We start from the raw sequence: 226,091 nt of genomic DNA on the forward strand, positions 1-226,091 counted from the left end.
GAGGGCGACTGCTGAACTTCCGGGGTTGGGGTTAGAGGTGGGGACAGGGCCCAGACTTTGCGCGTTTGTCAAGAAAGGTTTTCTGGAAGCATCTCTCTGCGTTGTTCTCTTGCCATCTGGCAGACACATGAGCTATAGAAGCTCCCAGACTTTGGGGCTGGCAGGCTCAGGAATGTGGCGGAGGCTCAGCGGAGTCAGGGAGGGAGGGTGCTGTCTAGCTAGAGCCCGCACCCCACCCCACTGCCAGCACTGGAAGGGACCGCAGTGCGCTGCTTCCCCCGCTCTTTGGACAGAAGGGGAGACTGGCCCGGCGGGCGAGTGCGCCGCAGAGGCCAGATGAGTCATACTAAGTAGTACTTGTCTTGTGCCTTATAGCTCTCAAAGCATCTTCCCAAACAGCATCTCCCTAAAGCCTGGAAACCACCCCGTGCAGTACATCAAGTATCTGTTTTTAACAGAAGCTCAGAGAAATGATGTGTCTCCGTTGGAAAAAACTAGTCAGGGGTGAGGCAGGACTCGAACATACGGTCTCTGATGCCAAATTCCTTGCTCAGGTGAGCCTTCACCCCACAGCCTCCCAGATCCCGAGAACAGGCCTCTGGGTCCCAAACCTGATGCTTCCAACACTGGTTCTGTAGTTCACAAGAGCCCAGGTGACTGTGCCGAGGCCTTGCAGCCCGGCTGGTGGCTCTCCTCTCTGGCGAAGGTCACCAACTCCAAGGTCCGGGTTAGAGATCTGGTGACTTAGCCTGCGGTTCCTACTTCTGAGGCCTCCGTGACACTGAAAATGGCAGTGACACGATGCACAGGAAGCTGCATCCTTAGCCCCGCCGTGGGCTGAAGCGTATCACCCCTGCCCCCTTCCCCCCGCACCCCATGCCCCAGTTCATATGTCGAAATCCTAGTGCCCAATGTGATGGGACTAGGGGGTGGGACCTTTGGGAGGTAATTAGGTCTTGAGGGTGCAGCCCTTGTGTATGGGATTAGTGCCCTTGTTAGAGATTAGAGACCCCGCAGAGCCCACTACCCTCTTCCACATGTGAGGACCCAGCCGGCTATGCACCAGAAAGTGGGCCCTCACCAGCCACTACAGCACATCTGCTGGCCCCATAATCTTGGACGTCCAACCTCTTGAGCCATGAGAAATAAATGTTGTTGTTTACAAGCTGCCCCATCTGTGGATTTTGTTACAACAGCCCCTGACAGAGGGAGAATTTACAAATAGTTTTCTCTAGGAAAAGTCCTAAGAAAAAGGAGGGGGGAGAAAAGACCTCTTTCCTTTTAATAACAAGGGAAAATTCAATCTTATTTTTATTTACCCTCACAATTTTCCCTTTTGTTGCTATTTTATTTTATAAATTTATTTATTTACTTATTTATTTGTTTGTTTGTTTTGGGCTGTGTTGGGTCTTCGTTGCTGCATGCAGGCTTTCTCTAGTTGCGTCGAGCAGCGGCTACTCTTCCTTGCGGTGCACGGGCTTCTCATTGTGGTGGCTTCTCTTGTGGAGCACGGGCTCTAGGCGCACGGGCTTCAGTAGTTGTGGCTCACGGGCTCTAGAGCACAGGCTCAGTAGTTGTGGCGCACGGGCTTAGTTGCTCCGCGGCATGTGGGGTCTTCCTGGACCAGGGCTTGAACCCGTGTCCCCTGCATTGGCAGGTTGATTCCTGACCACTGCACCACCAGGGAAGCCCTCGTTGCTGTTTTATAGTAGTGTGATAGGCTGAGACCTGGGACTCTACTGGAGAGCTTGCACCTGGATAACGGCTCCTCGAGCAGCAAATACAGAGGATCTACGCCTGACTAAAAATAACCGTGTGCATGCTCAGCTGGGGGCAATTCTGAGCAATAAGATACAAAAAGGCCACAAACCGACTGCCAGGGCTGAGGCGCCGGGAGCAAAAGCAGGGAACTGCGCCTGCCCCCTGCGCACGGCACCAGCGAGGGGGTGGGCGGACCACCTGAGCCGCCTCTCAGCCCCTCCCACCAGCCCGCCCCCGCCCCCACCCCATTTAAGGGACCCGCCTGCCCACCTAGGGAGCAGCACCTGTTACTTGTTCTCGGTCCCTCCTGCTGCAGCACAAGCCCCGGTAAAGCCTTGTCTGAGTTCCCCGTCTGGCCGCTTATCAATTTCTACTGATTAAAGAGTCCAAGGACCCGGGTCAGTATTACACTTTGTGATGACTCTGGCGGGAAGTCCTTGGGGCCTTTTACAGCACCCCCAGGAGAGGATGTAGGCCCCTCCGGGACCACCAAACGCAGCTTCCCTGCGGGCGATGCAGCGGCCTAGACCTCTTGCTTCAGCTTCTCCGCGTCTGGGAAGTCTGCCGTCGTCACCCCGAGGGTCTCGGCGCCCTCACTCAGGCATCGCTTCCCCCTCCCCTTGGTCCTTTCCCTCTCCTGAGCTCTCTACTTCTCTCTGCCGTCTCCTACTTCTGTCCTCTCCTTCCGAGGGAGTGGATGTTGGGCAGCTCCAGCATCCCTCCTCTCAGCTGTGAGACCTGCTCCCTCTGGCTGGCAGCAGTCACCTTGACGGGTGACACACAGGTGGGAGATGTACAACTGGCTGGTTTCGGGGCTGGGGCACCCCAGGGGGCAGTGGACAGGGTGCTTGGTGGTTTCTGGGTGCAGGTTGACTGGTGCCTGAATAGACACCCGCAGGGGCGGGTTGAAAAGGCAACCTCTGTCTGTCTCTCTTTCTCTTTTTCAGCGTTTTCTGTCCCTCCTCTCTTTCCCTCTCCCTTGGTCCTCATACCTACACTCCCGTCCGTTTCATCTTGGAGACTTCCTGTTAGGTCACCTTTTCCACAGCTCCCCCCTCCCCCCAGTACTTTTCTGTTCTCTGTTCCCAACTCCAGCTGGCAGGAGGCCACCTCGTGGTGACACCATTTCTTTGTTTCTTGTCTGAGTCTTTTAAGTTTCTGTCGTTGGTACATGCTGAACTTTAAAGTGAGTTTTAAAGGCTCTATGTTTTATGTGGTTTTGTCTGTGCAGCCGCTTCTGCGAATCTCTGCCGGGCACAGGTCAAGCACTTAAGCCTTGAAATACAAACACAGTCCACGTTGCCTGAGACTCCAGCCTTGGGACACTTAGTAGGACTTTAAAAAATTAACCTACTGATTAAAAAGAGTCCAAGGACCTGGGTCGGTAACAGTAACACTACAATTTCTAATGATCTCCATTGCTGTTTCTACCTTTCTCTTAGTATTTTGCAGCCATTGAAATATTCAGTGATTCTATAGTAAAGAATTATCAGAATACGATGGGATGAATTAGAAAATTCAGGACAGTCGTGATGTGGGGAGAAGTCTTTAAATGCATACCAATGTCAAAGACAGCGGTCCCCGAAATGGAGTCACTGACGCTGAGCTCCACGTCACCAAACTTCACTTAATTACAGTTTCAGCCTCTCCCAGAAACAGGATCTTAAACCAGGGAATCAGGATCCCCTGGTCAGCACCAGTGAGGTCACCTGCCGGGTGGACCCCTGCATCCCCTAAAGGGAAGTGACCTTGCAGTAATCAACCCACTTTTTTGGCCGAGTATAACTTCGTGTTCCCGCTCCTTCTGCCTGTAAAAGTCTTTGGCTTTGTCCAGTTCCTCGGAGCTCCTCTCTGTGTGCTAGATGGGATGCTGTCCGATCCATGAATCACTGAACAGAGCCAATAAGAGCTTTGAAATTCACTCAGCTGAATTTTGTTTTTTAACGTGCTCTTCTAAATTCTCAGCTGGGGCGCATGTAACAAAAGCCAGATTAACAAGAGAAAAGCACACAGATTTATTTAATGTAAGTTGTCTGTGACATGGGAGCTTTGGTAAGGAAATGAAGGCCTGAAGAGGTGGTCTCACCTGCGCGTTTTCATGCTGGGCTTGATAACAAGTGGGAAGTCGTGGGGAAATGTTCTAGAACAGGAAGGGTATGAGCTACGTGGAGTGAACGGGGAAACTTGGCAAGGCCTGTCCATGCAGTTTTCTCCCCTCTTCCCTCCATCCTTGGAGATAGAGATGCTTCTTTCCTCCGGGTATGGGAGGGGGTCACCTCTCACATGACAGTTTTATGACTGGTTTCAGGGGAAGGTCAGAAAGTTCTTCCTGAACCTCCCATGTCTCAAATTGCTTCAGCTTGAAATATTCAGGGACTTCCCTGGTGGTCCAGTGGTTAGGACTCCGAGCTGCCACTGCAGGGGGAGCAGGTTCGATCCTCGGCTGGGGAACTAAGTTCCCATAAGCCACACAGCACAGCCAAAAAAAAAAAAAAAATTAGCATGCCAAGGGATCAGATTTTGGGGCAGTGTGTCCCAAACCCCACTGACAAGCAACGTGCAAAAATTCCCCTTCTGCCACACATTAATTTTACAAACTGTGTTCACTTTGTCACTTGCACTTTCACATGGTGAACTATTGGAGTATCATTTTGTTGCCCAGAAAGACTCACCCCGTCTTAGCCCAACGGATAGAGTATCTCCAGGGCCCAATAATCAAATGTTCTAAGAGTTTTTCTTGTAAGACCCAACGCATCGGTCCTGAGTTCCCTCCACTCACACGAGTAGCCTCACACGTGATAACTTAGGCCCTTCAGTAATTGTTCTACCATCCTACATAATATTTCCCAGACCCAAACCGCAAAGGCACCCATGGCTGTTATCTAGTATCAAAGCACCTTGTGAGGGTTTCCCTGGTGGCGCAGTGGTTGGGAGTCCGCCTGCCGATGCAGGGGACACGGGTTCGTGCCCCGGTCCGGGAGGATCCCACGTGGCGCGGAGCAGCTGGGCCCGTGAGCCATGGCCGCTGAGCCTGCACGTCCGGAGCCTGTGCTCCGCAACAGGAGAGGCCACAGCAGTGAGAGGCCTGCGTACCGCAAAAAAAACACAAAAAAAGCATCAGCTAGGGAATTCCCTGGCGGTCCAGTGGTTAGGGCCTGGTGCTCTCACTGCTGAGGGTGCAGGTTCAATCCCTGGTCAGGGAATTAATATCCTGCAAGCAGCATGGTGTGGCCAAAAAAAAAAAAAAAAACAGCATCCGCTAGAACTTGCCTGTCCTATTCCTCCAAGGATCGGCCCCAAACAGACCCCTTAATAAACAGATTCCATAGAGGGCAGGCCCAGGGGGGACACGATTCCACTTATAAAGGCTCTTAGCCTCAGACATTGGGCATCACATTTGGGGTTTGAGTGTTGACAAGGATCCTCTCCTTGACCACACCCAGCATCTTCTGAACTCTTCTCAGCCAGGCCCCGACTTTTCGGCTTCCGTGTTCCTCTCTGCGTTGTCCAGTTTTAGCATAAGTCAGTTTAGCCCCTCTGTTGGTATCTGATCACCCCGGATGTCTGATCAGGTTCCTCCCCCCACCCCCCAGGCGATGTCCCATCACCCAGGCCAACCTTCAGCAAGAATCCAGTGAGCTTGGTTCAGCCAGGATCCCCCCTGTTCCCTGGTGTTTCCTCTTAATCATTTTCTGTCCACTGACCGCCTCTACCCTGCTCGCACTTTTCCTTGCTGTGTTTGGGGTTGAGCCCAACCTCACCTCCACTGCAAGCTTCCTAGCCCTACCTCGATGTCCTCCAGCTTTGTGGATAATTGGATTGTTGGACTTCTGCGCCCAGACCATGTCTATTTGGAAAAACTGAGGAGACCATCCCTGGGACCGAGAGAAACGGCAGTGTGACAACACGTTTGTGGCCAGTGAATTGAGAGTCTTGGAGCAGCTGAGGCAGCGCTGCTGTGAACAGGACGGTGGGGCTCCCTGCAGTGAGAAGTCCCCTGGAAAAGCTCTTCTCTGTTGAGTTCAGAACAATGTCAGTCGTTGGAGGAAACTTGAGTCCAGTCCTTGTGGGAACCTCCTTCGCCTCGGAAGCACGGATCCAGCTGGGTTTTTCTCTCCTGTGGGGAGCCAGGTCAGGGCACGTGAAAGGGTCCCTCCCAGGGGTGACAGCGCCCGAGTGCATGTGAAACTTCCTCTGGACGGTCCCTCCAGGTCCTGCGACCTGAGGTCTCAGGGTTTTCAGGGAGAGCAGCCCTTTTTGGCATTGGACCTGGTTATGAGAGGAGCCGGCACAAGCGTCCCATGCCCACGGGATATGGTCTCAGATCCAAGGTCACAGGCCCGCCAAACTCCAGTTTGTACGTTCAGAGGGGGCAGTGGTGCTGCTGGGAAGGACGCTCCAGGCCGGTCCCACCCGGGAGATGGCAGGACGAAGCTTCCAGAGTTGGGCTCATCTGCTCCACCTTGGAGGGCCAAGGGGACAGGGCGTATGCAGCATGATTCATGAGCAACGGCGGACATCAAGCCAGCTGGACCTCCTGCAAACCGCGTGATGAAACCTCTCACCTTCCACAGGCCTTGACTCTGCGGAATCCACTGCCTGACGAAGCCGGTCCAGGAAACGTCCTGTGCTTTCCCGGTAGCAGCCTGACAAGCAGCACGTCTCTGGTACGTGGCGGACACTGTCATCTGTTTGGTAAGAGCGTGGGGACTGTCAAGGCCCTCTCAGACGATGGACTCACGTGACTGTGTTATGACACATCTCACCAGGCAGATGGGAGGTGTGGCACAGCGGTTGTTTTGTTGGCTGATAACCAGAGTTTGGTCACTTTTATTTTGGCCCCTTTCTCAACGCATTCGTCCATTCCCTTTCGTGAAGCGTATTTTTGAAAATGAACAGCAGTTACCTCTTGAATTACAAGGGGGAATGTCCACGATTCAGCAGGGGCTTCTGCAACTGCGTCAGCAGAACAGCTTCCCCTAGAAACCATCGTCAGCCTCACGTGGATGCTGCCACACCTGCTGATACATGAGCTGTGAAGCCCCGAACAACTCAGTGCTTAGTTTCCTGTGAGATATTTTAGTTTCCACCACGGTCGAGAATGCCCTGTTTTCCCAAATTTTCCCTGTTGCAAAACAGGCCCTAAACAGATGTTTACAGATATTTACTGTCCGTAGATTTGCTTTAAGTCTTTTTTTTAGTATTTATCTTTATTATTTATTTATTTATTTGGTTGCACCGGGTCTTAGTTGCAGCAGGCTGGCTCCTTAGTTGTGGCTTGCCTGCTCCTTAGTTGCAGCATGTGGCCTCCTTAGTTGCGGCTCCAGGGCTCCTTAGTTGTGGCATGAGAACTCTTAGTTGCGGCATGCAGGTGGGATCTAGTTCCCTGACCAGGGATCGAACCCGGGTCCCCTGCATTGGGAGCACAGAGTCTTACCCACTGTGCCACCAGGGAAGCCCCCCTGCTTTAAGTCTTGAATTGAGAATGGTGGCCCCAGTGACTGCTAATAGTTAACTCGGCTTCTGCTGATTTAATTCCAGGCAAAACATAAGCTTCTGAGAGTTCCTGGCCACCCACCACCTCACAGAATTCTTAACTCAGCCATTTTCACCCCGACACCTGACCCAGCTGGGGACGTGATCAAGTGTGAACTTGGAACAGCATCGTCAGGTGAGTCAGACGAGGCCTATCGTCTTCCTCGGTTGCCGCTGTGTTGCCTGCCGGGCTGCTGACCAGGGTCTGGTTAGAGAGCATCGGGGCTGGATAAAGATACTCGTCCACAGCTAGTGGATGGCACGCCTGCAGTGCTGGGTGTCATGCACTTGAAAGAGGGCTGTCGGGGCACGTGGGACATGCAGACAAGTCCAACGACCCAAAGAGGGCTTGAGCCCTTTCAACCCATGTGTCTACTGCCACCACAGCTCTGAGGATAAACCCAGAAGCACCGGGAAGCAGGCTGAGGGCCTGGAGTCTGATGCCGATTTCGGAGTCAAATTCTGCTAGAGTGCTGCGTTCGTCTTCATGGCAGATCACGCAGAGTATTTTTTCAAAATTGGGAACACTCACAGCTGGCGAGAGACTCCAGCCACCCTCAGTCGTTCAGAAGCTTCTTCAGATTCTAGGAATGGAATCAGAGGGTCTAGACTGTTATCGGTCAGGTGCTCCATCCGAGCTTTTCACCTATTCTTGTAAAAGCTGGAATCCACCATGGAAAATGTCCTACTAGTCCCCAAATTATCTAAGTTGCGTTTTCTGTCATAGGTCATTTCATCTGCAAAGTTGGCCAACTCCTAGATGCTAACCCTCTGTGGCCTTCCACGGTGACTGCCCTGAGTATTTGATCTCAGTCTGAGAATCCTTCTCTCTCTGCCGGGGGAGGGAATGTAGCAAACCAAAGTATTTTCATTACTCTTTAGCTTCTGAGGCTGCTAGCAAATAATCTACACTTGAATAATTTTAGATCCCTCCGGCAGGACAGATTTCCCTAAGATTTGTTGTAAAAGGTGAGACAAAATAGTAGGAGTCCTGAAAAACTCTTGAGTCCAGTGTTTTGCTATAAACACGGGACTCCTTCACAGGTAAAAGCAAATGAAAATTTGGACTCAGAGGGACAGGAAAAAAAGAAAAAAGAAAAACACAGGTCCACTGCAGCAAAGAAAAAGTTTGCAGACGACAGAATCAAGTCAGAAAAGTTGCAGAGGGACTTCCCTGGTGGTCCAGTGGTTAAGACTCTGTGCTTCCAATGCAGGGGGCCCAGGTTCGGTCCCTTGTTGGGGAACTCAATCCCGCGTGCCACAACTAAGACCCAGCATGCATGTATGTACACATGCATGCATGCATGAATGAATAAATAAATAAATATTGCAGAGTTAGGGATGGGCAACAGGGGTGAGCAGTATAGCGAATTCACTTGCCTCGCTAAGGCCTGGTGCAAATCTCCACCGGGAGAGCCAAACCTCGCTCTCAAATTTACCTCCCCTGCTGACTATGGAAGTGTGGGAGTGTGACAGCATGAGGATCCTTTTAAAAATTGTCCCTTGGGACTTCCCTGGTGGCACAGTGGTTAAGAGTCCGCCTGCTAATGCAGGGGACACGGGTTCGAGCCCTGGTCCGGGAAGATTCCCACATGCCGCGGAGCAACTAAGCCCATGTGCCACAACTACTGAGCCTGCGCTCTAGAGCCTATGGGCTACAACTGCTGGGCCCGCGCGCCTAGAGCCCATGCTCCGCAACAAGAGAAGCCACCACGATGAGAAGCCCGTGCTCCGCAACAAAGAGTAGCCCCTGCTCGCCACAGCTAGAGAAAGCCTGCGCACGGCAATGAAGACCCGATGCAGCCAAAAATAAATAAATGAAATTATAAAAAAAAAAGTTCAGAGAAACAAGAGACAATTTTTATTTTTTATTTTTAAATTTTATTTATTTATTTACCAGGGACTACTCTTTGTTGTGGTGCGCGGACTTCTCATTGCGGTGGCTTCTCTTGTTGCCGAGCACGGGCTCTAGGCGCGCGGGCCCAGCAGTTGCAGCACGTGGGCTCAGTAGTTGTGGTTCCCGGGCTCTAGAGCGCAGGCTCAGTAGTTGTGACTCACTGGCTTAGTTGCTCCGCGGCATGTGGGATCTTCCCGGAGCGGGGCTCAAACCCATGTCCCCTGCATTGGCAGGTGGATTCTCAACCACTGCGCCACCAGGGAAGCCCAGTCCTTGTCCTTCTGTGACTGGCTTATTTCATGGGGCATCATGTTTTCAAGGTGCATCCATGTTGTAGCACATTGCCGAATTCCCTTCCTTTTTTAGTCATGCCTATTGATTTTTAGCTGGATGCCTGACACTGTAACTTTTATGTCTTTGGGTCCAAGATGTTGTTTAATTCCTTTAAAGAGTGTGGAGTTTTCTGGGAACAAATAGTTTAAAAGGATCAAACTGATCCCTAGTATCTTAACTGTGTTCCAGAAAAAATGCAACAGTCTTTCAGGAAAGACAGTACTCAGCCTCCTATATTACAAGGATTTTCCGTGCTGGAGTTCTTCTCACCCTGTGTGGATGCCAATAACTGTTTAGTCTACGAGTTCCAGATCAGATTGCTGGGTGAAAAAAAAATCTCAGAGGCACTAAGCAAAAGATCAATTTGAAATACCATATTGGTATCAGTGAGGCCTGAAAACCGTAAATCTAAAACCATGCAAGTCCAATGGACTCACTCCTATTATAATCAATGCTGTTTACACTCCCAATATAATCCAGGCTCTGCTGGGATGTCATGTCTCACGTGGATGTTCTAACTTATCCTGTGTATTCTGAGTAATTGCTAGAGGTATCCAGACCCTTAAAACAACCACCCCTCCAGTCAATCATATGTCCTAAAAAGAATATCTGGAAGCTTCTAAAACAAAATTTATACAAGTCATTTTTTAAAAACTTCCAGAAGGGCTAATTGATTCCCTTTTCCTGCATACTCCACAGAATACAATTCCCACAAGGGAATAAAACAACTAGAAAAAAGTGGTTCAGGCTTTTCTCTAGCCTTCCCGAAAGTCATAAATGATGCCACATGTGTTCTGAAGAACCAACAGACTAATGTAAATGCTTTCGCTAAAGCAGTCACGGATGATGGGATAGCGTTTGATTTGCCCTTAGCCTGCTGTAGCAAATACTGCTTGTGATCCCTACATAAGTACAACAGGGCAGACAGAACGGTGTGTGACGAACCTGGAAGGAAATGGACCTGACTGTCTAAAGCAGACCCAGCTAAATTCTGGGCCCTTTTGGCTTTGAGACCTATAGGGAGCATTAAAAGTCATATTGTTTGTGTTAATTGCCTATTTTACTGTTGGTTTACATGTCCAGAGATCTGTTTTCAACTGAAGTATAGTTGATTTATAATATTGTGTTAGTTTCAGGTTTATAGCAAAGTGATTCAGTTAAGTATATTTTTTTCAGATTATTTTCAATTATAGGTTATTACAAGATATTCAATAGAGTTCCCTGTGCTCTACAGTAGATCCCTGTTGCTTATTGATTTTATGTATAGTAGTTTGTTATTCTCATAATCCTAATTTATCCCTCCCCCCACCTTGGGTAATCGTAAGTTTGTTTTCTACGTCTGTGAATCAGTTTCTGTTTTGTATATAGATTCTTTTGTATTATTTTTTAGATTCCATATGTAAGTGATATCAAATGGCTTTTGTCCTTCTCTGACTTCACTAAGTATAATATTCTCTAGGTCCATCCATGTTGCTGCAAATGAAAATATTTCATTCTTTTTTATGAGTAGTATTCCATTGTGTGTGTGTGTGTGTGTGTGTGTGTGTGTGTGTATGTATGTATATACACACACACACACACACACACACACACACACCACATCTTCTTAAGCCGGTCATCTGTTGATGGGCACTTGGGTTGTTTCCATGTATTGGCTATTGTAAATAGTGCTGCTATGAACACTGGGGGTGTGTGTATCTTTTCAAATTAGAGTTTTTGTCTCTTCCAGTTGTATACTCAGGGATGGGATTGCTGGATCATATGGTAGCTCTACTTTTAGTTTTTTAAGGAACCTCCGTACTGTTCTCCATAGTGGCTGCACAATTTACATTCCCACCAACAGTGCTAGAGGGTCCCCTTTTCTCCATACCCCCTCCAGCATTCGTTATTTGTAGACTTTTTAATGATGGCCGTTCTGACCGTGTGAGGTGACACCTCATTGTAGTTTTGATTTGCATTTCTCTAATAATTAGTGATGTTGAGCATCTTTTCATGTGCCTGTTGGCCACCTGTGTATCTTCTTTGGAGAGATGTGTATTTAGGTCTTCTGTCCATTTTTTTAATTGGGTTGTTTGTTTTTTCAATATCGAGTTGTGTGAGCTGTTCGTAAATTTTGGAGGTTAACCCCTGGTCTGTCGCATCATGTGTAAATATTTTCTCCCATTCAGTAGGTTGTCTTTTCGTTTTGTCGATGCTTTTCTTTGCCGTGATACATGTGTGTCCAGAGTTTTAAATGCTACTGCACAGCCATTGTCACATCAGATGTTTCAACAATGCATCCTACAACAGAAAGAAAAAAGAGATTAACCTTGAATCAACCAGAGAGTATGTGTGATACACATGCTTCTGATCTTAATCAGCAGAATCTTGACAAGGGTAAAAATCTGGACATCATGAATTAATGTCCTGCTGCCTGATGTCACCCGTCTTTGGCCAAAAGAGGAACCGAGAGAGAAGGAAAAGCAGCCCCTGACATCTGGAACTGATCTGACACTTATAGCTAGATCTCAGTATGACCACAAGCTGTCTGAGGCTCACAGCCAGGCCGTTTTGTTCTGCGGGACATAAAAACCCTCACAGACGATCAACCTCAGAGATTACTGGGGTTACTCAGAGACCAGGATAGAATGCAACAAGACAAGGCTGCTTCATAATTTTGTCTAAGAAAAGACATAAATGAGGTCACCCACAAAGCACCCAATCGTAGAACTGTCCCTGCTTCCTGGGAGCACACCAGCCAGAGCAAAGCCGGGCTTCCTTAGGTGCTGTACCAAACCACCTGCCTGATGCCCAATCCTGTAACAGGTTCTTCCTCCCACCAGCCCTCCCCTGCTGCCCACTGTCTGCATCTTCCTTCCCTCCAGCCAGTGAAATGCCAACGTGGTCACTTACACGTATGTTCCTGGTGCACTGGCTGAAGGGCAGCGGGCAGTGGAGGAGGTGCGGCCAGGGTTCCCCTCTGCCACTTACCTGCTATGCTCCCCTGTCCACTCACTGCCATTCTCTGTGCCTTGGTTTCCCCGTATGCAAAACACAGGAACGTTCTGTCTCAAAGGGGCTTGTTGAGGAATAACGAGAAGAGGCCCCAAAGTAACAAAAGATAACAGATGGTGACCGTTACTGCTCTTACCTGTCCTTGTCCTAAATTATTCCAACCACAGCTCAAGACTTGCCGGTCTTTCCAGGACACCAACCTAATTCAGGCCCCCTAAGAGGACCACGGCTGGCCAGGAACGCTACTGTCCACACTCAGCCGGCCCGGCACCTGTGGTCCTCATACTTCTTCCCCGGTGTGGACTGAGCAGAGCCGGGCAGTTGGCAACGTGGTCCAGGCAGTGGGGAAGGGCAGGCCGTGCTGGCCACAGCCCTGGGCGGCTCAGACACAGCTCCTCCCAGGGCAGGCCCCCAAGGTCCACAGCCACCGCTGCGGCTCCCCAGGCCACCCAGGTGGGCCACGTTAGCTCAGGGCAGGCACATCCGCCAGGTGTGGCACGGGGCCTGCAGGCTAGCCCCTGGCTCGACCTCACTGGGGAAATCAGCCTCCCCAGCAGCCCTCACGCCTCCCCTGGGTGAACGTGTTGCCATGAGCTTTCATGTCTATAGGATCAGCCCCTTCTGGGAGCTACAGATGATTCCTAATTCCACAAGGGCACAATTGTTTGTAAAGGAACAGGTGGTCAGACCCCACCTTATACTTGGGACTGAACCCTGTCTCTAGCCCATTCTCCCCTTGGCAGAAGAGAGGGGAGAACCCCCTAACCTTCACCCATGACCCGGTGATGGACTGCAAGTTTTAATTCATCCCACACCATTTACAATTGTATTTCAGTTAAAAAAAGTAATTTATTAGCTGTTATTGTGATAAGATATATATAGCATACAGTTTACCGTTTTAACTGTTCTGCAGTGCACAGTTCAGTGGCATTAAGTACATTTATATTGCTGTGCAACCATCACCACCATCATCATCTCCAGAACTTTTTGATCTTCCCAAACTGAAACTCTGTCCCCATGAAACACTAATTCCCCGTCCCCCTCCCCCCAGGCTGTGGCAGCCACCATTCTACTTTCTGTCTCTACAACTTCAGTGACTCGAGATACCCCATATAGGTGGAATCATATGGTATTTGTCCTTCTGTGATTGGCTTCTTTCTTGGGCTTGGATTTTCAAGGTTCACCCAGGTTGTAAAGTGTCAGAATTTAATTCCTTTTTATGGCCAAATAATATTCCATTTTGTGTACATACCATGTTTTATTTGTCCGTTCGTCTGTTGATGACGTGGATTATTTCCTCCTTTTGGCTATTGTGAATAATGCTGCTGTGAACGTGTGTATACAGATACCTGTCTGAGTGTCTGCTTTCAATTCTTTTGAGTATATACTCAAAAATGGAATTTCTGGGACATATGTTAATTTTATATTTACTATTTTGAAGAAACATCACAGTGCCTGCAGTATTCTCTATTCCCACTGTCAGTGCATAAGGTTTACAGTTTCTCCACATCCTTACCAACACTTGTTATTTTCTGGTTTGTTTGTTTGTTTGTTAATAATAGATCCTAATGGGTGTGAAGTGGTATTTCATTGTGCTTTTGGTTTGCATTTCCCCAGTGACTAATGATCTTGAGCGTCTTTTCATGGGCTTATTGGCCATTTGTATATCTTCTTCAGAGAAATGTTGATTTAACCCCCTCCCCCCTTTTATTCTTCTCCCCCCCTTTTTTTTCTTTTAAAGAAGATGTTGGGGGTAGGAGTTTATTAATTTATTTATTATTTATTTTGGCTGTGTTGGGTCTTCGTTTCTGTGCGAGGGCTTTCCCCAGTTGTGGCAAGCGGGGGCCACTTTTCATCACGGTGTGCGGGCCTCTCACTATCGCGGCCTCTCTTGTTGCAGAACACAGGCTCCAGACACGCAGGCTCAGTAGTTGTGGCTCACGGGCCTAGTTGCTCTGCGGCATGTGGGATCCTCCCAGACCAGGGCTCGAACCCGTGTCCCCTGCATTAGCAGGCAGATTCTCAACCACTGCGCCACCAGGGAAGCCCTCTTCTCCCCTTTTTTAATTGGATTATTTGTATTTTTGTTGTTGAGTTGTCAGAGTTCTTAATATACTTTGGATACTTTGGATACTTTATCAGCTATATGATTTGCAAATATTTTCTCTTATCTGTAGGTTGTCCTTTTACTTTCTTAATGATGTCCTTTGATGCACAGAAGTTTTGAATTCTTATGGAGTCCAATTTGTCTATTTTTCTTTTGTTGTTTGTGCTTTTGGTGTTATATATAAAAACCCATTGCCAAATCCAATGTCATGAAGATTTACCCTGTGTTTTCTTCTAAGAGTTTTATGATTTGGGCTCTTATATTTAGGTCATTGATTTTAAAATTACTTTGTAAATCAGTTAAGAAAGAAGATGAACTATGCATTTATATCAATTTTTATAATTACAAACTATCTGTACATATTTTCTGTCTCTTCCTTTCTGTTTATGTGTGTATGTGTCCTCTGTGTGTTTGTGTGTGTGTGTGTGTGTGTGTATGAATTTCTATCTGGGTTTTGTTGCTTTCAGCCTGAAAACCAGTGTGTCTTTAAGGTGTGTCTTAAAGGCGGGTCTATTAGCAATGATTCATTTTTAATTTTTCTGAGAATATCTTTATTTTATCTTCCTTCTTGAAAGATACTTTTGCTAGATAATAAGATTCTTGGTTGACATTTTTTTTCCTTTCAACACTTTGAAACTGTCATCTCACTGCCTCTGGCCTCCACTGTGTCCGATGAAATGTCATATTAGGGTTCCCTTGTACGTGATGAGTCATTTTTCTCTGGCTGTTTTCAAGATTTTCCCTTGGTCTTTCAGTAGTTTTACTATGATATGTCTGGGTGTGGATCTCATTGTATTTATCCTATTTGGAGTTCTTTCAGCTTACTGGATGTGTAGATTAATGTTTTTCAGCAAATTAGGGAAGTTTTCAGTCATGATTTTTTCTGTTTCTTTCTCTTTCTCCTCTCCTCTGGCACTTCTACTACATGTATGTTGGTACACTTAAGTGTATCCCATATTTTTCAGGAACTCTGTTCATTTTTATCCACTCTCTTTTCTCTCTGTTCTTCAGTTGCATGAACTCTATTGATCTACCTTCAAATTGCTGATTCTTTCTTATGACAGTCCATATCTACTGTTAACCCCTTTAACAAAATTTTTATTTTTTTCACTGTACTTTTTACATTTCCATATATGTTTTCTATGTCTTTATTATTATTCTCTATTTTATGAGACACTGTCTTCATATCTTCCTTTACTTCTTTGAGCTTCCTGGATATAGAATTTATTGTTTTTCAATAAATTTTGGAAGTTTTCAACCCCTATTTCTTCAAATATTTTCATCTGCTCCTTTCTCTCTTACCTCTTCTTCTGGTACTACCATTACATTTAATGTTGTTTCGAAATTCTTTGAGGTTTTGTTCAGTTTTCTTCATTATTTTTTCTCTCTGTATTTTGGCTTGCATAATTTCTCTTTACTTTTCTTCAAAACCACTAATTCTTTCTTCTCCCAGTTTGACTATATTGTTGAGCTCCTCTAGTGAATTTTTTTTCCGTTATTGTAGAATCTCCCATTTAATTGTTTTAAAGTAATTTCTATCTATTGATATTTCCTATTTGGTGCCACATTTTCATCATACGTTCCTTTACTTCTTTAATGATGGTTTCCTTTATTCTGTGAACTTACTTAAAATGACTACTTTAAAGGCTTTTTCAGTTAAATCTAACATCTTGTCACTCTAACAGGCAGTTTTTCTTGCCTGCTTTTTACTGGCCTATGGGTCAAACACTGACATCAGAAATGATTCCTTCAATGGTGCCAAAGTTTGATTGGATACGTTTGTAGAACAGTTTATGCCTCAGAGCATTGTGGAAAACAACAGAGCAATCAGGTCTTTATATTTTTGTACAGTTTCAAGTTATTGTGAGTGTCCTTTCACTTCAACTTGAAGGGCTTCCTTCCCCCTTTCTTGTAGGGCAGGTCTAGTTCTAATGAAGTGCTTCAGCTTTCGTTTATCTGGGAATGTTTGAATTTCTCCCTCACTTTCTAAATTTTAATTTTAAAAAATTTCAGTTGTGGTAAAATTTACCATCTTAACCATTCTAAGCATACAGCTCAATAGTGTTAAGCAGTCTCCCACATTTTTTTTTTTTTTTTGCGGTATGCGGGCCGCTCACTGCTGTGGCCTCTCCCGCTGCGGAGCACAGGCTCCGGACGCACAGGCCCAGCGACCATGGCTCACGGGCTCAGCCGCTCTGTGGCATGTGGGATCCTCCTGGACCAGGGCGTGAACCCGTGTCCCTCACACCGGCAGGTGGACCCTCAACCACTGCACCACCAGGGAAGCCCAATCTCCCAAATTTTTGAAGGACAGTTTTGCTGGGTATAGAATTCTCAGATGACAGCTTTTCCCCCCAATACTTTAACTTTGTCATCTCACTGCCTTCTGGCCTCCAAGAATACTGCTGAGAAATGACTGATAATCACACTGAGGATCGCTAGGGCTAGCAGCTTCCTAATCTGCCATTTTGCTCACACATGTAAGCCTTTAAAACAGTGTTTTAACGTGTATCACTTAAGAGTAATGAACTACACCCTTTCCCACAACGTTTCACAGAGTTAATGCTGTGCTCATTTACAAAGGCACCTAGTTCAGCTAACAAGGAATCTAGGCCTTTATCAAATGAAATATGTGAACGACACACTTCTAAACACAAATTTTCGAAGACATAACACTATATTCATTCATTCATTCACATGCTTCATTCTGTTAAACACAGTGATTAAATATATATTGCTGAAAAATGGAGCATGTGAGCCACACCCATGACACAGCATTCCACACATAGCATCGTACTTCTTCACTTATCCACTTGTCTCAATTCAATCATAGTTCAAATGTGTATCCCTTAAGAATGAAGCACTTGAACCACATACTTCTACTTGAGTATCGTCATATACTTACCAACCAGCTTGTTAAACACAGTGTTCAGAATAACAAGCTACCTGAACCACATACTCGGTGACACAGTCTCAGCTCACGTCACTACAGAAAAGAGTTTTTGCACCACACGGTGACTGACTCGGTGATAGAGACAGCTCTACAGGATCAGTCACGCACCCAGTTCAGTTAAGCACGAGTCTCAACACACGTCACTAAGGAAAGCAGTACACACAGCACATGTTGCTAATAACAGGCGGTCACAGACACATCTTGCACTGAAGGAGTAACTGCACCACCAGCTGATAAATACAGAATTCTCAGAGATACCACCATGCAGAGTCATTCACACTCATGTCTCTGTTAAACACAAGCTTCAACATCTGACATGACGCGAATAGTACATGTACTGTGCCCTGCTGACCACAGTGCTTCAGAGATATCCTAACGACATACATCAGGAAGGAAAGCAGTTTGTGCACTGTACACGGGTAAAGGGTTTCAAAAGATCACCCTGCTGAGCCTTTCATGCCCCTCACACTGTCAAAGAGTTTTCTACAAACGTCACTAATCAAAGTACTGCCTGTGGGACTTCCCTGGTGGCGCAGTGGTTAAGAATCCACCTGCCAATGCAGGGGACACGGGCTTGATCCCTGGTCCAGGAAGACCCCACATGCCACGGAGCAACAAAGCCCGTGTGCCACAACTACTGAGCCTGCGCTCCACAACTACTGAAGCCCACACGCCTAGAGCAACAAGAGAAGCCACCACCATGAGAAGCCCACACACCTCAACACAGAGTAGCCTCTGCTTGCCGCAACTAGAGAAAGCCCATGTGCTGCAATGAAGACCCAACACAGCCAAAAATAAATAAATTTATTTTTTTAAAAAGTACTACCTGCACATCCCAGCATCTCACAGCTATAGCATAACCACAGTAACAGTGCACCTAGTTCTATCTTTATTGGTGTTTCAACAATATCACTACACTAAAAACATACAACAAAGTGCACGGTACAAGATCAACACAGAAATATTAGTTATATTGCTATACGATAACAGTGAGTAACCCAAAAGGGAAATTAAGAGGACACTTGTACTTAGCATCCAAAAGAATGAAATGCTTGGGAGTAAATTTAACCAAGGAAGTGTAATAGTCATACTTTAAAAAGTACAAACAGGGCTTCCCTGGTGGCGCAGTGGTTGGGAGTCTGCCCGCCAATGCGGGGGACATGGGTTCGGGCCCTGGTCCGGGAGGATCCCACGTGCCACGGAGCGTCTGGGCCCGTGCGCCACAACTACTGAACCTGTGCTCTAGAGCCCGCGAGCCACAACTACTGAGCCCGTGAGCCACAACTACTGAAGCCCATGTGCCTAGAGCCTGTGCTCTGCCATGGGAGAAGCCACCACAGTGAGAAACCCGCGCACCGCAACGAAGTGTAGCCCCCACTCACCGCAACTAGAGAAAAGCCCACGCGCAGCAACAAAGACCTAAGGCAGCCAAAATTATAAATAAATAAATTTTTTTTAAAAAGTACAAACATTGCTGAGAGCAATTAAAGATCTAAATAAATGGAAAGACATCCTGTGTTCATGGACTGGAAGGCTTAATATTGTTAAGATGACATTCTTCCCTGGTGACTTATTGATTCAAGACAATCTCTCTCAAAACCCCATCAGCATTGTTGCTCAAAAATGGAAAATCTGACCCTAAAATTTATACAGATCCCTGCTTTCCAGGATCACAGGGCTCAGATTCTCCCTACTGCCAGCGTGTGGGTAACTGTCACAGATACCCAGGAGTGATACTTGTGCAGGGTTATGAGAGCAAGAGCTATACAGTATAAAATAGGGTCCCTTCCTCTCTCCCCACCAAAAGGAGAAAATGTATGAGAAGAGTGAGGTGAAAGATATGACAGTGTGAGGGACAGTGTGGACCCACTTGCCAGTGAAACTGGTGAAAATGATAAAAGAACAACCATTTAAAGTCTCTAGATGGGAACTCCCTGGTGGTCCAGTGGTTAGGGCTCGGTGCTTTCACTGCTGTGGCCTGGGTTCAATCCCTGGTCAGGGAACTAAGATCCTGCAAGCCACGTGGTGCAGCCAGTAGTAGTAGTCGTAGTAGTAATAATAGTAATAATAATAATAATAATAATGTCTCTAGAATAGTTTAGGGGCATAGAGAAAATGAAGAAATATTCAAGAAAATCTACTAGAGCTCAACAAGCATGCCAGGAGTCGGTAGTGGGTTTTTGGGTTTTTTAAAAATATTTATTTATTTATTTATTTGATTGCACTGGGTCTTAGTTGTGGCAGGCGGGCTCCTTAGTTGTGGCACGCAGGCTCCTTAGTTGTGGCATGTGGGATCTAGTTCCCTGACCAGGGATCAAACCCGGGCCCCCCCACGCATTGGGAGTGCGGAGTCTTAACCACTGTACCACCAGGGAAGTCCCGAAGTTGGTGGTGTTTGAAGCAAAATGCACTTCCTCCCTGCTCTCAGCTCAGGGCTCCCTCCCACCCCAGCTCCCACCGGAAGGTCTATCTTCCCAGCAAGGAAAGGGCTTCAGCATTTCTCCATCCTGTCCTCAGCTACCTGCTGTGGAAGCTACATTCTGCACAGGTGTGGCCAAGAGGTGGGGGTCCCTTCTTCCCCAGGTTCCACTGGTGGGACAGGAGCTCTACCTTGGGATCAGTGCCACAAAGAACCCTGAGGCCCTGATTGCCCTTGTCTGAATCGGGAAGGTGGTACTTCCACATTTGGAGAGACAAGCCAAGAAGACCTGAGTCAACTGCCCTTCCCCTCTGCTGAGTGCCCAGCTCCTCTTGGGGCCATTGTTCTCACCCTCAGCTCCAGACCCTGGCTCCGAGATTTTGCCTGGGGGGAGCGTCAGGCCATCAAGCAGATAAATGCTCATCTCTTCCCAGAGGAACTGACTTCATCTGCAGTAGAGTGTGGAGAAGTTCAATCCTAAGAGGGCTCTCAGCAGTGGAGCAGGTGGTGAAAGGCAGTTGGAAGGAGATTGGTGGGATCACTGGACACATAAGCTAACTGTAGGCTGGCTGGTTTACCCCCAAACCAGGAAGAGAGACAGCTGGGAGGAGACCACCTGGGATGAGAACAGATCTCAAACACTGACCTCTACAAATATCCATTCAAAGGAGTGGGGGCTTGATGAGTTCAGGCTATGGAGCAAGTTATGCCCCCTGGGTATTTTTGAAAACAGTAGAGGAATCCGCAGGCAATTCGTGGGGTTTAACAGCTGGGTGTACTCAGGGAAAGAGACAGTCAAAGAGAGCCCTGACAAAACCAGTGTCATTCCAAGGTGAGAGCATGCACGTCCAAGGCTGTGCCCCAGAAACCTTACAGGCTCAACACCGCAGGGATGGAAATAGACTCCACTAAAATAACCCAGCTAGTCAAGAAACGAAAAGAGCTAATAACAATAACAAGCCAGGAGGAGGGCCAGTACCCAGAGCTGCTATCATGTATCATCCAAAATGTTCAGGGTCCAATAAAAGAATTATGAGACGTGCAAATAAACTGGGAAGTATCACCCATTCACCAGGAAAAAAAAAAAAAAAAAGGAAAGCAGGCACAGAAACTGACAGCGAATGAGACCAGATGTTGCTTTGAAAAGACAAAGCCTTCAAAGTAGCCGTTATAAATACCATCAAGGAGTAAAGGAAGGCATGATGACAATGATGCATTCAACAGAGAGTAAAAACAAAGAGATAGAATTGTCTTTAAAAAAGAATCAAATGGATATTCGGGAATTGAAAGGACAAGAGCTGAAATAAAAAATTAGGGGAGCTCGGCGGTGGATTTTAACTGGCAGAAGAAAGAACTTTTGAAGTTAAGGGTAAGGTCCATAGAGATTGTACTACGTACAGATACATAGCAGTAAAAATGTTGAAAGCCAAAGACAGGGAAACAGTTTTGAAAGCAGCCGCGACTAAGAGTCTGCATACCGCAACTAAGAAGTCTGCGTGCTGCAACTAAGACCCAGTGCAGCCAAAATAAATAAATGAATGAATGAATAAATAAATATTTTTTTAAGAAGAAGGATATACATGGTAACCAAATAACTAAAAAATATATAGTGAAAAAATCATTAAATAAATTAAAATATTATATTAGAAAATATCCATGTAATGCAAAAGAAAGCAATTAAGGAGAAATAAAGGAACACAAAAGACATGAGACACACAGATACAAAAAAAAGCAAATGTCAGAGGAAAATCCAAGTATATTAATAGTAATATAAAATATAAGGGGCTTCCCTGGTGGCGCAGTGGTTGAGAGTCCGCCTGCCGATGCAGGGGACACGGGTTCGTGCCCCGGTCTGGGAAGATCCCACATGCTGCGGAGCGGCTGGGCCCGTGAGCCATGGCCGCTGAGCCTGCGCGTCCGGAGCCTGTGCTCCGCAACGGGAGAGGCCGCAACAGTGAGAGCCCCGCGTACCACAAAAAAAAAAAAACAAAACAAAACAAAAAAAAAAACCCATAAAATATAAATGGATTAAACAATCCAAAGATTAGGCAAAGATTTTTGCACTGGATTTAAAAAAAAAAAAGATCCAACTCTATGCTGTCTACAGGAGATACACTTTAAAGATACAAACAGATTGAAAGTAGAAAGGTGGAAAAAGATGTATCATCCAAACAGTAACCACAAATAGGCTTGAATGGCTATTACTAATATCAGACCAAATAAACTTTAAAATAAACAATGTTACTTGAGATATGAAGGGACATTTTATAATGATAAAAGGGTCAATCCATCAGAAGCCATAACAATTTTAAACATTCTTGTACCTAATAACAGCATCAGAATGTATTGCAAATTTTGACAGAAATGAAGGGAGAAGCAGACAATTCAATATTAATCACTGGAGATTAAAATGAACATCACCATAAACCAGTTAGACCCAACAGACAGCTATGGACCACTCCACCAAACAACAGCAGAATACACATTCTTCTCAAATGCCCATGGAACATTCCCCAGGGTAGACCATATGCTGGGCCATAAAACAGATCTAAGATGGCTAGAATAAAATAAAAAGTTAAATAACAAGCTAAAAAAGAAGGTACCTAGCCTTACATCCTCCTTACCTTTTGACCTACTAATATCACCATAATCTTGATAATCTGTATACTTTTAAAAATCCTATACCAGCATTTAAAGTGATTTATGGGACTTCCCTCGTGGCGCAGTGGTTAAGAATCTGCCTGCCAATGCAGGGGACATGGGTTCGAGCCCTGGTCTGGGAAGATGCCACCTGCTGCAGAGCAATAAAGCCCGTGCACCACAACTACTGAGCCTACAAGCCACAGCTACTGAGCCCGCGTGTCACAACTACTGAAGCCCGCACGCCTAGATCCTGTGCTCTGCAACAAGAGAAGCCACCACAATGAGAAGCTCGTGCACCGCAACAAAGAGTAGCCCCCGCTCGCCACAACTAGAGAAAGCCCGTGCACAGCAACGAAGACCCAACGCAGCCAAAAATAAATAAATAAATTTATTTTTTAAAAAGTGATTTATATATCACCATTACAGTATTACAGGATTCCCTGTTTGTCTATGTATTTGCCTTTACCAGAGAGCTTCATATTTTCATACGCTTTCATGTTCCTCTCTAGCATTATTCATTTCAACTTGAGAGACTCCCTTTAGCAATTCTTATACAGTAGGTCTAGGGGTGATAAACAACCTCAGCTTTTGTTTACCTGGGAAGGTCCTTATTTCTCCTTCATTTTTAAAAAACTTTATTTATTATTTGGCTGTGTTGGGTCTTAGTTGCAGCATGCGGGATCTTCATTGAGGCATGTACGATATTTTCCATTGTGGTGTGGGCTCTTGGTTGTGGCACACGGGCTCCTCTCTAGTTGTGGTGTGCTGGTTTTCTCTCTCTAGTTCCAGGGCACATGGGCTCTGTAGTTGTGGTGTGCAGGTTTTCTCTCTCTAGTTGAGACACACTGGCTCAGTAGTTGTGGCATGTGGGCTTAGTTGCCCCATGGCATGTGGGATCTTAGTTCCCTGACCAGGGATCAAGCCCACGTCCCCTTCATTGGAAGGCAGATTCTTTACCACTGGACCACCAGGGCAGTCCCTCTCCTTCATTTTTGAGAGATAGTTGTGTCAGTTATAGTATTCTTGGTTGGCAGGGCTTTTTTTCTCTCATTACTGTGACTATGTCAATCCACTCCCTTCTGGCCTGTAATATTTCTGCTGAGAAATGTGCTGATAATCTAACGGGAGCTCCCTTGAATATGACAGGTCACTTTTCTCTTGCTGCTTTCAAGATTCTCTCTTTTACTTTTGACAGCTCGATTAAAATGTGTCTCAGTGTAGGCTTCTTTGTATTTATCTTATTTGCAGTTTTTTGAACATCTTAAATTTGGATGTTCTTTTCCTTCCTCAGAGTTGGACCATTGTATCCTCAAGTAAGCTTTCTGTTCCGTTCTCTCTCTCTGTCTTCTCCTTCTGGAACTCCCATAATGTCTATGTTGTCACCTTGAAGGGGTCCTATAAGTTCCTTAGTCTTTCTTCACTTTTCTTCATTCTTTTTTTTTTTTTTTTGCGGTACGCGGGCCTCTCACTGCTGCGGCCTCTCCTGTTGCGGAGCACAGGCTCCGGACGCGCAGGCTCAGCGGCCACGGCTCACGGGCCCAGCTGCTCCGCGGCATGTGGGATCTTCCCGGACTGGGGCACGAACCCGTGTCCCCTGCATCGTCAGGCGGACTCTCAACCGCTGCGCCACCAGGGAAGCCCCATTCTTTCTTTGTTTTGTAACTTCAGATGACTTGTCTCTGAGTTTTCTGATTCTTTCCTTCACTTGATCGAGTTGGCTATTGAACCCCTCTACTGAATTTTTAAATTCAGTTATTGTATTCTTCAGTTCAGTTTGGTTCTTTTTTAATAGTTTCTTTGTTGATATTCTCATTTCGTTCATGCATCATTTTCCTGATTTTGTTTAGTTGTCTCTCTGTGTTCTCTTGTAGATCACTGAGCTTCTTTAACACAATTATTTTGACTTATTTGACGGTAATTCAGAGATCTCCTTTTTTTCTTTTTTCTTTTTGGTTTCGTTTCTGGAGATTAATTTTGTTCCATTGATTGGGACATCTTTCCTTGTTTGTTCACGTGCCTTGCGATTATTTACTGAGTTTTATGCTTTGAAAAAAGTCACCACTCCCAGACCTTATACAGGGGAATACCCTCACCAGTTAGCCCAGCTAGATATTCTGAGGCCTCTGAAATCTTTTGATGGGAGGCGGGTAGGTGCACGTTCTCTGGGCTTGTGCCCGTAACTTCCCAATTAGGTTTGCCAGGTTCTTTTTTTTTTTTTTTTTTGCGGTACGCGGGTCTCTCCCGTTGCGGAGCACAGGCTCCGGACCGGGGCACGAACCCGTGTCCCCTGCATCAGCAGGCAGACTCTCAACCACTGCACCACCAGGGAAGCCCTGCTGGGTTCTTTTTAAGGAGTATGAAATTCCTTGATCCCTCTGGTGCCTGTCTAAGGTACTGCATGTTCCCTGGCTCTCCTCTGTTCTCAGCAGCCCCCAGGCATCTGAAGCATGCCAGCTGCCTGTCAGCTCCCCAAAGCAGGCAGGATAGATAGCAGTCCTCAGGTGCATCTCCAAAAAGCCAGAATGCTGTACTCGTGCTCTGCCCTTCTCTCTCCCTCCTGGGGGAGAAGCTACGAAGTTGGGCATCTTCTGATCACACCAAGCTGCCCTAGCCTCTGTCTGCAGTACCACAGGCCCTCTGGTGCTGCGGAAAGCTGCCCTCACTCCTCCTTGCTTTTGGCAGCCTCCAGACATCCAAACTGCATTGGTTCTGTTAGCCCTCAAGTCAGGAGAGACAGAAACCAGTGCCTCGGGCAGCCCTCTGAAAGCTGGAATGATGACGTACATTTCATGTTCTCTTCCCCACACCCCACCCCGCACCCCAGGTACAAGCTGTGCTGGCCTGGCGGGGGTGGCAATCACAGATAAAGTGAAATGGCTCTTCTTACGCTTTTCAATGTGGCTGTTCTTGGCTTTGTATTTGCCTGGGGTACTGCAACTTCTTAGCTGGTTTCTGGAGTTCTCATAATGATCTTTTGGTATTTCTAGTGTTACTTTGATGTCCCCGTTGGGGATGAGGGCTGAGACTTCCTATCCTGCTATCTTGCTGGCATCACCTTGATTACTCTGTTCTTTGCCCAAAAGATCACATGAGGTGTCAAGATGTATAGAGGCCAGTGTCTAAAAGGTGCTCAACACAAATGCATTGAATGAAAGGCTGAGTGAGTGAGGCAGACCAGACAAAGACCATACCTCCTTTAACTAGTGAGGAAACTAAAGATTAGGAAGGCTACGGAATATGCCCAAAGTCAAAGTCTTAGTCTGTAGCAGGATGGCAGAGACCCAGGCCATCTGCAAGCAAGAGATGGGTCTGTAAGGGGTTGAATAGTGTCACCCAAAAAGACATGCCCACCATGAACCTCAGTTGTCACCTTATTTGGAAATAATAGGATGTTTGCAGACGTAATCCAGTTAAAGATCTCAAATGAGATCATCCTGGATTTAAGGTAGGTCATAATTCCATTGACTGATGTCCTCATAAGAGAAAGGAGGGGGATATTCGAGAAAGAGATGCAGAACTGAGGATGTCTCATGAAGATGGAGGCAGAGATGGGAGGGATGTGGCTACAAGGCAAGGATTGCTAGCAACCCTGGAAGCCGGGAAAGAGGCATGGAACAGACGCTCCATCAGCGCCTCCAGAGAGGAGCAACCCTGCTGCCGCCTTGACTTTGGACTGCCGGCCTCCAGGACTGTGAGAGAATAAATTTCTGTGTTTTGAGACACCCAGTTTGTGGCTCTTTGTTACGGCAGCCCTAGGAATCTAACATAGGATCTAGCTTCCCTCTCAGAGGTGTAACTTCTTTTTTTTTAAAAAATAAATTTATTTATTTATTTTTTTGGCCGTGTTGGGTCTTCGTTGTTGCGTGCTGGCTTTCTCTAGTTGCGGTGAGCAGGGGCTACTCTTCGTTGCGGTGCGCGGGCTTCTCATTGTGGTGGCTTCTCTTGTTGCGGAGCACTGGCTCTAGGCGCGCGGGCTTCAGTAGTTGTGGCACGTGGGCTCAGCAGTTGTGGCTCGCGGGCTCTAGAGCACAGGCTCAGTAGTTGTGGCGCACGGGCTTCGTTGCTCCGCGGCATGTGGGATCTTTGCGGACCAGGGCTCGAACCCGTGTCCTCTACATTGGCAGGCAGATTCTTAACCACTGCGCCACCAAGGAAGCCCTAGCTGCACGTTTTTGTCATTCATCTTCAAGTTCCCAGATCTGTTCTCACTCGCCTGCTTCCCGCAGGAAGTCCTCAGTCTGAGCCCACCACTCTCAGCAGCAGCTGCTTGAGCGAGTACATCTGCCCTGTCACCTCTAAAAAGAGGAAGATGGGCAAACGTGAACGAGTCCCGCCAATGGCACCTCTGAATGAAGACGTTGACAAGATGAATCAAGGGAGAAGGGCTGTCATTTGGCACAAAGTCGTGAACCCAGGGCTGTTTTTAATATTGCAGTAGATCATAAAAAAGCTGACAGAGCACAGGTATGTTTGGAGTGCTTTATTGGCTCTTACGCTAACCTCCCAGTAGCCCTGAGTGAGGCTCCTCTTTATACGTAGACGGTGAGAGCGAGAGGGAGTTTAAGACACACCCTCGACCCACGAGAGCCAGTGACAGGTGGGGACTCCAGTCCAGGCAGCCCAGCTCCAAAGCCCCTCGATTACGCTGTCCGGATGTGGGCAGGAAGTCCTCCAGCTCAGTGCCTTTAGATGGATCGGGGCGGGAAGGAGCAGCGGGTCAGTCGGGGCATCAGGAAACGTTTCCGTGACCACTTGCACCTCTTGCCCACCTCACACAGACCCCTTCGTGGACTTCGCTTTGGGAACACGGAGAGGGTTAGGGCCTTCGGGGGCAACACTTGCGACTCTCATCCGGCCTTAATTACTCACTCGGCGGGGACAGTGTTCACTCTCCACTAGGAGCCAACATGCGCCACGTTTAAGAGCTCACAAAATCCATGCTCAGCAAGTAAGAGTGGACCTTGAGGCACAGCACCTCATTTCCTGCGCCCTCAGATTCCCCTTGCAGCTTTCCTAAGTCAGCTCATCTGCGGCCTCAGGGGCAATAGGCCTCGATAAACTCAATGATAAGTTTAACAATAACCTGGTGACGTCCGGACTGGACAGAGGCGGAGAGTCCTCGGGATGCAGAAAGGAGGGTGAAGGGCAGGCTGGGAGGACTTCCGGGATGAGTCACGTGGGGCCACATGACGTCACTGACGCTCCATTGTGACGCACGTGGAGCCGCAGCGGGATTGGTCGGCCGGGTGCAGGGCGGGGCTAAAAGCCGAGCTCGTGCACCTGAGGCTGTGCTAGTCACGCCGGTGCGTCCTGCCTGCGCCCAGCTGAGGCCAGCCCTCGCCCACCGCCTGTCCAGGCCCGGGCCGCTGCCTCCAGCAGTTGAGTCTCTCGGGCCCACCCTTGCCTTCGCACCTGCTCTTGCCTCCCGCCTGGCCTCGTTCGTGAAGGTCCGGGGAGCTAGGTGGGGGGCGCAGCCTGGAGCAGCACTGCCCTGGGAAGGACGGGCGGCATAGGCACAAACGGAACAGCGGGACAGCTCTAGAGCCTTGGAACAAACTTATTCTGGACCTCACTGAACTTCTGGAAATATCCATAAAAGAAACTGAGTTGAGAGTGTGGGAAGTAAAAGAAGGGTCCCGCCTGTAGAGGAAAACTGAAGAAGAGAACCAGGAACTAGGTCTTGAGAGTGTCTAAAAGTTTTGACAGGTGCAGACAGGATGTCCTTCTGGATAAGAAATGTCAGAAGCTCAAAATAGGGCTTAGCCCCCAGCTCTCAAAGGCGTGGAGAGCGCAGTTCTTTCCCGAGGTTCCCCAGGATTGGTTGGCTGGTTGGCTCCTGAGGGAGATGGGGACCTCAGTCCTCGGCCAGACTTTCTAGAAGAGTTTGGGAGCCTATAGTAATTCCTATTTTATTCTTAGGAACACTTCCCTTCAGGAAGAGAAGATATCAACAGACTGAACAACAGATTAAACATTCGAAAATATCTCTGTAAAAATGGCAGAGTCCTTATACTATCAAAATATGAATGGAAGCCCAAAGCAGAAAAATCTCTTTGGGAAAGTTAAAAAATAACACAAGGCTCTTCCAAGGGAGTTATTTCACGTGAGAAAAAATGGAGAAAAATGAATAAAGACCATTGTTGGGCTGCACACCTCAGTCCTGCAGTCCTTGTAATTGCCCAGCGGTGAAGATGGAAGAAAGAGCCAGGAGACAGCCACAGAGGCATCTGTTTATTGGACGGGGAATCTTACACGGCAGAGGCAAAGGTCCTGGAGTGACACCCCACTGTGTACGGCACAGGGCAGGCAGCACACGGTGGCAATCTTCACTGTGGGGAGGAGAGCTCTCAGGTTTACGGAGCATGAGGTCAGAAGCACCCCTTGGTCAATGGGGGAACTGCTCGAAGGAACAGGTCTCGCACAGCTCTGAGTTAGCAACCATCATGAGGGTTGATGTTTCCTGGCGATGACTGAACACACTGGAGCCGCTCCAGTCCGAGGGCTAGAACGATCATTAGCTGGGGGTCAGGCTGATCACGCGGATAGTTACTGATTAAACTTTCAGATTAAGGTGGGGAGGCAATCACGCGCATAAGGTAGGGGTGAGGCAGGGCTGGGGTGGGCAGGGGACGAACAGAGAGCAAGAGAGCAGCCATTTATGGGGCCTGACCATTCAACCATCAAAGAAGGCAAAGTTCAATGAAGGATTAAAGAGCGTATTGGTTGCGAAGATTAAATGAAGTAACACATAAAATACCTACCACGGTGCCAGGGGCATAGTAGGTCCTCATAAAATTGCAAAGAGCTGAGTTTCCAGGCCACTTGTAGGTTTATGAGTCGTTTTGTGGTGATGCCTCCCCAATTTACACAGCCATCAGATAGTCCAAGATCACACTGGCTGCTCTGGGGATGCAATTAGGGTGATTCGGTTGGACTCCGTTAAAGCCTAATCAGAGAAGAACAATATGTATTCGAGAGAAAGGAGAGGGGGAAACAACAGAAGAAGGTAAAGTGGAAAAGGGAGCTGTGCCGTAGCCATCTGCTGGCTTATGCGACTCTGGTGTAAGTATTGACAGCAGGCTTAGCTACTACTCGCGCTTAGAGAGAGCCTAGAAGTAGGTTAAATCACATCTTGCCCCACAGTCCTGGGCAGCCCTGACAACTCCGAAGTCCTAAATTCTGACATGTCCGCGGAAGCCTAGTAGACATGCTAAGAATTAGGAAACAAAGCATTGTGCTCTCTGGAACCCATTTCCAGAGCATTCCTTGGCTTACCCTTCCCAACAGCCCTTTGAGATGAGTTATATCACAGTTTAGAATTGAGGACTCTAGGGCAAAGAAACGTCGGGTGACCTATCCAGTGGCACACAGTTAGTAGGCGGCGAGGACGGGGCTGGTATGCTCGCCACCTGCTTGGTAGAGGGAATCTTCCACAGTAATCCTTTCTTGTCTAAGGCAGTTTAAGCCCATGTTTAAATTCTGATGAATAGGGAAACGGCTCTCCCTTTTATAGTTCTTCCATGTTGGAAGACAGCTGTTTTAGTCCCCAAAACATGGCATTGTCTTCCTCTGACTGTTGATGGAGTTACAGGGTCCTGTCTGCCATCAAGGCCTCTCTGCGTAGCCCCCAGTTGCCATCAGCGGCATCTAGTGGGTGACGGCAAGCAGGGCTTTTGGGTTTAGTAAAATGCCGAGTCAAGATCTCTAGGCTGAAAAACATCTCCAACATTGTCACATGGGGCAAAGCTGAGAAAGTCACATTTATTGTCACGTGGGGACTAGCTGGACAGGACCCTTGTCTCTCGCTAGGTACACCCACAGCCGATACCCTGCAGACAGAACTTTCTGCTTCTGGCTCTCCATTTATCCAAGGTAAAGGGCATCCACACTGCCCCAGTCTCTTCTGACCACGAACAAGTGTGGCAACCTTTTCATTAGATCATTGAAGACATTCGAGCCCAGCCAGACTTACTCGGGTTTATACTGAAGTATGTCCTCAGCAAAACCAAAACCTAATAGGGTCACAGAAACTTTAAAAGGGGAAGGACAGGCAGGGAGGTGCAGACTTTCCAACTGTAATCCTCTTGGATTTTCCCATCTTAAGGGAGGGTCTCTTTCCTTATCAAGGTTTTTGAGGCATATAGCAAAGGAGGAAAACCTGGCATAAAACAAAATCATCGGGACTTCCCTGGTGGTCCAGTGGCTAAGACTCCGCGCTCCCAATGCAGGCGGTCCAGATTTGATCCCTGGTCAGGGAACTAGATCCCACGTGCCGCAGTTAAGACCCAGGGCAGCCAAATAAATAAAAAATATATTTAAAAAAACCAAAAAAACCGAAAATCTAAATGCCTGAAGTTCACGGACTCCCTGTTGACACAAATAATACTATAATGGGAATGGAAAAGAGTTTTATTTGAGCCAAACTGAGGACTGTAGCCCGGGAGACAGGCTCTCAGTAGCTCTGAGGATCTGCTACAGAGAAGCATGGTTTTCAGCGCAGTTTTATATCTTGTCAGAACGAACAACATCAAACAAGTCAGGGACACATTCCTTCAAAAAAAACGGACCAGCAAATACAAAGTGAGTCAGGGTGGCCTTGGCACCTGTGAAGGGAGTCTTACCATCAAAGGAGAAACCAGCACCGGCGTCCCAGAAAGGGAAGCATTTCATCTTTATTTTTAACATGGACATTCTTTACTTCCGGTCAGTGCACCCTTTTCTTTACAGCGGATGTGCAGTATATGTTGGACAGCACACACAGGCTGTTTGGTTAGCATATAATTCGAGTTAGCTCATGTATAACCAGAATGACTTCCCCCCCACCTCAATATGTGAAAACTTCTTCCATTCTCCCCAAATCTGCAGTTTTTTCCCTCTGTGCGGCGGCCAGGGGCTTCCATCTCTCGTCACGGGCTGTGACTGGCCTTTCTTGTCAATCAGGAGGCCACAGCTTGGAGGAGTCCTGTCCTCGGCCCGGGGCTCCGGGTTACGCAACGTTGGCTGCCGGTATTTGTAATGAACAATTTAAATGTTCCATCCCGGCATCCTTGCTCCACGGCAGTTATTCCTAGAGTCTGAGTACGACATCCCTTTATTCGGGTAGCTCCTAGATGCAGGCACTTGCCAAGGCCAGCTCCCCTGCTCATTCGCTTGGAAATCCAGACTGAGCTTGTAAAATGGAACAGTCCAGCTGGCTCCTGGGCTTCGCCGTTACAAGCACAACTTTGATGCGAACAATCTTTTTTTTGCGGTACGCGGGCCTCTCACTGCTGTGGCCTCTCCTGTTGCGGAGCACAGGCTCCAGACGCACAGGCCCAGCAGCCACGGCTCACGGGCTCAGCCGCTCCGTGGCATGTGGGATCCTCCCGGACCGGGGCACGAACCCGTGTCCCCTGCATCGGCAGGCGTACTCTCAACCACTGCGCCACCAGGGAAGCCCTGTGGGTGGATTTTTTTTGGGGGGGGGGGGGAGTTGTTTTGTTTTGTTTTTGTTGTTTGGTGTAATATAGAGTTTAGTCCTAAAATAAGGAAGCAGTTCTTCGCGATTTCTGGGCATCAGCAGAATTTTGGTGAGCAGCAAGGTCGGAACTAGGGTGAGGTGAGTGAGGCATTCTCCCGGGGGTAGGGACACCAAAAACCTCAGCAGTTAAGGTAAATTTTTAAAATGCAGTATTTTGAAAAACAAAAATTGGGGGACTTCCCTGGCGGGCCAGTGGTTAACACTCCGTGCCCCCAATGCCCAGGGCACGGGTTCATGCTACGCGGCCCAAAAAAACCCAAAAAGCAATAAAACCCCAAAAGACGATGCGACCCTGCACAACGGCATGACCCCTGCACTGCTGCACTCTGGTCTGTTCTGGCAGGCAGGGCTCTCACTTTTCAGAGGGGTCCCTGTACACTACCTGCACCAACCTCTTTAATCCCTTTGTCCATTTGCGTCACTACACTGTCCTGTAGGGGTGCAGCCACAGCACAATTAAACATCAGGTTTTGCTTCCACATCCCAGGAGAAGAGGGGCCGGGACGTGTGTATCCAAAATTCTGAGCAGGATTTCAAGAGCGTCTCTGGTCTTTCCTTGTGGGTGAGGCGTTCCTCCCAGTGGATTCTGGGCCCTTGGCCTCCGTGGGAAGGGCACTGGCTCTTCCTCACAGTGACTTTGCTGTGCGGCCAAGGCTGGAGGGCTTGCGGGGGGAGAAGGGAAAGGAGTGTGTGATCAGCCTGAAGGTGAATCCAAACCTGGGGACTCCACCTCATTCACTGCCTCCACTCGCTTGGTCCCCTCATTCCTCCCCCCGCCCCCTGTCAGGGTCCACGTCACCCCTGGGCCACCAAAAGCAATAAGGAGGTGACTCTGGTCTCTCGCTACTTGGAATCTGGACATGGCATCAGCAATCATGCTGTGAGCTGGCTGGCTCTTCCCTCGGGAGCACAGGGATAGAGCCTCCTGGCCTCTGCTTCTCTAACAGCGCTGGGGTCAATCCCAAATGCCTCTAGTGTCACACGTGGCCACAAACACAGAAGCAGCCGCGCCTCCTTTCCTGTTAGACAGTAGATGCTCTGGCGGTCTCAGCTGCCCCCAACCCCAAGTTCACGGAGAGCATCAGACGGCAAAGGCGGGGGAGAGCATCAGACAGCAAAGGTGGGGCGGCTCCATCTCTCTAAAGAACACCAGGCCCTGCGGGTGTTGTATTTATTGAGTTAATTGATGCTTCTTGTTCTTAAGCAGACCAGGATAGCGCTCTTTCTTACTTAGTAGCTTTTTTACTTAAAAGCATATTTACTCCCTTATTTAATAGTTTTATCTTTCATATTTAATAAAAAGGAAAAAGTACCATCCAGAAGCAGGGTCTTAGGACTCCCATGAGGTGGACAATGGACCCTTTAACATTTTGCTAGAAAACATATCAACTAAAATATGCGGACAGTACAGTGAGAAGTGAGAATATTAAAATGTTAGGTACAATATAATCTCATCTCAAAATTGGATTTGAAACGACTGGAAGGGGCGGGTGCTAATGTCTTTCTCCATTTGGGCGCCGGATACACAAGTATTTGCCCTCTGTGAAAATTCATGGCTACTTTTCCGGATGTGTGCTGTCAGCTGAAAGTCCAGTAACATATTTGGGATGTGGATGTAGCCGGTAAAAATCTGCAAAAAGAAATACCGCACATGGAAGTATTAGCAGTGGTTATGTCTGGATGGTGGATGGTCAAAGATTCTAATTTTCTTCCAGGCGCTGTTCTGGCTTTCCTCAAAGACAATGTTTATTTTTATAGTTTAAATATAATCATTGTAAATCAACTATACTTCAGTTTTTAAAAATTGACAAATGCAGTGAGCTGATTTGCAAAGTGAAAAAAAATTGTAAAGTCCTTGCGTTTATCAAGCTCGTTTATTAAGTCCTTAGTTTCCCGGCGATGGGAGATGCCCACCCCCCTTTCTTTTTGAGGGGTCTCTGGAAGGAGTCGGGGCCCCGGCCTCGGCCACGCCCCGCACTCGCTCGCGGCGCCCCTCCCCCGGTCGCGCAGGCGCGTGGCGGCCGGCTCCTCCTCCGAGTGGGGGCGGGCGGCGCGGAGACAGCGCCTGCGTCTCCGGGGCCGCGCGACGGCGCCGCCTCAGCGAGGCCTTTAATGACACGGACGCTCACGCTCGCTGTGACCTCGTGGCGCAATGGTAGCGCGTCTGACTCCAGATCAGAAGGTTGCGTGTTCAAGTCACGTCGGGGTCAAGCCGGCTTTTTTCCTCTGAAGTGCAGGGGCTCGTGAGGAGCGGAGTGGCCGCCCCACGCGAGGGATTTGGCCTCACGGAGGTTAATTATCCTGTCAGCTGCTCGGAAAACCCACTCTTTTTCTTCCCAGCGGGAACATAGGGCTGATAAACGCGCAGCTCCTCCCAGGACCGGCAGGGGCGGTGCGTCGAGCCTTGGAGCGCCCCTCCCCGCCCCCACCCCTTCCGCCCCGCCCGTCTCCCCGCCCCCACCCCGCAGCCCCGGGTGACCTCGTCCCCGGAGGGTGTCCCGGCGGGAAGTGGACCCCCCCCGCCCCGGGAGGCGCCGCGCCTTCTGCACGTGACCCCGCAGGTGGCCCTCATCTGACCGCCCCGCGGGCTCGGCCGCACGTGGACGCGGCAGGACGTTCGCGTCCGCAGGTCTGGCCGCAGGTGGAGCCCGCACGGGGGCCTGGACGGCGGCGGGGTCTGCTCGTGCTCCCCCGGGCCCTGGGCGCGGCCTCGCACACGCGGGGGGCGTCCACACCCGCCGCGGGGACGGCAGCCTACGGGGGCCTCGGAGCGACGGCCGAGCTCTGCGCAGCCCCGCGGTCCCGAGATGCCCCGGGAGGGGAGAACCGGGCTTCCCCGCAGGCGCTCCACGCCCTCGCCCCTGACGGCGGTCGCACCCGCTCGGGCGGCGAGCCCGCTCCTGCGCGGTCTTGCGCGGCTGTCCCCGGAGACCAGGACCGGCCCTGTTCCTATGTGGGCAGAAGAGCCATACAAGAAGAAAGCGTTTGGAATCTTAAATGACAGGAAGCCCTTAAGCCTCCGGTGTTAGTATCTGTGGCTGCAAGCTAGGAGCAGATCTGCTGAGGGGGCCTGCAGAAAATCAGGGGTCTCAGGAGCTGTATGGCCAGGCCACGCAAGATGGCTGTTCTCTTGCTGTCTGCACGTTCCCCTGCCCGGCCTGGGCCTGTTTCACCTACCCCTATGCCCAAGACCCAGCTGGTGACAGCTTACCATAAGGGCGGTGAGGGGCCTGCCCCTCCACTGGTTTCCCTGGTAACTAATGAGGCCACCTGATGTAATTCCCTCTATAAAGGGCCCCCACTCCCCTTCGCCTTGGGAGCGGAGGCTACCACCATGTCCTGCCTTCAGTTTGCAGCCCACCGTGGGGTGTCGCTCCAGGGCCTTGCTTCAGACGTGTAAGCTATCCACTGAACCATGAATGTCTCTGTTGCTGACTCCGGGCGCACACCTGTGCATTCAGAGAATTCACACGTGGAAAGGAAAAACATGTCAAGGGGTTCCTTGAAGGGGACGGTGAGGGTGCAGGCAGCATGGTAGTCCTGGGTGAGCACGTACATCAGGTTGGAAGAATTGGGGGATTTTAGGTCCAAAGGGAGCAGCCGCTACTTTTGTGAATAACGATGTAAAAAGACCCTTCTGGGTTCCTGCAAAAAGAGTAAAACCCCCAGGATCCACTCTTCCCCCGCAGTTGTTCAATTACCCTTGCCTTCAGAAGAGAAAGGAACACTGAAAGACAGACACAGAATGCTCCGGTTACAGGAGCTAATCTTATGGAGGTTACTAGAAAACACGGTGAAGGTGATTCTCAAAAATGATTTGCTCTGCCACTTTGAATAATTTTTATTGCATATTGTCAGTGAAATTTCTGTATGTTATTACCATCAGGTTTGAGTACATGAGCTGTGCATGAAACAAAAAATTAACATGATTTTTAAATTTTTAATAGAATATCAAATGTATGCAGCACTATTGCATTTATTTTCTTTTAAAATTCTCGTAAATTAAAAACAACAGCAGAAAACGAATTACTAAATAAAATAAATTTTTTTCTCCGAAAAAAAGCAAGTTGCACAAAAACTTTATTTTTTTGTGATATATTATTGCATTTAATGTCATTTTCTTGAAAACCAAAATTACCAAATTCCTTAATGTTGTATCAAACATGAACAATGCCAGTTCAAGTTAGAGGAAATGTACGTCAACACCAGCTTCTGACAACAGAAATGAGAAGTTAAAGGTTTGTCTGATTTAGGTCAGGTAATCATGGAAACAAAATAATATTTAAAATAATTCATTTTATCATTATGCACATTGAAGGAAATCATTATAGACAGGAGAGTTGTTTCCCACCGTAAAATGATTTACACCCATTTATTAAGCTAGAAACACCAGCTTGAAAAGGTACTGATATTTGCCATTTGTAATAATTTCTCTACAGCAAACAATTGTCTTACAGTTGGAACATGTTGAAGGAAATATTATCTCATAAGTCTTTTTTGTTCTTGGAGTCTCAATCACTAAGAGTTCAAGGGACTTTTGAGAGATTCCTGGTGTCCTGGGTGGCCTGATGAACGCATTAAAGTCAAACAGTGTATCTGTATTCTGAAAATACTCTTAGCTCCATGCGAATATTGCTTGGGTTGTGGAGCTCTTATTTCTCCCACTGGCACCATGACATCTGAAGAACATTTGTTACGAAAGTTTCACACCAATTGTGTTTTGTTCCTTCTTCATCAGCCGCTGTGCTTCCTTTTCCATTTTCTTCCTTTGTTGTTCTGCTGCTCTCCTTTCTCTGTCTGCTGTCTTCTGCTGCCTCAGAACTTCTTCGGCTTGCCGCATCGTCTTCTTCCTATGCATTGGTATTTTCCTGCCAGGTATCCATGTCACCTAGTTCAGGAGATCGGTGAATAAAAGGCATATCTTGTGTAGCTGCTAGGCTATTAGAGAAACCTGTGCTGCCATCTGGGATGCCAAAATTTAATGGTTCTCTCTCCTTAATAATGATTTTCTGAGTTTTCCTTAAAGTTGGTGTCATGTCCTTAAAATACTCAGGTTCCAGTTTTTCTAAAGCTTTTTGTTGTGTTGCCACATTCCTATTCCCTCCTTTAATCTTTACACTTGTGGGTGTATCTGCATCTCAAGAAGTCCACTCTTCAACGTCTGTCTGTTTAGCAACTGATGAATAATCAACTGTAGCTGGGAAAGTTGTTTAGTCTCCACTTCATTTCCGTCCTCTGCCAGATCTGCATATTAATCTCTTTAGGAATGAGAATACTGTTGCTAGGCAGGTACAAACTTTAAATAACCGAAACTGTGTGATAGCCATGGTGGGAATCGAAACCTGAAATTGACTGATGAGAAAAAAAAGAATCATACCCACTGTACAGATGCGAAAAATGACAGGAGCGTTTTTCAGTTTACACAGTCTGATGCCATATGCACGGCGTTTGGTGAAACGCTCTCAATTGCTCCAAGTGGGTGCCTAGTGGGCTGGGACTTGGATTTTGGAAAAATCTGCCTGGGAAGGAGCAAGGCCTGCCCCGCCCCCTCTGCACAAAAACTTTAAACACACAAAGAATGTAAACACGTACTATACCTGTTAATGGATACATACTTAATATGTATCCGTGTTGGACTGTGCATCGGAATTATACACACCAGCTCTGGGAGAGTGGTTCCCACCCAGGGAATGAGGAGGAAGAGGGGATGGAAGCAGGTTCTACTTTAAAAAAATTTTGTAATGAAAGTAGCCAAGACATTAATATTTATTAAATCTGGTTAGAAGTTCATGAGATCTAACTTTATGAAACGTGAGTTTCAGGTCAGCGTTCACTCCACAGGCATAGTCCAAAATCTCCAAGTCAAGAAGTTAATGGACAATTCCCCAGTCAGTAGGACCCCCAGCATGCTGGCAGAAGTAAATTCTCTCTGAAAAAAATACATCCTCAAAACAGGCCTTCTGCGGGGCGGGGGACGAATTGGGAGATGGGGATTGACATATATACACTATTTTTTTTAATTAATTTAATTTCTTTATTTTGGGCTGGGTTTTGTCTTCGTGCGGGCTTTCTCCAGTTGTGGTGAGCAGGGGCTACTCTTCATTGTGGTGCACGGGCTCTAGGCATGTGGGCTCAGTAGTTGTGGCTCACGGGCCCAGTTGCTTCACGGCATGTGGGATCTTCCCAGACCAGGGCTCAAACCCATGTCCCCTGCATTTGCAGACGGATTCTTAACCACTGTGCCACCAGGGAAGTCCCAACATATATACACTATTGATACTATGTATAAAATAGGTAACTAATGAGAAACTACTGTATAGTGCAGGGAACTCTACTCAGTGCTCTGCAGTGACCTAAATGGGAAGGAAATCCGAAAAAGAGGGAATATATGCATCCGTCTAGCTGGTTCACTGTGCTCTACAGTAGAAACTAACACAACATTGTACAGAAACTATACTCCAATTAAAAAAAAAAAAAACAGTCCATCTAGTTTTAGCATATAAAGTCCCAGGCAAAATGTGCTCATAATATATTTTATTTTATTTATTTATTTTTTTGCGGTATGCGGGCCTCTCACTGTCGTGGCCTCTCCCGTTGTGGAGCACAGGCTCCGGACGCACAGGCTCAGCGGCCATGGCTCACGGGCCCAGCCGCTCCGTGGCATTTGGGATCTTCCCAGGGCTCAAACCCGTGTCCCCTGCCTTGGCAGGCAGATTCTTAACCACTGCGCCACCAGGGAAGCCCTCATAGTATATTTTAAAAGAAAATAAATCAAGATAGAATACCTATATTACCACATAAAGAAATGCACAGTAGAGAAAGTAAGGATTTTAAAAACGACTAGAGGGGGAAAAAAAGATTATTTAAAAAAAAAAAAAAACTAACACCTAGACTGAAGCAGAGTTCTCAGCAGCAGCAATGGAAGCCAGGAAAAGTGCACTAATACTTCCAAACTACTGAAAGAAAGTAACTGCCAACCTACGATTATATACTTGGGAAATTATCTTTCAAGAACAGAGATATTTTCAAGTAAATGAAACCACCAGCATCCCTCCCTGAAGGACTATGTGAAGGATGTACTTCAGGAAGAAGGAAAATGACCCAAGACAAAGATCTGGGAGGCAAGGACTAGGACCAAAGAAAATGAAAATGGGTAGAGCTAAAAGCCGAGACCATAAATAAACAATAGCGGGGCTGCCCTGGTGGCGCAGTGGTTGAGAGTCCGCCTGCCGATGCAGGGGACACGGGTTCGTGCCCCGGTCCGGGAAGATCCCACATGCCGCAGAGTGGCTGGGCCCGTGAGCCATGGCCGCTGCGCCTGCGCGTCCGGAGCCTGTGCTCCGCAACGGGAGAGGCCACAACAGTGAGAGGCCCGCGTACTGAAAAAAAAAAAAAAAAAAAAGATATAAAGATTTGGGGAGATTGGTGCAAGATGGCAGAGTAGAAGGACGTGCGCTCACTCCCTCTTGTGAGAGCACCGGAATCACAACTAACTGCTGAACAATCATCAACAGGAAGACACTGGAACTCACCAAAAAAGATACCCCACATTCAAAGACAAAGGAGAAGCTGCAATGAGACGGTAGGAGGGGCGCAATCACAACAAAATCAAATCCCATAACTGCTGAGTTGGTGACTCACAAACTGGAGAACACTTATACCACAGAAGTCCACCCACTGGAGTGAAGGTTCTGAGCCCCACGTCAGGCTTCCCAACCTGGGGGTCCGGCAACAGGAGGAGGAATTCCTAGAGAATCAGACTTTGAAGGTTAGCGGGATTTGATTGCAGGACTTTGACAGGATTGGGGGAAACAGATACTCCACTCTTGGAGGGCACATACAAAGTAGTGTGTGCATCAGGACCCAGGGGAAGGAGTAGTGACCCCAGGGGAGACTGAACCAGACCTACCTGCTAGTGTTGGTGGAGAGTCTCCTGCAGAGGCAGGGGGTGGATGTGGCTCACCGTGGGGACAAGGACACTGGCAGCAGAAGTTCTGGGAAGTATTCCTTGGCGTGAGCTCTCCCAGAGTCCACCATTAGCCCCACCAAAGGGCCGGGTAGACGCCAGTGCTGGGTCGCCTCAGGCCAAACAACCAACAGGGAGGGAACCCAGCCCCACCCATCAGCAGACAAGTAGATTAAAGTTTTACTGAGCTCTGCCCACCAGAGCAACACCAAGCTCTACCTACCACCAGTCCCTCCCATCAGGAAGCTGGCACAAGCCTCTTAGATAGCCTCATCCACCAGAGGGCAGACAGCAGAAGCAAGAAGAACTACAGTCCTGCAGCCTGTGGAACAAAAACCACATTCACAGAGAGACAGACAAGATGAAAAGGCAGAGGACTATGTACCAGATGACAGAACAAGATAAAACCCCAGAAAAACAACTAAATGAAGTGGAGATAGGCAACCTTGCAGAAAAAGAATTCAGAATAACGATAGTGAAGATGATCCAGGACCTCAGAAAAAAATGGAGGCAAAGATCGGAGAAGACGGAAGAAATGTTTAACAAAGACCTAGAAGAATTAAAGGACAAACACCTAGAAGAATTAAAGAACAAACAAACAGAGATGAACAATACAAAAACTGAAATGAAAACTACACTAGAAGGAATCAATAGCAGAATAACTGAGGCAGAAGAACGGATAAGTGACCTGGAAGACAGAATGGTGGAATTCACTGCTGTGGAACAGAATAAAGAAAAAAGAATGAAAAGAAATGAAGACAGCCTAAGAGACCTCTGGGACAACATTAAACACACCAACGTTCACATTAGAGGGGTCCCAGAAGGAGAAGAGAGAGAGAGGACCCAAGAAAATGTTTGAGGAGATTATAGTCAAAAACTTCCCTAATATGGGAAAGGAAATAGTCACCCAAGTCCAGGAAGTGCAGAGAGTCCCAGGCAGGATAAACCCAAGGAGAAACATGTTGAGACACATAGTAATCAAATTGACAAAAATTAAAGACAAAGAAAAATTATTGAAAGCAATAAGGGAAAAACAACAAATAACATACAAGGGAACTCCCATAAGGTTAACAGCTGATTTCTCAGCAGAAATTCTACAAGCCAGAAGGGAGTGGCATGATATATTGAAAGTGGTGAAAGGGAAGAACCTACAACCAAGATTACTCTAACTGACGAGGATCTCATTCAGATTTGATGCAGAAATCTAAAGCTTTACAGACAAGGAAAAGCTAAGAGAATTCAGCACCACCAAACCAGCTCTACAATAAATGCTAAGGGAACTTCTCTAAGTGGGAAACACAAGAGAAGAAAAGGACCTACAAAAACAAACCCATAACAATTAAGAAATTACCTTAAACATGAATGGATTAAATGCTCCAACCAAAAGACACAGGCTCGCTGAACGGATACAAAAACAAGACCCATATATATGCTGTCTACAAGAGACCCACTTCCGACCTAGGACACATACAAAGTGAGAGGATGGAAAAAGATATTGCATGCAAATGGAAATCAAAAGAAAGCTGGAGTAGCAATACTCACATCAGATAAAATAGACTTTAAAATAAAGAATGTTACAAGAAACAAGGAAGGACACTACATAATGATCAAGGGATCAATCCAAGAAGAAGATACAACAATTATATATGCACCCAACATAGGAGCACCTCAATACATAAGGCAACTGCTAACAGCTATAAAAGAGGAAATCGACAGTAACACAATAATAGTGGGGGACCTTAACACCTCACTTACACCAATGGACAGATCATCCAGACAGAAAATTAATAAGGAAACACAAGCTTTAAATGACACCACAGACCAGATAGATTTAATTGATGTTTATAGGACGTTCCATCCAAAACCAGCAGATTACACTTTCTTCTCAAGTGCACATGGAACATTCTCCAGGATAGATCACATCTTGAGTCACAAATCAAGCCTCGGTAAATTTAAGAAAATTGAAATCATATCAAGCATTTTTTCTGACCACAACGCTATGAGATTAGAAAGCAATTACAGGGAGAAAAATGTAAAAAACACAAACACATGGAGGCTAAACAATTCATTACTAAATAGTCAAGAGATCACTGAAGAAATAAAAAAATACCTAGAGACAAATTACAATGAAAACACGATGATCCAAAACCTATGGGATGCATAGGTTTTAGAACCCTCCGTAACATCATACACAAAAATAAACTCAAAATGGATTTGAGACCTAAATGTAAGACCGGACACTATAAAACTCTTAGAGGAAAACATAGGAAGAACACTCTTTGACATAAATCACAGCAAGATCTTTTTTGATCCACCTCCTAGAGTAATGGAAATAAAAACAAAAATAAACAAATGGGACCTAATGAAACTTAAAAGCTTTTGCAAAGCAAAGGAAACTACAATCAAGACGAAAAGGCAGGGCTTCCCTGGTTGGCGCAGTGGTTGAGGGTCCGCCTGCCGATGCAGGGGACACGGGTTCGTGCCCCGGTCTGGGAAGATCCCACATGTCGCCGAGCGGCTGTGCCCGTGAGCCATGGCCGCTGAGCCTGCGCGTCCGGAGCGTGTGCGCCGCAATGGGAGGGGCCGCAATGGTGAGAGGCCCGCATACCGCAAAAAAAAAAAAAAAAAAAAGATGAAAAGGCAGCCCTCAGAATGGGAGAAAATATTTGCAAACAAATCAATGGACAAAGGATTAATCTCCAAAGTATATAAACGGCTCATGCAGCTCAATATTAAAAAAGTAAACAACCCAATCAAAAAATGGGCAGAAGGGCTTCCCTGGTGACGCAGTGGTTGAGAGTCCGCCTGCCGATGCATGGGACACGGGTTCGTGCCCCGGTCTGGGAAGATCCCACATGCCGCGGAGCGGCTGGGCCCGTGAGCCATGGCCACTGAGCCTGCGCGTCCAGAGCCTGTGCTCCGCAACAGGAGAGGCCACAACAGTGAGAGGCCCGCGTACCACAAAAAAAAAAAAAAAAAGGGCAGAAGACCTAAATGGACATTTCTCCAAAGAAGACATACAGATGGCCAAGAAGCACATGAAAAGCTGCTCAACGTCACTAATGATTAGAGAAATGCAAATCAGAACTACAATGAGGTATCACCTCACACCGGTTAGAATGGGCATCATCAGAAAATCTACGAACAAATGCTGGAGAGGGCGTGGAGAAAAGGGAACCCTCTTGCACTGTTGGTGGGAATGTAAATTGATACAGCCACTATGGAGAACAGTATGGAGGTTCCTTAAAAAACTAAAAATAGAACTTCCATACGACCCAGCAATCCCACTACTGGGCCTATACCCAGAGAAAACCATAATTCAAAAAGACACGTGCACCCCAATGTTCATTGCAGCTCTATTTACAATAGCCAGGTCATGGAAGCAACCTAAATGCCCATCGACAGATCAATGGATAAAGAAGATATGGTACATATATACGATGGAATATTACTCAGCCATAAAAGTGAAAGAAATTGGGTCATTTGCAGAGACGTGGATGGATCTAGAGACCGTCATACAGAGTGAAGAAAGTCAGAAAGAGAAAAACAAATATCGTATATTAATTCATAAATGTGGAACCTAGAAAAATGGTACAGGTGAATCTGTTTGCAGGGCAGAAATATAGACACAGGTGTAGAGAACAAAAGTATGGACATCAAGCAGGGAAAGTGGCGGGGGTGTGGTGTGGTGGTGGGATGAATTGGGAGATTGGAATTGACATGTATACACTAATATGTATAAAATAGATAACTAATAAGAACCTGCTGTAAAATAAAATTCAAAAATTAAAAAGATTTGAATAATAAAATTAACAATGTTGATCAAATGGACACAGAGAGAACTCTGCATACAGTAATTAGAGAGCAACGTTCTTGAGTCACATGGAACATTTTATAAAAATGTGATCCCCTTCTAGAATAGAAACTAAATCTCAACAAACTTCAAAGCATATGTATTACTCAGGTCACTTTCTCTGAGCCAATTACGATGAAGCTAGAAATCAGTCAGAAAAAGCTTACCAAAATTAGGATATTTGAAAACACCTCTGGGAGTTCCCCGGTGGTCCAGGAGTTAGGACTCGGTACTGTCACTGCCAGTGGCCCCGGGTTCAGGGAACTAAGATTCCACAAGCAGCGTGGCTCAGCCAGAAAAAAAAAAAAAAAAAAAAAAAAAACAGTTCTAAGTTACTTCCTAGGTCAAAGACAAAAGCAAGCGTACACTTAAACAATTAAAAAGAAAAGTATAAACATTGCAAAGGAGCAGATAGAACTACTGTCATTATTTACAGAAGATTTCATAACTCAAGGACCTAAAATGGCTGAAAAATTACTGAAAGCAAAAGACATCAGGTAGATGGTGAAATACGGAAGTAATGTACGGAAACTGATAGTTTTTATAAAAGACACCAACAACTAGTTAGAAGGAATAAGGTCAGAGAGGGCAAAGGTGGGAACCAAATGCTTCACACACATTTTTATGATGTTTTGATTTTTTTTGCCACAAAGTGAATATACTATCTCATCCAAAAATAGTTATTCACACAGGTGGATGCTGTAGGACACAGGAAGACCTTCGCAAGGACACTTGGGTGTGGACAGTTTTTAATGACAGGTGGTTGGGCAGGTGGGAAGTGCAGACAGTAAAAAGCCTCAGGGACTAAGGGACCCGGGCACCTGAGGGGCACAGGCAGAGAAGACGTTTCTAGAACAAAACTTCTGACATCCGTGTCTAGGCTCTGGGATGGGAGGCCCCTGGCGGTGGCTTGTGTGGGGACAGGTAGAGCAGATGAGGGCTCCTCCGGAGGCCCCTGCGTGACCCCGTGGGTGACTTCCATATGTCACAGGTGTGACCCGTTGTCCCTGACCCCGTCCTAATGTGACATCTCTCCTGGGTCTCCCGTTTGTGACGTCAACGTTTACAGCTCCCTCTGTGTCTGACCCGGTGTATGACCCTCCCATGTGATGCCTCTATGCACCGGTCACTGTGACCCTTGCCCTCTGGCTTCCAACTGAGTTCGGCTGGTGTGGAGGAAGGAACTAGAAGGTGTGAGCATAAATGCAGACCAAGCAAAGGGGACCAGCAGAGGCTCTTCATGCCCAGCTGTGTGTGTGTGTGTCGGGGGTGTGTGTGTGTGTGTGTGTGTGTGTGTCGGGGGTGTGTGTGTGTGTGTGTGTCGGGGTGTGTGTGTGTGTGTGTGTGTGTGTCGGGTGTGTGTGTGTGTGTGTGTGTGTGTGTCGGGTGTGTGTGTGTCGGGGGTGTGTGTGTGTGTCAGCCACTAGCCCTGGAATGTGGCAGAGACTCCAAGGCGGGTCGAGGAGAAGGAAGGATTCACGGCGGGACAGAGGGGAGGCTCAGGGCTGCCCTGCTGGAGGCTGCTGGCCTGGGGGGGCTGGAGGCCGGAAGTGGAGTGTCCTGTGTGCTTGGTCAGGGGCCACGTCTGCCTTTCTCTGGCTGGTCCTGAGTTGGAAACAGGGACAACAATGAGGGAAGCTGTCAGTTACCGATGGCGGCTTGGACATTTTGGGTCAATTATTGCAGAAGTGATTATTTAGCTTCTTGGATTATCCCTAGAGATAGGGATCTGCCTCTCACGAGTCTGACATAGGCTGGCTTCTGGGTTGTTTATTGTCGATAAGGGGTTGGCTTTCTGGGCAGGTTGCCGTAGATTGTGGGTCTGAGTTCTATCTTTGTATATAGTCTGAGCACTGTGGCCACTGTCCACGTGTAGGTTCAGGCTCTCCCAGCTTGGAGTTTCTGATTCTGCTGTGGGTTCACTCTTGGCCAAAAGAACTCTCGTCACCTGGGGTCTCCCTCTGGGTCCTGTGTGGGTTAATGGGGTGAAGTTTTTAACGGTACTTTGAGACCGGCGAGGCTTCTCCCATCCTCCACTCCCACTCAGCCACTCCTTCTGTGTAGTCACCTGTCTGGGGATAATCCTGCCCTGGGATCTACTGCAGTCAGGGCAAGTCAGGTCCTGCACGAAGTTCCATGGGAGGGAGCGTAGGTCCTTTACAGGGCTGGCGACACGTGCATTTTTAGGGGGTGGGGGGACGTGCCATGCGGCTCGTGAGACCTTAGCGCCCCGGCCAGGGATTGAACCCAGGCCCTCGGCAGTGAAAGACTGCCGAGTCCCCTGGACCGCCAGGAGACTCCCAACATCTGCAGTCCCCTTTGGTGAGGAAAATGGGGCATAGTAGTTTGGAAGTACTGTTAGCGAGTATCAATAGTTTGTCTTCGAGTATTTCCTTATAATTGGCAGTTTTCTTAAAGCCAAATGTTACGGCCAAAAATAGCCTCTGAATGTTTGTTCTGAGATCCAGAAACCTGGAAGGTGGCCTCAGGGGTTTCTGGGCTTCCTGGAACCTTCTGGAAACTAACAGGGAGAGCAGGGTGGAGGTTTCTGGCTCACCTTGGGCCCCACCTCAGCCATGAAAGCAGATTCTCAGAAGTACTTAGGAGAAACATACACCCCAGGGCGGCTGGTTTTCCACTGAATCAACCTCTATTAAATATTTCCACTTCCAGGTCTGTGGTGAGGGATCATCATCTGTGCTGTCTCTCAGGCTGTGTGTTTTCTAGGCTTTACTGCCCGGCTAAATTGCAAAAAGCCCGTCAGCAGGTAACTACACTCGTTGCTGTCCTCTCCTGGCAAACACACAGATCCAGCTTTACCTCTCTCTCCCTTAGTTGGGAAGGTTCTTTTCTCTTTTATTATAAACGCTACTTTTTTGTCGTTGTTTTATTTTATCTTATAGTTGATTTACAATGTTGTGTTAGTTTCAGCTGTACAGCACAGTGATTTAGTTATACATATATATATACACACACACCATATATATATATATATATATATGGTGTGTGTGTATATTCTTTTTCAGATTCTTTCCCCTTATACAAAATATTGAGTATATGTCTTTTTTTTTTTTTTTTTTTTGTGGTACGGGGGCCTCTCACTGTTGTGGCCCCTCCTGTTGCGGAGCACAGGCTCCGGACGTGCAGGCTCAGCGGCCGTGGCTCATGGGCCCAGTCGCTCCGCGGCATGTGGGATCTTCCCAGACCGGGCACTAACCCGCATCCCCTGCATCGGCAGGCGGACTCTCAACCACTGCGCCACCAGGGAAGCCCTATGTCATTGTTTTAACTGGACTTAATTCAGATGTGAAGGGCCGGTGAGCCTGGCTTTATTCCCCTTTGTTTATTCATCAGATAGAAAAACAGGGGGCTCTTTTCTCCCCTGGGTCCTATGCTAAACTTCTGCCTCTGTTCCTGAAAAGCCAATTTCAGGACCAGCTTTAGACCTGGAGAGAAAGGTGGAATGCCATCAAATGTATCCTGATATTCATCCTGTTTTTATGATCTCCCAGTGTTTCATTAAGATACCTGTGGGCATCTTTGTCTGTAAACTTCCTAGGGTCAGCGTAGGGTGTTAGAGAGGTGATGGAGAAAAGAGGTGAAGGACGAGGAAAGGAGAATTCTACAGGATCCGGTCCCTGACCTGCTCTCATCTTTTTTCCATCCAACCTTCCCCACCCACTGAGCCCACGTCAATCGTTACAAAAGATGATCCTGTACTTGTTAACTAGAGAGGCTCCCATGTTACACGTCAGTTAAAGAAAATGGCTCCACTGGGGAATTAAGCAAGTGTTTGATGAGCACTGTGGTGAAACCTGTGGATTGACTTTGTCTCGTTTTCTAGGCTCAGGTACATGCCAGTTTGAAACGAAATGCGGCCCAGGACAGGACTGCTGCTTTCTCCCAGGACCCACTTCGCCCAGGTATGACACAGCTGCCCCTGGTCTTGGGACGGGCCTGTCTAGGTGTTCACAACTAGATTTGCTGTGCTGAGCTCCCACTTAAATAGGGCAATAATGTCTCAGAAACAAATGATAAGGAACACCCAATTTCAAGGTAAACAGCTGAAGTCTGTTTGCTTTTTTTTTTTAGTTTTAATTTTTGGCTGCGTTGGGTCTTTGTTGCTGCACATGGGCTTTCTCTAGTTGCAGCAAGTGGGGGCTACTCTTCGTTGCGGTGCGTGGGCATCTCATTGCAGTGGCTTCTCTTGTTGTGGAGCACAGGCTCTAGGCGCATGGGCTTCAGTAGTGTGGCATGCGGGCTCAGTAGTTGTGGCACGCGAGCTCTAGAGCGCAGGCTCAGTAGTTGTGGCGCACGGGCTTAGTCGCTCCACCGCCATGTGGGATCTTCCTGGGCCAGGGCTCGAACCCGTGTCCCTTGCATTGGCAGGCGGATTCCCAACCACTGCGCCACCAGGGAAGCCCCCAAAGTTTGTTTGCTTTAATTGCAGACACGGACACACTGCTACAGATCATTAAAAGCTGCAGGTGATCAATTCAGTACTGATGCAAGCATTTAGGGTATTTTCCTTATTGTTACTCTTCTGAGGCATGCTGAGACTAAATCTAGGTCTGGGTCACTGTCCTGCCTGGTACTTAGCAGGCCCCCTGATGGGAAGACTCACATCTCTCCCCAGTGCTGTGAACGGCCTTGAATCATCTCTTAGGTCATCTTTCTCCTCCACTGGCCTTATTCTCCTTCTGAGTTGCTAATTTGATGAGTGCTGGCCCCTTGAACATTTCCCCGAAGCCTCTTAACCTAAAGAGCTACCTTATTTGTTGCGTTACTTGGTGGGGCAGAGCCCCTGAGGACCCCAGCTGACCGCAGCGGGATCCAGTCCGTGTCTGTGGGTAAGTGGACAGCACCTGACATAGGATTTCCTTTCATCTCCATGGTAGCAACTGCTTCTTGAATTACCATTCTCCCAGCTAGTGGCGCATACATGCATCTCCTTTTATACAGAAGAAAAACACCCTTTTAAGGCACTGAGTTCCTTTTCATCTCCAGCAGGCCCTGGAAACCATGGAGGAATGTGGATAAGAGATGTTGAAAAAAAAAGAGGCGATTCAGTCGGATCAGCAGACACGCCAGGAAGAGTGTCTTGAGGTTCATCCAAGGGCGGCGTGGAAATTGTCTGGGAGACAGCTGGTGCTGTGGTGAGGGCTTCCGCTCTTTGAGGTCATTGTCATCTTGCTGGTGGGGATTTTAGTGAGAGTCTATGTCAGAATTCAGTGATGTGGTGAGACAGAGAGAGAGAGGGAGAGAGAGAGAGGGAGAGAGAGAGAGGGAGAGAGAGTAGGCCAAGGGATGCTTCTGACCTTACCAACAAAAATTCATTGGCCTAAAGGTGGCAGTTCATTTTCAGTTAACGTTATTCAGCTGTGCCCATGGAGGTCAAGAACTGAGAGTTCCAAGATATATTTTCTGATGAAGAAAAGGAAGGAAGGTAAAAAGTACGTTTTAGTCCAAAACAACATCTGGAAGATTACATCCACCACCATGTCAACCGAAGACAACCACTGTGTACTGGATGCATTGATGTAAGGCTTTGTATATTTCTTCTGCTTACTGTTTTTTTTTTAAGACAAACCCATATACCAAGGACTTAAGGATTCTTACTATGTGAAATTTTTTTTTTTTTTTTTTTTGCGGTACGCGGGCCTCTCACTGTTGTGGCCTCTCCCGTTGCGGAGCACAGGCTCCGGACGTGCAGGCTCAGCGGCCATGGCTCACGGACCCAGCCGCTCCGCGGCATGTGGGATCTTCCCAGACCGGGGCACGAACCCGCGTTCCCTGCATCGGCAGGCGGACTCTCAACCACTGCGCCACCAGGGAAGCCCACTATGTGAATTATTTAGAATACATTTTACAATATATCTTCCCTTAGATTTTTATTCAGCGGGAAACATTTGTTAATATTCATTTGGTACCAAGGGTAGTAGACATGCTTAAGGAACTTAAAAGGGGAGAAAACAGATTACCAAGAAGAAAGGAGTCAGGTGGCATCAATTAGCATGCTTCCTGTCAAGGGCCTGTCTTAACACGGGTTTGGATTGACCTGCTGGCAGGCGCAGGGAGGGATGAAGGACCAGCGCTTTGTTTTTGAGTGGTGGGCATCCCACGGAGAGAAATACAGGGTTCGAAGAGCTAACCCAGGCAAACTAGAGGGAAAAATCAGACCCTTTCTTATTTTGATAGAAGGAAGGGTTGATAAAGTTGGAAGGCAGCAAAAATGAAGAGTGTTCTAGGAGAGGGGAGGATGGGGTCCTGGGCAGGCCCTATTCGTCTTGTTTGGGCCTGTCCTCGTCTTAAAAAAGCTGCAGGCTTTTAGTGGCAGAGACGCGGTATATCCAGAAACGTTTTGTGCGGCCCCATCTCAAAAAGATGAGGTCTTAATGAATGCGCTCTTCTCCTTGGCCTTGGCAATTATTGGGAAAGTCTTTGGAGCTGTGAAAATGCAATCACTGCTAACTCATCTTGGCGGGTGGGAGGGCGAGTCAACAGCGGCCTTGGATTAAGGGGTCATTCTTGCATGCCGCGTTGCCGGGCTAGCTCCACGCTGTTCGCTTAGCAAGCCTTCCTACCTACTAAGTATGCTGCCTTCTGGGGTGGATACAAACTGCTAGGCATGCCGAACAGATAATGGAAAAAATGAGAAAAGGCAGCTCCTCTGAGTGAAAAACACCCCAGGGCAGATATCGGCGGGGGGGTGGGGTGGGTGGGCGGAGGTACTCCTTTAAGGCATCTCCACCCTCAGCGCTTCGTTCCTCTTGGGTCAGTTAAGTGGAGGGTCACCTTCCAGGGACCAAGACGAAGGCTGCACCCAAGGTGGCCCTCGCGGTGGGGCCCCAGCAAAACCCCAGTCCCAGCTTTTCTTTCCCTCTCCACCGGGCACGGGGGCTCGTCCTACCCGCTGCAAATTGCGGGCGGCAGGGAGCGCAACCCCCCGGGGAGTAAATTCTTTGACCCAGCCTGGGGGAAGACATCACCCGGAAACCAGCGAAGGCTAACTCGGCGCCCCCTGCACTGTTCCCACCTGCCCCTTCTGCGCCCCCCAACCAAGGCCGCCCCTCCCCCGAGTCCTGTGGGCCAGGGAAGCCGGAGGCCGGGTCGGCGGCGGTAGGGGGCGGGCGGGGCGGGCGGGGCGGGGCCTCCCCACCCCCAATCCCGCCACCGCCCGCCGCCCCGCCCACCCAGCCCACACCATATCAGGCCCACCGCCCCCGCCGCCTCCCGCGCACTCTCGGAGCTGGCGCGTCCGCCGCCGAACCCTCCCGCGACGGCATAGAGAACCCCCTCGCCCCTGCGCCGCTCGCCGCCGAGAGCCCCTCGTCCGCCCGCGACGGCGCCCGGCGGCCCTGGACCCCCGGCTGGCGCGAATGCCTGCGGCCTCTGCGGGGCGCGCTGCCGCCCGACGTGGGGCGCGAGACGGCGGAGCTGGCGGCGCTCGCGGGCCCAGTGGTGAGTGCGCGGCCCCGCGCCGCCCTCCCCGCGGTCCCCCCGGTCCCCCGTGGTCCCTCTCCCCGCGGTCTCCCCCGTCCCCCGCGGTCCCTCATCCCGTGGTCCCTCTCCCTGAGGTCCCCCCCCGTCCACCGCGGTCCCTCATCCCGTGGTTCCTCTCCCCGCCGTCACCCCGTCCCCCGCGGTCCGGCCGGTGGACCAGCGCCGTCCCGCGCCGTCTCGGGCGGGAGGGTCGGTGTAACGCGCTGGCCTCCGCTTTCCTCCCCCAGTTCCTCGCGCAGCTGCTGATCTTTCTCATCAGCCTCGTCAGCTCCGTATTCTGCGGACACCTGGGCAAGGTCGAGTTGGATGCGGTTACGCTTGCTGTCTCGGTAGGTTTTTACATTCTTCTTTTGCGCGGGCGGGGGGGCTGACGACTTGGAAAAGCCTGGAATGTGAATGGTGTGATGTCTGACACCTGCACCTTCACACGGTCCGAGCTTGACCCGGGGGTTCCATTACCCTATCGTTAGATTTGGAAGGAGATTGTGTCAACTACTTAGAAAAGGTGTTCTCCGTACTCTCAAACCATCCCACTGACTCTAAGTGGTCTGGGGACCAGGTATTGCAAAGAATTCGTAGCAATGAGGCGAACTCTGCTGGTAGAACTAAAAGAACTGCATTTTTTTTCTATTATGAAGTTAAACCAGATGACATATCTAGAACTGGGTTGACTGCTGTTAGTTTGAATTACACGGCTCATTAAGGTGGTGTTATTTCAGCCTTGTAATAAAGTGTCTCCCTGCCACCATGGATTGAAATTACACCCCCTTTGAAGTCCCTGCATTTTTGTTGGTGATGTAGTGGAAAGCCGCCTCTCTCCTGCATTTACATCTATGCTTTCAAAGAAGGTGAAAAGCTGCTGCTGGTAATGGCAGACGGTCTTTCCCAGTCTCAGAAAATGCCCCTCCTGTTCCCACCCAGGTGGGTAGAGCGCTAAGATCATGGCGGGGCCACAGAAGTTTTCCTTATGGTTGAGACCACCTTGGTATGTGGAATCATACATTTTAGTTACAGGTCTATTATTGGGTGAACCCGTTTGGTAGGTTGCCTTTTCATTTTGTTGATGGTTTCCTTTGCTGTGCAGAAGCTTTTCAGTTTCATGTAGTCCCGTTTACTTTTGCTTTTCTTGCCTCTGATTTTGGTGTCAGATCCAAAAAATCATGCCCAAGACTTGTTAAAGGAGCTTACCGCCTAAGTCTTCTTCCAGGAGTTTTATGGTTTCAGGTCTTATGCTCAAGTCTTTCACCCATTTTGAGTTGATTTTGTGTATGGTGTGAGATAGGGGTCCAGCTTCATTCTTTTGCATGCAGACTCTCCTTTCCCAGCACCCAGTTTTGGACAACCTATCTGGTACACCATCCTGTACTTTTCCTTGTTGATGATCTGTACGTGGCCTCTTCTGTGTTCACTGACAACCTCAGGACCTGAGGGCTTGTCTCCTTGGGTGTGTGGGTCTGCCTCCCTCCATCTCGCTGGCTTCCAGGACCACCGAATGCACATCGGGCTCCACACCCTGCACATTTCCAGCCCTCCGTGTGCACCCACAGCAGAAGCTTTAAACTTTACACTTCCGCTCACCACCCTTTATCCCTGGAGCCCTGTCAAGTCCGCACACCCTTGCTGCCTGTCTTTGCCCTCATGGGGGTTTCCCATGCTGGGATCCCTCCGTCCTCGCTCGCTCTGCAGCCCCCGCTTGGTCCCCTCTCAGAATCCAGGGCCAGTCAGTGCCTGATTCCCCTTGCTCTTCCTTCAGCCCTGCCACCTGGATCCCCATCACTCTTCTCCCTCTCTCTTTTTTAAAAATTTATTTATTTATTTTTGGCGGCACTGATTGGGTCTTTGTTGCTGCGCCCGGGCTTTTCTCTAGTTGCGGTGGGCGGGGGCTACTCTTTGTTGAGGTGCGTGGGCTTCTCATTATGGTGGCTTGTTGCGGAGCACCGGCTCTAGGCGCGCGGGCTCAGTAGTTGTGGCTCATGGGCTTAGCTGCTCTGCGGCATGTGGGATCTTCCCAGACCAGGGCTCGATTCAGTGCCCCCTGCATTGGCAGGCGGATTCTTAACCACTGCGCCACCAGGGAAGTCTCTCATCACTTTTTTCTTTGAGACCAGCCTTCTACCTGGGCTCAGAACCATCCTTTCTCCTCCAGCCCCTTCCCTTTCACTAGTGCTACTGAATTATGATAAAGTACCCAAGTCTCTCCTTGTGCAGCCCCCTCTCTGGCCTCTGTCCACTTAACACTCTGCCAGAAAGTCTACACTGCGTCTTCATTTTCCTTTTCTCCCCATTGCAAACTGGCCTGTTTCCCCACTGTTCCACTTAACCTACTCTTCTGAAAGTTGCCAGGGACCCCCCCCCCCGCCCCCAATCTCCAGAGAACTTGCCCTCACCTGGCCGCCTTCCCCCACCTCCCTCCTGGGAGCTCTTCACACCTGCCAGTCCTCCCTGGTTCCCCTTCTGGTAGTTGTGCTGCTTCTTCTCTTCCCCCTCCTCCTCTGTTTGTGGGTGACCATCCTGCCCTGGGAGCACCCTACACACGGCCCCCTGTCTGCATCAGTCAGCAAGCCCTGCTGCCTTAATTTCCCACATTTCTTAAACTCACTTTTTTTCTGTTTCCTGCTACTACACTCTCCCAGCGCGGCTTTCATCCCTCCTGCCAGCCGCAGGGCCTCCCCTCCTCCCGCCCTGACTGCATCCTGCCCCCGCCCCCCCATTCTACAGCCAGAGTCGCGCCCCTCCCGTCTTCTGACCTCCGGGACTTTCTGTTACCTGCTTGCGAGGTCCGGGTGTGTCTGCCTAGACAGGGCAGGGTCACCTGCACAAAACTGTCCCTGAGGACTCGCAGGCAGCCCAGAGCCCCCCCCCTCCGGGCTGTGCTGGTCTGTCTCTGCCTGCTTTCTTGGGATCGGCGGCTCCTGTTAACTTCTGCTGAGCCTGGTACCAGCAGAGATGCGGCCCCAGCAGACGTCTCAGAAATGCGTAACTTCGGAGACCCGAGCAGCCGACTCTCACGCAGGCATCCCCTGAATGTATGCTTTTCTTCTCAGCTCTGCGCCTATGTTTTCCCGTCTGTAACGTGGCGAGGGTTTAAAGCATGATGATTGCGTACGCCTGTAGAATCCCACGGTGCCTGGTTTTTCATTTATTTCACCAAAACTATTTTGAAACCTATCTTGGGAGGGGGATTCAGATTTTATGTGTTTTTTGGTGATTCTTTCCCTCTTTCTGTTTTTCCCCTAAAGCACTCAATGATAAGAGGGTAACGGAAGAGTTCCTAGTTTTTGAAGTAAAAATAAAATAGGAATATACCCAGCGAGGTCCTACTGTACAGCACAGCGGACTATACTCAATACCTTGTGATAAACCATAATGGAAAAGAATCTGAAAGAGAATAGATACACATACACATATATAAAACGGAATCACTTTGCTGTACGCCTGAAACCAACACAACATTGTAAATCAAAATTGTATATTTCAATAAAAACAAAGATTTGGTGGGTGACTAACAAAAAAAATACAGTAGATACAAACCTAAAATTATACAGACAGGCTTGAAAAGGGCATGTGGGAAGGTGGGTATGTTCCAAAGTCGGGCATTTCTGTGGATAAGGTCTTAGATAAGGGGGTCTGTGCCTGTCTTATCGGGCAGTGGGTGGCCAGACTTTTGCTTTTAATCGGCTGTTAAATTGTAACAAATTGCTAGGGAGACAGTAGACTCGTTTCAAGAAAACTCTATTTATTTTTTTGCGGTACGCGGGCCTCTCACTGTTGTGGCCTCTCCCGTTGCGGAGCACAGGCTCTGGAGGCACAGGCTCAGCGGCCATGGCTCACGGGCCCAGCCGCTCTGCAGCATGTGGGATCTTCCCAGACCGGGGCACGAACCCATGTCCCCTACATCGGCAGGCAGACTTTCAACCACTGTGCCACCAGGGAAGCCCAAAGTGTTTGGTTTTAAAAAAAAAAGAACATTTCTATATACCCACCTTGTTCCACAAAGCATTTGAGTTGGTTTATAAAAATACTTTCAAGGCAGATAGAGTTGGGTCCAAGACGCACGGGTGGAAGACGACGCAAGGTGGGGTGGTGGAGACTGGCATCTGAGGGGCTGCACATCTGCTCGAATTCCCCACCCATGTGGCTCCCCCAAGGGTCCCTGAGCCATCTCTCAGGGAAGAGCAGCTTTTCTCGATGCTGAGTCGTAGGGAGTTTCTCTTGCAGAGTTTCATCAAGTGGAAACCCGTGTCCCAGATGACGTGCTCTGAGAGATACAGTAGCAGCTCCTGTGCATCTTTTATCACTGGCTGCTGGGAGGGGAAAGTGTGACGTCAGGGCTGGGCTGGTAAAAAGCTCGTTGGCTTTAACCAAAGCCGTCTCTGAACAGTAACTTGACCCAGATGGACTTGAAGTTGTAGAGGAAGAATGACACCAAAGTGCATTCATTTACCCAAAAAAGGCTCACGTGTGACATTGTTTTTCAATACAAAACTCTTGAGAAATTGGCATGCTTCCTCTTTCTCTCTTCCTGGAAAGCCCAGGTGTTCTGGGGCTTTTGCCCTGACGCTGTCCTGGGTGGACTCAGCAGAGAGCATCTTGGGGTGGATGTCCCCTCCTGCTCTGAGGGTGGCCTGTCACCCACTCCTGGGGGCTCGGCCGAGAAGGTCATCCCGGGGCTGCCGTCACTGCTAAATGTGAGCCCAGGATGGAAACGAGGGTCTTAGCTCCCCCCACCCAGCTCTGCTGGGCTCTGACCCTTACCTGCAGGTTACCGCTTGTGCCCCTCGTTGTCGGGGGCACTGGGTGGGGTCTGGGCGAGAGGCTGACACAAAAGTTGTGCCGTTCCTCACTGGAGGACCAGAGCCTGGGGCCAGGCTGCCCAGCTTCAGGTAAAACTAGGTTTTAGGGAAAACTTTAGGGAAAACTAGGTTGTTGGCTCCCCTGGTCGACGCAGGTGACTGTGATCCTTTAGTTAGACTGTACGTTCTGTGTGACAGTCGACAAGGACAGATGTGGACACCATGTGATCTGAGACACAGATCACCAGCTGCTCCCGCCTGGTCCCCGGACGCTTGCCACACCTGGTCTGCTGTTCCTTGCAGGTTGTGAATGTCGCCGGGATTTCCGTTGGAACTGGCTTGGCCTCCGCTTGTGACACGCTCATGTCTCAGGTGAGGACCACCCTGCCCCACAGACCTTGCTTTGTCAGTGATCTTTCGTCGTAGACCCAATCTAGGGGACTGAGGTCAGGCTGTGGTTTTGCGGCCTTTTGTTTGTCGGCTACCCCGCTGCTGATGGCTGTAAATGGCGCGGAGCTGGCTTTACTAACCCTGTCCTCTGGTCCGTCTACTCAGGGCTGTTTTCCTTTTTCCATCCTGTCTGATCCCTCCCACCCTAAAACCGTCCTCCTTCATCCACTGCCCCTCCGTCTCTCCTCTCCTTCAAACCAAGCTGCTTGAAGGTGTCCCTTGTGGTCCCTGTCTGGACACCGCCCTGGACTCGGCACCCATCGCTGATTCCGTTCCTGCGTGTCCCCCCCGCCCGATCCTGGTCCTTAACCTGCGCAGCCACCGCCGCTCTCCACCACTCCCTGGTTGCCACGGTTGCGGATCCTGCCAGTGGTCCAGCCACCTCTCCGGTGGCTCCTTCTCAGTCTGTGCTGTCTGTTCTTCTTCTTCCTGCCCCTTGGAGCCCCCTGCCCGCACCTACCTCCCACTGTGGTACATCCTCCCCCGGCTGCTGTCTCCCCCGCCGCCAGCGGTGGTGAAGACTCACGTCGCCATCTCCTGCCCCCATCCCTTCCCAGAGGGCCAGGCTCCATTCTGTCCTCAGACCCAGCTCATCCAGGATTAAGCTCACCAGTGTTCCCCTGTAGAGTTCCCTCTCTCAGGAATACACCACCCGCCACTCAAGCCAGAAGCCGTCTGCTTCCTCCCCCATCTCCACACGTTAGCAGAACTGCTGACGGCTCTTGACTTGGACTCGTAGTGTTTCTTGACTCTGCTCATTTCTCTCCATCCTTATGCCTGTCCTGGGATTGGGAGCTCTGGGCTAGTGTACGGGCATCACCAGCGCAGGGACAGATGCCAGTCAAGGCCTTTTCCTCCCGGCTCTGGCTCTTACCTCACCCACCTGATCTATAAGCAGAGTGGTTTTCCCTCTAGACTCTGAGCTCCTTAGGGAGAAAGGCTGTGTCCCTTTCAGTCTCTGAAGCCCTGTGGTTCAGCATTGTGCTTGCTGTAGAGCAGGTACCTTGGAAATTTGTTGAATGGGTGAGGAGGTGGCAGAGATGGGGGGGGATGGGTGGGTGGGTGGATGGAGAGTGGCTGAGTGGCTGTATGATGAATGAGTGTGTAGATGAATGAATGGGTTGGGTGTGTGATTGATGGATGGATGGATGAATGGGTGGGTGGGTATATGATGCATGAGTGGATGAATGAGTGGGTGGGTGGGTGGGTGGGTGGATGGTCGGATGGATGAATGAATGGCTGGGGCGGGGTGGTATATGATGGATGAGTCCTACCTTTAAACCCAAAGCCTGGGAGAATGAGGACAGGGTTACCTGCCAAGGAAGGAGCAGTGCTAAGCGAATGTAGTGTCTCCTGAGCTGTTGCCCTCGGCTCCCATCAGGTAATGCATGAGGGTTTCCTGAGATCATTTTTCCAGGCTAAGCTGAACACGGCTCTGAAGGACTTAATGTAATTTAGGCCAAAGCTAGCTCTGGATTGGCATGATACAGGATATGAAATTTTATTTCAAAAGAGTTTTTTGGGTTCCTTTTTTTTTTTGCACCATTTCAACATTTCAGTCATTTTCATTTATATATATACACTTTTTAACAAAAAGGCTGTATCTTGTTTCCCCACGTATCATATAATGGACATCTTTCTGTATTATTAAATGTACTTCCATAGTGGCAGATTGTTGCCCAAATTTTAAATAAATAGCTTTTTAAAAAGATTATAAAGGCCAAACACATATAGAAATTTTAGGTTATCTAGAAAAGTATTTTAAAAAGTGGAAAAAATCACTAAAATTTACCCCCGCCCATGCCCCAGTTGCCTCTATCAACTTTTTGCTGAATATCCTGCAAATGTGTCAATCTGTACATTTATGCACCCACACGACTCTAGAATTTACATATGGGTTCTTTTCCCTCCCCTTCAACAGTGTTTGGAGAATGTTCTGCTTCAATGAAGTCAGTGTATACTTTCCCATTTAATATTTGCATGATATTCTGTAATATGTCCCTGGTATTTCCATTCTTCCGTTACCGGGTGTTTAATTTAGTCCCATTGTCTCTTTTAATGTGTGTTGAGGTCGGTCGCTTTTGGTTGAAGAAAGAGACAGTCATTCCGTTACTTGCAGAGAGAGGAGGGCTGGGCCGGGGCACTGGGGAGCGGCCTGTCCACCTCCCTGCTGTCTGTGCCCTGCCTCCCACCTGCCCCTCCGCCGCTCGTGGGGTTCCTCTGCTTGGAGCTGTCCAGTGACCCCTCCCCCTCCCCTCCCTCCCCCACTCTGTTCCAGCCCTGCAGCTCCCCCAGGCTGCTCCCGCTCATTCTCTTGCCATCAGCCCCTGGGTGAGGCCCCCCCCACCCCATCACCAGGTCAACAGCTGTGCTCACCACCACCCCAACACTCCTTCCTCATCCCCCTTCCCGGATTGACTTTTTTCTATGAGAGCAGGGACTTTGCTCCCTGCTGAGTTAGTTCCCAGGCCTCACGGCTGTCTGGCACGTAGTAGGTGTTGTAGAAGTATCTGCTGAATCCGGAAGGCTCCAACATGCGCCCAGTTCTTCTCACACCTTTTAAGCTCAGCTCTTTCCTGCCCGGTTCCCTGGAGCAGGGGACCAGTCGTCCCGGGCAACCAGCTCAGCGGCTGGGGTGGGAGCAGATGGCAGGAAGCACCCGGCAGGGCTGCTGGTGGCGGGCAGGGCACTTCCGGTGGAGGTCTGTTGGCGGGGCAGGTGGCCCAGGCGCTGCATTCTCCATCACTGTATTTGTGTTCCCAAGTCCTTTGGAGCCAAGAACCTAAAGCGTGTGGGGATCGTCCTTCAGAGAAGCATCCTCGTCCTGCTGCTGTGCTGCTTCCCGTGCTGGGCCCTCCTCCTCAACACCGAGAGCCTCCTCCTGTTCCTGAAGCAAGACCCCGAGGTCTCCAGGTCAGCCGGATCTCTAGCGTCACAAGCCCAGGGTCACGGTCAGTGGCTGCTTGGTTATCTTGCCTGTGTTGACATTTTCGGTCAGTCACCTGGACTTGAACCCTGTGGAAGGTGGAAGCTGTGACTCTGGCCTGCGGGACCCTGGGCTGGTGGGGACCCCCCGATGCAGATGCACGGGGACCCTGCCCTCCGGGAGGCATGGCCCCACCTGCCCTTCACGGAGTTTCTCCGTTTGGAGTTTTGCACACGCACAGAGTGTCTTTCCCTGACGCACAGAAGAGGGCAACGTGGTCGCCTCACGCTTGTTTTTAGAGTCGGGATTGTTAACCCTCAGTTCTAGCAGGCTCCCCAGTGATGTCAGGGATGCCGGATGCAGGGGGAGCTGTCCTTTCTGGAGATGCAGGCTGTCCTTTTTGGAGACTGTTGGTCGTGCCTCCTTGTGAGGTACAGCTGCAGTCCTGGCTCTTGCAAGAGGCTTCCGAATTTTGCCCAACTTTCAGTTCATTTGGCTGTGTTCCTTCCAGCTTTTCTGCCTAGGATGACCTGAAAAACATCAAGTCCAGCTCCCCTGAGTAAGCAGACATTTAGCAGGCCTGATGTGATGTCGACTTACGTTGCAAAGAAACAGTCACTTACAAGTGTTACTAACTTTCTCCCACATAAATTATTTTTAGTTTTAATTTTTTAGAACATACTCTGTGGATTCAGCTTGAAGACAGCATGACCAGCAATTGTTTTAATATTAACTGGAGGCTCTTTTGTTGTCTGTTTTAGGATAGCCCAGATCTATGTGATGATTTTAATCCCTTCTCTTCCGGTAAGTGTCAAGAACATCCTTGCGTTTCGTGAACGGGGGCCTCCCCTCCTTTTGTTTGTTTATTTTATCAACGTGCTATTCATGCAAAAGTTGAAAATTTCTTGGACCTGTCGTCCCTACCCCACTGATCCTCAGAGCTTGTGCCACTTTGATGTCCAAGAGCTTAAATCAAATATAAACACTGATAAGGGGAAGACATTTCCTTCCTTATTCTAGGGTTACTTTTTTTTAAAATTAATTTTTATTGGGGTATAGTTGCTTTACAATGTTGTGTTAGTTTCTACTGTATAGCAAAGCGAATCAGCCATATGTATACATATGTCCCCTCTTGTCTGGATTTCCTTCCCGTTTAGGTTACCAAAAAGCATTGAGTTGAGTAGAGTTCCCTGAGCTATACAGTAGGTTCTCATTAGTTATCTATTTCATACACTATTTTATATCAACAGTGTATAGATGACAATCCCAACTTCCCAATTCATCCCACCCCGTCCTCCACTTTCCCCTCTTGGTGTCCATATGTTTGTTCTCTACGTCTGTGTCTCTATTTCTGTTTTGCAAATAAGATCATCTGTACCATTTTTCTAGATTCCACATATATGCATTAATATATGGTATTTGTTTTTCTCCTTCTGACTGACTTCACTCTGCATGACGGTCTCTAGGTTAGGGTTACTTTTGATTCCAAATTAATCAGGATGCTTCCTGGGCTCCGCCTGGATTTGGGGAAGGACTGCCAGCTGTCACCCTTGGAGCCATTCAGACGTCAAGGCAGCGAGTGGCTTCTCTCGAGCTGGTTAGAATTCGCTTTTGTCCTCACGGAGTCCGCTGGGAAAATCCAAATAGGTAGCATTTGATTATCCTAGCATTTGGTTATCCTAGCATTTGGTTATCCTAGCATTTGGTTAGTGTGGGTCTGAGTCTCTGAATTTGAGGTCACATAACAAGATAAATATCTTACTAAAAACCAGAACCGACGTAAACTGTGGGAATGAGACTTTTTTTTAATCAACAAGATTAAAAAAAAGATTAAAAAATTATTTTCTATTTTATCTTACAGGCCACATTCCTGTTCCAGCTGCAGGCAAAATATTTACAAAGTCAGGTACAGATTCTTTAATAGTTTTACTCCATAATACTGGAAATGTGTAGTCAATATTTTTTTCCCTAACTCGACGTGGTATTTCTGTTTTATTTATTTATTAACGATAATTTTACTCTGTGCCAGATACTGTTCTAACTGCCTTATAAATACATTAACTTAATTCTAATAACAATGTGAGTAGGCTCTAGCCTTTCCATTTTTAGATAAGAAAACTAAGGTATGTAGATGAGGTGACTTGCCCAAGGTCATACAGATTGTAAGCCAGGGAGCTGGGGTTTGAACTCAGCCTGGCTCCAAAGTCTGATCTAAAGTTTTCAATATTTAAAAGTCTGTATTTCTGGGGCGGGCTTTTCCCTAGCTTTCCCCAGTTTGGGTTTTAGGCAGACACGCCCAACAGCGCGCTGAGAGTCATTTCTCGCAATCTTGCAAGAAAGTAATTATCTTACCCAGCTTCACAGAGGAGGAGAGTTAGGGCTGAAGAGGGTAGGTTCTGAGTTGGCATTTGCTAGATCTTTTTCTACAAACTATCCTGCCTTAAGGATCTGCTTCGAGTATTTCTCTTTCCAACACGACAGCCCAGTGCTGGGCTAGGCCTGAGGGTTACGGTGGAAGGCGGGCTTCAAGGTGGAATGGGCTGAGGGTCCGAGGCTCTGGACCCTGGGCTGTCCCAGCTCACACCGCCCCTTCCCCCAGGCTCAGTGAGACTCGGGAGCCAGACCAAACCAAACGTGTGGCTCCTCGAAGTGGGGGCCACCTGGGACCTGTCCCCCACCGGGCTGCACCTTCTCCATCCGGGCTGCACCTGCAGCCCCACCGTCGCGCGTCCATCTCGCCCATCCTTAACGCCCCCTTCCTCGCTCTGTGCCCCGACCCTGACTGTGCTTAGACAGAGATGCTCTCGAGTGAGAACACTGAGGCTCCAGCAGAGGCCTTGTTGCGCTGAGGTCCCCAGGGTAGTGGGCTCTGGTCCAAGCTCCAGGCTGAGCGCTGTCACCACCTGCGTGTCCACAGCCTGCTTCCTGGCCCCGCGGGACTGGCCAGAGTGCCACGCTGCCAGCCGGGCCACCGCCCACCCACCCCAACCCCCCGGTAAATATCTTAGGGAATTTTCCATAAAAGTAATGGACAGTTTTTTCCGAGGTTCTACCCGAGCTCTGTCTGGGTGGAGTCTTGTGGATGGATGTGCCCTGCCCTAGAGAGATGCCCGGCCCCGTCACATCCTCTAGGCCACCTGGTTTCTGGCTTTGCACCGGCCTCAGACTGACTGGCACCTGTTTTAGAGGAGGAGGACCCAGTGTCCCACGGCCACCACCGCAGCCATGTGCAGGGCCCCCCGGGGCCTCGTGTAGCACAGGGCAGGGTGGGTGCGGGCAGAGTTGAGAGGCGCTCCAGCCCACCGAACTGAGCCTCCAATGCCTGCGTGTCACCGTTTGTCCACGAAGCCATTGCACTTTGACAGTGGTCAGCCGTTTAAATGCAGGGGGAAAATGCAGAAGTCTTACTTAAAGAAAGTACCAGTGTCGCGTGGGCAGCAGATACAAACGAAGTGAGTAAAGTAAGAATAAAGGGATGGGCGTTCACGGTACCCCTGCTCCGCCACGGGCATCGCTGGGTACTCTGGGTGAGGTGACCTCGTGTGCCCCCAGCCTTGGTCCTGGCGCTCGCAGGTGGTCTTTCCTTATAGACCTCACGCCGGGACCCGGCTGGCGTGGTTGTCCCCTCTCTTTTCTCGCTGGGATGCTGTGCCCGTGTTCACCCGCCTGGAAGCTCCCTGAAGCCCGTGCTGTTGGGACTTCATGGAGGTGTCCTCACAAGGGCGTGCTCGTTCATTAGCTCCATTTCCAGCCCGTCCCCCCTCTCGAGAGTGGGGGTGGGGAGCCTGAAAACCGTGGTGACCGGAGCCCATCCCGGAGCCCATCCTGGGTCGCCTCATTAGAACAAAAGATACTCTTGGTACTCTTATAACTAAGGAATTCATAAGGCTTTCAGGAGCTCTGTGTCAGAGGTGGGGTCAAAGACCAGATATTAGAATAAGAGATGCCCCTGGTGCTCTTAGCACTGAGGGAATGGCAAGGGTTTTAGGAGCCCTGTGCTGGGAGCCGGGCGGCGGAGGCCGATGTATGTTCCCTGCTCGCTCGCACCACCCAGCTGACAGGCTGTTGAAAGTGCTCATGTTTCCCTGTGTGCCTGGGGCTCTTAGGGCATCATCCTGCCTCAAGTGGTTACCGGCATTGCAGCGAACGTCCTCAACGTGGGCATGAATGCCCTCCTGCTGTACGCCCTGGACTTCGGAGTGGCGTGAGTAGTGACCCCTCCGTTCCCCACGTATTGAGTGCCTTCTGTGTGCCGGCTGGGATGCAGGGGAGGGGGCAGCCCAGTGGGGAATGCCAAGCTGTGTTCATGGGCAGCGGGTGCCCTGGAACCCGGGAGGGGGGAACGTTGGGGCTTAGTCCGGGGAGAGCGGGGAGCTGACACTCGCCCGGAGGAGGGCGATCCCGAGCCTGGGCACACAGGGAGGGGTGACCCCAGCAAAGGCAGGAGGTGGGCAGAGGCCTGTAGGGATTTTCCCGTTGTCCCTGGATTGTAAAGGAATGGAGCCAGATGCCGTCTCGAAGGAGCTCGAGCAGGCGGGGGTCACACAGAGTAAGACCTCCCCGGGCGGGTGCCACGTGCTGGTCCCCCCTCACTTGAGGCCCCCAGAGCCTGCTTCCTCCGTGTGGCTGGCGTGATCTCACCAGCACTCGTGGACCGGGCCCCGGCAGTTTTGAGGTGCTTTAGGGCAGTGTGTTCTTTCTTTTTTTCGGCTGTGCTGCACAGCTTGTGGGATCTTAGTTCCCCCACCAGGGACTGAACCTGGGCCACTGCAGTGAAAGCGCAGAGTCCTAACCACTGGACCGCCAGGGAGTTCCCTAGGGCAGTGTGTTTCTTTATAAATGAAAACTGGTTTCGTGGGTCATGACCAGCACTTTGAAAGATTAAATATATTATGAATGAAATAAGATGAAATAGAATAGGAAATAGAACATGGCCTGGGGGTGTTTTTCATGAGATGTTTGCTTCTATGGCATGTGGGTACTGGATAATGACGGAAATTTAATTCTGTCGGTTGCAGTAAAAAATATATACAGTGGGCATCCCTGGTGGCGCAGTGGTTGAGAGTCCGCCTGCCGATGCCGGGGACATGGGTTCGTGCCCCGGTCCGGGAAGATCCCACATGCCGTGGAGCAGCTGGGCCCGTGAGCCATGGCCACTGAGCCTGCGCGTCCGGAGCCTGTACTCCGCAGCGGGAGAGACCACAACAGTGAGAGGCCCGCGTACCGCAAAAAAATAAAAAAATAAAAAGAATATATGTACACACACACACACACGCCATTAATTGAAGGATTATGCAGAGTTGGAACACAGACCAATCAATGAAAAAACATTTGTAACACCTTCCAGAAAACCGAAAGAGGCTTTGGCCGTGGGGGAGTGAAGAGTCAGGGGCCAAGTTTGAGAAGCGGTGACACTGACCCACGTAAGCATCTCAGCAGGCTTCTCTGAAGGTGAAGCTCAGAGACTGTCTTTTAGAAGGTTTTTTTAAACATAGAGGGCAGTTTGGGAACAGGTGGGTAAGAGGAGAAAAACGCAGGGATGGATTAAGAAATGAAAAACTGTGAGAACTGGTCAGGAGAGTGAAATGAAGAAACAGAAGAGAATCAGAGTTCCTGGTCTCTGCGCCAGGACAGGGTACATTCTATTTGTGGGGCTAAAATGTCGTCCATTGACGATGCTCTCAGGTTATTTCCCAAGACGAAACAAATTTGTTATAATCCCGGGAAATAAAACTACTATGACCCTAGACCAGTTGTTGAACACAGCTGCTGTCTGCCATAGCTTGCTTTATTTATTTATTTATCATCTATCTATCTATCTTTTGCTGTGCTGGGTCTCAGTTGCGGCATGCATGTGGGATCTAGTTCCCCGACCAGGGATCGAACCCTGGCCCCCTGCATTGGGAGTGTGGAGTCTTACCCACTGGACCACCAGGGAAATCCCTGCCATAGCCTTTGAACTAAGTATGTTTAAGAATTTATTTGATGGTTTATTTAAGGCTATCAGAACAAGGAAGGGTGATAAGTCTTTATGTCCTTTTGCTTTTCTAGTAGCATTGGGTTTTTCCACAAAAATTCAATCTTGATGAAAAGAAAACAAGTCTATTATAAGTGGATCTGGTGTTGAAAAAGAAGATAGTCCAGGAGCTATGGGCTCATCTAATCACTGTGAGAGCGAAAGCTTATTATTTGGGAGGAATGTACTCACGGGTGACGATAGCTTTTTCTCCTTCAGAGGATCTGCCTGGGCGAACACCACTTCCCAGTTCTCCCTGTCTGCTCTTCTCTTCCTGTACGTGTGGTGGAAAAAAATCCACGTCCACACCTGGGGAGGTAATGAGGACATTACTTTCTTATGTTATTTATTGTTCAGAAAGATGTGATTCTGGTCTCTGAATTTTTTTTTCCCTCAGACTTTTTTTGTTTTTATCTTTTGGGAAATTTAAAAACTCTATAAAATATTTAAGTTACTGAAAATATAAAAGTTACAGGTTCAACGTGAGTTTTTTTTCTTTTTTTTTACATCTACGAAGGCAGCTTTTGTTCATAGAAACCTACTGGTTTGTAAGAATTAATATTAAGTGAGTTAAAATTGCAAATACAAAATCCTAGCTGTTTCTTGCAAATCACTCTGCTCTGTTCAAGTGAAGTTTGATTAATGTCTTACCAAATCACATGAACAGATGGAACTCTTAAACAGTCAGCACCACTTTCAACTTAGCTAAAGTCCCTTAAGTATCCTAACATCCATTTATAAATTTAGTAAAATAGATCTGTTTTTTTTTTTTTCTTCCCTGGTACGCGGGCCTCTCACTGTTGTGGCCTCTCCCGTTGCGGAGCACAGGCTCTGTACGCGCAGGCTCAGCGGCCATGGCTCACGGGCCCAGCCGCTCCGCGGCACGTGGGATCTTCCCAGACCGGGGCACGAACCCGTGTCCCCTGCATCGGCAGGCGGACTCTCAACCACTGCACCACCAAGGGATGCCCAATAGATCTGTTTTTGTTTTCTATTTTTTGAATTGTGGTAAAATATATGTAATATAAAATTTGACATTTTAACCGTTTTTAAATGTACAATTTAGTGCCCTTAAGTACATTCACAGTGTTATGCAATTATCACCACCATCCATTTCTAAAACATTTTTCTCTCTCCAAATAGAAACTCTACCCATTAAGCAGTAAGTTCCCATTTTCCCTCTGCCCAGCCCTGGGTAAGCTCTACTTTCTGTCCCTTTCTGTTGATCTTGTACCTGACACTTTGCTGAACTGATCTGTTCTTTCTAGGAGCTTTCTTGTGGATTCTTTGGGTAGGTATAGGATGGTGTCATGTGTGAAGAGAGAATTTTACTTTTTCCTTTCCAGTCTTTTTTTTTTTTTAAGAATTCTTTTTTCTGTGTGGTTTTTTAAAAAAATTATTTATTTTATTTTTGGCTGCGTTGGGTTTTTGTTGCTGTGCGTGGGCTTTCTCTAGTTGCGGTGAACGGGGTCTACTCTTCATCGCAGTGCGCAGGCTTCTCATTGCAGTGGCTTCTCTTGTTGCAGAGCATGGGCTCTAGGCATGCAGGCTTCAGTAGTTGCAGCACGCAGGCTCGGCAGTTGTGGCTCACGGGCTCTAGAGTGCAGGCTCAGTAGTTGTGGTGCATGGGCTTAGTTGCTCCGCGGCATGTGGGATCTTCCCGGACCAGGGATTAAACCCGTGTCCCCCTGCATTGGCAGGTGGATTCTTAACCACTGCGCCGCCAGGGAAGCCCCTCCTTTCCAGTCTTGATGGGAAGGAACAAGTAAAATTCTTTTCATTACTCTTTACAATTTAGGTATAGTGAATTTTTGATTTTAGTTTCAGGTGTACAGTATAGTGATAGAAAAATTTTATAGATTATACTCCATTTATAGTTATTATAAAATATTGGCTATATTCCCTGTGCTGTACAATATATCTTGGTAGCTTATTTATTTTATACACAATAGTTTGTACCCTTAATCCCCTACCTTTATTTTGCCCCTTCCCCTTCTCTCTCCCTACTGATAACCCCTAGTTTGTTCTCTGTATCTGTGAGTCTGTTTCATTATATTCACTAGTTTTTTTAGACATATAAGTGGTACCATACAGTATTTGTCTTCCTCTGTTTCACTTATTTCATCAAGCATAATACCCTCCAGGTCCATCCATGTTGCTGCAAATGGCATTATTTCATTTTTTATGGCCAAGTAATATTCCATTGTACATACGTACCACATCTTCTTTATCCATTCTTCTGCTGATGGACATTTAGGTTGTTTCCATGTCTTCGCTATTGTGAATAGTGCTGCTTTGAACATTGGGGTGCATATATCTTTTGAATTAGTCTTTTCCTTATTTTTTGGATATATACCCAGGAGTGGGATTGCTGGATCATATATAGTAGTTCTATTTTCAGAATTTTGAGGAAACTCCATACTGTTCTCCGTAGTGGCTGCACCAATTTACATTTTCACCAACAGTGCAAGAGGGTTCCCTTTTCTCCACATCCTTGCCAACATTTGTTATCTGTGGTCTTCTTTGATGATGGCCATTTTGACCTGTGTGAGGTGATATCTCATTGCAGTTTTAATCTGCATTTCTCTTGATGATTAGTGATGTTGAGCATCTTTTCATGTGCCTGTTGGCCATCTGTATGTCTTTGGAAAAATATCTATTCAAGTCTTCTGCCTATTAATCAAAAAATTTATTATTTATTTTTGGCTGCGTTGGGTCTTCATTGCTGTGCACGGGCTTTCTCTATTTGCGGTGAGCGGGGGCTACTCTTCATTGCTATGCGCGGGCTTCTCATTGCAGTGGCTTCTCTTGTTGCAGAGCACGGGCTCTAGGCACTCGGGCTTCAGTAGTTGTGGCACACAGGCTCAGTAGTTGTGGCTCGCGGGCTCCAGAGCGCAGGTTCAGTAGTTGTGGCGCACGGGCTTAGTTGCTCTGCGGCATGTGGGATATTCCTGGACCAGGGCTCGAACCCATGTGCCCTGCGTTGGCAGGCGGATTCTTAACCACTGCGCCACCAGGGAAGTCCCAGGATTGTTTGCTTATTTATTTATTTATTTTGCGGTACGTGGGCCTCTCACTGTTGTGGCCTCTCCCGTTGTGGAGCACAGGCTCTGGGCGCGCAGGCTCAGCGGCCATGGCTCACAGGCCCAGCCGCTCCGCGGCATGTGGGATCTTCCCGGACCAGGGCACGAACCTGTGTCCCCTGCATTGGCAGGTGGACTCTCAACCACTGCACCACCAGAGAAGCCCAGGATTGTTTGTTTTTTGATGTTCAGTTGTATGAGTTCTTTGTATATTTTGGATATTAATCCCTTATCATATATATGGTTTGCAAATATCTTCTTATTTTATTTGGGTCCTCTCTCTTTTCTTCTTGGTGAGCCTGGCTAAAGGTTTATCAGTTTTGTTTATCTTTTCAAAAAACCAGCTCTGGGTTTCATTGATCTTTTCTATTGTGTTTTTTTTTTTTTTTAAATCTCTCTTTCATTTATTTCCTCTCTGATCTTTACTTCCTTTCTTCTGCTGACTTTGGGCTTTGTTTTTCTTTTTCTAATTCTTTTAGGTGGGAGGTTAGGTAGTTTATTTGAGATTTTTCTTGTTTCTTGAGGAAGGCCTGTGTGGCTATAAACTTCCGTCTGCTTGTGCTGTATACCATAGATTTTTGCAGTGTTGTGTTTCCATTTTCATTTGTATCAAGTTATTTTCTGATTTCCTCTTTGATTTCTTAATTGACCCATTGGTTTTTTAGTAGCATGTTTTTCAGTCTCCATGTGTTTTTTCTTTTCCCATTTTTCTTTCTAAGTTGTTTCCTAGTTTCATACTGTTGTGGTTGGAAAAAAATGCTTGATATATAATTTGTCCTCTTACATTTGTTGTTACAAATCGTTGTTACATTTGTTGAGGCTTGTTTTGTGGCTCAGCATGTGATCGATCCTGCAGAATGTCCATTGTGCACTTGAAAAGAATGTGTAATTCTGCTGTTTTTGGTTGTAATGTCCTGTAGATATCTGTTAGGTCCAACTGGTGTATTGTGTCATTTAAGACCACATTGATTTTCTGTCCACTGATGTAAGTGGGGTGTTACTACTACTATTGTATTATTGTCAATTTCTCCCCATATGTCAGTATCCATTTAACAATTCTCCATGCTCCCTTCCCCCAGCTCCCGGCAACCACTGTCTTCCTTTCTGATTCTGTGAGTTTGACTACTCTTGATATCTCACATAAGTAAAATTATACAGTATGTGTCTTCTGTGCCTTTGTCTTATGTGTTAGCGTAATGACCTCGAGGTTCATCCATTTTGTAGCATGTGTCAGAATTTCCTTCCTTTATTTAAGTTTGGATAATATTCCATTGTATGTATAGACCACATTTTGCTTATTTATTCATCTGTGAGTGGACATTTGGGTTGCTTCTACCTTTTGGCTGTTGTGAATAATACTGCTATGAACGTGGGTATACAAATATCTCTTTGAGATCCTGCTTTCAATTCTTTTATACATATATATATCCAGAAATGATTTTGCTGGACCGTGTGGTAGTTCTGTTTTTAATTTTTTGAGGAACCACCATACTGTTTTCCCATAGCGGCTGCATCATTTTACATTCCCACCAACAGTGCACAAGGCTTCCAGTTTATCCACATCCTCACCAACACTTGTTATTTTCTATTTGTGTGTTGTTTTAAAGCAGCCGCCTGATGGGTGTGAGATGATACCTTATTGTGTTTTTTTTTATTTGCATTTTCCTAATGATCAGCGATGTTGAGCGTTTTTAAAAAATGTGCCAGTTGGCTATTTGTGTATCCTCTTTGGAGAAATGTCTGCTCAAGTCCCTTGCCCATTTTTTTGGTTTGTTTTGTCTTTTTGTTTGTTTTTTAATTTATTTATTTTATGGCTGTGTTGGGTCTTCGTTGCTGTGCGTGGGCTGTCTCTAGTTGCGGAGAGCGGGGGCTACTCTTCATTGTGGTGCGTGGGCTTCTCATTGTGGTGGTTTCTCTTGTTGCGGAGCGTGGGCTCTAAGTGCACAGGCTCAGTAGTTGTGGCACACGGGCTCAGTAGTTGTGGCTCGTGGGCTCTAGAGCGCAGGCTCAGTAGTTATGGCACATGGGCTTAGTTGCTCTGCGGCATGTGGGAACTTCCCAGACCAGGGCTCGAACCCATGTCCCCTGCATTGGCAGGCAGATTCTTAACCACTGCACCACCAGCCTTTGCCCACTTTTTAATTGTTGTTGCTGCTGAACTGTAGGAATTCTTTCTATACTCTGGATATTATGATACCCAGGTATCCTTTTCAGATGGAATATTTACTAGTATCTTCTCCCGTGTGTTGCCCTTTCACTCTGTTGATTGTGTCCTTTAACGCCCAGACATTTTCAATTTTGATGTAGTTCAGTTTATCCAGTTTTACTTCAGTTGCTTGTGAGCACAGTGGAGTTCATCTAATCATTCTGTCATGTGTACGCCCAGCGTTCCGCTTTCCCCTATAGTGCCCATCCATCATATTTTACTCTTCTAGCTCCCCAGTGATTGTATCCTTGATGCCCCCATCATCCCACAAGCACACTGGCCACAGGGATACCTATGTGGTTTCTTAAGGGCCTCTGCACACGTTTCTCTGCTGTGTGTAACGGGAGTGAAACGTGTGGGTCACAGGGCATATACAGACTTCAGTTTCACTACATTTTGTCAGCCTTGTTCCCACCATCTCAAACTCTGGGCTTGTTGACCTCTTTAAAGTACATTGTTTTTCCGGTGAACACCGGCTCCTCCCAGTCTCTGAGCTTCTGGTGCGGGCACGCGTGTGAGATAGAACTGTTGGTGTCAGACTGTGGAAGAGTAAATGCTGTGTTCTTTCCTGTCCTCCAGGTTGGACCAGGGACTGTTTCCAGGAGTGGGGCTCCTTCATCCAGCTGGCCATCCCCAGCATGTTCATGGTGTGCATTGAGTGGTGGACCTTTGAAGTCGGAACCTTCCTTGCAGGTTGGTCAGCACTTCGGTAGAAACCTGTCACCAGCCTGGTTAATCGTGTCTACAGAGCTTTTCAGGAGACCCAAGTTTGCTTCTCCTCCCTCTTGGTTTTATCAGGCCCTCGTGGAAGATTTCAGTACAGGTTTCACTGCCCATCCGACCATAAGCACACTATTCAGGTTGGGTGAGGCTTTGTGCTACCCCACTGCCTTTCATTTTGTAGCTTTGAAAGGGACGATTGCTAAGGTCATGGAGCGACCTGCCAAGGTCACGGAGCAGAACAAAGCCCGAGTCTAGGTCTCAGGACGCTGGCCACTGTGTGGCTCGGCCGACTGTTGCTGGGCGTTTACAGAGTGACGGATTTTGCTGTGTTGTAGCCTCGCTCTGTTTCTTTCCGACCTAGAACAGTTTTGGTCACGGGCATTCACCTTAGCCATCCACTGCTAGTGGAGGAACAGAGGAAACAGCAGAGACAGAGGGTAATAATACTTGATCTGAAAGTTTCTGTGGACACTGGAATGCGTTCATAGTGCCATCACTTCTCATGGAGTTCCACTGCCCTCTGTCCTTCCCTCCGTACTGTGGTCCCCCGTCTCCCTGAAGGATGACCTGCACCCCCGGACACCGCCTGGTTTTCTACTTAAGCCCCGTGTTTTGTTCCCTGGTGAAGTGGGGGCTTCTGGAATGAGCCTGTGTCCCATCTTAGCTGCTGCAGTTCCTGGATGCTTCCTGAATGGGCTTCTCCTTGGCACAGACAGTGAATTCTGCCATTGGATTACGCTTCTGGGGGCAACCTTGGCTTCTCTGAAATTACATTAGGTTCTAGTTTCATAAGGAAAATGTTCACTTTACTCCACTTTTTGAACATTTCAGGATTGATGAGCGTGACAGAGCTTGGAGCCCAGGCCGTCATTTATGTACTGGCTTCTGTGGCCTACATGGTAAGGCGATGCCGTGCTGTCCACTCGGAGAGTTAGACGGTACGAGGGGGGAGCGCAGCTGGAGAAGCAAGTGTGGATTTTGGAGCCAGACACACTGCTGGGTGTGGGTCCTGGCCGTGCTGCTTCCCAGCTGTGTGATGCTGGGCTCCTTACGTAACCTTTCTGAGCTTAACTTTCCCCGTATACACAGTGGGAAAAAATACCTACCTGGCAGGTGAAAATTAAGACAAAGCTTATATAAAATACTTAGCAGAATGCCTGGCATGTTTATTGGAAATAACGGAGTTTACTGCAAATAACTTGGTGCTGGGATATGGTGGGGCATAAGGTGCAGACAGTCCCTGTCTCTTGTGGCTGGTGGGCTGGCGTGGAGATAAGCAAGCAAAGAGATGAATAAGAGCATGATACAGACATATAACATGCACCATAAAAGAAGCAAACAACAAAATAAGTCTAAGCTGTATGAAAACAGAGACAGACACCTTTTTAGATAGGCGTTGAGGAACGGTCCTCCTGAGTTGCTGTGTAAGCGGAGACTTGAAGGGTGAGAAGGTGCCAGCCCGGGAAGCCCACAGTCAGGGCTGACCACAGGCCCTGAGATGCAGGGATGCACGAGAGCCCTTGCATGTTCAGGGACCTGATACGAGCCCGGCTGAGGGGTTAGCGAGGAGAGAAGCTTCTTGCCGCTGTGTAGAAGCTGGCTTGGAGGACAGGTGTGGGATGGGAGGCGGGAAGGAGGCTGTTGGAATCGTCGAGGGGAGCAAGTGGAAGGCGGCTGGTGGTGGAGAAGGGGCAGAGAGGCTGAGTTAGTGATGCCGTTGGGCAGAGCGGAAGTGACAGGACCAGGGTTTGGATGTGGGAGGCTTGGCAACGCACGGGAAGAATCACAAATGCCTCCAGGGTTTCGGGCTTGAACAGCTGCGTGGCGTCAGGCCTTTTACCTTCTGAGGCTTTCTGAATATTCCAGTTCTGCACATATAGGCCCTTTGTTCCTTGGTTTTGAAAAACAGATGCCACCTGGGCAGTAGGATGAGGGGCCATTTTTGTTTCTGTTTACATATGTTTTTTTAGTCTTAAAAGTGAAAGAAGGACTTAGTGGGGGATTGATGTGGTCGTGTAGGAGTGAGCCGGGAGGGTGTCTAAGGGCAAACCCCAAGACACAGGAGTCAGCAGCAGAAGGAGACCCCCACCAAGAGCCAGGCCCAGGCAGGTGTGGAAGGGGGGCGACCCCGAGAACAGGTCGTGGAAGAGCCAGGGAGAGGGTGGGAAGGGTCCCTTGGATTTAGGGTCATCGGAGACGTTCTGGAGTGATGAAAAGCAGGAGGCAGATGTGGGCACCGACCTTCTCGGGGTGAGGAAGCAGAGGCTGCTGGGAGTCAGTTCTGTCTAGAGGATTGGCTGTTGATGGGGGAAGGATTCCATCAAGGCACGATTTGGTTTTGCTTCTGTTTTTTAAAAAAAGTAATTAATTTATCTTTGGCTGCATTGGGTCTTCGTTTTGGTGTGTGGGCTTCTCATTGCAGTGGCTTCTCTTGTTGCGGAGCATGGGCTCTAGGTGCGCCGGCTTCAGTAGTTGTGGCGCACGGGCTTAGTTGTTCCGTGGCATGTGGGATCTTCCCGGACCAGGGCTCGGGATTCTTAACCACTGTGCCACCAGGGAAGTCCTTGCTTCTGTTTTTAAATGGTGGCCCTGGAGTTTGGGTTTTTTGTTTGTTTGTTCTTTTGCAGTACGCGGGCCTTTCACTGTTGTGGCCTCTCCCGTTGCGGAGCACAGGCTCCGGACACGCAGGCTCAGCGGCCATGGCTCACGGGCCCAACTGCTCCGCGGCATGTGGGATCTTCCCGGACCGGGGCACGAACCCGTGTCCCCTGCATCGGCAGGCGGACTCTCAACCATTGCGCCACCAGGGAAGCCCTGTTTGTTTGTTTTTAATGTTTTTATTTATTTATTTATTTGGCTGTGTTGGGTCTTAATTGCAGCATGTGGGCTCTTCATTGCGGCACATGGGCTTCTCGTTGTGGTGTGCAGGCCCTAGAGCGTGCGGGCTCAGTAGTTGCAGCACGTGGGCTCTCTAGTTGTGGCATGCGGGCTCCAGAGCATGTGGGCTCTGTAGTTGCGGCAAGCAGGCTTAGTTGCCCTGCACCATTTGGGATCTTAGTTCCCAACCAGGGATCAAACCCAAGTCCCCTGCGTCGGAAGGTGGATTCTTAACCACTGGGCCACCAGGGAAGTCCCGTGGAGCTTGTTTATAGGTTTGCAGTAAACCGAAGCTATCTACCAATTCTACGTTATGTTCATATCTTCTGTTTTTCTACCTGTTCTATCACAGGCTTCAATTTTAATTTTTATTTTTAATTGTGGTAAAATACACATAACGTGAAGTCTACCATCCTAACTACTATTTTAACTGCCTAATTCAGTAGTGTTAAGCATATTTTGATTGTTGTACAACCAATCTCCAGAACTTATTCCTCTTGCAAAACTGAAACTCTGCTCATTGAATAATTCCCATTCCTCCTGCCCTCAGCCTCTGGCAACCACCATTCTAGTTTCTGTTTCTTGTCCCAGGCTTCCCTTTGTTAGAGACTGTGAAGCAATAAGTGCTCATTATTTTTATGGAAAAAAAACAAGTCCCCTTAGTGGTGAACTTAAAATAAAAATGATAAAATACAGAGAAATAATCCACTGAGAGCAAGAGTTAACAGATACAGGAAAGTTAGAGTTTGGAGTTTGAGATGATGGTATAATCATCAGAGAATAGAAAAGTCGTATGTTCGGAATCATTCAACATAAAAGAAGAAATTGATACCCAAAGAATATTTGGAAAACAACCAAGTAGGATTTAAAAAAAATGAAAATATAGCCACAGAAATTTAATACTTCATAGATTAGTTAAAACTGAAAAAATCAAATAATGAACTTGAAGATAGATCTGTGGAAATTCCCATAATAAAACAAAGGCATATAAATAGACGGAATTAGATATGCAGACCAATGAAATAGAATAGAGAGCCCAGAAGTAAACCCTCACATATATTGTGAAGTGATTTTTGACAAAAACAACTGTTCCTGGGAAAACTGGATATCCACATGCAAAAGAATGAAGTTGGACCTTACCTAACACCATGTGCAAAGATCAACTCAAAGTGGATCTAAGACTTAAAACAATAAAACTCTTAGAAGTATATACATAAGGCAGAAGCTTCACAACATTGGATTTGGCAATGACTTCTTGGATATGACAGCAAATGCACAGGCAACAAAAGAAAAATAGACAATTGGACTTTATAAAAATTTTATAATTTTGTGCATCAGAAGACAGTATCAACAGAGTAAAAAGGCAAGCCACAGAATGGGAGAAAATATTTGCAAATCACCTATGTGATAAAGATTACTAATCAGAATATATAGACAACTCTTAAAACTCAATAACAAAAAACAAAACATCCTGTTGTTAAAATGAGCAAAGGACTTGAACGGGTGTTATCTCCAAGGAAGATATACAAATGGCCAATAAGCACATGAAAAGATGCTCAGTATCACCGATCATTAGGAAATGCAAATGAAAACTACAGTGAGATACCTCCTCACACCCATTAGAATGGCTACTCTTGAGAAAAAAAGAAAAAAAAAAAGAAACAGAAAATAAGTGTTGGCGAGGGTGTAGAAATATTGGAACCCTTATGCAGTGTCAGTTGGAATGTAAAATGATGCAGCTGCCATGGGAAAATAGAAAAATGGTAGTTCCTAAAAAATTAAAAATAGAATCACCATATGACCCAGCAATTCCACTTTTGGATGTATACCCAAAAGAGTTGAAAGGAGGATCTCAAAGAGATATTTTCACACTCATGTTCACAGCAGCCTTATTCACAAGAGCCAAAAGGTGGAAGCAGCCTCAGTGTCCTTCCACAGACGAATGGCTAAACAAAATGTGATATATACATACAATGGGGTTATTTTAAAAAAAGGAAGGAGATTCTGATGCATGCAACAGTGTGGATGAACCTTGAGGACCTTATGCTAGATGAAATAAGCCATACGTAAAAAGACAAATACTGGACAAGTCCACTCATATGTGGTGCTTAGACTAGTCAATAGAGACAGAGTAGAAGGGTGGTTGCCAGGCTCTGGGGGAGGGGGGAGTGAGGATTTATTGTTGAATGGGCACAGGGTTTCAGCTTTAGGAGATGAAAAGAGTTCTGGAGATGATGGTGGTGATGGTTGCACAGCATTACGGAAGTATTTCAATACCACTGAAGTGCGTACTTTAAAATGGTTATTAACGGTTAAAAAAATACACCACATAGTAATTACCGAAATAAGAAGGGAAGAAATGGCTAACATGGTAAATTTCACGTTGCGTGTATTTTGGCACAGTAAATACAAGTGAGAAAAAGTAGAACTGGAACATGTGAAAGATGTAGACCCATTATATATCTTCTATCTAGTAGGAATTCCCCAGGGAGAGGATAGAGACTGGCGGGGATGCCATATTCAGACGTTTGATGAGAGACAGAGACGATTAGATAACTGAAGTAAGACACGAATCTTAATATTCAACAATTATAATGAACATTTTATTGGAGATTCGAGCCTGTGCAATTAGGCAAGAAAAGGAAAATGCATTGATTTATTAACTAAATGGCTGACGTGGCTTTCCTGACCTGTTGTTTGTGGATTTTTCTCCAGCAGACCTCTCCCCTGCATGCGAAGGATCAGTACAGAGGTGGGATCTGTCACATGACATCTTCACCTAAGGGGTTTATGCATGGGGAGCAGGGAGCAGCAGTCCTGACCTCCCCCACTGCCCCACCCCACCTCCCATCCCCCAAGACGAGAAGGGCTTGGCTCTGAGGCACTCACACCACCAGTCGCTGTGCAGTGAGTCTGAGAGGGAGGACCGGTCAGCAGTGGGGTCTGGCCGTGCTGTGCTGTCTGTGACCCTGTCATGAGTCCACAGGACTGCTCATCATTGCCTCCTGGGGCCCTTGTGGGAAGAACGAGTGGGATGTAGCCTTCTCCTCTTTCTCATCTGGACTTTGGCTTCCTGTTGTCCTTTCCCTCTTCCAGAAGCTCATCAGCTCACTTAGTCTCAGAGCTGTTAATGAGTTTCTTCTCTGTTAAGCATCTTTACTGACATTTTAGTGGCATTTGGGGAAGGAAGGGGGTTAAGCATGTGAGCTGGCCATTCATCTGGAGCTGAAGCCAATATGTATATTTTGAGCCCACAAGTCTTGTAAATTTTTATATAGTCAGGTCCATTGTTTTTCAAGTTCTTAAACTTAACAATTTTTTTTTTTTTTTTTTGCGGTACGTGGGCCTCTCACTGCTGTGGCCTCTCCCATTGCGGAGCACAGGCTCCGGACGCGCAGGCTCAGCGCCCATAGCTCACGGGCCCAGCCGCTCCGCGGCATGTGGGATCTTCCCAGACCGGGCCACGAACCCGTGTCCCCTGCATCGGCAGGCGGGCTCTCAACCACTGCGCCACCAGGGAAGCCCAACTTAACAATTTTTAATACATATTTTTTTTCAACTTCACTTAGGCTGGTTCTCAAACAGCAACAAATTAGACGGCTCTCAGGAGGAGGCTGCTTCTAGTAGGAATAGAAGTTAAAGCTGACGTATAAATTATTAAAAGCAGACCTGAGAACTAAAATCGGGTTACTACACAACCCGTGTTTCACAAACAGCCCCCGAGGGCAGCACTGTCATCACAGGAGAACAACCGACATGACCCTGCAAGTTGAATAATGGTCTGTTTAAGAAGCAGGCAAGCACATAGCTTCAGATTTATAGCCAGTAATTAAAATAAAGTTTGGGCATCTACTGTGAAGGGCCATAGTTGGATTTAATGGGTAATTAGACGTAGGAATGTTGGACACATATGGATGGTGGAGGCAGATTTCATCAGCTTTTGTGGAATTCCCACAGTGTGCCAGGCTTCGTTCTAAGTGCTTTTCTCACATGATTCGTTTCATTTTTACGAATGATTTATATATTTATAGTTCATTAAGTCTTGTAGAATGTAGCAAAGTTGAATTGACTCTTGATAGTATATGTTTAGTTAATAAGGGAGGTGCTTTGCCCTCAAATCCAGCATCTTTAAGAGGTTCTACTCTGATGCCTCTGATGGGGGCAGCGGTCAGGGCGGCTGTTACACATCTGTAACAGTGGGCGAGGCCAAGCCACTTGTTTCCAGTCACACGGCAAGGACGTACTGGAACCGGGTCTAGAACCCGGGGCTCTGACTCTGTCCTGGGTTTCCGCGCAGGTAGACTCCAGTGCACTGATACTCTGATTTTCAGACCCTCTGACCCCTCCTCGTGATTTTGCGATCATTCATTTCTAGGTGCCTCTAGGCCTTGGCGTGGCAGCCAGCGTCCGGGTGGGCAGTGCCCTGGGGGCAGGGGATGCCCAGCAGGCACGACACTCCTGTGCCACCGCCCTCCTGTGTGCAGGTGAGTGTGGCACTGCTGCTCGCTGGCCGCAGCTGTATCAAAGTTGAGAAATATATATCATAGTTTCTCTGGGAATTGACTTACGTGTGCAAACGCAGCTGCAATCTTTCTTCTTCATGCTGACTCCTGTTGACTCCGTTAAATGAAGCTCCTAAATATGACTTTCTGTTATTAGGCACCAGCTAAATACTCTTCCACGTGGTACTAACAGGAATCATTTCAAAGGCAGTTGTTGTCATGTGCAGGCTTCTTTCTTTCTTTCTTCTTTTTTTTTTGCGGTACGCGGGCCTCTCACCGTTGTGGCCTCTCCTGTTGCGGAGCACAGGCTGCGGACGCACAGGCTCAGCGGCCATGGCTCACGGGCCCAGCCGCTCCGCGGCACGTGGGATCTTCCCGGACCGGGGCACGAACCCGTGTCCCCTGCATCGGCAGGCGGACTCTCAACCACTGCGCCACCAGGGAAGCCCATGCAGGCTTATTTCTGACCAGAATCTGTGTGCCCAGCTCTCCAGGTTCCTGGATCACTGACCCTTAGGCAGTTTGAATGTTCTGGAATCTGAGCAGTTAGAGAAGATTCTGATGATGCTGTCATCTTATTGAACATCTTTTCTATGAGTCTCCCTTAGAAAAAGAAGTTAGAATCATCTGACCTTAGGTGCTCTGTTCCTAGACAGTAAGAAGAAACACTTTAAATTATTACATTTCTTAAATCATTGAGACAAATATCTCCTGAGAAGTCAGTACGAGGATTTGTCACACTCGGGAGCACTTTCATTTCCTGCTGTTTCCTCTGTATTTTCCAGGTGTTTGCGCACTTGTAACCGGTATCTTCCTTGCTGCTTTAAAGGATGTGGTAGCCTACGCATTCACCAGTGACAAGTATGTACCATCTTCTAGGAGAACATTTTTAGTTTTATGCTTTCTTTCTTCACTATACTTTTCTGACTCTGAGTAGCATGTTACTCCATAGGAAAATCTGTAGTGCAGCTGGGAGTGAATCTGAAGAGGTTTGAATGAAGGAAGCCCATGGAAACCCCCTCCACCCCTCCAATACCCAGTTCATTTATCAAATGCAAGTGGGCTTTCTCTTGTGCTCCGTGTGTTTTTGCTCAGAGATACACAGAAAAAGCACATGGAAAAAAACCTCATCCCCAGAAAGGCACCTCCCCGTCCAGGGCACGCTGGCAGCCAGCACACCTGAATCATCTGGGCAGTGTTTGCATAAACCACTGACCCAACCTTAGGTAGAATTTTACTGCATTTTCTGTAATGATGTGTTTGTGTAATTATTTAGATGCAATAAAGTGTCTTGAATAAACCAAATCCTTATGAAGAAGCTTCAGTAATTTGCACCAGTTGCCTCAGATTATGCTTATGGAGAAATTCGGTTTTATTACTTTTAAGTGTGCTCTTCTAGTTTGACCCAACCCCACTGGTTTTAGACCAGTGCTTAAATATATTGTAAAATCTTAGGGCTAGGGAGGTGGTCAGATGGAGGTACAGGAACTGGATTTACGATCCTGCGTTAAACCAACTAAAAAACTGGACAAAATCTGTGTTTTTAAAAATGGCATTCAGACATTGGACCACAGGCAGCCCAGATAAATCCCTGAGGAGAACCCCGTGATTGCCCCAGCTTACCGTGAGGGAGTTTCCAGGACAAAGTGCAGACAGGGGCCCTGGGAAAGCCCCCCCCACCCCCATCTCCTTGGGTTGGGGAAATGGAGTTGGGAGTGGGGAGGCTCTGTGGCGAGTTCCCAGGCAGAGTCCCAGAGCAGGGAGAGCACCTGGAGGGCACCCAGAGAGCGCTTTGGAGATCTATGGAAGCTCTCCCTCAAGTCTTCAGCTGACCGCTGAGCCAATTGTGCATGTAAGGGTCCCACCTGAGGCCAGGGAAGGTGGGGTGAGGGATGGGAAGGAACACCTGAAAGGAGCAGGCAGAACAATCCTTGAAGCTCATAAAGGGTCGGGAAGAGTTTGTGTTCCCACCACGTGGAATGAACAAAACCTTGTAATGCATGGGATGGCTGGTGGAGTTCTCAGAAGGTCCTTGCCTCAGGAGAAGGAAAATTAGCCCTAGAATGAAGCCTGCTCTGGTCCCACCTAACAAAGCTTAAAAGTAGACTTGGAAAGGATCAAATTGTTTCCAAGAAATTTAACTGTATTAGAGCTCAAGAGTACTTCAATTATTACAAGAACATGCAGTATTCGACAAACTAAAATTCACGATGTCTGCATCTAATTAAAAATTACCAGGTATACAAAGGAGCAAGAAATTAAAATCCATAGAAACATCAATCAGTTGAAACCAACCCAGAAATGAAACATATGATAGAATTAGTACACAGGGATATTAAAAGTTTTAATAACTATGTTTTGTATTTTCAAGAAGATAGAGGAAAACGTGAGCATGCTAAAGTAAGACATCAAAGATTTTTTAAAAAACAAATTGAACTTATAGAGCTGAAAGAAAATGTCTGAAATGAAAATATATTGGATGAGAGTAACAGCAGATTAGAATAGTGTAGAAGAAAAGATTAGTGAACTTGAAGATAGAGCAATAATACATATCCTAAATGAAATGTGGTGAGAAAAAAGACTGGAAAAATATGAATATCAGTGAGCTGTGATTGGCTTAAAAAGGCTGTAACTAGGGTTCTCAAAACAGAGAGAAGAGGGGACAGGAAAAAAACCTGAAGAAATAATGGCAAATCTTTCTAAATTTGGTAAGATCTTAGAATTAAAGAGATCTAAAAGGCTATTTGATGTAATCACTCATCTTACATCAGGATTCCTCCAAAACATCCTTGCCAGGTTGTCCAACTTACACTTTCATAACCTCAGTGGGTGAGCATCTTGCTACCTCTGAAGGCAGCTTTGATTCTCAGGACACCTTCCTTTTTTTTTTTAATTATTTATTTATTTTTGGCTGTGTTGGGTCTTTGTTACTGTGCGCGGGCGTTTTCTAGTTGTGGTGAGCTGGGGCTACTCTTTGTTGCAGTGCATGGGCTTCTCATTGCAGTGGCTTCTCTTGTTGTGGAGCATGGGCTCTAGGTGCGCAGGCTTCAGTAGTTGTGGCTCGCGGGCTCAGTAGTTGCAGCTTATGGGCTCTAGAGTGTGGGCTCAGTAGTTGTGGCGCACGGGCTTAGTTGCTCCACAGCATGTGGGATCTTCCCAGACTAGGGCTTGAACCCGTGTCTCCTGCATTGGCAGGTGGTTTCTTAACCACTGGGCCACCAGGTAAGTCCCAGGACACCTTCCTTATTTTGAGCTGAAATGTACCTGTAATTTTCACCCACTTATTCTGGTTCTTGTGCTTGGAGGAATCTAAATCCATTTCTGAGTTAACAGCCTGCAGATATTTGAAGGCATCTCTCATGCTCTCTTCTCCATGGTAACCATCTGAAATTCCTTCAGACAGTTCCCATGGAATGTGATTTTGAGTCTCCACTTTGGAATTCATACAAACCTGAAGGCAGTGCTCTTAGCTCCATTTAGAGCAGAACTGTGTCCCCTGTACCTCATTCTACCTGATGGACTCCTGGTGAAGCATTAGGTTTTTGGTGGCTGTACGACACTGTGTCTGTGGAGCTGGTTGCCAGTGCGCCCCTGAGCAGCCCTAGCGTCCACATTCTGCACTCCTGTGGTTATCTTCTTGGACCCAAATGCAGATCCTACTTTTGTACCCATCAATCTTTATTTTCTTATTTTTTGACTCATCTTGACATTTTGGGTTCCTAATTCTGTCAGTGACAGTATTTCCTACCCTTTTCACCTTCTGGCATCTGTCCACGTGATACACGCTTGTATATCTCCATTTCCTCCTCCTTTGCCTAAAGCTCTGGCATCTTCACTATAGTGTTCTCGCCCCCCAGACCCTAGCAGCATCCCGGCTGAACTCAGTGTCCACATGGATGAGCCGTCCAGTGCCCCAGTCCTCAGCCCAGTAACCTCTGCTCTCTGCAGGCACACTCTCCCGTGGTCATGCTTGGGGCTCTGTCATTACGTAACTGTTCCAGCTCCAGTCCACAACTCCAACGCTTCCAACAGCCATGTCTACTAAGAGGATTCCTCAGCTGCTTGGGCTCTCCAGTCTGTTGGCTCCTCTGGTCCTGCACTCTTTCTCAGTCCATCATGACATTCCTGCCTTTACACCTTCCCTTATGTAGCGTAGGGGCCATGGCTCATTGTCTGCGGAATTCCTGAATCCCTCCTGTGTGGCAGAACCCCAGCCTGGAGGAACCCAGGTGCACACTGTGTCAGTAGCGCATCACTTTTGGAAAAGTCACGGAAGAGGGCGTGTCGGTTCCACTAGAAACTTATGGCCACAGTTAGACCCTCAGCATCAAAAGCACGTCCATCTTGCTTTTCTTTGGCCATCTCACCGTCCATCACTGCAGTCCATATTAGACCTTCTCCACGCTCCTCAAACCACTGACCCCACCCACTGTACCACCCTCAGCCATCACTCTCAGCAAATGACTTGTCTCTCCCTTGAGTTTATCCTGTTTGGAGTTTGTTGAGTCTCTTGGATTCATGTCTTTTATCAAATTTGGGAAGTTTTCAGCCATTCTTCCTTCAAGTATTTTTTCTGTCTTCTCTCTCACCTCTGGCACTCCCATTATGTGTGCTGTTATATTTGATGGTGTTCCAACAGGTCTTCATTTTTCTGCATTCCTTTTTCTTTCTGTTCCTTAGTCTAAATAATCTCAATTTGCTTACCTTAAGGTTCACTGATTCTTCCTTCTGCCAGCTCAAGTCTACTGCTGAGGCCCTCTAGTGAATTTCTCATTTTATTTTTTGGGTTTTTCAACTCCACGGTCTTTATTTTTAATAATTTCTGTCTCTTTATTGATAGTATCTATTTGGTGAGGCACCATTCTCATACTTGCCTTTAGTTCTTTAAACATGGTTTTCCTTAACTCTTTGAATATATTTGAAATAGATGGCTTAAAAGTCTATTTTAGCGAGTCCAAGGTCTGTGCTTCCTCAGAGACAATTTTTATTTATTCCTTTTTTCACCCTGTATATGGACCATACTTTGTTGTTTCTTTACATGACTCATAATTTTTTTTTGAAAACTAGATTTGGGTTTTTTTTAGTGGAAGTCTAGTTGATTTACAATGTTGTGTTAATTTCTGCTGTACAGCAAAATGATTCAGTTATACATCTATAAATACATTCTTTTTCAGATTCTTTTCCCTTATAGGTTATTACAAAATTTGACTATAGGTCCCTGTGCTCTACAGCAGGACCTTGTTTTTTATCCGTCCTATATAGTTTGCCTCTGTGAACCCCACACTCCCACTCCACCCCTCCCCCACGGCCACCGCATGTCTGCTCTCTATGTGAAACCTAGACATTTTAAAATATTATAATGTGGCAATTCTGGAAGTCATATTCACCCCGTCCCCTGGGTTCTTGTTGTCGATGCTCTTGTTTGCTTAGTGACTTCTAAGAACTATTTCGGTAAAGGTCTGTATTCTTCGTTGAGTGTGGCCACTGAAGTCTCTGCTGCATTAGCTTAGAGGTCAGCTAATGACTGGACAGTCTGCATCCCAAACATCTCCCAGTCTTGGCTGACGGGCTCTCTACGTGCGTCAGGTTCACCTTCAATACCCAGCCAGGCAGTTTACAGCTTGGCCTTAACTTTCACTTCCTGTCCATGCAGAGTCTCAAGTTCAGCCCCAGGTGAGAGCTTAGGCCCTTCCTGGTGTTTCTTGAGCCTCTGTGCAGCCCTAGGCGTGCGTGTGGCCTTCTAGATCCCCAGTAACATGTCAGAGCTTCCAGAGCGAGCCCTGATACAACCCCTCGTCCCCAGCCTTTCCTACCAAGCTGCTTGGTTAGTGTGGTGTTTGCCCTGTTTCCACTGCCTCAGGAAGCAGCAACTAGAACATTTGCCTGTAAATTTTTTTAAAAATAAATAAATAAATGTATTTATTTTTGGCTGCATTGTGTCTTTGTTGTGGTGCGCGGGCTTCTCATTGCGGTGGCTTCTCTTGTTGTGGAGCATGGGCTCTAGGCATGCAGGCTTCGTAGTTGTGGCTCATGGGCTCTAGAGCGCAGGCTCAGTAGTTGTGGCGCACGGGCTTGGCTGCACCGCGGCAAGTGGGATCTTCCCAGACCAGGGCTCGAACCCGTGTCCCCTGCAGTGGCAGGAGGATTCTCAACCACTGTGATACCAGGGAAGACCCTTTCAGATATTCCTTTCAGATTGTCCTTGGCCGTGCTTCGGTGCAGGTGAATCTTTTATTCTGCCTGGCACTTTGTAGGCTTTCAGTCTCAAGCAGTGGATTTTTCTTTAGCTCTAGGAAATTGAGATAAATGATAGCATTTATGGATTAATTTGACATGTGTCTTTTCTGTGGTTACCTGTGTTTTGGGATATTTCCTCAGATTTACCATTAAAATTTAGTCTCTAGCCACGTCCCTTTCATTGTCCAGTCTTTAAGTGGAATGTGGTATTTTAGTGTTCATATTTTTCATTTCTAGTTACTTTTCCCAACTGCTCTTTTTCCTTAAAATGCCTGTTTATGAATATTTCTAAGAACAGGAATTATAATTTTTGAAAGTTTCTCTCTTTGCGTTCTTTCTGTTTCCTTTTGCGTCAGCTCTTCTGCCTGCTCATTTTGGTCTTTTTTTTGCGCTGTTGATTTTCTTCCGTGTTTGGTGCATGTTGGTTTAATGTTTATACTTGTGAAGGAAGGACCACACCGTCACTTTGACTAGCAGAGACAGTGCAGGGTTAGCCGACGCTGCCGTCCTGGGTCTGCTCCGCGGAGGAGGTCGCTGCGCTGGTGAGAGGGTTGCCTGCGGGCTCTGCCTGAGTTGGTGGCACCTGCTGGCTAACAGTCTTCTCCACAGGCTGAGGGGAGGGAGGCCAGAGCTCTGGGGGGAGCACCGCCGTCTGTTGTGTTTTGCATCCACGCTGGCCCCATGGTGTAGGCCTGCGGTCACCGCCACTCTGCTGAGTCGTTCTCCAGGGCCCCTGAGCCCCACGCGAGGCCTTCGCCAGATAGACCTTCCAGCACAGCCACCAGAGCTCAGGGCATCCCTGAGGAGGGCAGATGTTTTCTCTGCCTTGAACACTGGCCTCCAGCTGCATTTCTGAGGAAGACTCCCAGCCACAGGGGAAGATTACCCTTCACAGGCTGAAACCTGCTTTTTCTTCCCAACCCTCACTTTTTTTTGAATTTTATTTATTGTTTATACAACAGGTTCTGTAGTTATCTACTTTATACATATTAGTATAAAGTATACATATATACGTATACGTATTAGTGTATATATGTCAATCCCAGTCTCACAATTCATCACAGCAACCCCCCCTCCCGCCACTTTCCCCCCTTGGTGTCCATACGTTTGTCCTCTACATCTGTGTCTATTTCTGCCCTGCAAACCAATTCATCTGTAACCAACCCTCACATTTTTATACTCATCAACAAAACTTTAAGAATTATGCTCTGTTGTGGCAGCCTAGCCCATGTCCCTTTTGACCTAAATTCTAACTGGTGACATTGAAGTTAGTGAGGTTTTATCATGTCCTCATTTTATCAAATAGGAAAGTAGTATGTGGACTGAGTTGACTGGTTGGTCACTCTGGCAGGTTTGTCCAGCCAGCAGGTGATTAGTGCCACACTTAACTGTGAGTTTTGGGTCACTGACTCTTTTTCTCCAACAGAGATGTCGTGTCCCTTGTGAGCCAAGTGATGCCCATTTTTGCTCCCTTTCATCTGTTGGATGCACTTGCGGTGAGTGTTTGCAGTGATTTTACCTCTGTGTACTATATGCAGCACAATTTTGTGTGTCTAGTTTTTTTTTTGTTTTTTTGCGGTACGCAGGCCTCTCACTGTTGGGGCCTCTCCTGCTGTGGAGCACAGGCTCCGGACGCACAGGCTCAGTGGCCATGGCTCATGGGCCCAGCCGCTCCACGGCATGTGGGATCTTCCCGGACCGGGGCATGAACCTGTGTCCCCTGCATCAGCAGGCGGACTCTCAACCACTGCACCACCAGGGAAGCCCATGAACTATTTTTAAATAGAGATTTAAATGCTGTTACTTGGTGGGTTTCTGGATGAAAGCTGCTGTAGTTGTTAACGTAACTTTAAAATATATATATATATTTATTTATTTGGTTGTGTGGGGTCTTAGTTGCAGCTCGCAGCCTCCTTAGTTGTGGCCTGTGGGCTCCTTAGTTGCGGCATAAGAACTCTTAGTTGCGGCATGCATGTGGGATCTAGTTCCATGACCAGGGGTCGAACCCAGGCCCCCTGCATTGGGAGCACGGAGTCATATCCACTGTGCCACCAGGGAAGTCCCTTAACATAACTTTAGAAGGCAAATGTTCTCCTTTATCTCTTATGTAAGGTGCAGTCCCTGTCTTGATATAGGGTATGTGACTGTATTCAGAGCTGTAAAATACCAGGTTGTGTTCTGCCCTGATGTGACTGATGACACCTGAATGACTGCAACACTGGTTTTGGTTTTCCTCTCTCTAGGGCACCTCTGGTGGAGTCCTGAGAGGTGCAGGAAAACAAAAGATGGGTGCTCTCCTGAATGCCATCGGTTATTATGTTTTTGGTTTTCCCCTTGGAGCATCTCTGATGTTTGCTGCTAATCACGGGATAATAGGTACGTGTCTGATTCCTCGGTGACTTACCTTACATCTCACCTGTCCTGTTAGGATAAACTGCTTGAGATGCAAAGCAGTTGTCTGGGAAGTGACCCCTGTGGAATAGGAAAAATGATTTTCTCCCTTTGGTATATGAAAACAGTTTGTGTATTCAGTATACAAAAACACTGGAAATGTCGACTTGAAGAAAATAAACGTGACCCTGCCCTCAGGATGAGACCAAGATTAAGTAATTACACAATTATTCTATTTGGGTTAAGTACTGTGAAAGCTGTGATCCCCTATGATGGCTTGGAGCAGCTCCCTGAGGTCGTAATGCATTAGCTTAGTCCTGAGACGTGACTAGAATCACCTAGACGAGGTGACCACAGTTTGTTGAAAAACGATTCTTTCTCTGTTGAATGGTCTTGGCACCCTTGTCGAAAATCAGTGGACCAGAGACGTGTGGGTTTATTTCTGGACTCTGTTCTGCTTCATTTGTCTCTATGTCCAGCTCACGCCAGTACCGCACTGTTTGGATTACTGTAGCTGTGCAGTAAGTTTTTGTTTTTTAAATTTAATTTTATTTATTTTTTTATACAGTAGGTTCTTATTTTATACAAGTTTTTTAAAATTTTTATTGAAGTACAGTTGATTTACAGTGTTGTGTTAATTTCTGCTGTACATATAGACATTCTTTTTCATATCCTTTCCCATTATGGTTTATCACAGGATACTGAATACAGTTCCCTGTGCTCTACAGTAGAGCCTTTTTTATCCATCCTATATATAATAGTTTGCATCTGCTAATCCTGGACTCCCAGTCCATCCCTGCCCTGCACGCCGGGAACCATGAGTCTGTTTCTGTTTCTTGATATGTTCATTTTGTTCCTTTGTGTATTTTAGATTCCTGTGCAGTAAGTTTTGAAATTAGAAAGTGAAGTATTCCAAGTTTGTTCTTTTCCAGTTTTTTTGTTTTGCCCATTTAGGGCCCCTTCCAGTTCTGTATGACTATGAGGGTTAGCTTTTCCATTTTTGTAAAACAGGCTGTTGGAATTTTTTAGCGGGACTGCACTAAACCAGTTAGACTGCTTTGGGGAGAATACTGCCATCTTAAAAATATCAAGTCTTCCAATCCATGAATACAGAACGTCTTTCCATTTATTTGGGTCTTTAATTTCTTGCATCAGTGTTTTGTAGTTTTCATTGTACAAGTCTTTGACCTCCTTGGTTAAATTTATTCCTAGATATTTGATTCTCTTGGATGCTACTGTAAATGGAATTATTTTCTTAATTTCCTTTTCAGATTGTTCTTTGCTGGTGTATTGAAACACAGCTGATTTTTTGTGTGTTGGTCTTATAAGTTTGTAAGTTGATCTTATAAGAATTCATCAATTAGCACTAGTATTTTTGTGTGTTATGAATTCTTTAGAATTTTCTATATACAGGGTCACATCATATATAAATATAAATAGTTTTACTCCTTTTCCAATTGTAATGCCTTTTAGTTCTTTTTCTTGCCTTATTCTACAATAGGGTTTTAACATTTTTCTATATTCTCCTGCAGTACTTTTATTATTTATTTTTTTAAATTTTTATTGGAGTATATTTGATTTACAATGTTGTGTTGGTTTCAGGTGTACAGCAAAGTGAATCAGTTATACATATACATATATCCACTACTCCCATATACATCATTACAGAGCAGTTTTATTTTTAATTAAAAAATAATGTAAAGCTACAGTTTACAGGATGTAAGATAATTTTCATGAAGGGCTTTTGCAGAAATACGCTGTTTATGTAAATTATGCTGCTCAAATTTATGACATCAGATGCGATCTCCTGTTGGCTCCGTTTCACACTTGGAGAAACTAAAGTCTGAGCAGGTGAAGTAATGTGTCCCACAGACAGTAGGTGACGAGACAGGACTTGAACCCAGATGCCCCCAGAGCCTTTCTTTTGCTGCGATGCATGTCTCTCTGAGGGTTATGATTCCCTCATTCATCCTGAAGAGTCACTGAGCACCTGTATGTGTTGGCCCTGGGTGGTGCTGGAATCTGAGGAATGTAAAGATAAACAGGCTGGATCCCCGTTTGTTGTGAGCTCACCCCAGGCTCTTGGGTTTTATTCCTCTCTGTCCTTTGGCACCCTTTCCATATTACACTCTTGGGATGTAGGCCTTGCCCGAGGTTCCTCTTGCTGACCTGTCTCCACTCTCCTCCCTGGAAGGCCCAGGGCTCTCAGCTGTCATCTCGGGGCCTGACTTGGAGCCTGCGCTCCTGGCTGCCCAGGTGTTCCTTGTCGGTCACACCATCGCCTCTGGTTTCTGGCCCCTTCCTGGTTCAGTCCCCTGGTCAAGAGCCTGGCCCCAGTCACGCTACCAAGTCTCACCAGCTCCGACTCTGTAATCTCTCTTCTTGTAGAAAGTGGGGTTTGTCACACTTGCAGGGGAGCGGAGTTGAGAGCGTGTGCTGGCTGTGCATTTATCTGAGCGTTCGTCATCCAGCAAACTCTGCACCCACTCAGGTGCCCTTTGTTACGCTAATTAAGGGGTCCCCACTCAGCATCCGGTTTCCTGTTGTTGGGGGTCAGTGAGGGGACGTATTTGAGGCAGATTCTGTTGTCCAGACACCTTGTTTTTTCCTCAGGGAAATTCTTCCCTCCTGGGTCTCATCTCAAGATAGGACCAGTAGACCTCTGTCTGCACAGAATAAATGCACTGTTGCCAGAAGACTCGGGAGCCAACTCTGAATTCCACCTGCCTGGTGGTCTACGGCCTGGAGGCCATCTGTGTACTTATAAAATGGGTGCTCCTCTGACACCCTCAGCTTTTTAAAAATATATATATATATTTATTTGGTTGCACCGTGTCTTCTTGGCGGCAGGCGAGCTCTTTAGTTGTGGCATGTGGGATCTAGTTCCCCGACCAGGGATTGAACCTGGGCCCCCTACATTGAGAGCGTGGAGTCTTAATCCCTGGACCACCAGGGAAGTCCCACCCTCAGCTTTTATGTTCAAATACTGGACGAACATTTTGGAAATGTTAGCCTCTGCTCAGCATAGTTTTTATCATTTTCCTTGTAAAGCTTCTGCTCATTTCTTGTTAAGGTTATCCCCATTTTATCCTTTTGTGGCCATGGTAGACAAGGCCTTCCCTTCCATCCTGTAATCTAAGTGGTGGTTGTTGGTATATTTGAGGGCTGTTAATTACTGTCTGTGAATTTTGTAGCTTGTTAAAATTCTGAATTCCTCTTATTTGAATAGTATTCAGTTGATTCTCACGGGTTTTCCAGGTATACAATCATATCGTGTACAAATAGCTTTATATTCTCCTTATCAGATGTTACACCACTGATGTCTTTTTCCTGCCTAAAGCCTCTAGTAGAATAATAAATTGTTGTGGTAATAGTGGAAATGCTTGTCTTGTTCAGGACTTCAGAGATTGTGCTTCTGATGTTTCTCTACTAAATAGCATGCTGGATTGGGGGCTGACATACATAAATACACACAATGTAAACACACATACGTTAACAAACGTGTGCATGTCTTCTTAAATCACGTTCAGGAAGTATCCATGGAGTCTGCTTTACTGAAAGTTCCCAACAGAAATGGTTGAGAGTTTTGTCAAATGTAATTGCATGTCATGTAAATAGAAGTAGTTCTACTCCTTCCTTTCTAGTGTTTTTGCCTTTTTCTTGTTCTGGCAAGAACTGCTACAATAGGATTTTAACGTTTTTTTCTATATTCTCCTCTAGTATTTTTTATTTTTTAACATCTTTATTAGAGTATAATTGCTTTACAATGGTGTGTTAGTTTCTGCTTTATAACAAAGTGAATCAGTTATACATATACAAATGTCCCCATATGTCTTCCCTCTTGCGTCTCCCTCCCTCCCACCCTCTCTATCCCACTCCTCTAGGTGGTCACAAAGCACTGAGCTGATCTTCCTGTGCTATGCAGCTGCTTCCCACTAGCTACCTATTTTACATTTGGTAGTGTATATATGTCCATGCCATTCTCTCACTTTGTCCCAGCTTACCCTTCCCCCTCCCCGTATCCTCAAGTCCATTCTCTAGTAGGTCTGCATTTTTATTCCCGTCTTGACCCTAGGTTGTTCTGACCATTTTCTTTTTTTTTAGATTACATGTATATGTGTTAGCATACGGTATTTGTTTTTCTCTTTCTGACTTACTTCACTCTGTATGACAGTCTCTAGTTCCATCCACCTCACTACAAACAACTCAGTTTCGTTCCTTTTTATGGCTGAGTAATATTCCATTGTATATATGTGCCACATCTTCTTTATCCATTCATCTGTTGATGGACACTTAGGTTGCTTCCATGTCCTGGCTATTGTAAATAGAACTGCAATGAACATTTTGGTACATGACTCTTGTTTGAATTATGGTCTTCTCAGGGTATATGCCCAGTAGTGGGATTGGTGGGTCGTAGTTGCTCCGTGGCATGTGGGATCTTCCTGGACCAGGGCTTGAACTCGTGTCCCCTGCATTGGCAGGTGGATTCTTTAACCATTGTGCCACCAGGGAAGTCCTAAATTTTTATTTCTTAATTTAAAATTTTTTACCTGAGGTATATAGTTGACGTATAATATTATACGTTACAGGTGTACAATACAGTGATTCACAATTTTTAAAGGTTATACTCCATTTATAGTTGTTATAAAATATTTGCTATATTGCCTGTGTTGTACAATACATCCTTGTGGCTTATTTTATACGTAATAGTTTGTACCTTTTAATCGTCTACCTCTATCTTGCCCCTCCCTGCTTCTCTCTCCCACTGGTACACTAGTTTGTTCTCTGTATCTGTGAGTCTGCTTCTTTTTTGTTATATTCACTAGTTCATTGTATTTTTTTTAGATTCCACATATAAGTGAGATCATACAGTATTTGTCTTTCTCTGACTTATTTCACTTAGCATAATGCCCTTCAAGTCTATCCATGTTGCTGCAGATGGAAAAATTCCATTTTTTATGGCTGATCTCCAGTGGAATACTTATCTACCATAATCTTCTTTATCCATTCATCTGTTGATAAACAGGTGCTTCCATATCTTGGCAATTGTAAATAATGCTGCTATGAACATTGGGGTGCATGTATCTTATCGAAATAATGTTTTTGTTTTTTTTGAATATATACCCAGGAGTGGAATTGCTGGATCATATGATAGTTCTATTTTTAGTTTTCTGAGGAACCTCCATACTGTTCTCCATAGTGGCTGCACCGATTTACATGCCCACCAACAGTGCACGAGGGTCCCTTTTCTCCACATCCTTGCCAACACTTGTTATTTGTCTTCTTTTTGATGATGGCCATTCTGACAGGTGTGAGATGATATCTCGTTGTGGTTTTGATTTCTATTTCACTGATGATTAGTGATACTGAGAATATTTTCATGTGCCTGTTGGCCACCTGCATGTCCTCTTTGGAATAATTTCTATTCAGTTCTGCCCATTTTTTAATTGGGTTTTTTTTTTGATGTTGAGTTGTATGAGCTATTTATATACATTGGATGCTAACCCTGTATTGATCATATATCATTTACAAACACTTTCTCCCATTCAGTAGGTTTTCTTCACTTTTTGTTGATGTGCAAAAGATTTTCCTTTGCTGTGCAAAAGATTTTACGTTTTATCAGGCATCATTTGTTTATTTTTGCTTTTATTTCCTTTGTTTTAGGAGATGGATCAAAAAAAATTGCTAGGATTTATGTCAAATAGTGTTCTGCCTGTGTTTTCCTCTAGGAGTTTCATGATATCTGGTCTTACATTTAGGTCTTTAATCCATTTTGAGTTTATTTTTGTATATGATGTTAGAGAATGTTCTAATTTCATCATTTTACATGTAGCTGTCCAGTTCTCCCAGCACCATTTATTGAAGAGACTGTCTCTTCTCTGTTGTATATTCTTGCCTCTTTCTCGTAGATTGACAGTGTGTGGGTTTACTTCTGGGCTCTGTGTTCTCTTCCATTGATCTATGTGTCTGTTTTTGTGCTAGTACGGTACTGTTTTGATTACTGTAGCTTTCTAGTATAGTTTGAAGTCAGGGAATGTGATTCCTCCAGCTCTGTTCTTCTTTCTCAAGATTGTTTTGGCTATTCTTTTGTGTTTTTCCATGCGTATTTTAAAGTTTTTGGTTCTAGTTCTGGGAAAAATACTATTGGTATTTTGACAGGGATTGCATTGAATCTATAGATTGTGTTGGGTAAGATGGTCATTTAACAATATTAATTATTCCAATCCAAGAACACAGTATATCTTTCCATCTGTTTGTGTTGTCTTCAGTTTCTTTCATCAGTGCCTTATAGTTTTCCGAGTACAGGTCTTTTACCTGTAGGTTTATTCCTAGGTATTTTATTCTTTTTGGTGCAATGGTGAATGGGATTGTTGCCTTAATTTCTCTTGCTGATAGTTCGTTGTTAGTATACAGAAGTGCAATACAATTGTTAGTATAAAGAAACAATCCCATTAATACTTTTAATTAAAAATTAAGTTTTTAGTGCCTGTTGAGATGATCCTATAAATTTTCTCCTTAGATCTCTTACGGTGATAAGTGATATTATTTGATTTCTTCATGTTGAACAATCCTGATTATTATGTGCTACTCTTTTAGTGAGCTGCTGGATTCTACTAATATTGTATTTAAGAATTTTGCAATGGTAGTTATAAGACTGGTCAGTAGTTTCATTTCTTTGTGTAATCTTTGTAAAGTTATGACATTAACAGTATTAATATACACTTACTACATAAGGAAAATTAAAAATGTTCCCTTTTTGTATTCCCTGGAACAATTTACATAGTGTAGGAATATTATTATTATAAAGGTTTGGTTAAATTATATGAAACTGTCATGTCAGGCATTTTGGAGGAGTTTGTTACAGCTTTCACAATTTCTTCTCTGAAATCAGTTTGCTTAGACTTTATCTTTTTGGAAGGGGGGTCAACTTTGGCAAATTATACATATTTTCAGAAATCTATCCATTTTATGACTCTAACTGTATAGAATTGTGCAAAACAATCTGTCATGTGCTTTTGGGGTAAGTTGTGTGTTCTGCATGTATATCCACATCTGCAATTTCTATGGATTTCCTTAGTAACGATGAGCTGTGTTTTCTGCAGAATATAGTCTGATTCGAGGACTGACCCAATGCTGTAGTATGTATTCAAGTAGATCCTTTTGTTCTGTGTCAACTAGTACATTTTTACCATGTAAACAATTTTGAATCTGTCCCCATTACTCTGTGAAATTTTAATCCCGCAGCTGTCGTGAGAGCCTTCTGTGTCCACACAAACAGAGGTGCTTAGTTTCTTATCCTGACTTTTTGGAAATGTTGTCATGTGATGGCTTAATGAGTAACTGTCCTCAATGTCATGTCTCTTTTGATGACCAGTTCAGGCTGGGAGCCTGTGGGGTATTTGATCAGTGTCAAGCAGGATTTTGCCCTTCTCTGTTTGGGACACAGAACTGCCAAGTATTTATTACGGTCTCATCCCTACCAAGCACCATTGTCGACACCAGGGAAATACCGTTAACCAAAGAGCCAGAGCCTCTGCCTGATGATCTGCTGGGGTTTCACAATTCAGCTTTGCTTTAAAAAAGCAAACAACCTAAAAACCTCTCCTCTACTAGACACTGAGCTCTTTAGAATAAGAACATGTCAGATCTCGCTTTTTGTCCATAAAAGTGCTTCTCGCTATTGGACTTATTTAGCAGGTGCTCAGATTTGTTAAATAACCTTTTAAACTATTAATTATACATTAACAACATGGAAATCTTGTGAAAATACATAAAAAATATAATGATTAAAATTACCTCTAGTTCACTCCTCAAATATTTCCCTGAGGTATTTCAATGTATTTTATTCCAGCCTTTTAAAATTATTTTTCTCCCAGTATTTTTTGTTATTCACAGAAGTGGGGTTATACTGAATATGTAATTTCCCCCGGTCCCATGTTAAAGACATGGCTTTTAGTAATTCTCTAGTATTTCCTTGTATCATTTATTTAATGCTTCCCTTCCCTAATAGTGGACATTTAAATTGCCCCCCTTTTATCTTTTAATTGAAGTATTGCTGATTTACAATGTTGTGTTAATTTCTGCTGTAGAGCAAAGTGACTCAGTTATATGCATATATACATTCTTTTTTATGTTCTTTTCCATTACGGTTTATTCTAGGATATTGAATATAGTTCCCTGTGCTATACAGTAGGACCTTGTTGTTTATCCATTCTGTGTGTAACACTTTGCATCTACTAACCCCAAACTTCCAATCCATCCCTCCCCCACCCACCCCCCCACCTTGGCAACCACAAGTCTGTTCTCTGTGTCTATGAGTCTGTTTCTATTTTGTAGATGAGTTCATTTGTGTCATATTTTAGATTCCACGTACGGGTGATATCATATAGTATTTGTCTTTCTCTTTCTGACTGACTTCACTTAGTATGATAATCTCTAGGTCCATCCATGTAGCTGCAAATGGCATTATTTCATTCTTTCTTATGGCTGAGTAGTATTCCATTGTGTATATGCACCACCTCTTTATCCGTTCCTCTGCTGATGGACATTTAGGTGGTTTCCATGTCTTGCTGTTGTGAATAGTGCTGCTGTGAACATTGGGGTGCATGTATCTTTTTGAATTATAGTTTTGTCTGGGTATATGCCCAGGAGTGGGATTGCTGGATCGTTTAGTTTTTTGAGGAATCTCCTTACTGTTTTCCATAGTAGCTGCACCGACTTACATTCCCACAAACAGCGTAGGAGGGTTCCCTTTTCTCCACACCCTCGCCAGCATTTATTTGTAGACGTTTTAATGATGGCCGTTCTGACCAGTGTGAGGTGGTACCTCATTGTAGTTTTGATTAGCAATTCTCTAATAATTAGCGATGCTGTAAGTTGCTCCTCTTTTAAATAACATTGTGACGAGCATCCCGGGTATATGAATTATTAACGACATTCCTGAGTCTCTCCTTAGGATGGGTTCCTAGGAATGGAATCAGTCCATCAAAGGGTATAAACTGTCCATCCATCTGCTTCTCAACTCGAGAGGTTATTCCAGTGAAATGGCCGGGAGTCCACGGGAGGCCCAGCCTCAGTGACCTCCTGCCATCGTGGGGCCCCAGACATGTGAACAGGTTAGCAGACTAATTCCCAGTTTATACGGGGTTCCAACTCAAGCCTAGACAGCTGGCTTTGTAGTGCAGTTATTCATATGTGAATGGGTATTTTATATCCACTTTGTTACACACTGATATTTAAGTGATTTAAATAGTTTCTTCTCACAAGGAGATAGGCATTGTTTATAATGTTTCTCAGTCATCTCTTGTACATGGCAATTGGAGAGATGGTTCTCAAAGTGGGCTTCTAGAAACATCAGTCTCACAGGTACATGCACACACCCATCTAAAGCCTTCCAGCGGGTTCCCACTAGAGTTGGAATCAAACCTGGTCAGTGGTAAGCATGCGTCTGATCCTGGTCCATAATTATCTAAGATTTTAGCGTAAGCTGCAGGTTACGCTGTGGATACAGTAGTTACGGGAGAATGTTAATGATGCCAGGAGGGGGACTGCAGAAAATCTGAACGGGATACTTGTTTCCCACCCACAGGTCTCTGGTCCGGATTGACGGCCTGTGTCTTCTTTCAAACCCTCTTCTACTTGGTGTACATCTGGAGGATAAACTGGAACAGAGCGGCAGAGCAGGTAACAGAGGGCGGGTCCTCTTAGAGATGGGGCCCTGTTGATCCCAGGGCAGGTAAGGAATCTTTCATGGTGAAAATGGTAAGAAATCCATTGGCAGCATGACGCACTTTGTTTAGTGAAATGCATCCAACGTGAGAGTTGGGGGCAAAAGGAAAGCCTGTGTCGGCACGTTTTCCTCTTAATGTGGAGCTAATTTAGTATCTACCAAGCAGGGCTCAGCCAGAAAGAAAGAGAATTAGCTTAGAAACTATTTTGCTGTTTTGGTGTGGTAGTCTTAGAAAAGCAGTAGTGTTTCCTGATCTGTTGTCTAGTTTTAGGCGTCTTCAAAAGGATCTTTTGGTCCTAAGAAATTTCCTAAGAAATGCAAATTGCTAAGTGCCTGTGATCAGGGAAGTTCTTGGGGCAGAACCTGTCCTGCGGGTTGAGGACCGGATCCTGACCCTCTGGGCGTCTCTGTGTTGAAGTGTGAGCCCCGCTGACTGTGTCCGGGTGTGAGAGGAGATGGGTGGGAGGTCGGCGAGGGGAGGTGTCCTGGACAAAGCCTCGAGGAGGGGCTGAGGCGTGCAAACCGCCACAGTCTGCGTCTTGACCACCCTGGAGGATTCGCAGCCCTTCTGCCTTTCCTTATGCTGACGTATCGTGTCCTTCCTCCCTTCAGTGTGATCGCTGGAGGGAATGAAGTGTACAGGACGTTAAGTTGGACCCTAAGCTACCCCTTAGGTGATTGTACCATTTATCTTGAGACTTTGTTCCTTTTATCGGGATTTAGGAGCAGTAAAGGGCACAGTGCGGAAAACATGTTAAGTTTGCAATTATGGCAACAAGTGGCTTTTTATGCCATGTTTGTGAGCTGATACTGGGGTGAAGAATATGGTTTCCGGTGTGGCGTTCCACTGTCGCTGGCTTTTTCGGGACCAAGCAAGACCGCGCACGATGCTGTCACCTGTAGCGTAGTTTCCGAGGGAGCTTAACCGCAGTTTAACAGCAGTGACTGGCCTCACCTGACTGCACCTGCTTTACCTCTGTGATGCTTTGTTTAGGCACAGGTTCGGGCCGGGCTGAGAGGGACGAAGGAGGCCGTGCCCACCGCGACAGGTAATTTATGGGGCCCGTTCTTCAGGGTCCTGATTCCCGGTTCTCACGCCCGGAACTCGGTGCATGAGCTTCTGCTCCCTCGCGCAGTGCAGCTCGTCTCTGCCTCTAACTGGGAGGCCAACTCTGTGTTCCCCTCTGGAACATGCTTAATAACCCCACACGTAACAAACCATTTACAACGTAGGCTCATGTCACCTTCAGGAATGCCCTTTACTCAGACTAGCACGTAAGGAAATATCTCACTGTTTTCTGCAAACAGATCTGTCCATCCTAGACAAAGACGTAGCCGATGGGGTGATCCTACCTGACGTCATCCGACCTGAGAGCCAGACCACGCAGCTGGTGGAGAACAGCTCGTGTGGGGTGGCCACCATCGGGGAGGTCTTGACGGGGGCCCAGCTGATTTTGTATCGCGGGGCGGCTGTAGTTTTAGCTTTTGCTGTCCTGGTAGCAGGAATTTTAATAAGAGTTTTCACTGACCGTGGCTGAAACGGAATCACCCCAGCCCACAAACTAGCAGCGACAACGACATGCCACACAGGAAGCATGGGAAGTGACCCTGGTCACCGGGACAGTGGTTTCGCTCTCAACTAAGTGTGGAGAGGATACTAGTGATGTGTGCTTAGTTATTCTGAGTGTTTGCACGATCTTACTGCTTACTGAAGATTAAGAAAAGAGTTATAATTTTAAATGAACTTTTCTCCCAACCGTTAACTCTATCATGGTTTTTAAATCTGTAAATTTGTTTTTTCCGGCTTGAAGTGTTCTTTATGCTGTCAATATCTTTTGTCTTCCAGGAAAGCAGGTCCTCTAACATTAACCGCTGGTCACGTTGTCTTTTTGTTTCTCTGTTACGTGTTCAGTCTTGTTGGTGAGTTTGTACAAAGTGCCGTCTACTCCGGTCCCATGTAGTGCCGCGTAAGCTTTTTCTTTTTTGTGGTACGCGGGCCTCTCACTGTTGCGGCCTCTCCCGTTGCGGAGCACAGGATGCGCAGGCTCAGCGGCCTTGGCTCACGGGCCCAGCCGCTCCGCGGCATGTGGGATCCTCCCGGACCGGGGCATGAACCCACATCCCCTGCATCGGCAGGTGGACTCTCAACCACTGCACCACCAGGGAAGCCCCCGTGTAAGCTTTTATAAAATAAACACTTTAAAATGCGAGCTCGTACTATTTATGATAACTTGTAGCTTACTGCCTTTTAAATTTTCGTTAAACTTTTGTATTCTCTCCTGCAGCTCAGCCCCCAGATGCCAGCAGGTGTGGCTGTACCTCTCGATGGAGAGTTTTAGAGCCTTTTATAGGGAATTGGACCAACCCAAATAGGAAATCCTAAAAGGAATGACTGACATTGGGCTTCCCCAACACAAAGCCCACTCGATGACCTGGAGAGCAGTGTTCCCCTGGGCCATCTCCCCGCCCTGCCCTGGGGAGGCAAGTGGGCAGAGCTGGTACAGACCAGTCAGAGGAGACAGCGGCTGCAAGGTTCAGGGAGAGCACCAAATATTGTCACCATGCTACAGAATAGGATGCTGTGGGATAAAACACCCAGGAAAGTTTTGAGGTGAAATTCATATAAAATTAACCTTTTAAAGTGTATAATTCAGTAGCATTTAGTACATTTAGTGATTTTTGTTTTTTTTAAAATTATTATACCATCTTGGTGTGAAGTGTCTCACTGTCATTTTAGTTTGCAGTTCTAATGCACATTACTAATGACATCATCATTGCATAGGTTTACTGGCCATGTGTGTATCTTTTTTGGAGAAATGTGCCCACGTTTACATTGAGTTGTTTGTTGCAAGAGTTTGTAATACACTCTGGATGCTGGGTCCTTATCAGATGGGTGGTTTGCAGTATTTTCCACCCCCAATTCTGTAGCCCATCTTTTCACTTTCTCAATAGTGTCTGCTCTATGAACAAAGAGTTTTTAATTTTGATGAAGCCCAATTTATCTATCTTTTCTGTTGCTTTCATTTTTGTTGTCATATCTAAAAATCCACTGCCACACTGTCAGAAAAAAAATTAAGACTCTTTCCAGTGTGACTTGTTAAGGAGCTTGGAAGTCATCACCCTGTCCTCAAAAAAAAAAGAGCAGCATGAGTCATTTCTCTTCTGCCACCAAACGGGGGGGGGCTTTTCACGCCAACAACCAATGCTCCAAATCTTCCAACACCAGCAGGATGTGCAGTGATTCCGTTCAACTGTGACACTAACCATGTGTCAGACCCCATGGGTTAAGGGCTCAGTCCCATGAGACTGCCACCCATACTTTTGACTGACAGTCTATAAACTGGGGTTCTTGTGACCCTCTCCTTGTTCAGTAGTTTGCTAGAACAGCTTACCAGGGACTCAGGAAAACACTTCCCATAGGATTACTTGTTTGTTATAAAGGATACAACTAGGAAGAGCCACATGGAAGAGATGCACAGGGTCAAGTACAGGGGTGATGGTGCTCAGGTGGTCTTTCTGATGACCAGCCGCCCTCCTGAAGCTACGGAGGTGCCCCCCACCATGAGTCACGTTATTAGCATTAAACCCTAAACCTGAAACTTCTCTACAAAATAGTCTGTTTTTAAAATGGGCACACGATCTGCACTGACATTTCTCCAAAGATGATGTACAAATTGCCAATACACACATGGAAAGATGCTTAACATCTCAGCCATTAGACAAATGCAAAGGAAAACTCCAAGGAGATACCACTGCACATGCGCTAACTGGCTGTAGTAAACACAGATGCAAGCACTGGCGTAGATGCGGAGAATCTGCAACCCTCATACGTTACCAGGAGGAATGTCAGATGGTGCCGCCACACAATTTCACAGTTCCAGAAAAAGTGAAACAGGGTTACCACCTGACTCAGCAGCTGTACTCCTGGGCACATACCCAAAGAACTGAAAACATGTCCACACAGAAACTTCTACATGAATGTTCCTAGCAGCATTATTCAAGACAGCCAAAAACTGTTTAATGAAATTATAATATTCAAAATGCCCAGTTTTCAATACAAAATTACTGTGCACGCAAAGAATCAAGAATGTATGGCCACTTACCAGGAAGAAAAGGTTAATAGACACTATCCCCGAATGAATACGCCCAGACGGAGACAAAGGAACTAGGAGCACGATCTCAACACCGAGAGAAAGTACAGGAACCAAACAGAAATCCTGGAGCTGAATAACACGAAACCCGAAGTGAAAATGTCACTGCAGGGGTTCTGCGGCAGATTGGGGCAGGCAGAAGAAAGCCGGGGAAGTTGAAGGAAGGACTGATCTGACACCAACTGGGCGTTTACAACTTAGGTCAAGTCTGCCACTAACTAACTGGAGTCGACATCAGGTCCCACAAGTTAAAGAACCGCATCTCCAAAAAGACTGCCCTTCAGATGCCAGCCGCGAGTGGGGTCCCCAGGCCAGCCACAAATAGCCAATAAGCACAAGAATAGATGCTGCACATCATTAGCCATTTAGAAAATGCACATTAAAACCACAATGATAGCACTTCACACCTATTATGATGCCTGTAATCACACAGTAAAAAAATTTAAGTGTTGGTAAGGGTGTGGAGAAAGCTGGAGCCCTTGTGCATTGCTGGTGAGAATGTAAAGTGGTGCAAGCTACTGTGAAAAATAGTTTGGCGCTTCCTCAAAAACTTAAACATAGAAATACTGTACTATCCAGCAATTCCACTACTAGGTTATACCCAAAGGAATTAAAAGCAGGGACTCAAACAGATGCTTGTACACCAGTGTTCGTCACAGCATTACTCATGATAGGTGATGGAAACAACCCAAGTGTCCATCACAAATGTATGGATTTATATGTATACAAAGGAATATTACTGAGCTATAAAAAGAATGAAATTCTGACACATGCTACCACAGGGATGAATCTTGAGAACATTATGCTAAGTGAAATAAGCCAGATACAAGAGGACAAAAATTGTAGGATTCCACTTACATGAGGTACCTGGAGTAGGGAAATTCATAGAGACAGAAAGAATAAAAGGTACCAGGGATTGGGGGGGAAATGGGGAGTTATTATTTAATGGGTACAGGGTTTCTGTTTGGGATGATGAAAAGGATCTGGAAATGGACAGTGGTGACAACTGAACAACAGTGAATGTACTTAATGCCAATGAAATCTACATGAAAATGACAACTTTTATGCTATATAGTAGTACAATAGAAAGGATGAAAGGCAGAAAAATTAATGCTAATATATCGATATGTACTGCTGTTCTTGGAAAAAGGAACAGAAGAAGTATTCAAACAAGTAATAGCATGAAGTCTGACACTTTAATGGGTACTCTGTGCCTAAAAAACGAACAAAAATCAATACTAAGAGCCTGATGACAGTTCTGTTCTCGGATGACAAGTAATGTCTAGATCTTTAGAAAGAAAGAGCGAATCACCTACAAAGCAGGAAAAAAAATCAGGTGGCTTCGCAATTTCTTCTGCATAGCTGCATTAATTTCTGGCGGACACTACAGCAATGTCTATAAAGTTCTGAAGCAAGAAAAATGTGACCCAGGACCAACTGTCCCTCAGATGCTCAATAAAGCCAACAAACACATAAATATCCTCAAGCATGTAACACCTCAGCAGATACAGCACCCCTGGCTATTAAAAAAAAAAAACTGCTTGCAATCAAAGTAATTCAGGAATTGGACTCTGGTAGAAGGACCGGCAATATGGAAATAAGGAAGTAATAAGGCTCAAGAACAATGTGAGTTGTGAGCACAGAACAGAAGGTAAATGTAAAGATAATGTTTTTTAAAAAATCAGGAGGCAGGGAATGCAGAGGTGGGAGAAAGCATAAATTATGTTTTCATATCAGTAAATCCTATGGAAGGTTGAAAGGTGGGGTCTAAACAAGCTTTAACTTCTTCCCCCCCCCCGCCCCCCGCCCCCGCCCCGGTACGCTGGGCTCTCACTGCTGTGGCCTCTCCCGCTGCGGAGCACAGGCCCAGCCGCTCCGCAGCATGTGGGATCCTCCCGGACCGGGGCACGAACCCGTGTCCCCTGCACCGGCAGGCGGACTCTCAACCACTGCGCCACCAGGGAAACCCCTTCAACTTCTTTTTTTAAATAACTCTTTTTTACACTAAGATATTTAAATTAAATACTGTCTCATTATGAAACCTCACTTGAAATTCAGCAGTTCAGTTTCACTTTAGTCTTTCATTGAATTTAAGAGTAAATTTAATTGCATTTAAAAATAGTACTACAGATAATCCCATTGCTATCAGCTTATTTACTTTCTATCCTCACGTGTATGTACGTATGAGAGAGATCTGGAGTGACATCCACCAAATGTCACAAGTAGTGTTATCTCTGAGAGGAGGAATCTGGAATTATTTTTTTCCTCTTTGCTTTGTATAATTCCGTATTACTTAAATTTTTAAAACTGATGACTAATGTCATTTTTACAAAACAACAGTAAGTTATTTCTTTACAAAGAAGTGGGCCCTTCACGCACTAAGGCCATGAAATATTCAAGAACTTTTCAGGGCAGCGGAGACAAGGACCCCACCAGACACCTCCACCTCCGCTGACCCCCAGCAGGGGCCCACAGCCTGGAGAAGGTCCCTGGACATTCTGAAAGCCAGACTGTCACAGTGTGATCTCAGATTCGTTTTTTTGAAAGTGTGTGACAGAGAGGTTCCCAAACTTCCCTGGTCAGTGGCACCGTTAGTGCCTTAGCAGTATGTTTTTCACGGCACCCTGTGGCCAAAAGACATACGTATTCATTAATTAGTTAAGTTGATAGTTACTCATAGCCTAACAACTTAGTAGCTATTTTAAAAATAATACACATAAATGGAAAAAAATAATAGTCTTTTTTGTCTCATTCTTAAGTGGACGCCTGCACCTGCTGGGCACTGAACAACTGCTCAGGCCCTGAGGTCAGGTTGGACGCTGCCACCCTCACTGCGTTTTTCACACTCTTTCACACAACTTTTTATCACAGCAACTGCTGAGATAAGTTTTGCAAAGATATGACGACATCATTAAAAAAATACATGCGTTCTAATGTTAGAGCTGTGAAATGCCTTCAGGTGATACCTTGCGTGGTGTATAACAGGCATTAAGCCTCATTCTGTTCCCCTTGAAATTTTAAAATACTCTGAAATGTGCCTGTGGATTCACTGCTATCCCCATAGCACCTTGGCCCAGAGTTTGGGAACCAAACCATGAGTACATATAAGAAAAAAGTCTGAAAGTATACAGCACATTACAGAGGATACTTCTGAGTGATGGTATTACAGATAGTTTTTACTTCTCTATACTTCTCTGTATTTACTGGAAAAAAAATTATGCATTACTTTTACAATCAGGACAAGCAAACAATTAGGCAGCCACCAGATTCCCAAACATTAAAAATTAAAGCAATATCAAGAGTTCCGTATGATCCAGCAATCCCACTCCTGGGCATATATCCGGAAAAAACAAAAACTCTAATTTGAAAAGACACATGCACCCCAATGTTCATAATGGCACTATTCACAATAGCCAAGACATGGAAGCAACCTAAATGTCCATCGACAGATGAATGGATAAAGAGGATGTGGTACATATATACAATGGAGTATTAGCCATAAAAAAGAATGGAATAATGCCATTTGCAGCAACATGGATGGACCTAGAGGTTATCATAATAAGTGAAGTTAGAAAGAGAAAAACAAATACCATGTGACATCACTCATGTGGAATCGAAAAAAAATGATACAAATGAACTTATTTACAGAACAAATAGACTCACAGAAAACAAACGGTTACCAAAGGGGAAAAGGGGGCAGGGATAAATTGCAAATTTGGGATTAACAGATACACACTATATATAAAGTAGATAAATCAACAAGGACCTACTGTATAGCACAGGAAACTACTCAATATATTGTAATGACCTATAATGAAAATTATCAGTTATAATGTACATATATATATATATAAAACTGAAACACTTGGCTGTACGTCTGAAACTAACACGACATTGTAAACTACTCAAAACAAAGGCCATATCAAGTGTCATCAAGGATGTGAAGTACTTGTAGAACCACTCTGGTTTTTAAAAAAATTTTAAAAAATTTTTTTAGGGCTTCCCTGGTGGCACAGTGGTTAAGAATCCACCTGCCAATGCAGGGGACACAGGTTCAAGCCCTGGTCCGGGAAGATCCCACGTGCCTCGGAGCAACTAAGCCCGTGTGCCACAGCTACTGAGCCTGCGCTCTAGAGCCCATGAGACACAACTACTGAGCCCGCACACCTAGAGCCCGTGCTCCGCAATAAGAGGAGCCACCGCCATAAGAAGCCTGCGCACCGCGATGAAGAGTAGCCCCGGCTCGCCACAACTAGAGAGAGACGGCGCACAGCAACAAAGACCCAATGCAGCCAAAAATAAATAATTAAAATCAATTACAGAAAAAATTAAAAAAATTTTTTTTTGCCACGCCACGTGGCATGTGACATCCTAGTTCTCCCATCAGGGACTGAACCTGCGCCCCCTGCATTAGAAGCGTGGAGTCTTAACCACTGGACCACCAGGGAAGTCCCATGTACAATCACTTTGGAAGACAGTTTGTATTATCTAGTAAAATTGAAGATAAATAAATAAAGCCTATGATTAATTCCATTACTAGGTGTGCTCTAGAGAAAACTGTTCACATGTGTGTGTTGGTACCTGTAGAGGAATATTCACTGCAGCACTGTAATAGCCCCAAATAGAAACCACGCAAAAGCTTGTCTAAGGTAGAATAGATAAGTGTGGTGTCTGCATTCAATGGGATCCTACACAAAAGGGAACATGAATGAATTACAGATCCATGCACTGATGTGGGTGAATTTCACAAACGTAAACCTAAGTTAAAGAAACAAGGAATGAAGGCATATGTAAGAATGGCTCCGTTCAGAAAAGAGGAATGAACATGAAAAACCAAAATACAAAATAGGTTGTTTATGGAAACATTTATAGGTGACAAAACCAAGAAGAAAAAAGAAAGTGTGAGGTGGGTTGGTCCAGGAAAGGGAAGGAAGTAATGGGTCGTAGGACTGATTCATAAACATTCTACATATTTTCCACATGCTTTGCCCATTTTTTTCTATTAGGCTGTTGGTCATTTTTTTCTTGATTTTTAGAAGCTCTTTATGTGAGGGAAATGTCCGTATACAGGGGCTTATCCACTAATAAATATGGCTTCACCAGGGTCCTGGAATCCAACCTGCTTCAGATGAATGACTGTTCCTTTGGGTGAGGAGACAGAAGTGGAAAAGGGCGGGAGATTTCACCTCCTCTTATGTCTCAGATATGGTTCAAGAAGCAGTAATTATATGCTGTTTTCAAAAAACAGGGGCTCCTTTGGCGGTCCAATGGCTAAGACTCTGTGCTCCCAATGCAGGGGGCCTGGGTTCGATCCCTGATTAGGGAACTAGATCCCACATGTGTGCCGCAACTAAAGATCCCGCACGACACAACTAAGAGCCGGCGCAGCCTAAATAAATATTTAAAACAAACAAACACAACTAAAATGAAGAAGAAGCATTAACAATTTAAAGGTAGGTTTAAAAATTAGATCAAAGTGCAGACTAAACACCTATATCACTCTTCCTCTTGCTTCAAATACCATTAGTGGACTAGACATTTTGAGGAATTCCTAGCTGATGAAAAGCTAGCTGATGGAGTCAGATTGACAGCAAACTAAAGTAGGAGAAGCCAGAGCCCAGATTATAAGTAGAAGGTTACTATAAACAGCAGTTTCCAACCAAACGCCAGAGGATCACCAAGCCAGGTGACATGCAAACAGCAGAGGTCTCTGGGCCACCCTCAGGATAAGGGATGTACGTTCCATCCGGAGGAGCTGGCGCGACCAGGCTCCTCTCCTTCCTCAGGATACGGAGTTGCTGGCAGCTGCCACAACTTTCTCAACAGAGCACACACTCCACCCGAGGAGCTGGCGGGCTACGTGCCGGCACCTGGGAATGGAGCGGAGCAGAGCTCAGGGGACTGGAAATTGGCAGGAGCTGCCAGCACTCGGGCTCTGCAGCCTGCCCGGTGCAGTCACACAGGTAGGACGTGTGAGGTGCACACGCTGAAGGAGACAGACAAGAGCCCCACGATTTACGCCTGACAAGATCACCTACCCAGAAAATACAGAGAAGCTGAGAAATTACTGGAGCAAATCAGAGGCTTCAGAAAACCTGTAAGAGACAAGATCAACTTTCAAACCAATAGCTTTCCTATATGTCATCAATTACCAATGAGAACTTGGTTAAAGATCACATTCAAAATAGCAAAAACAAACACACCTACGGAAAATCTAAATACCTATTAATAAGGCCTGGCAGGAAGCAGGCAAAACGCCCGGGAAGACACGTGTATTGATGCTGGTCTCCCCTCAGCAGGAGAAGCAGCTGCCCTACCTTTCCTCGGTTCCTCCCCCGGGGCCCCTGACTCTGGAGCCAGGACTGTGTGCTCAGTTCCCTGTCCCCAAGGTCAAAGGCAGCAGAAGCCAGGAGGCGCTCCCATCCCTCCCAGCTCGCCTTCCACCTCCTCCCTGACAGCTGCCCCGTAGGCCTGTGGCTCCAGCGGCCCCTGGGGTAAATGGATCTGACGCGGTCCGCACACACCTGCTACCGCTTCTGCTCCCTGGCTGAACCCTGACAGACACAGTACATTTCTAAGGTCAAGCCGCAAGGAAAACACTGAATTCTACCGCTTGGGCAGAAGCGTGCTCTCAGCAAACAGGTGGCTGCTGATTGGCAGAGCCAGAAATGGATTTTCGAAAAATTACTGAAAATTTTGCTGTCTCCATGAGTCTTAGCAAGTGTTCCAGAATTATAAATGTCAATATTCTAAACTTCATAGCCTATGTAGAATTACCTGGAACCTGGAATGTTAGCTTCTTTTCACCCAATTTTCTTTATCTCAGTCAGTCAGTAAACAGTAAGATTTATCCAGAACTAGGTACTTGCACTCAGAGTAACATTCAAAATACTGACCCCATCTTAACTCTGTGTCTTTAAACGAGTTCCTTACTTTTCTCCATTTGCTCGACTGTAAAATGTGGACAATATATTCCCTACCTCATAGAATTATAGGGACTATACATGAGATGATCATGAAAAGCTGTTTAGCAAAATGCTTACTACAAAGCAAAAATAAATGTTAGCAATTATTATTTTGGTCATTCGTTACTAAAAACGTATTTTTAAAATGGACAAATGTTTGAGGTCTGGTGTCCCTGGGGCGGAACAGGCAAAATGCACATCCACACCCCCCAGAGCTTACGTGGGTGTCTGTGAACACTAGTTTTATAGAAGAGCAAAGAGGAGACTCCCTGAGGGTGTGAGACATATCGCAAGTTCCCTTCTACTCCTCGTTTTTTGAGTGTTTTATCATAAAAAGGTGTTGAATTTTGTCAAGTGCATTTTCTGCATCAGTGAAGATGATTGTATGGTTTTTTTCCTCTTCGTTCTATTAATGCAGGGGTGTGTGTGTGTGTGTGTGTGTGTGTGTGTATTTTTTTCTTTATCCCAGAGACCCTGAGAGCCCCTCCCTTTACTTAGTGCTTCTTAATCTGCAAGCCAACAACCTTGGAAAGGTCATTTCAAGGTTGGGTTTCCAGGCACTTCCTGAGCCTTCCAAGTTGTTGTTTTTTGTTTTTTTTTTTTGCGGTACGCGGGCCTCTCACTGCCGTGGCCTCTCCCGTTGCGGAGCACAGGCTCCGGCCGAGCAGGCTCAGCGGCCTTGGCTCACGGGCCCAGCCGCTCCGCAGCATGTGGGATCTTCCTGGACCGGGGCACGAACCCGTGTCCCCTGCATCGGCAGGCGGACTCTCAACCACTGCACCACCAGGGAAGCCCCCTCTTTTTTGATTTTTTTAAAAAAATTTTAATTTTTTTTGGCCGCACTGTATAGCATGTGGGATCTCAGTTCCCCGACCAGAGATCGAACCCACACCCCCTGCAATGGAAGCGTGGAGTCTTAGCCTCTGGACCACCAGGGAAGTCCCTAATGTGATATATTATATCAATTAATTTTTGTATGCTGCATTTCTGAGATAAATCTCACTTGGTAAATGGCGTATATGCTTTCAACATGCTACTGGAGTTAGTTGGCTAGTATTCTGTCGAGGACTTTTGCATCAATATTCGTAAGGATATTGGTCTCTAGTTTTCTTGTGATGTCTTTGTCTCGTTTTGATATCATGGTAATATGCTGACTTCACAGAATTAGTTAGGAAGGATGCCATCCTCTTCCATCCTTTTCAAAGACTTTGAGAACGACTGCTGTTAATTCTTCTTTAAATGTTCGGCAGAATTCACCAGCGAAACAATCTGGTCCTTTTTTTTTTCTTTTTTTTAATGGGAGGTTTGTTTTATTACTGATTCAACCTCTTTAATTGTTGTAAGTCCTTTCAGATTTTCTATTTCTTCTTGAGTTAGTTTTGGTAGTTGATCTGTTCTAGGAATTCTTCCATTTTACCTAGGCTATCTAATTTGTTGGTGTATAATTATTCATAGTATTCTTTTACAATCCTTTTTATTTCTATAAGGTCAATAGCAATGTCCCTACTTTCATATCTGATTTTATTAATTTGTGTATTTTCTCTTTTTTTTCATATTCAGTCTAGATAAAGTTTTGCCAATTTTCTTATCTTTTCAAAGAAACAACTTTTGGTTTTCTTGATTCTAGTTTTTCTGTTCTCTATTTGTCTATCTTGGCTCTAGCCTTTATTATTTCCTTCCTTCTGTTGGCTTTGAATTTAGTTTGCTTTTCCTTTTTAGTTCCTTGAGGTGTAAAGTTAAGCTGTTGATTTAAGATATTTCGTCTTTTTAATAAAGATATTTACAGCTATAAAGATCTCTCTGAGAACTGCTTTCATGGCTTTCATGCCGTTAAGTCCTGGTGTGTTGTTTAATTTGTCTCAAACTATTTTCTAATTTCCCTTGTGTCTACTTCTTTGGACCATTGGTTGTTTAAGGCTGTGTTGTTTAATTTCCACACATTTTTGAATTTTCAAGTTTTCCTTCTGTTACTGATTTCTAGGTTCATTTCATTGTTGTCAGGGAAGATACTTTGTATGATTTCAGTCTATTTAACTAAGAATTGTTTGGGGCTTCCCTGGTGACACAGTGGTTAAGAATCTGCCTGCCATGGGTTCGAGCCCTGGTCCAGGAAGATCCCACAGGCCGCGGAGCAACTAAGCCTGTGCACCACAACTACTGAAGCCTGAGCACCTAGAGCCTGTGCTCCACAACAAGAGAAGCCACCGCGATGGGAAGCCTGTGCACCGCAACGAAGAGTAGCCTCCACTCGCCACAACTAGAGAAAGCCCACGCACAGCAACGAAGACCCAACATAGCCAAAGATAAATAAATAAAATAAAAATAAAAAAATAATTGTTTTAAGGCCTAACTTATGGTCTATCCAGGAGAATATTCTATGTGAACTTGAGAAGAGTGTATACTCTGCCATTGTTGGGTGAAGGACTGCTGTGTCTGTCAGCTTTAGAGTGTTGTTCAAATCTTCTATTTCCTTACTGACCTTCTGTTTAGCTGTCCCATCCATTATAGAAAGTTGGGTACTGCAGTCCCCAAGTATTATAGTAGAACTGTTTATTTCTTTCTCCAGTGATGCTAATTTTGATCAGGCTCTGTTGCTGGGTGAGTATCTGTTTACAGTTGTTTTACCCCCTGATGGATTGACCTTTATCAACATATAGTGTCCTCAGTGACTCCTGTACCAGTGTGACCTAAAGTCTATTTTGTCTGATGCTAGTGTAGCCACTCCAGTTCTCTTTTGGTTGCAATTTGCACGGAATATCTTCTTCCATCCTTTCACTTTCAACCTATTTGTCTTTGTACCTAGAGTCTCCTCTAGGCTGCATATAGTTGGATCATGTTTCTTTATCAATTCTGCCGATCGCTGCCTTTTAATTGGAGAGTTTAATCCATTTACATGTAAACTAATTACTGATAATAAAGGACTTCTGTTATTTTACTATTTGTTTCCCAAATGCCGTGTGTCTTTCTTGTCCCTCAGTTCATCCATTACTGCCTTCTTTTGTGTTGAATGAATTTTTTCTTCATATACTGTTTGATTCTCTCTTCATTTTCTTTTTCTGTAGATTTTTTAGTTTTTTCTTAGTGGCTACACTGGGGCTTACAATTAGCACATTAAATTTATAACATTTAATTAATTAAATGAATTAATTAATAATTAATGAATTAATACCAACTTAGTTTTTTAAAATTAATTAATTTTACTTTTGGCTGCATTGGGTCATTGCTGCGCGTGGGCTTTCTCTAGTTGCGGTGAGCGGGGACTACTCTTCCTTGTAGTGTGCGGACTTCTCTTTGTGGTGACTTCTTTTGTCGTGGAGCATGGGCTCTAGGCACATGAGCTTCAGTAGTTGTGGCACACAGGCTCAGTAGTTGTGGCTCATGGGCTCTAGAGCACAGGCTCAGTAGTTGTGGCGCAAGGGCTTAGTTGCTCTGCAGCATGTGGGATCTTCCCGGACCAGGGCTCGAACCCGTGTGCCCTGCATTGGCAGGCGGATTCTTAACCACTGTGACACCAGGGAAGCCCCCAATTTAGTTTTTATCTCATTTTACTGTGCTTTGCAGATACTGTGGTTTTTTACAAATTGAAGGTTTGTGTCAACCCTGCATCAAGCAAGCCTACTGGCGCCATCGTTCCAACAGCATTTGCTCGCTTGGCGTCTCTGCGTCACATTTTAGTAATTCTTGCAATATTTCAAACTTTTTTATAATTATTATATTTGTTATGGTGATCTCTGACCAGTGATCTTTGATAGTACTATTGTAATTGTTCTGGCATTTTTTAGCAATAAAGTATTTTTAAATTAAGGTGTACATAGTTTATTTAGACATAATGCTGTAGCATACTTAATTAGACTACAGTAGTGTAAACATAACTTTTATATGTACTGGGAAACCAAAAAATTCATGTGAGACTCACTTGTTAAGAAACCTACTTTATCGTGGTGGTCAGGAACTGAACCTGCAGTGTGTCCAACATGTGGCTATATACAAAAACTCTGCTCCTAAATAGATCTGAGTCCCTCCTTTATGTTATTGTCACAAATTAAATCTTTATATATTGTATGCCTATTATGTTTATAATTATAACCTTTTTTGGGGCTCCACCGTGTGGCTTGTGGGATTTTAGTTCCCTGACCAGGGATCAAACCAGGGCCCCTGGGAGAGGAAGCACAGAGTCCTAACCACTGGACTGACAGGGAATTCCCTATAATTATAATTTTATATTTATAGGGAGAGACAAATGTAATAATAATATTGGCTTTTATATTTGACTATGTAGTTACTTTTATCAGTGATTCTCATTTCTTCACATTGCTTTGTATTATTGCCTAAGGCCCCTTCATTTCAACCTAAAAGACTCCCCTTTGCATTTCTTATAGTGCAGGCCTACTAGTGACACATTTTCTCAGCTCTTGTTTATCTGGGAGTGTTTTAATATTCCTGTCCTCTGCACAGTTCTGCCAAATAAAGATTTCTGGTTGACAGTTTTTTCTTTCAGAACTTTAAATCTGTCATCCCCCCATCTTCTGGCCTCCACGGTATTTGATGGGAAAGTGGCTGTCAGTCTTACTGAGGACTCCCTTCTGCATGATGAGTCACTTCTTTCCTGCTTTCAAAATTCTCCCGTTGTCTTTGTCTTTGTACAACTTGATTGTAACACGTCTCAGTGTGGATCTCTTCGAATTTATCTTGCTTTGAGCTAACTGAGGTTACTGGATTTGTAGATCCAAGTATTTCATCGACTTGGGCAAGTTTCTGACCTTTCTTCAAATATTCCTCCTGCTCCTTTTATCCTCTTCCGGCACTCCCATTATGAATATGTTGCTACACTGGATGGTGTCTTATAGGTCTTTAGGCTCTGCTTATTTTTGTTCAATCCTTTTTTTCCTTTCTGCTCCTCATACTGGATAATCTCAAGTGACCTATTCTGATATAATAAAGAATATATCTGGATTCTGACCTTCAGTTCCTGGCACAGAGCTTTAAAAACGCTTGGACTTTCCTCAGTGATAGGAGTGTTTGTAGCATGAGGTGACACATGCAGGTGCCCTTAGATAGCTGCAGGATGGGGGCTGGTCACTAAAAAACCAACCACACATGTAGAGGGTTGGAAATTTCAGCCTCACCTCCCTGATCTCCCCGAGAGAGGCTAGAGAGTGAGTTCAATCACATGGCCAATGGTGTAATTAATCATATCTATGTATCAATAATAAAACTCCATATAAAAATTCTGGACTGTAAAACCCAGGGGAGCTTCCTGCTTGATGAACACTTGATATGCTGGGAGGGTGATGGGCCCAGACCCCGAGAGCAGAGGGCCTGGAAGCTCTGCATCATCTCTGGCCCCCAGACCTTGCCTTACTTACTATATCCGGTGTTCCTCAGTTGTTTCTTTTATAAAATTCATAATCATAAGTATAGCATTTTCAGTGTGTTCTGTGACACACTCTGGCCAAGTACAGAATGGAGGAGGCTATGGGAAATGCCGAATTTATAGTCTAGTCAGCTGGGCAGAAGTGTGGGTATCCTGGCATCCCACTTGTGGCGGGTACCTGAAGGGAGGGCAGTCTGCTGAGGAACTGCCCTTCAGCTTGTGGCATCTGATGCTCCTAACTTGAGTTCAGAACTGAATTGAATTGAGTTGTAGACACACAGGTGGTGTTAGCAGAGTCCTATCTTGAAGTTCATTGATTCTTTCTTCTACCTATTCCAATTTGCTCCTAAAACCACCAAGTAGTATTTTCATTTCAGATACAGTATTATTTAGGATTTCTATTTGGTTCCTATATTTCCTATTTCTTGTTGGAATTCTCTATTTGTTGAGACATCATGCTCTTGGTTTCCTTTAGCTCTTTGAGCATTTTAAGACTGTTAATTTAGGGACTTCCCTGGTGGCGCAGTGGTTTAAGACTCCACGCTCCCAATGCTAGGGGCCCGGGTTCAATCCCTGGCCAGGGAACTAGATCCCACATGCATGCTGCAACTTAGAGGTCGCATGCCACAACTAAGGAGGCTGTGTGCTGCAACTAAGGAGCCTGTGAGGCACAACTAAAGGAGGCACAACTAAGACCCAGTGCAACCAACCAAATAAATAAATAAATAGATAAATATTAAAAAAAAAAAAAGACAAAGTATTTCTCAGGAAAGTTCACTGTCTGGCTTCTTCAGGTACAGTGTCTGTTAATCTTTTCTTACTGTGAAGTGGCCATACATGTCTGATTTTTTGCATTCCTAGTAATTTTATATTAAAAATTGGGAATTTTGACTATTACAATCTGGCAATTCTGGAGTCAGATACTTTCCACTCCCATTGCTTGATAAAGATTCCTTTTTTTTTTTTTTTTTTTTACTTTTTAAAACTTATTTTTGTTAGAACAGTATTCTTTATAGTGTATGGCCACTGGGTCTCTGCTCCATTACCGTGGTCACCTAGTGATTTCACAGAGATTTCCTTGAAGAGTTTTTGGCTATTCTGAATAGTGCTTCTGGGAACATTCGTGTAGAAGTTTCTGTGTGGACATGCGTTTTCGATTCTCTTGGGTATATACCCAGGAGTACAACTGCCGGGTCATGCAGTAACTCTATGCTTCACTTTTTGAGGAACTGTGAAATTGTTTTCCACAGTGGCTGCACTATTTCTCCAAATCTAGGCCAACACTTGTCATTACTGCCACCAAGTGTATGTGGTATCTGCTGTGTTTTCATTTGTATGAGTCAATGGCTAATATATTGAGTATCCTCATGTGCTTACTGTCCATTTTTATATTATCCACTTTGTATTGTCCATTTTTATATTATCCTTGGAGGAATGCCAATGCAGACCCTTTGCCCATTTTAAAAAGACTTAATTTTTAAAGCAGTTTTGGGTTTACAGAAAAATTTCACCGAAGCACATAGTTCCCATAAATGCTGCCCCTCACAGACCCATGCACAGATTCTATTATTAACATTGTGCATTAGAGGGATAAATTTGTTACAATTGATGAATGAACATTGCTACATTATTATTAACTAAAGTCCACAGTTTACATTGGGGTTGACTCTTGGTATCATCTAGTTCGATGGGTTCTTTTGACAAATGTATTTCATGTACCCACCATGACAGTATCATACAGAGTTAGCGTCACTGCCCTAAAAATGCCTCTTGCTCATGGCCTACTCTCTCCCCACACCCAAAGCCCTGGCAGCCACCGATCCTTATTATGGTTTTGCCAACTCCAGCATGTCACACAGCTGGAATCACAGGGTATGGAGCCTTTTCAGACTGGCCGCTCTCACTTAGGGATCCTCCAGGTCTTCTCACGGCTTGAGAGCTCTTTTCTTTTTACCACTGAGTAAAATTCCTTTGTATGGATGTAGTACAGTTTGATTATCTAGTCGCTGATTGAAGCACATCTGGTTGCTTCCAAGTTTGGGCAATGAAGGATAAAGTTGCTGCTGGACTTCCCTGGTGGTGCAGTGGTTAAGAATCCGCCTGCCAATGCAGGGGACACAGGTTTGAGCCCTCGTCCGGGAAGATCCCACATGCCGTGGAGCAACTAAGCCCGTGTGCCACAGCTACTGAGCCTGCGCTCTAGAGCCCGCAATCCACAGCTACTGAGCCCGTGTGCCTAGAGCCCATGCTCTGCATAAGAGAAGACACTGTAATGAGAAGCCTGTGCACCGCAATGAAGAGTAGCCCCCACTTGCTGCAGCTAGAGAAAGCCCATGTGCAGCAACGAAAACCCAATGCAGCCAAAAATAAATAAATAAAATAAATTTTTTAAAAAGAGAATAAAGTTGCTAGGGACTTCCCTGGGGGTCCAGTGGGTAAGACTCTGCACTCCCAATGCAGGGGGCCAGGTTCAATCCCTGGTCAGGGAACTAGATCTTGCATGCACGCCACAACTAAGAGTCGTGTCCTGCAACTAGAAGTCTGCATGCCACAACCAAGAAGTCCACATGCTGCAACTGAGTCCTGTGTGCTGCAACTGGGACTGAGCACAGCCAAAAATAAAAAAAAATAAAAAGAAATGATGAAGCTGCTATTAACATTTGTGTCCAAGGTTTATATGTAAATGTAAGTTTTCAACTCATGTGGGTTAATGAGTGCACCGTGAACACTGGGCAATATTGTAAGCCTATGCTTACCTTTGTGAGAAACTGTCAAACTCTCCCGAAGTGGCTGTACCATTTTGGGCTCCTACCAACACTGTATGAGCGTTCCTGTTGTTCCACATCTCTGCAGGCATTGGGTGTTGTCAGCGTTCCAGATTGGCCATAGGTAAAATCTAACAGGTAGATTAGATTCTAATAGGTATACAGTGCTATCTCATTGTTGATTTAATCTGCAATTCCCTGATGACTTACGGTGTTGAGCATCTTTTCATATGCTTATTTGCCATCTATACTCTTTGATAAGGTAACTATTCAGATCTTTTGACCATTTTTTAATTGGGTTGTTTTCATATTATTGAATTTAAAGTGTTCTCTCTGGGTGGCGTCAAGATGGTGGTGTGGGAAGATGCAGAGTTAGTGTCTCCCCACAACTAGGGCGCCTGCCAGCTGCTGGTGGGGGACTCTGACCCACAAGGAGACAGGAGGAACCCCAAGGTGAACTGGTAGCCAAGGCCTTCCCCCCTCTTCTTTTCCCTTCTCCTCTTTTTTTTACTATTGTGGTACTGTTGTACCTCCTGGTTGTGGACTCATGTATATTTTTACTTTTATATTCTCCCTAACATATCTGTTAGTTTCCCAATTTTATGTGTTACTTTGTCATTGTGTGTCTTTTTTTGCTGCCCCAGGCGGCTTGCAGGATCTTGTTTCACGAGCCTGGGGTCAGGCCGAATGACGCTCCTGCAGTAGGAGCTCCGAGTCTGAACCACTGGACTAACAGAGAACCTCAGACCCCAGGGAATATTCTTCGGAGTGAAGTCTCCCAGAGTTCCTCATCTCAGCACCAAGACCCACCTCTACCCGCTAGCCTACAAACCCCAGAGTTGGAAACCTCAGGCCAAACAATCAGTAAGACAGGAAAACAACTCCACTCATTAAAAAAAAAAAAAAAAAAAAAAATGAGATGGCAAAAAAGTATGTCACAGATGAAGAAGCAAGGTAAAAACCTACAAAACCAAATAAATGAAGAGGAAATAGGCAATCTCCCTGAAAAAGAATTCAGAGTAATGGTAGGAAAGATGATCCAGAATCTCAGAAATAGAATGGAGGCACAGATTGAGAAAATACAAGAAATGTTTAACAAAGATCTAGAAGAACTAAAGAACAAACAGAGATGAGCAACATAATAACTGAAATGAAAAATACACTAGAAGGAATCAATAACAGAATGAGGCAGAAGAACAAATAAGTGAGCTGGAAGACAGAATGGTGGAAATACCTGCCGAGGAAGAGAATAAAGAAAAAAGAATGAAAAGAACTGAGGACAGTCTCAGAGACCTGGGACAACACTAAACGCACCAACATTCGAATTATAGGGGTCTCAGAAGAAGAGAAAAAGAAAGAAAGCACAGAGAGTCCCATACAGGATAAACCCTAGGAAAAACACACCAACACACATATTATTAATCAAACTAACAAAAATGAAATTCAAAGAAAAAATATTAAAAGCAGCAAGAGAAAAACAAAAAATAACACACAAAGGAATCCCCATAAGGTTATCAGCTGATTTTTCAGTGGAAACTCTGCAGGCCAGAAGGGAATGGCAGGACATACTTAAAGTGATGAAAGCGAAAAACCTACAACCAAAATTACTGTACCCAGCAAGGATCTCATTCAGATTCGATGGAGAAGTCAAAAGCTTTTCAGACAAGCAAAGGCTAAGAGAATTCAGCACCACCAAACCAGCTTTACAACAAATGCTAAAGGAACTTCTCTAAGCGGGAAACACAAGAGAAGAAAAAAACCCACAAAAACAAACCCAAAACAATTAAGAAAATGGTAATAGGAACATACATATCATTAATAACTTTGAATGTAAATGGATTAAATGCCCCAACTAAAAGACACAAGACTGGCTGAATGATACAAAAACAAGACCCATATATATGCTGTCTACAAGAGACTCACTTCAGACCTAGGGACACATACAGAATGAAAGTGAAGGGATGGAAAAAGATATTCCATGGAAATGGAAATCTAAAGAAAGCTGAAGTAGCAAAACTCATATCAGAAAAAATAGACTTTAAAATAAAGACTGTTACAAAAGATAAAGAGGGACACTACATAACGATCAAAGGATCAATCCAAGAAGAAGATATAACAATTACAAATGTTTATGCACCCAACACAGGAGCACCCCAATACATAAGGCAAGTGCTAACAGCCATGAAAGGAGAAATTGACAGTACAATAAAAGTAGGGGACTTTTAACACCCCACTTACACCAACGGACAGATCATCCAAACAAAAAATAAATAAGGAAACACAAGCTTTAAATGACACAACAGACCAGATGGACCTAATTGATATTTATAGAACATTCCACCCGAAAGTGGAAGAATACACTTTCCTCTCAAGTGCACATGGAACATTCTCCAGGATAGATCACATCTTGGGTCACAAATCAAGCCTCAGAAAATTTAAGAAAATTGAAATTGTATCATGTATCTTTTCTGAGCATGACGCTATGAAATTGGAAATCAATTACAGGAAAAAAACTGTAAAATAACACAAATACATGGAAGCTAAACAGTGTGCTACTAAATAACCAAGAGATCACTGAAAAAATCAAAGAAGAAATTTAAAAAATACATAGAAACAAATGACAATGAAAACACGACGCCCCAAAACCTATGGGATGCAGCAAAAACAGTTCTAAGCGGAAGTTTATAGCAATACAATCTCACATCAAGAAACAAGAAAAATCTCAAATAAACAATCTAACCCTACATTTAAAACAACTAGAGAAACAAGAACAAAGAAAACCCAAAGTCAGTAGAAGGAAAGAAATCATAAAGATCAGAGCAGAAATAAATGAAGTAATAACTAAGAAAACAATAGCAAAGATCAATAAAACTAAAAGCTGGCTCTTTGAGAAGATGAACAAAATTGATAAACCCTTAGCCAGACTCATCAAGAAAAAAAGGGAGAGGATGCAAATCAATAAAATTAGAAATGCAAAAGGAGAAATCACAACTGACACTACAGAAATACAGAGGATTATAAGAGACTACTACAAATAACTATACGCCAATAAAATGTACAACCATGAAGAAATGGACACATTCGTGGAAAGGTACAATTTTCCAAGACAGAACCAGTCAGAAATAGAAAATATAAACAGACCTATCACAAATAATGAAATTGAAACCATAATTAAAAATCTTCCAACACACGAAAGTCCAGAACCACTGGCTTCACAGGCGAATTCTAGCAAACACTTAGAGAAGAGCTAACACCTATCCTTCTCAAACTCTTCCAAAAATTGCAGAGGGAGAAACACTCCCAAACTCATTCTATGAAGCCACCACCACTCTGATACCAAAACCAGAAAAAGATATCACAAAAAAAGAAAATTATAGACCAATATTATTGATGAACATAGATGCAAAAATCCTGAACAAAATACTAGCAAACAGAATCCAACAGCACATTAAAAGGACCATACACCATAATCAAGTGGGACTTATCCCAGGGATGCAAGGATTCTTCAATATATGCAAATCAATCAATGTGATACACCATATTAACAAATTAAGGAATTAAAACCATATGATCATCTCAATAGATGCATAAAAAGCTTTTGACAAAATTCAACACCGATTTATGATAAAAACTCTCTAGAAAATGGGCATGGAGGGAACCTACCTCAACATAATAAAGGCCATATATGACAAACCCACAGCAAGGATCACACTCAATGGTGAAAAACTGAAAGCATTTCCACTAAGATCACAAGACAAGGATGTCCACTCTCGCCACTCTTATTCAACATAGTTTTGGAAGTCCTAGCCATGGCAATCAGAGAAGAAAAAGGAATACAAATTGGAAAAGAAGAAGTAAAACTGTCACTGTTTGCTGATGACACGATACTATATATAGAAAATCCTAAAGATGCCACCAGAAAACTACTAGAACTAATCAATGAATTTGTTAAGGCTGCAGGATACAAAATTAATGCAGAGAAATCTCTGGCATTCCTATACACCAACAATGAAAAATCAGAAGGAGAAAGTAAGGAAACACTCCCATTTACCACTGCAACAAAAAGAATAAAATACCTAGGAATAAACCTGCCTAAGGAGATGAAAGATTTGCACTCAGAAAACTATAAAACACTGATGACAGAAATAAAAGATGACATAAACAGATGGAGAAATATACCATGTTCTTGGATTGGAAGAATCAATATTGTGAAAATGACTGTACTACCCAAAGCAATCTACAGATTCAATGCAATCCCTATCAGACTACCAATGGCATTCTTCACAGATTTAGAACAAAAAATCTTACAATTCGTATGGAAACACAAAAAACATCCCAAATAGCCAAGGCAATCTTGAGAAAGAAAAATGGAGTTGGAGGAATCAGGCACCCCAACTTCAAACTATACCACAAAGCTACAGTAATCAAGGCAGTATGGTACTGGCACAAAAACAGAAATATAGATCAATGGTACAAGATACAATGCCCAGAGATAGTGCTCGGAAAACTGGACAGCTACATGTAAAAGAATGAAATTAGAACACTCCCTAACACCATACACAAAAATAAACTCCAAATGGATTCAAGACTTAAATGTAAGACCAAACACTATAAAACTCTTAGAGGAAAACATAGGAAAAACATTCTTTGACATAAACCACAGCAAGATCTTTTTTGACCCACCTCCTAGAGTAACGGAAATAAAAACAAAAATAAACAAATGGGACTTAATTAAACTTCAAAGCTTTTGCACAGCAAAGGAAACCATAAGCAATACAAAAAGACAACCCTCAGAATGGGTGAAAATATTTGCAAATGAAATAACAAAGGATTAATCTCTAAAATATACAAACAGCTCATGGAGCTCAATATCAAAAAAAAAAAAACAATCCAGTTAAAAAATGGGCGGAAGACCTACAGGAAGACATACAGATGGCCAAGAGGCACATGAAAAGATGCTCAACATCACTAATTATTAGAGAAATGCAAATCAAAACTACAATGAGGTATCACCTCACGCCAGTCAGAATGGCCATTATCAAAAAATATAGGGCTTCCCTGGTGGCGCAGTGGTTGAGAATCTGCCTGCCAATGTAGGGGACACAGGTTCGAGCCCTGGTCTGGGAAGATCCCACATGCTGCGGAGCAACAAGGCCCATGAGCCACAACTACTGAGCCTGCACGTCTGGAGCCTGTGCTCCGCAACAAGAGAGGCCGCGACAGTGAGAGGCCCACGCACCGTGATGAAAAGTGGCCCCGGCTCGCCGCAACTAGAGAAAGCCCTCGCACAGAAACGAAGACCCAACACAGCCAAAAATAATAAATTAATTAATTTAAAATATATATATATATATATAAACAATAAGTGATGGAATTCTATGGTGTGGTGAACTGGAATCCTCCTGCACTGTTGGTGGGAATGTAAATTGATACAACCACTATGGAAAACAGTATGGAGGTTCCTTAAAAAACTAAAAATAGAACTACCGTAAGACACAGCAATCCCACTACTGGGCATATACCCTGAGAAAACCATAATTCAAAAAGAGTCATGTACCACAATGTTCATTGCAGCTCTATTTACAATAGCCAGGACATGGAAGCAACCTAAGTGTCCATCGACAGATGAATAGATAAAGAAGATGTGGCACATATACAGAATGGAATATTACTCAGCCATAAAAATAAACGAAATTGAGTTATTTGTAGTGAGGTGGATGGACCTAGAGTATGTCATACAGAGTGAAGTAAGTAAGAAAGAGAGAGACAAATACCGTACGCTAACACATATATATGGAATCTTAAAAAAAAAAAAAAAAGGTACTGATGGACCTAGTAGCAGGGCAGGAATAAAGAGACAGACATAGAAAATAGACTTGAGGTCATGCGGTGGGAGGGTGAAGCTGAGGCAAAGTGAGAGTAGCATCGATATACATACACTACCGAATGGAAAATAGTTGGCTAGTGGGAAGCAGCAGCATAGCACAGGGAGATCGGTTTGGTGCTTTGCGGTGACCTAGAGGGGTGGGATAGGGAAGATGGGAGGGAGGCTCAAGAGGGAGGGGATGTGGGGACATGTGTATGCATATGGCTGATTCGCTTTGTTGTGCAACAGAAACTAACACAGTACTGTGAAGCAATTATACTCCAATGAAGATCTATTAAAAAAAAAAAGAAGACAATACAGGAAAAAGAAAATAAAGTGTTCGTTCTATTGTACAGTTTGGATACCAGTCCTTTTTCAGATACGTTTTTTAGAGATTTTTTCCTATTCCCTATCTTATCTTTTCATTCTATTAACAGTGTTTTTTGCAAAGCAGAAATTTAAAACTTTAATGAAGTTCAACTATCAATTTGAAAATGTCCTTACTGTCTATATAATCAGTCATAATTCCAATTATTATTTTAAAGTTCTCTATGTCACAGTAATCAAATTTCCTTGTCAACTGCATCTTTTTTTTTAATCGTCAAATCTCTCACCAAATCTTTCACCATGGCTATTTTTATGTCTTCTGTCTTGCACAGACAGTTATTATTTTACCTTTGATTCTTCTCTGAAAGCATTTGCAATCAATTACAGGGAAAAAAACTGCTTAATCTTCAAGGAGATTGATGGAAAGGACCCTGACAAGTACTCCAGAATACAGGTTTTTGACAACTTTAAGATCATACTACTGAACTGGGTAAGAACGTTTAGAACTCTAATGAAGAAATTGATTCATAAAACTGCTAACCCAAGACACAGCAAAACAAGACTTATTAACACGTGACTGAAATGAACTGATGTAGATGATTATAATTTTTGCACTTTTTGTTTGAAGCATTCTTGGTTCTTTAATGTTTTGTTTTCCAGATTTAAGGAAATCTTTTCTCTTTCTCTTAAGCTATCTATAACTTACCACATTTAACAGATTATACTTTTTAAAATAAAAATTAAAACATGATCTTTTCTCTCTACCTGATCCTTGCAGAACTCAGATACTCTTAGTTTCTCGTTTTCACGGCAAAATACTTATTTGCACAGGTTCGATAAGAACCTGTTCTCCCTGTAACAGCACAAAATTGGAAACACTGGTTTATTACTGAGGCTTTGTCTGGGTCATCCTACTTGACCTACATGTACATAGAATCAGATGTGACCAGACAGATTTAAGGAACTGATGTTGACTTTATGGAGCCAATGCTTATGAAGTCCCTTGAAACACTGGCCTGGTACCTTACTTACACTTGAGTAAGGATGGTCATTTTCCAGCTGGCCCAGGAACCTTAAGATACATTGGGGACCTCAAGAAGAGAGGAATTCACCCACATCTATAGGTACTGAAGGGGAAGTCTGATGGCAAATTCATGGCTTGGCTTCCTAGACTTGAAAGACTTTTAAAGGTCCACTCTAGAATTCCTTATTAAGAGTTCCAACAAAGGTGACTTGAAAAGGACCTATATGATAAACCACTATTCTTGCTGTGTTTATATGAATAATCAGGCCAGGATAAGACTAAACTTATTTTACAAACAAATTAGTCTTACTATAATGGCATTTGAGAAAAATAGGGTAAGTATAGAGAGGAAATTATGTTTCAATGGAAAACTATCACACACCCCTGTGGTTATTAGATATGCCCCTATTCGTTTTCTTTGAGGTTTTGTTATCTATCTGTAAACTGGACTGGATCCTGAATTATTCTAGTTTCCTCCAATATCTAGTTACAACTGCTCAAACTAACAATAGCAAGTTTTGTCCCACCCTTCTAACTTGGAGTCACTAAGAATTAAAACTATCCTTTTCCTGAAACACTATAAGCTAAAGCTGGATGACACGATATAAACTTCAGAGAAACCACCACAACAGATCACGTATGGACAAGCTTCATGCCTGCCGTTCTGCAGGCCGCTAAGAAAATTCACGGGAACACTCAATTCCATAACCAGGGACATTCAAACGGCAAACCAGGAAATTCACTGAATTACAACCGCCATCCTCCTTCCACTGTCTGAAGATACTCTGAGCTCAAATCCAGAAATCTACTTGACTGGATGCCCTCTGGACTCAGAAACTAGGTTTCCAACTATGAATCTTTGTTTTTGTTTCCTCAGAAACTCCTCTCATAAATGCCTGACTGCTCACACCACATAGAGACCTAACTTAGATGGACACGGACACCCTCCTGCACCACTGCCTCTCGAAACACACAGAAGAGTTTAACTGCGCTGACTTATTCTCAAGAGTAAGACACTAGTTCGCTGAGCTATGAAACAAGGTACCTTAGCTTCTGGGCCGTGAGACTTCTTGTGGAAGCTTCAAAGTGGGAGTGGAGAGGAATGAAGGGCGGCAGAACATGCCACTTTAGCATAAGAATTATTTTGAACTAAAGGCCCTTGAAAAACAACGGCAGAGTTTTGTTGCTGTTGTTAGAAAGGCGGTTAGAAGAGCATTTTAATCTCTGCTTCTCTTTTTGGAAAGAGGACCTAAAAACTCCCATGTGAAAGGTGCCATCGCCCCTGTACCGGGAGAAGAGAAACTTTCTTTGCTGGGGAGTCAGAGCCGAGAGAATTCTACACAAACAGACCTTGTTAAAATAATTCTTACCCTCCTTTAGCCTCTGCCCATGGCTCAGTTACTCTCCTACAGCTGCCACTCTTTACATGCTACAGGCCAGTATAAAAGCATGTAGATTCTGCCAAGTTTTGCGTCTTCACTTCCTTACGAGGGCTCCTGTGTCACATAAAGCTTACATAAATGCGTATGCTTTTCTCCCGGGAATCTGTCTTAATGGCAGTTTAATTCTCAGGTCCAGTGAAAAACCCTAAGAGGGGAAAGGTAAAGGTTTGCCTCCCCTACATGTATGATGACTTCTGGGCTACTTACATGTCAGACTGAAAACTCAAAGTCTGTTACTTAGTTTTTTATTTCTTCCATAATATTTCTATGTTCCAACACCACTTAATTTTTTTGACAGTTTGGAAATGGACCAAAAGCACAACAACAACAACAACAACAAAAATAGATAAAAGTTTGTAATCAAAATTAAAAACTTTTGTGCAACAACTCAATAGCAAAGAAATAAACAAGTCACGGGGATGTCATGCACAGCATGGAAACTAGAGTTAATAACACTGTGCCGTCTATTGGAAACGTGCTAAGAGAGAAAATCTTAAAAGTTTTTATCACAAGAAAAAAATTCTTGTAACTATGTATGGTGATGTATGTTACTAGACATTGCGGTGATCATTTCACAACATATACAAACATCGAATCATCATGTTGTACACCTGAAACTAATATAATTTTATACATCAGTTTTATCCAAATTTTTTTGAAGTTTGTGCAACTATCAACTATCAGGGTACTATCAAAAAGTGAAAAGACATTCTGCAGGATGGAAGAAAATATTTGCAAACCATACATCTAATAAGAGTCCAGAATATATTAAAACTTTCACAACTCAACAGCAAAAAGAGAAACGACTCAATTACAAAATGGATAAAGGACTTGAACAGACAAAAAACGGCATATAGGTAGCCAACAAACTTATGAAAATATGCTCAAGATTAATTTGCATGAAGTAAAGGTACAAATTAAAACCACATTTCACACCCACTAGAATGGCTATAATAAAATACAGTAAAATAATGAATTAAATAAACCAAAAGAATTAAATAAGTAAAAATATAATCAAATAAAATAGAGAAAATTAACAAAATCAAAATTGGTTCTTTGCAAAGAGTCACAAAGTTGACAAATTTTTAGTCAGATGGACTAAGAAAAAACAGACTCGCATAACTGCAAGCAGAAATGAAAATGGGGGCATTACTACCAATTTTACAGAAATAAAACAGATTATAAGAGAATACTATGAACAACTATATGGTAATAAAGTCTATAACCTATTAGAAATGGACAAATTCCTAGAAACACAAAACCTATCAAGACTAAATCATGAAGAAACAGAAATTCTGAATAGATCTATAACTAGTAAGAAGACGGAATCTGTAATAAAAAATCTCCTGACAAAGGACAGTCCTGCACTTAATGGCTTCACTGGTGAATTCTACCAAACATTTAAAGAGGAACCAATATTTACAGACTTTTCCCAAAAAGTGAGGAAGGAAGACTTCCTAATTCATTCTATGAAACCAGCATTACCCTGATACCAAAGCCAGACAAACACACTATAGAGAAGAAAACTACAGACCAATATCCCCTGTGAACACTGATGACAAAATCTCCAACAATATACTAGCAAATCAAACTCAGCAGCATATAAAAGGCTTATACACCACGACCAAGTGGGATTTATTGCTGGATGATTCAACATAGGAAAATGGATTAATATAAAACACATTACAAAATGAAGGGAGAAAACCTCATGATCATCTCAATTGATGCAAAAAAAGCATTTGACAAAAACGCAACACCCTTTCATGATAAAAACACTTAACAAAAATAGGAATAGAAGGAAAGTACCTCAATGTAATGAAAGCCATATATGAAAAACCCACAGCAAACATAATACTCAATGGTGAAGGACTGAAAGCTTTTCCTCTAAGTTCAGGAACAAGGCAAGGATGCCCACTTTTGCCACTTCTATTCAACATAAGTACTGGAAATTCTAGCCAGAGCAATTAGGGAAGAAAAAGGAATGAAAGGCATACAAACTGGAAAGGAAGAATTATCTCTGTTCAAAGATAATATGGGGCTTCCCAGGTGGCGCAGTGGTTGGGAGTCCGCCTGCCAATGTAGGGGACGTGGGTTCGTGCCCCGGTCTGGGAGGATCCCACATGCCGCGGAGCGGCTGGGCCCGTGGGCCATGGCCGCTGAGCCTGCGTGTCCGGAGCCTGTGCTCCGCAACGGGAGAGGCCACAGCAGTGAGAAACCTGCATACTGCAAAAAAAAAAAAAAAAGATAATATGATCTTATGTATAGAAAACCCTAACAATTCCACAAAGAAACTGTTAGAGCTAATAAATGAATTCAGTACTGTCACAGAATACAACGTCAACACACACAAGACACAGTTGTATTTCTGTTCTATACACTAACAATGAACAATCTGAAAAGGAAACTATGAAACAATCCCATTACAATCGCATCAAAAGGAATAAAATAACTTAAAACTTAACTTAACCAAGGAGGTGAAAAACTAGTACAATGGAAATTTCAAAATCCTGCAGAAAGAAATTAAAGAAGACATAAGTAAATGGAATTACACCTCATGTTCAAGGACTGGATGCCTTTTCATTGTTAAGATGGCAATACTACCTAAAACAGTCCACAGGTTCAATGCCAATCCCTATAAAAATCTTAATGACATTATTTGCAGAAATAGAAAAATCCATCTTACAATTCACATGGAATCTCAAATGATTTTTTGATAAGGATGCAAACATCATTCAGTGGGGAAAGGACAGTCTTTTTTTTTTTTTTTTTTTTTTTGCGGTACGCAGGCCTCTCACTGTTGTGGCCTCTCCCGTTGCGGAGCACAGGCTCCGGACACGCAGGCTCAGCGGCCATGGCTCACGGGCCCAGCTGCTCCGCGGCACGCAGCATCCTCCCGGACCGGGGCACGAACCCGCGTCCCCCGCATCGGCAGGTGGACTCTCAACCACTGCGCCACCAGGGAAGCCCAGGACAGTCTTTTTAACAAATGTTTCTGGGAAAACTGGATATCCACATGCAAAAGAATGAAGTCGGATCCTTACCTAACACCACATATAAAAATTAACTCAGGGACTCCCCTGGTGGCACAGTGGCTAAGACTCTGCGCTCCCAATGCTGGGGGACTGGGTTCGATCCCTGGTCAGGAAACTAGATCCCACATGCATGCTGCAACTAAGAGTTTGCATGCCACAACTAAGGAGCCCTGGAGCTGCAACTAAGAAGCCCACCTGCTGCAACTAAGGAGCCTGTGAGCTGCAACTAAGGAGCCCGCCTGCCGCAACTAAGACCTGGTGCAACCAAATAAAAGAATAAATGTTAAAAACAAAAACAAGAACAATAAAACTAACTCAAGTGGATTAAGCTTAAATGTAAGACCTAAAACTATAAAACTCTCAGAAGAAAACGTAAGGCAAAATCGCCACAGCACTGGATTGGGAATGATTGCTTGGATATGACACCAAGGGTACACACAATAAAAGAAGAACTGACAAATTAGACCATGAAAATTAAAAACTTGTTAATCAAAAGACAGTATCAGGGCTTCCCTGGTGGCACAGTGGTTAAGAATCCGCCTGCCAGTGCAGGGGACACAGGTTCAGATCCTGGTCAGGGAAGATCCCACATGCCGCCAAGCAACTAAGCCTGTGCGCCACAACTACTGAGCCTGTGTGCCACAACCACTGAAGCCCACGCGCCTAGAGCCTGTGCTCCACAACAAGAGAAGCCACCACAATGAGAAGCCTGCACGCTGCAATGAAGAGTAGCCCCCGCTCACCACAACTAGAGAAAGCCTGTGCGCAGCAACGAAGACCCAACGCAGCCAAAAATAAATAAATATATATATATTAAAACAATTAAAAGACAATATCAAAGAGTAAAAAGGCAACCCACAGAATGGGAGAAAATATTTATAAATCATTTATCTGATAAGGTACTAATGTCCAGAATATATAAAGAACTCCAAAAACTCAACAACAACAACAAAACCAACCTGATTAAAAAATGTGCAAAACAACTTGAATAGAGGGCTTCCCTGGTGGCACAGTGGTTAAGAATCCTCCTGCCAATGCAGGGGACACGGGTTTGAGCCCTGGCCTGGGAAGATCCCACATGCCACAGAGCAACTAAGCCCATGCACCACAACTACTGAGCCTGCGCTCTAGAGCCCGCGAGCCACAACTACTGAGCCCGCATGCCATAACTACTGAAGCCCATGCACTTAGAGCCTGTGCTCTGCAACAAGAGAAGCCACGACAATGAGAAGTCCGTGCACTGCAACAAAGAGTAGCCCCCGCGCACCACAACTAGAGAAAGCCCACGCACAGCAATGAAGACCCAACACAGCCAAAAATAAAAACAAATAAATTAATTAAAAAAAAAAACTTGGTATGTCTCCAAGGAATACATTTAAATGGCCAAGAAGTACATGAAAATATGCTAAACATAACAGATCATTAAGGAAATGCAGATCAAAACTACACTGAGATACTACCTCACGCCCATTAATTAGCATGGCTATTATTAAACAAAACAGGACAAAACCCAGAAAATAACAAGTGCTGAAGAGGATGTGGAAAATTGGTCTCCTGTGCAATGTTGGTTGGAATGTAAAATGGTGCACCCACTATGGGAAACAGTACAGCGGTTCCTCAAAAATTTAAAAATAGATTACCAGATGACCCACCAATTCCACTTCTGGGCGTATGGTGAAAAGAACTGGAAGCACAGACTCAGATCTCTGTAGTACACTCACGTTCACAGCAGCATTATTCACAACAGCTAAAATGTGAAAGCAACCCAAGTTTCTATCAACAGATGAACAGATAAGCAAGATGTGGTACATACATATGGTGGAATATTACTCAGCCTTAAAAAGGAAAGAAGTTCTGGCATACGCTACAACATGGATGAACCTTGAGGATATTATGCTAAGTAAAATAATGTCCCAAAAACACAAATACTACATGACTCCACTTATATGAGGTACTTGGAGCAGTAAAACTCAAAGGGAGAGAAAGTGGAATTGTGATCTCCAGGGCTTGGGAGGAGGGGAAATGGACAGCTATCGTTTGGTGGGCACAGAGTTTCAGATTTATAAGGTGAAAACATTATGGGGATGCATGGTGGGATGATGGTACAACATTATGAACATATTTAGTACACTGAACTGTACACTAAAAATGGTTAAGACAGTCAATTTTATGTTGGATTTTACCACAATAAAAATTGAGAAAAAGAAAAAGCTGATACAACATTACCAGTGGTAGAGCTTGAAAAGGCCCTTACTATAAACTCATTGACAGGATTAAATCCATTGAGAGGGGGCTTCCCTGGTGGCGCAGTGGTTGAGAATCTGCTGGCTAATGCAGGGAGACACGGGTTCGAGCCCTGGTCTGGGAAGATCCTACATGCCGCGGAGCAACTAGGCCCGTGAGGCACAACTACTGAGCCTGCGCGTCTGGAGCCTGTGCTCCGCAACAAGAGAGGCCGCGACAGTGAGAGGCCCGCGCACCACGATGAAGAGTGGCCCCTGCTTGCCACAACTAGAGAAAGCCCTCGCACAGAAACGAAGACCCAACACAGCAAAAATAAATTAATTAATTAATAAACTCCTACCCCAACATCTTCTTAAAAAAAAAAAATCCATTGAGAGGGAAATACAAACAAAGCTACACCAGCAATTAATATTTTATAGCAAAGTGACCTGCTTCCACGGAAGAAGAAATATTCCATATGAGAAAGAGTAAGAAACCGACAAAAGAGATAATCAGATTCATACACTGAAAACCCATGACGGAGTTAACATCCGGGAGAAATGTTTATATAAAAGTGTAGCTCCTTTTTTGATTTCCAATAAGATACTGCAGATCTTCCAAATAATTTAGAAAACATTACTAATATCTATCCACACACAACTGACAGAAAACCATGACAAGGTTAGTTAATATGCTTCATTAACGGTATAAAATTATCATTTCCAGTTTGTAGCCTGGTGACAATTCTTCTGTTTTAGTTATGGTATTTGAAAACTCTTATTAAAATTTATGTTAAAAGTACAGCAACAGCTAATGCTATTCCATAATGGAAAATTAATTGTTGCCATAGTTGCAAACTTAACATGTTTTCCGCACTGTGCCCTTTACTGCTCCTAAATCCCGATAAAAGGAACAAAGTCTCAAGATAAATGGTACAATCACCTAAGGGGGAGTTTAGGGTCCGACTTAACGTCCTGTACACTTCATTCCCTCCAGCGATCACACTGAAGGGAGGAAGGACACGATACGTCAGCATAAGGAAAGGCAGAAGGGCTGCGAATCCTCCAGGGTGGTCAAGACGCAGACTGTGGCGGTTTGCACGCCTCAGCCCCTCCTCGAGGCTTTGTCCAGGACACCTCCCCTCGCCGACCTCCCACCCATCTCCTCTCAAACCGGGACACAGTCAGCGGGGCTCACACTTCAACACAGAGACGCCCAGAGGGTCAGGATCCGGTCCTCAACCCGCAGGACAGGTTCTGCCCCAAGAACTTCCCTGATCACAGGCACTTAGCAATTTGCATTTCTTAGGAAATTTCTTAGGACCAAAAGATCCTTTTGAAGACGCCTAAAACTAGACAACAGATCAGGAAACACTACTGCTTTTCTAAGACTACCACACCAAAACAGCAAAATAGTTTCTAAGCTAATTCTCTTTCTTTCTGGCTGAGCCCTGCTTGGTAGATACTAAATTAACTCCACATTAAGAGGAAAACGTGCCGACACAGGCTTTCCTTTTGCCCCCAGCTCTCACGTTGGATGCATTTCACTAAACAAAGTGCGTCATGCTGCCAATGGATTTCTTACCATTTTCACCACGAAAGATTCCTTACCTGCCCTGGGATCAACAGGGCCCCATCTCTAAGAGGTCCCGCCCTCTGTTACCTGCTCTGCCGCTCTGTTCCAGTTTATCCTCCAGATGTACACCAAGTAGAAGAGGGTTTGAAAGAAGACACAGGCCGTCAATCCGGACCAGAGACCTGTGGGTGGGAAACAAGTATCCCGTTCAGATTTTCTGCAGTCCCCCTCCTGGCATCATTAACATTCTCCCGTAACTACTGTATCCACAGCGTAACCTGCAGCTTACGCTAAAATCTTAGATAATTATGGACCAGGATCAGACGCACGCTTACCACTGACCAGGTTTGATTCCAACTCTAGTGGGAACCCGCTGGAAGGCTTTAGATGGGTGTGTGCATGTACCTGTGAGACTGATGTTTCTAGAAGCCCACTTTGAGAACCATCTCTCCAATTGCCGTGTACAAGAGATGACTGAGAAACATTATAAACAATGCCTATCTCCTTGTGAGAAGAAACTATTTAAATCACTTAAATATCAGTGTGTAACAAAGTGGATATAAAATACCCATTCACATACGAATAACTGCACTACAAAGCCAGCTGTCTAGGCTTGAGTTGGAACCCCGTATAAACTGGGAATTAGTCTGCTAACCTGTTCACATGTCTGGGGCCCCACGATGGCAGGAGGTCACTGAGGCTGGGCCTCCCGTGGACTCCCGGCCATTTCACTGGAATAACCTCTCGAGTTGAGAAGCAGATGGATGGACAGTTTATACCCTTTGATGGACTGATTCCATTCCTAGGAACCCATCCTAAGGAGAGACTCAGGAGTGTCGTTAATAATTCATATACCCGGGATGCTCGTCACAATGTCATTTAAAAGAGGAGCAACTTACAGCATCGCTAATTATTAGAGAATTGCTAATCAAAACTACAGTGAGGTACCACCTCACACTGGTCAGAACGGCCATCATTAAAACGTCTACAAATAAATGCTGGCGAGGGTGTGGAGAAAAGGGAACCCTCCTACGCTGTTTGTGGGAATGTAAGTCGGTGCAGCTACTATGGAAAACAGTAAGGAGATTCCTCAAAAAACTAAAAATAGAGTTGCTACACGATCCAGCAATCCCACTCCTGGGCATATACCCAGACAAAACTATAATTCAAAAAGATACATGCACCCCAATGTTCACAGCAGCACTATTCACAACAGCCAAGACATGGAAACAACCTAAATGTCCATCAACAGAGGAACGGATAAAGAGGTGGTGCATATACACAATGGAATACTACTCAGCCATAAGAAAGAATGAAATAATGCCATTTGCAGCTACATGGATGGACCTAGAGATTATCATACTAAGTGAAGTCAGTCAGAAAGAGAAAGACAAATACTATATGACATCACCCGTATGTGGAATCTAAAATATGACACAAATGAACTCATCTACAAAATAGAAGCAGACTCATAGACACAGAGAACAGACTTGTGGTTGCCAAGGTCGGGGGGCGGGTGGGGGAGGGATGGATTGGGAGTTTGGGGTTAGTAGATGCAAAGTATTACACACAGAATGGATAAACAACAAGGTCCTACTGTACAGCACAGGGAACTATATTCAATATCCTAGAATAAACCGTAATGGAAAAGAACATAAAAAAGAATGTATATATGCATATAACTGAGTCACTTTGCTCTACAGCAGAAATTAACACAACATTGTAAATCAGCAATACTTCAATTAAAAGATAAAAGGGGGGCAATTTAAATGTCCACTATTAGGGAAGCATTAAATAAACGATACAAGGAAATACTAGAGAATTACTAAAAGCCATGTCTTTAACATGGGACCGGAGGAAATTACATATTCAGTATAACCCCACTTCTGTGAATAACAGAAAAAATACTGGGAGAAAAATAATTTTAAAAGGCTGGAATAAAATACATTGAAATACCTCAGGGTTTATATTTGAGGAGTGAACTAGAGGTAATTTTAATTTTCATCATTACATTTTTTATGTATTTTCACAAGATTTCCATGTTGTTAATGTATAATTAATAGTTTAAAAGGTTATTTAACAAATCTGAGCACCTGCTAAATAAGTCCAATAGCGAGAAGCACTTTTATGGACAAAAAGCGAGATCTGCCGTGTTCTTATTCTAAAGAGCTCAGTGTCTAGTAGAGGAGAGGTTTTTAGGTTGTTTGCTTTTTTAAAGCAAAGCTGAATTGTGAAACCCCAGCAGCTCATCAGGCAGAGGCTCTGGCTCTTTGGTTAAACGGTATTTCCCTGGTGTTGACAACGGTGCTTGGTAGGGATGAGACCGTAATAAATACTTGGCAGTTCTGTGTCCCAAACAGAGAAGGGCGAAATCCTGCTTGACGCTGATCAAATACCCCACAGGCTCCCAGCCTGAACTGGTCATCAAAAGAGACATGACATTGAGGACAGTTACTCATTAAGCCATCACATGACAACATTTCCAAAAAGTCAGGATAAGAAACTAAGCACCTCTGTTTGTGTGGACACAGAAGGCTCTCACGACAGCTGCGGGATTAAAATTTCACAGAGCAATGGGGACAGATTCAAAATTGTTTACACGGTAAAAATGTACTAGTTGACACAGAACAAAAGGATCTACTTGAATACATACTACAGCATTGGGTCAGTCCTCGAATCAGACTATATTCTGCAGAAAACACAGCTCATCGTTACTAAGGAAATCCATAGAAATTGCAGATGTGGATATAGATGCAGAACACACAACAACTTACCCCAAAAGCACATGACAGATTGTTTTGCACAATTCTATACAGTTAGAATCTTGATAAAATGGATAGATTTCTGAAAATATGTATAATTTGCCAAAGCTGACCCCCCCCGCAAAAGATATAAAGTCTAAACAAACTGATTTCAGAGAAGGAGTTGTAAACGCTGTAACAAAGTCCTCCAAAACACCCAGCATGAAAGTTTCATAGAATTTAGCCAAACCTCCATAATACAGATCATTCCTATACTATGAAGATTGTTTCAGGGCATCCAAACGGGAAATAATTTCAATTCTCTTTACGTTATGAATGTAACATTAATGCTACTAATATCAACCCTTAGATTACATAAAAGATAAAGCTACAGACCACTCTTCCTCATAACTATCATTGCAAAATTCTTGAATAAAATATTAGCAGCGTCCAGCAGCTCGCTGGAAGAGTAGCACACAGCAGTCAGGACTGTTCCATATGAGGAAACCAAGTGGTATCACTTATCATCATAATCGGTCTAAGGAGAACAATGATAGAATCATCTCTGTAGGCACTAAAAGGCCATTTGACAAAATCCTCAACCGTCCTTGTTGGAAACATTCAATAAAGCAGACGCCATGGATACCTCCTGAACATTGTTTTAAAAAAGATGCACACATAAACTTATTTATGTGTGTCTTTGTGTATGCTTTGATGACATATTTAAGACCATTTAAAAATCGAGACGGAGAAACTGTGGTTCAGGCATGGAGCTGGGTGGCCTTCGTGGATGTGGTTTCAGACACGTTCCTGCATCATCGAGAACTTGAATTTTCTGCACTGTATCAGACTCAAGGACACCAACAGCCTTTCTCAAAAGAATCTCTGCCAGCAGCTGCAACCTTATGATATCAAGGTCTCCCCTTGTAACTATGCAACCATTTCAACCCCAGCCAATCCTTGCTTAACAAGCACCCTTACTTCTCGCCAGCTCCAATACTAACTCTTGACAAACAGCTCAGGCAGCTTTGTGGTTTTTGCCTTTATAAGCCTGCCCCGTTCTGCAGTCTGGCAGAAAACAAGAACAGCTTCTTGAATCTGTGTCTCCCAGTCTATACTGCTCATCTTGCCTCAAATAAAACTCTCTTCTGTTCCTTAATACAGATTATTGATTATTGGCGTCAACAGTGTGTATGTCAGCCCCAAATCCAACATGCTATTTGGTAGAGAAACAACAGAAGCACTATTTCTGAGGTCCTAAACAAGACAAGCATTTCCACTAATACCATGACAATTTATTGTTCTACTACAGGTGTTTAGGCAGGAAAAAGAAATCAGTGGAATAACATCTGGAATGGAGACTATAAAATTATCACATTATTTGTAGACGATATGATTGTATCCTTGGAAAATCCAAGAGAATCATCTGAAAACTACTGCGAACAGCAAGAGGCATTCAGAATTGTAACAAGACAGAAAATTCACAATCATTAACAGCTCTCTACATACAACCAACTTTTAGACGACGCAACGAAAGAGAAGGCATCCAACAGCAACAAAAGCACACAGTGCCGAGGGATACCCTTTACAAGGAAAATGACAAAAGCATGCCTGAGCAGACGCTAGCATTTCTCAAATGTTCATAAGATATTTGAACACAGAAGCTGAGACCGCCAGGAAAGCACCTATTTTATGAAAACACAGATGGCCTCCAGGTCTTGGACCGAGATAATAATAAAGAAAATTTTATTTCTTCCTTTCCGATTTGGACCCTTTTTAATTCTTTTTCTTGCCTAACTACTCTGTCTCCAGCTTCCAATACCATATGGGATAGAAAGAGCAAACGCAGACATCCTTGTCTTATTCTTGGTCCGGGGGAAACTTTCTGTCTCAGCACCGAGTGTTCTGTTAGCCATGAGTTCTTCACGTATGGCCTTCATCATGCTGGACAATCTTTCATCTTCTGTGAATCACTTTTACATATTTTTCTCTCCCATTTCATTTTTTTTAATGTGGTAAAATGTACATAACATAAACGTACCCTTTTAAGCATTTTAAAATGTATAATTCAGTGGCATTACACGCATTCACCACTATCCACGGACAGAAATTTATCATCATTCCAAATGGAAACTGTGCACCCATGAGCCCACTACCCTCCAGACGTTAGTAACCACCATTCTGCTTCTGTCTCTATGCATGTGGCTGGGTACCCGGCATAAGTGGAATCACGTGATATTTGTCTCCAGTTCATTTTACGTGATTTTGTCAAACTTCCCCTTTTGTATCTCTGCTTTATTCTACCTTTGGTTGTTTCTAAAGTGGTCTTCATTTCTGTTCAAGTGTTCTTTTTCTTTTCCATTTCTTTCCTAAGTTTTAATTACTTGTTTGTCCTCTCCTTATTGTTTTCTCATCTATTCTTTAATCTTTTAACGCATTTCCTTGGGCTTTTTCTTTTCCTTCAAAGATTATGCTTCGGTCTCTCAAGAAACTGTGAGAATTATCCATCTGGATGTCCATTATTTCATATAAGGTTTTATCTCCTCTTCCTTAGAGGTGTATGTGTGTACACACGTGTGTAGTGTCTATGCGTGGGCACTGGGTTTGTTCTTTTCTAATACTGATCCGTGGACACAAACAGCTCTAGCGGGCAAGTATTTGCTGAGGAAGAGCATGGTAGGTTAGGGCAGGTATCCAAGGCAGCCTGAGGCTCCAATTCAGGTTTACTGCCTTAACATCTTTTGTAAAATCTGTTTTTTCTTGCCATGGAAATATATGCAAATAGTCATAAACATATGAAAAGGTGCCCAGCATCATTAGTCATCAGGGAAATGCAAGTTAAAATCACACTGAGAAACCACTACACAGCTACCAGAATGGTTAATTTTTTTAAACTGACATCATCAAGTGCTGGAGAGGCTGTGGAGCTAGTAGACTCTCACATACACACACACCACACACACACACACAAACACTCTACAAACGCAGCCACACACACACATACACACACACAACACTCTACACACGCACCACCACACACACACACGGGGACTGTGAATTGGTACAAGCACGACGGAAAGTTATTTGACTACTGAAGTTATGCATGTATCTGCTTCCACATGGAAATTCTCTAGCCGCGACTAGATATAGGGGTATAAGGGGGATGCTGGTAACCTTCTGGGTGGTAGATATACAGGCGGGTTACCTTCGCCATAGTTCATTGCACACATTTATAATTCATGCACTGGTTTGTATTTATATCATATCCAATAAAAATGTAGTGTTTTATTACCCCCCAAGAATATGCTAGACTACATGCAAGGTTCAAACGTGTGATCTCTTCAGCAGTCAGCAGGGAGAGTTTTCCTAAAGGCAAGTGGGAAATAAACACCTTAATTCTCTGAGTCTCAGGGGACGAAGGGTGTGAGTGCAGCCCAGGACTCCTTCCTTCCTTCTGGCCCTAATCTGGTCTCCTAGAAAACTGGCTGATTTGCTCATAACTTATACCACACTGCAAGGAATATACTGACTGCATACATAGTTTTTAAAATGTTAACGTTTTGTACCTCCTTTTACCCCATCGTGGATTAGTCTGAGGACCTGGATAACAGAATTAAGTGCAATGTGGCACGTCTCTCTATCATGTTCAGGTCTCTGGGTAGCAAGTGGCAAAAAAAATTCAATTCAAACACTGGGTCCCTGACATTTGGAAATTGACTGGTTTATGAGAGGAACTATGACGATGTCCTTCACAGAGGTTCGAGCCTTAACTGAACACAAACGATCTTATCAGGACTTGTCTCTGAGCTCTGCCTTCCTCTGTCTCAGCTTTATTCTCAGCGAGTCATTTCCCCTGGGGTGCCAACAAATTAGCTACAAGTGGCTCGAGGATTCTACCATCCGCATAGCTGGTGAGCCCATGGGGAAAGCGTGTCTCTGTCATGATAGGTCTAAACAAAGTGCTGGGAGGGCTGAATGGTCAGGCTTGGGTTACCCGCACTGGAGAGGGGTCACAGAGTGGACCACCCACAATGAAGAAACTTTAAGGCCAAAAAAGGGGTAATGGACTAGGAAAGTATGGTGGCCAGGCGTACTATATTTCCCAAAAAAATAGCTTGTAGGCACTCACCCCACAATCCTGTACCTGCAAGTGGTAATCTCACTCGCCCAGAGATACTTAAATCCATGGGCACATCGTAATCAAAAGCTGGAAGGGGAGCGTTTCAACTTGGGGGTGAAAGAATCCCCAGTCCACTCTTCGGTTTCATAAACATACCACCTTGTTCTGCTGAAGAATCTGGACATGGGTTTTCTTAGGTCCGTCTCCCAAGGCAATAAAAATAAAAACAAAAATAAACACATGAGACCGAATTAAACTTACAAGCTTTTGCACAGCAAAGGAAACCATAAAAGAAAACAAAAAGACTACCTATGGAATGACCGACAGGGCTTAATTTCCAAAATATACAAACAGCTCATAACACTCAACAAACAACCCAATCAAAAAATGGGCAGAAGACCTAAACAGACATTTCTCCAAAGGAGAAATACAAATGGCCAATAGGTACATGAAAAGATGCTCAACATCGATGATTAACAGAGAAATGCGGGACTTCCCTGGTGGTACAGGGCTTAAGACTCTGAGCTCCCAATGCAGGGGGCCTGGGTTCGATCCCTGGTCAGGGAACTAGATCCCACGAGCATGCTGCAACTAAGACCTGGTGCAAATAAATAAATAAAATAAAAATTTTTTTAAAAGAGAAATGCAAATCAAATCTACAATGAGGTATCACCTCACACTGGTCAGAATGGCCATCATTAAAAAGTCTACAAATAACAAATGGTGGAAAGGGTGTGGAGAAAAGGGAACCCTCCTACACTGTTGGTGGGAATGTAAATTGGTGCAGCTACTATGGAGAACAGTACGGAGGTTCCTCAGAAAATATACTACCATATGATCCAGCAATCCCACTCCTGGGCATATACCCAGACAAAACTCTAACTCAGAAAGATACATGCGTGGCTATGTTCATAGCAGCACTATTCGCAATAGCTAAGACACAGAAACAATGTTATTGTCCATCAGCAGATAAATGGATGAAGAAGATGTGGTATGTATATACACAGTGGAACACTACTCAGCCGTAGGAATGAAATAATGCCATTTGCAGCAACATGGATGCAACTAGAGGTTATCATATTAAGTGAAGTAAGTTAGAAAGAAAGACAATATTATATGATATCACTGATATGTGGAATCTAAAATATGACACAAATGAACTTATCTATGAAACAGAAACAGACTCACAGACATAGAGAATACAATGGTGGTTGCCAAAGGGGAGGGGGCTGGGGGAGGGATGGAGTGGGATGTTGGGATTAGCAGATGCAAACTATTATCTATAGGATGGATGAACAACAAGGTCTTACTGTATAGCACAGGGAACTATATTCAGTATTCTATGATAAACCAATTAATGGAAAAGAATTAAAAAAAAAAGAATGTACACAGAGAATTCCCTGGCGGTCCAGCGGTTAGGACTCTGTGCTTTCACTGCTGAGGGCCCAGGTTCAATCCCTCGTTGGGGAACTAAGATCCCACAAGCCATGTGGGAAAAAAAAAAAAAAGTGTATATATATATATGTATAACTTAATCACTTTGATGTGCAACAAAAATTAACACAACACTGTAAATCAACTCTACTTCAATTTAAAAAATTACACACACAAAAAAAGAATTTGGATGTGGTTTTAAAAGATGCCAAAAAAAAGCCATCAATTGATTTCTCCAGTTAATAAAAAAAATGCTCAAGAGTTGGCAGAGTCAAACTCCTGGTGATGTTGCCATTAGAGCTGCGACAGATTCTTCTTAAGATCCTCCTGTCTAATCCTCAGCAGAAGAAGCAGCCCTTTGCTGCTCAGAGATTAACTTGCCTTAGATGATATTTTGATATCATGCCTTAGATTGCCTATTTTCACGTTGGAATTCTGTTCATTATTTACATTTTAAAAAACTGTGGCATGAGTCCTGTGTCAGTTTACCTAGTCCCTTACATAACATTCCTTAGCTCAGGGTTTAAAATGGTTACTCAATGAACTCTGAGCCCATTTAAACATCACCACATGGTTCCAGACACAGGTTTCCCCCGTTTTTTGAAAGTCTGCTTTACACCACTGTGCCTTTACTCAAGACCTGCTTTAGTGCCTGTGTTTGCTAATGGAAAGAAATCCAAAGAGGATGTTCACTTTCAGGAGAGAAGCAGGTGAAGAGTGAAAACAGCACACAGCGTTTGTAATTGCTACTTGGCTTTACTCCATTTTGGCTTAGGGACGGGTTCCTGGGAATGCTCTCCTCTGGGACAGCGGGAGAATCCTGCACTGACCTTAGACCGTGGGCCTACTGTGCACAGGCAACGCTTGGGTATGAAGTTGGCTTAGACACCGGTATGTGCTGGAAGCTACAGCTTTTCCCGGTAAAGTAAAAGGCCTGCTCACCAGCAACCTCCCCTTTACCAGCAAGATCACTGTGGCATCTCCATGTGGACTTCATGGTTTTGGCCAAAAGAAGGCAAGGAAGAAGGCGAAGGCGAGTTTGATGGTCATGCCACCTTCCTTCCTTCACCAAGAATCTCTTTAAATAACTCTCAAATTACTGTGGCTATTGAGAAAGCCACAAACATGGACAGCACAAGACACGGAGGCTGGAGTCCTTGAGACTGTACCATTCCTTTGTTCAATAAATATTTACAGAGTACCTACAACCGACCAGATTCTTTGCTTGGTACTGACACTACGTTGAACACGAAAGACAGACACAAACAAATGGGGAAGGGACAGAGTGGCAGAGCCTGGTATTTCAGACATGGTGGTCAGTGAAGGCTTCTTTAGAGAGGTTACATTTAAGCAGGAAAGAGCAGAGTGCAAAAGCCCCAAAGTGGAGGTGTGCTTCTCGTTCTGTGAACAGCAAGAGAAGCACTCCACTAAGTGGGAGAATCATACAAACGGAGCCTGGAGAGGAGGCTGCAGGCCAGGACACGTACGGCTAGTTGAGTATTTTGGATTTTGTTCTATATGTCACAGGAAGCCACTGGAAAGCTTTGAGCAGGGAAGTAAGAGGGTCGAGGGTCTTGTGAAAGGATCACTGACAGCTGGGCGGAGAATGGCTGCAGCAAAGCGTATCAGTCAGGATCCAGCTGTGAAAAGAGAACCCACTCCAGTTACTACAGGTGGAGGGGATCTGAAGAGTAAGAGGGGTCAGAGGGACGCATGGAGTGATACCACTGATGAGAAGCTGCTGAAAATTCCCCTGGCTGGAAGGAACCCAGGGGAGCTGCACCAGCACCGGTGCCACCTGGAGATGCTGTCACTGTCATCCTGTATCTCCTAGAGAGCGGCCACCTTGACCAAGGAAGGAATCATCCCAGCTCCTCTTCCACTACAGAAACACCCAGCAACTGCCACAACTCACTGGAAGCCAGCTGGCAGGAGAACCGGGAAAAGAGTTCACACACTCTGGGTGTCTGTGGGACAGATTATAAAAGGGCAGGTGGAGGACTGAGAAATGACAGATAAATAACCTTCACCGAGTCCACAGTAGAAGCCAGGAAACCCAGTAGGATGCTACATAAAGTGCCGGTGAAAATGATTATGGCTTGAACTAGGGCAAAAGTGGTTGAATTCAACCACTGGTATTTTTTTTTATGGTATTTTTTTCCTTCAACCACTGGTATTTTTTTAATTAATAATATGCATTTTATTCTATAAAGAAATAAACTATGTTCCAATGTGAGTTACTCTGATACGATAATTTTCATAGATTTTTTTCCACGTACGTAACAAATATAATAGAGAAAACTCAAACAATCTCAGCAACTAAGATATATTTCTCTTTCTATGGCCAGTGTTGTAAAAATAGTCTCCAAAACTTTCTGAGAGTTTGTAACCATCCTGTTAAAATGATATACTATTATTTCTTTTAATTGACAAATACATCCATGACAGTCGTCCTTCAACTGGAAAACCACTGGTATTTTTATTACATTTTGAAACTAGGGCCAAAGAGAAGAGTCAGGATGATCCTAAGGCCTGAGTAAATGGGATGAAGGGTGGTACCACTTCCTGAGACTGAGAACACTGGTGGAGGCGTGCCCTGTATTTGTCTCGTGGATGAAGAGAAACCAACAGTTCTATGTACAGCTACCTTTAAGATGCCTATTATGAATCCCAGTATGAGTGGGATAGAGCTGAACATACTGGTTGGAGTTCAGAGGAAAGGGTGGGACCAGATGGGATTTAAAATCTTCTCTGACCACCATGCACGGGATTAGATGAGGCTGTGACTGTGGAAAGAGAAGAGGTCCAAGGACTGAGCCCTCAGGCACCTGAACACGTCAGGAAGCCTGGAAGGGGAGAAAGGTCCAGCAAGGAAAAACCCAGAGGACTTGGTCAGGGAGGGAAAAGGAAAACCGGAAGAATACAGGGTGATGGCGAACAAGCAAACACACTGTCTCCAGAAGATGGCAATGACTGCTGGGTGTGGAGGCCAAGTAATCAATAAACAACTTATCATAAGACTAAAAGAGGGGTTTTTTTCCGGCCAAACAGGACTATAGCGCAGGAGTGCTGTCTCCACCCAGGAGGAAAGCGCTCTGGCGAAGCATGGGTTTCAACACAGTTTCTTATATCTTGTCAGGACAAAGAACACACATCAAACAGGACAGGATACATGCCTTCAAGGTTTCACAAGAGACAGCGAGCCAGCACGACCCCGGCGTCTGGGAGGGAAGCTCACCCTCGAGGGAGCGCCAGCATCGGCGTCCCAGGAAAGGGACAGACATCCCCACCTTCAAAGCGGAGTCCTTCACGTCTGGATAACGCATTCTTTCCCCGAGTGGTGAAAGCAGAGGCACGAGACAAACAACCACGTGACAAGCTGATAAAGCCCAAGTCAAATCAGGTACAAGCCAGAAGGACGTCCGGCAATCTCCGCAGGTGCAGAGGAGAGCGAGGGGAGAACCCAGCTGCCGCGGGCATTGTCACGTGGGTGCGGGGGGGGGGTCCGAGCTAGCTGCCCCTCTAGGGAGGGGGGGGCAGGGACCTGGGGGGGGCGGCCCGGAGAGCGGTTGGTAAAGGGTAAAGGAGGGCGTGGGGGCGGGGCTGCTGAGGGGCACTCACCTGGGCGCCGAGTCCCCGCGGCTCCGAGCTGGAAGAGAGCGGGCCGGGCGGGCCGAGGGGCGCCGCGGCGTAAGGGCGACGCCTCCTGAGCCGCTGGGCACGGGGCCCGGCCCCAGCCCGGTCCGGCCCAGCCGTCCGCCCAGCCGTCCTCACCCCCTCGCCTGCCGACTCCTGGGGGCGGGGCCCACGCGGCGTCCGGCCTGCGCAGGTCACGTGGACCACGCCGGCCAATCGGCGCGCGGCTCGGGGTCGACCCGGGCTCGCAGGGCGGTGGCGGAGCAGTTAGCTGCGGCGAGCAGTTAGCTGCGGCGGAGCTAGCGCGCCGGCGGGACGGAGGTGCGGCCGGGGTCGCTGGGCCCGGGGACGGGGGGCGGGGATGGAGAGGCACCGCCCGGCGGCCCCGCGTCCGGCCCGCTCACCCCGCACGGCGCCCGATCTCCCCTGTCCCCGCAGGACTGGCCATGGAGCGCGAGGTGCAGAGGGTTCGCGCGGCGTTCGGGTCCGGCCGCTCGCGCCCCCTGACGTTCCGGCGGCGGCAGCTCGAGGCCCTGCGCGCGATGGTGCAGGAGCGCGAGAGGGACATCCTGGCGGCCATCGCCGCCGACCTGAGCAAGGTGCGCCCCCGGGACCTGCGTTCCACGGCCTGCCCCTTTTCCGCGGGCAGCTGTGGCCCTTTCCCTTTCCCTTCCCCTTCCCCTGGATTTGGGTCATTCGTCCGCTTCGTGTATTGCAGGCCTCTTCCTCCGAGTCGGGTTCTTGTCTTTTAACTTTGCGGTTTCTTACGCAGACACAGGGTTTTGCTTGTCGTCGTTGCGCTCGGATTTCCCTCGATGATGTTAGGTGCCACATCTGTGCACCCGCGAGTCACCCGGAGACCTTGTTACGATGCAGACGATGCTTCACTGGGTCTGGGGGGAGGGGGTTTGAGAGCCCGAGTTTTTGTAAGAAGCTCCCAGGTGATGTACTAATGGAACCACGCTTTGAGTAGCAAGGTCTTGGGGGAGTGTTTCGGGTTTAAAAATGGTCCCCTATGTTTTATAACACTGTTGTTACCACTTTGTTTCTAATTTTTCTCTTCATTTCAGGGGTAACAAGGCCTTGCTCTGGCTTTGCTAGGCTCCTTCGGCCCCTCCCCCTGGAAGATTATTTTGAGGGGTAGTAACATCAGTAGTAACAACAGGAACTCTAAAACTTCCTGAATAGCACTTTTGGTGGAGAGGAACTGTGATGTCAAATAGTCGCGGTGGATTTAAGGAAGATACCCAAAAAAGTCTGACTCATTCACTCTACAAGCATTTCCGAGGGTGTAGATATAGGATGACTAAAGAAGTACAATAAACTCCTTGCCCTCGAGGGCTTTAAGTTTGGTTGGGAAACAGAACAGGCACAGAGAAAGTGGGGCTATAGTTTTAAGCCAGTGTATTAAGGCTGAAATGTTAAGATATAGGGGAAAGCATAATGACTATGATTTATAAAGTGTGATCAAGGCACACCATTATTAATTAGGGAAGTTTTCGTGAAAGAGTTAACGTTTAAGCCTGACTTTAAATGGCTTGGATCAGTAAAGAAAGATTTAAAGGGATTGAATATATTAAGAAGGGAATTAGCAAGTCCTTACTGTGGGCTTGGAGGACACACAGGAATCTGCATGGCGAACCAGCTAGTCTGACAGGTTTGCCTGTCCTGATGCTTTTTTTTTTTTTTTTTTTTTTTTTTTTTTGCATTGCCGTAAGGCTTAGTTCCCCGACCAGGGATCAAACCTGTGTCCCCTGCAGTGGAAGCACAGAAGCCTAACTACTGGACCGTCAGGGAATTCCCTGGCCCGATGCTTCTGACATTCAGGGCCAAGTGTGTCATACCCACAAAGGTTAACTGTGACCTTCTTGTAACAGAGCGAATTCAACGCATACAGTCAAGAAGTCATCACCGTGCTTGGGGAAATTGAGCTCGTGCTGGAGAAGCTTCCTGAATGGGCCGCTGCTAAACCAGCTCAGAAGAACCTGGTCACCATGCTGGACGAGGCCTACGTCCAGCCAGAGCCCCTGGGAGTCGTGTTGATCATCGGAGCTTGGAACTACCCCTTTGTCCTCACCGTCCAGCCTCTGATAGGAGCCATCGCTGCAGGTCTGGCGTCAGCTTCCGTCCTTACGCTGTCTTCGAGAGGCGTGTTCTCTGAAACTGGTTGTACGTTAAGGATAGTGGTTAGTTAAATGCATTTGCTGTGGCGGCTCGCCTTGGTTTGCACCAGCAGTGTATTGAGAATTCATAAACGTTATTATTACTTGTTCAGTGGGCTCCAGAGATCTGTGGGGTGACTGCTTTTTGGGGCCCTGGAGAATGGACCTGCGAGGGCGTAGAGGCACGCGCGAGTCCACGGGCCCAGGTTTGGAGTCACACGTCCATAGCGTCATGTGGTTTCAGTTGCCACCTCTGGCTTTGGATGAACCAGTTGATTCTGTCTGACCCCTTTCTTCATTCAAATAAGGGCTCTGGGAGTCATGCTTGCTTGGGTCTGCAGCAAATGCCAAGGGATTCATTTCTCAGTTAACCAGGATCCAGACCAACAGCTTTATGTGGGCAAAGCTTGTCTGTGCGATAATCCCAGGGCAAAAGGAAAATCCAAGGGTGGGAGTGAGAACAGTGAGAGAAGGCCAGGGGCCTCCCGTCAAGGACCTACGTGGTGAGCACTGAGGAGTTAGCCTTTGGGAAAGAGGCAGAGGGGCGAGCGCTCACGCCTGTGGTGAGGAAGACAGAACGCAGAGCCAGAAATAACCAGAGGAATTAACCCTTAGCCTGTGCTCCCCACAGGAGCTCCGTCTCATGGATGTTAGAATCGCTCGAGTACTAGACAACGTCCTGCTTTTTGCTTTGTTTAGGAAATGCTGTGATTATCAAGCCTTCTGAAGTAAGTGAAAATACAGCCAAGGCCTTGGCTACGCTCCTCCCTCAGTACTTAGACCAGGTAAGAGGACCTTGCCCCCTCTCTGGCACGTCTGTCTGTCCGTCTGGCACACACTCTGCTCTTCATGCTGGCTTGCGTCATTGGTGGTCAGGCCTCCACACTCATTTTCCCTCAGCCTCCCACGGCTGGCTTAACAAGAGAAGTTAAGTTCCAAAAAAACTGTGGAATAGTTCAGCTACTGTAGTTACACAGTTTGGTCAGGCCGGCGGCCTTATCGGCACCCCTGCTGTTAACAAAGCCTCCGCTGCCATCTGGCATTTCGCATTAACCTTTGATCTGACGTGATTTTAGGTGTATCCTTCTAGTGAGTTATTTATTGAGGGGCTGGTACCGTGCTGGGCGCTCTTCACGAGGTGCAGTTACGTGAACACACGTCTACATTTAAACGGGCATGTTTGTGGCCTGAAAACTACAGAAAGAAAAAGGCCTCCTGACCCAGAGTGTGGACCCTCACTCAGAGTTACAGTGCTGGCATTGAAGAGTATCGGAAGCTGGGACTTCCCTGGCGGTCCAGTGGTTAAGACTTCGCCTTCCAATGCAGGGGGTGCGGGTCCGATCCCTGGTCGGGGAGCTGGGATCCCGTGTGCCTTGCGGTCAAAAAACCAAAACAAAAAACAGAAGCAGTATTATAACAAATTCAATACAGACTTTGTAAATGGCCCACATCAAAAAAAAAAAAAACCTTTAAAAAAAGAGTATCGGAAGCGGTGGAGAAAAGACGATCTCTGAAGCAGAGGTCTGGTGCCCCCCGTGGAGGAGATTGTGACGCCACGTGAACTGGGGCCGTTAGCTCTGCGTGGAGGGGTCCTCGGTGCGTGCCAGGGAGACGCAGCTGTGCAGCGTCGCACCTGTAGTCGGCCACGTTTTCTGACAGCGGTCTACAAGCCACCTCCGGTTCTCGGAGGAGCCGTGCTCCCCGTGTTGGCTCATCCCTGCCACGGCGGCCATGGAGCAGTGTTGTCCCAGGGCCTGGGGTACCCAGTGCAGAAGGGCGGTGAAGGCAGTGAGGTAGGGCAGATGCTTCACTGTCTCACTCTGCCCGGATGGGGGTCGTCACTGCGGCCCTGCCTCCCTCGGCTTGTTGGGGACCGACCACACAGGCTCTGTGGATTCAGGCGGAGGCAAGCTAAAGCCTGAAACGCCTGTCGGGCCGCTGAGCTGTGAGTAGAGATGGAGGGGAAACACGGGGCCCACCAGCCGGCTTGTGCTCGGTGTCCCGCCGCCGCTCTTCACACCGTGACTATCCTCTCCCGTGCGATAGCTGCAGACGGTTGCATGGTGCACATGAGGGTTCAGTGCACAGCGCTGTGACGTCCCCCCATCACAAGAGGAGGCTGAGGCTCAGAGGCGTCGGGTGGCCGCCAGCAGGCACGTGAGCCAGAGGATGACGGGGCGCAGGTGCAGCCCGGACCTGCCCCTGGAAGCGCTCCCCTGGCGGCCTTTGCACACATTCGGGCGCAGTTACTCGGTTCCCCCCGTGCCCTGAGCCCCACGCTGAGCCGCGTGCAGAGAGGACGTCCGGGTGGATGCGCCTGGGGCCTGTCCTGTGGTCACCGACAGTGGCCACGTTCCCACAACCCTCCCCTCTCCCAGCCCCCGTCTTGTGGTTTCCCGGGGCCAGTCTCCACCTTTTCCTGGTTTCACTGAATGTTACGTGTTTACGTCAGACGATAGGATTCCTTCGGTGATGCGAGTGTTTGTCTTTCTTTAAGGACCTGTACGCGGTTGTTAATGGTGGCGTCGAGGAAACCACGGAGCTTCTGAAGCAGCGATTTGACCACATTCTCTACACGGGAAACACCACTGTTGGAAAAATTGTCATGGAAGCCGCTGCCAAGCATCTGACCCCGGTGACCCTTGAACTGGGAGGGAAGAGTCCGTGTTACGTTGACAAAGACTGTGACCTGGACGTTGCCTGCAGGTGAGACCGGTTATCTGGACTCCCCCGGCAGGCTGGCATGCCCTGTACCTCCTCGCTGGGCACTGCCGTTGATGTCCTCACAGGGACCAGAACTCTTTCACAAACCACGCCTTGGCGCCACAGCCAGAGGAGATGAACACGAGGTTGTGACATCACACAGTTGCCCTCAGGATGAGGAAAAGCTATTTCTGTTCTCTAGATAATAGACCTGGCAAGAAGTTTTACTGTTCTGATAGCTGATCCAGGAAGTAGGTAATGCCAGTAGGTAATGCCAGGGATCCTGTGTGCCTAATAAGATCTTTAAATTTCCAAAGAAAAGGCATTATGCTGATCTCTTAACTGAGTTCCTTTATTGATAAAACCAATAATTCTCATCTTTTAACTGAGATGAGAATAATAGCATCTTGCATCTGAGAACCAGAAGATGCAAGGTTTCGGGTTGTCTCCGCTAAATCAGTTCAGCTAACAGGAAGCGCCCAAACCCACAGCTGACTGTGCTGGCATGGCGTGGCTCTCCCTCCCTTCAGACAAGGGTAGCGGGGGGCATCGGCCGGGTTCCGGGTGGGCTCTGTAAGTAGACGTCTACTTGCTGGAACAGGGGACCCCGGTTCGTGGGTTTCCATCCGAGCCCGGGCCCAGCGTCCCAGATCGGGGAGGGCTTCTGGTCCTGCCTGTACCTGGCATCTTGCAGCAGGACCAAGCCACAGCAGGAGCCGTGCTGTCTGTGGAACCCCTGTCCTCCCAGATGTCCTCTCGGCCGGGGTGGGAGAAGGAGGGTGTCAGGAGGCTGTTTCTCTCTTTTCCTGCCGCAGGCAGTGGCTTCCCTGCGTATAAAGTAACGTTTCTCATGAACTGGCAGGAGGCTTTCCCTGCTTTGTAGAACAGCCTACGCCAATTGAAAATGCGTCCTCAGTTCCAGCCAACTGATATAGAGATGAGTTTTCGAAACATTTTTTTTTATCAAGATTACCAAATACATATACGTACTAGTAATCTTGACAGCTAGCTGAAAAACGTTCAGATGGCGCCGAAGCGCGTGACAGGGGCGTGGGGACTGAACTCTGCCTGCTCGTGCTTTTCCCAGACGCATCGCCTGGGGCAAGTACATGAACTGCGGCCAGACCTGCATCGCCCCCGACTACGTGCTCTGCGAGCCGTCCCTCCAGGACCTGATCGTGCGGAAGGTGAAGGAGGCCGTGAAGGTTCGTGTTTCCCACCTCTGGGTCCACTGGTCTCACTGGGATACAGAGTGAAATCAGATGTTTGCAGGGGGCATCGCCCCACCCCCTCCCGGGAACATTCCAGGAGCAGGTGACTGAACTAATTTCCTGGCTAATGCAAAGTGCTCTCGTAGCGTGGTAGCAGGGTGAGGTTGGTGCTGCACACGCTGACACTGTCCAGTTGATTTGTGGACGGCACAACTCGTTAGGTGTAGAACGGACCTTAAAAAAAAAAGCCCAGTAGCTGTTGTGTGGTCTGGGGAGAACATCGCGAGGCCTCTGCGGTGTGGCCAAGGCCCTCGCCGTGGTGCGGCGATCGAGGTTAGCGGTGCTCGGCTGTGCCGGCGGTTTACAGAAGCCAGCAGTTTCGAGGAACGTGCACTCTTGACGCGGCCATCAGTCTTTGAGGGCGTTTCAAATGGCCATCTCTAGCGAGGGGACCAAGGAAGGCTACACGGTGGTGTCCTGAGCTGAGCCAGAAGGAACGTAGGGCTGGGACTGGAAGCAAGGAAGGGATGAAGCTGTGACAGCTCAGCGGTGGGAGCCCCCTGGGTGGAGAAACTATTGGAACCACCGTTGTTCACTCGCCGGGTACTGACCGAGCCCTGAAAGGAAGGCTCTGGAACACCCAGGAGTGACGTAGGTGAGCAGCAAGGTGACGTGGAAGCTGGACGTTAGTGGCGGGACCGCAATGGGGCCGGACAAGGAGAGTGTGAAAGGGGAGCTTGGCCCGACTCTGGGAAGACACTGGGGCTGCTGGGGACGTGCTCGGGTGAGTGTGGTGAGGAACTGGGTTTCCAGGAGGCGTGTGTTCTCTCGTCGCCGTGGCTCTCCACTGGGGGTCACTGGGAGCCGTTTCAGAAAAGCCCCCAGTCCCCCGCTCCGAAGACGGTGGTCCAGCAGGGCTGGGGTCTCCAGGTGATGCTGAGGTGCGGCCAGCGCTGAAAGCCACTCCTGTGGCTCCGGCGTTGGGGCCCAAGAACACGCATTGCAACACGCTGCCCGGGAGCTTCCTTCCTCCCGGGTTCGAGGCGGCTGCAGGGGGTGGACCGTGCTCAGTGCCGCTGGAGAGTAGATTGAGAGCTCCCGCGGGGCTGACTGCTTGGCTTCTGAGGCTCTCTTACTCTGGGTGACTTACCAAGACTGTGTTTTGATCTTTTGAGTGGTTTCACGGTTATCTGTGACTGGTGGAAGTTCCAGTCCAGAGAAGACCTGACACGAGGAAATAGCGCAAAGCTCAGCAAACCCTTTCTGCAAAAGGGGAAACACACAGGCGGTCAGTGTTTTAGGCTTTGCAGGTCACAGGGCCTCTGCCACCACCACCCAGCTCCTCGCAGGACAGCAGCCAGAGCTGATAGGCAAGCGCGCGTGTGGCCCCGACACGGGGCGAGACCCCCCCTACTTGCTCTGTGTCCACCCCCAGGAGGGACCCATGCCAACCCCCGAAACCGTGGAAAATGGGAGACGTGTGTGTGTGCTTTAACTCCTGTCCTTGACCTGCCAAAGAGCTTAGTCTTACTGCTGTTAAAGGATTTGGGGGCTGGGGGGTTGGATTCTGTGAGGACACAAAACCAGATTTGGGGCCATGGTGAATTTTATAATTATTAAAGAAATTAAAATATGGGTCTTTGGTGACAACTAGATACTGCTGTTTTCAACAGGAATTTTATGGAGAAAACGTAAAAGCATCCCCCGACTATGAAAGGATCATCAACCTGCGTCATTTCAAGAGGATACGAGGTTTGCTTGAAGGACAGAAGATAGCTTTTGGCGGGGAGACCGATGAGGCCACACGCTACATAGGTAACGGAGACTCATCTCGTCCTGTAGGGAGGGGCCGCTCAACAGTTTTTATTGACACTCTTTACCGACACTGAATCAACTATTAGGTGTAGAGTGATTAATAAGCTATTAAATACTGCTTTCTGGTATACTGCTTTGTTACAAGCAAGTTAAAGATGACTTTATATATGTATACGTTGAGTAACTCTATTTAGTTGTTTGTATTTACACACGTATTTTATCTAACTTTTTCTTCCTGGCAACCTTGAGAAGCAGAACCAGACTCTGTAGTTATTTCCAGCTTACGGCTGGGAAAACAGCCCAGAGAAGGAAATAGCTCAACCACAATCGCACAGCTAGCCGACAGCAGTCCTGTTCCAGAAAGAACGTTTTCACCCATCATGCTTGACCTCGCTATTGACTTTCTTGTTGTGTTCTTTGTTTTTTTGCCACGAGTATGTATCACTTTTGAATTTTAAACACACTTATCTAAAATAACACCTAAGATGAGGGAAGAATCACTCATGGGGGGCGCAGTGGTTAAGAATCCTCCTGCCAATGCAGGGGACACGGGTTCGAGCCCTGTTCCGGGAAGATCCCACATGCCACGGAGCAACTAAGGCCATGCGCCACAACTACTGAGCCTGTGCTCTAGAGCCTGCAAGCCACAACTACTGAAGCCCGCGTGCCACAGCTACTGAGACCACCTGCCACAACTACTGAAGCCCGCACATCTAGAGCCCGCACATCTAGAGCTCGTGCTCCCAACAAGAGAAGCCACCGCAGTGAGAAGCCCGCGCACCGCAAGGAAGAGTAGCCCCCACGCGCCGCAACTAGAGAAAGCCCGCGCGCAGCAACAAAGACCCAACGCAGCCAAAAATAAATAAATAAACAAACTTATTTTTAAAAAAAAAAGATCACACCTGAAGTTGGCGAAAAAGCTGCTCCGCAAATCTGTTTACCTGTTTCCTCTCATCATCACCAAAAACCCCAACTTTTCAAAAACAGAACTTAAGGGACTTAAACAGTACGGAGAAAAGTATGCTCTCGGCCTGTTAGTTCAGTGGCTCCTTAACACCCCCAGAGCCATGGGGGTTCGTCTTTGGGTCCTGCCGGCCCAGCATGTTGACTGCCTGCCTCTATGCCCATGAGTGGTGAGAGGGAAGGTCGGCCGTGATTAGCTCAGACTAGTTAGGAGCTTCCCCCAACCTGGTCCAGGGTCACCTCACCTAAGCGCGTGGCTCTGCAGAGGGGGATGGACACCTCTCTGGCCCAGGGAAGCCGCGGGCAGCAGATCTGAGGCAGCGGCTTCTGTACCCCCGGGCGTGCTGGAGAGAGCCGTCCCGTGCCATGCCTCCAGGACAACCTGGTCGTAACCGTGGGTGGAGGCAAGAGCACGCTTGTTCTGTCAGGTGTCTTCTCCTGTAGTCGACCCTCCAGCCCATCCGCAGGGTCTCCCCGAGCACTGCGGCTTGGGGACTTCTTGGTGTGGACACTGGACACCCCACAAAGCTCTTCAGGATCCATGTCGTCCTCCAGTCTGTGTCTTTCCCCAGAGTGGACGGAACGCTGAGATAAGGCTTACGGAATCCCACCATTTCATTACATTTTCTGAACCTGACGCAGTTGTAATCAAGATCAAAGAGATCACAGGCAGGAACGTACTTCTATTAAGAAGCTGTACTGGTTTGGTCCACCGAGGGGCCCTCTGTGCTCCCAGGAAGGCCTATCCACAGAAAGACGCAGGAATGTGGTGCTGAACAGGGTTAAACACGCGCAGGTTTTACTCAAGCCTGTATCTCCCCCTGGGTTTGCACAAGGATCCCTGATGCACACGCGTGGAGACGTAATATTTGCACGCTTCACCCACGTACTTGGGACTTGTCTCAGTAGACGACACCTGGGCGGGAGTGGGGAAGGGATGGGTGGGTGACCCAGGGAGCCAGACGTGAGGTGAGAGTTTGGCATTTCTGTCTCCTGCTTGAGCGTTTTCATTTTTCAGCCCCAACGATACTCACTGATGTGGATCCTAAAACCAAAGTGATGCAAGAGGAAATTTTTGGACCAATTCTTCCAATAGTGCCTGTGAAGAATGCAGAAGAAGCCATACAGTTCATAAATGAACGCGAAAAGCCCCTGGCTTTCTACGTGTTTTCTCATAACACTAAGGTAAACTTCCCAGCATGCAGCTCGCTCTCAGAAGCCATGCTCCTTCTCTGCTGTACAGCAAATGCTGATTATTTCGTCTGGTGCCAGAGTCCCCCAGTCCTGGGTAATGAGGCCCTGGGGTTAGGGCTGTGACCCTTCCCTTACTCCCTGGGGTCAGAGCTGAGTCTTCGGGGCGAGCGTCACAAGCCTGGTGACTCACAGACACCTGCCATGTCACTGGGAGACGTCTGAGCACCTGCATCAGAAGCACTTCTGCTGTTGATCTGTAGGGGGTCCTGTGGTAGGGCCCCGGCTCTTACCCACGTGGCGTCCGCGGCCCGCAGGGCAGTGTCTCTGGCGCTGCTGAGGGAGGTGCTTGGGAAGCCTCAGACTTGGCTTTCTCCAGCCACGGGGCTTTGTGGTTGGAGTGGTGTTGCCGTCCCAGCCGGGCCGGCAGACCACACGCCACCCCAGGCCCAGCAGCCCTGCCGCCGCCCTCCACGCGGCCTGTCCGTATGCACCTCGAGGTGACCGGCTGCTGCTAAGGGACAGTGGCCTCAAGGTGGGCCAGTGGGCCAGGAGCCTCTGAAGAAAGGGGAAAACTCGGAAGGGAGGGTGCAGCCAGGTGAGGTCGAGGAGTTCCCACGGCAGGTGTTTTCTGCAGAGCCTCTGCCGGGGCCACGCAGGGGGTCTCGGGGCAGCTTCTAGAGCTGGTGATGCTGGCGGCGCTGGCGCGGTACCGATCTCTACAGACCGTCCGGGAAGACCGGACGTGCGGGGCTCAGCTAGGAATGGGTTAGTGGTACACAGCGGTCTGACGGTTGAAATGACCACAGGCAGTGAAATGACCACAGAGTGGAAGCTGCGGTCTGCGGCCCAGGCACGGGGCGGCGGGTCAGGCTCGGTCCCAGGGTCAGCAGCGACCTTTGCTACAGAGGACTTGGTGGGTCAGCAGCCAGGGGAGGTGACATTTACCAGTCCAGTGTCATCGTGCCCATTCACGTCCCGGGCCAACCAGCGATTTCCTTCAAAAATAGGATGCTACCTCTGAAATCTTGAATCTTTTTTACATTTCCTAGAAACGAAATGATACCTGTTAATCACATGCCATCCTTTAAAGCAGAGATAGAGAAATATTAACAATTTTTAAAACCTGGAATATAGCCTGAACCATCCCTGGTAAGAAAGGCCCTGGCTGTGGTCCCGGGGGTCCAGCACTGGGGTGTGCCCGGGTGCATGGGCCCAACTCTTCAGGTCGTCCAGGTCTCGCTCAGTGCCCCCAGCCTCGAGGAGGATGTGGGTCCCAGGCCAGGGGCGACTGACCCAGAGCCTCTGTTCCTTCTCGTCCTCAGCTCATCAAGCAAATGATCGACAGGACGTCCAGCGGGGGCGTCACGGGCAACGACGTCATCATGCACTTCATGCTCAGCTCCCTGCCCTTCGGAGGCGTGGGTGAGGCCCCCTCCCGGTCACTGCCCCTGCAAGCCGCTGCCTGGGGTCCACCTCTGTCCCGCCCCCTGCTCTCCATCCCCAGTCTGTAATGACTGTTCGTTCTTGCGTTGCTTCACTGGTTTATGGATCTTCTCCCAGATTCAGGGCATTTCTTAGGCCAAAAATCAGGTCTCAGGTGAACTGATAAATGCCCTCTGTCCTTTATCGAATGAGGTAGCACGTGACGGGCTCACAGCGCCAGGAGCAGACAGCAGCCAAGGGCTTGAACGTCCCTTTGCTTTTTGGGGCTAAAGGGGCAAAACCAAACAAAACACTATAGAAAGTTACAAGGGAAAATGTAGTAGCCTCCGAGGCATAAGCACTGTTAGCGTTTTGGCTTGTCGTTTAGATTTTCTTCCTTAAAATGCACGTCTCTTGACACACGTCACAGAGTCTCCCTGCAGCTTCAGCTGTCACCTAGGTGATGCCCCAGCGGCCCGGCCCCAGTAAGCTGCGCGCCGGGTGCCTCGTTCCACGTGCTCGTCCGCCCGGCTCACGTGACCGAGCAGAGACGTGAGCACGGTCCCGGAGCACAGGTCCGAGAGGCCTGTTGCCACACAGCCGCTTGACCCCGCTGTCCTGGCCTTGGGCACCTTCCAGGAGCCTGGGGGAGCAGTGGCTCAGGCACGTGCCACGGCGGGAACAGGCACATGCGGCTCTTGGAGTGGACCGCTTGGAGTCCCGCTCGGGCCCTGCCCAGCCCCCTCTCCCTCTCAGGAGGTGGGGCTCTGGTGAGAGTGAGCTTGGTCCCTGGCATCAGTGACAGCCAGCACCCCGGGAGCTGCCGGTCCCTGCCCTGCTCTCGGAGAGCGTCCTGTGCCAGGGGCCCGCCGTGCGGGGGGCGCTAGGAGGACGTCCTGGAACGAGCCACGTGCGCCGGTGGAGGGGTGCAGCCGGGGCGCCGTGTGCACGGAAGGAGCGCCGTCACCCACAGCGGAGCCCGTCTCGTCTGTTCCTTTATTTCAGGGTCCAGTGGGATGGGAGCGTATCACGGAAAACACAGTTTCGATACTTTTTCGCATCAGCGTCCCTGTTTATTAAAAAGCCTGAAGCGAGAAGGCGCAAACAAACTCCGGTATCCTCCCAATAGCCAGTCGAAGGTGGACTGGGCCAAACTGTTCTTCCTGAAACGGCTCAACAGAGGGAAACTCGGGCTTCTGCTGCTTGCCCTCCTGGGCGTCGTGGTGGCGGCGCTCATGAAGGTGAGTCCCCGGGACTCGGGCGCCCGGCGCCTCCAGGTGCACCTCTTGCGTCTCGGGAGCACCTCTGGTCTTTCAAGCAGCTCTCTCCTATTAACTTCCAGAGCCTAAGACTGAGGTCAGGGAGCTTCAGGCTGCTGGGCCGCCCTGCTTTTCCGGGCATCCCTGGCTGCCTCTGTGCTCTGGCGGCAGGGACCGTGCAGCCCACAGGCCTCAGTCCTTACAGGAGGCGTGTGGCGGCCTCTGGTCTGAGAGTTCAGAGCCCCATCGAGCGTGCTGCCGAAGTCCGAGCCGCCTCACCCTCTGACCCTCTTGCTGTTGGTGCCTGAGCGTCAGTTTGGTTCCTGGCTGTGCAGGAACCCGGTGTGCGTGGGGGTGGAGGACAGCGTGCCGGGGACGGGGCTAGTGGGGAAGCAGCTGTGCTGGGGGAAGCTGGCCTGTGGCGTTTCTCTCTGGTGACTGGCCGTTCCGGGCGTGGACTTGCTAAGAGACCCTCATGACAGCCAGCGTCCAAGGACGGTCCGTATCCTCGGGGCGGGGCCAGATTCTAGCATTTAATGGGAACAGCTCTGTTCATATCTGTATTTTGTTGAAATGTTGAAAGGGGGTCGGCTCACCTTACAGTGTCACAGCTTTGGTGGAACTGGACCTACCGGTCACGTCTGAGATCGTTTGGGTTTCCTCGGAAATACCAGGCTGTGCTGAGAAAGGCCCTGTTGATCTTTCTGGCAGTTCACAGATTGTGCCGTCCTGGGAGCCAGGAACGCCAGAACCCAGCCCTGTCTATTGAGAGGAGGTTGGGCTGTTTCTTTCCTTTCTGTCAAGTGGGCCAGCTTGGGGTGTGCTCTCTTCCAGTCGTTTGTTTTTCTACACTTGGAGGCTTAGGCGTTATCAGAAAAAGAATGTCTCCAGACGTTCTGGACCATGGCCTAGAGTGTCAGAGTGTGAAAACTTAACTTGGCCACAGGTTTCCAAGGGTGAGGTCGGCTTGCTGGACTCCCAAGATTAGAGGTCGTGGCTCAGCTGGGTCTGGGTGAAGCATTCATTACTTCCAGAAAAGGATGGTCTCATGCACTCAGCTGTCCCAGAGCACATGCCTGCTGACCCACTCATAGTCACCTTCCTTTGTTTCAGAATTTGAGAATAATCTTATAAAAAGCTCCAAGTCGCTATTTATTTTGGTTTTGAGTTGTTTCGTTTTTTTTTTTTAAAACTTCGACTTTAGAATTCATGTAGCAGACTTAGTGAATCAAAACATCTTGTGGGGTGTAGAACTTTCTGGGTTTTTTTCTTCCGCTTCTTCCTGAGGTCGGAGGTGCGCTTGGGTCTCTGGTCACTGTTAGCCTATCTTTCTTCCCCGAGACGTGGGTCCCCAGCCTGACAGGCATCTTCTTGGTCTGGATGGAGTTTCTTAGCCTCATGGAAAATTCGGAGGTGCGGGCTGACTGTGCCCCGTATTCCCAGGAGGGCTCCCCCAGGTGCAATGCCCCGTGCCCCACAGGCTAGGGCAGGCCAGGTGGCCCGCCCAGAGTTCCCGAAAGGGTTTGGCAGACAAACCTTTCTCTGGTAGGGTCTAGAGAAGCAGCAGTGTATAAAAACGTTTATTCGGCTGGGAACAAGAAAATATGGCTTTGATCCCGGGCTCTGGGATCGACTTAATTATGGCTTCGGCCGAGGCCTCTTCTGAGCCCAGAGAGCGAGGGCACGGGCACCCGGAGGTCCAGGCCGCTTCCAGCCGCACCTCTCTGCGCTCCTTACTGGGAGCCCGTGTGTTCGTCGTCCCGATTGTTTTGGATTCAGTGTGAGACGGCGTAAAGATTTGGGGGTTTCTCTCCTCTTTGCTGCTTCTCTGCTCTTCTCTCTGTGTTTTTACCCGCTTCTTATCAAATCACCTTTTAAACAAATGACTCTGAGCCTAAACTGTCCATTTACTTGAGGAATCTACTGGCGGTAACTGCAGACATTTTTCTGAAATTGCTTTTTGCACTTAGTAGTTATTTTGTTATGTGCTTGAATATGATTATAGTAATTCACTTTACTAGAATTAGAATGGATTTGGAGCATTTTAAAATGGGAAACTGAAAGCGGCACAACTGTCAATCCAAAGGGAACATGTCAGAACCTCAGAGTGGGGGAAAAAAGTTGAGGAAAATAAAAGGTTCAAATTGAACGATGTCATCGGGCCTTTGAAAATGAAATCCAACGTTTGAACTCTGCGGTTGTGGCCGTGCTTCTTTAAGCCTCAGTGGGTACTGGTGAAATTCACCACTGGGGGAGGGCATGACCTGTCATCCTCAGCCCGGCCACACTTAAGACTCCTTAGGGATCTGTGGGCCTTGTTGACATGGTCCTTAGGACAGACGGTACGTGTCAGGGTCCCGATCCTGGGCCCATGTTCCAGGGCTGGTGGGGACATTGTAAACCGGTGGTAACCCAGATTCCTTTCTCCTCCCCCAGGCTGGATGCTACTGAAGAGTGATCCGTGCCGCCGCGTCATCCTCTCTACCGAATTATTCTTCTACCAAATAATTAATGAACCAGTAATTTTGAAATCCTGCCAAAAATTGTAAGACAGTATGCAAATGCACCATCGCCAAACCTAAAAGTCATTGCCACTCACCATTAATAAAACTCACCGTTTCAGCCAAAGCCCAGCACTCGCCCGCCCAGTAGTGAGACACTCGGAGAACCCCCATCCCTAGAGCTCTGGGCTGGGGGAGGGGAGAGCGCGCTGGGAGAACCTGAGTTCGCAGAACCTGCTCAGCGACTCTGCTGCTCAGGGGACATGGGACACCCTGCCCTTACCGCGGGCATCACCCTGTGGCCTTCCAGAGCCCAGCCCCGCCCAGGCTTCCAGGTCTCAGTCCAGAGAGGTGAGGCGAGGTCTCCCAGCCCCCTTGGGGTTCGAGGCACTAGAACTGAGGTGTGGGGGCTCCCTGTCCCTCGTCTGTCGGGACTTGAAAGCCTGACCTCCGGGAGTCGGCCCTCCTCTCTCATCCACTCTCTGTCCTGTCTCGTGCTTGGTCTGTGATGGTCCGTGCGGCCGTCCACACATGGTTTTGTGACTCATGTCACTCACTCAGAGCATCTTGTAAATCCTAGGGCTTCCTGGAAGACAGTTGCCAATTTCATACAAGTATCAGCTATCATTCCTAGGGTGCAGGAGTTGTAGAGTTCTGCATCTTACAAAACCCACCTGGCATTTTTTACTGCTGTCCTGAAAGTACTCATAACAATACTTATCCTCGCATAATAGGACCTTCAAGTTGCAAGTTAATGGCTCTTCAAGGACAAATCTAAGTTTCTTATTTCTGTAGCACAAGGCAAGTAAATTTCCCTTTTTTAGACTTGAGAGAGATGCCTTTCTGAATAGATTGGGTCCACAGAACTTAACGTGGGGACCATTTCCCGTCCTGGACGGCTCTGCAGCCCTGAGAGCCTCGGGGGCTGGTGAGTGGGCGTCTGTAGGAGGATCCTGAGCCACAGCAGCTGCCCCGCCAAAGGGGACGGAAGACACAGGGAGATGACACCACCCCCTACCCCCACCCCCCGGACCCCGGCCTGGGGCACTTCAGCCAGATGGAAAGTCTGAAGGAGAGCCCTCGGGGCAGGGGGCCGGTGGTGGTCCGGGCTGCAGGGGCCGCACCCTCCCCGCCTCCACGCTTGAGAAGACTCGGCTGCTCAGTGAGAGAGTGTAACTCACTCTAGGAACGTGTGATCTACCACTGAGTGAACTGCTCCGTTAGGCTGTCTGCAGTATGTTACATCTGCATCACAGGACAAGGTGGTGAGAATCCATCACTAGACTAGTTTAGGAAACAGCTGCTTAAACCACTATCAGAATAATCAATCATAAAAGAGCTCAGACAGAATTTCAATACGGAATTTTCATTTGGTATATTGTACGTTACACTTTTTTTATATACAGCAGGTTATTAGTCATCCATTTTATACACATCAGTGTACACATGTCAATCCCAATCTCCCAGTTCATCCCACCACCACCACCACCCCCCACCACTTTCCCCCCTTGGTGTCCATACATTTGTTCCCTACATCTATGTCTCTATTTCTGCCTTGCAAACCGGTTCATCTGTACCATATTTCTAGATTCCACATATATGCATTAATATACGACATTTTTCTCTTTCTGACTTACTTCACTCTGAATGACAGTCTCTAAGTCCATCCACGTCTCTACAAATGACCCAGTCTTTTTCCTTTTTATGGCTGAGTAATATTCCATTGTATATATATGTACCATGTCTTCTTTATCCATTGATCTGTCAATGGGCATTTAGGTTGCTTTCATGACCTGGCTATAGTAAATAGTGCTGCAATGAACATTGTAGTACGTGTCTCTTTTTGAATTATGGTTTTCTCCAGGTATATGCCCAGGAGTGGGATTGCTGGGTATGGTGGTTCTATTTTTAGTTTTTTAAGGAACCTCCATACTGTTCTCCATAGTGGCTGTATCAATTTACATTCCCACCAGCAGTGCAAGAGGGTTCCCTTTTCTCCACACTCTCTCCAGCACTGATTGTAGATTTTTTTGATGATGGCCATTCTGACGGGTGTGAGGTGATACCTCACTGTAGTTCTGATTTGCATTTTTCTAATAATTAGTGATGTTGAGCCTCTTGTCCATCTGTATGTCTTCTTTGGAGAAATGTCTATTTAGGTCTTCTGCCCATTTTTTGATTGGGTTGTTTGTTTTTTTTAAGATTGAGTTGCATGAGCTGTTTATATATTTTGGAGATTAATCCTTTTTCCGTTGATTTGTTTGCAAATATTAAACATTCTAATTAAGCAAAATGATTGACTTGTCTACTAGTATATTCTGCTTCAGAATAAATACATTGTATTTGGTAAAATTGGCATGAATTGTAATAACGTTCTTCGTTTTCAGATATCCCGTTGGAGACAATTCTTTGACCACAAGTTTTCTCCAACTATAAATCCATTTTTTTGCCTTTATCTATCGAAAGGTGGTGTTGGTCACCTTTCTTTAACTGATTTTTTCTCATTTTAAATTCTCAGCCAAGAAGATTTTTCTCAAGTTTTACTTTGTCATTTGTGGGTTGTTTTTAAAAATAATCTATAGAGTAGATAGGTTTTTTTTTTCCCAACTATATCCTCCTTCCCCATCTGCTGACCCAAAACAAGTATTTCTGTAAGCACGTTCACGAGACACCAATCCCATAAGGTTTTACACAAAAACTGGCCCCACTGCCGACCCTGCCTAGAAGGGGTTTGTAAAGCACACCAGCATCTTAAAGATCCCAGGCCTACAGAACCTTTGACCTGCCGAAGTGTGTTGTTTCCCGAACTTACTTGAGCATGGAGTCCGTTTTCCTCAATACCTCTCAGCCTTAGGACACGTGACGTGCCTCTTCTGTGCTCCGTACCTGGTTGTTGTGTTTGGGTGCAGAAGCTGTCTTCATGTCACATGAGGATGCAGGCCTCTGCTTTCCTGTGGGCGGAGGGCCTGCAGCAGGATCCATGGCATGTTGACTCTTCAGAACCAGGGTTCGCACTCTGCATCCTTGTTTCCTATTGACCTTGATCAATAAATCCGTCTGTCTGTGGGTGTGTTTATAGCTACTGACGCTGAAGGGACTGATGATGACAGGGGCCAGGCTGCCCGCACTGGGTGGCGGTGTGCAGGCTGGAGCCCAGAAATGGTCCCGAGTCCCAGGCCTCAAAAGCATCCTAGAACTTGGATTAGCATCAGATTCCAGCCTGAGGCCACGTGGCCCAACGATCTGGGCTTCACTGCCCTTGTTTGTATCTTATTGCTGCTGTATGAAAGGTGTTTCTCAAGGTCTGTGATACATGAAAATGCTGATGCCACGAGAGGACGGAAGGGAAGGTGACCAGCCCCCGGCCCTGGTCGGGGCCTCACGGCGCCTGGATCTGCGGAGGGTGCGTGGGCAGGACGCAGATGGGGGTCTCCGCGCGGGGCCCGCTGGCCCCCTTTCCAGAGCTTCACAAAGGCTTTGTGTACAGACTTGGGCAGCAGACTCAGCCTAGAAATATGTACTTCTTAATGTAACGGCGCCATTTGCCATTTTGTTTTGACTTGAAATCTCCAATTTGAAGCCATTTACGTTACTGAATAATGGTAGCAACCCCAGGAGCCTCGTCTTCCAGTAGTTGAGGTCTGCTAAAGAGCAGTTAACCGCAGTTCAGACCTGTTACATCACACGAGGCACTGGCTAAAGGTCTGTTTTTGAGGATGTGGGGTGGGCAGCCACTCTGCTTCCTTGCTTGCTAGGGCCTGGCAGTCAGGACCCTGATGACAAGCCCCACCACCAGCGTGCCTGTCGCTGCCCCCAGAGCAGCCCCTCGGCGGATGGCCAGCTGTTTGGCCGACAGTCTGCCAGGGGGAGCTGGCAGGGGTTGGGCTGCTTCTGGAGTCCCGAAGAGGTCCAGATGGGCCTCGGGCCTTGAGTACATTGTCAGGGTCACGCCAGGGTGGCTGCCCATAGCCACTGCAGAGGCAAACAGGGGCCAGCTTAGCATGGGGGTGGGGTGGGGGGTGGCTTGGAGGTGCACGATCAACGCCTGTCCCTCACAGCAGGAGACGCCCGCCTTTTCTCTACGGCACGACCAGAGAAGAGAACTACGTGGGATGTGCAGGAAAGGCTGTCGCTAAGGTGAGATGAGATCAGACGCGCGTGCCTGTCTGAGCCTGTGTGATGCCTAACCTTCACCAGTGACCTCAGGGCACGTATGAAACGCTTAGTCGAGCTGCCTTTGCACGTTCCCTCGTGACAAGTGAAACCCATAGAGTCTGCAGCTGGTTCCCCACCGCAAGACGACACACAGGCACTGGGATAACCGGGGCTTTGGGCCGTGATAACCAGCGCCCGCCCCAGGGCAGCAGAGCGGCCGCCTGGTGGGGTTCGGGGGGTCGGCGGGAAGCACCCGCAGGCTGCTGAGTCGAGCCAGGCTGACCTGCCCAACCCACGCCTGCAGGCCTCCCACCTGGGCTGGAGGTGAGTGCTGACAACATGCTCTAGGGTCCAACGGCCCGTGCTCTGACCTCATCCCCTGCCTTTGCATTTGCAGGATGACTGGGAAGAGACCTAAGCGCTCAACCCACTCCCTCATCTGAACGGAACCGAGGCTCACTGCCCCCCAGGCCGGGGAGGGACGGGGCCTGCTTCCCGGGGCCTCTTAGATAGCGGACGTTAGTGTCACTCTCCTGGCGTTAGGACGGAGGTCACTGTCACGCTGAGGGAGAAAGGCAGCTGGGGCTCGCGCGGTTCCCAGTCACCCGCACACGCGGGGCAGCGTTACCTGAAGATACGACCGCTCTCTCAGGCCCGGGTCTGAGGCTGGGGGCTGTGCTCTCAGCGGCCTGGGGCGGCAGCCCCACACGTTTCTGCACCTGAAGGAGACGGAGTTGTCCGGTCGGCCTGCGGTCCACCCCGGCCTCTGCTGTGCCCTGCAGGCCGAGCAGGACGTGGTCACACACAGGCACACCTCGGAGGCTCCAGACCACTGCAATAAAGCGAATGTCACAACAGAGCCACTCACGGGTTTTCTGGTTTCCCGGTGCATATAGAAGTGATGTTTGCACGATACTGGAGTCTGTTAAGCACACAATCCCATCATGTCTAAAAAAGCCTCGTCCCTGCCGCAGTTAAAAAGTGCCTCTTTGGGCTTCCCTGGTGGCGCAGTGGTTGGGAGTCCGCCTGCCGATGCAGGGGACGCGGGTTCGTGCCCCGGTCCGGGAAGGTCCCACATGCTGCGGAGCGGCTGGGCCCGTGAGCCATGGCCGCTGAGCCTGCGCATCCGGAGCCTGTGCTCCGCAACGGGAGAGGCCACAACAGTGAGAGGCCCATGTACCGCAAAAAAAAAAAAAAAAAAGTGCCTCTTTGCTAAAAAATGCTAACCATCACCTGAGCCTTCAGCAGGTCATCAGCTTTTTGCAATAATGACATCAGAGATCAGTGATCACCCCTCCCCATAAAGGAGATAATAATGAGAAGGTCTGACATATGATGAGAATTAGCAAAACGTGAGACACATGAAGTGAGAAACGCTGCGGGGAAAATGGCGCCGATAGACGGGCTCAATGCGGGCTCGCTCCAGACCTTCAACTTGCAGAAACCACAGCATCTACAAAGCGCAGTGCAGCGAGGTCTGCCCGTGTTCACCCTTCTGCGGGACTTCACAGGGGTGGTGTTTCAGGGCTGTGTTAATCCGTTCTCTCAGACGTCAGGAGGCCTGGATCCACCCACGAAGGCAAACCCCCACTCTGCGGGGGTTCGGTCCGAGAGCACCCCCTCCACGCTCAGCCTGCAGCCTAAGCTGTGGCTTTCATGCCTCTGAGGTTTCAGTTCTTCCGAGAGGACGGTGACAGGGTGCTGCCATCGCCTCTTCCAAGGTCCCAGCACCCTCGGGGCTCACCCACGTTCAGACGAGTTTGAGCCGTTGGCTTTAGTCTGGCCTTTGGCAGTCGGGCTGCTGAGATTTCCTTTGTGGGTCTGGGGGGGTACCCGGAAGGGGCGCCGCAGACACCGCACCGTCTCCATGACGGGAGACGTTGAGGCGCGCCGCTGGCGTTCTGGGGGGCGGCACTCACCTCCTCCGCAGCCCGCTTCCAGTCCATGCAGGCGGTGTAGGTAACGAAGGCCGCGGCGGCCAGGCAGACACAGGCCAGCATGCCCAGCCAGAGGCCTGCAGGACACGGGACGGTGGGAGCGTCTCATGACGCCCGGGGCGCCCCGCCTCCCCCAACTCCACGTACCCGTGATCCCCAGCCCGACCACGAAGGTCAGCACGACGCCCAGCGGGAGGCCGATGACGTAGTACGTGACGGCGTTCACGACGGCCCCGAAGGCCTGCCTGCCGGTCCCTCTCAGGACCCCACCGTAGAGACACTGCGGGGAGGCAGAGGGGGTCGGGGTTGGTGACGCTGAGGCTGACGGGGGTCTCAGCGGCGGGGGCTTCCGCAGGAATCTACGGGGCATGGCCTCGTTTAAGTCCATAGCACGGGACCAGGATGGGCCCTTGTCCCCCTTCCTTCCCAGCGGGGACCTGCGCGGGGTCACACAGAAGCCGCTGCATTTCGGACACAACTCCAGAGCCCCGGTCGACACCTAGACTGCCTCCCTGGAGAGGGAAGGTGAAGTTGGTGACGGACTACCCACCGGCTTGGGAAACTGAACTCGCTTCATATGGACTGTGTGGACGTCTCCTGTTGCACCAAGTTACCACAAACGGTGGCTTAAAACAAAACACGCGGATTGTTTTACGGCTCCTGAGAGCAGAAGGCCGAAATGGTCCCATTATGCTGAAGGTGGTGGGGCTGCTGGTTCCTTCTCGAGGCCCCGGGCAGAATCTGCTTCACTGCCTTTTCCAGCTTCTAGAGGTGCCTGCATTCCTGCCCGCGGGCCCCAGACAGCAAAGGCATCGCTCTGACCTCTGCTTCCCCCTCTCTGACTTCTAAGGACCTCTGAAAACACGGGGCCACCTGGATAATCCAGGACAGTCTCCCCACCTCAAGACCCTCGGCTTCATCACGTCCGCAAAGACCCCTTTTGCCACGTGACGCCCACAGGTCCGGGGGGTCACAATGTGGGTGTCTTTGGGGCATTATCCTGCCTTCCTGCCAGCCATACGGAAGAGGCAGCCTTTCCCGCTGCTGCCCCCGTGATGACGCTCTCGTGAGACGTGTCTACAGAAAGCACCACCTCTTCACTTGTCTCATCCTCCCAGCTCGATCCCAGACCTAATGAGCTAAAGAACTACAGGCTCTGCGCGTGCTCTGTCAGCACTATTGATCAGCAGATGTTCGGTTACCTTTGTTAAGCTGAGGGATGGGGAGTATTGTGTGGTTTGCTTTCCCACATGTGAGCGGAGGTAAATGCACTGGGCGTAGGAGATGTGTGCCTCTTCAACTTTAAAATATGTCACACATGTTTCTCGTTAATATATATCATGACCTAAAAGATGATCCTTTCTGGTTAAAAAAAGACTTCTGCCAAATTACGACTGATGTGCTCTGGACCAGTATTTCTCCATCTGGGGGGTGGTTCTGCCCTCCAGGGGACATGTGGCAATGTCTGGAGCTGGTTTTGGTTGTCACCACTCGGGGTGGGGGGGTGCACTGGCATCTAGCGGGCTGAGGACAGGGTTGCTGCTAAACATCCTACGGTGCCCAGGACAGCCCCCCTACAACAAAGGATTATCCGTCCCAGAATGTCAGTAGTGCCAAGGCTGAGAAGCCCTTTAGAGCACTGTGAATTACAGAGACAGTTTCGGTGGGCCCGCTAGCCTGAGGCTGTGGGCCTGTCAGGGAGCAGCAGTGGACCGGTAGACAAGTGAGAGCTCCAATGAGACGAAACAGCTGGGGCAGGGGGTGCTTGGTAAGCTCTCCGTCCCAAGTGGACCAGCAGCTGAGCATGCGTGTAGCAGAGGCTGTAGCAGGCCCAAGCCTCCCACACATCCTGGACGGTGGAGCCTGTGCACATGCACAGAAGAAACACAGGAGGACCCAGAAGAAAGTAAAAGCTGGGGCAGACTCGAAAACAGCCTGAACTGCGCGTGGGCCCCGGCCCATACTCGGCTCCTTCAGCAGAGAACAGAAGCCCTACAAGCGGTCAGAGGTGCCTGAGCGTCCCCTCCAAACAGTAACTGGCTGAACACTGAGCTAGGCAGACATAGGGGTGACCCCTAGGAAGCTAAGCTTAAAAACAAGAAAAACAAAATCCAACACTGAGCAGAGACTGCAGTTTGTGGAGGAGACAGGATCACAGGCAAGACTAAACAAAACAGCAGGCCTTGGGGAAAGGCTGCTCTCTGGGATGGACCTATGGTACATCACCAAGCAGGCCTCAGTACATCTAGATCCCTGGAGGTCTAGTGGTTATGACTTGGCACTCGCAATATGTTTAGAAAGACTGGATTGATGCAAAAGATGTTCTTTGACCACAACAGAATTAAATTAGAGATGTCTACCGGAAAGAATTTTGGAAATACCCCCAAATATTTGGAAATTAAACAACACACTTCTCAACCCACGGGTCAAAAAATAAATCACAAGAGAAATTTTAGAATATTTTGAATGAAAAAAATACAATATATCAAAATTTATGAGATGCAGTTAAAGCAATACTTAGAGGGAAATGTATAGCTTTAAAATGCCCATATTAGAAAAGAAAGGTCTCAAATCAGTAGCCTAATATTCCACCCTAGGAAACCAGTAAAGAAAAGCAAACTATGCCTGAATAAAGCAGAAGGATGAACATCATAAGAATTAAAGTGGAATTCATTGAAACAGTCAACAGAAAACAGCAGAGAAAAATCAATGAAACCAAAATTCTAGTTCTTTGATAGGATCCACAAAACTGACAAACACTTACTAAGGATGTGACCTTGGGAACATAAGACCAAGAAAACAGGAAAGTGAAGACACAAATTACCAAAATTAGGAATGAAAGGAGAGACATTACTACTTTCCCTAAAGAAAAGGACTGTAAGGGAATATTATGAGCAACTTCATGCCAAAGATTTAGACAATTTACTTGAAGTGAATAAATTCCTAGAAAAACACACATTATTAAAACAAACTCAACAAGAAACAGAAACTGAGGGACTTCGCTGGTGGCGCAGTGGTTAAGAATCCACCTGCCGATGCAGGGGACACGGGTTCAAGCCCTGGTCCGGGAAGATCCCATATGCCGCGGAGCAACTAAGCCCGTGCGCCACAACTACTGAGCCTGTGCTCTAGAGCCCGCGAGCCACAACTACTGAGCCCACGTGCCACAACTACTGAAGCCCGCGCGCCTAGAGCCCGTGCTCTGCAACAAGAGAAGCCACTGCAATGAGAAGCCTGCGCACCGCAACGAAGAGTAACCCCCGCTCGCCACAACTAGAGAAAGCCTGCGCACAGCAACAAAGACCCAACGCAGCCAAAAATAAATTAATAAAATAAATAAATTTTTTAAAAAAGAAACAAAGTGAATAGATCTATAACAAGTAAATAAATTAAATTAGTTAAAAATCTTCTGACAAAAGCCAGACAAAAGCCCAGATGGCTTCACTGGTGAATTCTATCACATGTTTAAAGAAGAAATAATGCCAATCCTTCACAAACTCAAAATGTATAGGTATGAGGAGAGAACACTTTCAAAATCATTCCAGGAGGCCAATGATATGCTAATACCAAAGCCAGATCAAGATATCACAAAGGGGGCTTCCCTGGTGGCGCAGTGGTTGAGAGTCCGCCTGCCGATGCAGGGGACACGGGTTCGTGCCCCGGTCCGGGAAGATCCCACATGCCGCAGAGCGGCTGGGCCCGTGAGCCATGGCCGCTGAGCCTGCGCATCCAGAGCCTGTGCTCCGCAGCGGGAGAGGCCACAACAGTGAGAGGCCCGCGTACCACAAAAAAAAAAAAAAAAAAAAAAAAAGATATCACAAAGGAAAAGATAAAAATCACAGACCAATATCTCTCATGAATGTAGACGCAAAATCTTTAACAAAATACTAGAAAACCAAATTCAGTGATATATATTAGAAAAGACACACGCCATGGTCAGGAGGGTTTTATCCCAGGAATGCAAGGTAAAACATCTGAAAATCAATTAATGTAATTACACCATAGTAATAAAGGACAAAACCATGTGATTATCTCAGTAGATACAGAAAAAGCATTCTACAAAATCCAGCACACATTCATGAGAAAATGTTTCTAGGAGAAGGGCTCTTCCTCAGCCTCAATAAGGGGCATGTATAAAAATTTTACAGATAACATATTTAATGCTGAAAGGCTGAATACTTTCCCTTTAACATCGAGAACAAGGCACAGGTGTATGCTCTTGCCACTTCCACTCAACATCGTACTGGAGGTTTAGCCAGACGGAAAGGGAGAAGTAAAACTCCTTATTCACAGATGACATGATCCTATATGGAGAAAACCTTAAGGACTCCACACACCAAAAACTACCAGAATGAGTTTAACAAGGTCACAGGATAAAAGAGCAATAAACAAAGATCAATTACCTTTCTATAAACTAGCAATGAACAACCTAAAAATGAAATTAAGAGTTCCATTCATAATACCATCAAAAAGAACAAAATATTTGGGGATAAATTTAACAAAAGTAGTGCCAGGTTTTGACCACTGAAGACTACAGCACATTGCTGAGGTAAATTAAAGAAAATCTAACGAGTCGGAGAGACATTCCATGTCCATTTTAACAATACTGTTAAGATGACAATTCTCCCAAAGTTGCTCTGCAGAGTCAATACAATTCCTTTCAAAATCCCAGCAGGCTTTTTAGTAGAAATTAACACGCTGGTTCTAACATACATATGGAAATGCAAAGGATCTAGAAGAACAAAAGCAATTAAGAAGACAGAACAAGGTTGGAAGATTTATACTAACTTATTTCAAAGCTCACTATAAAGCTACAGTAATTAAGACAGTGTAGTATTGGCACAGGATGGGCATATGAATTAGTGAAACAGAATTATGAATCTATAAATAAATCACTACATTTACAACCAATTGATTTTTGACCAAAGTGCCAAGATAATTCACTGGGGAGGGAATAGCCTTTCACACACCAAGAATGGTGTTGGGACTCTTGAATACCCACACACAAAAAAATAAACTTAGACCCTTACCTCGTACCAAACACAAAAATGGGCTCAAAATGAATCATAAACGTAAGTGTAGGACCTAAAACTATAAAATGTCTAGAAGAATTCATAGGAGAAAATCTTTGTGACCTTGGGTTAGGCAAAGATTTCTTATATATGACAGCAAAAGCGTGAGCCAGAAAAGAAAAGAAAATGAGAAACTGGACTACATTAAAAGTGCAAACTTTTGCAGCTCAAAAGATAAGAAAATGAGCGGGCTTCCCTGGTGGCGCAGTGGTTAAGAATCTGCCTGCCGGGCTTCCCTGGTGGCGCAGTGGTTGAGAGTCCGCCTGCCGATGCAGGGGACACGGGTTCGTGCCCCGGTCCGGGAAGATCCCACATGCCGCGGAGGGGCTGGGCCCATGAGCCATGGCCGCTGAGCCTGCGCATCCGGAGCCTGTGCTCCGCAACGGGAGAGGCCACAGCAGTGAGCGGCCCGCGTACAGAAAAGAAAAAAAAAAAAAAGAATCCGCCTGCCAATGCAGGGGACACGGGTTCGAGCCCTGGTCCGGGAAGACCCCACATGCCACGAAGCCACTAAGCCCGTGTGCCACAACTACTGAGCCCACGCGCCATAACTACTGAAGCCTGTGCACCTAGATCCCGTGCTCCACAACAAGAGAAGCCACTGCAATGAGAAGCCCGCACACCACAACGAAGAGTAGCCCCCGCTCGCCGGAACTAGAGAAAGCCCGCACACAGCAACGAAGACCCAATGCAGCCAAAAATAAAAACTGTTATTTTTTTTAAATAAATAAATAAATAAATAAGAAAATTAAAGTCAAGCCACAGACTGGGCTTGCAAATCATATACCTGATAAAGGACTTATGTGTAGAACATATAAAGAATTATTGGGGGAGGGATGTGTGGGAGGGATGGACTGGGAGTTTGAGGTTGGTAGATGCAAACTATTATATATAGGATGGATAAACGACAAGGTCCTACTGTATAGCACAGGGACCTATGTTCAATATCCTGAGATAAACCATAATGGAAAAGAATACATTTTACAATGTATATATGTATAACCGAATCACTTTGCTGTACACCTGAAACTAACACAACATTGTAAATCGACTATACTCCAATAAAAATAGAAATTAAAAACAAACTAAACAAAAGCTCTTAAAACACAACAATGAGAAAACAAGCCAATCTTAAAATGGGCTCTGAACAGACACCTCACCAAAGAAGACACACTGACGGCAAATAAGCGTATGAGAAGATGCTCCACATTACGCGTCAGTCGCAAGTTACAAGTTAAAACAGCAATGAGACACCGCTACACACCCGTTAGAACGACTAGGATCAAAACACTGACAACACCGAATTCCGGCGAGGATGCAGAGCAACAGGAATTCTCACCGATCGCTGATGGGAGTGCAAAATGGTGCAGCCACTTTGGAAGGCAGTAGGGCAATTTCTTACAGAGCTAAACATAATAGCACCATGCTATCCAACCATCATGCAGCCAGGGATTTGCAGAGAGTTGAAAACTATGTCCACACAAAAACCTGCACAATAATGTTCACAGCTTTATTCAGAATTCGCCAAACTTGGAAGCAACCACCATGTCCTTTAATGTGGTCCGTCCAGACAGTGAAGCATCAGTGCTAAAAAGAAACAAGCTGTCAGGCCATGAAAAGACCCAGTGGAGGCCCCTTACGTGCACATGACTAAACGAAAGAAGCCAACCTGAAACGGCTACGTGTTGTTTAACTCCAACTATAAGACAATGGAGAAGGCAAAACTACAGAGACAATAAAAAGATCAGAGATGGCCAGCGGGTGAGGGAGGGGGACAGCGGGAAAAGGGGAGGAATGAACAGGGGGAGCAGAGAGGATTTTTATGGCAGTGAAATTATGCATATGATTCCTTTTTTTTTTTTGGCCCTACCTGACCAGGGATTGAACCCGGGCCACGGCAACGAAAGTGCCAAATCCTAACCACTAGGCCACCAGGGACCTCCCATGATTCTTTTTTTTTAATTGAGGTATAGTTGATTTACAATGTTGTGTTAGTTTCTGCTGTACAGCAAAGTGATTCAGATATAGATATATATAGATATATATATTCTTTTCCACTATGGTTTATTACAGGATGTGGAATACAGTTCCCTGTGCTATACTGTAGGACCTGGTTGTTTATCTATTTTATATATAGTAGTTTGTATCTCGTATGATTCTATAATGGTGAGTCCATGTCATTATACCTTTGTCAAAATCCATAGAATGTACAAGGCCAGCAATGAACCCTATGGAGAACTTTGGACTTAATTATAATGTATCAATATTCTTTCAGCTAAACAAATGTCCTGCACTAATACCGGATGTAAATAAAAGGGGAAAGGAGGAGAGAGAGGGGTTTATGGGAACTCGCTGTATTTTCTCAATCTTTCTGTAAACCCAAAACCGGTCTTAACAATAAAATCTGTTTTTAAAGTTTTAAGACAAACAATACCAAGAATTGACAAGGGAGGGGGAGGAACTGGAATCCCCATATATTGCGGGTGGGAATGTAAAATGGTACAGCTGCTTTGGAAAACAGATTAATGGTTTCTTAGAAAGTTAAAAATAAACTTATGCTTCAACCTAACAAGTCAAATCCTAGGACTCTACCAAGAGGAGCAAAAACATACGTGCACATGATGACTTGTACGTGAGTGTTCCCAGCAGCCTTAGTCACAACAGCCAACACTGAAAACAACCTAAACGTTCATCGCCTGATGAATGGGTAGGCAAAGCATGTTACAGCCACACAATGGACCACCATTCGGCCACAAAAAAGAAATGAAGTCCTGAAAAATGCTACAACATGGACAAACCGCAAAAGCATTTCACTAAGTGAACGAAACCAGACACAAAAGACTGTATGATTATACTATATGATTCCACGTCTATGAAATATTCAGAAAACGCAAGTTCACACAGACAGAAAGCAAGTCAGTGGATTGCCTAGAGCTGGCCATGGGAGCAGGGAGTGACTTCAAAACAGGCCCCATGGGGCTTCCCTGGTGGCACAGTGGTTAGGAATCCGCCTGCCAGTACAGGGTACACGGGTTCAAGCCCTGGTCCAGGAAGATCCCACACGCCATGGAGCAACTAAGCCTGTGCGCCACAACTACTGAGCCTGCGTTCTAGGGCCTGCATGCCACAACTACTGAGCCCACGTGCCACAACTACTGAGCCTACATGCCACAACTACTGAAGCCCGTGCACCTAGAGCCCATGCTCCACAACAAGAGAAGCCACCGCCATGAGAAGCCCACGCACTTTAACAAAGAGTAGCCCCCCCTCGCCGCAACTAGAGAAAGCCCGCACGCAGCAACAAAGACCCAATGCAGCCAAAAATAAATAAATTAATTAATTAAAAAAAAAAGAATGATATAGATCTAGCCAGGGGGAAAGATGATAGATGCAGATACACAAGCTCTAAGGTCCCTTGCAATTGCTAACTGCACGTCTGCCTCGGGTTCCCTGGTGAGCAAACTGAACGGAGAGGTGCTGCCTTCAGAACATTTAGAAGCCAGAGCACCCCCCGACCTTACATTGCAGGAGGAACCTCTCAACCGTGGCCTCACCTTGGAGCTAGAGAAAAAGTAATAATAGTGTCCTTAACACCAGCCCATGACAAAAGCAATAACAGAACCCATTAGCTAGCTTCTCTTAACGTTCTGCGGGAAAAGCTATGGATGTGATCCCGAAAACCAGCCCAGAGCAAGCGGTCCTGCTGAGGTCAGAAACGTGCGCCAGGTATCTGCCCGGCTAAGTTCAAAGGCCAGTCCTGGGACAAACAGAGAACTGGGCAGAGAGCACTGGGGCTTTTGGAAAAATCCTGCACGCATAGTTTCTCCCAAGGTTATTTATTTTCCGTAAGAGTTGATAGTAATTCTCGCGCAGGTGTCTGCCCCAGTGCTCTGGCTGCTAGCTAAGCACTCACTCCACGAAGAGATGTGGGTTTTACGCTCGGGATGCCTTCCTGAAAGATTCACGGGACCCGAGATGTGACGTAGAAGACCCAGAATTTCAAAATTCTGCTTATCAAATGAGACTTCAGTGCTTTCTTTCTTTCTGCCACGCTTTTAAAAGTTCACATAGTTCAAAACTGCACTAAACGAGACCTGCCCTTTAGCGATCACAGGAGCAGGAAGTCAGGCCCGCTGTACTCTGGGCCGACCCACTCCTCCAAAGTGTCCCCTTGCTCTGGCAACTGGCGCGACTGCTCCTGCCCCGCTCGGGGGAACGAGGAAGGAACGGATTCGTGAGTTTACACTGGGGCCGGTGTTCAGGATTCTGCTCATCTGCGTGCGTCTCTGGCGTGTTGGACTTGCACAGCAGAAGGGGGCTCATTATTTTGAGTGACAGAACCAACACGAGCGGACACTTCGGGCGCTTCTTCTCCGGTCAGCCCTCTCTGCGAATCGGTGAGCTAACGCTCACAGCCCTGACCACCTGACCAGCCTCGGGGAGGGTGTGTGAACGTGGGGGGGCGGGTCAGAGCAGGACTCACACAGACTGCCTCAAACAGGTGGAAGACGACGTAAAGCGGCAGGACCTTGCTGACCAAGGCGACCACTTCCCTGCAGGAGAACGGGAGTGGTAAGACACGAGCGCATCCTTGGAGCGCCCTTCGCGTCCCTTCTATTCTGCCCCTGCCCCACGCCAACGTAACTGATGCTCCTGTCTCTGAGTTTCCCTGTGTCTGGGGGACACACGTCTTAACCCCCCGAGAAGCCCCCAAATTTCACCTTGTCCCCTGGTTGGTGCCCTGTCTACCGACAGGTGAGCGGTAGAGGGGGCGTCTCTGGGGACCAGCTGGGGAGCACCTGGCATCCCCAGAAGTGAGAGAACTGATTACCTACTCGTCATTGGTAAAGATGTGGCCCAGTTTACTCCTCAGGAGGCTCAACAGGGTCCCCACGACCAGCGAGGTGCCAACTGTAAGAGACCAAAGGCACGGCCCAGCTTCCACCCGTCCAGCCCCACCCCATGTTCACTTGGACTAAGACCCTTGTTTGTGGTCTGGCAAGGAGGGCACCACATGTGAAACGCCTTTCCTCCTGTGGTTCGCAAAGTGGGGTCCCTGCACCGGCTGCAGCAGCGTCGTTGGTAGCTGGTTAGAGGATGCATATTCTCAGACCATCACCTCCGACCTACAGAGTCAGAAACTCCGGCAGGTGGGGTTCTGTGTTTTCACACACACACCCCTACCCCACCCCCAGGGCTGAAGCCTGAGAGCCACTGCTCTGCACGAGGAGCTGATCTGAGCCTGGCAGCTGCAGAAAGCAGAGGCAGGATGGACACAGACGGGGCCACTCTGAGGGCTGGGATGGGCAGGTCCCAAGCTCGTGGAAATGCCGGCAGGGCAGGGTCAAAGGGGGACCGGCTTTCCCAGAGGTCGCACTAAGTGATGGAAACTGACAGCCCAGAGCCCCAGCGGCAGGGAAGGAGCGGAAGGGGCACAGCAGGCTTGCTGCTGGTCAGAGGGGCTACTCTAGGCCACGTGGCAGGTATGACAGGTTTGGAAGGTGAACTGTTGGCTCCCAAGCCCTCCCCCGCCTAGGTCCCGACCCCACCCACCTGTGCAGAGGGTGCCTGAGACGGCAGATCGCTTGGCTTGCACGGTGTCTGCGGCTCCCAGGGCCGTCCCCACTCGGAAACAGACTGCAATGCTGAGCCCCATGGGAATCTGGGATCACAGAAAAGAAGGTGTGGTGGTTAGAGCCCCCCTCCTGCCCCGGGGGCCGAGAGGGAGGCAGGATGTGTCCCGGGGGGCGGGGCCCGCGAGGCTGCTGGCGACAGGCGAGACCTGGGAGGTGGGCTGGGCTACCCAGGGCCAAACCCACCAGGCCGGGCCGCCAGACATCACAGGCAACCGAAATCAACGCGCTGCCGGAAACTCAGGAGTAAACGCATGTTAAAGAGGTGGATGTGGGGGCTTCCTTGGTGGTGCAGTGGTTGAGAGTCCGCCTGCCGATGCAGGGGACACGGGTTCGTGCCCCGGTCCGGGAAGATCCCACATGCCGCGGAGCGGCTGGGCCCGTGAGCCATGGCCACTGAGCCTGCACATCCGGAGCCTGCACATCCGGAGCCTGTGCTCCGCAACGGGAGAAGCCACAACAGTGAAAGGCCCGCGTACCGCAAAAATAAATAAATAAAAATTAATAAAAAAAGAGGTGGATGTGGTCTTAACTATGTTAGAAAAGCTCCCTGTGAGAAGAAAAGATTCAGCGGAAGCCATCCGTAACAAGAATCACCTTATAAATTAGTGCGTGATGATTTTTTGATTAAAGCTAGGGTCACAGACTGCATGGCCCAAGAGGCCGGCAAATGCTACACGAGTGACACGGGCCAACCCACGTGTCCGGGGGAGAGGAAGGAGCTGCGGGGTCCACGGTGGACGCGAGGAAATGCCCTCACGAGGGCCACTGTTCCCCAGCGCCCACCAGCTGGGGTGTGCAGGAACGTGGGCTCACTGCTAAATGGCATGTCCCATTTTTCAAAGAAATGCCCATATCTAGATTGTGATGTGAAATCTTCCTATTTTAAATGGTGCTAATTAATTCAAAACAATTGCAACATCGTGAATTCAGCAGAGCAGCCGTGGGCCACGTGTGTCTGGCAGGGCCTGGGCCTGGCGGGTGCAGGAGGTCCAGAGGGTCCCTCGGGAGACAGAGACAGACTTTGAGGGGACAGCCCCCCCCTCCTCTGACACCCCCAGGCCGTCAGGGGGCCGGGCTGGGGGCAGGGCATGGCGAAGGCGTCCCCATCGAGCCTCACCATGTAGACGACAGTGGCCACCTCGTAGATGATGGCCTGCGCAGAGAGGTCGAGCACGCTGAGCCGGCCTGGGGGTGGCGGGGGACATGGTGAGTGCCCGGCCGGCCAGCCCACAGCCCTGGGCTGACAGCAAGCCCCTCACTCGGGGGCCAAGGGGCCAGTGGTTTCCAAGGGCAGATGCAGCAAAGGACGCTCCCGCTTGGGCTCCAGCCCTCCAGGAGACCCCTGCCCAGGTGTTACAGGGTCAGGGTCTCTCCTCTGTGTACGAGGTGTGATGAAGAAGGGAAAAACTGGACCAGGGGCAGGAAAGCAGAGTTCAGTTCTCAGCCCTGCCGGGTGACTCCGGACCACCTAATTCTTGGGGTCCACGTTCTCATCATCTCCGATTGGGTCAGGGGTGGACTGGAAGGTCTCTAGGGGCCACCCCAGCCCTGGCTGTTTGGACCGAGTCTGCTGATGAGCACACAACGTGCCAGGCGATGCCCACAGCTGCTCACGCATCAGCGGGACCTCACTCCCTCGTTGACTGACCACCACGCCCGGGCGTCCACTCAGTGCCAGGCCTACGCCGGGCAGCGCCGGGAGCTCACGGCCTGGTGGGGAGACGGGCCGGGCTGGGAGACCGCCCATCCGGGAGAGGGGTTCCTGAGCTGGGGGGCGGCCCACGCGGCTCCCCGCACCCTGCTGTCCACGTACCCATGAGGAAGCTCCCGATCTCGTAGGCCCACCACTCAATGCAAGTCATGAGCATGCTGGGCACGGCCAGGCGGAAGAAGGGGCCCCAGCCCTGCAGGCACTGGCTGGACCAGCCTAGGAGCAGAGGCCCGCCAGCTGAGCCGCGATCCACCCTGCGGCCCCGCCCCCTGGCCCGCCCCCTGCCTTCGGCCCGGGCACCTGGGCGTCTTGTGGGGGGCTAGCCAGCGGCCCCAGCGCTGGTGGGGGCTCGTGGGGGGAGGAGGATGCCTGGCCAGTGCCCCTGGCGCTGTCTCAGGGGCTAAGGGCTCAGAACCTGAGGGCTGGGAACGGGTTCGGTCCAGGCTCCACCACGTACCACCTCTGGCCTTTGCGGCCAATGACAAACCCTCTCTGCACCAGCTTCCTCCACGTAAATAACCGGGGCTAACGAGCTGTCGTGAAGCTTCAGCAAACAACGTGGGCACCGCCGCTGCCGACCACCCGTGCTGCTCGTCCATCCCGAGACCAGGGAGCCGGCAGAGCGCCCCCTGGGCCTGTCCGCAGCAGGGCCCTGCCCCCTGGCACACTGGATGGGGAAGCCCGGGCCTCGGGGCGGGGATTGGGGGGGCCGGGGAGGGGGCCCTGAGGGACGTGCGGGCAGGCCCGGGCCAGGCCTCCTGCAACGGGCTGCAGCTGGGACCCCGCCTGCCACCTGCCCGCTCCGCCCCCAGGAAGGGCGGCCCTCGCACCTGCCCACGTGTCCAGGTGCAGCTTCTTCTTCACGACGCAGAGCAGCAGGAAGACGGCCTGCGTGAACTGGGAGACCGTGTTGGCACAGGCCGAGCCCCTGGCAGAGCAGGGACGGCAGGGCTGGGGCCACGGCTGAGTCCGGGCCCGGGCGGGGAGGGCCACGGGCCTGGCTCTGCCGGCACCCCATCCCGGGATGGGCCCCATCCGGGGGAGACCCACTCTGGGCCCCTTCGGGCAGGCCGGGCAGCGGCTCCTCACCCCGTCTCCTTGGCAGCGGGTCCCCAGAACCCCAGGGAACAGCAGCCCCCAGTTCCCCATGACCCCCAGATGCTGGGCCCCCAGCCCCGGTGCTCACCTGACCCCCAGGCCCAGCACGGAAACCAGGATGTAGTTGGCCAGCCCGTTGACGCAGTTGCCCACGACGCCGCTGAGGACCTGGGGCCACATGATGCCCTGAAGTAGGTGAGGGTGAGACTGAGGGGGGTAGGCGGAGGCTGGGGACACGCAGCTCCTCGAGGGCCCCCGTGTGGCGATCAGGATGGGGCAAAGCGCAGAGGGGACCCTGGGCACCCCGCCCACTGGAACAGGGTGGGGGCTGGGGGCAGCTCCGGCCAGGGACCCCTACCTGATTTTGCAGATATTTGGCCAGCAGGCTGTAAAGAAAATTTGCCTGTATAAAATAAACACACACGCGAAGTAAGCAACAACTACCAAAACACCACCAGACGGACACTAACGGACACTTCTTAGATGAGGTGGGGCAACTGCCTCACCACGGTACCTCTGGGACCCCAGAGATGGGCTGTGTGCTGACCTGCGCTCCAGCCCCCGGCCCGGGACCAGCAGGGAGGTGGCCTGAGAGCCGCAGGGCTCCTGAGCCCAAACCCACAGGTCGGGACACCCTGGGCCTGGCTCGAGCCGCCAGAGAAAAGGACCTGGAGGGGGCAGGCCTTGGACTGAGGGAGCGGGAGGGCACCCAGGGGTGTGGCAGCAGCAGCCTCAGCAGAGCAGGTTGGAGACCCCACGGGGGTGGTGGGCCTTTCCCCGTCTGCCGAGGACAGAGAGGGCCTGTGCATCAGTGTGTGTGTCGGGGGCACTGCCCTATCCTTTCCGCCCTCTGTCAAGGCCTGGCCTGGGGCCTGCACCCCCTGTGCACCCTCCCCTCAGCCCTCTGCCTCTCTTCAGCACCACTCAGTCAGCAAGAGCAAGGAGCTGGGTTCAGACGCTGGCTCTGCCTCTTGTGAGCTGTGTGGCCTTGGGCAAGTTACTTAACCTCTCTGTGCCTCAGTTTCCTCACACACAATAACATGCGTGTGAATCCCTAATATTTATACATACATTCATATACAAAGTTAACATTGCAAAGTGCTTACAAAACAGTATTTGGCACATTTAAGTGCTCCAAGAATAAGGTAAACATCATGTAAACGTTAAGAGTCATTATGATTCTTATTTTATTGGTAGTTAAACTCTGCAGCACCATTGTACAGGAGGGACTTTGTTTATTAGATAAAAAAGTTGCTGCCACAGTGATAACGTGATGTTTCCTCCTGACACAGCCCCAATGGCCCTGTTTGACAAGATACCTTCACTTGGTCTGAATAGCCAAAGGCTCGGAGGAGAAAAACCAGACTTTTCAGGTGGTTTCCATGATACAGAAGAAATGTGGAGCTGGCCAGGCCCCAAAGAGGTCATGGCACTGGCCTTCCAGACAGGAGGAGGGTGAGGCTGGGGCTTCCCTGCCAGGCCTGGCATCCCCTGTGGGCACCCCGCACGCATTCACCCTGACCCGCCCCTTTCCCAGCCCCCTCCTTAAGAGCTCTATCCCCAGTGCTGGTGTGCAGAGGAGGATAGGGGGTGCCGGAGATGAGAAGATGGACTCCCCCGAAACAGCACTGCCACCTGGTACCGCGTGCACTGAACCACAGCAAATCAAACAGTGTAGCAATGGGTTGGCGGTGGACACACAGACCACTGGGCAGGTCTCGAATCTCAGAAACTGATCGGAGTGGATGGACTGCTTATTTAGTATTTAATAAATTAACAGAGAAAGGAAAGAATATTCAATGAGTCTTAGAAAAAGTTTGTTAGATTACTGTCTTAAATGTAACAACAGAAACCACTGAAAGGGTTCAGAGGAAATATAGGCAAATGCTTCTACAATTTACAATGGGTTCATTGTTTTTAAGCCCAAAGACAGACATCATAAAGGATGGGATTTATGGGACTGTTACTATGCATTAAAAACTCTAAGTCAAAAGTATCGGGGCTTCCCTGGTGGCGCAGTGGTTGAGAGTCCACCTGCCGATGCAGGGGACACGGGTTCGAGCCCTGGTCTGGGAAGATCCCACATGCCAGGGCGCAACTAGGCCCGTGAGCTACAACTACCGAGCCTGCGCGTCTGGAGCCTGTGCTCCGCAACAAGAGAGGCCGCGACAGTGAGAGGCCCGTGCACCGCGATGAATAGTGGCCCCCGCTTGCCACAACTAGAGAAAGCCCTCACACAGAAACGAAGACCCAACACAGCCAAAAATTTAAAAAATTAATTAATTAATTAAAAGGAAAAAAAAAAAAGCCATTGACAGAGCAACTCTAATTCCAATAACGCATCTTAAGGAAATCATTCCATATGTTCACAAAGATTTTTCTATAAGAATGTTTATCACAATCTAGTTTATAATAGTGACTATTGCAAACAACCTAAATACCTAACATGTAGGGATTGGTTAATAAATTATGGCACTAGGGGATACCACATCACCTTTGAAATGGATTGTGGAAGGCAATCAAGAGACTAATGACATATTTATTTGAAAGGGAAAAAACAGGTTATAATACAACATACACACATTGGCCCCGTTTCACACTACACATGAGTCTGTATGTTTGAACACACATGCCCACGAAGAGAAATAATCCTGGAGAGAAGGATTAACCTGTGTTCTCTCTGAGTGGTAGGATTACAGATTTGAATTTTTTCTTCCCCAGGCTTTCCAGAATTTCTCCCATAAATGGTTTTCTAATCAGAAAAACATGTCGTGCTACATTTTTAAAAAAATAATATTGTAATAACTTTTTCTTTTCTTTTTCTTTTTTTGACCTTGCTGCGCGGCATGTGGGATTGCAGTCCCCGACCAGGGATTGAACCTGTGCCCCCTGCAATGGACGTGCGGGCTCTTAACCCCTGGACTGCCAGGGAAGTCCCCATGCTACTTTTTAAAAGTTCAATCTGCACCAACCAAAATGAGAACTTTTCTCTGGCCCCTTCGGCCGCCAGCATGAGGGCCGATGGCCTCCCCAGCTGATGGGGAGACAGGCAAAAAGCCAGAATCTCGGGGACTGTGGGCCCAACCTCCCCAAGTTCAGCAGAAGACTTACCGGGAGCGCTGGGATGTAAACATGCACGTACTCCTGGGCCAGCCTGCGGGAGAACCAGGGCTCTGAGCGGAGCAGCCTGCGCCCCCGGGTGTGAGGAGAGGCTTCAGCAGGCTTCACCCCTGAGACAAGACCCCCAAGTCAAGTGGAACCTCAGTGGTTGGGGGAGGCTGCCACCACGTGCTAGGAAGGCACAGGAGGAGGGGCCCAAGGACCCAACCACGGGGTCTCAGGGCTGAGGAACTTGAATTCGGGGTGACATGTGGTTTGTAAGGGAGAAAAAAGGTTCTATCACATCAAGAAATAACCAAATTCCATGCACATAATATTAAACGAGCAAGGTGTTCCCATGAGGGGCCAAATCTAAAATTAATAACAAAGCACGTGATTCATCAGAAGTCGGGCTCAGTCCTGTTTCCACTGTTTGGAATTTGGGGTGGTGCACCCTTCACTTCTTCAAAAAGCATCTCTGAGGCTCCAAGCACACGCTGGGACACAAACACAAACACCACGCAAATCCTGTCTTTTCCTCCTCAGTTAAAACTGGCCGTTGGTCTGCCCCCTGCTGGCCACGGCTGGAGCAGCAGGCTGCGCGGGAGCAACTCCAAAGCAACCCCGCAACGTCCCAGAGGGGCCGCGCTCGAGACGGCTCGGGGCCCAGAGAAGCGCGGAGCCCGGGGGTGGGCTTCGCCAGGGGTCCCCCCGCCCGGGATACCTGGACACGGCCGGGTCCTGCCTGCAGAGCAGCAGGATGTGCTGGGTGTTGAGGAAGAGCGCCCAGCAGGGAAAGCAACAGAGCAGCAGAATCAGCGCGCCGCGCTGCAGGATGACTCCCACGTGCTTCCTGTTGGGGCTGCCGAAGCTCTGAAACACAGCGGGTCAGCGCCCACGCCCCGCGCACCTGCCCGCTGCCCCGGGGGCCCTGCCAGGGCTGGGGGGCGGGCGGGCACCGCAGGCTCCCGGCAGGGCGGGGTGGGGCAGCCCTCCATCGCACCCGGGGCAGCCACTGCGGGGGCTCGGCCTGCTCACATAGGGACAGCAGCAGCTGTTTGCTGAGCCCCAGCCTCTGTCCGCCCGTCGTGCCTGGCTCGCCAACAGCTCCCGATGGGGGAGGCATCGCCCCCCACCTCCCGGCACGAGAGCACCTGCCAAGTCTCCCTGGGGGTGAGCGGCAGTCAGGCCCACCGTGAGCCCGGGACCCCCGGAGCCGAGCCCCGCTGGGCTGTGGGCCCCCGAGAGCTGGAGGCCCCGTCCGTGGGCCCTCGCACTCGAGGTCAGGGGACTGTCTTTCCCTCCAGGGCTCTCTCCCCCGGCTGCCCGGGCTCTTTTCAAGGGGAGGGTCTGGTCCCTGCAGCACGTGGCCCTTGGGGGTGGGTATGCCAGGGACAGCTGCCCCGGCCCAGGGCCTGACGAGCTCCCAGATCCAGGGGACATTACGGGGCCTCAGGTGGGCCCCCAGCCCCACCGTTTCTGCAGCAGCTGAAGGACTGGCTCTGCCCCGCCAGGCTCTCGGAGGCCCACCTACCTGGGACATTAAGGTGTCACAGGCCGAGGACAAGCCAAATCCAATGGAAACTCCGCAGACATTGACGAACTGGAGGCACACACAGGGGAGCGCAGTCTGTCAGGCGGAGCCCGAGGGGGGACCCTGCGCCTGGGGGGTGCCCAGCAGCCCGTGACCCGTCCTGGCCGGGCCCTGCCCGCGCCGTGGGGTGTGCCTTGGGCGAGGCCCTGAGGTCCGGCTGTGCCCTTAGGCTGTCTCTTCTCCCCGGAGCCCAGGGGGGAAGGTCCCTGCGGCCCTGGCCGTACTCACGGCCACCGAGAGGGTCACTGCCGCCAGCTCCACCTTGCCCAGGTGTCCGCAGAACACCGAGCTCACGACGTAGGTCATGAAGTTCAGCATCTGGAAGAGGAACTGGAGGACGGCGGCCACGGTCAAGGGCCCCTCAGTCCTGCCGACCCCTCACAGCCCAGCCCCACCAGAGAGGCTCTCCAGGCCCTGCGAGGCGGAGCAAAGACCCGCAAAAGCCCCTCGAGGCCACAGGGCAAGTCACCCAGAGCGGGGGAGCGAGCATGCGGCCGAGGCTGCTGCAGCAGCCAGGCTGGGTGATGGGAGGCCCGGGTCCCACCCCATCCCCCGCTGCACAACCGCGTTAACCCCTGAGCCCCGGTCTCCCCGCCAAGCCGCACCCAGCACAGGGGCTGGAGAGGGTACCGCTGGCGACGCTATCGTCACCAGCTCGTCAGGCCACGCACAGAGGAGCGGGGTTCAAGACACCAAAACCTTAGGAACGGCTCTGTCCAGGGGCTGGGATTAGAAAGAAGTGTTTTCTAACTTTTCGTGTTGACTGAAACTCTTAGAGCGAGCACATATTTGTAAGTCTTTACGGTCAGGAAAAAATGCATCTAGCCCATTTTCCCTTTGGAAATAAAACAGGCAGAGGCTGCCTTTCTCCTGCAGCAGGGGACCTCACTCACCCTCTCGGCTTTCAGCCCAGCCTTCCCGTGGGTTCCCGAAGGACACGCCTGCCCCTTCTGACAGGGGGGCGGGGGGAGGAGGGGGGCTGCCCGCTGCTGAGGGGGTCAGGCCCTGCCAGGCTCTGGGCAGCAGCCCCTGGGGCCACCTGGACACGGTCATCATGGGCAGTTTCTGGGCAAGGTCGTGAGCAGCCCCCGCCCGGCCCTCGCGTCATGCCTGGGTGGCGGCCCTCCACCCACCGCCGCCTCCTTACCAGGGGTCCAGAAAGGACAACGAGCGTCCTCGCCTCGGCCCCGAAGCCGACAGGGACCAGCCTGCGGAGGGCAGGGCAGCGGCTCCCTCGGCCCGGGGGGACCATGTCCTGGGGGCCGTCCATTCCAAGCCCGGGCAGCAGCCACGCCACAGGCCAGAGCACCCACGCAGCCAGCCTCGCCCAGCCGGCCGGGGCACCACACAGTCTGGCTAATGAGTAAAGGCTGGGAGGAGGGGCCGTGCCACCCAAGGGACCGGCCCTGCCCCCCGGCCCACGTGCTGCCTGGCCCACTGGCCCCAGACAGGACAGAGCCCTGGGCCCCCAGAGTCACCAGGCTGACCCCTCCCAGGGGTTCAGCAGCAAAGGCCCAGGAGGAACAGGTGTGGGCAGGCCTGGGGGGCCCTGAGGACTCCCAGGCCCAGATGAAGAGAGGCAGACTCGCACTCCCGGGTGGCAGAGCCAGGTTCCGGTGGGCGGGTGAGGTGGAGGGGGCGCCCAGGGCCAGTTCTAACAAGGGGCCAACTGCTCTCTGCCCCCCCAGATGGAGGGCATTCAGTGGACCGGCCTGCAGGGCACACTCATCGTCCAGAGGGCAGGTCCTTGTCTCACAAATGGTGACAGAAACCCACGACTCCTTCCATTTCCCTCTGTGGAAGCTCTCTGTCCCCAGGCTACCCTCGGGATCGCTGCCCGGAGCCTTCTGGGAGCAAGGCAGAGCTGTGGGAATTCCCGACCCGTCCACCAGCGCGGGAACTGCTCCCTCTGGGTTGGGGGCTTCCCAGGCCTCCCAGGTGTTGACTTTCAAACAACCGCTTCCAGCCTTTTCCAGCGAACGCCCCACTCTTGTTGCAGTGACTGCAAGTTCAGCCAGTGCCACGTGCAGCGCCTGCGGGCTCTGCCCCCAGTTCAGTTTTCCAGGATTTCAGCCCAGGGGCGCCGGCACGGAGTCTCCGAGCAGAGCAGCCAGCCAACCAGCCCTGCGCATCATCCCGCAGCCGGGTGAGAACTGCGGGGTCGGCGAGCCCCTCTCCACGGCCCACCGCTGTCAGGGGCAGCCGTGCAGACCCCCCACTGGACACGATCAGCAGTTCAGCTCTTGGCAACAGGGCCACGGACCCTGGGACCTCGGGAACCTCTCCCTTCTTAGGTGAGAACTTGTCCCCAAGCCCCTGGCCCAGGGCACAGTGGCCTCCCATCTCCTCCCTCCTGCCAACGTTTGTGTCATTCGTGGTTCCTTAGTGGAAACACGAGAAACTAACTTGAGATGGTGTGGAGGGAGGGGGGAGAGGGGCCAGTGTTGGCACGTGACCTAGAAGCAAGCTGAGCAGCTAGAATGAGAAAACCCGGGCTTTTAAGGGCAAGCCCACGAGATGACTAAGCTCCAAACACCTCCAGCCCCAGAGGGAGATTCTGGAAGACGGGCAGGGCCAACCTGTGACGGCAACAGAGGGGAAAGGGTGGGAAGGTGGGGGGCTGGGGACCACCTGGAGGGGGCCAGGTTGGCTCCCCCAAAGGATGGGATGCTGAACAGATAAAAAATGGTACCCCCTGTATACCCAAAACTTAAGTGTCTTAGATCAGCCACCACTTACATCACGTGGGCTGCTGGGATCAGCTGGGTACTGCACCTGTGTCTGTGTGTCCGCTGTTGCCCCAAAGCTCGCCTGGGTGGAATGGTCCACCGTGGATGCCTGTGGTCAGTGGGCACTCCGCTGGGGCCCCGTCTTCCTTCACGGGACCTCTCTGGGCAGCCTGGCATCTCATGGTGTGGAGCTGGCCCAACGAGGGAACGTTCCAGGAGTGCAAGAGGAAGCCGCGTCCATGTCAACACCCAGCTGGGAAGTTTCACAGGTCACCTCTGACTGTTGGCCATCGCTAACCGCAGGGCTGGCCCATGCTCACAAGAGGAAGCGGCGTCCACCTCCTGACGGGAGGAGCTGGAGACCCTGCAGCTTCTGGGACCTGCCCCCTCCTCTGTCCCATCTCCATCCTCTCCCCTCCTGTCCCCCTCCCCATGCCCCGACCCTGAACGAGGGCAGAGCGGTGAGGGGCTCAGGCCTGCCGAGGACCCTCACAGGGAAGAAGGACCCAAAGCTACCAGGTCCTGGGAATGGTGGGGGTGGTGAGGGGAAGGGGGTGGAGAGTCACTGCAAGCCCCCAACACACACTGGGGTCAGGGAGGCTTGCAACCAAGGAGAGGGAGTCTCCCCTGGAGCTGGTTCCGGTGCCCGGCAGCCTCATTGTGCCACAAGGCACTGGAGCATGCCCCGAAGGGCTCAGTGACTCAGTAAGGAAGCATGTGTGGAACCGGAACAGAAGCCACTGGCCTGGACAAGTTGGGTGGCCTAGCAACCTCGGGGGTGGGGGGCGGACCTCGGGCTCCCCTGTTGCCACAGGCCCACTGCAGCAGATGCCATCATAGCGCCATCCAAGGAGGACGCCGTCTCCGGCCGCAACTCCTGCAGCGCCAAGAGGTCGAGTCCCCCTGGGGGTAGGCCTGGCCTGTGGGCCCTGCCTTCAGGTAACTGACAGCCCAGGGACCTGCGAGGCACAGCTGGGGCCGGGCCCCTGCAAACCTTTCCTCACTTGGTTACACTTCACCAGGCCCAAAGGCGTTGCATTTGCCCTTTGGCTGCGCTCAGCCCTGCACCCCCAGGCCAGGGGGCCAATGTTCCTCTCTGACCCCTCCTCCCTGCCCTGTGACTGGCAAACACCCAGCTCTCCACTGGGGAGGGAGGGACTCTGGCCTGGTCCCTCAGCTCCCCATACATCATCAGGGCAAAGGACAGCTGGGCAGGACCAACACCTGCAAAATGCCCAAGGCCACCCCTGAGCCCCCAACCCCCCCAGATCTGGCAACCGCTTCCCTCTCTACCTCCGCCCAACCCCTGTTTCCTCCATCCCTCACCCCTCCCTCCTCCAGCCAGACTTCACTAGGCACCTTCCCCACAGAAACGCCTGGGCTCAGGTCCTGGTGGGACGTCAAGGTGGGCAAGGGTTGGGGATGGCCAAGCCTCAACAGTGACTGGAGGTCCTCATGGGGGACCTGCCAAGTTCAAGGGCTCCCAAAGCCCAAAAGATGGGGGGGGGGGCGCGTTTCCAGCCGGGGAGAAGTTTACAAGAATGAAAATGAATACTATTCAGTGCTAAAAAGAAACGGGCTATCAAGCCATGAAAAGACATGGAGGGCCTTGCTGACCCTGAAGGGACTAACCCTCCAGGGCCAGCCCATTCCCAGAGATACGAACAACTCTGCCTGCAAACAAGAGCAAACAACTCTGCACCTTTCACAGCAAACCAGCCACCATGTCCCTCAGGGTTCTGGGCCACCATCCAGCTGCCTTAATCACCCCAGAGCAGGTACCAGACACCTCGGCACAGTCGTAGGCCTCAGAGCCGGCCGAGGTTATTCAAACGAGCCAATCTGAAGCCCGTTTGCCCTGCCTCAGCTGTTTACTCCCCAGAAAGTACGGGAAAGGCTCTTGCCCACGTTTCCCCTCCTGACTGACCTTGGTGCTTCCCCCAGTGGCCTGTATGTCATGTCCCCACCTCTTGGGAACTGTGAGTGGTCGTCTCCTGATCTATTGGCCCTGCCATCCCTGAATAATAATAAAACCTACATTTTAAAACAGTCTAGAAAAAGGGGAGGAAAACCTTCGTTACTCAGGCACCCAAAGCCTGTGACAACCAGAGGTCTGGGCAGCCTTCCTGCCCCAGGGGTGCTGCTATGAGGCAGCCTAGGTTGTGTTCTCAGCCCATCCATCCAAAGACACCCTCACGAGGGGAGTGCTGGGCAGGAGGTGGAAGGGGGACCGCAGTGTGTAGCCCTGTGGGAGGTACGCCCTCCAAAAAAAAAAGCATCGTAGGTAGGGGCAGGATCAAGATCGAGGTGATGGAACAAATTAGAAAATGTAGGCTTTGTGTATTGTACTGGTACAGGAAGTTAGATCCATAGTGTATGTGGATCAGTCGGCTCAGCTGTGCTCCTCTGGCTTTCCTCCATGACTACAAAATGGCTGCAGCAGCCCCGAGCATCTCATTCCCTTCCCCTCACCCCCACCTGTGACAACACCCATATTCAAATCTCTGTCTCAGGCCACTTTGGGGAGCAAGATAAGTTTCCCAGAAGTTCCCCAACTAACTTCCTCTAGTATCACACACACCCATGCTTAAGCTCATCTCCAGGGGATGAGAATACCAAATTCGGGGTTAAACCAGCAGTTCTAACCCTTGACTGAATTTTAGAATCACCTGGGGGCTTCCCTGCTGGTCCAGTGGTTAAGACTCTGTGCTTCCAATGCAGAGGTCGCAGGTTCAATCCCTGGTCAGGGAACTAAGATTTCGCATGCTGCGTGGCACAGCCAAAAAAAAAAAAAAAAAAAATCACCTTGGAAGCTTTTTAAAAAAATATCACTACCCAAGTCCCACCACAGATGTTCTAAATTAAGGCCCAGGCAGCAACTTCTTTTCCTTTTTTCTTTAACTTCTTATCGAAGTATAACATTCATACAGAACAGTACACATATAAGTGAACAACTCCACGAGTTTTCATAAATTAAATGCACCTGAGTAACCAGCAGCCAGCTCAAGAAGCAGATTTTTACTTCACTAGCCTCCTCTAAGGCCCCTGGCGTCGTGTTCAGTCACTATTCCCACCGAGGATAATCACTGTCTTGATTTTTAGCACCAGGGAATTCCAATGCCGGGCATTCGTAGAGCCACCCAGGTAACTTCCCTGAGTGCCGCTTGGGCTGAGAACCACTGGGCTTACAGCTCCGCCCACCTTCCCAGCACATTGCTGCCCTAGCCCACCCCCAACTAATTCCCTTGGCAAAGATGAAGGCCTTGGGAGGCGCCAAGCTCACCATTACTTCTTAGATCAATAGATGCAAGTCCCGAGGCCACCTTTCCTAGGCCTGGCCCATGTGGCAGGGGCCTCCTGAGCCACATGGGCTTCTCCCCACTGACCCTAGTTGTCCCTGAGATGACCCTTCCAGAAACTGCTGGGGCTGTCAGGGCTCAGTGACCTGCTACTGCTCGCCCGCCCCCCCACCAGCCAACCCTCATCCCGAATCGGAGGGTTTGGAAAGCACCTGGTGGGCTGGAAGAGCCCAGCGCCCAGGAAGGCTTATGCTGGGGGAGCGCACGGTCAGGGTGCAGCTGCTTACCTGCCGGGGGAGCCCTCAGGGACGCCTCAGCCTTGACAGCCGTGGTCTGTCCGGACCCCGCAGATGCCATCCAGGGAGCCACGGTGAGGGCCTGGGCGCCCAGCCGCAGGGAGCCCTCCCCAGCACGAACCCCGAGCTCAGGCCACTGTAGTCAGCAGGCACGGAGCAGCTAGCCTCAAACGAGGGGCTTTACTGAGGTCAAGGCAGGCCGAGCGCGCGCATCGCCTCGAGGGCCAGCACGGGATCCACGCCGGAGCGCAAACAGGAAGCCGAGCCCGACCTTTAGGCAGCTCACGTGGGAGCAACCGCCTCGATCTAAAATGAGCCTTAATTCAGACCAGCCGTGCGCGCAGCCTGCGCGGATTACCGAGGCCCCGGTGCCCCGAGGGGAAAGCCGTTCAGGCGGCAGGCAAGGTAGCACGAGGTGCACGCGGCCGCACCAGGCCCTGCGGACCCCGCCCACCGTGCCCAGCGGGGTGGGGTGGGGGTGGGGTGGGGGTGGGTCCACATGCCACGTGACCACCTCTCCGCCACAGTTTATTGGCAGCTAAGGCAAGTCTGGGCCAATCAGATTCTCTCCCGGGACTTCGGGGGTGGGCATGGAGCTGGGTCCGAGAGAAGGGGGGGCTGGAGGCGCAGCTCTGCGCAGACTTGGCCAGGCCCCGGCAAGGCTGGAGGGAATCCTGCACTAAACAGGGTGCTGGGGGCCTGGAGCAGTGGAGGCATACATTTGGGAGGAGAAGAGAAGGGCAGCCCCAGTGAGGGGCAGAGATGGGAGACCCTGTGCCCCGCTGGGGAGGGGGCCACCGTTTCATTCATTCATTCATTCATTCATTCGGTTTTTCAATGTCTTCCATGTCCGGTGCCTTTGTGGCCTGGCTGTCCCTTTTCCTACGAGATGATGCCCCATCGTTCCAGCCTCACGTTTTACTGGAGATGATGTGAGTGGAGGTCGGTTCCTTGCAACCTCCTGACCCCTGCACCTGCCACTCTCTCCCGACCCCAGCCTCCTGTCTTCATAGTGACTGAGCAAACCCCCTGCCTTACTTACTGTCCTTCACGTGGTCTTGCAAGGGAGACAGACCTCCTAGCATGAAGGGTCAAGGATGCTCCCAGACCACGGAGCAAGCCCCTCCCTGACCCATCAGATCCTAGCCAGCCTGGGAGGCAAGAGGACACCCCTCCCCCACTTTGTCACACCAGCACCCCTTCAATGAGGCGGTTTGTTGAACCCAACTGTTTGCTCAGGGGAGAGTTAAGTTAAACAAGGAGGCCTACATAAGCAAATCAGCACATAAGCCTGTAAATGCCTCAACGCCAGGAGGTCAAAGCCTAAGGACAACCAATCACAAACAGCCCACCAAGAGTAGTCAGATTCTTAGAATGGTTGCTAGGGGCTTGAGCAGAAGGTGGAATGGGGAGTTGCTATTTGAGTCAGCGTAGAAATTCAGTTTTGCAAGATGAAAAGAGTTCTAGAGATGGGTAACAGTCATGTCTGCACAACAATATGAATGTATTTAATACCATTAAACTACACCATGCACAAAAATAAATTCAAAATGGATTAAAGGCTTAAATGTAAGAACTGAAACCACAACCAAAAAAAAAAGACAAAACGTAGGCAGTAAGCTCTTTGACACTGATCTTAGTAATTTTTTTTTGCATATGTCTCCTCAGGCAAGGCAAACAAAACCAAAAATAAACAAAAGGGACTACATCAAACTAAAGAGCTTTTCCACAGTGAAGGGAACTATCATCTACTGAATGGGAGACGATATCTGCAAGCAATCTATCTGATAAGGGGTTAATACCCAGATTATACAAAGAACTCATACCACTCAACATCAAAAACCCAAACAACCTGATTTTTACAAATGGGCAAAGGATCTGAATAGACATTTTTGCAAAGAAGACATACAGATGGTCAAGAGGTACATGAAAAGATGCTCAACATCACTAATCATCAGGGAAATGAAAATCAAAACCACAATGAGACATCACCTCACACCTGTCAGAATGGCTACTAGCAAAATACAACAAGTACTGGCAAGGATGAAGAGAAAAGGGAACACTCGTGCAGTGTTGGTGGAAATGTAAATTGGTGCAGCCACTATGGAAAACAGTCTGGAGGCTCCTCACAAAATTAAAAACAGAACTATCACATGATCCAACAATTAACATGTGGGTATTTTTCTGAAGAAAACAAGAACACTACTTCAAAAAGATATGTACACCCCTATGTTCACTGCAGCATTATTTACAATAGCCAAGATATGGAAGCAACCTAAATGCCCAGAGATAAAGAAAATGTGTATATATTTATGAAATGGAATACTGCTCAGCCATAAAAAGAATGAAATCTTGCCATCTGCAACAACATGGATGGACCTAGAGGGTATTATGCTAAGTGAAATCCAAAAAACAAAACAAACAAACATAACAAAACAGAAACAGAGTTACAGATAGAAAACAAACAGGTGGTTGTGGGGGGGGGTGGTGAAGGGAGGAAAGAAATAGGTGAGGGAGATTAAGAAGTACACCAGTTGTAAAATCAATGAGTCACGGGTATTAAGTGTACAGTGTGGAGAATACCGTCAATAACCATGTAATATCTTTGCATAGCGACATAGCGTAACTAGACTTACCGCGGTGTTTGAAATGTATAGAAATATCAAATCACTCTTTTGTGCACAGGAACTAACATAATGTTGTAGATTAATTATACTTCAGAAACAAAATAAACTCATAGAAAGAGATCAGATTTGTGGTTAACAGAGGCAATGGGTGGGGGGAGGGAGTGGGAAGGTTGAGGGTAGTCGAACTTCCAGTTATAAGGTAAACAACTGTTAGGGATGTAATGTACAACATGATAAAACGAACACTGCTGTATATTATATATGAAAGTGATTAAGAGAGTAAATCCTAAGAGTTCTCATCACAAGGAAAATATTTTTTCCTATTCCTTTAATTTTGTATCTGTATGAGATGATAGATGTTCACTAAACTTACGGTGATAATCATTTCGTGATGTATGTAAGTCAAATCATTATGCTGTACTCGAACAAACAGTGCTGTATGTCAATTAAATCAATAAAACTGGAAGAAAAATAAAACAGAATTACAAAGAAAAAAAAAAAAAACAGCCAACCAGAAAGTGAAGGCAATCCAAGTGTCCACTGAGGGATAAACAAAATGTGATCTATTCATTCAATGGACTATTATTCATCCTTAAAAAGGAAGGAAGTCCTGACAGATGCCACACAACACATCAACAGTGTGAACATTGAGGACATCATTCTAAGCGAAACCAGCCAGTCACCAAAAGACACACACTGATGAGGTATCATTTGAGGTCCCTGGAGTCGCCAAATTCATAGAGACAGAAAGTAGAATGGTGGTTGCCAAGGGCTGGGGGAGGGGGAGGGGAGGTTATTGTTTAATGAGTATAGAGTTTCAGTTTTGAAAGATGAAAAGAGTTCTGGGGATTGGTTGCATGACAGTGTGAATATACTTAACACCACTGAGCTATATACACTCTGAAATGTTTAAGATGTTTAATTTTAGATTATATGTATTTTACCGCAATTGAAAAATTATTTTTTAAGATTTATTATTTTTTTATTATTTTTTTAAATTTATTTTTGGCTGCATCGGGTCTTAGCTGCAGCACGCGGGATCTTCGTCGCGGCCCACGGGCTTCTCTCTCTAGTTGTGGCGCGCGGGCTCCACAGTGCATGAGCTCTGTAGTTTGCGGCACGTGGGCTCTAGTTGAGGCGTGTGAGCTCAGTAGTTGTGGCGCGTGGACTCAGTTGCCCACACTATGTGGGATCTTAGATCCCTGACCAGGGATCTAACCCACGTCCCCTTCATTGTGAGGTGGATTCTCTACCACTGGACCACCAGGGAAGTCCCTACCACAATTCAAAATTTAAAAAACAAATTTTTTTAAACCACACAGAAAGTATTGACAAAAGAAGTAAATGAGCTAACATATATGGAAGTGCCTGGAACATCGTAGGCATTTAATAGACGTTAGAGTCTTTTTTCTTTCTTTCTTTGTTAAACCCTGGTCCTTGATTCCTGAAGTTCTAAGGGTATGCACCAGATGAGACTAACTTATTAGAGGCCCAGAATTTACCTTTAGGTCAATGAACACTGCACAGATCCTTGAGATGCTTTTCTTAAGTAGGTTAAATAATCTGCATAACAGATTTTGTTGCATAACAAATTTTTTGAAGAAGGAGGAGAAAGAGAAGGAGGAGGAGGAGAAAAGGATTCAAGAGAAAAATGAGCGTGGCTCGCGGCATTTTCATCTGTAGAGATTTCCTGCAGAATGTGTGTTGAGTTTAGGAGGGTGTGTAGAGGTGTCTCTCGATTATGTGCTAATTGGACCAGCAGCATTAGACACATCATCACATTTGATCTTGTCCCAACCTTTTCAGGTAGATATGCTTATCTCTAATTTACAAATGAGAGAACCAAAGCTCAGGGAAATACAGAGCTTGCCCAAATAAAGTGGCGGGGCCAGAATATGAGGCTGGGTCTGTGTCATCTCAAAGCACACTTTCTTTCTGCTCCATCCGGGATGGCAAGAGTTTTCCTCCAGCCTGCCAGCTCTTCATGGATGTTACCTTGCACTGCTGTGCTGTGAACCTCAGACAGTTCAGTAAATGAGTTCTGCGATCAACTCGCCATGTCTGCCATGGGCGTTGTGTAGAGGAGACACGGTACGTGTGCTCTGCAACTGCCTCTCCAGCCTGTATCACGCTGAGCACAGGTTTGGAGCAGAAAGAGGAAGAAAACCTTTCTCTGTCTGTCTAGCAACTGTTGGCCTGTTCTCTGAAGAACTCGGTGTTGAAATGCTCCTCCTGCCAGGGTATCTAGTCAGGCTTGGTCTCCTCTCCTCTCTCCCTCTGCCTTCCCGAGAGAGAGAGAGGACGGGTCATTACAGTTTCTACCAGCCCCCGACCCTGTAAACACCTACCAGGCAGACAGGCTTCAGGGAACAGAGAGCTGTCGTCTTTCTCCAACAAAACAGCTACGAGCATGAACATTCATTTCCCGGAAGGTCATACGAGTACTCGTGAGCTCACGTCTGGCTCTGGCTCAAAGGAAAGATGTTCTGTGAATGCGGCGCCCTGGCACCAGGCCCGGGCAGCATTCCCCGGGTGGCAAGGCAGTCGTTGGGAAAGCTTGGCACCTGCAGGGTCTCGTTGTCATGTGAGTGAACAGAAGGTGTGAGTTTTCTCCCCATCTTTCGACCTAAAAGCTTGGGTCAAACCAGAGAGGTGAGAACATCTTCTCACCGACCCCCGTCCTCCCTGCCCACCCAGCCCTCTACCCTCCTGCTTTGCTAAAACGCTGCAGCCAGTCGTCGGAGTTGACAGCAGCCTGGAGTACCTGGCAGGTGGAGGCTGCCCTCCCAGCAGAGAGCTTCAGTCCCAGGCGGGGAACCCGCAGCAGCAGGCTCAGCCCCCAGTGAGAGTCGCTGGACTTGCCCCCGAGGGCACGCGGCTTTCCCGAGGTGCTCCCACCCTGGGTAGCCCCCAGAGCCGCCTGTCCTGCCCGGCCTGGCTCTGAGCCTGGGCAGCGGCTTTGCCTGTGGCCGCCTCGCCTGCGCGAGCCACCTCTGTTGCCGTTAGGAATTAAGCAGCTTAGGCCACACCTGCTTGGTATTTTCAAAATTTCTTAGAAACAAAATAAATATGCAGTTTATATAACAGTGCTGGCTGGAAAGTCAGTGGCTGCTGGCGTGGGGGCAGCACGTCCGGGGAGGCTGGTGCCGAGGGGGCCTTGGTCAGCCCTGGCCGTTGTTGGACCATTTGCTCTAAACTTTCTAAAGCAAAAACTCTCCACCGAGGAGTGGCCTCCTCCGAGGAGTGACCTCCGAGCCCATTTCAGAGTGAGGCTTGGAGAACCACCGAGGCAGCAGGAGGAGGTCTCAGCAGTGGTGACGAACATGAACCAGGCCCTGGTACAGCTCCGTGTCAAGCACTTCCCCTGCATTATCTCATCACATCCTCACACTAACCCCAGGACGTAAGCATTGAAATTAGAACCACTTGGCGATCAAGAAGCCGTAGGTCAGCTGGCCCTCAGCCTCCATGACCCTTCCTGCTGGCAGCTTTCTGTGTTGCTAGAAACCACCTTTCCCAGACTCTCTTGCAGCCAGGGCTCTCAGTGAGAATTCAGTTCTGTCCTGACATACAAGATTGGCAACTTGGCTTGGTAAGCAAGGGCATGGACGCCTGGTGGTTTCTGCCGCGGCCATCATGTGTCCCATCACCACCGTGGCTGGGGACAAGAGCGGTTATGGTGGCAGTGCCACCTCCCAGCCCGTGGCAGTGAGTTCAGAGGTGGGTCTCATTCCCCAGGTGGAGGAGTAACTCTGCAGGAGTGTCCTTCCCGTGCATCCTGAGAGCCGTTCCTGGAGGCCTTGCCCAGCGCCTGCTCCTCCAGCCCTTTCTGTGTTTTTGTAGAGACCTAATTCCCTTCATCTATCATCTATCTATCTACCATCTGGCGTGCCACGCCGCTTGTGAGATCTTAGTTCCCCCGACCAGGGATTGAACCCGCGCCCTCAGCAAAGAAAGCGCTGAGCCCTAACCACTGGACCGCCAGGGAGTTCCCCCTGATTCCCTTTATTTAATCTCTCTCTGTTGAAAACACCTGCAGTGGAGTCCGTGTCCCGTTCTCAACCTGGCTGACACAGTCCCAGAGCAGATCTGGGGCAAGTCCTGTCTCTCCTGTTGGTTCGGAGCACAGAACACGGGGTCAGCAGTGGCCGGAGGGAGCAGCGGGTATGCTTGGGGCTTTAGAATCAGGAGGCCCAGCGGGCAGTTGCTGCAGGGCTAGGAAGGGGAGCCCGGGAGGAAGGACTTGCCAGAAAGCATGAGCGGGCGTCTCAGGTAGGAGAACAAGCAGCCCTGCGGGGAAGACGCTGGGACGAGGAGAGACCAAGAGGAAGAGGAGAGATGGAACCAGCCAGGGGAGGCGAGGAGGGTAGAGTCTGTCCCAGACAAAGCGGTTGATTCCTTCCATCAATAAGATGCTTTCGGGCTTCCCTGGTGGCGCAGTGGTTGAGAGTCCGCCTGCCAATGTAGGGGACACAGGTTCATGCCCCAGTCTGGGAAGATCCCATGTGCCGCGGAGCGGCTGGGCCCGTGAGCCATGGCTGCTCAGCCTGCGTGTCCGGAGCCTGTGCTCCGCAACGGGAGAGGCCACAACAGTGAGAGGCCCGCGTACCGCCCCCCCCCCCAAAAAAATAAGATGCTTTCAAATGTAAATAACTGAAAACACACTTCAAATGTTTTGTGTTAAAAGGACATCTTATCATCACGTGTTAACAAAGACTCCAAAGACAGGGCAGGGTCAAGTTGCTTCCATCTTTCTGAGCCCCCATTCTTAGCAGGTCTACTTGGCCTCGAGGAGGCTGTCCTCATGGTCACAGGTGGCTGCCCTATTCCAGGTGTCACATCCAGACACACCAACTTTTAAGAAGAGGACGCATCCCTTCTGCTGCTTCTGTTTTCATCAGGGAGGAACCTCTCCCAGAGTCCACCCCCAGTAGACCTCCCCTCACACCCTACCGCCCACAACTGGGTGGCGTGCCCATCCTCACCTAGTCACTGGCTGGGAAAGCACACTTCAGTAGTGGCTTCCGCCAGGGGTGCTCAACCCTGGCAGAATATTAGAATCACTTACAGAACTTAAAAAAACATATATATATATATATATATATATAAAGTATATATTTATGCCCAGTTTCCACCCCGGAACATAGACTAACTCAGGACCCTTGCTAACGACATGTCAATGTAGGCCCATCAACTGTTAACAAGCCCACCACTCTGGTGCGGGTCGCTGATGGTGGGCGAGGCCGTGCGTGGGTGGGAGCAGGGGGCATATGGGAAATCTCTGTACTTTCTGCTCAATTTCGCTGTGAACCTAAAACTGCTCTAAAAAATAAAGTCTATATAAAACTTGCTTTTAAAGCTCAGGATCCTAGGCATTAGTATCTTTTTAGAAGTTCCTAAAATTATTATAATATTCCAGCATGCCACCAGCGTTGAGGAACGATTGGTTTAGACTATTTGAGATTTCTCTCTGAGCTGGGTACAAAGTGACCTTTCTTAGAGGCGAGTATCTGAACGAAATGGGGATTACTGTTACAGAGGGGGGAGGGGATGGAGTTGGCACAGACCACGAGGCACCTGCTACCCTCACCAAGGTCCACAGTGCGGTCAGTCCAAGCCATCAGGGTGACTCCGGAGACATTCGGGGAAAGGAGGAGAGTCAGAGAAGGGCCATCCTGTGGTTGCCCGAGGGTGATGCTGGCCCATGGGAGTGGGAGATGGTACATTTCCCCGCTGTTCAACCTTGGCCAGAGGCTGCGGGTGGAGTCCGGGCAGTGGGGTGCAGGGAGCAGGGAGGCTGGGATGGGGGGTGGGGACACGAGTCCCTGCGGGTCGGGGTAGCTCTCGGGGGCCGTGGCCTACCTCCCCTCAGTCAGTTCCTCCAATCGGCCTCTCTCACTGCGGGGAGATCCTCCATCACCGGAGCGGCACTTTTCCCGTCTGTTTATTCCCGTGTTTAGCATCTGTGTCCGTGTTGCTGCCTGATGGCGACGGTCCTCTGCGGTTCCCAGCACCCTTTCAGCTGGCAGGGGTGGGGTACAAGACGGGATGTGAGCGCGGCGACCCGTGGGCAACCCTCTGCCTCCCCCTCCCCTGCTTCAGTGAACCCCCAAGGCCTGCCCTGAGCCGGGGGGCCTCCATTAGCAGAGCCCGGCCAACCTCCTGTCGGGTTACCCACAGCTGTCCTGGGGTCAGCCTGTTGCTGCCGCAGCACCCAGCCTTTCCTAAGTCACCCCAATCGAACATGGCTCCTCGAGAGCACAGACCCTATCACCCTGTCACAGCACCCAGGACAGTCCACTCAAAAAATACTGGCTGAACGAACAAACGAGCGGGGGAAATCTTCCCTTCTGTTCTGTCACGACAACAAAAGAAGGGACTGTGACCACAACAGACGGTTTGCTTATTTTATGTCTGAGAATCTAAACACCAGAAGCTCCACACAGTGGAAACAAAGGATGCTTTGCTAAGCTTGTGGCGATCCGGCTGAGACTCGGGAAGTCACGTCGGGAAGCACAGGGTGCCCTCCGTGCCCTCGGCCCAGCGTGACGGCGGTTTGTGAGGAGTAACCCGGAACGTCACCTGCTCTCGTTGGTGGCCCGCGAGTGGGGAGGGCTCTCGGCCATTTACGTTTTGGACAATGGCAGTTGTTTGGAAAGAATGAATCCGTTGTGCAAATATTTTTTCAGCCCATTCCTTAGCCCAGGAAAAAACAGTAGAAAGAGAAAACAGTAGATGGGATCACTGGGTGGAGGCAAGATCAAGGGGTTTTTCCATTGTTTTCTTTTGAGTTAAATCTAGTTTGGAAATAGGATTAGTCCAGAACGCGTCAGGTCTGGGACATCACAGTGAAACGGCTTAGATCGTTCTGTCTTGTTATAAAGATAGTAAGTGGGAAGAAAAGGAGGAGGAAAGAGAAAGAGATGATGGTGATTTTTCCTGAAGGTTCTAATCTTCCCTCTGGAACAAGGCAGATCAGGTGTTTGGAAACCCCGAGCCGTCTCCTCCCCAAGCTGAGCGTTTCCAGCTCTCTCGACACATCCTCAAGCAAGGGTTTTGAGGAGACCCTCAAGTGCCACTGCAAGTGACACTTCCGTGGTTTCAGGAAGGAGCAGATGCTCCCGAGACGCGGCCCCGGTGAGTGGCGCAGCGAGCCCAGGCGACACTGCTTCCCTCGGCTGGTTTCCTCATCTGGCTGCTGGTGGGTAGGGGTGGAGGAGAGAGGGGCGGGTGCGGCGAGACTCCCTCCCCCGCATCCAGCCGGGGGGCGGGGGGGGGGGCGGGGGGGGCACACCTTTGAGCAGGATATGGTCTTTGCCGTTAATACAGCTTAAACCGCCAGGAGCTCAGGGCCAGGGCCAGAGACTTTAATGTGGGAGGAGAATCCGGGGAGGTGGGAGAACAGAAGTGTGGGGTCCCGGGACCCCAGAGTTGAGGGGGAGGGTGTTGCAAGGAGGGGTGGCCGGGCAGGGCCTTGGGAGGCTGCGGCCAAGACGGTGGGCCTGCCTACACGGGTTGGAGCCCGGATGGACGGGAGTGGTTTCTGCAGAGAGCAGGGGACGGACGGGCTCGGCCGGACGGGTCGGCAGGAGGAAGGAGGGCAGGGACATGAGGTAGTAGCTGCAGGGGCAGCAGGTCTGGAGAAGATTTTGGTTTTGTTACTATTCAGTTATTTGACTTTTGCAAAATAAGGAGCAGGTGTGCACAGTAGACATCCAGTGACACAGGGCCTTTCACCCTCTGCCCGGTCCCCCTTCGCTTCTCCTGGAGGGGACGAGGCACAGGTAACAGCCAGCGGCCAGCCTCGGCCAGTCTTCCCCAGCTGCCCTGCTCTCCCCCTGGCCTGATTCCGGGCTCCTGCTCTGGCCCACGCCCTGATTCCCATGGTTGTCGCTGGACCCTGTCCTGGCCCCTCAGGCACCCCCGGGGCCCAGATGCTGCCGGCACTGAGGGTCCTGGGGCTGACCCCGGCTACCCATCCTCCGGCCCCAGGACCATCACTCTGGAGTCACCCAAGGGGTCATGTTGACCACCCACCGCGGGTCTCACCAGGGACCCCCACCTTGGTATCCACGGTCACCCCTCCACTGGACACACCTGAAATGGAGCTGACGTCCCCAAGTCCAGAGGCCCTGGGGCTAAAGTGAGGCTCCGGGGGGTGGAGGGGAATGGGGGGAACCAGAGAGGGTGGGGGGCAGGGCTGCAGAGACACGCACGCACGCACATTCCTGGGCTGCTGGGAAACTTTATTGGTCTCTACTCTAGAGAGGGAGGCGAGGATGCCCTCGGAGCAAGAGGGGTGCCAGGAGCAGCCGTCCAAGGGCGCAGCACAGCGAGGCCAGGGCAGCTTCAGTGACGGGGCATCTGTGGGGGACACGAGGCGTGGTGAGGCCCTTGCCCAGGGCCCAGCGGCTCCCCGCACTGCCGCCCCGCCACTCACCTTGGCCGGGCTCGGGGGGTATCTGGCTCTGAGGGCCTCCTCATTCAGCAGAGGCCTCACCAGGCAAGAGCGGCGGTGGGAGAAGGTCTCGAAGCTCTTCTTGCCGTGGTAGGACCCCATGCCGCTGCCCCCTGCGGGAGGAGCCAGCTCAGCGTGGCCCCAAGACCCCGACGCCCCTCCTGCGCCCCTTCTCCGAGCGGCCTGGGGGCCCCCGATCCCTGGGGTGTCCGCCGAGGCATCCACGCCAGGAACAGTGGCCAGGAAGAGCCTCATCCCAGCCCCGCCACTAGGTGGCTCTGCGACCTCTGGCGCGTGCGCCCTCTCTCAGGCCCCAGGTGACCTCTGGGACCCTCTAGGGTCTCGAGGTTGAATGTGGCTGATGGATGTGCCAGCAGAGGGAGAGGTCAGTGGGAGTCTGAGGCCCAGCCCAAGGGTGGGGGGGGGGACACCCGCGGGGGGCAGTGGGCCGTGAGCTCGGCCCCAGACTCACCCACGCCCCCGTAGGGCAGCGAGGGCACGGTCGTGTGGACGATGACGTCGTTGGCCGTCACCCCGCCACTAGAAGTCTCCGCGATCATCTTCTTAATCACCTGCAATAGCCCCGGGGCTCAGCCTGCGGCCCGGGACACCCAGCCCCTCCCCCTCCCCGCTGCCCAGGCGCGTCCTGGAGCCGCAAGGACGCGGGAGCTGGTGAAGGCAGAGCCCCCGCGCCTGGCCGCTCCCCGCCCCGAGCCCCAGGCTGGGTTCTCCACTCTCCCCACGTAGTTTTGTGGGGAGATGGTAAGAGCAGCAGTTCCCAGGACGGCGTGCGCGGCACCGAGGGGCTCATCATCATCTCATTCACGCTCTGTCCTGATTTCAGAGCTGAGAAGAAGGGCTCAGGAAGGTTAAGCGGCTTGTGGTGAACAGTGAGGCTGGGATTTGCTCCCAGGTCTGTGAACCCCTGGATCCTGTTTGCAGGAGCAGCGCGCCCAGGGCCCCAGGACCCTGGAGGAGGGTCCCCCGGCTCACCTTGTCGTTTAGGGAGAACACATAGAGGGCCAGGGGCTTCTCGCGCTGGCTGATGAACTGGATGGCTTCCTCCAGGCCGCGCACGCATACGATGGGCATTATGGGCCCTAAGACCTCCTCCTGCATCACCGGGGACTGGGGGTCCACGTCCACGAGGATGGTGGGGGCTGGAGCAGGGAAGAAGCCGGCGTCAGCCAGTGTAGAGACCCCAGCCCAGGCGTCTGGTTTCTCACCCAGCCCTTTACAGACAAGGCGGCAAGGCTTAGCGGGGCGGGGCAGGCACGGGGCCTCCTCCTGCCAGGCTCCATCCCGGCGGACCACAGAGAGAACCCTGGATTCACCTATACGGGAGGAGCCCGGGCTCCACACTTCAGGGGGCGGGCCCTGTGCCCCGCTAGCCACGTGAGCCCTGCTGGAGCTCTTCAGCCTCCTGGCAACTTGGGGGCCAAGTGGGGCCCCGTCTGCTGACCCTCCAGCCCAGGCACTGCGGGCCCCTCCTGCTCGGCACACCTGGGGCTCCTGTGGCCTCTGCTGAAGCTGCCGGGATGCAGAGGAGGTGAAGCCTCCTCTAGGCCTTGAGGGGAGGGGCTTCTGGGCTGGGGAGGGGCCTCCCAGGGGCTGTGTCCAGCTCCTGCCCGCCGAGAGGCCCAGAACCAACCCGGGGCCACTGGTGAAAGTGATGGACACACACCATGGGGCTGCGTCTGCTCTTCAGGGGTGTGTGCCCACCCGCCGCCCGCTCGCGGGGCCCCTGGCAGCCCTGGCGGGCAGGCGGTGCTCTCCTGAAGGGCAGCGCACACACCTATGTACCGGCTGGTCGCATCCCCGGTGCCCCCGTAGGCGACCTTCTGGCCTTCCATCAGGCCCATCACCCTCTGGAAGTGTAGGGAGTTGATGATTCTCCCGTAGTCGCGGGACTTCTTGGCATCCTCCCCGTAGAACTCCTGTGGAGGAGAGCCTCCAGGTGAGGATGTGGACCCTCATCACGGCCACAGGCTGCGAGGTCACTGGTGACCCCAACCTGGGAGCACACGTGGGCACCGCCCTGTGGGGCAGCAGTCAATGGCACAGCGACCCCGAGAACTACGGAGCTGCCGCACCCTGGGCGCCCCCCGACTTTCCTGGCACACGAAGTGCTGCAAGACAGCTGTGTTGTTTGAAAGAAATACACGCACAGCGTCTGGACATCACACTGGGACCAGACGCGTGCGTCTACAGCAAGGAGAATGGAGGGGACACACCAAGTCAGCAGCGACTGGCTTTAGGTGGTGGGATTCTGGGTGGAGCTTTTCCCTCTTCTTTATGCTTTTTCATCTTTTCCAAATTATCGACAGTGAGTGTGGATTATTTTCATGAGCAGAAAAGAATGAGCCAGTCTTTTCTCAAGTCCACGCCCATGTCACCACCTGGCAGCCTGTCACCCGCCCCCGGGGCCAACACTCACCTTCAGGGACTTTGTGAGCTTCTCCACGACTTGGTTCTGGATCGAGGGGTCACACAGGATGTAATCGGGGGCCACGCACCCCTGACCGCTGTTCATGAATTTCCCCCAGGCGATGCGTCTGTAAAAACCCCAGGTTAGATGACATATCGCCAGCCCGGGGGGGCTCCCCAGGAACAGGCCTCTGGCTCAGTTAGCCCAGGGTCAGGGCACGAGGAGCTCTGCTGTGAGCTGTCCACCAGGGGGGCCCCTTAGCACCCCACTGGCTTCTAGATCCCATGACCCTGGACGTGCTCACAGGGCCTGCGGTGACCTCATCACTGACTGGTGGGGGGTGTCTGGCGTGGGCGGCCTTTATCCCCCTCTTTTCACAGCCTTGAGCCCTGCACGGCCAGGTGTCACTGTGCTCAGGGCCCCACACCCCAGAAGGCTACGTGTGTGGGACATGAGGGCGGGCAGGGCTGTCCTGGACCCCTCCTCTGCGGGAAGCCTTTCCCGCACCTCTTCTGTGAGCATGGTACCTCCAGCCCCAGCTCCCGCCAGGACCGCGGGTGCCCTGAGGGCAGGGGCCACGTCAGTGGCACTCAGAGTGAACTGCCGTCCGTCTGAGCTGGGGGGCAGCCAGGCCAAGCCCCTCACCTGCAGGCGACGTCCAGGTCACAGTCCTTGTCCACGTAGCAGGGGTTTTTGCCCCCCAGCCCCAGCGTGACGGGGGTCAGGTGCTTGGCCGCAGCCATCATGACGATCCTGCCCACCCCGGGGCTCCCGATGTACAGGATGTGGTCAAATCTCTCCTTGAGCACCTCCGTGGTTTCGGGGACACCCCCACTGATCACCGGGTACAGATCCTTCCGAGAGAGGACAGAGGCGAGGCTCAGAAAGGACCACAGCCCCCTCCCCACGTGGCCGGGCCGTCGCCACCAAGTGGACCCCCTCTCTCGGCTCAGGGGCTCCAGTCACCCCAGTGGGAGTGGCCAGCTGTCCTCACCCCACCCGGGACTTGGGCCCTGGCTGCAAGAATTCACTATTTCTCAACCCCTGAAGACATGGCCCCGCCCCCGTTCTCCGTGGGCCCTGGAGAGTCTGTCACCTTGTCCAGGTACTGGGGGAGGATGGTGGCCAGCAGGCTCGCTGTGTTCTCACTCAGCTCCGACGGCTTGAGGACCACCGCGTTCCCTGCAGAGCACACGGAATCAGGGCCATGCTGGGGCCACCCCCCTGCTCTGCCCTCCCAGGGACCAAGGGCGCATGGTGGGCGGTGAGGCTGTGTGGACATCTGAGCCTGGCTGGGCCTGGGCACCAGGAAGCCTGGTCCCCACAGCCTCCTGTGAGAGCCGGACCCTCCTATGGCTCCCTGACCCCAGGCTGCCTCTTCGCACAGGCCTGCGCCCCCCACCCCAGGCCCTCCCCTCCGCAGTGGAGAAGAGGGATCCCTCCTGGCTCCCCGACCCAAAACGGGGCTCACGGTACCTGCAGCAATGGCGCCCACCATGGGCTGGATGGTGAGGCTGAAGGGGTAGTTCCAGGTGCCGATGATGAGAACCACACCCAGGGGCTCTGAGTGGATGTAGGGCTCATCCTGCTGGGTCTGGGGCGTCTTCTCCACGGGCTCGTCCGCAGCCCACTCAGGGAGTTTCTTGATCACGTAGTCGATCTCCTCCAGGACGTACACGATCTCCTCGTAGTAGGCGGTCCATTCGTTCTACAGCGAGAGGGCTCCGTGAGGCTTGCTGGCCCCAGGGTGAGGGCCACGCAGCCGGGGCTCTGAGCAGAGGCCCCAGGGCTGGCGGTGGTCCTTGGCTCGCTGCTTCCCAGCTTTGTGACCCCAAGTGAACCTCCTGACCTCAGTCTCCCAGTCTGCAAAATGGGAACATGACTGGACCTCATGCTCCAGGTGGGCCCATTGGACACAGCCTGGCTTGTTCTGCTGCCCACATGAAGGGGGCCATTCACCGTGGGCTCCCCAGCCCAGTGGGCCAGGCAAGAAGGCACAAGGGGGCAGAGCTGAGGATTAGCCTTCGAGTGGTGGGTCTGTGAGGGCCCCTTTCTGCCACTGCTGGGGGCCCAGACAGGTTGGACACATCGAGCATGAGGTGCCCTCGGGCACCCCAGACCTGAGTAGTGATTTGAGGGTCACTCAGTGAGTTGGGGGTAACTGAGCTGAGGGCTGTCCGGGAAGGCTTAGCGATGAAAACGAGACTTGAAGCCAGGACGGAGCCCTAAGAAGACCACCCTGATGAAATGGCTTCAGGAAAGAGGCCACCAAAGAGAGTCAGGAGAAAATCCAAGAGACCCTCAGCCAGCGGAGGAAGCCAGTGTGGGGGGCTTCCGAGAGAGGGGTGCAAAGTGGGACACACAGCTCTTCTGTGAACTTTGGCTGTGCAGAGCAAGACAGAAGTCGTGAGGTCAGCACTGGGTTTTCTTGCCTTTGTTTTTTGCTGTAAGATGAGAAATCTTGAGAAATTAAAAAAAAAAAAATACAGTGGCAAAAGGCCAGGAAACGGTAGGGGGACGGGCTCCACAGCCCCTCTGCTCTCTTCCAAGGCCAGGCGGATGGAAGGGTGGAAGCAGGCCCAAGTGACTTGGGGGCAGCGAGGGGGAGGGGCTGAGTATTCGGAGGGGTCTGATTTTGCCCAGGGGTAGGAGAGGACGGGGAGGGAGGGAGGGAGGACGCCCAGCAGAGCAGGATGCCCTCCGCGAAGCCAGGCTGGGCTGTTCCCTGGTGTGGAGAACCCGGCCCGCACGGGGCTGAGAGGTGAAGGAAAGAAGAGGCCGGAAAGGGGTGGCCTCGTGTGCTGGGCTGGGTGGAGAAGGGCGTGAAGCCAGGAGTGGGGATGACGGACCTGGCGCGTGGGACCTGGGGCGCCGCAGGACGCAAGGAGAAGCCGGCACGCCCCGTCTGAGCGGCTGCGCTTTCCCCTCCGTAAAAGGGTCCTGAGGCACCCGGAGTGTTTTGGGGGCTAAGTGTCAAGAGCCGGGCGCAGAGCCTGGCCCGCGGCGCGCAGCCCACGTCCTGGGCGCACGCAGCCCTCTCCTGCCCGTGGCCGGTCGGGGCGCACCTTGCGGAGGTCGGCGGCCAGCGCGCCCACGAGGTCCTTCTCGCGCTCGCGGATCAGGCGCCGCAGCCCCTCCAGCTGCTGGACGCGGCACTGGAGCGGGCGCGTCTTGCCCGCGTTGAAGGCGGCTCTGGCCCGCTGCACCACCTCGCTGATTGTGTCCATGGTTCCTGAGGACAGAGAGCTCCTTGGAGCCGGGAGGAGGGCGCGCGCTCCCCGGCCACCCACTGGGACCCGGGGTCCCCAGGGCAGCACCCACCCTCACTGGTAATTTTATAGGAAGAGGAAGATCTCCCTGGGAGCACCGAGAAATGGCCTCCTTTTGCCTTCTCAGCTCCCTAACCCTGTTGTCTTGGACTCTTCTGGCCATCGGTGTACTCCCTCCCTGAGCAGATGACAGACCCCCGCAGTGAGGACCCCAGGCAGCAGTGACCTGCGGTCCTCAGGGTGTCTACAGATGCTGATGGTAGGTTCTTGGCAGGGTGCTGGGGGCAGGCCCTTCCTGGCATCTCAGGGCCCATGCCCACCTCTACCTTCGTGTAGAGTTGGTGACTCTCGCAGGCAATCACTCCAAGTGCTCTGCACACCCAACCAGGGCAGTCTCCAGATCAAAGGACACGGGTCGTGATTCCACACCCACGCTGATTAAAGAAAACCCAGCATCAGGATTCTCACACCACCTTTCTGGCTGAGCCGACAGTCTCAAAAGCACTGGCGGCTTCCCAGACAGAACCAGGCTTGGTGTTTAAACCCGTGTGTGCCTGTAACACCTGTGAGACAGACTCACAGAGCTTCAGATTTCCACAAAAAAGCTGCCCGTACAGCAGACCATGCTGGCGAAGCGGGATGGCTCTGCTGGGAGGCATTTGGCTATGCCCAGCAAAAACCTTTAAAATCTATTTCTCTGTGACGTAGTAGGTCCACGTTCAGGAGCTCATAGAAATGAGCGCATTCCTAAACATTCATGAACAAGAAAGTTCATCAGGCTTATACATAAAAGAGAGATACTGGAAACATCCTAAGTGTCCCTCAGCAGGAGACAATTTCAAAGACGTCTGCTGCACCCACGTGCCAGGTGATCGTGCGGTAATTAGGACAGAGATGGACAAGTGTTTCAGCACCTTTATAAGGGCACTCTCTGTACCAGATGTGTCCCGGGCATGAGGCATAAGAAACAAAACAGTTTCCAGAACAACAGATACCCCAGGCGTGTGCGTGCCTGTTCATGCGAGAGCCCAGAGGGGCGGCCCCCGCCCCCCCCCCCGCCACCCCGCGTGGTGACTGCGGGGGAATGGGAGGGAGGTTGGGGGTGGATTAGAGGTGATCCTCATTTTCATCTTCTGGAGGGCTTCACTTTTTTTGCAGTGAACTTGCATTTTTAAAAAATGTTTGTTACCTTTTTGAATAGGTAACACGCTCATGGTGGAAAATGGAAAAGATACAAAAGGGACACAGAGAAAAGTAAACGTTCCTTCTCCCTTCTCCCCCAGCAATTCTTCCTGTCCTCCAAGAGGTTCCCACCCTCTTTCAGACACGGTGTAACCTCTGACATCAGAAAAAACCCACAATAAGGCTATTTCCATTTGGCAAAAAAATTAAATACCACATCTACATATATGTAGATACACATGTATGTAGATATGGTATATGTAATACATATGGTATATGTGTACATATTACCATACATGGCATATATAAATTTATAGATGTGTATGTATGTATGTGTGTATATGTATATATGTATGAAATCCTGCTTGAATTCCAGCAAGTGGCTTCTGACTCCTCCCATCACCTCCCCTCTCCGCAGCACTGACCCCCACCCTGGCTTTCGGCATGGACAGGAGGGCCCTGCTGGCATCCAGGGCGCCCCAAGCCTGGGGTGCCACGGCCCCCTCCCTAGGTCCGACGGGAAATCGGAGGGAGCCCTCTGGGATCCCTCGGCCCAGCCTGCCATGGGCCAGGCCACCTGTGACCCCAGCCACACAGCCCGGCAGGAAGGTCCTGCTTCCCTCCCCAGCCTCGTGTGGGCAAACCAGGGCAGCAGCCTCTGGCCATCGGCCACCAAGGCCTGGCGGCTCAGGGCAGAAGAGCTGGTGGGAGGGAGCCCGGGAGGGCTGGCCCCCAGCTCAGCACTCAGAACCACATGGTCTCTGGGAATGAGCTTCCTCTGTGGGCAGCGTTAATAGCAGTGTCGCTTCTCAGTCATTACAAAGATTAATGGCGCCGGGAAGTAGCTAACATTGCGCTTGATGTCCCAGTGGGAGCAGCTGGAATTAGTCCCCCAGGACCCATCCTTCTTCCCACACCCCTGCATCCCGCCTGCTTCACCTGTGCCACTTTGTTCCCAGGTGTCATCATCCCCTTTGATCCTCACAAAAATCCTCGCTCTGTAGGAGCGCCCACCAAGAAGGAGCCGTTACGAGTCCATTTTACAGATGAGGAAAGTGAGGCCAATAGACGTGCAATAAGTGCTCTGTCTTTGGTCTCCCAGTTAGCAAGTAGCAAAGTCAGGATTTGAACCCGCTTCTGTCTCTATCTCATGCCGCTCGTGCCTTTAACTACAGGACTCTGCTGCCTCTGGGTTACTGAATCAAGGCTTCTCACCCACCGTCCCCTGGGTCCCCCTGCTCCAAGGGTCCCCGGGGCCTCTACCTCCCTGTGGCAGGGGCGGTAGAGCTGCCAGACGTGAGCTTCAGGCCCTTGGGGCAGCCAGCCGCGGATCCTCAGAAGATGTTCCTGGGTGTGGGGAGGACCAGCCACAGAGGTGGAGCCGCTCCTGGCCAGGCTGCAGCTAGAGATTTCTAGGAGGAGAAGAGAATGGGGAAGAGAGTTACCTTCGACACAGGCTGTCCCGGGGCTGGAGCTCCAGGAATGGGCATCAGCCTAGAGAGGATGCATTTAAGGACCCTTCTCCCCGCCCCCTGGGCCCTTGGAGTCCCTGCCCAGGAAGTTTGCATAACAAGAACAAAACAGTTTTCAAATGTGGGGTGTAGTAATCCGGCCCTCTGCTCCCAGTTTGGGGGATTAGGCCTGGGGTTGTCTGCTTTTGTTCTGCTCAGAAATGCAAGAATGTGTCTGTGGAGGCTTGGGCGGGGCCGGGTCCAATCTTCCAAAGGAGCCCCTGTGTTTGCCTCGGGCATGGGGCTGCTGATTGATTCAACCTGACCTGACTGCTTCCAGATTTTCCAAGTGCAATTACCAGCGGCTGTCCTCCTGACCTCCCTGATTACATAAGGGCGGGGGAGGCACAGTCACAGTGAGCGTGCACGCAGCTACCCGAGGACGCCCCATCAAGGTGAGATCTCTAAGCCTGAAGAATCGCAGGCCGGGGCTTTCTACACGAGGCCCCACCAATACGTGGGTCTGCCCACTTGTTGAACAGCAGAGAAGAGGGCCACGGACCAGTACCGACTGCCAGGAACCTCCCCGGTGAGGTCGGTCACCCACGGAGCCAGAGATGCTTGGGCAGAGAGGACTCTGGGATAACAGATGTTTGCTGGGCGTCTGCTCAGTGGGGATGGAGGCCTGTGTGGAAGACACATCTGGCCACTTCTCACACCGCCCCTGCTACCTGGACTCTGGGCTTCCTCCCACTGGGCACTTCCTGCCACCCTCACCCACCAGCCTTGCTTCCCTACAGGCTCCTGCAGAGGTGCTCTTCCCTCCCCCCTCCCTCCCCCTGGAATGCCCCTCCCGTACAGCCCTCATCATCACGCTTCCTCCTCTTCCTCCACGTTATTTTTCTCCAGACCATGTATCACCCTCTGAGATGCTATTTGTCTACTTATTTTGTCACCTGCCACCCTCCAGCTAGAATTTGCTTTGTTCACTGCTGTATCCTCAGCACCCAGAACACTGTCTGGCACATAGTAGGTGCTCAATAAGTGAATGACGGAATAAACAGAAAGTTTCAAAATAATATGAACCCTATAGTGGCTGGAATATGCACAAGATGCTACAGGGCCTCAGATGAGAGTCCCGAGGGAGGGAAACGGAGTCTGAGCTGAATGGGAGGTATTTAGGCTTGGAACAGCAAAAGCAAAGGCACAGAGGCAGGAAACAAGGTCGTGTGTCTTCGCAGTTATTAAGGTGCTATTAAAAACGTAACTAATGGGAAAAGAATTTGAAAAAGAATAGGTACATGTATATATATGACTGAATCACTTTGCTGTACACCTGAAACTATCACAACATTGGGTTTTTTTGTTTGTTTTTTAATATTTGGAAACTTTATTTTAATGAACAATTCTTTTCTGGTGTGATTTTATTTTATTTTTTGGCCGTGCTGCGTGGCATGTGGGATCTTACTTCTCCAACCAGGGATCGAACCCGCTCCCCCTGCATTGGAAACGCAGAGTCTTAACCACTGGACCACCAGGGAAGTCCTAACATTGTTAATCAACTATACTCCAATATAAAATAAAAAGTTAAAAAACTAAAAGAAAAAATAAAATTGTAATTGAACCTGTTGGAGATGCATATTCCCAGGCTCCACCTGCTTGACAAAATCAGAAACTCTGGGATGAGGCCCAGCCATTGGTGGTGTAACAAGTCCTCCAGGTGATTCTGATGCCTCCAGGTGAAGTTGGGGAACCAGTGACTCACCAGTTACTGATAACAGTTTACTGGGAGGAGTTCCCTTTATTCGGTGTTTTTATTCCTTTAAGAAATTGCTATAAGAAAATCATATTATTTATTGTTGAATATCTGCTACAAGTTACAAACATATATATGGATTTATAAAATTATATTTTGTAACTATATAAAGCTGGGAAGATTGATGGTAATGATGTGAATATGAGAGAGATTTTATATTGGCCTGTGACACAGAATTCAGTTTACATGTTTCAAGTGGCCAAGGAACTAGGGTGATGGCATAAAACCTTATGAGAAATTGTTCTAAGGAACGAATAAAAACTTTGTAGTGGCAAACGTGAAGTCATCAGGTGACAGCAGGTGTGACGTGAGGCATTATTCCAGGGACGCATCACAAATCTGGGGCTGCCTGTGGTCTTCACGGCCAGCACTCAGGCAGCAGTCACTTGTGCCGTGACTGAACGCATGGGGCCTCTGGTGACAATTCCACAGGGAGGGTGTTATTCTCCCCATTTTATATAAGGGGGACCAGAGACTTGTCAGAACGTTGGTCCAGGCTCTCACTGCTCACAGGTGGCAGAAGAAGCCCTTGAAACCACCAAAGCCCAGGCTCACTCACCGAATGCAAGCCGTCTCCCCGGAAGTGAGGTGCAGCCAAAGCAACCCCAATAGGAAGTGACGTAGTCCATGCCCGTTCCCCACGGGGGTGCCCTCCTGCCCTCCTTCTGAACGTTCTGATTATCATTACGCAGACGGTTCCAACCAACCTGGGGATCTGGTTCCTCAGGCTAAGTGAATGGATGGAAAGAGGAAGGACGACGGGGAGGAACAGCTGTGAAGAACAGTGAGGAAGATGCCGACTGGAAGGATCAATTCCATTTACAACAGCATCAGAAAGAAGAAGTAAATTTAAATGTAAACTTAACAAAAGAAGTGTAAGACTTATACACTGAAAATTGCAACACATCGTCGAAAAAAATTAAAGATCTAAATAAATGGAAAGAAATCACAAGTTTGTGGATTGAAAGACATAATACTGTTAAGGTGACAGCACTCTCCAAATTGATTTACAGATTCAATGCAATTCCTGTTAAAATCCCAGCTGGCCTTTTTTTTTTTTTCAGGAGTAGCTGATCTTAAAATTCGTGTGTAAATGCAAGGGACCAAGAAGAGCCATAACAATTTTGATAAAGAAGAAGAAAGCTGGAGGATTCAATTTCAAAAGTATAACAACGCTGCAGAGATCATGATACTGGCATAAAACAGACAAGCAGATCAATGGAATAGAGCTGAGAGTCCAGAAACAAACCCTTACACGTGTGGCCAACTGACTTTTGACAAGGCTGCCAAGACAATTCAGTGAGGAAAAAGAACAGTCTTTCCAACAAAAGGCACTGGGATGACGGAATATCCACATGCAAAAAGATGAACGTGGACCGTTACCTCACACCATACACAAAAATTAACTCAAAATGGATCATTGACCTAAATGTAAGAGCTAAAACTATAAAACTTCCACAAGAAAACATAGGAGTAAATCTTCATGTCCTTGGGTCAGGCAATGGTTTCCTAGATAACAAGACCAAAAGCACAAGTGACAAAAGAAAAAAACAGCTAATTGGGCTACATCAAAGCGTGGGCTTCCCTGGTGGCACAGTGGTTAAGAATCCGCCTGCCAATGCAGGGGACACGGATTTGAGCCCTGGTCTGGGAAGATCCCACATGCCGCGGAGCAACTAAGCCCATGCGCCACAGCTACTGAGCCTGCGCTCTAGAGCCCGCGAGCCACAACTACCGAAGCCCGTGCACCTAGAGCCCGTGCTCTGCAATAAGAGGAGCCACTGCAACGAGAAGCCCTCGAACTGCAATGAAGAGCAGCCCCTGCTCGCCACAACTAGAGAAAGCCCACGTGCAGCAACAAAGACCCAACACAGCCAAAAATTAATTAATTAATTAATTAAAAAAAAATGTCAAAGCATTTGTGCTGCAAATTATACCAGCAAGAAAGTGAAAACAAAACCCACAGACTGGGAGAAAAGATTGGCAAATCATGTATCTGATAAGGGACTTAGAGTATATAAAGAACTATTACAACTCAACTTTTATCGTTTGTCAGTATTAGACAAATAACCCAATTTAAAAATGGGTGAAGGATCCAAACAGACATTTTTCCAAAGAAGATATACAAACAGCCAACAAACACATGAAAAGATGCTTGGCATCATTCGTTATCAGGGAAATGAAAGAGAAAAACACAATGAGATACCACTTCCCAGCCACTAGCATGGCCATTAAAAAAAAAAAAAAAGGCAGAGACAATAAGAAGTGTTGGCGAGGAGGTGGAGAAATTGAAACTCTCCTACACGGCTGGTGGGGATGTAAAATGGTGCAGCCACTTCGGAAAACAGGCAGTTCCTCAAAGAGTTAAACACAGAGCTACCATATGACCCAGCAATTCCACTCCTAGGTCTACACCCAAGAGAAAGGAAGACCTGTGTCCACACAAACAGTTGTACATGAATGTTCACAGCAGCATGATTCATAGGAGCCAAAAAGTGGAAACAACCTAAATGTCCATTAACTGATGAATGGATAAACAAAACGTGGTGTATCTGTACAATGGAACATGATTACGCCGTAAAAAGAAATGAAGTTTGGATACATGCCTCACCACGGATGAGTCTTGTGGACAGTATGCTCCAGACACATAGGACTACGTAGTGTACGACTGATTCCATTCATATGAAACGTCCAGTAAAGGCAAATTTATAGAGACAGAAAGTAGGTTAGGGGCTGCCTGGGGCTGAGAAAAGGGGGTGGGGGCAGAGGGTGAGGATTGACTGCTAATGGGTACAGGGTTTTTTTAGGGGGACAAACGTGTTCATGATTAGGTTGTGGGGATGTCTGCACAAAAAACTAAAAAAAATTGAGTTGTACACCAAAATGAATAACATGGTGTTGAATTGTATCTCAATGAAGCTATTAAAATATGTATATCATATTCAGTACCCTCACTCTGAGAAAATAGGAAAATGCATTAGGAAAATGTGGAATCTCCCCTACAGAGAACTGAAAATCATTTACGTAGATCACGCCCCCAGGAGGAGGTGGAGTGTAACCCTCTTTTCTTACGTGTGGGATGTGTGTAGTGACTTCTTTCCAAAGAGGCCAGGGTGGACTGGTCAGGGGAGTAACTCTACACAGAAGAAGCTGATGAACACGACCTCAGCGGGTGTTCAAGGTCAAGGTCATGGCGACCCCATGTCCCCTGGATACCACGTGATAAAAACCGGCGCTTCCACTCTGTGGTCTGCTTCCCCAAACCCAAACCCCCAGTCTAACCATGAGATGAACATCAGACATGCCCAAACTGAGGGAAGTTCAACAAAATACCTGAACAGCCCTCCTCAAAACCATCAAGGTCACCAAAACAAGGGAAGTCTGAGCCCAGAGGAGCCTGAGGAGATGGGACAGTAAATGGAAGGTGGTCTCTGGATGGGATCCAGGGACAGAAAAGGGACATTCGGCACAAATCAAAGAAACCCGGAGAGAGCATGGGCTTCGGTTAATCACACACCAGCATCGGTTCACTAGCTACAACAAACAAGATATCGGCAATAGGGAATCCACGTGCAGACGACCCAGGAACTCTCCACACTGTCTTGGCAATTTTTCTGTAAATCCCAAACAATTCAAAAGTAAGATTTTTATTTTAAAATGTCATCTGGAGGCAGCACACAGGGTAAACGAGTGCTAGCTCAGGGGTCCCCAGCTGTGAGGCCTGGGAAAGACGCTTACCTTCCCGGGGCCCCGTTTCCCCATCAGTTAAAATACGAGCGCCAGAATCACGAGCAGTTGTGTGGGACCCTGAGGAGGCGACATGCGTGAAAGGACTTTGGAAAGTGAAATTCCTTCCAAAATCATCCACGGAGAGAGGTAAGCTTCAGTGAGCTGCACCACTGACCTAAGCTAACCTGCTCGTCTTCCTAATGTCATACGGGCACTAGGTCTTTGCCGCGGGAGCCCTTCAGCCTCCAGGCGGGCTGCCCTTCCTCCTCCCGTCGTCCCCACTGCTTTCCCAGTCCGGCACCGGCTCCCCTGCTGTCGCCTGGTGGATGCCCCCCTCCTGGCACCATGGGTGTCGCCTCCCCACTGAGATCCCGCCATGTAAACTTCCCGTATAAACTTCCGGGTGAGGCACAGTGCTGGGGCTCACTGGCCTAGAGGGCTGACTGCTGGGGCCTGGTTGGAGCGAGGCGGACAGCGTGGGTGGGGCAGGCTGGACTCGGCTTCGCCCAGCAGCTCTGACCTCGGGGTCCCTCCCGCCGCCGTCCTGGGTTCCTGGGTGCAGCGCTGAGCCACTGGAGGACACTGGGATTTCAAATACTGTTTAGAGAGCTTCTCCCCGGACAGCGGCAAGGAGAGCGGACCGGCTGCATGTCTGGGAAAACGCAGGAAGGATCCCCGGGGGTCCCTTCCCCTCTATCTGCCCTGAGGGCAGAGACTTGGGTCGGAGAAGCTGCAGGTGTGCATCCCGGGAAGTCAGTGGGAGGAAGAGGGAAGCTCCCCCAGGGATGCTGCAAAGGTCCCCCACTGTCACCCGACCCTGACCTTCCCCTGTGCAGGCTCCCAGGAAGCCCCCAGGAAGCCAGGGCTGAGTTGGAACAAAGGGCAGCCCGGGGCTGAAGTGGGCAGGGTTGCGCGGCCCGGCAAAGTGCAAGTCACGGTGAGCTGGGCGCCTGGTCCGACCCCGCCCAGAGCCCCCGCCTGCTGGGGGGCAGGCCCGGGCCGCCTGGCACTCCTGCTTCTCGAGCGTGGGAAGCCGCACCCCGATTCCTGACAAACACGAGTGCACCCCATCGCACACCAAGTCTGATATTTATTCTAACAAGGGTGAAAATCTCTCCGTTTTATTTCTGCATGGTGATCACACAAACATAATTCCGTGAACCTGCACAATGTGATGACTAGTTTTTAGAGCCGCCCTTTCCTTTCACACATAACTGGCTTGCCTCTCCCTCTGTCAGCACCCCGTAAAATTCCAGTGTGCACCCCCTGTGTTTTTCCCAATGCTTATGTAACATCCGATAAAGTTAAATGTACATGACACACTGGGGGCTGTCGCTGCTTTTAAAACAGGGGCTCATCAGACACGGGCTCTGATCCCCCGCTGCCTCAGACCGCGGGATCCACTCTGTCCCCTCTCGCAGCTGTTTAGTATTAATATCAACAACGTTTGATGTGCACAGGACCAGAATGCTCCCTGTTGAGGGGAAGCCACCTGGCTTCCAGCTTTTGACCGATGCTCCATAAGCCTCCTTGAACTTACGGGTGTTTTTATTTCTCTGTAACAGAATCCCAGGAATGTTGGCATTTTTGATTTCGTGCGTGTTGCCCGATGGATTTCTGCAAGGCGGTCCCTGGAGGCCAGCAGGCTGTCCGGGCTCTGGTCCAGTCAGGCAGCCAGTGCCCTGCGTTCTTGCCACTTCTCGGCTGTTCCCTGACCCCGGCGGGTGGGCTGGTGCATTGTCACACCTGTGCCGGCCACAGGCCTTCGCCCCACTTCTCTTCTGTGTTTTCCTTGTCAGCGTTTAAGAGCTCTTGCTGTTACAGCTGCTGAGTCACTAGTGCTCTCCTTGATCCGTCACTTGTACGTGGACTGGATTTATGGTGCCTTTTGCTACACGTGAGTTTTAGTATAGCCAGCGAGAACTCTTCTGTTTTAGTTTGAATGAGGAGGGTTCTCTCTCCTGTCCTATGTGGTTCATCTAATTCTCGGGACATTCTCGTAAGATTTGTATTATTATTTACTCTGAGCCCATCAAGAGACTATTTTATCAATAATGCGGACGTCCCCTATATGAGCTCATTTAATCCTCACAACTGCAAAGAGGTAGGAACTATTATGATGTCCATTTTATAGATAGGAAACGGAAGCACAGAGAGGCTAAGTAATTGGCCTAAGGTCACACAGCTGCTAAGTGACAGAGCTAGGCCTCACCTGGCATCGATTCCTTGATCCCCCTTCGAAGGCTCACACCCTTGGGCTTCCCCATTTCCTCCAGGTTTTCGAATTTTTGCTGTAGTGTTGAATAGTTTCCTTAAAATGCTTTAATCTCCTGACCCTGTCATTATGTCTCCTTTCTGAACCTTAACCTTGTGTGTTTCTGTATCTCATTTTTCTTTCACAAAGAAAGTGCAAGTCAGGGTGAGCTCGGGTTCTTCTGCTCACGGGTGTTTGCAAAGACCAGGCCGCACTTATCTTCTAAGAGAAGCGTGAAGCTAGGTTTCTGATTCATTTCTGTTCTTCTTCATCAATTCCATCTTCCTACATTCTTTTTGTACTTAAACTGGGTAAGTAGGTCCTTTGACTTTTGTTTTCCTATTTTAATACTGATGGCCTTTGTCTTTATTTCCCACTGAATATACGGTTTTGCCGTGTCCTGGAGTTTTGAGAATGTAACATTCTTACTTTCACCACTTTCCAATAATTTTTAATTTCCCTCTTGATGGCCTCTTTAAGTGTTTTTTGTAAGTGTGTTTCCTAATATCAAAGTAGTTAACATTATATTCGTCACACCTTTATTATTTACTGCCAGTTTTCTCAGATTATGATAAAAATATGGCCTTCTTCTCTGCTTTTCTCTATTGGTTCAGGTCTTCTTTGTGGTCAAATAGATAATTTCTGTAGCCGTTCCAGGGACATACGAATGAGATGTATTATTTCTGTTCATAGATGTAAAAACCTCCACCTATTGAATCAAATGTACCGACTTTTCCTGGGTGTATTACCCAGCTGTCCTTGCAATTCTGATACTTCTGCTCTGTGTGTTTAACCACATTTTGCTTTGTTCATACAAGTTTATGACTGTTTGATCCCCTTTATAATTTTTGCTTTTCTTCTTCCTCTGTTGTGATCTTAAAGGCCACCTTATCTGATGTTAATTTGGGTGGTCCTGCCTTATTTTTGTTTGCACGGGTCTGAGCACCTAAGTCCCTCCAGCCCTTCTTTAGCCTGCGGCTTTACATGCATTTCTCATAAATGACAGAGGGAGGGTTTGTCTTAGACGCCCTCTGACCGTCTCTCTGTTTTACTAGAAGGACTGGGACCTTCCATCGCATTCTTCCCATTACCTTTGTGTCCACTCTTCACGTCGCTCTCTCCTCTCTGATGCTCACGGTTCCTCCCTTTCCCTGCTCATCTGAAAGCTCTGCCGCCAGGGAAGCCCCTGAAACGGCTTTTTAACGTGTTTTCAATTCCTGCTTCCAGCTGTGCCTCCTCAAATCTTTCTGTCCCTTCAAACACTGCGAGCGGCTCCATCACTTCCTGGTCAATTCCCGTGCCCAAAGCTCCGTCCAGACTAAGTTAGCACTTCGATCCCAGCGCACAGCCTCCGCCAGCTCAGCTCCAGTCTGTGGCCCCAGGAAGGGGACAGGTCTCATCCCGCCTTGTCCCCCGAGGCTCTGTCCCCCAAGGCTCCGTGGCCCTGGTGCGGGGGCTGACAGGAGAAGGGACCAGGGCAGTGTCCTTCTGCTTACCTGGCGCTCCCCACGGCCTCTGGGGACTCCCAGGGGTCCCGCAGCTCCTGCCCACCACACAGGTCCCGGGAAAGGAGAGATTTCCCCGCACCCTCAGTTCCAGCCCCACCCTCCAGGGCACCTTCCTCGGGTCCCCTCACCTGGCTGGCAGCTCCCCTGGTATCAGCGAGATGGTCCACGGGCGTGCCTCCTTGGAGTGCTGTCAGCTGGAGGAAAATCACACATCCTCTTGTGCAAATGGGGCCCCCTCTGCCTGGCTGTCTCTCTCTGGCTCTCTTTTCCAGCTCCATCATCTCGGATGACACAGAGGGTAGCTCAGCAAGCCCCCTGGGTGAGGAGATGTCCCTTCTGCAGGCACCCCGATCTCTCTCGGTGACTCTCGGAGCCCCCCTCGGTTGGCTTGGAGAGGTGGGGACTCCACCTTTGGGGGAGTGTTGGGGGGGAAAGGAAAAGGCCACAGGCCCCCCTCAGGTGCACGACTTCCTTGACTCTTAAAATTGCTGCACTTTCTAGTTCCCCGTCTCCATGGCAGAGAGATGCTGGAAGCAGTTCTCTCCCTCACCTGGAGCGAGGTCTCCACGGGGCGAAGGGCCAGAGTGCCCTAAGGAAGGACAGACAGAGCCCAAGGGGAGGGGGCGTTTCAGGCCCTAGGGCGTGGCTGGAGAGCTGGCCATTCCCACACTGGCACACATGCCGGTCTCCCCTGAGTCCATACTGGTGATGCTGGGGAGGGGTCGGCAGCCACTCTTGGGACCGCGGAGCCGCTACAGGGAACACGGCCCGGTCAAAACCATCTGCACAGCTAACTACAGCAGAGCATCATCCAGCCTTGAAAAAGGGAGGAAATCCTGGGGACTGCCCTGGTGGTCTATCGGATAAGACTCAGCACTCCCAATGCAGGGGGCCCGAGGTTCGATCCCTGGTCGGGGAACTAGATCCTGCATGCATGCCGCAACTAAGAGTCCTCATGTCACAACTAAGGAGCCCGTGAGCTGCAACTAAGGAGCCCGCATTCTGCAAGCCGGTGCAACTAAATAAATAAATTTAAAAAAGAAAAAGGGGGTGTACTTCCCTGGTGGCGAAGTGGTTAAGAATCCTCCTGCCAATGCAGGGGACACGAGTTCGAGGCCTGGTCCGGGAAGATTCCCACATGCTGCGGAGCCACTAAGCCCATGTGCCGCAACTACTGAAGCCCACGCGCCTAGAGCCCGTGCTCCGCAACAAGCAGCCTCCGCTCGCCGCAACTAGAGAAAGCCCGCGTGCAGCAACAAAGACCCAACACGGCCAAAAGTAAATAAATAAATAAATATTTAAAAAAATAAGGGGGAGGGGAGGAAATTCTTACACCTGCTCCAACAGGATGAACACGGAGGGCGTTGCGCTGAGTGAAACAGCCAGTCACAGAAGGACGGGCACTGTATGGCTCCACGTGTATGAGGTCATCAAATCCACAGAGACAGAGGGTGGGATGTGGGGGGGTGCCAGGGGCTGGGGGAGGGTGTAGAGTGAGGGTGTAATGGGGACAGAGTTTCAGTTTGGGAAGATGAGAAGGTTCTGGAGATGATGGTGGCGATGGACGCACAACAATGCGAATAAACTTAATGACACTGAATCGTGCACTTAAAAATGATGAAGATGGTCAATTTTACGTTGTGTGTGTGCCTACGTGCTCCGCTCAGTTCCACTGCTAGACTCGGCTCTGAGCTGTGGACACCATCTGGGAACTAGAGCTACTCTTCCCATCAAACCAGGAGCCTTCTTTGTCACGGGGGCATGGAGAGAACCCATTTCTGCAGACTTCTCCCTACCCGTGCCTGACAGGTGTGGACTCCAATTTCGCTGAGAGCTGTTTTCCTCCATTATTGCGGCTAATGATGACACTCAGCTCATGTATGTCTCAACCAGACTCCATGTTATTTCCTTGGAACCATCAGTTGACCTTTAACATGGACCTTAACTCTGACTAGAATTTAAAGTCTCTGTATCAGCACAGTGTAATTTCCGTTGCCCTTACTCTCCGCCCCCTTTTTTTTCTATTTTAATCAGAAAATATAGTTAAATACTGAAAAAAAAAAAAATCCCATCCACATGGACCCAGTAACGTAGCAGATGCATGGACACCCCACCCTCTACTGAGCCCCCTGCCCCGGGTACTGGGGCGGGAGCCGCGGTGGACAAAGGGCAGAGGCGACCCTCGCCCTCACAGAGACCCCACCCTGCAGGGACAGAGCCGGCAGAGACTCTCGGAGAGCTGGGTGGAGGCCCTGTGCAGTGGGTCAGGGGAAGTGGCCCCAGCACTTGTCCAGGTGTGAACCAGCTCCGGCTTTAAGTGAGCAAGGCTAGACTTGCTGAGACATGGGTGGAGGATGACAAAGCCGAATCAGGACAGCAGTTACCTTTGGGGCAGGGAGAGGAATAGATGGCGGGTGGGGGGGGGGGCGGGGGGAGAATGCACCAAGGGCTTTCTAGGTATGTAATTTCTAAAGCTGGGTGGAGGGAACACAGGTGTTAAGTATTTTCGTATATTTTTGCATGCCTATTTCATTGTTTAAAGTTAAGACTATTTTTTAGAGCAGTTTTAGGCACAGCAAAACTGGGGGGGAGACACAGGGAGCTCCTGTGCACGCCCTGCCCCTCTGCATGCACAGCTTCCCCACCATCAACACCCCACCACAGGGTACATCTGTTACCACTGATGAAGCGGCACGGACAGGTCATCCCCACCCAGAGCCCAGAGTTGACATGAGGCTCACCCCTGGTCTTCTATATTCTGTGGGTCTAGACAGATGTATCATGAGCTGTATCTATCATGATCATATTACACAGAGTATTTTCTCTGCCCAAAAGAAGAAAAATGTAGCTTTCGAGGTGTCTGTGCGACGTCCAAGCTAAGTGTCCAGTGGTCATGGGAGTGTTGCTGGGTCAGAGCCCCATCGTAGACATGGGCTCCCCTGCGGGGTGAAACTGAGAGCCAAAGAAGGGAAAACAGGATTGAATCCTGGAAGCCACGGGCTTGAACAGAGCGGGAGAGAGGCAATGGATTCGGGCGCAGCTTCAGCAGAGCAATTTATCTATGAGACCAAAGAAGTGAGGGAACTAGCAGCCTCACTGGGGCATCACTGGTGAACAGCACAGGATTGGAGCAGCCCGCAGGCCCGACAGGTCAGGACCGGTTAAACAAATGAAGGCGCAGCCATTCAAGAAACAGCTGCAGATCTGTAAAAAGGGCAGATGTTCATAATATGTTCATACATAAGGAACACAAGTTTTAAAATAGTATATTTTGTATAATTCTATTCTTTTTTTTAAAGTATTACCCTGGGTAGGTGTAGGAAGTACTTTTTTTTTTTTAAATTTATTTATTTGGTTGTGCCGGGTCTTAGTTGTGGCATGTGCGCTCCTTAGTTGCAGCTCACCGGCTCCTTAGTTGTGGCATGTGGGTTCCTTCGTTGTGGCATGCAAACTCTTAGTCGTGGCATGCAAACTCTTAGTCACGGCATGCAAACTCTTAGTTGCAGCATGCATGTGGGATCTTAGTTCCCTGACCAGGGATCAAACGCAGGCCCCCAACAGTGGAAGCACAGAGTCTTAACCACTGGACTGCCAGGAAAGTCCCTACAATTCAATTTTTACAGAAGATTTTGTTTGCACAGGGAAATCATGTGGGCAGATGAATTAAAATGTTAATATAATCTCTGGGATGATGGGAGGTTTGTTCTTTTCATTTATCTGCCTTTGTAAAGGTTTCTGCAATGAACACAAAGTACTTACGAATATAAAAAGGAGAAGGGCCTTCCACAGGGAGCAGGTCCTGTCACTTCCTGGAATGCTGAGAGAGGAGTGGGTCCCACGGCAGGGAAGCTGTGCATCTGGGCTCCACCGGGCCAGGCCTGGGAGACAGACTGGCACGTTGTCAGCCCTTCTCAGTGCCGCGCAGGCGAGGCGTAGGGAAGCCTCCCTGCCTGCGGGTCTGAGGGAGGGTTCCTCCCACACAGCGGGGTCCAGAGTTCTCCCCTTCCCTCGAGGGGTGGATTTGGGGGAGCCCCCGACCCCTCCACCCCCAGGATGTAGGAGACTCCACCCCTCAGGCAGACGGCTGTGCCCTCCCCCTGCCCTTAGCCTCTGATGGTGTCTCCAGTTTTCTGCCAAGGTCCCCTTACACCAGCCTGGCCAAGACCCCAGCCCACATCTCTCCTCTCGACACCCCCCTCACATCCTCTACAAACACCGCAAAGCGCTTGAGAGCCGCTGGCTAGGTGCGACCTCTTGGCCACCTGGGTTCTCAGGTCTCAGACACCATCCACGATAGCCCCCGGTCAGAAGATACACATAAAAGTCCCCCTAGGCTCCTTGGTGCCAGCAGCCCTCGGCCTTCCATCTGCGGTGTAGGGGTGGGGAGGGGCCTGAAGCACAGTCTTGGCCTCACGCCCCGAAAAGGCAGGGCCGAGATAAAGGCTCCTGGGCAGGACCTCACCGGGAGTGCGAGCTCAGGGGCGTGAGACGGGGAAGGGGAGGCCACAGGAGGACGAGTGCTGTGCTGGTGACCACGCCACCCGGGCTGCGGGCTGCTGCGGACCACGTGGGGGCCAGCCTGGAGGCCGGGCTGCTGCAGGGCAGGCACCAGGGCCGCTGCTTGTGGCTCGTGGCACAAGCACTGGGGTCTCTGGACAGAGGTTGGTCGACCACTGGACAAGTCTTCCACGACCTGGTTTGTTCGGCGCTCCCCCTGGTGGCCACTGGCATGAAACGCAACGCTGTGCGCCCACTCCGAGGTCATCCGCTCGGGCCACTCCTAGACCTCCGCATGTCTGATTTCCCGGTCTCCCTTCTAGGCCCCGGCAACCCCCCACAGCCTTCACCACCACCCACATGTCTGCATAGACCCTTACCCTGGACCTCTCCTCTCCACGCAAAGGCAATGGCTGTGCACAAGCTCTGCCCACCTTGCAAACGGGGTCTTGCGTGTGACCCAGGAGAAGCGAGGTGGTCGCGCGCGCGCGCGTGTGTGTGTGTGTGTGTGTGTGTTTGGGTGTGTACGTGTGTGTCTGTGTGTGTGTTCTCCTCTCTGACACCAGGCAGGGTTGCTGCAGGATCAACCCCCCGGAGCAGCACGGACACAGGGTCACAGCAGCGCAGCGACACCTGTCCTGCACGTCCTGTGCCTGATTTCTGATTTTGTTCCCAGGCTGCCGCAAAACTCTTTTTACAAATAGTCATTTTTCACCAATTCCGTTCTGCTTAAATCAGCCAGAGAGTCCTTTCCATTCGTGGCAGGCTGCAAAAATGGCCACAGGGATTCCTCCCCCCGCCCCCCCTCCCGGGTGAGCAAAGGGTTTCGTGGTAGGTCGTTGCCGTGCTTCCCCACCTTGAACCTGGACTTGGTCCACGGGACACTGGGAGATCTGACTCCACAGGGCTGAGGGGCGAGCGCCTGGGGCTTGTCCTCTGAACAGGGCTGGGCCGGCAGTCGACGGCAGAACGTCAAGCAAACCCACAAGCACAGGTGAGCCACCTCAGGCCACTGAGCACCAGCCACGCTGAGCCAGAGCAGAGCCACCCAACTGGACCACAGAATTATGAGAAATAATATGTGTTCACTGTGTTAAGCCACTGTCTTTGGAGGGGTTTTGTTACACAGCAAACGTGAGCTCATACACGATGTCTAGCAACGGAGAACCCCACCCGATCCACCCACATCTTATTCCTCTCCAAGTCCTGTGGGTTTTCACTGCTCCCTACCTCTTCAAAGCAGGCATTTCCTCCTCTATGTTTCAGTGGATGTCCCTGCAGCCATTTATGCCGCCTTCCATCTTTTCTCCAACCCACCAGTTCAATCGGGCCACCCCCTCTGCTTCGAACCTTCTAACGGCTGCTAGAGGGCCTCCCCCAGCCTTCCTCGCCGCTCACTTTGTCCCCACACGCCGACCTTTGGTCAGGCAGGGCTGTTGCCGAGCGCCTGTGTCCATCATGGGATGGACGCACTCACACGTGCACAGACACGCGCAGAAGAGTCTCTGAGCGCAAGCAGAGTCGTTGCTATACCTGCATCTTGCGGCGGTGCGGCAGGGCGTGAGCTTGGGGGAGCCTGCCTGAGATGAATCCTGACGCAGGCACCGACCACTGTGAGATTCAGCAAGTTACTTCCATCTCTCAAAGGTGGCTGCGAGGTTCACACAAGTTCACACACGTGAGATTCTTGGAAGTGCAATGGCACAGGACTGCACACAGCGTCTGCCTGGAATGCGGACATCACCACCACCACCACCATTGTCACCACCATCACCATCACCACCACCAGCACTATCGTCACCACCAGCATCACCATCACCACCATCATTGTCACCATCACCATGACCATGACCATCATCACCACCACCACCATCATCAATGTCACTGTCATTTTCCACCAATATTTGTTGAGCACCTGCTCTTTGCCAGGCACTGTCCTAGGAGCTATGGACACTATGAACAAGACAGATTCCTGCTTGAGAGAGCTGACATTTTAGTGAGGTGAGTAGAGTAACAAGTAAAAATAGAAACAGGGTAATTTCAGAAACTGGTTACTGGGCTGCAAAAAGCAAACGGTGCTGGGACAGAGAATGACTGCCGTGTCTTCGGTGCCTTTGCTGTTGCAGGCTCCCCCTGCCACGGGGCCTTTGCACATGCTAGTCCCCCGCTCTTAGAACATCCTCCCCTCCTTCATTAACCTGGTCAGCGGCCACTCATTTTTTCCTGACTTTGGTCCCATCACCCCTGCCACAAGCCCCCCCACGAGCAATAACATCGTCCACCTCTCTTTTGCGGCATTCATCATACCTGTGTGTTTATCAGTCTTGTCTGAAGCGTACACCCCGTGAGGGCAGCCAAGCCTCTCTCTCGATGCTGTACCTCCAGCACAGCAGGTGCTTAACAGTTTTGAATAACAAACAAAGCTGGAGAAAAAACCAAATTTGAAGTCAAACATTACAGTTCCTTGAAATGTATCCATCAGATTCTGGCCTAGGAAACATCTCACAGAGGAGGAGATGCCTTCCCTAGACCCTGCCTCACACCAAACCCCTCTTCCCTGTGTGCGTTCCAGGTACTCACCCTGAATCCAATCATAGAGAAACTTCGGATTTTTCCTTCTCTACCCTGGTTGGCTGGAGGCCTGGCTCTTCTCGCCCACGAAAGACCCTCCAGGGCCGCCCTCAACACAAGAGCGTGAAGGCCCCTGGGGGAAGAAGTCAGAGGGAGACCAAGGGCAGCCTTTCCCCCAGGGTCCCTCTGTCTCTCCTCTGGGGCCCGATGCCCCACCCACTCTCAAGGGAAAGGCTGGTCTCACCAGCCCCAGGAGGGGTCTGGGGGGCTCCTTGGGGCAGTTTTCCTGGAGGAAGTGGGTATAGGACTCACCTCCCTGCTTCCATCAGAAGGGAGCTGGGTTTCTGGGGGT

At 48.5% G+C, this 226,091-nt stretch overlaps 4 protein-coding genes, 1 long non-coding RNA gene, 1 other non-coding gene and 1 pseudogene across 25 annotated transcripts; 4 read left to right on the top strand and 3 right to left on the bottom strand.

The window, feature by feature from the left end:
• The first annotated feature begins 34,300 nt into the window (after positions 1 to 34,300).
• Positions 34,301 to 34,372, top strand: TRNAW-CCA (transfer RNA tryptophan (anticodon CCA)). Its single transcript has one exon. It is a non-coding gene; the product is annotated as a tRNA-Trp (tRNA).
• Positions 34,373 to 36,225: 1,853 nt separating this feature from the next.
• Positions 36,226 to 37,489, bottom strand: LOC101339588 (receptor-binding cancer antigen expressed on SiSo cells pseudogene; annotated as a pseudogene).
• LOC101333194 (multidrug and toxin extrusion protein 2) lies at positions 36,226 to 190,320 on the bottom strand. Of its 20 annotated transcripts, XM_073797355.1 has the most exons (24): positions 189,941 to 190,313; positions 189,024 to 189,120; positions 184,773 to 186,607; positions 183,854 to 183,955; positions 183,566 to 183,634; positions 183,070 to 183,198; positions 182,756 to 182,904; positions 182,044 to 182,086; positions 179,291 to 179,335; positions 179,021 to 179,118; positions 178,665 to 178,762; positions 177,937 to 178,050; positions 177,241 to 177,308; positions 176,041 to 176,149; positions 175,323 to 175,398; positions 174,971 to 175,040; positions 165,563 to 165,695; positions 165,398 to 165,492; positions 164,107 to 164,197; positions 153,193 to 163,295; positions 144,079 to 151,432; positions 132,250 to 132,344; positions 65,862 to 65,978; positions 36,226 to 37,514 (listed from the first exon to the last, which is right to left on the bottom strand). In XM_073797355.1, the coding sequence occupies exons 3-20, from the start codon at positions 184,893 to 184,895 to the stop codon at positions 163,075 to 163,077; spliced, it is 1,833 nt and encodes a 610-aa protein (XP_073653456.1). In that variant the 5' UTR covers positions 184,896 to 186,607; positions 189,024 to 189,120; positions 189,941 to 190,313; the 3' UTR covers positions 36,226 to 37,514; positions 65,862 to 65,978; positions 132,250 to 132,344; positions 144,079 to 151,432; positions 153,193 to 163,074. The 20 variants fall into 20 exon arrangements, with proteins under 20 accessions (XP_073653456.1, XP_073653457.1, XP_073653463.1 ...); XM_073797356.1 differs by lacking the exon at positions 182,044 to 182,086 and having other exon boundaries at positions 179,291 to 179,318; XM_073797362.1 differs by lacking the exon at positions 183,070 to 183,198 and having other exon boundaries at positions 189,941 to 190,312.
• LOC141277322 (uncharacterized) lies at positions 46,637 to 49,817 on the top strand. Its single transcript, XR_012328498.1, has 4 exons — positions 46,637 to 46,748; positions 47,826 to 47,904; positions 48,989 to 49,137; positions 49,347 to 49,817. It is a non-coding gene; the product is annotated as an uncharacterized lncRNA (long non-coding RNA).
• LOC101335729 (multidrug and toxin extrusion protein 2) lies at positions 50,062 to 99,628 on the top strand. Its single transcript, XM_073797912.1, has 18 exons — positions 50,062 to 50,118; positions 51,179 to 51,442; positions 51,712 to 51,813; positions 56,581 to 56,649; positions 59,492 to 59,640; positions 60,415 to 60,457; positions 61,515 to 61,559; positions 63,760 to 63,857; positions 65,889 to 65,986; positions 71,538 to 71,651; positions 72,513 to 72,580; positions 78,934 to 79,042; positions 79,846 to 79,921; positions 86,724 to 86,793; positions 87,541 to 87,673; positions 97,278 to 97,372; positions 98,413 to 98,467; positions 98,727 to 99,628. Exons 1-18 carry the CDS (start codon positions 50,062 to 50,064, stop codon positions 98,954 to 98,956), a joined length of 1,875 nt encoding a protein of 624 aa, XP_073654013.1. The 3' UTR covers positions 98,957 to 99,628.
• Positions 144,540 to 161,616, top strand: ALDH3A2 (aldehyde dehydrogenase 3 family member A2). The gene is made up of 10 exons (XM_004318893.4): positions 144,540 to 144,692; positions 145,971 to 146,202; positions 146,955 to 147,040; positions 148,753 to 148,961; positions 150,046 to 150,163; positions 151,843 to 151,984; positions 153,966 to 154,132; positions 155,464 to 155,563; positions 156,569 to 156,804; positions 159,259 to 161,616. Exons 1-10 carry the CDS (start codon positions 144,540 to 144,542, stop codon positions 159,271 to 159,273), a joined length of 1,458 nt encoding a protein of 485 aa, XP_004318941.1. The 3' UTR covers positions 159,274 to 161,616.
• A 10,483-nt stretch (positions 190,321 to 200,803) lies between the features above and the next one.
• ALDH3A1 (aldehyde dehydrogenase 3 family member A1) lies at positions 200,804 to 209,191 on the bottom strand. Its single transcript, XM_033847067.2, has 12 exons — positions 209,177 to 209,191; positions 207,058 to 207,165; positions 206,528 to 206,694; positions 204,939 to 205,170; positions 204,559 to 204,644; positions 204,108 to 204,316; positions 203,472 to 203,589; positions 202,830 to 202,971; positions 202,028 to 202,194; positions 201,507 to 201,606; positions 201,017 to 201,147; positions 200,804 to 200,940 (listed from the first exon to the last, which is right to left on the bottom strand). Exons 3-12 carry the CDS (start codon positions 206,687 to 206,689, stop codon positions 200,926 to 200,928), a joined length of 1,362 nt encoding a protein of 453 aa, XP_033702958.1. The 5' UTR covers positions 206,690 to 206,694; positions 207,058 to 207,165; positions 209,177 to 209,191; the 3' UTR covers positions 200,804 to 200,925.
• Positions 209,192 to 226,091: the final 16,900 nt, after the last annotated feature.

Source organism: Tursiops truncatus, chromosome 20 (assembly GCF_011762595.2).
Source record: "Tursiops truncatus isolate mTurTru1 chromosome 20, mTurTru1.mat.Y, whole genome shotgun sequence".
NCBI classification, from domain to species: Eukaryota; Metazoa; Chordata; class Mammalia; order Artiodactyla; family Delphinidae; genus Tursiops; species Tursiops truncatus.

Excerpts from the sequence above, each read along its gene's own strand:
- LOC101335729 (XM_073797912.1), top strand. The coding sequence starts at position 50,062 with ATGAAGGACCAGCGCTTTGTTTTTGAGTGGTGGGCATCCCACGGAGAG. Across the intron at positions 51,443-51,711 it reads CGGCGCTCGCGGGCCCAGTG|TTCCTCGCGCAGCTGCTGAT; the intron begins GTGAGTGCGCGG and ends TTCCTCCCCCAG. Across the intron at positions 51,814-56,580 it reads CGGTTACGCTTGCTGTCTCG|GTTGTGAATGTCGCCGGGAT; the intron begins GTAGGTTTTTAC and ends TGTTCCTTGCAG.
- ALDH3A2 (XM_004318893.4), top strand. The coding sequence starts at position 144,540 with ATGGAGCGCGAGGTGCAGAGGGTTCGCGCGGCGTTCGGGTCCGGCCGC. Across the intron at positions 148,962-150,045 it reads GACCTGGACGTTGCCTGCAG|ACGCATCGCCTGGGGCAAGT; the intron begins GTGAGACCGGTT and ends TGCTTTTCCCAG. Across the intron at positions 151,985-153,965 it reads TGAGGCCACACGCTACATAG|CCCCAACGATACTCACTGAT; the intron begins GTAACGGAGACT and ends TTCATTTTTCAG.
- LOC101333194 (XM_073797346.1), bottom strand. The coding sequence starts at position 184,895 with ATGGACGGCCCCCAGGACATGGTCCCCCCGGGCCGAGGGAGCCGCTGC. Across the intron at positions 178,732-179,020 it reads GTGCTGGGCCTGGGGGTCAG|TTCACGCAGGCCGTCTTCCT; the intron begins GTGAGCACCGGG and ends ACGGTCTCCCAG. Across the intron at positions 177,309-177,936 it reads GATCGGGAGCTTCCTCATGG|GCCGGCTCAGCGTGCTCGAC; the intron begins GTACGTGGACAG and ends CGCCACCCCCAG.
- ALDH3A1 (XM_033847067.2), bottom strand. The coding sequence starts at position 206,689 with ATGGACACAATCAGCGAGGTGGTGCAGCGGGCCAGAGCCGCCTTCAAC. Across the intron at positions 204,317-204,558 it reads TCCCCCAGTACCTGGACAAG|GATCTGTACCCGGTGATCAG; the intron begins GTGACAGACTCT and ends CTCTCTCGGAAG. Across the intron at positions 203,590-204,107 it reads GACCTGGACGTCGCCTGCAG|ACGCATCGCCTGGGGGAAAT; the intron begins GTGAGGGGCTTG and ends GGGTTTTTACAG.